At 41.2% G+C, this 288358-nt stretch overlaps 3 protein-coding genes across 36 annotated transcripts; all 3 read left to right on the top strand.

The window, feature by feature from the left end:
* The first annotated feature begins 57532 nt into the window (after window positions 1-57532).
* On the top strand, window positions 57533-199662 carry EPB41L3 (erythrocyte membrane protein band 4.1 like 3). 29 transcript variants are annotated; one of them, XM_074899161.1, is made up of 27 exons: window positions 57533-57661; window positions 134350-134531; window positions 139649-139846; window positions 158577-158681; window positions 160984-161026; window positions 164464-164539; window positions 165995-166213; window positions 166534-166621; window positions 170211-170363; window positions 172384-172481; window positions 173807-173982; window positions 176130-176350; window positions 180053-180619; window positions 184780-184833; window positions 186684-186719; window positions 186887-186952; window positions 187430-187621; window positions 190781-190855; window positions 191268-191369; window positions 192112-192831; window positions 193354-193476; window positions 193987-194385; window positions 195437-195568; window positions 195977-196075; window positions 197161-197241; window positions 197506-197622; window positions 198869-199662. In XM_074899161.1, exons 3-26 carry the CDS (start codon window positions 139793-139795, stop codon window positions 197614-197616), a joined length of 3990 nt encoding a protein of 1329 aa, XP_074755262.1. In that variant the 5' UTR covers window positions 57533-57661; window positions 134350-134531; window positions 139649-139792; the 3' UTR covers window positions 197617-197622; window positions 198869-199662. The 29 variants fall into 29 exon arrangements, with proteins under 29 accessions (XP_074755262.1, XP_074755256.1, XP_074755253.1 ...); XM_074899155.1 differs by lacking the exon at window positions 57533-57661 and adding an exon at window positions 103489-103545 and having other exon boundaries at window positions 134329-134531; XM_074899152.1 differs by lacking the exon at window positions 57533-57661 and adding an exon at window positions 103774-103931 and having other exon boundaries at window positions 134329-134531.
* A 31451-nt stretch (window positions 199663-231113) lies between these two features.
* ZBTB14 (zinc finger and BTB domain containing 14) lies at window positions 231114-244136 on the top strand. 4 transcript variants are annotated; one of them, XR_012633125.1, is made up of 6 exons: window positions 231114-231216; window positions 233550-233630; window positions 234080-235078; window positions 239797-239901; window positions 241518-241690; window positions 243080-244136. XR_012633125.1 is itself a non-coding variant. In XM_074899148.1 (4 exons), the coding sequence occupies exons 2-4, from the start codon at window positions 233628-233630 to the stop codon at window positions 239800-239802; spliced, it is 1008 nt and encodes a 335-aa protein (XP_074755249.1). In that variant the 5' UTR covers window positions 231114-231216; window positions 233550-233627; the 3' UTR covers window positions 239803-242846. The 4 variants fall into 4 exon arrangements, 2 of the variants coding, with proteins under 2 accessions (XP_074755249.1, XP_074755248.1); XR_012633124.1 differs by lacking the exon at window positions 243080-244136 and having other exon boundaries at window positions 241518-242836; XM_074899148.1 differs by lacking the exon at window positions 243080-244136 and having other exon boundaries at window positions 239797-242846.
* Window positions 244137-250673: 6537 nt separating this feature from the next.
* On the top strand, window positions 250674-274530 carry AKAIN1 (A-kinase anchor inhibitor 1). Of its 3 annotated transcripts, XR_012633123.1 has the most exons (5): window positions 250674-250965; window positions 266976-267170; window positions 271026-271053; window positions 272719-272811; window positions 273448-274530. XR_012633123.1 is itself a non-coding variant. In XM_074899146.1 (3 exons), exons 1-2 carry the CDS (start codon window positions 250950-250952, stop codon window positions 267164-267166), a joined length of 207 nt encoding a protein of 68 aa, XP_074755247.1. In that variant the 5' UTR covers window positions 250674-250949; the 3' UTR covers window positions 267167-267170; window positions 268338-270938. The 3 variants fall into 3 exon arrangements, 2 of the variants coding, with proteins under 2 accessions (XP_074755247.1, XP_074755246.1); XM_074899146.1 differs by lacking the exons at window positions 271026-271053; window positions 272719-272811; window positions 273448-274530 and adding an exon at window positions 268338-270938; XM_074899145.1 differs by lacking the exons at window positions 271026-271053; window positions 272719-272811; window positions 273448-274530 and having other exon boundaries at window positions 250676-250965; window positions 266976-270938.
* The last annotated feature ends 13828 nt before the right edge of the window (window positions 274531-288358 follow it).

Genomic DNA, 288358 nt, shown 5'->3' with positions numbered 1-288358 from the left:
GACTAATGAAGATTTTTTTAAGATGCAAGAAACTAAAGGCTTATGGAAATTGACAGATCCTACCTCTATAGATGAAGAGCTGTGGTAATAAACTAATTATAAAATCAACTATTACCCATTATATTTGTGTCTGTGTTCCAATAGAAGATTTTGTCCTTCTGGAAGAGTGTTTGATCAGGGATATAACCAAGTCCCTGATCAGCTAGTAGATGATCCTTAACAAAAGGCAGAACCTAGTGTAGTACTTCATCCTGAAACAGCATAGAACTTACTTTGAAATATCTCTGAGATCAGCTTTGACAAAAGGAAGCTCTGCCATTACTGTCATATTTTCACTGTCCATGTGAGGAACTGGAAGAAAAGAACAATATTGAAGTCTCCCAGGAGTACCTTCCAAACGTGTACTGCTGTAGAACATGTGCGTACATTTTTAAAGTACTTGTAATAGGATAGCATCTGCTGAAACACTATTACACTCCTCTGCTTTCCTCACAGTCAAGCCACTTGAGAAAGCAAACCCCTTTTTCTCTTTTAGAAGTCATTATATAAGTTAAGCCTTAAGGCTGTGCAGAGCCTTGGTAAGTACCTGCTACAATAGTTCAGTCAGATTCAGAGAATGCAGCATCTCTGTAAACAAGTATATAGGTGCATGTAAATCAATCAGAAAGTCTTTAATGAACTTAGAGTGACAGCAGGATTCATGCCACTAAAACTTCATAAACCTCACTGAAGTCTGTCTTAGCAGCGACATGTAGCTGAGGCATAATACAAACCCTTCCTAGCACTCAGCCTGAGTTGCTCTGAAAAATTGTTAAAACATGTAACAACTTGTTAAAACAGGTAGCAAGCTGCCATGGTGGTGAACATTTGTTGTTGGTTTTTGTTTTTTTCCTGAGCTAACACTTACAAGCATGTCATCTCTTACATTTGTGCCTGCATAGTAGCCTTCAGTGGGGATTTTACAGACTGTCACCAGTGTAGCGAAATGTGGCAGCTCAGGCTGAGTATAGAAGGAATGCATAGAATGAAGCTTCAGGGCCCTTTACAGGGTAATGAACAATTTTTATGGTTTTCAATACATAAAAAAGTAGTCTTGTCAATATTACACAGTACTTTCCCTACACTATTTTGGTCTTAAACCTGTATTGCTTCATATGTGCACATCTACTGCAAAATCTTCTGTTGACAACGCCACCACATAAAAAGAATTAGAGCTGGAACTGTTACCCGGCCATCCCTACACTATCTGCAAGTCCATAGAGTCCTTACAGCCATTGTGTGGCTCTCATCATATTGAGAATTAAGGGCTCAGGATTTTTCTGCCTTTACTTAGTGCAACCTGAACTCCTCAGAGGTGGGTGAAGTGGTAGCATCTCGGTCCTTCAAACACCTCAACACCTGCTTAAAATAAAAAGGGGCTGCAGATCCTGAGTGCTAGCAGCATCCCCAAGGGCTCCAAGCTTCCCCCAGACTCCCCTTCTCAATGTTACTCTGAGTTCTGCCAGGTCATTGAGACCATGTGACAACATGAAATACTTGTCCACCTCCAACAAGCTCCAGTGCAATGCAGACAGTCAAGAGCCAAGTACTGAGGACCGCAGCGTATACAGATGAGAGGTACCTGCCTTGTAGCAGTTAGAGCCCCAAAATATGCTTTTATGAGTTTCCAGAAAAAGCTGGAAGACCACCTACAGAACATTTAAACTATGAGGACAGCTCTTTCAATAAGTTGTTTATTCCATTTTCAGCCTTTTGACAGAGCTTGTGCAGTCACCATCAGCTCTGAAACTGCACAAACTCCAAAGGCAAGCTCATCCCACCCCCAGCCCCTTGCCAAAGTCTGGCAACAGCTACTACCTGTGCCTAACTAGCATCACCCTTGATCAAAAGGGTCCAGAAATATCCAGAAAGTTGACCTATCCCATGCAAACATAGGCAGCATTTAGGCAAAGACTTCAGTCTACCCTCTGTTGCTTCTTACCTCCTCAGTCTTACAGGAATCAAATGCTCAATGTGGATGACAATACATAATTAAACTCTGCTGCTCTGAGCTTTAATTCTTCTAGTGTGAAACAATCCTCCTTTGCCCAACTGACTGCATTGCCCATGTTAAACTATTATACCATAGAGAAACTCTGGAAGCCAAGCAATGTTTGCTTCTACCCAGAAACAGTTTTTGTAGTCCAGGGAAGTGCCATGGGAAATTGCTGACTGGGTAACACTGCCTCAGTGCCTCTGAAGGATGATGTTGAAATTTGCTACGGACACCCTTCCTCATGCAAAACAGCCTCCCTGAGCAGAAAATAAGCCATGACAACAACTCATACACAGTTCTGCTTTATCAGATAGGTCAGAAACTCCTCAGCTGTGTGACAGCATCATGCAAAGTTGGTTGGCACTGGTCTGGGAAACCCAAAATAAAAGTCTATTTATGGGCCTTGCTTTCTGCCCCAAGTCCTATTCCTAACTGTTCAATCACAGGAGAGCAGGATGCAGATGCAGCTCAGCAGCTGAGGAGCAGAGTTGGCATCCCAAGTCCAGAGAGGCTGCTTAGACTGCTGGGGATAAAGAGAAGATTTGTCAAGATCCTGGTCAAGCACAGGCACCTGCCCACTGTAATAGTTCACCTCTCGTGATTTACTCAAGATCTGAATGGATGGCTGGGAGCCCAGTACTCCCCCCATTCCTCTACCCAGTGAAGCTATCAGTTATTGAAATAATTTGATGCACATGAGGCAGTAGGCATTTGGAGCTAGCAAACCTGGGTACAGCAGAAGTTTTTTCTCTGAACAATACTGCCCCTGGCAACCTATGCCTAAAACATCCCACTCATACAGCCATGCTAGAAGACTAGTTATGCAAGTTACTTTCCCCCATTTTATGATCTATTTCTGTCGTCATTGAGCCTTATTTCCCCCAGAAATATCTTCCTGCTTTGCAGAGTGGACATCTCAGGCAGATATCTGTATAATTTTCTTGTTAAATGCCTTTTCAACATTCTGCTCCCCACTGTTAAGTAGAAGAAGCAACAGGTCAAGGAACTTGCCATAAAAACTGCTAGAAACAATAGTTCTGCATGAAGCCATCACAGTATGCAACAAAACCTGTTCATTTTATTCCCTATCAATTAAACCAAAGTTAAGTTTGATCAGGAGAAAGCACGTACCATTTATTGGGCTGGAATTTTTTACCAGCTTATTGTACATTCATATGTGTGAAATTTTGTTGCGGTTGACAAGAAGTGGTAGCAGGAAGAACTGAGGAAATAGTTTAAATACAATAAACAAGTCATCTGTACAATATTAATTTAGCTAGACAATCTGTTTTAGTGAGGCATGTTTTATCCTGTTTCACCTTATCATTTGCTAGAGGTTTAATACAGGGAGCAGTGAGGGTGGAGGGAATACAGAGCCACAGTTAAATAACACAGAATAGAGACCGAGTAATCAAAAACATCAATGTTCCCAGGTCTGTACACATGGATTTCTTCAGTCTAAATCAAACACATTCCGAGTGAAGAAAATTCATCAGCTGCTACACACCTTTGTGTATAGCATTATCTATTAATCAAGACACTGAGGTTCAAGAGTTCCTTGACATTTTCATTTATTAGCTCTATTTTCCCCACTATAAAAGTGGCAAAATGAGGCAACCCACACCTCTCAAAACTGATACTGTATTTATGATGTCTATTTTTGTCTGACTAGTAGCCCAAATAACAAATGAGTAGGGCATTCCAAACTGCTATTTAACAGCAGGCCACTAATTCCTTACTAAGTTCACAGAGTTTGTTCACCTACTGGGGTGAGGCTAAAGGTGTGGAAGGTGAAAGAAAGAGAAACAGGAGCTATGAACTGAACAACGCTTATGTTTGGTGGAAAGACAGCAGAGGCAGATACACCCACCCTTCATAGAGGCACATGTGCTTTACAAAGATAGTTTTTCCTTAGTGGCTCATTACTATTCAACACATTGTCAGACCACACCGAATGAATTGTTTCTAGAGTACAGATTAAAGATAAGAAAGGCTTGACTTGTGTTTAATGATCCACCATTAACATATCTGTATGTGGGTAGAGTTTCAGCATTTAGCATGCAGTATGCACATAATAGCGACTACAACGTTTTGCAAAGACCACCACTACCTAGTGGAGAAGGAAAGCCAACACTGTTCCTCTGAATTGGAATGCAGTTATTAGCTTTTAAACGATGGTGTGTAACCTTGCTTTATTAGCCATTGTTTAAAACACTATAATTAGAAAAAATGTTAGATATGCAAGATAAACCATCCTCCCCTGAATAATACATGCTCCCCTGTGAGTTGTAGTGATTATACACTGTGTTAAAGAGGTTTTTGTAGAAGTTTCTTTATACTGACTAAAAATCACACAACAATGATTGTGCCACATTCCCACTGCAGAAAAAAAAACCTGATACACCCATAAAGTGTGTCCCAGTCATTGCTTTTCTTTATGAATAACTCTAAGCAGCCATTAAACAGTAGTTATCTTGATGCTGTACTGATCTTTTAGGTATAACAGAGACAATTAACAGAGTACCATCTCAACTGGTTTAAATTATAATCCCTGCTGCCCCCCCATCCCTAAGTGAAGCAAAAACTCAGTTAAAGTGTAATTCATTTAGGCATGTTAGTCTGCATTTCAAAGTGCATCTTCATACTCCCTAGAATGAAACAAGAGTGTTACCCAAGATAAATTTAAGATAATTTGCATAAAATAATCAGTTAGAACATACTTGAGATTACTTTGATTTTTGATAGGCATATAATTTATGCAAGCAAACATCATCCTTTAAAAAGGTAAGATTCAATCACTTCTGATACACAAGAAACTAAAACACCAGGACTGAAGTAATAATTAAAAAGGATGAGGTCACACACAATTGTCTACTCACCAGCATGCCTTACAGGGATATCCTGACTTTGTTACTCCTTCACAAAGGTGGTAACTAAGCCCTCACTAAACAGACAGATGGGAAGGCTAAACCCAAGACTGATTTGAGAAATGCCCATTCTGGTAAGGCAAGGTTTCCTCCTCACTCAGGTCAGAAGCTTCAAGCCTGGCCCTCCATGCCTGGACACCCCCAGCTGCCCCAGCTCAGCCAGACCTGGCACCAGAACTTCTGAAGCACCCATGAACTAAGCCAGGTCTATGCAGGATGGATACATCTTCCCCAGGTGCTTCCATCTTTATTTCAAAGCACTTTTTGTGTGCAGAGGCAGGGTTTAACACTGTCAGCTTTACACCAAAGCCCCCTTACTCTCATCACAATTTCTTGTTGCACTTTGACAGATTCCATTATTTCAGCAATATTTCAGTCAGAATACTTCAAGTGTCTGCTTTCCAGCTATCAATTAAGGAGATAACCTTTATTCAGAAATACAGTGCATTTCATCACCTCAGCCTCTGCATATGACAAACTCCAGTAATATTCAGCCACAGTGATTGTCTGTAATCTAAAGGATTTACTCAGTAAACTAATGGCTCTTAAGTACCTCATATCCACTTGGAAAAGCAAATATATATTATTTGCTCCTTTAAAAAAAGGTTTTCTCCAAGTACACAAGAATATCTGGAAGTCTCCATGGTAAGTGACTGATACCCAACCTTGGTGAAAGCAAATACCATATCTGAACAGCTAAGTCTTTACTACAAGTTTTAATTTATGTGCATTTCCAAAGCCTGCATGAGCATCCAAACCACTTATGGTCAGGTTCTTACTTCATGCCTGCCTGAAACCTTGCTAATCAACTAATGACACAATTACTTATTTAGGCAAGAAGTGTGAAAGGACCCAGTCTATACACATTCTCTAGGCTAGAGGTGTATGTACATGGCAGAACAGAGTGCAGCCAGGGTGTCTGTCAGCTGTGCATCAAGTGCTGCAGCACATCTGACCAGCACACAGCATCCAGCCCCCCTTCAAGCCACAGCAGCCTGAGACACAAGCCAGACTGGAAGCAGACACAGAGCCACTAAAGGTCAGCATGTTCCTCTCCAGAGGATCATACCTGAGGGACCAGAAAAAGCATCTCAAGCCCATCATTAAAAAAAAAAAAGTCACTTCATCTTTACTTGCATGGGGACTGGAGACTATTTTAGAGAAAAAAAACTGCACCTATTTTACAAATATCCTTAGAAAAACCTGTTCTTTAAATAAAGAATAAGAAATTATTTTTAATCTTAAACTCAGTTGCTAGACCTCAAATTGCCCAAAAGACATAGTAAGAGTCACATTTTTGATACCATATGTTATCCATAAGGATTGTTTTGTTCCTATTGTATAGCCAGGAACAAATATTAGCTGGAAATATGTTTTAGTTATGCAGAATTCACATTACATCAACAAATTACAATTTTGTTACTTAAACAAGAGCTTTAAGTCAGTATCTTAAATATTTCTTTGCAAAGCAGCTCCTACTATCTTTTTCTTCTTTACTGAATCATTTGAAACAGCATTTTCCATTCTTCAGTTGGAGTAATGTGACTATGTACCTGATTGCAAACTTGAATAACTTTCAGTAATGTTTAAGAATCTGTTTTACACACATCTTTGGGAATTTGAGGCATGTTTAATAAAAATGATCTTGTGTATTGGTGTATGTAAACAGAATGAACCACTGAGTCACAACCGGGATGATTTTTCTGCTATATAAACAAACACTTCTGCAGAGTCATGCTCCTGTTGCAGTTCACCCTGCACTGAGGGACTGCAGAACTATTCAGATATGAAAGGTAATGCTTCTCTCTGCCAGGCTCGCTACCTGTATGCTCAAAGGAGAGCTCAAAATCAATGTATATGTATGGTCCAAGACAACGCTTCTATTTCAATAAGTAGCTCACATTATGCGTGCCTTCTGTTAGAGGAACACAGATCCTTCTTCCAAAGAGGATATAAAAGCATCTGAGAAGGGGGATGGAAACTGTGACGTAAGAGGCAGCCAGTGGAAAGACATATGGAGGCAGAGAAATAAGAAAGATATCAGCAGTTGGCAAATCTCCTCTTACATTTCACATTCATATGCTCACCACATTTAGACACAAAGACTGTAACACTCCAGCACCAGAAGAGGGTTTTTTTTGCATTCTCCAAGGCAGCACATGCTATTTAGACATAGCCCCATACAGCACAATAATCCTGCATTGCTGATCTGCATTTCGTATTAAAGCCAGATATAGTGACAACACACTGAACTGTAGCGCAGTTGCACAGTACATAGCTACCACACCATCGTGCAAGCATGAACTCTCAAATGCTGTTCAATTTCTACATTGCCTTTGTGTCCTGCGAACATATAGCAGGGTGAATTGAACAGAGCAAAAAGCATTTGTGATTCTTGACTGTTATCAAGAAAGTAATTTTCTTCTCAAAGTGAAGAACAGTTGTTGGGCATAAAGAAAACAGTTATCCCTGAATCTACATTCTCTATTCACTCTAGCAAGATGACACCCATTAAGCTTTCTAAGTTTCCCCTGAGCTTTTTTCTGGTTTGGGGGTTTTGTTCTTTTTGTTGGGTTTTGGGGTTTGTTTTTTCCCTTTGGTTGATTGTTTTTGTCTTTGGGACACGTTTCCACCTGCATTACTGCAATATGACCAATGAAGAGAGTCAAGAACTACCACTCTTACACCATGGAGTGCATACTGTAACATGCTTTCTGTTAAACTCCCCTTGTGGTTATTGTGCCCTTTTGTCTGAGGGACAAAATAATGAAGCCATTTCCTCCAGTGACAACAAAAGAGCTAAGAGCAACCTAGTCCCAGTTGTCACCATGAAAGCTGTTACTTAGACTGCAAGGCTAAAAAACTTAAAACCTCTGTATTGATTTTTTTTTCTGGTTTCTCTGTTAGCAGGATGTGTTGGGAGAGAACAATCCCTTGGTGTTTACAGAGAAGTAGCTACCCACGGCATCTGCACCTGGTTTCTTGGAATGGGTTAGGAAAGAGCTTGTGGTAGGACAGGGAGGAAGGTTACCTCTGACTGCCTTCTGGCAAGCTGCCACAAGGAAATTAAAGTTTGCTACACCTGACACTATGCAACATTTTACTAAACCACAAAATCTACCCAGAGTTACAAGTTATAGTACGACACAGCTAAATTACAGGCACAATTTTGGACAAAGCTCAGTTCTGTGTTTAGTTATCCAACTTACTGACCTTCAGAAGCAGCAAATCACATTAAATGCAGAGCTTTCCTCCTTTCTGTCTGCCAACTTTTTTTAAATAAGCATCACATTGGGACATCCTCGGTGACATATCTCTGACAATGAATTCCCAAATGTGACAGCTAAAAACTGACCTCTCACTGCAGCCCATTAACCCTATTACCTAAACTCCTGAGTAATTATCAGCCATAATGTGTTGAGAGCCTTCTGCTTGCTAGTGACTGACACAGACACGACTTCTTAAGCATCCATTAGGAAGCAGTTAAGGCACACACTTGCCAACACTTGAGTAAAAGAGAAACAAATGAACCGCTTTGAGATATTTTGTGATCGTTGTTGAGTCTTCAACGAAAAGCCAATCCTGAAAGATAACTTTTCCATGAATTAAATCTTAATTTGCTAGGATCTTCTTGGGAAGGAATAACAACTCTGGGTATATATTATGCAAACAATTTTTATATGCTGTGGCTTGTGCAGCATGTCAGAATTATTTTAGGTACTTACTATCCTCATATTCAAACAAAATTAACATGGCACAAACATCTTGGAGATACTTCAATTTTCTCTAGCCAAAGTTCTCTTGTGCACTTGAAGGCAGGTCAGATACCCACAGAACAGGAGGGGTTTTGTGGGTCAGTCATCTCCACCTCAAACGTGATGCTAGATATATGCATTCCAACACACAAGAGAATGGCAGGACCAGAAAAGGAAATTTAAAGCACTTGCTAGATGAGATACTCTTAGGGAACAAAGAAATAGGAACTTTTGAAATGGCAATCTCGTTTCTGTAGAAGTTCTAACAGGGCTAGTACTCAGAAGCATCCACAAGAAAAGAAGATATTACCTAATGCTACAAGATAAGCAAATGTTACATATTTGTGGAATACACGTGCAGCATGTGTATAGACTCATACTTTCTTTAGAAATAGCTTTGAGTTTTGCTCAGTCACTGAAAAGAGAAACAGACTATACTCTTAATTAACCAGTCAAATGAACTATAAAAAGTTATTTACAAGAGTTATTTTGTCTTTATTATGGATTTTTAGGAAGCACTAATTCACTTTTCTATATGAAGGAGCCACAAGAGAGACTACATAAAGCTATAAATACCATTAATTGCAGAGTAAGGCACAATATCATTAAGAGTTATTGAAACTGTCCCATCTCCTTTATTCCTTTTGCTTCTGACAATCAAGTTTAAGAGAAAAAGTAATTGAACCTTTCCATCAAAATCCTGGTGTGGATTAAATCCTTGCCAAGAATGAACTAGCATTGATTGCTTGTAAGAACTAGCAGTTTTAGAGCCACTTTAGAGGCATGGAATAATCCCAGAACCTCAGAAGTTGGGCCTTGAATGAGCAAGCAGCTGCACTCACCAGCATGAAGAAGACAAAAGCATATGATCAGTAGCTTCAGAAGCAATTCAAATAGATCAAGAAGAGACATCAACTGTAGTTGATCTATTTAAATTCATGAGATCGTATTTGGAAACATGGAAGAGAGCTGCAGGAATATAAATCTCTTTGAATTAAGTCTTACAGAAAATTTATCTTTTGATAGTCTGTTCAGCATCTCAAGGAAGTCTGACACCATTATATGCAAAAATCAGTAAGAAGAATAAAAAATACCACAAAACTAATGATTAATAAAGGAGTCCTGAAAAAATACTGTGGTTTGGGAGATGGCCGATTTTCAGAAATAAAAATATGTCAACAAGATCTTAAGTTACAGCTTGCATACGCATATATATATGTACACATACTGTGTGTATGTATATCTGTACACATATTTACATAACCTAAACACGCATTTTACTTATACAGACTGTTGATATGTATCAACATTAGAGTATAAATCATCTTGCTCGTTCCTTAACTATGGAAACCCTTTACACTGCATATCCATATGTTCCTTTCAGCAATAAAAGAATCCCAAAAGAAAGGAAGTCTATCTAGCAGAGAGCAGCAACCACTTTTCCCTGTTTCAAGCAGTTATCCCTGTTAGCAGTCTGCAGAGGACCTACCAATCCATTCTTCAGAGCAAGCAATTTAAGGATGCATTTCCTCCCCTCCCAGTAACCCCCTTTTGGCTTCCCAGATTAAGACGTCTCCCAAGGCCATGCTCTTATTAAAGCAGTTTGAAAGCCTAAGGAAAGTCACAGCAGATTTACTGCATAGCCACGTGGAAAAGAGGCAAACTGGATTTAAGACAGTTTCACATAGGTGAAAAGGAAGAGCAACCACAGGCAGGCTCTTGGGCCAGCAAGACAGAACAGGCAGCCAGAGATCAGTGAAGGACAAGGGCAAAGGGGTCTCTGTCTCATTACATTTTACACAACTAGTACTCCCCAGTGCCCCAGCAATGCTGCAAAGCCACAAGACATCTCTCTGGAGGTAATGAAATGCTCTCAGCTATAGACTACCCTCCCTCAGGCATACTACCAAGCACTCTCAGGTCAAGGTAGACTTGCATTACCAGTGCTCATCTGCACTTCTCGGGTAAACAGAGAAGGAGATTTACACTTCAAAGCTACTCACTTGGCACTGTTCCAGCAAATACTAAGTTCATCTTGAAGTTATCAAAATCACATGCCAAATTTAAAGGACAACCTTAAGGCTGAAAGAAACTGTTGTTATGTTGGGTTTTTTTTAAAAAGCATCATGACAGCAAACACTAAAGCATAAACAAAAATAATACATACAAGCTACAGATAAGTGGGACACTTTTGTCATTAACTATTCCCAGTAGTAGTAGTTTATTAGGCCTATAGTCAGTTAGCAGCAACCTTATTTTTCAGTTATTATTCAAGCTGCATGTCTTTGAGGGCCTATTAAAGGCAACAACAGGATAGTCCAGCATACTAAATAGCTATCTCTTAGAGGGCTAGGTTTCTATAAACATAGATTAGCTAGTAAGTTAGTGTTCAAAGCCAAGTTGCTCCAAGGACAGACATTAGTTAAATAAAATAAAGATCAAAAGGAAAGAGAAAGTTATTATCATCTCCCCCTCCACCCCTATTAAGGAAGGGGATAGAAATTCAATTCAAATAAGAGGAGTAGAACCTAAGTCTGAGTTGTCCAATCACTTCAGCATCCCAAGTAGACACAGCCAAAAATATTGAGAACAGAGATTTAAAATAGGAAAGATATAAAAAATTTATAGTTTAGATTCATAGCAGACTGCTACCTCCTACTATGTAAACCAGTACTAATGGACAACAATACATTACATTTTATACCTTAAGGAACACTTTTCAAAGGGAGGCCCCCTTAAAAGTAAAAACAGGGTTATAAAGTACAATACAAAAGCATAATAAAAAGCCATAATACAAATATGCTGAGCAATTAGGTTTGCTACATATAGTAGTTGCAATTTACCCTCACTAATACCAAATTAGGTCAGGCCACAGCATTCTGTCTCCTCTCTTCCAAACCACAAGGCCCTATTACCTTTAACCATTTTTCAAGCACATTAGCAGGAACCATAACTTGCCACTTCTCTGTGCACAACACATTTGCATAACCAACTACAGCTCTTTAAAGAGCAAAGCTATAGCCAGGAAAACAGCTATAACATAAAATTTAATTAGTTGTTTACTTACCTACCTGCTAACAGCAATACTAGCAACTTATATAAAAATCATTTAAATTAAACACTTCAGTCAGCAACACCTACTAGGCTACACATACTTCAACTGACTCACATACTACCTATATGTAGAACTGAGATCCTGGGGTGAGCTTTTATACCAGATCCAATTCACATGACTTTCTCATGGCTCAGGCCTTTCTCCTGAATGTGACCCACCTGCACCTGGGGTGAATAATGTAGTCATTGAGGAGAAAAAACCTGAACTACTACAAATCACTGCTTATCTGATAGATTGGGAAAGCAGCAGAACAAACACTGATACAGCTGAAACTCCAAATGTTTCCTCAAAAGATTTACTGCCTCAGCCTGTTTTCTTACGCAGAACACCTAAGGCTTTTGGACCTTCTCAGGTAAGTGTTAACGAATAAATGCCTAGGGCTGGTCATGACCTACTTGTATAAAAACTTCTCCTTCACCATGTTTTCTCTTTTGCTCTGCATGTGATTTGAAATTTGTTAAGAAGATATTCTTGGTGGTATTTAGAGATGATGCTAAGCTAAGATGGTGTGTGATAAAGCTTTGTAGAGAAAGGGGGTTCTTTAGTTGTTGCTTCTAAAGGAGGGATCCGACTGATTTGAGGCTTTTTCAGCATTTTGAAATTAATAAATTGACTACTATTAAATATGTGCCCCCAGCGTGTAATATGATTAGGCTGAGCAGTGAGTGTTTAGGTAACAGTTCTTAAAAGAGTAGACTGACCTTTGAGAAGGCAAGGAAGCTAAAGCAGTAAATAATGGCATTGCACAACTTGCTGGTACTACCAAATGTTGTTTTTGCTAATCATGCTTCAAAGACAGAATGCAGATGACATTGCAGGAACTATCAAGCCTTGTACTACAATCCTTGTTGATAATGCTCTCCCTAGTATATTAAGGCATCTATATTTTTTTTAATCATAAAAAGTAGATTGCATTAGGTCACAGTAACTAACACCATCTTTATACAGTGCTGATGAGTATTTAATGAAAACCATTTCAATCAATCTTTGTTATGATGGGTTGACCAGTAAAACAGGAAGAACCTGAAATCTTCTTACACAATATATCCAAAAACTAAGGCTATTTTCTTTTCCTAAGTAAATACAGTTATTGAAGGCCCTTATCTGTAGTAGTGTGCCCAGCTGATTAATGAAGGCCATACCTGGGTTGTTTTCTCCTTACCCTGAGTCCTTAGTCAGCTTTCCCTCTGCTTGCAATATTGATGCAGAGGGTGCCTTTTCTGGAGGACTCTGCACCGCCATCCTTTGGCACCCTGCCCCTTGCTAGAGACAAGGGGTATGACTGGATGAAACCATCAAAAGCAACCAGATGACCCATGTAAAGTTCAGCACAGGGACTGGTGATATAAACCCCACACAGTGAAATAAATCTTGTGGGAGATCTTTATGGTAGGAAACACTGGACCCTCATTGCTGGACCTGAGATTAAGTTAGCCATCCTACTGCTATTTGAACTGTGACTGGCATGACTGTGTCCCTACCACTGATCTGAGTCGAAAGGGGTGTCCTCCCTCAGTTCTCTGCTGGGGCAGTGTGTGGGACCCTGACCTCCCCGGGGCCATACATGGCCTATAGCTGTAATGGCTCATTGTGCAAGTGAGATTTATCTGTGTGGTGGGCTGTGAGTGCTATCAGCAGTCATCCAGGTAGATGTTTTGTTTAGTGTTATTGCTTTGTGAAGTTTGGTTATTACTGTTTTATTAATTCTGTACATAAAATGAGTATTTGAACCAAGCAAGGGTTCATCTGTGTCCCTAGCACAGTCGCAGCCCTACTAATCGGTCTCCTGTCAAAGCACACTAATGAAATTTGGTGCCTGCTGCGTGGGCAGAAGGCACTCGTGGTTTTGAGATGTGTGAAGGGACAGCCTGGTGGGCAGTGAGAGGCTGTCCTGTAACAAGTTTGTGTCTCAGAAATAGTCTTCAGTTTTCAAATGCTCCCAAAAAGGAAAAACATATTTTCAAGGCTTGTATTCATTTTTATATTATCTTTTTTCTTCTTCTTCTTTTGTCCTGTGACACTAACATGTTCCTCTATCTGGACTAGACCTACAATAAAATATTTTTATGGTTATCTAAATGGGTTGCTCCAGAATTTAATACTCACTGAAGACATCCTTCCCCCATTGTGAATGCTGTCACTTGAACAGCTGATTCAATTACATTTTTGGAAAGGTAGGGGTTTTTTTAAAAAGCAATGGTGCTGTAATAAAACGTTTCTATTCCTCTGTGGTTTAGGTTTGAATTAACTATGTAGGGTGTCCTCCAGAAGCGTATAATGATTAGCTGTTTTGTTGTGATGTTTTTTGAAAATATTTTCAGAGCAATCCTTGCCTGTAGAGAGTGTTTTCAGAGGAATCCCTTGCTTTTGTGTGGAAATTGCATGCCCTTTACAGATTTTATACCTTTCTTTACCATTTACAGATGCTGTAGTGAACATTTAATCTCAGGGATGTTAACCTTTCTAAACTTTGAAGTGTAAAAACCTTCTATTTACAGGCTGGTCTCTCCTTAAAGGAAATCTTTAGGTTTTTGCACATCTGGTGCCTGAGCTGCCACTTTTCTGTCCAAATCAGTCTCTGATGGGTCCTGGCTAGGAGGAGGTCAGCACTCTTGCTTAGGTGAGCCCCAACTACTCATCTTGGTGCTCACATTGGGTGTGCAGAAACAACTAATGGCAGATGGCAGTTAGCTGCAATCCACCAATCTCTTTTTGTTACATATCAGAGATAGGTTTGACTGCTTCTCTACTAGCAGACACAGAGCAGGATATGCTTGGTGGCCTATGCTTAGGGATTTCTTTCTGTGTGTAGAGCATGCATGTTTGGGCATGAGCCTTAACTTAGATCTTCACCAGATGCACAACATGAACCTTTACAAGGTGCTTTATGAAGGCACAGTGGAGGGATGGCGATGTTGATGCTGAATCTCCTACATATTTTCCCACTAAGGGCTTGTGCAGAATGTGTAAAAGTGCAATCACATTAGATGTCTCTTACACATAGCTCGTCTTGATTTAAAAAGCTGTGCAAGAAATGAAAGAATCTTTTATATTTTCTAGCTTCTGGAAGTGGCAAGAGCCTACGTAATAAAACAAACTGGAGATATATACAACGCTAATGTAATTGCCAAGAAAGAATTAGGAAAAAAATGTTCAATCCCTCGTTCCTTCACTCAAAAGGCTATTCAGTCTTTAATTACAGTCTTGTGAGATTATCCTGTAACAAACAACTAGTCTGAAACTGTCAACCAGTAGTACATCTTACCTACTGTGAGTCCATGCTCATAGTACTCTTAATAGTATATTCTCTTGGGGTATAGTTCTCTGCTTTGGTTAACTAGAGGGACACCCTTTGTGCAGACCGGCCAGCTGCCTCCAGCCCCAATGAAGAACAGTGAATGTGCGAGGCTAGAGAGACAAATTGGTGAAATATCTAGGCTTTTTTTTTTTTTTGGTAAAAAAAGAAGACCCTTGAAGTCTGCCATCCAGGTATATATAGCCAAAAATCACATAGGAGACCTAACAGTTAATTTTTCTTTAACAGTCTGTCTCTAGGGATATCATTCTCCGATTTTCTCCAGTTCCTGAAGAATAATTTGGCTGCCTGTGCAAGCTCGATTTGAGTGTGATTCCACAGCTGCAGAAGCCCATTGATATGTGGTGGTGAGCAAATCACCGCATTTTTTTTCAGGGCTCAGCTGTTTAAAATATACTGAATGCAAAATCACTGGTAAGTTACAATGTGTTTAAATTACTCTAATTAAAGCTTCTGTAGTATGGCACAGTTCATGATATTTCATTGCAAATTATAGCTCATGTACCTACCATGGCAAGCAGGCGTTATCCCTTATCTCTTTATTCAAAATCTAGAAAGAATGGGAAGAAACAAACTTTTCAAGCTAAATTGCAGACTAACTAGCTGAAGTCTTTTGACAAATTTTTTAGCACCTCTACAATGAGACAAACAGTTAAATTATGGGTCTGAAGAGCTTCATCTGATGGTGGGAGAAAGAGAACTCCCTCCTTAGGAAGGCTTTGGTCTGTTTCTATTTTTAACAGGTTGGCTATATCATACGAAAAGGGTGCACTTAATATTGCTCATCAAGCTGCATACCATACTGTGCAGATTGCAAGTCTCCCTGCTGCAGACAGGAGCCTGTCAGACTCATTAATGGCAAGTAGATGTTAAACCAGTGGGTATGGATGTTTGTGAAGGATTGGTCTGGGGGGTTTGCATCAAGATGAAGACCAGCAGGGAGAATCTTAGAAAATGTTTTTCTGGTTTCACTGAAGATAAATGTTATGGAGTTTCTGGAGTGACTTTTTCATGTTTCTTGCTAAAGCTTGAATTGCTTTTCCTGTCTCAGCATGGCCAAAGATAGGCCTGTGTAACATAATGATTCATTGTAAAGAAACTTTCAAGCAAGCGTCAACAGTGGTTTCTATCCAGCCAAGCTGCAGTCACCCAAACTGGATATGGATTTTCCCATTGCTACTGGAACTGTTGCTCATAAATTTTAATAAAGTTTAATTGTACATTTAAACTATTTAGGTTAACTAGTGGTCTCAGAAGGTTTGGGAACCTTGTACATGACAAAATGGCACCCTGAACTGCTAGTGTAGGCATAGAGGTGTCATGGCCATGTTGGTACAGCACTGCACCCATGTTGACATGGGCTTAACTAGCTTAGAGTTTGATGAACATGTACTGCATCTAGGCCTGATCCGGCTTGGGATGGAAGTGCAGAAGCTTGTACCTCTACATTTGCCTCCTCTGAGATAGCCTCTTGTGAAGAATTTTAGTTCCAAATCTACACTCAGGCTTTATGGAGTATCTTTCCTTTCGTACATTGGAATTGAAGGCGATGACAGAAGGAGGAAAAAGGAAAACACAAAAATACACAGTATGGGGAAGGAGGTGCTGCGAGCTCATGAGCAGCCCCAGAGCTATGGTGTCATTGTAGGGATGCAATGTAGCACTCTAATGGATGACTACAAGCTCGTTAGGAAGGACAGCCTAGGTGAACAAGGAGGAGTCATTGCATGCTGTGCAGAAGATTTCATCAAATGCACGGAGGATTGCTATGAAATAAGTAACAGGTTTGTCCATAGCTTGTGTGTAAGGAACAGAGGGGATTGTGGTGAATGTCTGCTACAGACCGTGGTCAAGAACAGCAAGTGAGCAAAGATGAGTATTTGAAAGAAGCCTCATGACCACAGAGGATACTGCCCTGAAAGGCAGAGTAACTCAGAAGAGCTGGTTGATCTTCCTAAGCAGCCTTCTGAAATGGTAAGAAAGGACTGTTTCAGTGCTCAAGAAAATGAACACGTGTCAGGATGCCAGCTGGGCTGAGTGTGTAACTCCCAAGTGAGCTCAAGCACAAAGAAAAAAGTTGGAGGCAGGGACAAGCTATCCAGAGGCAATGCACAATTACCACTCAGTTATTTCAGGAAAAAGGTTTGGAAAGACAAGCACAGCTGGAATTGACACTGGATAGGTATGTAGGGCAAGAAGAAGACCTTCTATAGGTATTTTGGAAGAAAAAGGAATACCAAATAATATGTAGTCTTACTGATGCCTAGGAGAAGGCAAGCTAGTGGCAGAGGACATTGAAGAGGCTTTGATTCTCAAGGCCCTCTTTGTGTCAGTCTTTATTGGCAAGGTTTGATCTCAGACCTCCCAGTCTCTGTTCTTAGTAGCAACATTTAAAAAAATGAGGTAGAGGAGGCCAATGTGTATCCACCCATCTGTAATAGAAAAGAATTGCATTCAGGTATGGAGCTGAAGGAGCTGGCCAACATCACACAAAACTGCTCTTGGTGTTCAGGAGAGGTTTCCCATGACTCGAAAAAGAGGAATCTTATACCCACTTAAAAAAAGTAATGAAGGAACAACTACAGCCTGGTCAGCCTCACATCGGTAAGTGGGAACATTATGGAGCAAGTCCTCTCAGAAGCCCTTTCCAGGTACATGAAGGACATAAAGACTTTGGGAACAGTTAATACAGATTTACCATGAGCAAATAGAGGCTGACCAACGTTGATTGCATTCTGCAACAAAAATGACAGGCTCTGTGGATGAGGGGAGGGCAGTGGATGTTGTATACCTAACAATTAAGATGAGGACACTTGGCGAGCTACAGCAGCAGGCTGACAGCAACCTCATGATGCTCAACAAAGACAACCATCGAGTTCTCACACATGCATTGGAGCTGACTGGCTGTTGAGCAGCTCTGCCGAATGAGACATGGGAATCCTGACAGACAAGTTTAACATGAGTAATGCAATGGAAAACCATCTACATACATACATTACAGGATGGAGAAGAGGCTGAGCAAAATGCTTTTTCCTTTCCTCTTGCCACTTGTGAGAGCACACGTGGAAAGCTGTGTCCAGTTCAGGGCTCCCCAGCACAAGAAATATGTGGACATGCTGGAGAGTGTCACAGAGAGGTCTGGGGGCTGGAGCACAAGACATAAGAGAGGAGGAGGAGCTAGCTTGTTCAGCCATAAAAAGCAAAGGGAAAAGGAGATTAAATTGCTGCTTACAACTACATATGGGGGTGATTACAGAGAGGATGGGGATAGACTTAGCAGTACGTAGTGACAGGGCAAGAGGCCATGCTACAGCCTGGGTAAATCCAAGTGGTTAAGCTCTGGAACAAGATGCCCAGAGGGGCTGAGCAGCCTCCGCCCTTGGAAAATGTCAAATGTCCACTGACCAAGCCCACTCTACTTCTTGTTATCTGCTTTAAATCTTTGCTGAACACCAGGGTTGATTATTTCTTGTCATAGTCCTAAAGAGCATGCAGAATGTTTGCTGACTATCATCTTTGAAGAAAAACTTCTACATGCATGGATAGTCTCTTCTCTCTTGTCTTTCTCAGCTAGGTCTAGTTCCTTCAACCTTTCCACTTCAGGTGTTTTAAACTGATTCTCCCTGGGCTTTTTTTTTCCCCTCCTTGTAATTCTGTCTGCACCTTGTGGTATCCAGAACTGGACATCGGGCCCTGGCTGCTGACCCTAGACACCAAACAAGGTGTTAAAAAACATCTCTTCTTCCTATGTTCTAGATATGATGCTCAGGTGACAACATACAAAAATTCAGTTTGCTTTTGTTGAAATAGCATCACAACATTGGCATGTGTACAGTTCATAATCAACCATACAAGCTAGTTCAGCTTCTGCAGTAGTGCTGTTCAGCTGCATGGTTCCTATTCTGTGTTTGCTTTCCATTTCCTATCTCCCTCCTCTGCAGTTGCATGCATTGAAATTAACTTTACAGATTTCAGGCAGTACTCCTGGTTTTCAAAGATGCAGAGTGTGTGATGCTCTTTTCAGAGTGCTCCAAAGCAGTGCTTTGGAGATGGAAGTTATTAACAGAAATGTTGGATTGTGCCACTGCATTACCCACCACCCCAAATTTTTAGCTAACATCAAGTTTAGCTGCAATGACAGACTTCTTCAGCACTGAGAGGAGGCAACCAACACCAAAAAAACATCACTATTTCATAACATTTTTGTCTTGTTCTTCTTGGTTATTGACATTCTGTTTTGTTCCCCGAATTTCTTTCTCGGAGATAATTTCTGAACTTTTCCTGTTCTCAGGCCTTCTCTGTCCTCAATGAATATTCAAAGAGAACTGTTCCAAGATTATTTTTGGCTTATTTCCCTAGACTTTTCCTGGAATTTCAGCCATCCTGACAATTAAAATATCTTTAACACTTTATGAATATTAAGTATTTTCTTCCAGATTCTGGTCTGTATCTTAGTCGTCTGCTTAAAATTGCAATAAATTTCTAGTCACAAATAACCATAATTGCAGATAAGATACAGATCTAAAATATACACTCACTTTAATCAATGCTTAAAAAAATCCCAACATCAGTACAGAGTGGTTTTGCTGGTAATTGGCCCTTATGTAAACACCTAAAACTGAGTTGGTTCTCTTGGATCCTTCTCCTTGCCTTTTCTCTATACAGCCTACATTAAGTATGTAAATGTGTTTCTTTTTACTGCCTTTTGATTCTTCTATTTTGTCTCAGAAATATCCTTCACTTCACATTGGTCAATGCTTAATCTTCACATTGATATTCAATTCAAACTGGCCACCTCCTCACTATTTACTAACCCCTTCTCCAGAAAGTAATCTGACATAATGGATGTTTCACAAGCAACATGTGGGCTGACATTACTGAAGCTGTGCTTTATGTTGTTAAGGTAAAAATTACGCACTTGTTTTCAGAACAAAAGCTTGCTCTTAATAGGAATTTTTCAGGACAACGATTTAGTCTACATATTCATAACCGTGCCAGTTCTGTAAAAAGAGTAAGAAAAAATCCATGCGTGTCCCAAGGACTAAAGTTACATAATTGTTTTATTAAACATTCTGATTTGATAGTAAATATGCAAAGGCTATAAAGAGGTATTGTTTAAGAATGTATTACTTAAATGCAAATATTCAGAGGCTAGTATTCACATACGCTTCTCTGTATCCACTGAACAGGCACAGCATAATAGCTAAGGACAAAAAAACTGATAGAAGGGAAGCAGTCTGTCCTTCATGGCTAGCTTAACATGAAGCAGAAGGAAACAGAGAAATAATCTTCATACTTCTTATTGATCTCCCTTTAGATTGTTGCATGTTATAAAGCCAAGCTATTTATTGACTGAACTTTGGATAGCCACCTCTGATTAGCTCAGCTTTCACGAGCAAATCTTACAGTTCAGTGAAAATGCTGCATGCTGTCAGAAAGTGTAGGAAGATGTGAGGTTACAAAACAGATGTCATTTTTCTTCTTTACCAAATAAATTCAAAAATATTCAAGGTTAACCTTATCATAGTTGATGACAAAACAGAAAGTGTTGACATGCTTCTGAACTTACACTTCTCTCATTTTTATTGACAAAAGAGCTAAGATATTTGTGAAAGATCGAAAAAATTCAAACTCACAAGAATGGAAATATTCAGACTATAATAATTTATCTGCAAGAAGCTCTGCTTGCCTACTGGTGTTCTCAGACCAAATGTAATGATGCTCCTACATTCATGTTCCATTTGGCAAACAAACTTGCGAAGTAATGTCACTTAAGTTCTAGCCTGGCATCCTCTGGTCACAGAGGTTTCTCCCTAGGAAACTCTGAATTTACAGGATGTGCAAGTTTGGATTCTGCGTTGGCAAATTAAATGGTGCTGAGAGACCTTCTCCTGGGGGCTGTCCCATGCCATCTGAGGCACAGAGTCTGGGTTCACACAGGGAGGACAATGGGGTCCTTGATGTCCCACACCCCAGAACTTCTCAGCAGTCAATAATGAAGTCAGGAATAAAAACCTGAAAATACAGCTACGCTACCAAAAAAAAGTCTAGGGCTATGTATGTCTCCTAGACCCATTCCATGGAAGGAAATTTGTGTCAGAAGCTTTGCTTAGAAACTAGACTGTGCTCCACAACCAATGAAAACAAATCTCCAACATCCTTTTGTTGATGTATTCAAACAAGCTGGAAATTTTCTTCAGGATCCAGATCTAGAGATAGGTGTAACCATGAACTTTTGAGCAAAACTCATTAACTAGGTACCTGGTGACTTCAATATTACTAGAAGTAAAGACATATTCTCTTTTTCAACCTTATTTCTAGTAGAGGAAATTTTAAAAATCTTATGGCTCAGTTCTACAGAGAGAAGAATAGAAGTGGAACTTACAAATAAGTGGAGAAGAGCAGAAAAAAATAAATTAAGGCTAAACAAAGAAGTTAAAAACATTATCAGCAGACAGGGATCAAGTCTTCTTTTAAAATCCCATAACCGGACAGTCAAAATCTCACATACCCAACTTTAACTTCAAACTCCAGGATCTTTTCCACCCAGCTAACGACAGCTAATCTATCCTAACACTATTCAAGCTGCTTTTCCCCACAGCTGATCTGGAATACCTAGCTAGCACTGCCGTATTTGAATGACAAAGAAACACCATCAAGGTTCAGACCATTTATATTTATCTAATAAGATAAAATTTAGGGCCTATGGACTTTTCTCCTCCAGTCAATGCAGAGCACCCAGTTCTCTCCCCTGGGATGACCAGCCATGGAGGGATCCAACAAGGCAGGATTACAAAATTTTTCCCTCTTCTCCTGGAGCCCCAATGAGAGTGTACAATTTCCAATGCAAACCCTCTCTTCTGAAATAAATTAATTTCCAATTTATATCGCATCAGTTGCGGTGCTAGAAAGTTGGTGGACTTTTGCTGGCATTTTCCTAAGCTTCTTAAATTCGTCATGTCTTAAATCCAGTAGATAAATATTCACAGGATTTTCGGTTTAAAACTGGTCCTTTTGGGGTGCTTTTTATGAGCAAATTTATAAAAGTTCTGCCTGGAATGAAATGCAAAGTAACGGCATCTTGGATTAACAAACATCAATTTTAAAAATAGCTGCTTTTAATTACTGAGCTCTAAATCAGAAAGTCAGTGCAACATCAAGGGGCTGCTTTTCTCTATTGAATGTGAATAATATTTAAAAGTGAGATGTCTTCTAACCCTTTAATTTACACCTTCTAGGGATGGTTCTGACTCACAGTTTTAATTTCTCCCTATTTTTTCCTCCATGGGTTGCGAAACACATTTCAAAGACTAGAATAAGTGTAGAGACCTGATCCAAAATTCCTTGGCAAATCTCCCTCCTATTGTGAGGAATATTGGCTGCCAAGAGTCCAACACTGAACTCTGTAAGGACACAATTTTTCTCACACTCCTTGGTCACTTCAAATATCTCTTGAAAATCTGGTCTTTGTATATCAGGTGGCTGAAGCTTTCCTGTTTGTATTGTCCCATGGTAGCATTCCTTTGTCCTTAACTTGGACATTTCGGAAAATGAGAGAAATGCTCAGCTTCTATGTGGCTCTTGTACCCGAACCATCTAACCTCCATGTGCCCCAAACTCACATAGAGGAAAGGATTTGCATTTAATGTTACCACCATCAAGCTCTGTTATTCCTCCAAAAAATATTGAGGAAGGCTATTATAATTAATGTAAAATCAGTTAAGGAAAAGGCACTTTTTACAAGACTCATAGTCTCAGTGTTGCTGCCACAGAGCTTTCTGAGATGAATGAGATGAGTTTCATTCACAGCTGAGGCAAGTTTCATTCAGTTATTTGTTACATCCTACTAATGACTTGTAACTTCCAGTAGGTGAGTTTTTTTCTTAACTAATGGAAAAAACATTTCTCAGCTCTGATTTTATCTGAAGCCAATTGACTGCAGAGGTGCAAAAGGCAAGCAGTGTGGTGGGTGATCACTAACCTTTTGACAGTACGTGGTTTGGTATGGGGGAACGTTTATTAAACAAACAATGTTAACTTGACCTAAGACTGACTTTGAAGTTTGATCTCTAGCAGGAAGACCTATCTAATTATTAAACCATGGAATTAGACTCTTAGGATCATAGCTAATAAAAGCCTTGGGTGCTTATAACTGAGATGCTGCAATTCTTCATTCTAGACACATGCTGACCACAATTAAATCCAAGGACTGAGAGAGATGATTTAAAACCATTCACTGAGCAAAGACCTGCTTCCAGCCAGCCCAAAGAAAGGATTAGTATGGGAATGAAGGCTGGAGTCTGACCTCTTTAGAGTCTAGGTGCCTAGGGGAGGCATATGAGGTGACTCGCAGCAGGTCAAGATTCATTGAACCAGGAAGGGAGGTCTTAAGGAAGCTGACTCCACTTTTCTCAGATATGGTATGCAGCTGAGGGTAGGCAAGTTCTGCTTTTGGAGGGCTGTTTCCCCCTGGATACTCACAGAAGAGTGGGAATGACCCTGAGACCAGAGACCAGGACTTAAGGATCCCCACCCCACCAGGAGTATGATTTAGAAAGTGGGGTGCTGCCCAGGGAGGTCAGGGTCTGTCAAGAGGAGAAGGGAAAAGAATGATCATCGCTTGCCCTTTTGCACAGCAGATAAAGTTGGCTGAGTGGATGAGAGGACATACTTCTGGCTCTGTTTCTCTCCTCTGCCTGTAACAAATATGAAAGCTTTAGAGAAGCCATCCTCCTGAAGTGGCATGATAGGACTCCCAAAAATGCTCAGCACTTGCCTAGCCCAAGAGAAAGGAAGCACTGTTAGAGCATAGTGTTTAATGTGTTCTAATGAATATTTAAAAAAAAATTTCTGTAGCCAAACATACAGCCTTTAACATGGTGATAATAAAGCCAAGAAGGGAGCTTTAGGGTTTAACAAAACCAGCTTAGGGATATGCAAATTTAGTGCAATTTTTTTATAATGGATTTAAAAATAGCTGTCAAAATACCCTTACCATTCACAGTACAGTGTTGCATAATGGTTTTGATACCACCAGCAAATTTTAACTACTGAGACCTAGATATTTAAATACATTTAGATATTCACTCCTATGAATGCAGCTGGGGCTTGGGATGAGATTCAGCTGCCTAAGCACAGATAGCTAGAGCTTTTTCAGGTGCCCGATGGTACACAAATCATCTGTGCAGGACAGACAGACATGATGTGATATCTGCAGGCATTCTGTACTCCGCTGGAGAGGCAGTTGAGGAGGACACTCTATGAGAAGTTCTGGGCATTCACGGTGAGGCACCTGAGCAACTTTCTAGGTTTTGGGGGGCAGTGTTTGCTGCAGGTGCAGAGGTGCCCATACTCTATTGGTGATAAAAGGAAGACTAAGGAAAATATGAGCCCTCTCTAGAAGGAAATGGGAGACCTGGTTACCTGGGATATGGATAAGGCTGAAGTACTCAACAACTTTTTTGTCCCGGTCTTCACTGGCAAGTGCTCCAGCCACACCATCCAAGATTCAGAAGGTAAAGGTGGGGACTAGGAGAATCAAGAACCACCCACTGTAGGAGAAAATCAGGTTCACAATCATCTAAAGAACCTGAAGGTGTACAAGCCCATGGGACCTGATGAGATGCATCCACAGGTCCTGGCAGGAACTGGCTAAGCTACTATTCATCATATCTGAGAAATCATGGCAGACCGATTAAGTTCCCACTGACTTAAGAACTGGGAAAAAAGGAAGACCTGGGGAACTACAGGCCAATCAGCCTCACCTCTGTGCCTGATATGGTCATGGAGCAGATCCTCCTGGAAACTGTGCTAGGACACATGGAAAATAAAGAGGTGATTGGTGACAGTCAACATGGCTTCACTAAGGGTAAATCATGTCTGATAAATTTTGTGGCTTTCAATGAGGGGGTTACAGCATTGGTGGAGAAGGGAAGAACAACTGACGTCGTCTACCTGGACTTGTGCAAAGCATTTCATACTGTCCCACATGACATCCTTGTCTCTAAGGTGGAGAAACATGGATTTGATTGATGGATCACTCAGTAAGGAATTTGCTGGATGGTCACACTCAAAGAGTTGCAGTCAATGGCTTGATGTTCAAGTGAGACCAGTGATGAGTGGTGTTTCTCAGATGTCAGTACAGGATGTGGTTTAACATCTTTATCAGCAACATGGACAGTGGGATTGAGTGCACTCTCAGTGAGTTTTCCAACACCAAGCTGTGTGGTGCAGTCAACATGCTGGAGGGAAGGGATGGCATCCAGTGGGACCTTAACAGGCTGGAGAGGTGGGCCTGTGCAAACCTCATGGAGTTCAACAAGGCCAAGTGCAAGGTCCTGCATATTGCTTGAGGCAATCCCAAGCACAAATCCAGGCTGGGAGGAGAATGAATTGAGAGCAGCCCTGAGGACAAGGACTCGGAGAAGTTAGATGACAAGAAACTCAGCATGACCTGGTGTTTTACGTTTGTGTCCTGGAAAGCCAGCTGTATCCTGGGTTGCATCAAAAGCAGTGTGGCCAGCACGATGAGGGAGGTAATTCTCATGCTCTACTCTGCTCTCGTGAGACCCCACCTGGAGTACTTTGTTCAGCTCTGGGGCTCCCAACATAAGAAGGACATGGACCTGCTTGAGCAGGTCCAGAGGAGAGCCGTGAAGATGATCAGGGGCTGGAGCACCTTACTTATAAGAACAAGCTGAAAGAATTTGCAAGACTGTGGGGACACCTTAGAGCAGTCTTCCAGTACTTAAAGGGGGCCTACAGGAAAGCCTGAGAGGGACTTTGTACAAGAGCATATAGTGATAGATCAAGGGGTAATGGCTTCAAACTGAAGGAGGGTAAATTTAGAATAGAGATAAGGAAAAAATTATTCACTATGAGGATGATGATGCACTGGAAGAGGTTGCCCAGAGAAGCTGTGGCTGCCCCCTCCCTGGCAGTGTTCAAGGCCAGGTTGGACGGGGCTTTGAGCAGCCTGGTCTGGTGGAAGGTGTCCCTGCCCATGGCAGGGGCTTGGAACTAGGTGATCTTTAAGGTCCCTTCCAACCCAAACCACTCTGTGATTCTATCAGTGTTGCAGCCTGCCTCAGCCCTTGTTGGGGACACTTCCGTACCATACTACATTTTGCGGGGGAAGATGGTCACAGTGGGGAGGATCTGTGTCCAAATTCACAGCTTTCCAGGGGAGGAATATTTTTATTCTGATCTGTGAAACCTAAATGAAAATTTAAGTCCTAAAGATTATATTTTATTATGTGTTTATAAAGCACCACAAAGATTTTCAGTGCTTTATTAAAGGTTTTTAATATGGATGATTGCATATATCCCAGCCAAATCTTCTCCATCCTACATAGGTATTTATCTCAGCTAGCAGATTTTGTTTGCTCAGATCCAAATTAGAAAGTATTTAAAGCAGATAGCACATCTCTAAAAATATACTGAATTTACAATGAAGCTTTAACATTCTCTTGCTAAATTTCACACATCTCATCTGATTTCTGAAGAGAAAAGGTAAACACAGAAATTTCCTTCAGCACTTCTCATGCACTGCTTGCAACAATAAAAGAGGAATATTTCTCATATTACTACCATATATTTTAAGTAGAGAACAAACGGCCATTCCTTTTATAAGCAAGGAAGTCAAACTCCTGACTGCAGTTTGTGCTGGGTTTTTTTTTTTTTTTTTCTTTATTGGTAACTTCCTATGCAAATTGAATGGCTGCTGTTTAGGCCCAATTGAATACAACAGGGGAGGATAGGGCCAAATTACTCTGTCTGTCTTACAGGACTTTTAAATAAAATTTACTTTATATGGCCCTGAATTGTGCCAGGTCAAATTATCACTTTAGCCATGCCCATATTTTTTTAATTTTACCTGCAGTGTAAAAGCTTAGGGTAATGGGAAGAGCTGAAAGTAGAATGGTTACAATGAAACCCAGTTGCTGCCTATATTTAAATAGTTTTCCTTCCAAGTGACAGTCCATTAAATTTCTAAATGTTTTATTTGCTACTTAAGAAAGCCTTTGCTTAGTCTTCGGGTGTCAGGAACGAATGAAAGAAGCCTTAGAAGAAAATCTGCAGATTCCATAAATGTAGAACTAATTTAATATGACATGCAGAGCTTGTACAATGTTATAATTTTTGACTTTATAAGGAAGGGAGACAGTACATCATAAAAGGTATTTTTTACAGAGATTGTCAATGTTTATTTCACCCTTAATTTAAAAAAATAATTATTTCAAAATTCAGGTTTAGCAAAATGTCCTAGTCATTACTTTAAAAATTAATTTCTACATTAAATATACTGGTATCTTGGTTCAATTCCATTATTTTTTTGCTACTGAACAACAGAATATTAAAAGGTTTTCAGTTTTAGTATCATACAGGTTGTTCTGCTGATCGAGGATGTCAATTAAACTCAGACACTAGAGTAAAAAGAGTAGGCTTATTTTACTGTTAATAATTAAGGATATAACTAAGTAATACAGAAAATAAGCAATAAGAAAAATACAGACTAGTACACTTAGTTATTACTACATACAGTTAATTATAGAAAATAAGGTACTGTACCTAATCATTACTACACGATGGAGAGAATATTGATTAAGAAAGATCCATCACCACTTGCATACGTCACCATCATCCAGATCCACAGGCGCTGAGGAGCCCCGGTTACAACGAGGATCTGGAGTACCTTACGTGATGCATCCACCCGTACGTGAGGCATCCAAAGTCACAGCAAGCGGGTCCAGCCTTATATACCAAAAATCAGTAAGCCAGAACGACTTGAAACGTTTATTTGAGCGAAAACATCTGATTTCATCCTCCCGTTGGATTCTGCTCAAAGCCTGGCCAGGGCTCGGGAGGTAGAACCAAGGGAATTTCTAACAAGGCCAAACACTTGGGTTCTCAGTCTTGAATACAGCTAAACAGGGGAAGATGGATACACATTCTCACAACATTTCATCCTCAGTACTGATTACATTTTGTCTAAGCTACATCTTTCACTAGTGAGCATTCATATTTTGTTAATGATCAAATACTAATGAATTCTAATGGTAATACAGATTTTACTAATTAGCAGATACTAATAATGGAAAACGTTTGCTTGTGAGGTTGGTTCATCTAAAGGTCAACTTTGTTTCAGGGCCTGTTATTCGTGCCCTAGCACTACACAGGTCTACCTTGATTTGTATCACAGAATCCAATAGAAATAATGTTTTGAAATACTCAGTTACCCAAAACATAAAAGGACTTTGGATATATGTATATATGATAACTCTTCTTCCTCACACCTGCTCCTCTTTGCTTGATATGGCCTTGAAGCTGCTACCTCTTCAACTCTTCTCCATCTCATGATTCTTCCAGCTACAGTGGCTTACTGCAAATACTCTTAACCTAACTGGAAATAATGAAAAAAAGGAATTACTGCAACCGTCTGATGTGCATCTCCTGAGTTATGTGCTCATAACTAAATGTTATCAACATTCATCAAATGAAGAGTTAAAACTGTCATTATGCTTTTATGTTTGAGTACATTATGCTGTCATATTTGTGTATATTTTTCCATATATACGCAGTGCTGTCCCACTTGGGAAGAAATATAATTTTGTCTAGTGTTTAGGAAGCTACTTCTATGGAGAATTAAAGTTTGGTGAGAGATCCCAAGATGTCCAACTGCATTGGGTTTTTGATATTTTACACATAAGTCTGGCTTTCAGAAAGTTCTAAGAAGATACTCTTGGGAAAAAAATGGAACTCTGAGCCATCTACAACAGGGTTAAACTAACAAAGAGAAGATAACTGTGTGGTCTAATGTCTGTGCTTGGGAGTATGAAAGATTTCAGATAAGGAAAATGCAGGGTGCTAATATGATATCAGAAAATATGTGCAGCAAGTTTTAAACAGAATTCTTAATTAGTTGAAGAAAGAAATGGTATACAAAATACCTGTCAAAGGCTGCAGAAGAAACTTTCAGTTATTATGTTAAAAAAAAACCCAACCTTGCTTTTTATGCGAGGGGGAAAGTTTTAGCTTTGTTTACAGTTCCAGAAATACCTCATCAAATTTATAGGATAGTTTTAGTTATAGCAATTCTTTTTAAAAGAACTTGGCCCTAAAAATGTAACAAGTCAATAAAGTAGTTGTTAGAAAATACTATTTTCCTCATATTTAACACCGCATTCAGTTTGATGCATGTACTGTACATAGGGCTCCATTTCTCTCCTAGAATGTATGGTGTTACCTACTGTCTGTCAAGACAGATCTAGTGATGGTGTGTACTGGCTTGACTAGACATTAGCAAGGAAGCTTATTTCAGGTAACATATAACATCATTAAATATACATTTTACTTGATCTTCACAACCCTTGAAGCTATGGATGTAATGAAACAGCATGAATCAACAGAGTAGATAGATGTAGAAACTGGGATCTTGCTTTTTTTTTTTTCTTTTTTATATAATATGAGTCAATTAAAGCAATGCTGACTGAAAGACACAGACTTCCCTGTTTGTAGACCCAAGCTGAATGCTGATATGGGGTATGGTTCTTACAGCTGGTACCTCTGTAGTCATTGGCTGCATGTTAATATAAAATCTAAGTGGCATGTAAAAAATTGCACTGGACCAAAAAACAAGACCAGTCCAGAAACTTTGAGTGTGACCTCTGGAGGTCCTTTAGCACAACCTCCCTGCTTAGGCAGGGCCACACAGCCACCAGTTCCCCAGGACTATGTTCAGATGGTTTTTGAGTATCTCCAAGGTTAGAGACTCCACAGCCACCCTGGACAACCTGTGCCAGTGCTAGGTCACCCTCACAGTAGAAAAGTGTTTCCTGATGTTCAGAGGGACCCTCCTGTGTTTCAGGTTGTGCCTATACCCTCTGAAGCAGTCACTGGGCACCATCAAAAAGAGCCTGTTTCCATCTTTCTTGCACCCTCCCTTGGGTACTTATAGACATTGATCCTTCTGAGTCTGCTCTTCTCCAGGCTGAACAGTCCCAGCTCTCTCAGCCTTTCCTCACAAGAGAGATGGTCCAGTCCCTTCATCATCTCTGTGGCCCTTTGCTGGATTTTCTCCAGTATGTCCATGTTTCCCTTGTACTGGAGAGCTCAAAACTGGACCCAGCACTCCAGCTGTGGCCTCACCAGTGCTGATCACTTTGGCACAGACTCCACAGCAGAAACCTTTGATAGGCAGCTATCCTGGGACAGTCTTTCCTTTTATCCTAAATATTGTTTGTCGCTGTCAGCTTGAGGATTAGTAATGGCCAAATGCTCAGCCCAAACAGTGTGAGGGAAAAACAAAGGGGCTGCAGGCTTCAGCACTGACAGGACTGTTCCGTCAAGAACAAAATCCTTGTTTCCTTAGTTGTACTTAGAAAGCTTTTTTATATAGATTGAATTTATTCTGGTCAGTCTGACCGGCCTGATGTTCAAGAGACTTTTCAACACATTTTTACAAGTTGGATTCTCTATGGGCTTACAGTAGAGCAGCCTGAACTACTGATTTTTTTTCCTTTTAAGTACCAGGCAACAGCTAGCTAACACTGTGTGCCATTATTTTCCTAATCTATATAGCCTATATAATCTGTATGAGTTCCTTAATATTTTTCTGTCTGAAGAAATTTAATGAACTGTGAAACCCAAGAGCCTGCAGACATAGTCAGATCCACTTCCACAGAGCAAAGCAGTGTTACTTAAACACGTGTTCAAGTACGTTACTGAATTTGGAAGCAGCATTTGTAGCATGCCATCCCTGAGTTATCCCCTCAGCAGGAAAATACAGTATGGAATCATAAGTAGAGACAAGTTACTATCAGCAGGATCACGATGCCCCACACTTCTGCAATATTTTTATTGTGTCAGAGTTGGGAGTATTTCATAGGATCATCCTGGTCCAGAGTGGTGCTGCACAGATTCGTGGTCTCCTACGGGAGGAGGATCCAGCCCACTGTTCTGGTTTGACGCAAGAATGGCTACTGTGAGGTTGCATTGGATGGACATCCCGTTCCCCTGAGGGGATACAGCCTTTGGGGAATCATCTCATGGGACCTGTAGCCACTGAACACAGGAGGCTGCTGTGTACCCACCCCCCAGCCCCACTCTGCTATCCAGCTCGTTTGGCTGAGGATGCTGCTCACAACAATAGTGTTTTATCAGCTTCTGAAGTTAAGCCCATAGAGATGCTCAGGTGTGGTGGGACGCTTTACTCCCCTCTAAGCACAGTATGGAAAATTGGTTCTGGAAATCACATGGTAAAATGAAGTGACCAAATTGCTGCCTACACTTTCCCTTTATGTAGCACCAGACTGGAGGCTAGAATGCTTGCTACCACCCCAGTGAGCAGCCAGCCCTGCTAGGTACTCCACCTGCTGCTTTCTCACACCATAAGAAGTGAAGTGGGCAATGCAAATGCAGTACATTTTGGAAAAGAATTTTGTGCTGAGATTAAATAATCCTTTCAGAATTTTTATTTTTTTTTTTTTTTTTTTAAGAAAAGGTAACCAAACAATATAACTTTCCTATTCACAATCCAGGTAGCATGGAAGCTGTGCTACAGTCTCTAGGCATACCTTGGAATAAAAGAAAAAAATCTAATATCAGCCCAGTAAATATAACTGTATTTATCTTGACAATAACCTCTTATTTGTGATACATCACTTTCCTTTCCCTCCTTGTAACTTCAAGAAAGAGCTGTGGAAAACATGTTTTTGAAATACCTCTGTGTGCGGAGCTTATTAAATTAGTCTGTTCCTTTCAGTATAAAAAAAAATAGATTAAAACTCAAGTCATTTCATGGTCTGAAAAGAGTGTCAATAAAAGTGAAATAATGTTTGTACAGTTTAGTAAGGTGGGTTAACCTTTCGAAGAACACAGCAAATGCTTTGTGGAAAAATAAATTACATTCACGTGTCCTTTTGGCTTCACAGAGGTAGTGTTGTAATATATCATGAAAGAGCTGCAAAAACATGTATTGAATGGCAAGTATGCTGATTGTTGCCCTGTGGCAGGTTTAAGAAAGGCGACAGTCAGAGTACACAGAAGAACTGTCTGAGAGATCGGTTGCTGTGTCAGTTTTGACATCTGTTTTGGAAGAATTTTGTCTGTCTCTAAAGCAGTGTGATCCTCAGTGTACAGTTGCTTTGGAAGTGTTAGGTAGTCCACGTAGTGCTGAGCACACTGATGCTTTGAAGTGTCAAAAGCTGCTTGAGATATTTTAGCAATATATAAGCCCATTTCCTTTGACAGAAGATTCAAGACAAGGCTGTGGGAGAGTGAAATTTCTTCTGGAAGATTACATCCATTGCTATATTAAGTGGCGGAAAATCTTGCAGTCACTCTAGCCTTTGAAAATGATGATCTAAAGTCTGAGTCAATGTGCTCATATTCTTCCCCTGGCTGGGTGGCTGAGGCTCAGGAAGTGTCTCCATTGAAACAAATTTACTGTGGCTGTACGAAAGGAAAGCTCTGGGCTTGAAAGAGCCCAGAAATGTGTCTATCCAAAATAGGGAAGGAAAGGGAATGTGGTACAGCATGCAGAACTCCACGCAGTTTAATCATTTTCCTGCACACATTTGTTCTGTTCTCTGTAATAGCTTATTGTAATCTAAAAAATTTAGTTCATTATGAATGTATTTTTTTCCATTCTGTTAATTTGAGACACTTTTACAATTAGAATTCTTAAACTAAACTCATTTAATGTTCAAAAAGACAGAATTGCCACTAATTAAAGATAACAGTAAATCAAAAACATAAAACAATCATATGCTGTACTGAATATGATTACAACAGCCAATGTATTGAATACCATGAGATATATCCTCTATTGCTGATGGGAAAATATGCTGTGTCTTCTCTGATATTGCAATTTCCCCCCCTGCTCAGGGAGCATTTATCCGTTTTTTAAAATACAGTCATCCTGCAGATTAGTTGCGGGCAACAAGGCTTTTCATAGTTTGGCTCTAATTCCCCATTATGATACAGCACTTTGTCTTAGGCATTGCATTGCAAGCAATAGCAAAGATTTACTTTCTACCAGTAAATGATGCACAGGCACCAGAGCCAATCCTTCTATTGACACTGTCTATTTAAACAGCTATGGATGGTCCATCAACCCCCTGTGCTAACAGAGAACAGCATACAGCTCTCATCATTATTTTTCTTCCCAGTTTTCTTCATCTTCCAATTTTGTTTCCCTTACTGAAGATTATAGCAGGCCACAATGGAGCAGAGCTGGTTAATAAGCAAGGCATAAAACTAATTAATTATTTACATTTGGAAACATGGTAACTAAATCAATTTGAGAGGAATTTTTAGGTACTGAATTAACTGATTAACATCCAAACTTGTGCACGTCTCTAAAGAGTCGGTTCAGTAGTATTCAGCTCCCTGTCTCGATGATAGGCAGAGACGCACATTATTTTGGCATCAAAATAGATGCCAATTTAAATCTGTTAGCTGAATTCAAGCTTCCCTTCAAGAAAATCTTAGGATATATGAATAGATGTTCAATAAGACAAAGCCTCTAAGTCTGTCATTATGACAGTGATGACACTGATAGTGACTGGACTGAACTTACTCCCAGGAATACACCATTAACCTCAAAGCCCGAGTTTAAGCTCACTTTATGCCATGTAAATTAAATGAGAAACTGGAGAGTCATATAAGAAGTAGTCAAGAGGGTTTAATTTTGTTTCAAGTGTGACCCTCATTTGTGAGGTTGTGGATATACACTTGAACCAGCATAACATGAAAATTCACACTGAAGTGTGAATTTTTGGAGAGTCAGTGACCTTCGTATTTCAGACCATTGCTATTAGCACAGAAATAAAATAATAGAACAAGGATACAACTTCTGTCTTGAAGGAATTAGAAATGCTTTAAGATACTTTGACTGCTGGCAGATGCTAATTAAGCTAGAATGATAAACACAGTCTTCAAGTGGTTTTCTTTGTAGATATTTTTTATCTGGCCAGCTTGCTGTAGCTAAACCAGTGCAAAAGCCGAAGCTGTGTTAAAGACATACAAGTGGTCCTCTGCAAGGAATACCTCCGTTCCCTTCTAAGAAGAAAAACTACCTTTATTCTCACTTATAATGGACTCAGGCCTTGTTCTGAAAGTATAGAAGAAGCATGAAAAGGAAGTGTAACTTACTCTTGCCAGTTTTGCTCACTTTCAAGGCTCCTTGAGCTGCCAGAAGGGGACAGAAACCTACTGTCCATGAGAATCAGCCCCACTATTTTTAATAGCACAGGGGAATATTAGAAACCTGTTCAAGAATTAGTAAATAAGGAAAAAAAAAAAAAAAAGCACTAAACATTAAATAGATTTGGAATATATCACATATCTCTCAGATCAAGGTTCTTATAATTAAAAATGAGTTTACAGATTTCAGTTTTCCCTGTATCAAACAGTCATCCAGTCTATTTTTATCTGCAGTAGTTTTTGGCAATCCACGCCAATCTGGGAATGCTCTGGATTTTGGTCCAAAACCCTTCAGTAAATGACCTCATTAAAAATATAGCACTATAGCATAAATTGGCAGAAAATGGTTGCAGCTTCCAAAAGGCTACATCTCCCAATATACCCAAATACTCTGGGCACTGGGGCCAAACGTAGTTAGTTATAGGTGGAAAGTCTCTGCTACTTACAGACATAGAAGTGTCATGTTTGTTCTAGATTTATTCTGGTTTATGCTGTCACTTGATTGCAATGGAGGTCCTGCTAGGGCTGCTTTTCCAAAAGGAATGTTTAAAATCCACGAGACTAAGTTGGGGCACATCTCTATTTTGTAGATGTAGCCTTATTTTTGTAGCTACTTTTAATCATCATGATATTTATTTCACAGATTCAGAAACATGCACAGCACCATTTGTATGAGAGGTCCCAGGTCATTTCTGTTCACAGAAAACAACAAAAAGCAGTGATGATTTCATTCACATTTCTCAGCATGTGTGACTCAGAACTAGAAACATTGCTATAAATAACATGGAAAAATGTAGATTCTTACTAAAAGCTAAGGGCTAATTTTTCCTTAGAAAAGAATCACTAGCATATCAGCATCCCTGGTCTGTTGCTCAGAACACCAACATATTACATCTTCAGTGTAAACTTCTCAGAAATCATGGTGTTGGGAAAGCATTTAAAAGTTACAATTTTCTCTTGCATTTTGCATCAAGTCAAGCAAGAGCAGGACAGATTCTCTTACTTCTATGACCCAGTACACCTTCCCATACTTTTATAGGTTTAAAGGAAATACTTTTTTTTAAGAAACATAATAAAAGCATATTTTGGAAAATGTACGTTTACATCTTTAAACAGAAATGCCTACAATTCTGATTCTATGAAGTCATTAAAGGGGTATTTTCAATTTTTTTCTGGAGTATTTGTTCTGTGCTCTTGACAGTCCTTCTGGCATTTCCCATTAGAGCCAATTATTTTATTATGTCAGAGGAATACCCTGGAGTCCCTTTGAAACAGAGGTTTCCCTGGGCTCAGGGACTGCTCTTGCTGAAAGGAGCTGATGATTTCATTAAGCAAGAGGGAGTAAGGACTCCGTCCTGAAAACCCAACACAGGCTTGCTGCCGCATGCCAGGTCAATCCCAAGAAAAGCACCAGGGAGCCCAGTTCCTCAAGCAGAGGCACCTTGCTGCCTGACAGGGAGCACATGGTTTCTTCCATACTCCACCTTGGTGCTCCAAGCTGCAGGCTGAAGGGGACGAAGATGTCAGCCCATGTGCACTTAGCTGCCTGCTTGCTCCAGCACCTCACATTGAAGGGACAACCTGGAGGCTCCCATGTTTATTGTCCAACATCCAGCACATGGGTTTGGGCAGCACTGGGCTTGGCATGCAGAAGTGCTGATCCTCTGGTCACAAGGTGTGGTGGGTCGACCTTGGCTGGCTGCCAGTCACCCGTGAAGCCACTCTCTCCCTCTCCCTCCTCAGCTGGGCAGGGAGGGATAGATTAGAGCAAGCCGTAACAAATTCAGCGCAGCAGCAGGTTTTCTCCTCAGTTGCATTTCTTTCATTTTTCCCTCAGACCTACCAGTCACTCCCCTAACCTGATTAAAATTAAATCAATCAGAAAGTCACCTTAACATTAGTCTAGCTGAAAACTGAGCTGGGGCCTCAGAATGCTTTAATGAAGTTCATTCATAGTAATTTCTCTTTCTTCAATTTGTTTTTTTAATGAGACTGTTCCACAATGCACCCATCTTTCCTCCACACAGAGCAGTAATCTTTCTTCACTCAAGGCAGGAGCTATCCCCACAGCTCTTCTTTCTCCACATGAGATCCTACACCGCATGGACATGTTTTGAAAAGGGAAGTTTAAGCGTCAGTGCTCTTTCACCGTGCCTCTTGCTGATCAGGAATGGCAAGAAGAGATCCACTGTAGGTGCCAGACAGACAGCATATACATCTGGTGTTTCTAAAATGAGAGAATATGAGTGCACCACTTAGGCTATCTGTCCTCTGATCATCATTATGCCTTCCTAAACCCCCTCCTTTATCTCCCCCATTTTCCTAGTCCTTAAGGCATCTGAATGAGCTTTTGAGGCAGTAAAGGAAGGGAAAAAAGAGAGAAGACTTGAACTGTGGTGGGATTGGTGTTACCCCTTCAGCATCTGACTGCTAAAAATAATGGTTCACAGAGGCCACCCCCCTCCCTTAAGATTCATTTGGGAAAGAACCATCTCTCCACCTTGCTGAAGGAGAGTGTAGCCCCATCTTCATCACTGACACGCAGACCTCCAGATCCTGAGGCAGCCTTGGCTTAGAGCCTCATGGTAGAGTATGAACATGCCAGGTGGAGGAAAAGAAAGGCTGCGGTCAGGGCAAGGGAGGTGTATGCTGTCCCTATCCAAGCACACACAGTTTTTAGGACAAACCATGCCTTGGAAGTCTATTGACTTCATAGAGTGTCCCAGGGGAGGTAGAGCCACAGCTGCTGTGTTGGGTGAGTGCCTGTCTGGATTGCATTTGCTCTGCCACCTGTTGCAAATGGGAAATTATATTGTCTATTGTAGAACCAATGACAGACTTCAATAGCAAGCAAATAAGCAAGGGCATGGCTGCAGCTCTGCTGGCTCTATTTTGACCAACTGCAGCTCCATGAAGAGAATGCCCAGGGGAGAAGAAAGGACTTAAGCCCTAGTAAGAGACTTTTCTGCAAAACGGAAGAGAAAATACTCTCTTTACCCATGCAGATGAAGAGTAAGGAAGTAAATGAATGAAAAAACCTCTCTCCTTTCACTCTTTTCTGCTAGCAGAGATATATCTGAACTCCAGTTTTAGTTCAGAGGATTGCAGTTTATTTCTAGACATTGAAATTTATACAGAAACCAACAGGTTTTCCTATCTAAATAAAGTATGGGAGAAAAAGCTGTAAGGCATACGGTAGCCTTAGAAATCTTATGTGCATGTTACAGTGAAGATCGGAGGAAAACAGCTCCTAATGCCTAACACATCGATGAATAATCCACTCCGTTACCATGATAGCTGCACTGGTACCTTGAAAGAAATCATGTTTGTGTGAATGTGGCATGATGAATGACAAAACTAACCTTGGATCCTCAAAGAGTTGGAGAAAGAACCGATCAATCATGTTCTGTTTCATTCTTTTTAAACAACTCTCGTTGCTGATAACAGGTAAGTAAATAGAATTTATTCTCCCAGTGGAGGAAAGCTGAATTAGCTGCCTGATGATAAGCTTCCATACTGTGAGCAAATTGACTGTTTGCAGATACATTAAGCTTGAGGGTATGTGTATGGTCAGAGGTATCTTTTCTGATGAAACAGTGCATTTAGTTTTAAAGGCTGTCCAGCTGATGATACCCAGCAGGGATTCACAGGCTGTACTTTGGTGCCTGCCTCCCTTATAGACCTGGCTTGGCAACACCAGTGCTTTCCATTCAGCCAGGTATTCCCTGCCCAGAAACCTAGTATAAGGCTTCACAAATGTGGGAGTTGAACCCTTCTGAGCAAGTCTAATGCTGTAGACGCTGGAAAAAACTTTCTGCAAGCTCCCATATGTGGAGTGAATCTGTTTGGCCCAGGGAAACCGGGGCTTGGGTGTTCACACTCAGGTGACTGACTGAGTAACTATAAGCGTGAGTGTGAGCGTGGGCTGGGGGAGCCTGTCTCTCAGCTCACGTACTTGCCACTGGCCAGATTTGACAGCAGGTCTAAAGTTATGTATTATTCAGCTCCTGAAAGTTTCATGAAAATAAGCAGTAATATAGGTCAAAAGATCATCTAAGTGCTTCCTCCAAGAGGAAGGCTGCTACACAAGTTCATCCCTTACTATATATATATATGCCAGATAAAATAAATAATGCCTGATTTGCACAGTAAAAAAATAAAGCAGAGATGAGGCAGTTTGCAAATTCAGAAATCCCTGTAGAAACTGTCACTATAAGAATTTTATGAATGATTAGTTACTCGTCAAGTCTTTGCTCCCTTCTGCTTCTCCTAAGATAGCTCCCCTGTTAACCTACTACAGCTCAATAAATACATTTAATTACTGTGGAGCAAAATAAAATGCCTGCTACAGAAGTGTGCTTTACAAAACTAGCAAAAATTATGAAGGCTCATTGCCCTGTGTGTGGAATCAGGCAAAGGTCTTGCGGATGAAACATTACATGATCACTTAATTAAAGACTGTGTCCCAGTGAGCACTCACATGGGGAGTGTACTGAGTCCCTGTTAATTCTGGATTCTTGTCTTAAATTCTGAGCACTTTGTTCTACAGCCTTTTCTTTCTTCTTTTTTTTTTTTTAATTTTTATTTTATTTTTTTAATAAAAAGGCTCATTTGAAGTTGTTCTGGAGGGCTTAATGATTTCTTCAAAAACCAGGCATGCATCATTTGAACTTCAGCAGCAGCATTGTTTATCCCCACAAGTACAGCATAAATCTTTGCTTCCTGATCACTTTTGTTACTGGAGCAGTGAGGGGTTGTGCTAGACTGTAAACCAGCCATTTGGAAATGAGAGAAGGTGAGATTCACACATTGTTATTGGATTTCTTAACTATTGACTGACAGCAGAAGAGTGTAGATGCTCCTGGGATCAGCCAGGCTTCTTGGAGGGCAGAAGACCCCAGTGGCTACAGACCATCTGTCTACATGCGCTCTCTTTTCACTTCCCTTTGCTCTGACTCAAATTATTTGATCTTTTATCTCCATCCATCTCCACCACGCATCCTTGCATCCCACCGTTTATCCCATATGCACTTATTCTGCCTCTCCGGTCCTACTCTAGGCCCTCTTTTCCCACAAATGGGTCCTCCTTCAGAAATGCCACCTTCTCAGACACACCTCCTTTCAGGCTCCTTTCCACCTTCAATCCCAGGCAGGAGTTTCTGCCCCTTCAGCTGGTGGGAGCCCCCACACCAGGGCAGTGGGCTCCCTCCTTCCAGGGCTTGCACTTGCACACAGCCACACCTGGATGTGGAGTAAGCTGGCTGCAGGCAGCACTTCAGAAGACGAGCTGCCTTCCCCCAAGCTCTGACAAGGACATCCAAACTGAAATAATTAATTCATCATGTGGGCCAAAGGAACAGTTAATGGCAAAGCCAGTCCGCTGTCCAAAGGAGAGAAAGAAAAGAGTGACTGTAATATTTCTTAAAATGGGCAGGACAGTAGGTTCTTTCCTCACTCAAACTGTTCCGTTGCAAAAAAACTGTTGGGAAAAAACCTCAGCTGGCAGATGTTTTTTCACATGGATCACTTCCCCGCAGTTACTGTAAAAGGCAGCAAAACTGGCTGTCAGATGGAGACTGCCAGTCTGTGACACGGTGAGTGCTGCTTCCATTCTGCCTGGTGTAGCAAACGTCTTGCAAATGTCTCGGAGAGGTAATAAAGGCAAGTGTTTACTTTGCTCCTCCTGCAATCTTTTTGTGAAGAAAATGTTTTCTACTCAAATGTCTAGTGTACCTTCTAAGACATTTAGATAACCTCCCTTCCCTCGAAACCTATGGTAGGTGTCATGGCCATATTTGCGGACCAGTGTTTGCAAAGGTAATGAGTTGTGGGGCTATCTCACTAGAGGAGCTCTGAGCTTGGCTGAAAGCAAGCCTTTTGTGATTCCCATCCTCACAGAGCCACATAATGGTAGAGAACTGTGATCCAGAAGCTAAGCTTTCATTAAAGCCAAAATAAAACTCATATATAAATAGAATATGAACCAGGTCATTCTTGCCAATCAGAGTTTGCAGACAGTCAGAAATAATAGCTCTGAGCAATATATAAACTGTTCCCATTCTTCTCAATGTGGTGCTAACTAGGAAATCTAATTATCACAATTTAAATGTCAGCATCATTAAATATTTTGCCACTGAATACTCTAACAGAAACATACAGCTAATGTGCTCATATTACATTCCCAAACCACCTCCCACATTTTTCACTGTGCACCAGATGCACCACCTGTCCTCTGCCCAGTAACCAAAATCTCCAGATTCCTCCCCCAAATTCCCAGCCTACAATGTAATTCAGCATTGTCAGTCCAACAGCCTGGGACACATCTTGAAAAGGAACAGTTTGGGAAAAAATAAATAAAATTTAGTGCTGAAATGAAAAGCACAAGCAATACTTTGCAGGCAGTAATGCTCATTTAATTCAACATCAACTGATTTTTAATATTCATTTATATTCAGTTTGATACAATAAGATGTTCATGATTGCACTTATCTAGATCTGGCATGGTATTTCAGGCAGTTTCATTCCAGTTTGTTGAGGAGCTGGTAATAACAATGTTGGATAGAAAGGGAATGCAACACATAAAGGTAAATATTTCTCAGAAAAATAGTAGACAGTCACTGCCGGTTCCTCAGTACAAGTACTTTTCACTGATTGTCACATATGCTGTGCCAGAGGCCATATTCCACCTTGAGCAAATGGCTGTTAAAAACTAACAAATAAACTCTTGATTTTCAGTTGAAGCTAAGAAGCTTTGCTTGAAACACTTGAATCAATTTGTTGTTTCAAATAAAAATTGAACCTTCAGACTTACTCGTGATCAGAAGCAATAATAAACTATGTCCTTTCAGTTACTAATATACAAATTGAAAATTTCATTGGATAATCTCCCAGAAGGCAATCTGACATGGAGGACTGTAGTAAGCGAAGACTTACTATGTCTTTTTATCCCTGATGATAGTTGCTGTCCATAGGCTAAAGCAAAACTATGAAAAAAGCCAGAAGAATAAGAAGTTGTGTTACTGTGATTATGCAACCGAAGTAAAAGCAAGCTTGAGAGCATGAGAGGCGGGCATCTAGAGAATAGACTAACAAGAGGGAGGCTTGAGGACCATCAAAAGACTAGCAGAAGTTAACAGATGACTGGAAATGCCACCAGAAATGTTGTGGGAAGGGGTATAGGAAGAGTAGGAATATATGGTTAAGAAACATGGCGCAAACAGAGCTCATGGGGCTGGTAATGACCTCAAGTGTGTGTGCTCAATGTGTGGACAAAAATAATGGTCAGAAAATACACATTCTATGCATGAAAAAATGGAGACCTTAAATATAAAAGACAGGTTATATAAAAGTGCCATAATATGGCTCTGAGCTGCTGAATAGTTGGATTCACCTGCAGACGCTGTGGTTGACAGTGCACGGTGCTGGGCTTTCTCTCTGATGCAGTGCCTGAAGGGTGGCCTGTGCATGGCAGCTCCTGTGCCAAATCAAGATTGGCAGCTGGAACAGGCTGAGCTCCCAAACAGCTTCTGAACAATCCTGTGGCCAGTGGGTGAATGGTTCTGGCCATGCCACTGGCAGACCTCAGCCTCAGGCACCTCTGATGCTATATATATTGGTCAATAGGATAGGCTAGAAGGAGCAGTCAAGGCTATCTGTGGAAGGGCACAGACATCTAACCTCACATGCTGGCACAAGAAGGTGCTCAAATTAAGAACTGCAACCCAAAGAATCTGCAAATCTCCAAATCTGGGCCACTAGCAGCCACCATGGGGAGCATGTATTCCAAGCCATCAGTTCTCTGAGTGCTTAAAATAACAAGTCCATAAAATAACAAAATACTTTGTAGAATTTACCTTTAAAAATCATGGGTTTAAGATAAAACTAGGAGCTAGAGTTACAGCCCTGAAGAGAAAGAGTGTATCTGAATTCCTGATGGCAAAACACATTTAAAGTGAATGTCACCAGGAATGTGGCAGAGATGGGGGCAGTCGATGACACTTTCAGACTGATTCTCCAGTGTCTCTTGCATCAGTAGTTGTATAAACATCTGCCCCAGGAACTACACAGATGGTGCAAACTGAACAACTAAGTCCCCAAACTACAGCTTTCTTTTGAGACCCGTGTTATAAAAGATGTCTCCCTGATGATGTCGTCTTGGACAGCAAGATAAAAGAGAACTTTTCATGTCAAGGCAGAAGTACTTACCACAACCTGTTTCTCCCTTAGATAATATCACTGCTGTCAAAATCAAATTGAATTATTTGTAGTTTTAAATCAGGAAACACAAGTTTCTTCTCAGAATCATCTCTAGGTGAGATTAAAATTCAAATTACAGCTTCCTTTAAAATGAAGGCCACTACAGTCTGTGTAGTTGTGCCAAACTTTTACAGCTTGCCAATTTGCTTGAAATAGGGAAAGCATAGTTTGGACGAGCACCCACTGTGCGCTTAAAATAGATCTTAGTTGTGCTTTTGGAACTAACTAATCAATGAGCACTTTAATAGAGAGACTTTATTTCCCATCAGTGTCATCCCTCCATATAACTGGCGTACTGCACTTCAAAAATTCTCTCATTAGGTACTCCACAGAGGCCCTTTATTCACTCAGGCTTAGCAGCTCAACACATCCTTTTCTGATCTTAGTGCCTCTTAACCAAAAAGTATAGTGTGGGCTACTGGTTGTTTTGAACTACCTCCAAGGGCTAATGGATGGCTCTTTGGATGCAGCTTTGCCATCACTTTTGGAATTATGAACCAGTGAAAAAAAAAAAAAAAAGATTGATAGCCAAGCCACAGAGACCAAAGATCTTGAAGTTTGCCGGCTCGGTGAGGAACCATATAAGAACAATTCAGATGGGAACAGCATTGGCTTTGTAATGGTATTTTGTTGCTGCTCTATCTTCTAATCTCTTTCCAGTCTGCTAGTGCTTAGAGTGGAGAGTGTGTGTGGTCTCACTGCAGCCATCCAGAAGGAGAGAATTAGTGGTCTGCTCCATGACATGATTAAAGAAAACAGGCTTGTAAAATAAATACAAATTTACTGGTATCTGTATATTGTCACTGGGAATGAAAACTAACCTCTAATTTTAAAGTAGTATTTAAAAATCTACCAATCCATAGAGCAAAAAATTAGAAAAATAACTAGATACTATGTAGAGGGTCAGATTTGTTTTGCTTCAGTCTCTTAGGGCTCTCCAGGGAAAGAAAGTCTCTGGAGGTGAAGAGAATCTTAGCTCCCGAAGCAAGTCTGCGGCAGGGTCTGGAGCTGATCTGTGAGTCTCACAGGAGGGTGCTGGCTGGGAGTACAGTACTTCCAAGTAAGCAATGCTTTATTGTGTGCCATGCTGCAAATACTTCTGCTGTTCTGATCTTACCAGACTGTGAACTATTCTCTTTTTTACTCCTGGGGAATCTCACTAAGGAGAATTATAAACAAACAAACAAAACCCTTCTCTTTGTTCCTGTGTCCTCTGACTCTTCAGTGAAATTGTCCTCCTGTGAAGAGGAGGCCTGAATTGGAGCTGAATGGGTAAGCTGAGCTGAATAAATACATTTTGATGATCTGGGATCTCAGAAGTCCTCAGCAGTAGAAAGTGCATTGCTATAGATCCACTGAAGCATTTAAAAACTGTGTCCAAGGCTCTCAGTACTGGTGATATTTGACCTATAATAAAAGTAATTTATCTGGCATCATCCCTTCCAGAAAGAAAACAAGCTAATGGCTTATTATTTGATAAGTGGTTTCAGTGGAAACTTTTCTCATTCTTGAATAATGTTTTCATCCATAAAAAGAGTACCAAATCAATGGTAGAGGTCTTTGTTAAAGTGAAAAAAGTATTTGGAGATTCTTTGAAAAGTCCTTTGCTTAGCTCAAATACTCTGCATAATCAATATGATGATGTTTCCACTTTGTAAACTATTTTCATTGAAAATATGAGAAAGTTTTAACCAAGAAAGTATCTGTTACCTGGTATAGCTTCTGATCTAATACAGTATTTTTCCTGCAAATGGTCTGTTAATCAAAACACAGAATGAATGTGCTTTTTCTTCCACCTGTGTATGTTATTGTAATTTTACTTTGTTCAGCAACTTAAAAAGAGATTTTTTTTTGACTGTTTTTTTTTTCCAAGTGAATAAACATAAATATAAAATATATAACACAAAATAGAGACTTTAAAAAAAGTGCTTAGTTGTAGAAATTAGAGGAATTAGGATGGTTACTGCATCACTTATTTTGCAAGGAGCAAAAAGTGTTGGGCAGAAAGCAGCTGAGTCATATTTACCTCTCTTAGGTGCCAGCCTGGAAGCTGAAGCCACTCAGAGACAACTGTAGGGAGCAGCTAAGTTATTGCCAGGCCAAGAGGGCTTTACAGTGTAAAGGGGCCATTTGCAAGAGTTAAATTGATTGAGGCAGACTTTAGTAAAAGGAAAGGCAAATAATGACTGGAAAGATGAGGGATTTCAATGGATGTTTGTTAGACTTTGAAGCAAGTTTGATTCTCAAAAATCTTGTTTGTGTTTACCAGCAGTACAAAAGGTCACTGGTGGAAAAATTTAGGAAAACATCATTCTTAAATAAATATTGCAAAATATTCATAGAAAGCCATTTTTAAAAATCCATTTTAAAAAAGTAAACAGTATCATTTGTAACAGCTAAGGAACAGAAACCTGTCAAGTAGCTCAGAGCTTTTGCCTAAACTGCTGGTAAATAGAATTCAGATGTATTTTCTTCATTTAATTAATTCACTTTTATTTCATAATAAACGTTATTTTCTTATCATTTTCACAAGGTGGAATTTATTTACACTAGTGAGAATGGGCCTATGTCTATTCAGAAAAAAAATATTAAGATAAGAACCAACCACAGGAGTTATCACCATCCTGGTAAAGAGTTACTCAGATGTGCTGGTTTTGCTTATTAACCAGAGAAGACAGAGTTTTCAATTTTGCTGGAAGCATGCACAGTGTTTGGAAACATTCCTTATCTTTAACCAAAATGTCAGTGTGGGAACTTAGAAATATTCCTTCCTGTTACACCCACATGGGAGATGGTCTGAAGTCTGAAGTCTGCAGGATGCATTTGATTGTGCCAACAGTTCCCGCAACTCTGACAACCTAAGGGGTTATTGTCTAAAGCAAACTGGAGATGTCTAAACCCACGTCTCACAGCCTGGAGGTTTTAGAGTTTTCCACAGGATTAATTATTTATTAGGACCTTGCTTGGGCCTCAGGTACAGTGAGGGAAATTGCGTTTGAGTCTGACAGCATGATATCCACCTCTCTCAAGACGGAGCTAAGCCATCAGCATCGATATTAGCTGCATCGGCCAGTCACAGACTGGAACAAAATTTGAAATATACTTTAGGAGCAATTGCTGATGGTTTTCTGCCTATAAACAAGATAAAACTGATTATATATACAGTCCCAAGGTACTTTTTTCATTCTAGAATGTAACATTTTCTAGACCAAAATACAGTTAAGCTGAAGAGTAGATGAAAATGGATAGTAAACTATCCCCGTTTATCATATTGTCTTTTGATAGCATTTGCTATAAATATGTTTGTAGAACTGAGGCTGTAAATCTAGGTTTTTAATTATAGAATTCTGAAGTTAAGAATATTGAGTTTATGCTGTCAAATCTTTAATTCTGAGTCATTCCTCCCCTGTTAATAGAAGGAATGGTTTTGCCAATGAACGCTATTGATTTTTTTTTTCCACCTTGGCATTCGGTCAAAAGTATTTTCATTTTTCACAAAAAGTATTTCTGCAACAACAAAATCTGTTTGAGAGTTGAACTTTTACTGTTACTTCTACTGCAGCATCCTTGTTACTTCATGATAAAGTTATTCCATAGGATTTACTCTCTATGTAGTGACTTACTTCACAAAGGATAACGAAGGAAAAAATTACACAATTCCTACAAACATCTGGTATCGATGTAAAATGTTTTAATCCAATATAAATTGAAAGTTTCCATGTAAGTCTTGGGAAAAGTTATCCTGTTAAGGATGGAGCAATCCATAGTATCACAAATTTATCTTCATTGTGAGGAAAAGTCTCTCAGCACTGTCGTGCTGACTGAACTGTCTCTCAGTCTTTATCTTTCATCACAGTAACCTTTGGTAGTCAATATCCATTAGCCATTTTCTTTCTGTCTTATTATGAATCTGAATTAAAATATCAAATCCTGCTCCAGTAACCTGCTTTATTAGATTTATTATAGGCACAAAGCTTAGTCAATAATGTTCTAATTCAGGGCAGCTCTTAATGTTTATGTTTAAAAGTAATTTTGTTCTTTTAGATGCTTTACCAAACAAGGTGTTCAAGGACTAAAACTCCATACAATGTTATCAAAAGAATATTAAACATATTAAAAACAGTTTTGTAAATAACATAAAAATGTGGAAGTTACTCTTATCAAGCTAAAAGGTCACGGCATAAATGCTAAGTGAGAAGTCTGACTGTAATACTAATTTTGAAGGTATAGTTCATCCTCTGAACGCGCACAGGCACAGGCTTATCAAAGCAATGGTAATAAATAAAACACATGGTTTACCATCTTCCCAAACTGCTGATCACACATTTAAGTCTTTATATTCTCCTGCACAGGTGTCAGGCTCTGCTCTCTGCCAGGACAGATCACAGGGCCCTCACCAAAATCAGTGCCATACATACATCCCTTTACACTACCCATACATACATCCCTTTACACTACCCAACTCTGGCAAAGGGCATGTATGGCAAGGTACGGGCAGGTGTGGTTGAAAGCAGTTCGGAAACATTTTTAGCACATAAGTTTGTTTGTGAAAAACAGACTGACAAAGTCTTAACCACTGCAAGCAAAACAGCCTGCTAGATTACATGTGTAAGGTATATTGTAGTGGGACAAAATGCTGTAAATAATTCATAGAAAAAGTTACAGCTTTCACTAAAATAATACATATGTGGAAACGTATTTTAATTTTTATTCTTTAAGGACTTTTTATATTATTGAGTCTTTACACAAGTAACACACTGAAGTCAGAAGACATACGACACTTCCTGCATTGTTAATAACCCAGGATACAATCCCATTGCTCTTTATATACTCTTTTGCGTTGCCTCACTGAAGTGATGACCATAAGTGATGACAATTCAGTCTCGCTCATAAAAAGCACACTAATTACAGGTAGGGTTTTGCTGTGTGATTAGATTTTTCTTTATATATATACCTAATCTCCACGTTATTATTCATGCTAGAAATCACAAGTAAAGCTAATAGCTGTCTTCTTGGGCCGTGTTTCAAAAGTGGGCAAGCTGTATCCTTTGCTTACAGTTTCACTGTCTTTCCAGCAACATTTAAAAAATTATGGCTTCTGTTATGAAAAGCCTTTTTCCTCTACTCGTATGATTAAGAAAGATGCTACTGGTGTCAAGAACTGAACTTAGATATATCCATTTTGCTGCTTCTGCAGTTGCGTGCATTTGATTTTAGTGTGGGGAGTTAATAAATTTTATAGAAGTAGCAAATATGTCAACATATTTGTAGTTATTGAACCTAACTGATGCTATTCTGTACTTCTTAATGCATTACCTATTGTTTGCAGGTTATACTTCATTCTTCAGCTCATTTGAAGTCTTTTGTTTTTTAAGTAGGGCCCTCATGAATGTTAATAATCTCTTTCTTTCTATAAGTAAGAAGCCTATTTGAGGTCCTGTTTTAATCATTAGCTTTGATCTCTTTAGTTAAAATTGAAAATTAAATTTAAAAAAAAGATTCCACATTGATACTCACCTGAGACAAACATTACCTCACTAAGGAATTACTATCTTCTGTCTTTCAGTCACTCCTGTGAAGGGGCTGGGTTAATTTTCTGGATTTTTTTTAATGATACATGTTCCACTTGCTTCTTGTGAAAATGTTTGCAGCTGTCAGGAGGTTTAACCCTTCCTCTTCAGAACTTGAAATCTGTGGGCTAGTTAAGGAGAATATTATGGTCTGAAAACAGATGTAAGTCCATTAGACAGTCCTACTTCAAGCACTTTTTATTTTTTATTTTTGAATATAGCATGCCCTGCAGATTACTGATTTTAAGCCTTGATCTTAATGGTCCTTTTGCAGTCAATCCATGATCTCTTCTGTAAAATCACATACAATAACCTAAAGGGTTGTAAGAATAATTTGTCACGGTAACTGTAAATGTCATAGAGGAATGACATAGTCAAAATATAAAGGCTGTCAGGAAGCACCTTTACAAATTTTCTAATCCTCAGAATGTTTTCAGCTCACTTGTCATCTTTATTTTCTGCACTATCAAAGCCTAAGCTTTAAAAGAAAATAGTAAAAAAGGCAGCTACATGAACATTCTCTGCTATATGTCTTCTTAGGCTTGTGGCAGTTCACCCAGAAATAAAACCAGCCTTACCTACAGCTGGACATGGATCTCTGTGTCCATTTTAGCTCACCTATGTCAGCACATGCAGTGCCTGTCTGGCTGGAGGCAGGACTGGGCCGTCCTCTGAGGACCACCCAGCTGGAGATGTGGCCAGGGACTCCGAGAGGGCAAGCACAGGTTGGTCAGAGCGGAGTAAGCCCCATAAATCATAGCGCCTGCCTTGGCACCACCTCTGATTCACAGCCCATCAACCCAAACTGGGACAAATGAGTCCCAAAGCAGCCCCGGTGGTGGACATTTCCAGCAACAGTGCCCACAAGCCCTCACGACAGGGAGTTTGCCCTGCACAGCACAAGGCTAAAAGCAGGCGCTCTCCCTGCAACCCAGCTCTTCCTTGGGAAATCCACCCCAGGACAAGGAGCTGGAAGTCCACAGGGTGGTTTGAGCTCCCACTGCTGCACCAGGGCCGAAACACAGGTACAGTTGCTATAGCACAATTATAAGCCCCCACTAGCTCACACTGTAAAAAAAAAAAAAAAAAAGAAAAAAAGAGAGAGAAGTAAAAGGCAAGGAAATTTGCAACTTAAAAATGTTCATAAGACTGCAATCTGTAGGCTTACCCCAAACTCAGGGGGATCTGAATCCCGCTCTCATTCCTTCTCCCTGCATATCAAGGCTCACCTCCCACCTCCGAGGGCAACGCACACTTCCCACCTCAGCTTTTGCCACAGGCTTCCCACTGCTTCCACAAATCCGGTGCACAAGAAGAAAAAAATGGGGGACCTGCCATGCTGTACTCTGGGTGTCTGAGTCTTTAACTTTGCAGCAGGGTAGCGAGAGGCAGGGACCAATAGGGGAAATGCCAAATGAATATTGCAAATAAATATGAATCTATTTAACTATGAAGCATCTGTCCGTTCAGAGGATTAAGGCATACACTTCTGTCCCTCTGCATTACTAGACTACTTCTGTGAGTATTGGCAAACAAATGCAGACTAGAATTTTCACCTTCAGATTGGAGCTATTTTTGTTGTGTCAGTGAAAAAGCCCAGATTACAAGCAAACAGCTCAAACTACGGAATCAGTTTCCACTGTCAAATTAAAAAAGGTTCAGTCAGACATGACAAAAAGCATTTTCTGTGGCCTTCATGAACATGTTCGTAAGGGAGGATGGCTTTTCAACAAACTGAAAAGGGACACATTTAAGGCAAATGTAATAAAGCTTTGCTGCTCTGGGACTATATAGCATTCTGAAGGGATTTATCATGTCACTGGGGTTGAGAGCACTGCTTCTCTTGAAGCGTTTCCACAGACAGCCCCAGGAAATCAAGCTGTGACACACATCTGGATAGCTCTGTACACAAATGGCTTCGCATTCAGAGATGAGGAGCTGGCAAGAAAAAAGCAGTAGTCCGCGCACTATTATTAATTTCTGCAAATTTGCAGTTCAACAAGAACCATGAGTAGACCGAACAGCTAAAGCCAGGTAAGAGGGGTTTTTTGTTAACAAGTGGGGGTTTTTTTCATGCCACAGACCATCCAGACATAAAACCTTACCTGGAGAACCATCTAAAGGACAGTTGATTAATATTTACAATTTAAAAATAATCACTGTCAAATCACAAATCTTCAAGAACCATAGAAGGAAATGTGAAACACTGGTAGCACGGCATGATCCACTGTTTGCACTAAAATAACAGGTGTGAAAGATTAATACATTCAGAGAAATCAGAACAGCTTAAGAAATTAATCAGGCTGGAAGTATTTCAGCATTTCAGCAGCTGAAAGAGTTATTCATACAAATTAGATGTTGCTTTACTGTTTATCCCTAAAGGAAGAAAGGTTTCATAACTTTCTGGGAGAAGCTGTATAGCTCCGAGACTGTAATACACATCTTTTTCAGACTGCTTTGCTAGAAGAGTTCTAATTGCTAGTGGGATGGGACTCTAGACGACTTTATTGGAGACCAGTTTAAACTCTGTAGGTTATATGACATTGCAGTTAGATAAGGCTGCTCCTTGCAGTAAGCTAAAGTTCACAGAGTTCTAGAGTTGCTTCACGTTGAAATTGTTTTTACAAGTCAGGTAAAATCTGTTTGTTAAAATATTTTTTCCACTGAAACGTGGGAGGACAGTACAGTTAGAAGCTGTCCTTCTTGTTTGTTAGAGCTTTTTCTGGGCTTTTTAGGGTTGGAAGGAAAAAGTCATTTATTCTTGGCTACCTTTCTGGGGCCACACACGCACACACACTCTGCCTGTCTGGCCGCCTGCTTGCTTGTTTTGTGCTTCTTTCCACCCACAAGTTAATGCAGAGCTTCAACCAAATCAGTGCTCCGCTTCCTGGGTTTGCAAGCAATTTCCAGTGAAAGCCCTCTAGCCACATGGCCGAGCTTCCAATCCAGCCTTCCTATATTGTGTCGCACCTTGGGCGGTGGCTCATCTTGTTTCAATTACCACTAAACAAATGAGGCTTTAATTTCTCTTTCATTTCCTTTGAAAGAAAGACAATCAGTATGCCCTTCCACTTCAGTGTGGTCTGTGATTGTCCAGACTTCACACTTGCAGGCAGCCACCAGTCCCGTCCAACAACACTATATGCCTCTTGCATATTCAGGTCAACTAGAGCAAGGACAGATGTTTCTCTGGTTTTACTGCACTTTTGGCCTGGACTGATGAGCCATTATCAGGCAGAATAGCCAATCTGTGATACTGTCATCTCCTTCATCTTGATAAAGCTTTCTGACTGGAAATTGTCTAATTTGTTTTAATTTGAATCATGGGAGTGTACATGTTCCATCCCAAACTCTGAACAGAAATATTTTTATTTCAGATTAAAGAGTATACCTACTTTGCACCACTAATTGGGAGATCCATGTGGATTTATTTAATTTTTCAGATTAACACAGACATAAATTTGAGTGCAACGAGTGAAAAAATGCTCTTTCTTTTACAAGCATAATATGGTTTTAATATGCTGGTATGTTGTTAATGATGTGTGACATTTTCTTTCATCAAAGTCAGAAAAATGAATTTCAGAGGAGTATTTTGCTGTTTTCTCATTGAAAAGTAGGAAGAGTGCTTCTCTGTGGGGTATCTGAATTAGTCACAGAACCACAGAATGGCTGAGGTCAGAAGGGACCTCTGGAGGTCACCTTGTCCAACTCCCTTGCTCAAGCAGGGCCATCTACTGCACGTTGCCCAGGGCCATGTCCAGATGGCTTTTACTTATCTCCAAGGACGGAGACTCCACAACGTCTCTGGGCAACCTGTGCCAGTGTTTGATCACCATCACTGTAAAAAGTGGGGTTTTTTGTGTTCAGATGGAATTTCTTATGTTTTACTTTGTACCCGTTGCCTCTAGTTCTGGCACTGGGCACCACCGAAAAGAGCCTGGATCCCTCATCTTTATTCCCTCCCACCAGGTATTAATACACATTGATAAGATCCCCCTGAACCTTCTCCAGGCTGAACAGTTCTAGCTCTTTCAGCCTCTCCTCATACCTCAGAATCTCAGGGCCCTTAATGGTCTTCAGGGCCATTAGCTAGAGTCTCTCCAGTAAATCCATATCCCTTGTATAGTGGGGAGCCCAGAGCAGGACCCAGCACTCCAGCCATGGACTCACCAGTGCTGAGCAGAGGGGAAGGATCACCTCCCTCCACCTGCTGGCAACACTCCTAATGCACCCCTGGATACCACTGGCCTTCTTTGAGCAAGGGCACATTGCTGGCTGACGGTCAGCTGATTTGCAGCTGATCAGTCCCCAGCCTGTACTGGTGCCTGGGGTTGTTCCTCTCCAGTTGCAGGACTTCGCATTTTTCTTTACTGAACTACATAAGATTCTTATCTGCCCATTTTTTCAATCTAGTGAGGTCCCTCTGGATGGCAGCACAATCTTCTGGTGTATCCAGCACTTCTTCCAGTTTTCTCTCATCTGCAAACTCGCTGAGGGTGCACTCTGCCCCATCATCCAGATCATTAATGAAGATATGACATAGTATTGGCTCCAACATTGACTCCTTGGGTACACCTCTAATGACTTGCCCCCAACTGGACCTCATGCCATTGATGACAGCCCTCTGGACCTGGTCATTCAGACAGTTTTTGGTCCACCTCACTGTCCACTTACCTAACTCATATACCATCAGCTTATCCACGAGGGTCTTATAGGAAACAACGTCAAATGACTTACTAAAGTCAAGGTAAACAACATCCACCACTCTCCCCTCATCCACCAGGCTAGTCATCTCAGTGTAGAGGGTTGTCAGTCCACTTCAATGTCAAATCATGTATTTCTTGCTATTCTTTTTAGGGGTCAGGCTATGGAGGCTGCAAAAGCAACATTTCATATGACAAGATCCTAATTCATAGTAATTTTTTTAAAGTCTTTTCTGTACAATTTGATAGATATGCACTACAGATTGTTAGTATGCTGAAATTCATTGAAATTATTCACTAAATAAGGAGACAATAAATAAGGCTCAGGTGACAGCAATGGCTCAATCATTTGCATTTTTTTTAACCAAAAAGTTACATTTTCTTATCAACAGTGAAAAATTGCTATTGTGAGATGGGGAAAGAATGATGCTAAAGTAAATCCCTTTCACTAAAGGAAAATATGGTGTGGGATGAATTTAAAATATTAGGCGGCATGCTGTGGACATGTAATTACAGTCATAGCTAGCTATAAATGACCAGTTAGATCATCTGGTCAAGTCCCTTGTCAATGCTAAATTGAATTCTGGATGCATTTTGTATTGTTTTAGGCAGCCTGGGCACTTTCAGTAAATGTGATAAACATATTTTTAAATAAAATAATTCTGCAGTGTCTCAGAACTCTGGAGAGAGAGAGAGAGAGAGAGAAGTATCATATCAAACTACTCAGTGTTGATACTTCAAGTTAGTCTCATTTCAGCTTTACAAGAAAAAGCTGTCAAGCTTTAAAGGAGGCCTCACTGCACAAAGAAATCAATGATAAAGTGCACATTGATTTCAATAAATCTGTTTCAGTCCCAAAACCATGTATATGCTGGGGCAAGGATGCTGCCTCTTTCTGTCTTTTTGTCTTTTAAACATCATGTGCACTGATGATAGTATAAAAATAAAGCTGTGGAGAGCAGTAATCTCAGATAATAATGGCCCCTGATTCAAAAGCAATCCTCAGGGACTGGCAAATTATAACAAACACTGCCCTGGTCCCTTTAACAAATCCCATCAATTTAAAATGACCAGGCATGGGCGAAGCTGCTTCTGTGGTGTATAGTTTCATCTACTGGAAACAGAGCATTTAAACAGGTGCTCTTGGACTTTGTGGTAAGCAGGTAAGTTGCCAGACCAGAAAACTTTTCAGGAATCGATTTGCACCACACGGGAGCGAGGATCCATGCAGCACTGGAAGGTCTGCAGGATGCCCTTGGGGGGCAGAGGATGCCAGGAGACGGCATTGTCAGCCAGTGTGCCAGCGATGGCAGGGCCACAGAGACCACTCAGAGAGGCCTTTCCTCAGAGAAAACACCATTGGCATAGTGTATTACTATAGTATTTATTACTCCTTTTATGTGAACCCAAATTTGATTGTAAATCTGCACCTTTGTCCTCGTCCTCAGAGCATGGAGCTTGAACGGGGGTGAACTTCTCCTTTGGAGTTTGAAAAGCATACTGCCAAGCACTCCTCTCTCACCACTCAGTCTCCTAGCAGTGTGTTAATAAGCAGTGGCAGATGAAGCATTATTAATTATGTTCATTAAAGTAAGAAACTCATCACTGCCACACAAATAATACGGAGGGCCCATAAAAGTTTGGATATATGAGGCCAGCCCACACTAGGAAGTACTGATATGTGTGGAAATAATGATGCTCTCTGGTGTAAATGGCTCTTTAGAGTGATGCTGTAAATACTTTCCCTCGTTCATCACCCTCTGCTCACAGGCTCTGCGCTCTCCCGAGCTGGCTCCCTGGGGCTTCCACATTCACATCATGGTCAGAGATGAATGTCCTCTCAGTCGCAAGGTTTCAACTTTATATCACCTATTACCACAAGTTGTCATGCCGGGTTACGGTAAATCAGATTAACATTCTTCTAATGCAGCCTCTGTGAGGGATCCTTAGCAGGGGAATTTCAGAGAGGGGTGCTTAGGATGGTAATTTTAGTAAGGAGAGACTCCTATACAATGTGCTAAAAGCATTTACCACAATATAAGACAAAAAAATGCCTTGGAGCTGTTACAGCCTATAAAGTAAATACGTAACAAACATATGTAAGCCACCTCCCGAAACGTGGCTTTGGAAATATGAGCAGAAAGTACCGGAGGAGGGTCAGCGTGATTTATTTCTGTTTTACCTGCCCCAGAACACTCTCATTTCCTGATGAACACAATGACTTGGCACAACTTGAAGCCCAGCAAGTCAGATTTCTCTCAGCAGACATCCTGATCAGTCCGATGGATATTTTAGGAACTCGCCATTAGTTCCTTTAATTAATGCCTCCCCGACAGGGACTGGCGCGGCCTTTTCCCACATCAGTGGAACAAAATATGCTTCAGCCATTTTGTCCAATAAAGAGGGGCCGGGCGATTGCTTCCGCATTGCCCGAAGCCAGTTCCCCTGAAGCCCCAGGTACCTGCTGCTGTCCATAGCGGAGCACCCGCTTCCCCCAGGAGCCTTCCTACCCCTAGTATTCATTTTAGAGACATTTTCTATACCCTTGTTCTTTTCCCAGAGCTGCCCTCCACCTTAGCAGAGGTAAGAAACCCCTTATGCCATGGGATGCACCATTAGTCCTTTCTGCAATAGCCTGTGGGAATGTGCGTGGCATGACCGAAGTAATTTTCCTGCTCACAGCCTCACTCTTCGCCTCGCAGCCCTGCTCCAGCTGGGAAGCCCGGCCTCACTGTCCCCAGCGAGAGCTGTCTCCCTGCTGTGACAACGCTGGCTCTCACCCGGTGGATGCCTGATGATGCATCAGCCAGGGGCAGGACCCAGCTCCCTCACCTTGTCCTGTGCATCCTGTCACAGACCTGGGACTTAAGTTTTTATGAATGCTTAGCCAAATAGCAGAAAAATCTGTTTAACTAAATTTTGTTTCTGGCTCTTTGAGACCATCACGTCTTGCATATCAATTTTCAAAGCTGTAAAACTCAGTAATTGTACATAGCTCCACAGTTTAAAAAAAAACCCCAAAACAACAAATGCAGGTGGCCAGGAAATTTGCTTGCCACAAAACTCCCTTCGATATCAGGACGTTCTCGCTGAGCCTAAGCATAACTTATCGCAGAAAATTATCTCACACGCTGAACAAAAATTTCCTCATTGGAACTTCAACCTTTGCTACCGGCGTCTGGCACCCCGCGTCCCACTCTCAAGGAGATCTCCCCCACGGGTATCCTTTGAACTCTTAAGGCTACGTGTGGTGGATTTCAGTAATAATTTGCACGGCGGGCAAACTTCAGGCAGAGGTGCCAGCAGGCGCTGCTGGCTGAGCGCCAAGGGACGCCGCAGCCCTTCCTACCGCAGCCTTGGGTCATGGCGGTGGGAAGGGAGCCCGCCTGTCCCTGCCGCCCGGCCGAGAAGGGCAGCGGCCTTCCCTGACACCAGGCAGGGGTATTTGCTGGGTGTTAAGCACCAGCGCTGGGTAGCCAAGAGGCTTTCTAAATGTGGTGATGATTCTGGCTGCCTCCCATGGAGGATAAATCAGCTCCACAGGGTCAGGTATAATCTCGATGTTAACGATTTAGGCATGACAGCCAAAGAGGCCGGCCAGGGAACACGCTTCCCGTCGTCTGGTGGGACATCTCACAACTACTTTGCCCAAAACAAGTCAGCCCTGAGGGGTTCTGTTTCTTCCTCGGTGTGTTTTTCTCCAGGAAATTTCTCGCTTTTGCGTGGGTATTCCCATCACCTCCAAACGTAGCTGAGGGTTTCCCATCCTGGGACGGCTGTGTTCGCAGAGCTGCCACCTCACTTCTCCAGAGGTTCACGGTGGTCGCTCCCAAATCCAAGGGGGGATTCACGCTCTCTGGAAACTTGTTTTTCCACACTCCCACCAGTGCAGCTGTATTCTCGTTTCTGTCCCACACCTCCTATACGTTGTCCTTCTCTGTGTCTAGACCGCTTGTGCAAGGGCTACCTATAATTTAAAAAAAGCAGGAAACTGGGCTGTCGAGGGACGGAGACGGAAAGGACGGGTGCTCGGGTTTTCTGGCGGGCAGTATTCCTCAGGAAGTCCTGAGGCTGCTCACCCGGGCCTGTCCCTTGGCTGTTGAAAAGAAGTTTGTGGTTTCCGTGGGTCTGTCACGGAGCACTCGCCCTGTGACACCCTGCCTGGGCTACGGCTGCCTCCTCAGGACATTAACCACCGTGTCCACCGAGTCCCGACGGGGCGGCAGCGCCCGCACCGGAGCCTCTCACCGCCGGATGCGGCAACGGGCTCCTCATACGCCCGACGGCACGAAATGATGGCACAAAGTAACGTCACGGGACCGCTTTTATTATCTTTCCTTTTTTTTTTTTTTTTTTTCCCCAGGAAAAAAAAAAAAAAAGGCGGGGAGGCGGGGGGGATCCCGGGGGGTTGGCAGGAGGAGCCGATGCCCCGCACGGCTCCTTCCCCCGCTCCCGCCCGCCACCGCCGCGGGCGGGGGGTGCCCGGACCCCGCTGCCCACCGGCCCCCGGGCGGCCCCGCGGGCGCTCCGGGCGGGCGGGGGCGGGGCGGCGGCGGCGGCGGCGCCAATCGGGAGTCGGGGGGGCGGCGGCGGCGCCAATCGGGAGTCGGAGGGGGCGGGCCGAGCCGTGCGGTGCCGAGCCGAGCCGAGCCGGCTGCCGGAGTCTGCCGGGCGCTGCAGGTGGGAGCCCGGCTCCGCGGCGGCGCGTAACTTGGGCGGGCCGGGGCTCTCCGCGGAGAGCGGGAGGAGGCGGAAAACACCTCCCAGGAAAGGCTCAGGTGAGGAGCCACCGGCCGCCGCTCCCCTCGCTTCCCCGGGCCGCCCTTGCACGGCACGGCGCGGCGCGGCACGGTGCGGCGGGTCGCGATGCGCAGCGGGACCGGCTGAGCTGTCCTTGGCTTGAGGTCAGTGGGGAGGACGGAGGGGCGTGCGCTGCCCCGGTCGCCCCCCCCCCCTCCCCCGAGGGTGCACCGCGCCTCTGCGCGGGGAAGCCGGGCTCGGGGTCGCGGCTCTGCGGCGCGGGGTCACCCATTCGCGTTTTTGCTTTTGGGTGTTTGGGGTGTCCCGTCCTCGCCCCCCCCCCCCCTCGCCTTCCCTCGCCGTGGGTCGTTTCGGGGTGCTCCCGGGCAGGGCTCGCCCCCTCGCCGGCCGCGGTGCGGTGCGGGAGTGCCGCAGGCGCGTACGGCTCTTGCGGGAGCGTGTCCCTCAGCCGTCCTTCCCGCCTCTCTCCCCTCCGCGGAGCGCGGCATCTCCCGCGGAAAATCCGCCCGCGAGGGGCTGGAGCGCAGCGGCGGCCGCAGAGCAAAGTTACGGGCTTTGCGCGGTGCGCGGTGGGGGCGGCTGCGGAAGGGGGGGGATTGGGGGGGGAGCGCTGCGCTGCGCAGGCTGGAACGCGGCCGGGGGAACATCTGCTGGTAAACCCGGTCCGTGCTGATGGGGTGCTGAAGCCCCTTTTTGGGGTGGTTGTACGTAGGCTTGGGGATAGCCCTGATGAAGCCGCAAGGTTTTGCGGGCTGTCGACGGGGTCGGTGCCTCTTTAGGGTTAAAAATGCTTAATAGTGGATATTTTGAGGTGGGGAGTGTGTGTGTGTGTATGTCCCCTTTTCTCTACCTTTTCGGATGTTTAAAAAAAAAATCCCAAAACTACTCATCCGGCGAAATTTGTATTTCCGTAGTAACAGCAGTTCATTAGGAAAGTGATACTAGCAGAAAAATTAAAAAGTAGTAGTAATAGAGCCCCCGACGCGGTTGCAGGTCGGGATCCGTAGCCCCCGGCTCCCCGCCAGCGGGAAGCGGCGTGGAGGGGGCCGGGGGGCTTTGGGAGCATGTGGGAATGCGGGGGGCTGGGGCTGGGCGCGCAGGGTGCAATGCAGAGCTGGAAGCACCGAAACTCTGCATTTTGTGCACAGTTCTGTGCTGGGTGGCCATTTTTTAAATTTTTCCTGACAGGCTGTCGGACCCCTAAAATGCCCGTTTGGGACTTGAAAAAACACCCCCAGCACCCCTTTCCTAGGGCTGTTTCCATGCCAAGTGCTTGCGTTTTTGTATCCCAAATCGGTGATTTTTCGTCATCCTTTAAACCTCATTAAGATGTAGCTAACCGTTTGTGGGAAGGAATCCCCCCCCCCCCCCTCTGGAGTTTGTATGTTTGTTCCTCTGTTCTTTCCGGGGATGGATTTAGTCCCTGGTATGATGGCTGAAGCAGTGACATGCAGTTCGGTGTGCTGCCAGATGCTTACCTTCTTTGAGAGTTTGGGATAGGCTCAGGCAGTATTAAAATCTTGCGAAGAGGATACTGTTATATGGTTTCCTCCATTTTTGGGCTATATTAGAAGCAGCCTAAAAATACTGGATCATCATTCCTCACGCTGTAACTGCGAGACTTTCAAAGAAACATTCTTAGATATGCTTTGTGGTTTGTTTTTTTTTTTTTTTTTTTTTTCCTTTTTAACCTTCGAAATTGTTAGTCCTGGTAGCCGATAGGGAGCTACTGTGGTATCCTTGTTCTTGTAACTTGAAGACATCACGAATTGAACAGTTTTTAACATCAAATGCTCATTGTTATGAAGGGTCGAGTATTTTAACAAAACTTCCTGAAGACATACCATTTAATGTTCCTAAAATCCCCCCAACCTTTGTGAAGTGCCATAAAAATGTGCAGTTAATGTAAATTTGTCGAGACAATGGGCTTTTCTTCGGCTCTTATTTTTTTTTAATTGGGAGATAACAGGAAAACAGATTATCAGTAGATCAGTACTATTCCTGTCCTTTCTGCAGCAGCATTTATCTCAGCATATGAAGTTTCTTTCAGAGGTAAATGTTATAGAAGTCCCTTGCTCAAATATTGGTTGCACATTACTGCCCAGAACTAGCTTAGGAAGGCACTTTACTATCTCATGCAACCTTATCTGCCATTCCACAACTTCATAACAAACCCATTGGAACATGAAATGACCTTGGAAAGGCATCTTTCAATCTGACACGAGGCATTCTCTTACGGGGAACAGCACTGCTCCACACAGAGCTGATGTTTCCAAATTGATGCTTCTAAACATTTTATTTTTATATATTTTTTTTTTGAAGAGGGGAGGGAGATGGGTGGAATATTGAATTTGAAGGGAAAATATTTTTTTAAAAACAAACCCACTCAGCTGAAGTTGAAGCACCACTCAGCTGAAGAAGAGGTGTATTAAGAATGTACATACGATAGTGACACTTAAGTCATGGGTGAAAACAAGTCTTCAATTTTAATCAAAGGAAAACATCATTTCCTTTGCCAGTTCTGATTTGCTCATTCATGAGATCTTCAAAAGCGCAAATTATTAGTGGGACTAACTGAAAGCTAGTTGGGTGTGTTAAATGGAGAAAAGACATGATGAAGTCTGAGGGAAGCTTTGCATTTAATTGTATTGTTCTTGACATCAGAACATGATGCTTCTATGATGAAAATATTCCAGAAGTCTTTCAGTCCCAAAATACTGTTCCTGTGGAAAGGCTGCAAGAGCACCTTGAGAATTAGCAGCAGGGAAGGGGGAGTCTTGCAACTGTCGAGGGAATGAATTGATGGAGGTGGTGTTTGGGCAGTAAGATTAATGGGGCTTTGGCCCAGGTGCTGGACTTGACACTTCGGGTCAGGCAGAAGGGTGGTGGACCATGGTGGTTTTACCTTTCAGGAAGATGGTGCCTCCTGTAGAGCAGTGCCCTCTCACAGCCTCCCACCGTGCTCCAGCCTCAGGAGCTTGTGCTGCGAGTGCCACCTGCTGGGTGATGAGCACGCTTTATATCAATTATATAGAAGTTTTATATACACACGTATGTGTATACGTACATATACTGTATTTAGATATATGTTTACTTACATATGGGTGTATGTTTTTTTCATAAAAATGTTCTTGGCTTAACCTAAGCAACCTTGCGAAGACCTGAAGTTTCTCACCTTCTAAGGACTTACCACAGCTTGTGTTTTGTGGAACTCAAATAGCACTTGGGTTTTATATTGCAAGGACAGAAGGGAGATTTTGATACCGCTGATATTTAATGCTGTCTTCGCTTTACTGAAAGCAACTGGGAATTTTCAGTTGTACATCTCCCTGCTCGTGATGTGGTAATCTTTCACAGTTGTCTCGACGGTCAGATAGCAAGCTGTGGAGGTACGGCTGTGGACCTGAAATGGAGACCAAACCAACCACTCAGCTTTACATTATATATCACTTAAATGCTTAATCTCCACAGCACTGCTGATTTCATAATTTCTCATGTCAACTAGATTATTTCCATAAAGTTTTATGAGCATCCCTTTTTGATACAAAATAGCACTTCTCATTTAGGTTAGCTGAAGACGTATAGAATTTGCAGGATGTTGCTGGATGATTTTTTTCGTTTTAAAGAACATTTTTTCATTTTCACACTTTCATGACATTTGCATAGAAGAGTGAAATATAAAAGTTTGATTCTGTCCAAGAATTTCCACTGGCAGGTGACATCATAAATCCAAACCTGACATCATCCCCAGCAATGGCTTTCCCCTATCCATTACTTTCCACCTCTCCTAGCCCTCTGGAGCATTGGCTGGGATGCTGTTTAAATACCAGTTTGATTCAGCTGGATCCGGAGTGAAATCAGTAGCAGCATCAAGGCTTGTAATTGTTCTGTATTGGGCTGACAGTATTAGGGAAAGATGCATAGCCCTGTTTTTTGTTTGTTTGTTTGTTTTGACAGCTAACCTTACTAAGGCTTTATTGTTTATTTATTTCATGGTGCACTGGTGCCAGATGAATCTTTTACCCTGACTGTGGGTTAGGAATGGGTCTAAGCTGAACCGTAAAAGTTTTGAGGAAACTTTTGAAAGCTTTCAGCTGGAAAACCTATATTGATATACTTTTGTGATAAATGGATAAAACGCTTCATGTGGTTTTGAAAGCGTATCCTTCCACTTGGATCTGTATGCTGGAGAGTGCATTACAGTCGGGAATGAATTGATGGAGCAAAAAACAAGTAGTGTAATTGCAGAGTTCATCTTAAAGTGTGATTCTAGGAAGAAAAAAAAGCACCTGGCATATCAAGAGGGATTACAAGATAGGCTTTTGAGGAAGGAGACCCACAGTAATAATGCATAACTAAAGTTCACTGTCCCCTAAAACATTCGCAGTTAATTTGGTGCTTGAAAAATTGTGATTTCAGTGTCTGGTGAAGAAGCAATTGACCCTAAAATTGCTGCCTGAAGCTGAACCAACGTTTTCAGTTTCACAACCAGTGTCATGCAAAAATAGCATGTGAAGAGGAGCAGGGGGAATGCAAAATCTCCCTGTGCTCGTGCTCTAATGTATCCCTCCTCACCCTGACCCAAGCAACTGGCATGTAGTGTAGGCAGTGAATGCTGCTGCAGTGCTCAAGGCAATTTATATCCCATCCATTCATCCATCCCATATCATGACTTTTTTTTTTCTTTCCCCCACAAACCTTCTGAGCTGCTAATGGAAAGCAGCCCCTTATAACACATCAGACTTCAACAACCATCTTTTGTTCTCACTCAGAAATGCATATGCAGTATTGTCAATGGGGATGCTGCACTACTATCCTTCTCTTCCATCCCCCCCATCCTAAATAAACTACTTTGACAGCTCTGCTGCTCAAATTCTGACAGTTTTGAGTCATCCATACTCTTTTGTTTTGTTTCTTCCTTCTCTTTTTGCACACCACATTTCCCAGTGTTCCCACCTACTCAACATCTGCTTTCCTGTGACCTCTTGACCTCTTATCTCATGATAAGCTCATTAATGTTCGTCTTGCCCCATGCCACCATCAAAATCTCTCTTTCCTTACATTTGAACAACTCCTGTGTTTAGTCAGGTCACTCAAATGACCATTACAGTCCCTGGGAGTATCTTGGGAGTTGTGTCTGCTCCAGTAAAAACATCCTCCCAGTAATCCAGACTTCCCTTGCAGATGGAAGAGGCAGGTAATATTTTAAGGGTAATCTGTAGTTGCAGTCACCCAGACAGTAATGGTGCATGGTCACATCTCTCGGGAAGGACTACGGTTCACAAGACCGACAAGAGAAATCAGAAATTAAGGCAAATCCTTTGCAATCTCTTTTCCCTTTCCTCTCCAATATTTTTCACGTGAAGGCGTTGGAAAGGCTTCTTCTGTAAAAGCACTCCTACAAAAACAGCAACAAAAAAAAGTTGCTTGCTAGCTAAGTGGTAAATACATGAGCAATCATCATCCTTCTTCTGTGGTCTTTCGTGCTGTCTTATTAATGGGCCGTGGAGGCAGAGGAGGAGGTAACTCCTCAGCCATTATCCATAGGGAGGCTGCAAATTAGTTGACTGTGCCAGTTATGTTTTCCATTTTGGAAAAACAGCAGATAAATTTACCTTTATATGGTATGGTTTCTACAGGAATCAAAAAGAAACCACACTGGTGTCTGTGCAGGTGGCTCACTGCCTTCCTATGCCGCCTTGGGATTTCTGATGGCCAAAACTGTGCCCTGGCCCCAGGCCCCTTCGCTGGGACCCAGCAAAAGATCGTTGAGTTGTGAGGATATCTGTATTCCTGAGAACAGTTGGTTTGAAGAATATGGATAGTTGAAACATATGAAGTGGGACGATATCCCAGTCTGTTGTGAGGGACTTTGCCAATGACCTTTGGCTTCTTGGCATCTCGTCAGCCTTGGCACTGTTTGCATGACGGTCCATCTGATGATCATACAGCTTCTGGAGAAGACGGCAGCGTTTTCTTCACTGCTGCTGCCTCCTCTCTGCTGCAGGCTTCAGTGCTTTCCTCGTCTGGTGTCTCTACGCTTCGGACCTTGTGCTCTTCCTTAATTTGCAAATGCAATTGGTTTCTCTAGTCAAAAGAAGAGCACGCCTTTCACTGCCGTTACATACACACATGCAATTTGTTTAGGTTAACCCATAGCAATTGGTGTTTTGTACAGATGTCTTTAAAGCATTCCCTCTCCAGAGGAATAATAATAAAAAAACTCCAAACAAACAGAGAAAAAAAAAAAAACAAAAACAAAAAAACAACCAAAACTGCTAAATTGATTGAATGTTTTGGAGCAGTTGCCAAAAGAAATCAACGCTGAGCCTGGGAAAGCTGTAAAATTTGGTCTTTGGCTTTTTATTAGTAGGAGAGAAGTAACACTTAACTGAGTTTGGTCACCCGGGCAGTGTTTGAGGTCCAAATCAAAAAAAGCTTGTTGTTTCATCTTGGGTGTTCTTGACAGTTTACAGATGTGTAACCACGCGTAGATACTTAGCTGTGGGGTAGGCTGCAAGCCCCCTTAACGGCAAAGAGTAAGTTATCAATACCTTATCCTTGACTGAGGATTCTGAAATGAGCTGTCGCTGTGGCCTGTGGTGGTTTTGACTGACTTCCTTGCCAAATGTTACATCTCCTCATCAAGGATTTAGAAATGTCAGCAGCATGAGAAAATAATATACCTTTTCTGTATGTGATATTGCCCACCTGTTGCTGCCTGATGGGGGGAGGTACAGTAGAAGATTTGATTTTTTTAAAAGTGCATTTATCCCCATCACAAAATCTTTTTTATGAGGTCAGCCTTGACAGATCATTATTAGACAGTAATTATTATTCTTTTATCAATACACTGCTACTGTGTTTATTTTCTTTTTTTTTTTTTTAGAGTAAGTTAGGAGTGTTGCTATATGTTCAGTCCATTTAATAAATTATCTGAAAGTAATCTGTAATGGAGACTTTACAGAAAACAGTGTGTTGTGTTGTTCATTGAATCTCAAGAGTGTTTTTTTTTCTTCTTTCTCCCGTCGTTTTCCTGCTGATTGCTATGACCGTACTGCAAACATGGACTTCACGAACCGGACAAACGACTGCCTCCCGGAATATGGATGATATTGGTGAGTCTGCAAAATGAGTTTCACTTATGCTTGCTTGGGAGAAAGAGGAGGAGTGTTATTTATTAGAAGATGGGCGTGATGAAAGATGTCTGCTTTTGGCATGTTGGTTTTGTGGAAGCAACAGGCAGAGCTTATTGAATTTCAACTATTTTTTTTGATGGAGAGTTTTTTATTCTGTTTTATTATTGGCAAAGGTGAAGGAATTAACATGCAGTGGATTAATTTGAAATAGTGTCATGAGATTGAGTGTTATTGCTTTTGTAATAATTTTTAAATGACTTTTCTGTAAGACACACTGTGAAGCAACGGCTTAGAACATTTTAATTTTTCTTTTCTGGCTTATTCAGTTGTTTCTGCAAATAGTTCAGCCAAAAAATGATTAATTGGATGGCTTTTCAGAAGAGCACTATGTGGTTCTTCTTACTGTTCCTAATATCGGTGTTGCCTGTGGTGTGAACTTTGAGATGATGCATTGATGGTGTTTGCATTAAGTATTGTACCAGAATTTTCTGTGAAAAGGATTTCCATTCCAAGTAGTCTCTGATGAGACTTTTTTTTTAATTAAAAAAAAAAAAAAGACACAAAGCTCTCTTGGGGTCATACTCTACTTGTTTACAGACATCTACCAGACTGTGGTTACTCACTCCCTGAGGATGAGGCTCTGGCACTTTGGACTTTGAATTAAAGGTGACTGGACAGTTTCAGGGAAAACATTTTCTGCAAATGTTATCAGCCCGGAGATCTGCTCAAGAAGCATGGTTGGAGGTGGCAGTATTCACCCAGTGTTGTCCGTAGGAGTAAAGCTGCTGCTAGAGCACTGACTGGAGGTGGTTGGCAGCTTAGCAGCCTTGGGATTTATTTCTGAGCTATTTAGACCTAGCAGGAGTGACTCATTACTACAAATAGGCTCAATTAAGGAAAACAACCTGCTTCACCTCTCACCTGTGTGGTGACAACCTCACTTATGCACAGCCTTAAGTTTTCAGGGAGAAGGCAAATATGATTTGAGCATGGCATTGGTTGCTTGTCTTGTCCTGGGGAGATGCAGGTTTTCCCAGCGTGGTGGTGGCCCCATGCCAGAGAAGGTGTGGGAGCAAGCAAGGGGCTGAGTGCTGGCTGCTCTCCAACAGATAGCAGCCAGGTTTAGGTGGTGCACACCCTTTTAGGGGGGTTGGCGTTGTCTGTCTCCCTCTCTTCCTCCTTTTTCAGTCTCTTGAACACGCACAGTCTGCGGCACCTGCGTCTTGCACTGATGCGAAGAGCCTGAGGCTGAAAGATGGGTCTTAAACTTAAGAGTTTCTTCTCAGACAGAGCTTTGGAGAAGCTAAAACCTGATATTTTGCTTTTGAGCATTTCCAGAGTATTGCTGCTTAATCCTTTTTATTGATCCATAGCTTATGCCGGAAAGCCCTTGTCTCAAGGCAATATTCAGAGTCCTGGAGGATAATGACACTAATCACATTTCATATGACCTTTCAGGCAGGATGAACATATGTTGCACTGCTGCATTTTTCTCCTCTCTTAGTTCCGGTTATGTATCTTTTATTCCTCAGCAGTGTGGCTTAGGAGTGCAGTTAAGAAGCCTTCTGCATGACTAGTACGCAGTCGTAGGGTCTGTAAGTGGACTGCTGCTTCAGATTGCTGTGCTTTGATGTGCTAAGCAGCCTTGATCAGCCTGGGAGACTAATAGCTCCTGTGCCCAGAACAGAAGTAATGCATATTTACCATGATGGACGCGCTACCCAAAGCTCTTTGAGTCTGAAAACTAGCAGTGTGTGTTCCTCATGGCATTGCTTCAGCGTGTATCTTGATTTTTTTTTTTAGCCTGTTTTGTAATGTACATGAATAATTGGCTCTTGAGTTGCACCTATCTAAAGAGATGCCGCTGCGATATCTGGAAATGCAGTAATATGAGTGCCGAAGTGCTCGTGCCATCACCATGGCATATCAGGCGAAGTTTGATGTGATCACGTGAACGAGCATTTCCACCCAAGTTTTATTCTTAGATTTATTTTTCACTTTCGCTCTGATTTGGTTATATTTGAATTTTTGGCAAATGCAGTTAGCAAAGTAAAAATCTGAAACAGTAATCCAAATGGAAGATCAAAGCATACTTTGCATAAACAGATAAATATCGTAACTAAAAGTATAAGGAGTGATTTCCTTTCCTTTTACTAAAAAAGTACAATTGATGTCACCCCAGGCTCTTCCCAGCAGCGTGTGGGCACTGGTTGAAAAATCAGAGGTTCATGCTGGTTATATGGAGAAGCTTTTTCACCCCAAGGCTGGCAGGCCGGCCAGGGGCACAGGTTGCCCATGGAGGCTGTGCAGTCTCCATCCTTGGGGGTTTTCAAGACCTGACTGCACAAAGCCCTGAGCAACCCAATTGGATCTCACAGATGGCCCTGCCTAGAGCAGGAGCCTGGACCAGAGACCTCCTGAGTTCCTTCCAGCCTGAATTATTCTGTGATCCATTAAAAAACACTTGAATTTAGAGGGCCCTTTATGTTTGGAAGAAGAGTAAAGCAACAGGGTCATGGAGGGCATTATTATAAGGCAAAGCTGATGGGGGCTCATGTAACAGGAGAAGGAATGCAGCATCTGGCCAGACTCATTCAAAAGTGCTACTTGGGGCTATCTCTTAACGTTTGTTCCTTTTGGTTTTCAGTTGTGCAAAGCAGTTAAAAAAACTGCCACTTGCTGCTTGGAGGAAACTGTGTGCTATTTGTTCCACACCAAGAGTAGCTGTATCGCTAGTTTCCAAAATTTCAGAAGTGATCAGTTGACTTCTGTTTATATCAGTTAACAAACGTCACTTACTTTGTCGGAGCAGGCTTCAGGAGGATGAGATTCTTCACGTAGAAGGCTTCCAGACTTCTGTGGATTTCTTGTTTAGTTGGGTTTTTTTTTTTTTTTAAGATTGAGCTATGGCTATTCCCAGTCCTTCAAAAATTATGTGGGAGTGCAAATAGGAGGCAGATTAAAACCTATGATTGACTGGACTGAATGGGAATCAGCTCCCCAGTACGAGGTAGGTGCTTATGGGTGTTGATATGAAGCCAAAAAGAGCTACGGTTGGCGAGGGGGGTTGGGGAGAGAGGAGCAGTCAAGATACGGAGGCAGCCTTTCAGGATGAAATATGTGAGCCTCTAAAGAGTATGGATGGGTCAGAGATGACCGCAGCAGCTTTGGAGGAGCAAAAGACTGCTAATGGTTTAGATAACCCCCAGAGCAATCGTTTGCATTTTCAGGAAGATGGCCTGCAACATTGGAGTTAGTCTGGCAAGCATTTGAAAACAAACATAAAATACACAAAATGCATTATTAGTAAGGTTTGGCTTATAGATGTGCAAGTGAATGAATTTAAGTGTTTAACCCAATCTGTTTTTCTGTTGTATTTCTGGTTTTGTTGTCTTGATTTTTATTCCTCCTGGAAGGGAGTTAATTTAATTTACATATTGACTTCCCTTGTTTGTGTTTGGAGGCGATACAGGTGAGTATGGAAAGCCACAATCAGTAACTCCAAGTGGGATTTCAAAGGCTTTCACTTACTTTTGCACTTTTTTTTTTTTAACACTATCCTGTCTGCTTCTATCCACATAGCAAGTGAACTGTCATTCTTGCCTGTCATGCCACGGTTGTGATGGAATGTGGTCAGTGGGTGAGGTCCCAGTGAGGCCACAGTATCTTGTCCCTTGCATATTCAGAGGCTGAAAGCCGTCATTATTGCTGCGAGAAACTAGAAGCTTTAGATTTTAACCTTACCTTACCTTATCTTGACTGTAACCGCTCTGCTCCATGTGTCTGGACAGTGACTATCTTCAGAGTTACGTTCATGTATCTATCATGACTTTATGTCCACTTTTCCTCCAGGCTTGAATACTACACTGGGTGATTTTGCCTTTTATTTTAATTTCCTTTATACATATGCAAAGCTTTTGTATTTCTTCTTTTCTGTTTTGTGTGTGGTTTTTTTTTTTTCCCCATAACTGTTCATTTTCAGTTGTTGCATAGATAATAGTGCTGATGAACAAGTATTTAGTCTGACACATAAAAGCATAGCTGTAAAGAAAATGAAGCAGAGAAAATTACAGTGGCAAAGGTTCCTAAATTATAGTTGTACAGGAAGATTGTGATAAGGAAGTAGTTAAACATTACTATTTAGTCAAACCTGCAACTGTGGCTGGTACTTCGATTGTCTCCTCCTTTTGCTGACACTTAGTTTGTGGGGTCAGTGAGATACTCTTCCTGCTAATAAAGTCCCTGTTTTATTGAACCGAAAGCTTGTGGAAGTAAATGGGTGTGTTCTCCCAGATGGTTTTAGGTCAAGTGCCAAACAAATGCTGATTGTTTTCAGATTTGCTTTTAAAAGAAATGTTAGGTCCTTGCTATACCCACTGTTTAGAGAGAGAAAAAAAAAAAAAAGGCAAGAAAAAACCACTGAAACCAGACAAAACCAAGACACAAATCAATCTGCCCATCTGAGAAGAGACACGTGTTCCATTCAAGTATTCTGGAAAACATACATAATGTAATAGCTCTGAACCAGGATATTCATAAGCAGAAGTGTTAACATTTGAGCTGACTGTATGCTTGCTACAGCTGGAAAGCTGTTACTTTTATGGCAGCAGCGTGTTTGCTCACAAGGCCCGGGTCTGACAAACACCCCGAGCAGATGTGAGCATCATCCTGCGTGTGCTCTCCTGTGGAGTCGAGCAGTCGCTCGTCAGTGTGATGGTGAGTACAAACCACAATCTCTTAGCAGCAGATCTCACATTTGAAGACCTTTGCTTGGTTTCAAATCATCGCAGCAGTAATCCGTGAGACCTGAAGATCAGCTTTTGTCCACAGGGATGTGGGGTCAAGAAAATGTGCTATGTCGATCTGTCACGGAAATAAGGATTGAGTAGGGCCCTTTAGGGAGAACTTGCACCTTTCTTCATAGACACTGTATTTTTCCTTCTGGAAATTGCCCTTAGGATCCCAGTTGGTGGTTAGTAATAACTACTGTTGTTTCTCTTCCCAGGTAATTCAGAAACTGGCCTAAGGCAAGCTGGGTTACTGTGGTTAATTTTGTTTGAGCAGCATGGATCGCTGTTTGTGAGCAAAAGGTAGTCTTCTGTGGTAAAGCTAACTGCCTTCATGCTTATCTTAACTTTGACGAAGTTATTACCATAGGTTTGTTAGCAAAAGAGTTGGGTGAAGGCAGTGGCCCGGGCTGAGCAAAGGTTAAGGCAATCAGCAGTAGCTCGGCTGTCAGCAGAATTGCATTGATGGGAATCACATCTGAGGTTTTGCTCAACTTTATTGTCTGCTTGGCTTTTAGCTGTTCCTGCAAGCATGTCCTTCAGCAAGGTAAGGAAAGGCCAAGGGTTGTCCACCTGTGATTTCTGCCTGCCCTTTGCATTGTGAAGCCAGTCCAGAGTGTAGCCAAAATACTGCAGAAGTGGCAGTTGTTTGTGGTGGAGCCTGAGATAAATGGATTTATCCAGTAACTGTGAGGCTGCTCAAGTTGGATCTTGTCAATTTGTCATGCTCTTTTTTTTTTTTTTCCCCTTTTAGTTTCTCTCCAGAATAGTTGTACTGAGGTTTGGTGTTGTTGCATCCTATTTTTAACACCAAAGCTCACTTATCTCTAGTTAAATGTGTGGTATGTTTCATTTGAGAGAGATGGCGTTTTATCAAATATCACAAATGATCTTTCTTGTTAGAACTAATTCAAACCAACTGAAAAAGGATTCCTCCTATTTAATATAAAATTATATGTGCAAAATCCTCATATAGTTGGCATCAGTGGAGCTTATTGTCAATAGAAAGAGATATCAGACTTAGTTGTAGTTCTCTCAACCCAGCATTATGTTTATCATATGGTACTTCAAATATCTGTATGTGCCTAGTTTATCCAAGTATTGTGGCTCTTTTATACCAAGCTAATGTATCTGTAGAGGAATATAAATTCTTTTGCAGTTGACCGGTATTAAAGCCTGTCTCTTTATGAAGAGGTATAATTGCTGGCCAATACATGTTTTTGCAGTAGGGACAGTCACTGCAGCTGTTTGAGTTCTGTCATGTTTATGCATGACCAGATATTGCTATAGGCTGGTAAGAATTTGCTGCAAGAGCCTTCATTTTTCAGTCTTGGGAAGTGGGCTCCATCTAGTGTTTAAATTAAAGATTAAGTTCCAGTTCCTTTTCTTGAATGCCCTTGCAGTGTTGATAAAGGACATAGAGGAGGAACTGTGGTAGGCACTGCTTTTGCTGATGATTATCTAGAATGAGATGTTTCTTGATACAGTCAGTATCCCAGTGTCAGGCTGAAAAACTGTGTCTGTCTTGCACATGCACTTTGAAGCTGAAATATTTATTTTATGAAATGGCACGCGTCTGAAAATAAATTAAGCCATCGTGGCAATAATGTGATCCTGGAATATTTTGTGGTTGGTTCCTATATATGCTTTCACACTATTTGATGTGGCATGTTAGAAGCAAGCATGTTAGTCTATAAAATCAGAATTAGAAAGCTAATTGCAGGGCTTTTTTAAGAAGTAATGAATTTTGAAATGTGTACTGGATATTAATATCCAGTGAACAGAATAGTTTTCTAGTATGTAATGCTTCTCTAAACAAGCATGTGGTATCCTGTCCTTTATTTTTACTGTTTTAATTTTCAGGTTTTGTAATATTTAATTCTCTGATAAAGGCTACTTAATTATATTTTTTTATTAAAAGGGGTATCACATTTGACCTAATTTAAACTAAAATAGAAAAGTATTTGATAGTTATTGTCTCATGTTTCCAGTGCCCTGATGATAAATAATTCTGTGAAACAGAGACAAGAAATATGAAGAAAAAAAAATATGGATGTGTTCAAGGTGGTATTAATTCATCCAAGCCTCTTCTATTTTTTTTTTTAAATTGAAACTGGATCATACTGAGAAAGTTGAAATATTTAAGACTGAACAGAGATTTGCCTTCTCCACTGACCTTTTACAGTCCAAACTGAAAAAGTGGGGACTTGGAAATATTTAGTCAGGAGGGCAAATGTGCAGTGAGGAGAACCTGGGCTATCTGAGGACTATATTTAATTATCAGTACAGTGGGGTTTTGTCCCGTTGCGTTTTTTCTTCCTATTAAAGGGAGATTTGAGGCCACTTTCACAAGCTTTTAGCCTGAGCTCTCTGGCACCTTGCAGCCATGCTTTGAGACCTGATGAGGAAAGAGGGAGGTGGGCGCTGTGCCCAGGCTAAGCATGGCTGCATGCCGGAGCCACCAATGCCTCCCCTGCCTGCCTCCCTATATTGCAGACCTTTGCTGCGACTTGAAGGCGTGGTGGTGTTGTGTGACTTGCCCCTACCTACAGTTGCTTACCTTGAGGGCTAGTGGTCGGAGAGCTGCAGAGCTGCCTGCCCCTTGCAAAAGAGGAGATCCCTGACCCGGTGCCTAAGACAGCTTTCGGCTTGTTTTCCACCCATCACTGGAGTGGTGCAGAGCAGCAGCTGGGATCCAGTCCCGTGTCATTGGCAGAGAGCCCGTTATTGTTTCATCTGTAAAATATTCGGGGTCTGGGCTTTCTAGTTCACACTTGGGAGCTGAGTGCGGACAAAGTTAATGGGAACCATCTGGTGCTGAGAGGGAGCATTGAGATGGTTTCCTCGGCCGCTTGAAAATGGGGAGCCGTTGCGGCAGGGTGCTGGGGCGCCTGCGTGTCTGCAGCGTGGGAGGAAAGGGTTGGGAACGGTGGCTGAAGTAGGCATCCGTGGAGGTGAGATGTGGATGGTGAATACCCCTGGGCACAAGGCAGCCTGACTGAGCCCCGGGCACAGCCCCAGAGCCTCCCAGTGTTGAGCTGTGCTTGTTTCACTTGGCTAAGGAAGGCAGCCAGCAGTTGTGTGGAGGAGCTTAAGTATGTATACATACATACGCTTTCTTGACAACTCATAAATTATTTTTTTCTTTTGCTTTTGAGACACTGGTGTAGTTGGTAACCTCTGATCTTCCAGTCCCATACAGGTGTAAACTATCAACCCCACAGAGATAATAGTGCTGGGGTGGACCTGCTGGACTGCCTGGACTTTTTTTTACTATTAAATACTGTCTTCTGTAGGCAAAAAACCATTTCTTTATCCGTTGAATTTTTTTTTTTTAAGTAACACATTGTTAAATCCAGTTTACTTTTCCATGCTACATAATTTTACATTTCTCCTAGAGTGGACAATGAAAGCAAATGTAAGTCTGTGTCACTTGAGGCCTCTGGGTCTTAGTGATCCAGTGGTGTTTGGTTTTTTAATTACCTGCTTAGAAGCAGTGGTTACACTGCAATTTCTAAACAAAACTTGGAAACATCTGTTTCCATTAAATCCTGTTAAAGCCTCTTTAAATAAAATTAAATTTGGTCCAAATCTAAACTGCTGCTGTGCCTTTAAAACCTATTTGTAAAACTATAGGTCAAAATGGTAAGGCACTATTTTTCTTTTTGGAGTGCCCAATAATACGGTGCATCAACTCAAACACTATACCATGCACCAAACAGTTTGCATGGTAATCAACACTGTACTTATAGCTGGGGCTAAAATTGACCACACAGGTGGTTTCTGTTGTCACCCACCAAGTAACAGGATAGGACACCTCACTCATGTTCTTGCTTTGAATCTGAGAGGTGGGCTTCGAAGCCCTGCTTGCCATGTCACGCGCTGCTGGTGATCCTGGTGGTGGTGTCTCAGGGCCGAGGGAGATGGTTTGGCTTGGTGCTGACAGGGGAGGGAGGGTCTCCAAAGAGTCATCCCCATCCACCAGTGTGGCCCTGCAGGAGAGCTGCACCAGTGTGTCCTGACTGGGTCCAAGATGGCTTGTGGTGAAGCTCAGTGGAGGAGGGAGAAGCCTCAGAAGGGCTGGACTTGGTCATGATGCTGAGCTGCAGGCGAAGGGGTGACAGCACCAGGGGAAGCTCCATAAATAACGAGTGCTGCTGCATCCACCAAGTCTCTCTGCTGTGTGTAGAAGAGCCTAAAGTGATGAAGAAAATGCTGGTTAGTCCCTCTGCACTGCAAAATGGCAAAGTTAAGAATAATCTAGAGGAGGGATGCTTTGCTGTACTTGGGAGAGCTGTTGCAGAGTTTATGGCAGCAATTAAAAAGGAAAGCAAAATCTCGAGAACATGAGGTTGGAAAGGAGGTTCTGATGCATGAAAATTGGGTCTGGAGCTTTCTGATCACTTCTGTAACCCTGTTAGGGGGGGAAAGTGCTAAAATAGAGACAAGGGGTGGAAAAAAGCAGAAATGATTCATGGTTTCAAGTAGTGCAGGTCATGAAGAAGATGTAATTAGTCCTGGCCTATTTAACCTGAAAGAAAAAGAAAGCTATAAATAAAGGCTGGGGAAAAAAAAAAAAAAGAGGTAGAATATTAAGGTGATGACTATTTTAGACTCAGTATCTCCAAGAATAATTAAGGTATAAAATAATTTATTAGCCACCTATGTGTTTTATGCTAGAGGTAGCAGATATGCAGTGCATTGTGGAAGTAAATAATAAGGGTAGGCAGTTGGCATGGGCTAATTGAAGGGCTAGGCAGTGTATTTTGAGAGAAAGGGAATGCGCTAATACCTCAACTAACTAGATTAAGGGTGTTAAGTTGGCAAGATCCTTAATTTAGAACTGTATTTTTGTCCAGAGGACAGACCATAGTATGCGGTGCTGCTGGCTGTTACTGTTCCTCTGTATGGTGGATGCAGCACCTGTGTCACAGTGGATATCTGTTCACCTCTCTTGCACTTCTCTTTTTCCCCACGCAAACATGAGCCAGCTGGTTTGGGAGCTAGACCTAGCCGGTACTCAAGAGTTTTGCGTTGTTTTGGGTTACCCGACTTGAACTTCTTCCCTCCACTGCTGGGGACTGATACCTTTGGGAGTTAGGCATCTTTGAGTGCAGCTGCAGGACCTGTTGGGTCTGTGCCACGGTAGCATGTGACATAGGAAATTTATGAACTGGAAACTTGCTGCTAAAAGGACATCTATTTAAGCTAGAGGAAAAAGGGAAATTGGCAAGGCAACTTTACTGCCCTGAGATTGGGAGGGCTGCTTTCATGTTGCTTTTATCATTAAATTATCTTTTTGCACAGAGAAGAGATGGATCTCCTAACATCCTTCCTTCATAATATGCCAATAAGAAATAATAACAAACATCATTGTATTTTAGCTCTTCTCCCACGTTTGATGTTGTGATTTGCATTTGATGTCTGTGCTTAGAGACATTAATGGTTTCTGAAGGAAAACTTGCTCTAATTTGTAGACATTAAATTGTTAAGAATTTGCCTGCTGTTGCTGATGTAATTTCATCTTTGTCTGACCTCATTCACCTGGCATTAAAATCATTACTGAATCTCAATTTAAAAATTGCAACAGCTAATAGGGAAAACCTTTGCTTTAAGTGTTTTGTTGGCTTGATCTAATCTGTATCCTTAATGTCCACTGTGGGACTGGATCCAGCTTTTCAGTGCTGACAAGTGCCTTTTAGCTTCGTTTATTTATTATGGGGAAAACAATTTAAAAGCTTAGTTATTAAAGCCACTTTTTAAACGAGAAAATAATGAAATCACCCAGTCTGAAGACACAAGTTATCCAACTTAATATCTAATCCTAAATACCATTATTAAGGCCAGATATCCACCATTACAATCACCTGAGGTTCATTTTTGTTACAAAACCCAAGAAGAATGCCTTCTGACCTAATACTTTGTAATGCAGTGGCCAGAAAATACTGCTCTGCCTATGGTGCACTTTGCAGGTTACATGTAATCCAGGTTTCATTGGCTTGTGCTGCTAAACTGCCTGCCCTTGTAGTATGTGTTCCTTGTGCTTGAAGCCCAAGCATGTTTGCAGCTATTCTCCTTACAAAAGTAGGTATGAGGTTAGCAGAGTTGTTTGTGATCTGATTGCTGTGTAAATAGCAATATAAAACTAGATCAGACTGGAGTATGCAATAGCATTTCTAATGTTTTTCTCCTTCTTCCCTTAAATTTCTGCTTTGCTCTGAAGTTGTAAAGAGGCAACACCTACCTGAAAGTTTTTGACTCTAGAAAAACTGGGATATGATCTTAATTTGTCAATTAAAGCGTACATGTTTTCACATATCAAGAAAAGTTTTATAACTTTTTAAAGAGAATGTACAATACAGTACTGAAGATTTGTTTGTCTTGATAATTCTGGTTAAGGGGAGAATTGGCAGCTGGTCACTCACTAGTGGGTAAAAGAAAGTGTGGAATTAATGTTGTAAGAGGGGAAGAAGAATTTCATTAATTCCAGAGATTATTTTACTTTTTGATTTGATTGCTTTCACACTTTGGTTTGCATTAACATGCAAATATTTCTTCCTTGCTGTGCTCAATGTTGAAAGAGATAAAATAAAGCAAATTACAAATAGAAGCAATGAATACAATTTTTTTTCTTCTGAAAGAAAATGTAAATGTTATCAGTCCTAGGAATTTTTTAAAAAAAAAGTCATGCTTCTCAGAAAAGTGCAATAATCACAGAGTTTTGAATATTTAAATATCAATTTTGTCGTTATATCAAACTAGCTCAATCAGAGCAGGAAAAATGAAGTATTGGTAAATGATGATGCCTCTGAGTGATATGAGATGGTATTGTTACCAAAGTGTATTTACAGAGCTCCCAGGAGTTGTTCAGTACTAGCACTGTGCAGGAGTGGTATCTTTTTGCCTCCTGGTCTGGCTTATTTTATCTGTCATATTTCAGTGTCCTTTTTATTTTGAGTAGGAAATTTGGGATTTTTGGAGATGAGGACTCTGACATCCATTCTGAAATACACTGGTATTTCATTTTCTGGAAGAAGGGGAAAAAAAAGCATAAGGAAACTAATATATCTGATGATGGTCTAAAAAAAACAATTCTTGGGTGTGAGAATCACTCCCATTTCTTCCTGACCTGTGTTAAGTCCTAATATCGGCCATTTTATTGTTGAGAGAAAATAGTACTTTTATTATTTTACAAAGGAAATGTTCCTTGTAAAATCTCCTGAGTGCACTATGTCACAGATCAGCCTGATCGATAACTTTTTACACATGTTGTAGTAGGAATTTGATAGCTTTATGATCAAAATTTAGTGTTGCTGATGTTATAGGGTTACTACTCTGTATATTATTAAAATGGCTTGCTGCAGCATTTCCAGGTTAAAAAAAAAAAGGGGGGGGGGGAGAGGGGGAAACCTTTTGCTTGAAGCCTGCTGGCAAGAAGGTGGATGAGAGAAGGGCATGTGCATAAAGAGGGGTTACAGTCTGGAGGTAAAAGCAGAAGATGCACAGGCCATCACGCAATTAAAAATCAAATTAGGCAATGTTCATGCACATACTGCGTATTTGCTTCAGACAGGGTATGTGAGTAGTCTCATTAATGTCAAAAGGCCCCCTTACGTACTTGAAGTTAAGCGGATTTATAATTGTTTGTTGGATTATGTCCCAAGCGTGTCTTGCAAAAATATTGCTTCTAATAAATTCCTACTGCTTGATGCAAAAGAGAAGAAAGAAAATATTTGAACCACGTATTGTACCACTAGAAAGAGGAAATGAGACCAAAATTTGGAACCCTTCTATTGACAAATGCAGTCTCTCTCTTGAAGTGCACCTGCGACTCCCTAGTGAGGTTTTCTCCCCTTGAAATCCTGCCGTGGTTTTGCCTCCCTTTGCCTTGCTACATTACTTATTGCAACATTTGGATGCCCTTTTCCCGCCCTGCTGCGTACGGATGTCTCCTTTGGATCTCCTCCTGCTTCCTTCTCTAAATGATTAACTGCTCTTGACCTCTGCTTTTTGTCATGCTTGGCACCTCACCACTATGTCCAGCACTTGCTGTCCCCCTGAGCCCTCCTGTGGTGCTGCAGGGAGTCCGGATGCCTCTCACAGTGCTCTCCTTGCTCTAGCAGGGCTTTGCCTGTCACCTTGTCCCTGTTGAGTTTCTGTCTTGCTGCCGGTTTCACCCCTTCGTGTCAGCCACTCACCCTGGGCAGCTGCGTGGGGTGCAGAACTGATGAGGCATCTCTGCGTAGATAGACAAGAGGCTGGATGGTTTCCCATGTTTATCATTCTTCCCTTGAATGCCCCTTTTTCTAATTTAAATGTTGTGTTTGTGGTTTACCAGGACATTTTGTTTTCCTCGTACTCTGATTTTTGTGTCTCATGAAGCTGAAGTGGAGGACTGCAGAACTATTGAAACTTTCTCAGTGAGATCAAAAAGGAGTTTGAGATGCTCTGAGAAATTCTGCAGAGGAACACAAGGGACAGGACCCCAGGAACAGCACTAAAAAAAGCTGATTTCTGTTTGGATATCCTAAAATGGCTCTTTTAAACTCATCTAAAGTTTTAAAAAAGGGTCTGAGAAACTTCCCTTTGAAAACCTTGCAGCTTCTTATGGTTGTAGGCTGAGAACTGACTTTAAAGTATCCCAGACATGGAGCTGTCTGGCTTGCTATTACTATCTAGAGTAGTCACCAAAGACAGCTTTTGCTGTTTAACCTCTACAAAATGTTCCCTGCCCTTAATGAATGTCTGATGCCAACCTTAGATAATCTAAATGGCATCTCATGGGGAGAAGGAAATCATTGCAATAAGGTTAACATTTTAGTTACTAATTTGCAGTTCCCAAATGTTCATATTTACTGGAAGAGATTTTAATGATCTCATTTTAACACAGTTAGATTTGTTCTTATGTCCAGGCACAAAAGAATCCTTAGGTTTTTGGCTCGTCACATTAATTCTGTAAATATTTTTTTTCATTATATGAAATTTCTCTGAACTTTTGAGTATGAGTACACTGAAGTAAATTAGCTTAAATATATTCTTTTCTTTTTTTTTTTTTTGGCATATGTAACATGTTAGATAAATACATCTTTCATCCATGGGGTACTATGCTTTGCAGTAAGAATTGTACTTTGGCCAGCAACATATAAAGATCTGCTTGTATATTGAATAAAAATACCGCAACTACTGATGGAAAACCTCCTCCCCTTCCACCTGCCCATGAAATGCTGTTGCTTTCTCCTGTGCTGGGTTGCTTCTGGAAATATTTTCTAAGCATGGTTAAATGACAGCCCGGTGATAGCCCAGCTTTTATTTTCATCACCGAGAGGAATAATGCTAACACGCCGCAGAATGTGTCTGGCAGAAAGTGCACAACCATTTTGACTTTTCAGGCTAAATTAATCCTTTCCTTCTTCTATGGTGTTGTGTTTCTAGCTTAGAGCTCTGCTGGTCCAGTGTAAGTACATCCTTCTGTCAACTCTTCCTGCCATCGCTGTCTCACGTTGGTGGTCCAGCTCCTTCCGTCACTCTTGTTGCTCTGCCTCCCCTTTCACTGGGACATTTATTCCAAAATGACAGCTGGTAAAATACTTGGTAGCCCTCTTCCCTTCTATGTTTTGTTCTTTTTTTTCTCTATTAACCAAAAAAAGAAAATTCTTGCCTGATGCCCTTTTCTAGGTTCTCCTTTTCCCTGGCTCCCGTGCAAAATATAGCCAGAAAAGGACTTTTAATAGTGGTCAAGTTTTCAGATTGATACCTCAAATCTGGGGAACGGCTCCTGTGAGCTTTTTATTTTTCTTAAAGCTCTCTTTTACGGTGATAGAAAAGCAGTGGCTGCAGACTACAGGGTTGCTGGGCATCCGTGGGCTTCTCTCGCCTGCCCTGCTGCGTGCCAGGAGCCACCTCTGTCTCCGGTCCTACGCCTTGGTTGTGAGGTCTCCCTTGAAGCAGCATTTGGGACGGATGCCACTGCTGCTCCTTCATGCAGTGCCATAACTCCTCCTGATAATGAAAGTAATAAAACATTAACAGGCTCTTGCATAGGAGGGAATAGCATTTTTCAGTTATTAATCAAATCCAAACATACTTATTTCCAACAGCAGGAGGTTGCTCTCTTGGACCCAGGGCAGAGAGGAGAGGCATTTTTTCTGCACAGCTTTTCTTCAGTCTTTGCGGCTTCTTCCATATGCTTTCCCCATCTGGGATGGTGTGCTTTGACTCCAGTGATTTATTATTATTAACTATTTTTCACTATTAGCTATAGATTTGTGAGAAGGACATTCCTCTCCCTTTGGAGTGGGTTGTCCTCAGTACTGAGCTGAGGGACATCCTGTCTCTTTTTGTGAGTCTCCCAGAAGGTAAGGGTTCAGCAGAGCATGGTTGTCAGAGAAGCAGCAGTCGTTGGGGGGACACTATAGCAGCACAAGATGTTTAAGAAAACAATCCCAGTTTGTTGTTGATTTTCTTAGGAACCTGTCCCCAGGGATCCATAGGATCCTGGGTGATGCCTGTGGCCTCTTGCCCAGCAGAGCAAGCTCGTCTCTCTTAATAGCAACCATCTGAGAGGGATTTCTGCTAGCTAATGATCAGCCTTCAGCATCTCCTCAGCCTTTTTCTGAGCTGAATATGGGAGTCAAAAGCAGCTCTACAAGTAATTTTTGAAAACATTTTATGTGAGAAGTTACTTCTGCCAAATAAGCTGCATTTTGCCTATTGAAGCTATTTTGTGTAAGGTTTTTTTGTGGGTTTTTTTTTGCTTTAACTTCATGCTGTGTACTAGAATGAAGTAACTTCTACTAGGCTGATCTGAAAGTTTCCATGGTAAGGCTACATATGTGTAAACTAAAAAATAAATCAAAATCAGTAGGGATAGTTTTTTGTTATACTAATTAACAAATGATGCCTTATTTCATATACTTGAAAGTGATTAATACATGATACAACAATAAAGCATTTTCTGGTTTATCCATTTTGTTCACTTACAAGCAGTTTCTGTAATTCTGCATTGAAATGAGTTGTATGTTGTAGCAAAACTTGGTATAAAATACCAAGCAGAAATGTAAACAAGAGTTTATTATATATTTACATTTAGAGTAAGGTCTACTGATGTTTAGTTTTTAGAGTTCATTTCTTTTTTTTTTTTTTTTTTTTTTTTAAAAGTTCATGTAAGGCAATGCACAGCAGAGAGGTTACAGTCTCATTTACTCCTGAATCTTCCTCCTTTATAAAACACAGGCACAGTCCATCAGACACTTTGGCAGTTACGTTAGCAGAGATACTGCTCAGGTTTGTACATCGCATTTGGTGGATGTCACCTATGGTGGCTGCTGAGGAGAGGGTGAATGGGGCGGCTGCTGGTCAGTGGCTCTGGCTATCATTGCTAAGGGATGAAGGGAGGAATGCTTTAGAAATGCCAAGTGAGTTCTAGGCACTGGTGGCTTTGCAGGGTAAGGAAGCAGCCTTTATTCAACTCTACAAACACTGCAGAGTCGTCAAAGTCTCTGCAGCTCAGTAAGTTGCTCTCAAAACTATTTAACTCTTTACTGTGAATGTTTGGTATAAGTATAGCTATAGCTGTTCAGGTGAAAAAAAGGCAGTGATCTGTATGTGTTTTATTCCTGAATTAGACTCCCCAGGATTATGGTTTTTGCTTTCTTTCCTCATTTAGAAATAGTCACCCACCCTCTTTACAAGTGTAAATTGCTCTACTGTAATGAGATCAATGGACCTTCACCAATTTACAGTAGTAGAGAGTAATCTGGCTCATTACGCATTTGATGAGATATGATCTGGGAGGCTATCTTTGCATGGACGGACAGTAAAATAAACATTAAGGACTAATAAAAAATGTCATGTTCTCCACCAGTTTGCTCTGGCTGTGTATTTAGGGATATGTCACTGCATATGAGTGGAGTGAAAGCATCCATAGGTCACCTCCACAGGTCGCTCAGACAAAGCCTTTTCTCTTTTTCTTGCTTCTGTTGTGCTAAAGTCTCCTTTGTCAGTCAAGGTGGCAAGAGGCTCCGGTTTAATTTTGGGTTTAGCAGGTATCCTGACAAAGTGCAGCTGCTCTTTACGCAGACCTAACTGTTGGGGTTTTTTTGTCTAGTGGCAACACAAATCCTAATGAGGTCTCTTACAGTGTTACCAGGCTGATGTTAAGGGTAGGTGTTTAGAACCATAATCAGGATTTAAAATAAAACCAATCACCTCAAAATTGGTTGTTCCTGTAATTTGGTTGAATAAGTAATCAATCACCCTTTGACAGCCAGCTGCTGAAGGCAAGACTTTCACATTCTTGCACTTGCAGTGCAGATCCTCAAAAACTACCACTGTGATAGTCCTCGTGACTGGTTTGTGCTGCCTGCTACTGTTGATCCTTTGGGAACAAGTTAAATGTGCTTTCTTATTTATTTTATTTTTTTTTCCACAAAGAAAATATGTTGCCAAGGTATTTACTGTGATATTGATAAATTATACATGTTCCATCCCTGGTGGTGTGAAATCTGGAGAGGGAAGTGGGAGAATAAGATAAAATTGGTTACAAGATGTAAGGAATGTACTTTAAAAGTAGTAACATGAATTGTGTAGAGGTCATCTTCTGTAGTCTGTTTTAAGAGTTAAATTATTTTTGTTTCTCCAGTTTATACATAACTCAATATAGGAAAGTGAATTTTGCTGCTATTAGGACTTCTGTACAAAAGTAAACATGAAAGAGCTCTGCTGCTGGCTATGGTTACTACATGTTCTTTTTCAAGTACTTTTAAAAAATACATTGTTTTCTTATATAAAAATATTTCCCCTTTTTGTGTAACACTATAATGAGTTAGATGATGTTATATTTCTGCTTTATTCACATCTTGCACATAGACTTTTGTGGATTGACTTCTTGCTCAGTACAGTATGTGGTGTTTTTACCAAACACATTAAGAGGAACTGGCAGAAAATATCTAAAGGGTTCACCTTGAGCTTAAAAATTTCATCTTTATAGTAAAAATTTGGAGTGCTTAGAGCTTTTCACTCCATAGATACTACTAATGAGTAGGGTTGGGTATCTCCGTTCTTAGTAATGACAGAGCTCCTTACTTTTTTTTTTTTTTAAGTAGAGAACCAAATCATTCTTAAAATACTAGAAAGCAATATATTTCCAATATAACCACACTTTGTGGGTTAGGAAGCACTCAGGAAAACAAAGATGGCTTTGGTGAGGTGGAATAATCCTCCAGCCTCCTACCCATGAGGCTTGGGTTTAATTTCTAGGCTATGCTAATTCAAAATAACCCTCTTCCTCCCCTCAGTTAGTGCTGATGACTAGTCCAAAGTGTTCCAGCTGCTCAGTGAGGTCTCCCTGCCATGAATCGGAGACGCGTTCTCTGATGGCAGTAACTATGGATGAAATATCTGTGATGGCACGGCAACCCTTTGGCTCCCGGGGATGCACACTGCGGATGCTTCATTTTTGTATCCACCAGCTGCTTTGAAATGGGTCATAACAGCGCTGGCGTCTGTACCACAGAGTGGGCGCTCGGGCTGTGGGAGGAATCATGTATGAACCTGCCGTGCTTCAAATCCAGTGGTGATATCTTCATAAATCAGGAATATTAACTTGTACTTGTAAATGCACTGTATTTTGTGTGACTGCATGGCTTCATCTGATGTGGGATGCCTCTTGTCCACTGACACCAAAACTTTCCTCTGATGTGTGGCCGGGACACTTGTGAGAAGCACACATTTGCAAAAATGGCAGAGGTCCTTCTTGTGTGACGATCTTGTGTGGTCAGCTCCAGCCATGGGTTGCCCCAGGACATCCTGAAGTAAGTGGGAGCCTCGTGGGCTGTCTGGTGCTTGCAGTGGTTTTAATATTTACGTCATAAATTTCAGTCACTGGGCAGAACCTTATTTTGCTGTGCATTGTACCAGTTTCAAACTAGAGTGGGAAATTAAGGGTTGGGATTTCTGCCCTCTTCCCCCCCCCCCCCCCCCGGGAGAGGCTATATTCCACTTGGAAGTGACAGCAAAGGTTTTCAGATCTTTGTTTGTTTTCATGACAGTTTCAACTGGACTACAGTGCACAGTCTATTATTATTTTTTATTCTACCTAAATGCCTCCTCCTACTGCTGATGGTCAGGACAAATGAGCCCTTGTGTTTTTTGGTTTTGGTTGGTTGTTTTTTTTTCCTTTTAAAGTATGCTTCACCTCAACACATTTCATTCATTTGCTTTTCAAGTACACAAATAGAAAAGCTTGTCCTAAGTTCTGCAGGAGGTTTGTAACTAGTGTGAATTAGCATCTTAGCCCCAATGTCCTCAGCAGTGTGCTCAGCTGGCGCCCGAGCACGGTGTGATAGCAGTCTGAAGGGGCAAGGGTCTGGGATGCTAAAGGGATTTTGTGTGGTACATCCTCTGAGCAGCTCTCACAGGGCTGGAGCTTCAGTACCTTCTCTGGTGTCACGTGTGACTGGGGGGGAAAGAGTTCTTGGGCGAGGTGCTTCCTAAGTGTGATGCTTTTGGAGGTTAAACCTATTACCTTGAATTATTCCCAGAAGCTACCCAACACCTAACGCAAATCTTTATCTTTGGTGATATGTAGTGTGATCTGAAATTTCACATAATAATTGGGTGGATTCATTTTTTCTTTTTCCCAAAAATTTTCCAAGCCAAGACTGCACTCAGAACACACTGTAATCCTGCAGTCTTGAAGTTCATTAGTCAGTCTGGGCACCTACAGTTTAAAACTGTCATGGGGCTGCTTTTATCAAGGACAGCTGAAAGCATAAAATGATTGTATATGAGAAAAGGCTGAATAATTTTGGGAAGTGAATAAGCAGAGTCTTAAACATTTTTAATAATTTTGTAGGTCTGTGGTCTTTAAGCCACCTAAAGATGTTATTTTAAAAATCTTTTATGAGAATCTGTATTTTTATCTTACATGTCTTTCATGTCAAGCTGTTTGAGATTTCACAAGTGAATATGCTCTGTTTCTGTGAAAAAAGGTAATATAAGCTCCAGATGTGATTTCCGATCTCTTTGGAGGTGAATTTAAACCTAGTGATTCCTTACAAGCTTTGAAACAGCCTGTTTTTTTTCCCTTAATATCTAGCTGATGAACTACAAAGTAATTCAAACTTTGTTTTCTAGTTCTTTTCCTCTTGTGCTGGCAGCTGGCACTTCTTTCGCTGTGACACATCAATTCGCAACTTACTGAGGCTCCTCAAAAATAGGAGGGCAAAGCTCTTGCCTTGTGATGTTCCTCAAGGTTTACACCTTTGGGTTGAGAATATGCTGGTTGAATATGAAGTCGTTGAAGACTTTTGATCTGAGAAATCTTCCAAAACTTAGATTTTGTTATTTAAAAAAAAAAAAAAATTATGCCCACCACCACCCTTAAATGATTGCTCAGAAAGTCATTACTCTGTTGCTGCTCTTTATACCCTTAGCAACCTTTCAGAATCATTTGCTTTAGAAAATTGAACGATGAAACAGTCTTGACAAAATCAAATTGAAGGCTCAAATAACAGGGTGCAATTCTAATGTTCCTACTCCTAATGAAACGTAATTTAACAAGTCAGTTCAATAATTTGCTTCTAAACCCCAGAGTAAAGTTTCATTCTGTGGCTGTCAAATTTAAGATACCCCAAGCCTTGCAGATGAAGCAAAGACTGTGTTTATAGCCCATTTACACCGGGAGCCAGACTGTCAGTGTGGAACCCTGCCAGCTTTGGCCAGATGAGAATCTGGCTCCATACAGAGAGCATGAGATCTGTGGTTTTTGCAACTAATTTTTGACCCTGACATCCAATTCAATAACCACAACTGTAGCTGAATTGCTAACAAACACCGATTTTTATTTTTTTGCACAGTAGAAACACGTGTCAAGCACAGATAATGAGGTTCTTGTGCTGTTACTGGTGTGTTTGGGGGGGGGCTGGACAGACTTCCTCATGTCACTCTAGCAGAGGGCTAGATACCACATGCAGTCACACCAGAAAACCCCTAGGACAGTAGCACAGGGAGCTTTAACCCTTTGAGAAGAGGCGGAGTGATGAGGAAGCAAAACTGGCCAAAGCAGGTACATAGGGACATGGTTAAAGTATTTTGTCTGATGACCAGCAAAACTCCAATGCACTTGGCGTGGGCAAGTGATTACATCCTAGCTGAGATCATCAGCAACTATTTTTTTGGGGGGGGGTGTGTGTGCACAGACTGACCTTTCTGAGGGAGAAGCCAGCCATGTCACTTACTGATTCAGTTAAATATTGTAGGAAATTAGATGTCAATTAGCATTCTAGCATCAATACTTTGCTTCAGTGGTGATGGATGTATTAGTATTTACCTTCCATGAACTTTTTACTTGAGAAACAATCCTGTCTCCATAGTGGGCAGTGTCATTAAACAGGAATCTCAAAGGGGTGAGTCAGCTAAATCTGTTCCTTTCTCCAGCTTCTTGCTTTTTCTTCATCTTTCATGTCTAACATCAATTTGATTCTTTCAGAGATAGCCATTTTAATTGATTAAGTAGGCCCAAAAGGTTGGTGATATGTTGCCAACATTTTTAACAATATATTTCTTCAAAAAAAAATTCATCAGCTTCATGTTTTTTTTCAGAGGAGGGGAGGAAAGAAACCTATCAATTCTACATCCTTCATCTTGTTCCCTAAAAGATCAATCATTTCTCCTTGTTGCACATCTGGTGTAGGACTTCCTGACTTGCACTGATTTTTGTATGCCTTCACATGAGGGTAGTTAATGTCCCCAGAAGCAATGCTGGAAGAAACATATCCTTCTTCAGGAAAGTGGTTTGGGGACTTTTTGCACTGTGTTACTTGGGCTGCCTTTGAAAGCAGGGAATGCCTATCAGCTCCCTGACTGAGCAGCAGAGGGCTCAGTCCTAGGCTTGGACATGAGTTTAAGATGTGTGCCAGGATTCAGGTATGGATGGGTAGACCTGCCAGGTGACTTTATGCTCCAAAGACCTTTTTCCCCTGTTAAGTGTGATTCCTGTTCATTGTTACAGTGCCATGCAAAGGACTGAATTTTTGAGGAGTTAGAAAATGGAGAACCACAGAAAAGCTGCATTAGTGGGCTAGGAGGGAACCCGGTGAAGCTTAGCAAAGAAAAATGCAGAGTACTGCACCAAGGGAGGGAATCAGCCTGTGCTCTTGCTTAGGCTTGGGGATGGCTGCCTTAGTAACAGCTCTGCAGGAAAGGACCTACAGCTTTGTTTGGTAAACAAGCTGAACATAAGTCACCGGTGCACCTTTGCAGCAAAGAAGGCCAGCCACAGGCAGAGATCATAGAATATTTAGATTGGAAAAGACCCTTATGATCATTGAGTCCAACTGTTAACCTAAGACCACTAAGTCAACCACCAAATCATGTCCATGATGATGAAGAAGAGCATAGATGGCATGTCAAGAGAAGTCCCCCCTACTCAGTGATCAACAGGCTGCATCAGGAGTCCTGTGCCCAGTTTGGGATCCTGTTGCTATGAGAGAAAGGCTTTCAATTTTAGAATGAGGATTATTAATATAGCAAGGAGGCTGAAGGACAGAAGACCAAGAGAGGAAGGAAGTGTGTTTTATTTCTTGGGGAGAAGAAAAAATTAAAGGGGAGTGGATCAGACTCAACTTGAAAGTTCATGGAAATGCGAATTCCTGCTAGGTGTAAATAAACAAATTTCATAATAAGAATGATCAAATATCAACACAGGTTGCCTAGAGAGTATGCAGACTTTTCGTTCTTAAAAGTACTCAAAACTTGACAGAACAAACACTCAGTCAACCTGATCTAACTTCAAAATTAGCCCTGCTTTCAGCAAGGAGATAGGAATTGATGACTTTCAGAGGCCGCTTCCAGCCTGAATTATTCAATGATTCAAATAAAATCCTATGTTTTATAAACTTCTTTGATTCTTAGCAGGAATTACTGCTGGTATTTCTTGTGGGTGGAAAAACATTTTCCATAATTATTCCTGTTTTGAAATACTTAGGCTAACCCTTTTATCCAAAAGGAGAGTGTGCCTCACCTGGAGTGGAAGAAATGGGATTTGTTTTTTTACAAACCAAAATTCAGGAATGAAAGGATAATATATTGTTTTACCTGTATTCAAATATTTTGACAGTCCATTCTCAAAAGTTCTATTATGCTCGTGCTTTCAAACAAAGCCCGTTAGCCTGGCAGTGTACATGACTTTTTGGCAAGGCTATACTGACTGAAATACTGCATGAAAAACTTGATGTTCAATGAGGATTTGAACAAGTTGGTAAGACTAGATCTGGATGGAAGGAAAGCCTCAGAGTGGAGAATATAACCAGGATCAGAAAGTGGGGGGAAAAAAAAGGGAACAGAAACAAGTTAGAGGAAGGGACTGGAGGATGGTATCATTGCTTTGTCCTGGGTAGGACTCATTCAGTAGTGTGTTTAGAACCCAGCCAGCCTTCTGTTTACTTTTTGCAGAAGGGATGTGATAAATGGGGCGAGGCGATGCAGGTGATGAAATAGGAGACTGGACTGGACCTGTCATTCAGTCCTATCCATTGCCCCAGAGCTCCCTAGCGATGCTATGTCACTTTATCTGAATTTTCCCTTTTCTGAGGTTTGAACTGAGATTCTCAAATCATGGTGCAAAAATGACGAGCTGTACCTGAAAAGTATTGGGATTATGCTAGAAGTTACCAAGTGGTGTAAGCACTCTTCCCTGGGTGGCACAAATTGGGAATCCCAAATTGATGGATGCTTTTGACTTTAATGCATGTGGTTCAGTCTCTTGGGTAAAATGGTGGCTGAAAAGATGGTGACTATTGGTATTGATCTTGCAGTGCTCATTTATCAGTGTTAAGCACTACAGGAAAGCGTGGGAGGAAACTGATAATTCTGTCTTCATAGCTCAATTCCTTAAATCCTCTTCACCCTTTACGTTGGATAAGGCAGCAGTTCCCTCCTGCCCACCGCCCCCTCCCTGAAAAGAAGAGGGTAGGAAATAGTGCATCAGTAGAGGGCAACTTAATTCTGGCATTTCTTAAGTATTGACTTCTGTAATATTAATGGGGGGTAATTCTAACTAGAAAATTGTATTCCTATTTCAGTTCTGTTAATTTTCTGTTGTAAAAGTTGGCCTCAGTGACATGTTCCTCTAAAGCTTGTCAGTCTGTTTACATCCTCAGCATTATCCATGTAAAAGGAGAGGGCCAATTTGTCCTGTCCAGTTCCCTCAAAGAATCATAAAAATGTTTTTCAGAGGCCTAGTGGGCCTTTTTGCTGCATGGGCTTCCACCATCCCTTTCACCCTGCTGATAGCAAATATGTATTTCTTCTGCATTTTGGCTCCTGCTTAAGATCCTGTTAGAGCCTTTATTTTTAGAGTTGCTATCTTTTCTCCTGCTGCCATATCTGTCTGCGGAGTGTTGCACTCCTGCCAAGTTACACTTGCTCTAGACACAACATAAACAAAATTACATGTCAGAAATGTAAGTTCCTTGGATTCACTGTGAAAAGTTGTTTTAGTTTCAAAATAATTTCACTTTAGCCCTGTTACTAATCTTAATCCTGGTTGTCTATAGCAAAAGTTATCTGTTGTCGATGTGTACAGGGTATAGTGTGCTTTAGCTCTTGTCACTTCTTCGAGTTCTGAGATGCTACAGGAGGGTTAATAATGTAACTTATGTGTATCAATAGAAAAAGTTTTCTCATTTTCATACTGACACCTGAAAATGATCACTAGAACTGTTAAAAAAAATGGAGTCATAAAAAAAAAAAAAAGGAAAAAAGAAAAGATAGGAGAAAAATATTTATCTTTCTTTAGAAAAGGTGGCCCAAGTAGTAGATGGTAGTAAGGACAGAAAATACTTTATTCAGTATTCTCTGAGGCCTGTCTTCATCCCAAATCCATTAATTCTGTGATTATTAAGACTATCGTGCAAACTACAAGGAAAATTTAGGCATGTTCTGATAAAATAAAATATTTGTACTTGAGGACACATTACTTTGCCACTGAGAAAAGGAAAAAGAAAACCAAAAACCTAATCAACTTTGTTTGGCTAGTGTTAGTTTAAAAAATGCCTGTTTTCAGTTAGCTCTGAAGAGTAGATACTTTGAGGCTGAACTTCAGTAATGTGTCACTCGAGCATTGCTTTGATGACTTGTTTGTTTGTTTTTAACTTGAGGAAGAGTCACAGAAACAGAACTGAAATCAGTAACTTGGATGGGTGCTGGTATCTGATCCAGTGCAGTCACAGAAGGATGTAGCTGCACATCACAATTATTATGGTAACAGAGACCCAATGAAAGTCAATTTTTGTTAATGCTGGTTTTAGAGGAAACTATAGATGTTATGAAAGCACATACACAGTTGAGTTTAGAGGGAAAAAAAAAAAAAGTTAATTGAGAGACACTGAAGTAGTCGAATATAATGAAAATGTTAATTTTATTCCTACTTCTCTTTCGTGTCATGTAGGATGGCCTGGGACCTGGTGGGGCTAAAAGGGGTTTGACTCTCCCTTCCCTAGATAGTGTTCTGCAATTGGGAGACAAATGTGGTGCAATAGGTGATGGTGAAGGAAAGAACTAGATTAATTAATTGCAAAGCAGGGCACAGATGAACCCTTGTCCAGAGGACCCTGGCTCGTGAGGAGGCATGGAGCTGCACAGGTGATGTTCTTCTCTAGGATTCATTAGAGTAAAACAAGCTCTAGAGAAGAGGTCCCAAACTGCTCTGACCCTGAGTGGGTGAGCCCAAGAAAACGTTATGCTATTGTTGACAACGTGTGGAGCAGTGGCTTGCAGTGATATAAAAGTTACAATAAGGATTACGTGGCCTTTCGTGTGAATCTGTGAATACTGGCAGTGTTTTTACTGACCTGAGTAACTTCCAGACTCATTTATGTTGTTCCCAGCAGAGCAGCCGTGGAGCCATAGGGGCTGTGCCCCGCTTTCCCCTCTCCTTGCTTAGGGGCTGGTGGCAGCTCGCACCCTGCCCTCACCCTGCCTGCTGCCCTGCAGAAGGGATGCTCTGTTGTGCCTTCTCTCTATGGCAGGGGACAAAAGTGAAGCTTGGGGAAGAGGAGTATTCCAAACTCTGTATTTTGCAAGTTCTTCTCTTCAAGAAAGGATTGGTGTGGTAGGATTGGTGAAAACTCTGTCTATTCTGTGTCTACTTGCTGTATGCTGAAGTAAGATACAATTGTGAAGTGGAGCAGCCTATATAAAAATACTCTTCATAGAGAAAAACATGGGTATAAAAGAAGGAAAGAATTGTGTTATGGCCTGGTTGTGATCTTCTAGCACCCATTTAAATTCCCATTTATATTTTCCTGAAACACTCATCTCCTTTTTGCCTCAGAGCTATTTTAATTGAATTTGCTTGTTCTGCCTGCCATTTAGCTGCGAGCTGCCCTGACTAAAACCAGTTTCAATGCAATAACAAACCAAGTTGTTGCACTAAATTTCTGGCGTTAAAAGCAACTGACCTTCATGTGCTGCTGGGGGAAAGGAGGGGGTCTAGTGGGTCTAAAGCTGAGATCCTGAAGCAACATCGACTTGCACACCTAACTTGGATGAGAAATTATTGGAATTGCACTAACTACACATATTAAACACAGTAGCTGCCTTCTGTGTGAGTGTGTGTGTGTAATTTTCAAATATTAACTGCATTTGGAATTATCAAATTGTCTATAATCATATGCTAGAATATATTTGGGACTATTATGTATTTTGTAGTAGTTCATTACTAGATATAACATAGCAGTTTCTCTTGAATGTACTTTTTTCATTTATTTTAAAAAAACCCCAGGTATTTTTAAAAATTGTTCAATGAATACAGCATTACTACTATTGGATAAAATGCAAATAAAGAGGTGGAGTCAGAATTTAGTTTCTCATAGTACACATTTATACAGCTATACAGCTATTAATATTATCTTTATCTAGTTTGTAAAACGGAACAGTCAGCCAATGCACTGTTTCTCTATGACACTGTATTTGTGTTGGATTTGTTGAGCCAACTGCTTGACCACCAAGAATATCGGACCACACAGGGCAGGGACACTCTTGCATCATTAAACTGATGAGTTTTCCTATCCATTTCAATGCTCCAGGACTTCACCCACTGAGGACTAGAGATTAGACCTGTCTGTTGCAGTGGGGAGTATCATTTTTACTTATGGAAAACTAGTGTGGCAGATATTATAGATATAACTGATTTTATTTTTTTCCACCTCTGCTGTACTCTCCAGGACTCCTGATAGTCTGTTTCAGGCTCTTGTTGAGTGAGTGATAAGATTTTCAAACAGACATTTAGAAAGCCTCTGTTGCTTCTCAATGGTCTGGTTGGAAAAGAACGTGTCAAGATAAGGCCTCTCAGTAGCACCCATGAATAACCTATGTGCAATAAGGCAGAAAGACTGTTTATTTGCGTGTTTCATAATGCTGGTTTAATTCTTAGTTTTATAAACAACACAAATGTTCAGGGAGAGAAGTGGTATTCTGAAATATGCTATCATTATCAGATGCTGCCTGGGAGCAGAATATGCATTAGGAAATGTGTATGGAGGAAGGAGGGCTGTTCCTGCCTACCCCCTCCTTTCCCCTCGCCAGCACGTTCAAGTTCAGTGCCACTTTTAAATCAATGTTTAAACCTGCTCGTTTAAGCAAACTGTTTGGTCTGACTCTGGTCATGAAAATCCTTCTATAACTTGAGGATAGCACCTCCTAAAATCATTTACTAGAAAACAAAATAGGTTGGCGCATTCTCAATGTAATGATGAACACGGACAGAATGTCTGGATTTTTTTTTCTCATTTTCATGCATGTGATTAGTTTGAGTTTCTTTTGTGCTAGAAAGTAAACTTTGTTGTGGTACAATGAAGACTACAAAAAGTACAGAAAACTTTAGTCTCTAGACATATAAGAAGACTGGATAATAGCAGGTCCAAATAGTTTATATTGCTTGTCCACTGGGGAGTCTGAGTTACACAAAGCTGAGCTGCTGTTATTAACTAAAAATTTTTAAAAATTTGATTTTTTTGTTAGTTAAGAAATGTCGCACGACTCTGCATGATTCATTACCACCTCTCCTTTCCATGCTTAGTTTTCTTATTCTAGTAGCAGACTGTTACAACGCCCTGCTTCCCTTCCGCAAGTTACTTTGCCGCTCTTTGGAGCCATGAGGCCTAAGCAAAGCCAGGAGATGCAAAGATGTGAGTAGGAAGAAGAAGAAGAGGGAATTGAAACTCTCAGAAAGACCTGGTAGATTTTGTTTCCCAAGATATATGTGTATAAAGAGAACCTGCTATAGAAACAGGCATAGGAACACTGGAAATTTGGGGAAGAGAATATACAATCGAATGACGGTTTTAATACTGCTACATTGCAATGCTGTCAAAATGCTTTTTCTGATAAGGATTTCAGGCTGGTTTTAGTCCCCTCCACTAGTAGGCATTTGCAGCTCATCTGTTCCACAGAACCTAGGTTTTGCAGGTCAGATTCGTTATTTGTCAGTCCTTCATAATGAGCCAGATTGACCACTTCCCCATACTGACAATACAGGCTTCCTGCAAAGTCATCCTGGCATCACTGGGAGTCGCATTCAGGCACATGTTTGCTCAGGTACTCAAGATGTGTGTGTGCTTCATCTCTCCAGCCCTCCTGCTGTTGAGCGTTGCAGTAGAGGAGATGCGTTCCCACCACAGGTCTCCAGCTTGGTGGCCCAGAAGGTGGAGGTGCTCCGCGGGCTTGTCCAAGCTCAGCCTCAGCTGCGCGGTTGTGAGCAACTGTTGTTTCTCTCTCATGTTCCACTTCAGATGTGTCATCTCTGTGCATGCAGTGTACAGTTGTTCCCCATATGTAAAACAAATATTTGGGATTGTCTTAAGTATAGCTATAACTATTTTCCGTGGGCTAAGGAAATTGTACCCAAAACATTCTTTATCCTTAACTTCTAAGTATTATATTTGGTAAACAACTGCTGTAGATGTTTCAAAAATTTTCTTATTTTTCATTGCTTCCTTCTTCTTTAGTAAATAAGGAAAACCAAACAATTTTTTCTTTTTCTTTTCTTTCTTGAAATCTTAATTCTGTTTTCAAGTAGTTTATACAACTAAACGTTTTATGATCTGGAGTGTGGGCTCTGAAGACAAATTTTGAACAGAGAATCTTTGGTAGTGGTGTCCTTCTTTCACCTAATGCAGTGCAGGCCAGTGTATTTTGAAGTTTTCATTTAACCAAGCAAAGCAATATTAAACACATACTTCTTTTAGAGAGTTACTTCATCCATATTATACAAGCAGAACGTTTACACTGCAAAGTAGTGAGGTTTGAACAGAGTACCATGAAAGCCCTACTGCTTTGCATCCTAGCTTCTCCAAGTAGCTATCACTCGTGCTTTTAATTTCGACAATGAAAGTGTTTCATAGGTTTCAGACAGTAAAAAAGGTTACAAGAAGTGGTTAAGAGCAGTTGCTGTACTCCCAGTACAGAAGCTGAGGGTATTAAGGACCTAAAAGATAAGAGAATAAGATGTAACATGCTACGTAATCCTGCTGGAATAGCTCAGTTTGCGTGTATCTAATGCGTGATAACTGCTGTTTTATGGCAAGCTTTCCAGATGTCGTAAGGGCCTGGTGAATGTTACTCTGCTCTGCTGAGTTCATTGACTGATGAATTCTACACAAACTTTAGACACGCCACATAATGTGATGTCTGGGAAACTGCAAAGTGAAAATTTTATTTGATTAGTCTAAATAAAATTGATAAATAATGGGGAACATAATTTTAGCTTTACAGAGGCTTTGAAGAAGGTAAGGGAATGAAATATCCACATTGATGATGCAGCCTTTGCAGGAGACGTTACAGTTCATATGAATTTCAAGATCCCAGTCAATTACAGAAAAAGAAAATTTTACTTTGTTTTACTTTCTAAGTTAATCGTTGGGAAGTTTAACTTCAGAATTCCTTACTTTAATCGTAATAGGGGATATATGTCAGAGTATTTGATTTTGTGGGAGTTGTGCAGTATTAAAATTTTTTCTCTCAAAGTGTAGCGTTTTCGTCATGTGATTCTAAGAAATGTTTACTATAAGGTGTTTTTTAAAAAAATTGTTACTATTACTAATTGCTGCTCATTAAAAACAGGGGAAACAAAACCACAACCTGCCAGTGAGGAATTAACTGATGACATGAAAACACTTTTTGTTTGAAGCTCATTTCAGAGTACTGTGCAAAAATGATCTTGCTGTCTAAAGGGTTTGGCACTCTTGCACCCCAAGAAATATGTCACCACAGTTGTGGTGAAAACTCGAGGTTGAGTTTTCCAAGAATAAGCCGCTCTATCTCCTGCCTTTTCACTCTTGGGTGGAATATGAGAACAAGAGCTCAGGTTTCATCATTCCTCTATATAATCACTTCCAGGTTCCTTCAAAGAGTGGCAGAATCCCCCCAAAAAGGAAACTAAAGCAGGAATTTGTATGTTTAACGCAAAGCAGAGGGTGGGTGTTGTGGGGAAAGACATGGAGGCTCTATACCACAAGACACTACTACTGCATCTTTGATGCTACATATTCAAATCTACCCTGCATAGTGGTGAGAGAAATAAAAAGTAGTGGTGGCGGTGTGACCATGGTGGTCTAGAAGAGTCTAGAGGCAAACCTTGCCTTTCTAAGAGAAATGTTTTGCTTTGGCATGAGCTCAGCCATTAAATGTCCTGCGTGGCTGTAGCGGGCAGGTAGCCTGTTGGACTAATCGAAGCATATGTTGTGATAGACGATCAGCATGTGCAGTGCTGCCTGTCAGCGTGTATATAGCTACTACATATGTTCTCTCTTGCCCAACAGAAATACCTAAACAGATATTCAGAGCACTGGGCTTGGTGGTGGTAAGGATGGAGCATAGAGGATAAGGAGCAGTAATACGATCTTAGGGACACAACCTTTCCCATACTTAATTCTCCTCTTTCCAACTTTTCTCCCCAAACTGTGAAAGAAACATAGGAGAGCAACTCATTGAAGCAATCCAAACCCTCTGAAGGCTCTTTTATGAGTTCAGTTATCTGGTTTGCTTATGTTTCTTTTTCATTTCTTTCTTCCACTTAAAATAACTCTTAGACTATAGATTAGCTGCTGTATGAAAAGCAGTAAAATGGCCCAAACCTCCAGAAACCGATTCAATACTGAAGTCAGAACTGGAGAGTTTGAGGACGTTTTATTCCAAACTAATTGAATAATACAATTTTCTTGCCATTGCAGAGGGAACAACTGTGTGCTGCATATTGGTGTAAATGCAGTGTGTATTGATGCCACCGTTTTTTTTTTCCTTTGCGCAAATGTTTGTGGCTTTCATTATTTCTGCAGTCATGTGTATTTTCAGGAGCTAAGAAAGTCTTAAGGTGAAAATACTCCTTTTACAGCCTTATTGCACTTGCCTGGCACCTCAGGCATCAATGAAATTCCAGATACCATGAGGTCTGGTTACTTTTGTTAAGAGCACCAATAGTTCATGGTATGTGTTAATAGGTGCTATGGCAATTGCAAATTTTTCCTAAGCAGCTTCATGGGTCAAGATACCAAAGTGCAAAGTGATGTGATCAGTCACCATGGTCTCAAGAGTCCTGCAGGCAAGTTGAGGAACAGGACCAGCACAGTCTGTAAGCCCTGACACTATTAACATGGTTTTACCTTGCAACAGAATTTCCAGTCCCGCTTTTTCTGTCTGTAACTTTGTTTTGGGAGAGGAGCTAGCATTAAAACGTTGAAAAGTGTAGGTGTTCGGCTGTGCCGATTGGTATATTGAAGAAGACCTTGGAAATAACTTGACTGATGCTCTATCAAAATGGGTTCAGACGTGGGAGACAGTGCAGCCTGGATCTCTTTGCAGGCTTTTTGTAAATATATTATTTTTGTATTTTGTTTGTAACCACTGAGATGTGCTTATCTTTAACTGTGATCAGTGATACTGCATTGGCCCTCAGATACACTGAATCAGTGTTTGCTTGTCCCTTGATTTGGGCAATGGATGGGAAGGTGGTATACTTTGTCACCCGGAAAATTGATCTTTCACCAAAATCTTTGTTTAGATTTCAATTTGAACCTTAGGAACCCCAGCACACTTTTTTTTTTTTTTTTTTTTTTTTTTTGCTAATGACAGGAATTGCTACATTTATTTTTACAATCAAGAACCAATTGTGGGCGCAGAAATTTTCTGGGAAAGAGGCAGAACACCTCTTCTAAATGCAGGGTCCTTATGTAAGCTTGTGCTTCCCTATCGGTCTATTTTCTGAGTAACTTTCTTTAAAGCAGGAGAGTTGGCCTGATGCTTAAGGCACCGAGAATGTTGCTTGGCAACTTTGGGCTGTGCTTGCATCTCTGTGGGAGCAGCCGGACAGATGTTTGCACACAGGGTGACTGGGAGCAACCCGGTGGCAACCGAGCAAACCCGGTCCTAAAATTACTGGTTCGGGGGATGTGTGGTAAATTAAACATTTGCACTGTGAGAGGCTGTTAGTGATACTCATTATTTGCAAAGTGTAAAAAGCTTTTCAAAAGGGCGAGAGGCTGAGATGCCTTTCTTGGGTATTTTTCAGTGCCTAGAGGACAAATATTTATCATTTGTCCTTTGGGTGAGTGAAATTTGTTTAGTTTGAAGCTGTGCAGTAAAGATGGTGGTTTGGGGTTTTTATCTCTCTTTTAATGTAACAGTAACATTTTCATAATACTAAGAGTATTACTCTTCAGAGATGCAAACCCTGATCCCCCAGGGTGTTTTGCAGGTCTGTGTCCAGTAGGCAAGTAGCTTCATTTCAGTTAGAAAGAAACCAGTAGAATGTGACACTGCTACTTTTCTATCCCAGGATACAATATGCTGGGTGCACACAGAGCACTTTGTCTTTAAGGTATGTTAGTGTACTTGCCAAGGGAGAGACACGAGGAGCCTGGCTTGGTACACCTCACTGTTTCTCCATGAGTATTGACACTGAGTGTGAGTTGCAGGGGGAGGGAGCTGTCAAAGCAGAGAGAAGGTATGGGTTTCTTATTTTTTTACTACCTTCAACTCAGTTTTGCGGCAGTGTCCCATCAACTGAACGTGAGAAACTGTAAACTGAATTAGATTATTTTTTTTTAAAAAAGGCAGTGCATTTTGAAGGTGTCTGAGCAGCTATAAACATAAGGTGGAGAGGAGCTCCTGACTGTGAGCAGAGGTCCTCTGTTAGCTGGAGCTGGACTGGTCCCTGGGAGCCCGGTCAGGCAGGGGCTGAAGATTAGGGATATCATTTTGAGCAGTTGCTCACATAAATAAAGGCTGGTGGCCAACACTACAGTCTGATGGTGGCACAGACTGGTGTCGCTGCCAAAAGAGGCGGCGGTGTGACTCTGCTGTCATCCCCACTTCCCATGTCACACCACGCTGCCCACTTTTCAGTCTCATATTGATAAGATGTCATGGGGAAGCATGGTGAAGAATCGATCAGGTTTATCGTCTTCTCCCTTTTTAGTTTTAACTGGTGTGGGTTTGCCTGCTTTTTCCCATGCCACCAATAAGTTAAGTGCTTGTGTGGCTTGAAGGGGGCAGGGCAGAGGTGTCAAGGAGCAGCCAAATGGGAGTAAAGAATGAGACTTTTCTCCTGTTGATATTGCAGACCTTTAAACTGGCTGGGAAAGTGTGGCAGACTGTGGGACGGGGACAGCTGCAAGAAGCAAGGGCTACATCTGGCCAGGTGGGCTTGGAGCAACCAGGCACAGCCTGGGGACAGACCCGTGCCCTCGGCTGTGAAGAGCAGCCACTTCTGCTGTTAAAATATTGTGCGAGGAAAGAAGTAAGAGGAAGAGAAATTGCACAGTATATTTGAGGTTTCAATTTCTTGTTGTTTTCTTCAGCAAGCATATTTGGTAAATTAAAACCACCAGCCCTTTCCCTTTCTGTGAGTAAAGTTTACTTATTGTCAAACATCGGATCTGGGTTTTCTACTCTTTTGGCACTCTGAGAGAATAAAAATGGAGAGGGATAGTTTGACAGGAAAGACAGCCAAGAAACTGAAAATTCCTCTTTAGACATGCCAGGTCAGAAATGTTTTAATTCTAAAGCATCCTTGGAACTAAAGTCATCGTTTAACCATTAAAGAAAACAACCTGTGATGTCTTAGAATGTGTAACTGTAAGACAATACAGATATAGGATAAATGTGTTCCTTCTTGAGCAGGACTTCTTACCTTTTCTTAATAACACTTTATTATTAAGCACAAGCTTAGTTATTCGTTGCGCTTTAAGTTAGAACCTGTTAGTGCTTCCCTTAATTGCTATTAACCTTCATTAAGATGAGAGGTGAACTGTATTGGGTGCTATGCAAACAGTTGTTAAAGTGCCTTCCCTCCCTGGTAAATCTTGCAGTTTATGAAGACAAATGATTTAAAAGCAGTTGGGGGGCTGTGCCTGTTAACCTGGCCACTGAGAGTCGTTTCATTATAGGTGTCATGAGGAAAAGGTGTAAGAAAAGATTTGTAGAGGCAGTTATGATTCAAGATGGTATTTCTATTTCTGATCGTACTTAATAAATATGAGCGCTGATTCTCCTTGGATTCAGTGAGATTTTAGCTTACGCTCAATGTAAACTCCTACTTAAATCCTTCTCTGAATTAGATGCTTCATGAAAAGAAACCATAGAAGAACTAAAGGTAGTTTTGTGACTAAAATGTGAGACTGGGTTTAATGGCATGGAAAAGGGGGAAGGAAGGTGTCTGCTTTCCTGTTTAACACCTCACAAGTAGGGCAAAACAGCATGCACTGTGGAAATGAGGGCAAAAAGCCAGAATTTCATGGACTGAAATAGATGGACTCAACAGAAGGCACACCAGTAAAGGAGAAGGGTCTGTGTTGACCTCAGTAGAAGGTGGTCTTAATCTAGGATGCTCTCAGTCCTAGAGCTGCTGATAGAAAATGAGAGTTGTCCTTGCCTCCCTCATTGTTAGGCTGTTTAGGAACCCTACTTAAATCAGAATAAATTTGTGTTACCTGCATATTGCATATCTTCTGTATTTTTTGTTTCCAATAGTCGGTGTATATTATATCAGAGCACAGTTAAACCATATTAATGATTATGCATAGACAAAATAAAAAATTAAAACTCTGAGAGAAAAAGCTTCAGTGTATTACTCTGTTTGAAAACTAATTCTTGTTTGTTTTGGGCACAGCCTCAGGTACATCCCAGGGCATCTTAGATCCATAAAATTTGGTTACCTTTGGTTCATACTGGAGGCTGGAGAACTGCAGCAGGAGGTAATCACTTGATAATCCAGTTAATGCTCTCAGTCAGAAAGCAGCTACAGATAAGAAAGTGGCAAAGGCCAGTGCTGAACTAATTGCACTAAATCTTCTATAGGCAGGATTTCAGTTGCAGAGGCACTGGGGCCAAATTTACTGATTGTTCTTTCAGTAGTCTTAAAACAGGGTGGATTTGGCACTGACTGGCAGAGTGCAATTTACTTCAAACAGCAGACCAAATAAATCCCTGCGCTGAGGTCAATAAACCCGTGTCAAGAATAAATCTGACCTGCTGTGTCATTGAATTGCCCTAAGGGATGTCTCACCTGAAGGTTTACTGCTTACATATTTGAAGGCAATGGTGATATTGGTCAGTTAAAGGTCTGCGGGCATTGTGTTTACAGTGAGGGAAGACAGAAATAGAAGATTTGGCCTGATTTCTAAATCTTACCTTCATCTGCTGTCTCACAGTGATCGCTCTTAATTATGAGAATTTTGTTTCATTGCCATGCAGAAAGCTAAGCTGCATGAGTCATGGGCAGAACAGTTTGCTTTTAATAAATGGAAGTGGATACGGTAATAATAAAAAAAAAAAAAAAAAAAATCCATTTGACTCCAAACCCATCTACCCGTCTAGACAGATAGTGCCAAGCTGCTGTCTGCTAAGAAATATCTTCTTAATAATGCTGTAATAATGCTACTACTTTTACAGTATTTGCCATTTTTCCAAGTGCTGTACCCAGCTAATTCATCGTTGGCTGGGCTTAAGACAGCCTTTTGCTGAGTTTGATAGCATTTTTGTGTCTTGCTTTTCTGTAATGTGCTATTTTGAATGCCATGTCCAATCAATTAGGGAATCACAAGAATGTTTTAGGCAGCAGTTCCCAGGGCTGGGCAATAATCCTTGTCCCTGCTCTTCCAGGGTTGCCTATTCATCCTTTCCTGGCAGAGATCGCGTGTCTCCCCATTCCCCTCTCTTATTAAAAAAAAAAAAAAAAAAAAAGCCCTTTGTTGTGGCCAAATACTCTGCATGGGCCCATTTGCCTTACCGCTCTCTACTCTGACTGGTCCCCCATGGGGAAGGACGGGTGCTGTGTGTTGGCACCTTTTCCTTCCCCACCTCTAATTTACCTGCTTTATGTCAGAGGTTATCTTTGCTTTTATTCTCCTTGCCTTTTCATGTCAGGAACAACTCCTTTCCTTCCTCCCTCCCTTTGCAGGGCTTTCCCAAGCAAGTTGCATGTGTTTACTGAAGGGGAGAAACTGAAAAACCAAAAATGATGGATAGAAAAGGAAATGGAGGGCAGAGCTTGCTGTCTCTTTTCCCCATTTCCCCAGCTTAGCATTGACCTCCTGGGTGACTGACTGTTCCTTGTACGGTTGGGCCCTGACATCTTAACAGCTATGTGCCGTCCTCCTCTGCTGCACAGAAGCAATTTGGATGTGCATCTAGCTCCTTGCACGGGTAGGAAATGGACGATCATGGCTTGGAGAAAATGTAGGGAAGGTATATGGCACAAGGGGAAGGCAACTGCTGTGGAGGGGAGGAAGATGAAGAGGTATCTCTTGTAAGGGCAAAGGAGGAATAGCGGGTTGGGAGACCCCTGGCCAAGAGGTATGGTGGTAATGGAGGGAGGAGGGAAGGGACTGGGTGGGGATGGAGAATGGGGTGTGCTGGATATGGGAAGAGGAAAGGGGATGACCTGGCAGAAGCAGGCTGGGAGAGGTTTTCTGCAGTCACCAGAACGGCGAGGGGATGGTGCGTGGGTAGTGGCACGCAGGGAGCTTGTGTCTAGAGCAGCAGGATGTGAAGGGTTCAAAGGTTGTGTGTTCAGGGCAAGCCTGAGTGTGTGGCATCCTTCATCCTGCCCAAGCTGGAGCTGTTTTTAAATGAGCAGAGTGCACGAGTTAAAAATTTCTTGATGTTGGGCAGCAGGGGCTGTGCGTCTGGCTGCTTGCTGGCAGGGTGTGTGCTGGGAGCTGAGACAAATGGAAGTTCAAATGGGACCATTAAACTCATTTTCTCCTGACATCGAGGTCTGAAGCACCACCTCCAGAAAAGCAAGAAAATAGAAAAAAAAAAAAAAAAAAAAGATTGTCCCATAGCAAGGCAGGAGATCAGTGTCTTCTGGTGCTGCCTGGACTTGTCATCCGAGCTTCCTTTCATGTAAACGGACACTGAGGTAACTCCAGTGAAGTCTGGGGGGATTATTCGTGTTCCCAACCTCTCTGAGATGAGTATGGATTCAGGCTTGCTATAAATTATTGGAAGAACAGGGTATTTCTAAAATAATAATTAACAACTGCTGATTCATGGAAACCTAAACTTCCATGGAATTCCCATCTAACAGAAGTCAGGGCAAGCTGGCCAACTAGACCACTTTGGAATTAGAAAGTAACATTTGAAAATGAAAAAAAATAATAATACTGTGAGTGTTGAGAACTCTGAAACTTAGGCCCATATTGGTAGCCCAGAAGTACCAGCTACTTCCTGTTAATACCACTTGATGTTTTGAGGTTAAATCAGTGTGCTGCAAGCCTCCTAGATCCTCTGATGAAAGATGCTACTATATATGCAGTATATAGTTAAAAAGGATCACAGAGTATATTGTAACTGTGGGGTAGATCTGCCTGCAGTACTGCTCAAGGACAACATGTGTTGCTGTGAAGCGCTAATACTCTGGCAGCGTTATCTCTGCTTAAAAGCAGCGTCATCACCTTCCTCTGTAACGGGCAGTACCAGAGCTGCAAAAGGTTGAACTGGTAAATTGTGCATTGTTTTTCAAGTAATATTTTGTAAGTCTCCTAGCTTGCTTGCGAGACTCGTTTTGATTCAGACCAACTCAGTCCTTTTCTTACTTTGCTGCTTCCCCCCCCCCCCCCCCCCCCCCAGTCAAACCTTGTTAACTCTAACATGTCTTAGCTGTCAAGTCCATTTGCTTGTGATTCACGATGTCTTCCAGAGCTCCTGGTGGAGAAGAGTATACAAGTCTTTTTATCTCAACTGCATGACTAGAGGTATGCCGTCTCTTAGTTGATGGCACGCATTTTCCTTTTGAAGTCTCTCTCCTTGTGCACGTTAGGGTGTGCCAGATCTGCTAAACGGCACTCCTGCATAGCAGGTGAAGGGGGGTGTGTGTATCTTGCTATGATTCTACACTAAATACAGAGCAGCGTGGTTTTGCAGATCTGAAAAAGGTACATCCACTGCCTGCTGTCAAAACCTCTTTTTCTTCTTAAATCCCACAGAGATACTGCTAATTACGGGAGATCTTCCTCCCCCCATTCATATCAGAGGCCTGAATATAATTTGGATCTTATCATTTTTGGGAGCTATCAGAATCCACTATCTAAAGAGAGAATAAGCCTAATTCATCCGTTGTGTTGCAACAGGACTGAGGGTGCAGCATGAGAATGCGTCGGTCCATGGCTCTGCCATAGCCAGCCATCGCTGCCCCCTCCACCACGGCCAGTTACCCCCCGGGGAAAGATCAAGTTCAGCTGCTTCTGGTCCCCCAAGAAGCGAAGGAGCAATGCCTCTGAGCGCCGTGGTGCGGCAGAGTCTCAGATCCCACAGCCGCTCCTATGCGTGTAGTTAGTGGAGAGCTCACTGACGTGCTCTTCTGAAAGGAGCTACGTATTTACCAGGATGAAGTGGTGCGAGTGGGATTATCCCCTCCCAAACGGCTTCTGTCTGCGCTAGGAATTTTTGATGCTTTCTGACATGTGGCATGTTGTGGTCTGTATTGTAGTGAAAACTCCAAAGTCATTTTCAGTTTTGTGTTACCCTTTCTGGATCGGGAGCTGATGTGTGGCAGGACCTATATTTTTTTCTGTTTTGGTGATGTGGTTGAGCGAAATAAGGTCCAGATTTTAAGAGCGTGTGGTCTATCACTGGAAATTAAAATTGAAAAGGCTGGTACCTCCCCCCACCCCCCTTAGCAAAAACCCGATGTGTAAATCAAAGCCAGACCTTGCCAGCACCCAGCTCGCTCCTTTTAAATTCACAGGGAGTCTCTCTCCATCGCTACGGTTTGGTTGCAACTGCAGCGGTTAAACTCATCTGCCTAAGGAGAAGAACTCATGTAGCTGAGCCAAAACGCGGCCGGATCGCTCTGGACGCAGGTGGGGGCCCCGGTGCCGGGCGGGGGGGCCCCCCTGATGTGTGCCCGGGGACCAGCCCTCGGCGCCCCTCTCTCGCCCCGCGGCAGCAGGCGGGCGGGGGGGGGGTCTGGCTCCAGAAACCTTGCCGGCAGCAGGCTTTTGCCGTTCTCCGCGGCGTGCGGGTTTTTTTTTCCTTCTTTTTTTTTTCTTCCCTCTTTTTTTTTTTTTTTTTTTTTTTTTTTCCTCCCCCCCCCCCCAGCCCCCCTCCCTTTCCTTTTTCCCTCCCTCTCTCCGGAGGAGCCTCCGCAGCCCTGATTTGCTGGGAAGCGGCGGAGGCTCGCTCTGGGCAGAGCCGGGCTGCGCTGCCGCTGCTGACGCGTGGCCGTGGCCGCCGCCGCCGCCGGGAGCAGCCCCGGTGCCGCCGCTGCCGGGCGCCCCCGCCGCCGAGGTACCTTCCCGCCGCTCCCGCCCCCGGTGCGTGCAGCGTCCTCGGGGAAGCGGAGGATATGCCCGGGGAGGGGGGGTGGGGGACGCGGGCAGATTGCATCCCTCCAGCTCTTTTTTTTTTTTTTCTTTTTTCAATGTATACCTATTTATATTTCTATATAAACCTCTTTCCTCGGAGCCATTTTTTAAGTTAGAAGCCGCGGGGGGGGGGGGGGGGGGGCGGCGGCGTGTGCGTGAGGCCGGGATGCCCCGGGGGGGCGCCGGCAGCTCGGTGCGGCCCGGCTGAGTCGGGGCGGGGGGACACGTACGGCTGCTCCCGCCGCAGCTGTGCCGGGGAGGGTGTGGGGTTGCAAATTTTTTTTTTTAATTTTTTTTTTTTTTTTTTTTTAGGGCGATACGCATTTCTGTGGGAAACTTAAGTAGGCGGCTTAGGGACGGGGTGGGGGGGGCGCCTGGCTCGGTCGGGCGCACCCCGAGCTCTCCCCCCCCGCTGCCCCGCTCACCTTGGGGGGGGGGGGGGGCAGCACAGCGCCTGGGCGGTGCAGGGCGGGAAGCCGGGCCTTGCAGTGATGGGACACACACCCACACACACACCGGTGTGTCCCCCCCGTGTCATGCGTGTTTTCCCCCCCCCCTTCCGTGGCTTCTGCAATGCGGTGGGTGTGGTTATGTACGGAGCACATCGCAGCCCCGGCCCGCTGCAGTGGCAGCGCCGCCCCCCCCGCCCCGCGGACCCGGCCGGCAGCGAGGGGCCTGCGCGCCGCCGGGGCCGCCCGCGGGAAGCGTCGCGCGTGGGGCTGCCCGCCCCCCGCCTGCCCCGGCGCGGGAGCTGCGGCCCGGGCGCTGCCCGCCCCCCGCGTGTCCCCGCGGAGCGCGGCGTGGAAGTGTCGGTACTCGGCCGGGTCTGTGGGGAGGTGGAAGCAGAGAACGCGAGTGGGTGGCTGGCAGGAGGGCTGTGCGGGTCCCATCCGCCCGCATCCCACCTGCGGCCCCTTGCGCTTGGGTGACCAGAGAGGGGCTGGGGGAGTGGGGGAAATGGTGTTTTGCCCTTTTAGGTTTTCTTATTTTTCATTCAGAGTTGAAACTTTATCATACATATCGAGAAGCGTGAAAACTCGCACTCTTATGATACATGCAATAGCAAAGTATAGCGAACCCGGTCTTGCAGTTTCTTGATTTCTCTTTTTTTTTTTTTTTTTTTTTTTTTTTCCTGAGGCTGAGAGCTTGAGGAGGAGGGCATTTGGTAAAGGTGGTTATATCACTCTGAATGCTGTTCTTCCAGTGTGTGCTTGTGTTGAGGCAGAGATGGAAAGTATTTCCTCAAGTCAACATGCACGTTGCTTGTAAGTCAAAGGGAAAGTACCTACGATGTTTGAAGACTTTTCTGTCAAAATGATTGCAAGTGAGAGGCCTGCTTGCAAAAAAAACCCCCAACGTTCTGGGCTAGTTGCGTCCCACATGTATTCATCCTTTTAGTGTGGCAAGCTGAATGATATCTTTTTCATTTTAGTTTTAATATTGTCAGCATTTGTCTGTGTCCATAGAAAGTTGACAGATTTGTATGAAGAAAAAAAGCATAGCTGAGTCTCACAGAAGATGAGAATATGAGTAAACTACGTAGGTTTTTGACCAGTAAATCTTGGTTGGATGCGATCGAGTGTATGCTTTTCCTCTAGATCTATTGAGAACGTTCCTTTCATAGAGTATTAAAAGGTCAAGATCATTGTGCTGCATCACTGATGTGGTTAAATTCATGGCTCTTGCTGCACCTGTGTGTGTGTACATGCATAATGTAATACAGGCGAATGCTGCTATGCTGGTCTCCTTGAGTTGGAAAGTTTCAGCTCGAACGTGAGGATGAGACCTGCATGGCAATCAGGGGAGAAGAGAGCCCAAGAGCACCGCAGTAGAGTAAGAGCCACTGGAAGTTTATTCCTCACAGCGCTGCTTGAACCGTCAGCATGCTGCAGACCTGCACGCTGCTGCAGAAAACATGAAACACAGCAGGAAGCATTAAAAATACATTGGTTTTATTTAATCAGACCGGTAGAGCCTGGGCCTCTCCCCAGACTAATTGCCCACAGTTGCATCCCTCCGTCAGTGATGTAGCTGATGGCCTTTTCTCCCCAAAGGTTTCTTCTGTGACCGAGGAGCTGGTCAGATGCGTGTCAGGAGCTCATCCGATGGGAGCCCACTTGTATGGTGGGCAGGTTTTGCCTTTGGGGGAAGGAGGAGTCGGGGGAGCATCAGGGTGTGGCACCATCCCCAGGCCCCCCCCCTCCGCCTTGGCGGTTTCTCACAGGGTGGGGCTGTGTCTGTCTGCTGGGGAACTGCAGCAAAACTGGAGAGGTCTAATTTTAGTTGGGGTTTTATTCTCTTCTGAGAAGGAGCAAGTGAAGGTGAAGCTACAAGTTACGTAATTTTTGAATTAAACAGGGTGAGGTCCTTTTTTTTTTGTCTGTAGTGGCAACCTGCTGAATATTTACTCTTTGATGGAAAAGAATTACTGTTCACAGGTTTTTCTTTGAAGGCTGGAAGGGTTTTATAGATAATATGGTCAATGGTGGTAGATTTGACCCAAAGTAGTGTGCTCACACTTGCAATTGTTAGATTTGTTGTTTGGTGTAATGGTTGTGAATTCCTTGGGGTCTATGCATGGCTGTTTTTTTTTTAAAGGCATAAAATGTCGCTTCTTTGTATTTCAGGCATAATCTTGAGTTAACAGAAAGTTCTTGGAATGTGTTATATGTATTATTCACGGTGGGTGACATTCAGACTTGTTTCATGGAAATCTCATGTACCAGTAAATGACTGCTTGTTGTCTCTGAGAAAACATCAAACCATTTATAAGCAGTTATAAAAGAATAGTTGTTTCTCATGAAGATGAAGCATCAGCTTTATCTCTCGCGCTACAGCATTTTCAACATGGAAGTATTAATAACTGTGTGACTTTATCACATTGAAATACATCCTGGGGTGAGAATCTGTGTACAGTCGGTGGCATTCAATGTATGTCGGGCTTTGAAAACAAAGAGTCGATCTGTGCAGGGAGGTCTGTTTCGTGAGTCTGCAGAATTGTGCTTTTTCAGTGTGTATAGCATGACCCTGGGATATTGTGTTTTAGTATCTTACTCATCACGTTTTTAACTGGAAATATGTTACAACTGCAGAGTTTGAATTTTCAAAGTGTTTTGTTCAGACATAATTTCTCTCTAATCAAGTGAGAATAAATGCGTATGTATAACTGAAAAATATGATTGCTGTCAACTAAACTGAAAATTAAGCTGAAAACGTCTTTATTCCAAAGGATCATGATGGATTGTTTTTATTTAGTACAGAAGTTATAGAGTATGTAAAAGAGTGTTACCCAGAACCAGAGTTCAATAAGCAGTATTAAGCAGTTTGAATCAGTACCATAAAGGAAGCCTTTAAACAAGATGAACTACTGAAAAGGTGATGGATTCTCTAGGTTTTGTTACATGTTTGTCTTAGTTTCTAATCTCCAGTATTAGCCATTTCTAGTGGTTGGGGAATGGTTGAAGTCTAAATGTGTATATGGACACACAGCACTTCCTCTCGCGTTAGCTAGCTAGAAACATCCAAAGAGAAATGCTTGTTTTCGTTGGAAAGTTCTCCATTTCTTAAAATGAACAGCACAGGTAGTGGAGAAGAGGAACATAAGCACCTATCTTGGCTTTGGTAAGAGAAATCCTGTGGGTCCTTTGCTCCTGCCTCTGCCATTCTCAGTCGTTGTCACCATAAGCATCGGAGCAGAGGAAACTCGGGAGGATTGCCGAGGACTTAATAGCTGTGGAAAAGCAGAAATGGGTCAGTATTTGGGACAGCTGAGTTAATCTGAGACAATGTGCTGTATAGACAGCAAACTCAGTATCTCCTGCACCCTTCCTGAGTAATTGATATAATGCAATTTGAGTATTTGTCAGCTTTTCGTCTCTGGAGGAAAAAGAAATCTTCACTTTTTATGTCGTCTTTGTATCAGCAGCGCTCGTTGTTCTTGAATAAAGAGAATAAAAGAAAAAAGGAAATTATTATAATCTTCTAAATCATGAATCTATTTGCATCCTATGGGATGCAGTATATGAAAGGGTAACACATAAATAAAAGTTTAGAAAGTATACAGAAGTAAAAAAAGGGGAAAAATAGCCTTTTTACATAGGCGACTTCAATTTTTACCCTTTCCTTTATAGATCTTGGAAATACTTTGTGTGCCACAGACAGAGAATCTCTTTCACTACCTATCAAAACTGATCTGTTGGCGAGCTGAGAAACAAAAGACGTACTGAAATCTGCCTGAGGATCACCCACCAGATGTTTGATCCCACTGAGAAAAGTCCTTAGAGGGTTAAAGAAGAATGTGGAAACCAGGGACTTGGAGTGTGTGTGGGGGGTAAAGGACTAGAATAAATGAAAAGCATATGTGAATATAAAGAACTATTTCGGGAGGCGGGGGGGAGAGTAAAGAGAAAAAAAAGAAGGATACAATTTTGGATATGTGCTCACGTGCATGTATTTGTATGAAACATATGTTTACTGACAAATGTGACAGAAAGGAAGAGTCATAGCACTGCTTTAATGAGTTAGAGGTGGGAGAAGCAAGCTCCCATGTGGATTGGAGAATGGTTGATATTTGTGGTTTTGGTCTATGTTAAAACCAAGACTATCAAGGTATAGCATGCGTCTATTGCTTGGCTTTCACTGCAGCCTTTTTCCCTAAAACAGGGACTGGATTTTGATCCCGGAGGGGCTGCAGGTGGCAAGCAGGGGAATGTATTTGAGGTGGGAACAGCTGACCTTGGTGGGCTCTTGGTTGGAGCCATGTGGATAGATGATTGGATGTTAATGGTAGAGAGGAAGCGAAAACACCCACCTCCAGCCCGTGTCAGACCAGAGCAAGCTGCACGCTTACGCCTGTGGTTTTGGTCTTCTCTTCAGTTGTGTCCTGCTCCCTCAGCCATACTGTTGCCTGTTACTTCCACCGCACGTCCCCTTCCCTGGGCTGTGGGCACTGGCTGGGTGGCCCTTCCTTTGGGCTCCTTGGCGAGGACCCTGCTGGGTCAGGAGCCTCTGGCATCGTCTTGTCCTTCCCATCGCCCAGGAAGGTGCTGAAACACCTGCCTCACCCCTCTCCCAATTTGGGATTATCCCTCCCATGTTCCTCATCCTCAGAGCTTCTTCCCTTGCAGTGGCTCAGCCTCAGCACTCTCCACCTCCCTGGAGGAGCGGAGGAGGTGAGTAAATCCTGGGAGGCAGCCACATGCCAGCATGCACTAGCAGCCTTTCCCCGGTGGCAGGAGGTGACATGGCCCCCGGCAGCTGGGGAATGTGACATTGGTGGTGGCAGTGGAGCAGGAGGAGTCCCTGGGGGCGGAGGTTACCTTGTTTATTCCTTATGAATCTGAGGGCAATTATGTATAACACCTCCTGGTTTCCTAGGACATATTGGCTGCAAATAAAATCTTGTTTAATAAGCCAGTAAATGCAAACAGGCTGTGAAGAGGGAAAAAAAAAAAAAAAGCAGCTCTTCCAGACCTAGGAAACATATGTTTATGCTAACTGAGAGACCTGTTCTTGCACCCTGAGTCGCATCAGGGAGTATCTTTATCTGCCAGTCTTCCCACAGCGATTGGTAAGCCTGGCTGTGAAGCAAGGCTCGGTTTGGTTTAGACAGAGGTATCAAAATCTGACCCTGCCAAATCATAGTTTAGGTCAGGAAGCTGTAATCTCTATAAGGACCCTGGAGATGATGACTTCATCAGGTCCGCTGAATTCATCACTGTTTTCTTTCAATTAAATTACCGCTGTTTCAGAACAAGGGGTGGGGCAGACAGTGCTCGGCCCCTCTGCTCCCCAGCACAATGTGATTGCAGTATGCAGTCAGTATACAGCCATACACATCTATACAGAGAGAAACGTGGCTGCTTGCCTGTGGGAATTATTTGCAGCAAAAAACCTAGTACCTCAGGTTTGTTCCTAGTAGCGGTTCTTAACCTTGCGTATCAGTAAATACGAGGTTTGATAAAGATAAAGATGGTGTGTGAGGTATAAAAGTGCGCTCTCAGGAAAGCAGGGTCTCTTTGTTTAACCAGATGGTTTTGGTAGTCCAGGCACTGGTTGCACAGAGCCCTCTGCATGGGGCCTCTGGCACCAGCATAGGCCAGGGAGGTTGGGGAGGGCGGTGGACTGCCTTTTCGGAGGTCAGCACGTCGCCTTGTCTTGAAGCAGGAGTAAAACACGGGTCTCGCTCCTACTTGAGGGGCTGGTGCTAGGCAAAGTTACCTCTTGTTGTAAGCAGTTTTCTTAATTGGTCTCTTCTAATATGGCAGTATGTCGCTGGTTTAACCATGCAGCTCGTTAGGCAAACGCTGATGTAAAATCTTGAAAACAGCTCTGGAAGGAGAGGCCTGGCTGCAGGGTTGAAAGGTGAAATGAGATGGTGGGGTTTGTACCCTGGAATTTGTTTTTTCCATTTCTCCTGTCTCTCTCTTTTGGATCATTCCAGAAGACTGAAAGTTTTGGTTAATTATACGTGCTTAAAGGGAAACACTGTAAATGTAGTTTCCACGTACTGGAGCATTATTCTTGTACAGCTGGAGCTGGCAGGCTTTCATTGCCTTACCACCTCCTTTTCCTCCTAAAAATAGCAGCACACTACAGTAGGATTACAGGAGAGGCAGAAGAACGTTTCCTGAGCAACAATTTTTGCCGGCTGGTGGTTGAGGTAGCATCAAGAGCAGATTTTGGGGGAGTTGGAGGGAGCCATAACTAGGAATAGAACAAAATGAGACAGAGAGAAAACTGGAGTGGAGAGTATGAGGCTGGTAGGTGAGAAGTGTATGCCTGGTGAGGTTCATTGGACTGCCTGCTCGGGGAATTGGGAGAAACCTCAGCACTTGAATCATTTAGGAGTTGCGGAGACAGAGCACTCATCAGCACCGTATGGGTAGCAAACTCAAAGTTCAGATAGGAGGCGTGGGCAAAATGACCTAATTTCCATCTCTGATTTCTGTGATTTATTAAAGAGTTTTGCAGGCTTTCTCTTAGCAGGCTTAGGGCTGGAATTTGAGGCGTGGAAATTAAGCGGGTCCTTTAATCTACCAGCACCCTGATGGAGTTTGGACACTCACTTGCAGGGGTGCAAGCAGAGTGCAGCAAATGGTGATTGTGGACGGACTCTATGACAGTTTAGATCTGGTATTGACTACTGGTTTGCATTCTGTGCTCGGTCCTGTCCTCAATGCCACTAGTACTTACATAAATTATAATAATATATTAATGGGCTATAGTGGGTAACTTGGAAAAAGGTAAAAGTAAAAAAAAGATAACCACCACCACAACCAATTCTCACGCCACCCTATTTAATGACATCTTCAAGAACCAGAGAATAGTTGATTTGTCTTAGTTTATTCCGATCTTGGGAAACCCTTTGTGCCTGTAAATGAGTTGAAGAAAAGCCAGAAGACAATGCTTCTGCCCCCACCAGTTGTCCAAGGCAGGGAGCAAAGACAGCACCCACTACCATCATCAATATATTTAAATATATTCAGTTAGTCTTTCTATCTATATAAGCCATGTACCTACTGGCATTTGCATGTAACTAAGTCTGTCACACAATTACTGTGATGATGAAATGCTGATATAACTAACGTTACTTGAAATGCTTGCCTTTCTCTTCAGACTGTTGGCATTGAGGTTGTTATTTCTGATCTTTAGCCACTGACTACAGTTCTTACAAAGCAAAACCAAACAATAGAGAATTTCACATTTAAAGTTGGAAAGTGTTTTATCCTCCTTTGCTAGTGTTGTGACACAGATTCCTTGACTTGCTCTTGATTTTGCAGGCCCCAAACTATTTTTCTTACACTCATATCATATATAAACCGTTAGTATTGCACTTTGCAGCTTCTCTACTTACATGATAATGTGGAGTAGTAAAGCCAGTCATTTTCTCATCCTGAGGGGGCAGTGAATTAAGGATGCAGAGCTGAAGAATAAAAATAAGTTATTTTAAATTTTTTACCGACTTCCCACTGCTGTGCTATAGGAACAGATGTAAAAATGTTTCTTGCTGATGTAAGGCAAATGGTGTGGTTTTGGGGTTACCCACGGAGTCAAGGCAGTTGTAGTTTCTGTGTTACACTGGCCAGAAGGATACCGGTGGCTTCTGTAACAGGAGTGTCTGTATTAAGATAAACTCTGCCTGGTTTTTGACTCCCTCCCTCTTCAGCTCCAATTTTGTTCTTATCTGTCCGCCATGCAGACATGATCATTGTGTTTTCGCCATCCTTTGTTGTTCTGAATCACCTCACCTCAAGCCAGTAGCAGTTCGGTTATTGCACTTCGTTTTGCTGTTTGCCTCTGTCCTGCATTTTCCATCATCTGAAACACTGTTTTCAAACTCTTGCCAGTGTTTCTTCTATCTGAAGGCAAGGTAGCTGGTGTGAAAGAACATGCCCTCCGTGACCTTCTGATCCTGTGATGTTGCTTTGAAGAATGTAATCAGTGTAGTTATGCTTTCTCCTAACCAGTTTATGGAATTCACTACAACTGTTTAACATCTCTGTAATATCTCCATAGATTTGCAAGAAATCTTGCTGTGCTTTTTTTTTTTTTTTTTTTTTTTTCAAGTAAAAAAATGCTGGCATGCAATAGATGATGCAGCAACATGCCATCATGTTATAGATACAAATTGCCATATGAAGATCCCTGTCATTCTCTAGCTTCCAAGCAGTTATAAAGGGATAAAATAGATAAATTAACTGCATGCTACATTACATGTTTACTAAAAATGCTTTGCTGCCTTCTTTCAAGGCATGCCAGGGCTGTTGTTCCTAACCCGTAGAACTGTGAGTCTGCTTCCTTGATAGTGTCCTCTGTGCTTGGGATGTTGTTGTAAGAAGAAAAATCACTGCAGGATGGGACTTGGCAAACAAATCAAGGTCTCAGCCAAGGAAATGCATTGTCTGTTCATTCTCTAAACAAAACTAGTTCAGCTGAAGGCAAGTGTTTCATATCTGGTTTCCACTGGCTGTATTTTGATTTTGTAAAGTAGATGTGATAAGCAATTATTTCTGCTTACATGCTGTTGTTTAAAAAATACTAGTGGTTAAATATTTCTTAATTAAAAGTTGTCTGCTGAGCCTGAAAGCAACTGTCCAGAAATTCAGAAGGGGTAGCACAAACATTAACAGGATTCTGAGTAAGTGTTTACATGCTGAATAGGATTATTCCCTACTTAAAAATACATTAGTTTGAGAAGTAGGCTCGACAGAAGTCACTCTCTGACTAGTGGCACATTTAAGTCAAACATTTTGAGATTTCTAAGCAAGGAATCCTTCTTTCTGGTGGCATTTGGCATTCATGTTAAGACCTTATATAACCTACTTTATTTTAACCTACTATTCTGAATTTGTGGTGTATGCAACCCCATTTTAAGTTACTCTGTCAAAATTTTTAGAGAACTCTGTTTCTTTCTGAACTCTGGTTAGATACCTAGTAAGGAAATTATCGATCAGTAATATTAGCGAGATACAAAATTAGTACCTAAGAGTAATATTTAACACCATTTAAGATGACAGGTCTTCAGAATGCATGGTATCTTCCAGAACTGGAGTGATAAGGCATCATGACAAGTGTAGTCTGTTAGAGAAAGGCAACTTCTTGAAAACTTAGAAGGAGCTTGGAGTATTTATTGCTTGTTGTAGGGAAATGAAGGAGTGACTGTCAATAGGTAAGGCTTTCCTTCAGGCACGAGTGAAAAGCTCCTCAAACTCCTTGGTTCTCCCTGCCAGAGCCACCAGTACAGAACACACCGCTCTTTCAGGCTCAGATAAAGCCCTCAGCTTTGTTTGTCTGTTGCCCTCCTTGCAAACCACAGCATTTCTTATCGGTGGGGCTGCTCAAGGCCCTCCCCTGCTTTGGAGAACTGAAGCTAGGAGGTGGCAGTGGGTCCTAGGCAATCCTGGCTGCGAGAAGCGCTTCACCCTAGGGTGCTGCAAGAAGCTGCTTCCCCATCTCAAGGATGTTCTATAGTAGCTCCTGGGGCTGACTGACTGCTCCGCTTCATCCTTTGTTGTAGGCGCTGTGAAGATTAATAATTCAATTTGTCAGGTGAAAATTTAAATTGCATCAGCCACACCTCTTGAAGAGTTATCCTGTGATTAAAAATGACAAACAGTTTTCAATGAAACACTGTTTTTTTGCATTCTCTTAACCTTTCAAACCATACGTATTTGAAGCTTAAGCATGTTATGCATACTCTTCAGAAATTCACCTTTAAAATTATGTGTTTAATATAAGGAGGGAGAAAAGTTTCAGCTGGAGTTTAGATAGAACTGGAAGTGTATTAATATCCACATAAAATGTTGACCTTCCTTGCCTTGCCTCTAGGAACAAGCCATAGCTGTCCAAACTTTGAATTTTTGCACCTGTCTATTACGATCTCTTCACTGACCAGCGATGCTTTTAGACTTGATTTAGACCTGAATGATTAATCTGCTTGTAGCCTACCAAAATAGCTTTACAGTAGCTAATAAATCCTGCACAGTTATTGCAATATTTTGCAACGTTAAAACCTTAATGTTAAATTGTTAACCTCAATGGACAGGCTAAAATTGAAAACAAATGTGTTCCTTTCCTGAAGGTGCCCCACTTTGTTTAAATAGTGGATAACTTTCAGCAAGGCTGCAGCCTTCATCCCCGGTGAAACCAGCCTACAGTTTCTGAAACGTGAAGGCTGGATCCAAGCGCTCAATTTATCTCTGCCACGTGATGCAAAAGGCAAAGCCAAAGCATTCTGTGACTCCTAAACACGTTAAGAGGAGACACGGAGGTGACTGACCCCAAACATCGCCGTGCCTTCATCAGCAGGTGACGACGCGATTGCTGCAGCCTGGTGTGCTGCTGGGACTGCCGGTGGACACTCGCCAGTTGTGTTAGGAATGGAGCCCACTCGATGTTTGTAATGATAATGCTTTGGCAAATGTTGCCCTGCGCTACAACATATAATATTTGGAGACCTTGGATCCCACAGTTGCTGTGCACAGACTTGCAGAGCTGTGGGACTGAGGATGCCATGTGTGATTATCCAGCTTTCAGGTTTGGGGTGGGGGAGCTTTGTGGACTGAGAGGCTCAGCAGATGTCCCAGACATTTGGGGCTCATGAAAGTAACATGGGTTTGTGGCTGTCTAGTGGAGTTTTCTTGTCCTGGATCTGAAGAGCTTCTGGATTGTCGTTCTCCTGAAGCCCATGGTGTGTATGCCCTGGGCATCCCACAGCCCTGACCTGTTCTGTTCAGCAGCCTCAGGGTCACGTTATGTCGTGTTACTAAAAAATAGTGTTTGCTTCAGACATCTTCTCCCTTTTTCAACTGTGAAGCCAGTAATTTTCTCATAAAATATCAAGTCTTCTTGAACACTGTAACAATAGCATCAGACAAAAATGTTGCCAACCATCTCTACTGTCCAAGTAATCATTTACATGAATTTGAAAAACAGATTTTCAAGATGGAAGTGCTAACCCTAATTTACTGTTTCAGTCTAAAATAAGTTGTTTGGTCCCTCATTACATTTATTCAGAAGGTCTTTCCAAATCTTAATTCTTTCATCTCAGAGCTGCTCTTTAAACTCTGGTCTTGGATTGAACAGCTTGGTAGGTGATGGTGGTTATTCAGCTCTTTCCAGTGTGTTTTCCATGCAAAGTGTGGAAGCACTTCCAGTGTTTAACCATCAGTTTTCAAGCTCTTTGCACTCAACCTATAGGCACTATAAAAATGTATTAGTTTAATTATTAAGTTAATACTACTTGGCCATTTAATTTCCCTAGTAAAAGGGGGGACAATTTGTAAGTGAATGGGAAGTTTTTAGCCTAAAACTTGTAAGAGGCTCTGGTCCTAGACCATGGTCTTAGAAATTGGAAAAAGAGCTTTTTAGGGACTGCTTAGAAGCAAATGATGGATATTGGTGCCATCTCTGAGTGTGGCAGCTGGAAAGTTTAATTATAGGCTGGAAAGTCAGTTAGGGATTAAGGAAAGTGTTAGCAGAAGGGGTGAATGTTAATGACAGCTGTTTGCTGTAGGCTTCAGGGAGGCAAAGTACATATAGAACATAAATAAAGTGTAGGGCCAAACATATGCTGACTTTGAACGTTCAGAAACTCCAGGTCACTTGTTCCTTGACATGTGAACCTGGTTTGTGTGAAATCATTTTAATGGCTCACGCACATGGGGAGGTGTGTGTAGAGAGGAGGAAAAAATTACTGCCTTTGTCTCAGAGCCCTCAGTGTGGACGAGCTTGTGTTCACTGTTGGAAAACAGCACCTGAGCCAGGGATAAATATAAACCAGGAGAAGCACGCACCCGTGTCTGCATTAGGCAAGGGGCATTGGCCTGAGAGGAGATCTGTACAGTGAAATGTTAGGGGCTGAGGACTTGAATCCACATGCTTTGCACTGGCTTTAGTCTGGTCCCAGACAGCACACTGCCTGTGCTTGCTGAGACCTGCAGATTAAAATGAGTTAGAAAACCCATGCCACCAAGTGCGGGAGTTGTAAGCACACTGTAGCTCATGTTGCAAACCCTCACCGGTAGTTTGAGGGAAAATTCCAGATCCTTTTGCCTTTAAACGTGTATAAATTGAGAAATAGTTCTACACCTGCTTAGGGTACCTATAAATCCTGTTGTACAGATCAGGCACCGCTGCTGAGATTAGCAATGGTGCAAATTGCTAGGACAGTTACAGCCAATACCATGTTAAGGTGGAATCATTCTTCCCTTTCTGTCACTTTTCTTAGGACTGAGTAGGTTTTTTCATTGAAGCACACTTGGACTGGTCTGATTTTTTTTTTTTTTCTTCTTTGGCATAGGTTTTTCATGATATAAATTTTGTTTGAATGAGGAGTTAGATGGGAATGTGTGTCAGATTAAGCTTGCTAAGTGCATACGTGACAATGAATCTTCTTTCTAGCACACTACAGTAATCAGAGGTCATCCTCTGAGAGGACAATGAATGATAACATAAGCCATCTTTTGAAAAAAAACCAAACAACAAACAACCAAACAACAACCGATCAACCACCCAAAAGAAAAAAACCCAAACATCCAAAAACAACCAAAAAACCCAGACCAAGAATCCACCCTTTTTTTGTTTTGAAGTGTTTAAAACAGACACACACTAGGGGCTTCATGAAGTTTCTATTCTTATGTTGAATGCTAATAGCATATATGGACAAGTTTGGATTTATCCTCGTTGGATGTGAATTTTAAGACTGCCTTTCACTCAGCTGCAGTAATAGATCAGCTGTACCTTTACAGACTGCTGTGGCCTGAGCGTTAAAGGAATAAACTAAGGGAATGGTCTTCCCTATAAAATCAAACTAATTTGAACATGTGACGTTATTTATAATACATTTCATGGAAGATCATGTACAGCTATAAATCTGTGACAATTAAAAGCTTGTAGAGCACAAAAATGTGTCTCGTTTAATAAGCTACAGAGCTGTCCCATATGAGACTTCTGGGTGTTACAACACCGAGGTTGTTGCAAAAAGGTAGTAGTAATGCAGCCTTTCCACGTATAATTCAACATGACCAGCCATAATGAGTGTATGGCTGCAGTGTATAGGGTAGTACAGCCAGCTGCTTGAAAAATAACTGTGTGAACTTCATGCTAAAAATTGGTAGCTTTTGGGTACTTGCTGATTTCAGTTACAGCTGGAAGTAGTTGGTGGTGAAGTGGCTGGTTATCCCGCTGATGGTATTTTCTGTCCTTGCTCGTGTGAGCCTGGGTAGAGGGGGCTCAGGCAACACCCAGCGCTGGGTGGGTGCCGTGGGATGCAGGGGCTGCTGGCTCCCTCTCTAGTCCAACTGCTTCCCGCTTGCCAGGGAAGGACAAAAGGTATTTACACCTCTCTTTCTTGGAGGGCTTATGGTCCTTGGGAAGCTCTCTGGCAATGAAAAGAAAGCTCTTCGTGTGGTATTTAAAGTACTGGACAAGAATTCACAGCAGGCAGTTCCTCTCTTCTGAAGTGTGAACAGAGGGAGAGAAAAGAGGGAAAACCCTAATAAAATACGGCTTACTTTAGGGATGGTGAAACTGCATACTTGAACCTGTTTTACTTAAGGTTATGTCAGTGTAGGTCAAGCAACGTGCTGAACTGCAGATGAAATAACAAGAAATAAAAAGAACCCTCACCTTCCTGAAGGCAGCATGCTTTTAACGGACCGTAAAAGATTACAAATGGGGTGAAACAGGGAAGAGTCTCCAGTATGTTTGCTTTGGGAGTTGTGCCCTTTATTGTATGCTTGTATGTGAGTGTGTGTGTGTGTGTAAGCAAGAGAAAAAGTCTTTAACTTGCTCAGTCTGCAGGCTGTTGGGGGTTTTTTGTGTTGTTTTGGTTTAGTTTTTCTCCTCAGTTGATTCTTTTTCCCCCCAGCTTGGAAAACCCATTAATTACAGCTGTAATTCTGAGGCTTAGATGTAGTTCTGGGCACAAAGGATCCTGCCATGTTTCTGGTCTTACTTAGTACTAATGGACTAGACCAAAAAAAAAAAAAAAAAAAAAAAAAGTCTTAGAACCCCACCCTGAAATATTGCTTTTCTTCTTAAGAATTCCTAAATATCCAAGTCCACACTTGCATGTACTTAATCCAGCTTGAACTAGCTTCTTTGCAAGTTTTCAGTCATCTGAATGCCAGCCATTGTCTAGCAACTGGTTTGAATGAAATGGTATCCTACATTGTCCTGTCAGCCCATTCCTTGGCATCGTGTCCCCATGGCACGTTTACTGTTGGTACCAGGAATAGGAAGAGCCAGATGTTCTCCTTAGTGGGGTAACATAGGTTGGGGCTTTGTTCCCTCTTAAATGAGCAATATCAAAACTGTTCTTAAAATGTAGGTTAAAGGAATCAGCCTCAATCAGTCTTACGATTTTCCATTTTTTATTGGTGAGGCATAGCATGTAGTATATTTTGTGAGTGTAAAATGGCCAGATTAACCTGAAATAGCAGTCTTTTCTCACCAATTAACTTTTGGTTCAGTAAGGGTTGAGGCAAACATTTGCCAGCATAACAAAAGGGACCTGACACTTCTGTTGCACATAACTTTTCCCCAGCAGCACTGCTAGTGTTGAAACAGTTTGGGTTCTGGCTTGCAGCCATGGGTTCACCTAAGCATATTACAAGAAGTGACAGGTAGACAGAAGTAATACATATTTTAATGTGCTTGACTCGGCTAGAGACCGTAAAATGGGGTAGACTAGACTTTCCTTTCCTAGCAGATGTGAGCTTGCTCCCAATTTATTAATAAGTTACGACACTGCCAGCACTGCCATTCAGGTCACCTTAATGGCCCTGAGGCTCTTGAAAGTGGACAAGAACGTCGAGTTCCTGCGGTTTTTGGAAGATGTTCTCAGCTCCTGTGAAACTGCTACAGAAAACGTGCTGAGGGGTCAGCCCAGCCAAATTGCTAATGCCCCTAACACCTGCCAGGGACTGAGGCAACTGTTTCTGGAGCGGGTCTTTCAACAGTGGATGGAGGCTGTAAGTGAAATTGGAAATGTTTCCAGTTGGTTCTCAGTAATATTTTAATAAATACGAGAGATTCATGGCTCAAATGTACTTCAGATACAGGGAACCACAGTTGTTCTAATATAAATCATATGCACTCTGTCACTGAAACTAGATCCCATACATTAATAAATACTTGTTTGAATGATAGCACAAGAGAGGGAACTTTTAAAATATAAAATTAAAAGATTCAAATAATATCTACCTAGTAGATGGAGGTTTTTTCCTTTTATTGAATATAATGTAGTTAAGATAGTTTTCTTCCACTTGGGACATCTTTAGGCAGGCGTTTAGAGAAAACAGCGTGGGATTATGAACAGATCAAAGGTTAAAACTAAGTCGGTAAGTGTCATAATATGGTGAAAATGTTGAACTCTTTACTACCAGGAGGTATAAAGAGGAGTATTGTTTTCAGACATAAAGCCATCCTTGCAATCTGTTCAGCACCAATAAGCACAGTTGATCTTCAGCTGAAAGTAGTGTTTGGATGCTATTGCTTGGGGAAGAGGTGGACTGATGGGAAAGAGAACAGAGGAGAAAGAAAAGAGCCTGAGAGATGGCTAAAAATAGGACTTGCTAGAAGAGGCAGAGAGTGGTCTGAGGGGGGAACGGCAGCCGTCTGCGAGCTGCAGAGCCACGTTATGCATCCACTGTTGTCAGGGTGAGGAGTGTGCCGACATTTCAAGTAGGAAGAATTAGGTCAGACATTTGGGAAAATTTTCCTAAACAGTAAGGCTAGGGAGTTAACGGAATAAATGGCCTGTGGGGAACATGGAAACTTCACCATTGTGGGATTTTAGTAGCAGGTGACATAAATATATACCAGGTAGAGTTTAGACAAAGGGGGTTGCGTAGGGAACTCTGAAGCACTGATGTTTGTATACAAGGCACTTTGGAACAATAAGCTCCCTAGTTAAGGTCCACCACATATCTGATGTGCTTGTTTTGTTGGTGGTGCTTTTGACATATTTGCAAGGCTGTATCTCTGACTAAGTTTGGTGGCTGCTGCTGCTCTAGGGATAATTAATGCTGTTCTGGAGCTGGGGGAAGGATTAGTTGTTTTTTTGCCTCATTGCAAACCTTTAGAAAAGCGATTCCTTCAGGGTACGGTTTCTGTGGCCCCAGCTGTGGTGAAACACGTATATACAGTGAAGGCGATGGAGAGGAGAGTGGGTTGGACTCCAGCTGCAGGGTACTGCTTCCCTAGGGCATGCATGACATCCAGGGAGGGGGTGGATTACTTCATTCATTTTTCAGTTCAGATGTAATGGCCATGTGAATACAGGCATGGAGATTTTTGTCCCCACAGAAAACAGACTGCAGTGTGAACAGAAGAGGGGAAGGAGAAATGAAATGCAACTCTGCTGTCTAGCATCAGCCATAGCTACTAGAAGAAATTTCTTGTAGTTGAACCACAATTTGTGATGAAGTAGGGAGTAACTCTGTGTATTTTCTGCATGCTTATTAGCTCCTGGAAAGGTAGCTAAGTTATCAAAATTGTTTGAGAAATTAAACTTTGAAATTATAAATGCCTTTTTATGCAAATTTTTCCGGTAAAAAGAGAGACAGTTACCGTTTCTTCCCCCCACGCTACCATGTAGTGTAAAGTATAAGTAAGTTGAATTTGACACAATGGGATCTGAAGCATACTGAAAGAAATGGATAGGCATAAAATAATCAGTAGATACAATGCACAGTGGTCCTTTGTCACATACCCAGAGAGTCTTGCATTTGGACCTGCACAATGCCAGGAGGAAGGATAGAAAAAGCCATTTATGGACCTGTTCCACTGATTTGGGTACTTTCATGGTTAGCACAGGAGACTTGTTTGAAATGCAGCACAGTAAACAGGGTCTGGTATTGAAGGCTTTCACTTTATTTCTGAATTGTAGGATTCTCCCTTAAATTAAGGTAGGTCATTTGGATTATTTAGTAGCTACCAGGTTAGTGTTTTGTAGCATTAAAAACACACTGTCAAACATTTAGCAGAGCTATACGTAAGGAAAAGTACGTGAGGAAGGAAAGAATTCAGGTTGTAAAATCATTCATTCCTGAGTTAGGAAATAGCAACATCTAGTTTAATTGCCTTTACTGCTACTTTCAAATTATCAGCTAGATACAAAATAGATTTTTATTTTCTTAAAATGCTCAATTCTGTTGGGTAGCCTAGAATGATTTATGTGACTTTCTTTTTTGAATTCCTGTTCATTTAAGAGCTTTTCTTCCTCTTTTGTCTGCAGGAGTTTGTCCATTGCCTTTCACTCTCATTTTTGGGATTAAAGCTGCATCACTACCACATTCTACTTTCTTATTTTTTCCCTCTTCCCTTCCTCCCCCATTTTTTTCTGACCACTGTCTCGCAGGGACACTTTGAGCCACCTGGCTGTCCCCATTGCCTCAACCCCTTCTGTCCTCTCTGAGCTGCTGTCACTTCTGTGTGTCTTAAGTCCAAGACGGTCATACATGTCGAGGAGTATGATGACATTAATCTTCAGAAACAGCATATTTGTGTATAATACGGGGTCAGGAGAATATGATCTTATTACTGTATAGCTGTATGTATAGCATTTCAGGGTTTGATAGGTAAAAAGGGTTAGACCCTCTTTAAAGATAGCTGTTTTCTTTGTCAGGCTGTGTTGGATGCTGGTCTTCAAACCCTCATTGTTTTGTGTAGCTGCACAGATGGTGAAAGGTTTTGGCTTTATTGGGGTGTTACATGAAGATACAGAAAGCTCGCTCATAGTTCCTTGTAGAGCTCATCATGCAAAGGACCCTCAGGACTTAACTAGTGTACACTGGGACATGTGCACGAGCTTCCCATGCTTTGAAAACACATAACTAAAATGATCCTAAAGCACGTAACCAAAGCATAGCTGAAGCTGGAAGAGAATCTCACTTGCTGGGTGATTTTAAGTGACATCTCTTTACTCTACAGATGCCTGGATATGCCATAAATATTCTTGTTGTCCGTGCATTTCCACTCTGACCAATTCGTTCCTAGAAGTCCCTGCTACCACACCATCCGTAGGTCTTAGTTTGCATCCAGTGTGTTACTTAACAGCTGGTGGCTTTGAGGCATCAGGGCTGACTGCTTGTATGGGCACTTGAGTTTTGGGGGGGACACGTTGAACTGCATTTTCCGAGCTGGCAGTTTCTCCCAGTTGATGGTCTGGCACACTGTCATCTGCATAGGGCCGGGAGGATGGTTTTGGAGTGACAGTATAACCTGGAGTAGGGGTGTTGCGGGCTAGCTGGTGGTGCCAAATGAACGGTATTTTTGTAATCTGTAGCGGGTGATTAAAGCACTGGGGAGCGTTGGGATCCCAGAAGAGTTCAAGTATAAAAAGCTGGCTGTCTGATGCCACGGGTTTGGTTGTTTAGACTCACAAGATTTTAATTTGTTTGGGGAGCCAGTGGTTTCCTGATGTGGTGCTCCAAACTGGAAAGTCTATTACTTGATATTGCAGGGTGTTTTTTACATTCAAAACTGATGTGAATGCCCAGGAGATTAAAATCTAAATATGAAGTGAATAATCCCATTTCAGAAAAAAAAGCTATTATGACTAAACACACTGTGGTGTCTCATCATGTAGCCTTACTGCATCGGACCAGTTTAATGCCTTCAGAAGTTGAAAAACAGGATGTAAAATGAGTATGATACTTGGGGGAAAAAAAAGAAAAAAGAGGAAGATGAAGTAGGAGAACTTTCAGCTCCAGGCCTCAACAAGATTGCTCTCCTTGCACAGAGCTGCCTTTATTTAACTAGGACCCATTATGGATTCATGCGTGTTTCCTCCGTATTTTTGGTGCCTGTGATTTTCCTTTTGTGTCTGCCTGAGTTTGAACTTTTCTTGATTATTTTAATCCAGTGTTCAAGAAAATCAGCAGCTTCCCAGTGATGGAGAGCGGGTACTGGTCTGGGATGCCATGAGGGAAGCCATCGCTCAAGCGCCCTGTCTTGGATGGCTGCCTCCAAGAAGAAATGATTGATGACACCCTTAAAATTTTTTTTTAAAAGGCTCAGCTCTGGGCAGGTTTATGGAAAACACTGAGGCTGAGAGCCGGTAGCAGAGCTCTTGGCCTCAGTGCTAAGGTCTGTCTTGCTGGGACAGAGCAGCAGTGGAGGATGGAAACGTCAGTGGCTGACTGGAAGAGCATTAGCCAGCTGACTGCAAAATGGGTCTTCTCTGCCCCAAATGCTTCATTTTTTCCATTTCTGAACCATGCCAGATTGGAGAAAAGGCTACAAAAACGTAAAAAAGAATGTCCTCAAAACCATAAAAATGGGGGAAGAACTATCCGTTCACTGCAAAAGCAAACCAAATTGTAATACTACATTGCTTTTGTAGGTAATAGGCTGGGGAGGGTTTGATCCATCAGTGAGCAGTCCTTTGACTTTTTCAAGCACCACTCAGTGAAATAAAGCAAAAAACAAGTGGTTTCTTTGCTGAATTTTAGTTAGTAAGATGTCGAGGAAATCAGAAAAAACGTTGATATTTTAAATTATAGCTCATCATTTTGTGATCAGCTTTGTAGGCTTTTAAAACATCACCTGAATGATAAATGTCTGGTAGGAGGGAGCAGGAAGATCCATCCTGGAGGAGATGGGCTTGATGCTCTCATCTGTACCTTGCCTATCCGATTCCCTTGTTTCTGGGAGGTTAAGCAGGTCACCAGCTTGGGAGCACTGGAGCACAGTCTATTTAGGTAGTGTATGAAACAAAAAATATTGTTCGCAGGTGTTACAGTGTTTTGGCCTGAGGGTTGTGTGGTAATGTAGCACACCTGCCATGTGTCAGCAATTTGTGCAACTCTCTTTTTTCACTTTTTAAAATTTTGAATTGATTCTATTTTCTGCTCAATATAAGAGAATATGAAATTTAACGATCTGATGCCTGAAGCACACTCGGTCTCTGTAGCATTAAGTACGACTTTTAAATAGTGAATGATGCACAGGGGGGCCCCATGTGAATGTTTGGCTCCTGAGCAATTCAGAAAGGTCAAAACCTCACTCAGTGTAACCCAAGTAATCAAAGTCACTTGTCTGCAGAAAATCAGGGTGTGCCATTGAGGGCTCTTTCCTTCCTTTTTAGTTGCTGAATGAAATATTTATCAATCAGTTGTAATCACGGTACTACAAGCAGTTTTGCAGTGTTTACTTTTGCCTGGATTTTTTTCTTTTCAATTGAGATGAGGAAAGGGTGAAGTTGAGTGTGTTTCAACGCAATTCTCTCATGACCAGCATCTGTGGGATGCTGCTGTAGTCCTCATTAGTGCTTTCTTCATTTCCTTCTCCTCCTCCTCCTCCTCACGTCTGCCTCCCCCCTTGTAATTCCCTGTTGTGTCTTAGCATACTTATTGAGTTACTTGTGTATTACTTCTGCTCCTCCTTACCTTCCTGCAGTCACATTATTTATGTGAATTAAAACTTTTTGGTGAGTGGATGTTTTGCTGAAGTGTGTTATAAGCAGCAGTTTCTTGTGTTTCTCAGGTGTCCTCCTTTTAACCATTTGTCGGGGGTTTTTTGTGTGTTGCTGGGGTTTGGGTTTTTTTATTTTTTTTTGTTTGGTTGTTTTGGCTTTTTTTTAATAAGTAGCAGTCAGGCTTGGATTTAATCGCTGTGCACTTCTGTAGTTATGCCCAGCATTCCTCAGAAGGTGTGTATTTGACAGCTTGTGTGTGTGGCTTCTTCCAGACAGGAGCCGTCCACAGGAACTGCGGTGTGAGCAGTGAGTAGTGGCTGTGATCCTTCTCTTGGAGCTGGTGGATGAATCCTTGCACTGGAGGATGTGAGGGGCAGAGCTAGCCCCCACTCTGGGTGCAGGGAAGGATGCAGTGGCAAGTGCACCCCATGCCTGGAGATCTGTGCAAAGAGTTGGGTGGGGGAAAGCAGTTCCGTTCTTCTGGTGAATACCTGTCTGCCCATGGGGAAAACTGTTTGGATCAGCAGGTTGCAAAAAACCCAGCTGAAATGGATTATGATGGCTTGATTCTGCTTGTCCTGATCAGAAATTAGGGTAGCCTTGGGGTGCTCTCTACAACCTCCAAAAGGTGATCTGTTGTCTTTAGGAAATCTGATCCATCACATTCTTCATAAGCCTTGTGTGTAGGAGGGACAGCAGAAGATTCTGATTTTTTTTTTTTTTTTTTTTTTTTTTTTCTGTGGGAAGCCACCCATCCAGAGAGCAAAACAGATGCAGGAAATTTCTCTGAGTCACAGAAATGAAAGGTAAACGGGAAATAAAAATGGTAACCTGTGCATCCAGATGCTCAGAAGAAGAAGCAGATATATACATATTGTGAATTCAGAGTTGTCAACCCAAGTGGAAGGGATAACAAAATCAACAAAAATTTTAATTTCTTATGCTTTATGAAGTTACAAACAGAGAATTTTGCTGCTGCTATCTGTACATGTCTCCAGTGATGACTCCATACATCTATAGATAATGTCTTTCTTCTTGACTGTCATTATAGTTGATGTGCCATCTACTCTAGATCCCACTTGATGCCAATCAAGTTCTTGCTCCACTCTTAGCAAATGCTTGATTACTTTCTGTCTGCAAGAAGCCTGTATGTATTGTAAGGCTCTATTCAGCTCCCAGCTCTCTATTCCCTTTCCCAAGGTAAACAAATTCAGCTCCTTAAACCTTTATCCATTGGTCACATTTTCTAAACCTACTCTCATTCTTCCTACTCTCTTCTTAACACTCTTTAATGCATATTTTTTAAAAAAATATGAATCCCAAACTGAAATACAATATGCTTTATGCTTCTCCCTGGTGCTGCAGAAGGCAGAACAGCTCTAGTATCATGTCCCAGACTGAAATTCATTTTGCTTAATGTGTAACTTCAGACTTTGATGCTGCTTCCTTCCTGCTGCCTAACCCATAGCTTCCCCATCAGATGTCCCTTGCAGGAACATAGTCAGATTCAGCACATATATGGTTTCTGTCAGACTGCTTTTCTCTTCTTCAAGTGCGATGAGGATGCCAGCAGCATGCCCTAGCCTCCCTAGTGTGATGCTGAGCATGATTGGCACTCTCCCTTCCTTCACTGATGCTCAGAGGACTGTGATTCCTCAAATCGATAAGTTCTCACAGGTTGTTGTCACGCTACTGATGACTGTTCGTAGGCTAGGGTTTGGGGGTTTTTAATCACTTGTACACCTTTCACCTTTTTTTTTTTTCTTTTAGTTGTTTAAACTGTTTTTGTGGTTCACTCATGAAAAAGTCATGCGGGGCTGTTTTAAAAGCCTTTCTAAAGGTAGGCTCTGTCATCTGTACCACTTTTTATCAGCTGGGACAGATGCTCTGTCAGAACAAGCGAGAGAGACATTACAGTAGTTTGACATGACTATTTCATACATTCGTATTGATTGTTTTTTGTGTGTTTTGCTTTTTTCCCCCCGAATTTCATTATTTTTACAGGATTAGAAATCCTTTAGCGGTGTGCTCCAGTAACTTCTCTGGTATTAAAAGTACGCGGCAATTTCTGGCTTTTCTGTCCCCACTTACCTTTTTTAAGATTGGGTGCTGTGCTGGGTCTTCCATTTGTTTTAGACTTTACCTGGCCTCTCTGGCATCTGCAAGGCAGCAGTTAATGGTTTAGAGAGGATTGCTGGTTGGTAGTTCCCCAAGCGCTGTAGGGACGTTTCCAGTGGTTCCTGCTGACTTGAAACCACCTGGCTTACTGATGTGTTTGCTGTGTTCTTCCCTTACTCCATCCAGGCTCTGCTGGCACATCCTGTGTGTCAGGTGAAAGATGCTCTGAGTGTCTGGTCCCAGCTAGCTGCTGTGAAATGAGGCCCTGAGTAATTCAGGCTTTCCTGTGTGCAGTAACAGGCCTGGTTTTCCTTCTAATGTATTTATAGACTCTCTTCTTACTGTTTACCCCATCTCTTGCTGATCGTTAAATCACTTTGCATCCTAATCTTCATGTCTTCTTTATGCTGGCGTTGGCCTTTTATGTTCATGCCTGAGACAGGTGTCCTTGATTCTGCTTTGGTGTACAATCCCCTTTTGATGTATTTCACCCCTCCATCCACTGTCATTTAAAAGCTCCTGATGCTTCCTGTCCCCACCCTTGCTAGGTGGAGGATAATCTCTCCAGAAACACTCATCTGCGTTTTCTTTTGGTGGTGGTTCCAGAGAGGTGCATGTGTCTATGGGGTGGTGGAGTTTTGGGTCCTTACAGGTAATTCAAGTCTGCCATTGCCTTTTTGTCCCCTATGAAGGGCGTGTCTGTTGGTTTTAAGGTGTCTCCTCCATCTCCTCTGGATTACACGACTTCTTCAGATGTTGCCTCCATTTTTCTTTCTTTCATCTTCATCAAGAAACTTTAAAGAAATCTGCATCATGCACCTTCCTAGAAGGCCAGACAAATTTTTTAACTCATGCTATGTGTTGCAACACCTTCAACCAGCATTTTTTTTTATTATTGCTTATTAACACCTCCCTGTCCTCCCTGAAGTCTCTTGCACTAATGCTTGGGCCCATGGCTCGTGCCACCAGATCTAAGTTGCTTAACGCAGAGCATGCTGCGCTGGCATGATGGCGGCTCATCCTGATGCTCAGCACCTTTCTCCACTGGGTTTCATCTCATCTCTCTTGTTGTTATTTTTTTGACTTTTTGTCTTTTTTCCATGGGCTGGCTCTAATGGGTTTGTGTTGATGTTATATGTATGTGTCTAAGGTGCAATGCTAAACTCTCAGTACAGCCAGTGTGTTTGTCAGTTGAAGTATAAGGGTTGTACTTGCTGGACTAGAGCCTTACAGCTGTGTTAGAGAGGGTGCCTACTGATGCCCAAAGGAGGGGTACTGCTTCCCCCTCCCCATCTGGGAGGTTCAGCCCTCCCAACTGAGCCACCCAGCCCCCCCTCAATTACATTGGTGCTGGCATGAGAGAGGTGACAGGAGTGTGCGGTTGGGAGGGGGCATCCGATTGCCCTTTTTGGGGTTGTTTCCCACCTATGTCTGTTCAGACCACATCTCTGCAGTTGCTTTGGCTTGTTGGCGTTCACTCGAGAAACCATAATGCCAGGGAGATGCCTCCTCTGTAAGGCCTCCCGTTGCTGCTGGCGCCAGAGGACGGCGATGGGTAAGGAGGAGCTGGTGTTAACTCCTGCTGAAGTGCAGCAGAGGTCCTGCCTCTCCCCTCTCCTGGGGACCCAGCACCAGACTTTTGTGGCTTAGGTGCCTCCTAGGTGCATGTGAGGGCAAAACTCACCTAAATTAAAGGAGATCAACAGAAAAACTTTGTTTTCCTGATAAGGAACCCAACTGGAATAAAGTGAGCTGAGACTTCGAGCAGTTTGATGAAAACAGTTTATATTTCAATTTTAGAAGTCAGCGTTCTGGCATGTATTTCTTTCTTGAAACATATATTGACATTTCTGTTACTGCTCATAGCAGCAATATTGTCCTCCATATGCTCTTCTCAGCAGCATCTCATCGTTATTGGATAAATATGTCTCTCGTTATGCGGAACATTATTTTTGAAGTATGGAATCATTATTTAGTTACATAACTTCCAAATTTGGACCTCTGCAATGATTTATAACAATCTTCAGAAATTATTGTAATTAAAGTAGAACTTTCCACAAAGAGAATGAATTAGATCAAAGAAGCATTTAAATGTAAATCATTAATCTGTGTGTTACAGGAAATAGTTAGTGGCTATGTATAGTTCATTTAATTATACTTGGTTCAATTTTGTTTTGTCATAGCATCACAATTTATTCAGAATTAATTTGCAATTCTTCTGTAATGTGATTTCTGTTTGCTTAATATAGCAGATATTTTCTCTAGTATGTATTTATGTATAAATAAAGATTTATTAATGACTGCTGAGTTAATTAAACTGTGGACTCTGCTGTCAATTAGCTGTGAATTTCGTTGATCAGTAGATGTAACCTAGAAGGACTGTGCCCGGAGAATGGGAGGCAAGGAGTCAAACAACTTGTTGAATGTAAGAGTATATACAGTAGTTTGTGACTGTCACTTGCTGGAGGGGACCAGGTAACATAAGCTGGGCTTTGCCTGCTCAGAGAATTATTAATTGAGGACAACATGATTCTGGTTCACATATGGGGAAAAGGAAATGATGTGCTTTAAATCCATAACAAGTAATTGGTAATGGAAATGGTAATCTCCCAAGCCACTATATTTTGGTAGCTGTAGGTAACAAGGACTAGATGTGTAGGAAGGTTTTAGGATATAGGCTTTTTGCACAAGTGGTTTTCAAGTTTTGCAGTCCACATGTATCTTTGCTTTGTAAGGGTATGAAAAGGGTGTAAGGGTATGAAAATACTTATTTTCTGTGATTTGATCTAATAATACTTATTTTTAAATATGTCACATAGTTTTTTGAAGTTGTGTTTTAATACCTTGATAGTATATTAATGTTATCTTCCCTTAAGTATACTCTGCAGCACTCTCAAACAGTCACATTTTAAACCTTTACACTCCTGAAAATACATACATTTTTAACTTAATTTTTTAATAGTAGATGAAAATAAGCTAGTTCTTGGCTTTTTTTTTTTCCCCCCCTTTAACCACAAGACTTGATTTTTTTTCTGATTGATTCTGTAGCCAAACTGACTTTAACCTTAGACTTTCCAGTATTAGCAGCATCTGGTTAAGTTTGGACTCAGCTAATCTTTTGGAATCTTTGAATATTGGGTTATAAGCCAAAACTTAGCTATCCAAGAGCACATCTGGCTTGCATAGTATTACCTCATTTGTATAAAGTGGTGCTCTTAGTTTCTTTTCATTAGTTTGTTTTCTGTTTGTTGGAGAAGGGAATTTGATACAGGGGTTTTGCTGGCAACAGAAAAAGTTTAAGGAACTTAAGTGATTTCTTTCTTCCTGTACTGAAATTCACATTAGAAGTCATGATTTTGGTACATAGCCAGGTATAGTAAATAAACTAATAAGAAATTCTCAGCCAGTTATATGTGTTTGGCAAATGTTTAGACACTACTAGCTCTTCTTGCTGTGTACAAAAGTACAGTAATAGTTATGTTGTTAATAATATTAAGATTACTGTTATTTCTTCCAATAAGTGAAACTACCTCTTCCTAGGAGGATTGTTGTGCCATTTATAAAAAATGAAATGCTTTCAAAGTTTATTTAGATAAGCAGCTGTTTGCTGTGTAAGGAAAAGCAACCTGTTGGTTTGCACTAAGAGAGGAGTGTCGTTTTCTCTCTTGTAATTTAGGTATTTTCAGCCTGCACTAGATGGAATGAGATAAATCTTAGCAATACAGTCATCTGAGGAGTTTGTAAGAAGTTGGATTCAAAATGTGTTTGCTTTGGTTCTATTTACATCTGTAAGATAACAGCATGAAATCAATGGTATTTTGTTCTCAGTATTTGTTATTAAACATATTAGTATGCGTAGGGAAATAAAAAAGACATTTGGAAATGGGTAGCCTTGGGTTAATTAAATCCATCTGCTGTCTGACTAATGACAGGAATATTGTATCCAGGGAATTGCTTATGCTAAAAGATTTGATAACACACAAAAAGTTTTCTAACAAAGCACTCTTAGAGCCAGTGAGGGCTCTTGTAACTGGAGAGAAAACCAGTCCCAGAGAGTAACTCACAGTATTGTAAGGCTCTGCTTCAAGCAGCAGTGTCCCAGAAGAAGTTAAGAACCACATTTGTTGATCCTTGAGATGCAAAATTATAACTGGCAAGGAAAGTAAAACATTTTCATCTCATGCTACATGAAGTTGTGTTTTATGGGGCTAATGTAAATGGCTGTGTTTCCATGCTCACAAACAGCCAGGATACGAATGTTCATTAGGAAACAAGCTATATAGGGTGCAAAAATGATCTTTCAGAGGCGCAGTGATGGCGGCTGAAGGAACACAGACTTCTCATTCGTATGAACTTGGCAATCTGATCCTGTATAGATTAATGTCTTGAGATACTTGGGGTGACTGTTTCCAAACAGCAAGTATGATAGTTGCTTTCTATTTACACTGCTCTAATTCATATTAAGAGGGGGGAAAAAAAGGTCTTTGTACTACAACTTCTGTGTACTAACTACCCTTTGTATCGGTCGTCTATGCTGGTTGGTGGTGTTTGATCACTGATTTTTGTAGCTGTAAGTTAGTTTTTTGTTACTTTCTGATTCATATTTTCTGAAAAAGAAAATCAAATACATAGATTGATTTTATTGAATTAATTGATTAATTTGCATTTCATATTTTCATACACTCGTACAAAATATGGTTTGAGAGTGGGGGGGAAAAACTTGTGAAGTTTATGGAGACCTGGGTGCTTTTAAAGCAAGGCTACCGTAATAGGTTCAGATGAAGAATGGTTTATTCCACATTGATCTGACAGATGGGCAAAACAAAACTCCAAGAGATTAACATTGTTCTGGAATTTAATTTTTAAAGAGTACAAAAAATGAGTGGCTTAATAGAATTGAAAATGGAGGATGGGTTGGTTTGATGTACATCGGAGGAACTTGTTTAGGCTTCCTTTGTAGTGAATCGGACAAAGTTGTGCTAGTATGTGATTTATCTCAGCTTAAAGGAGGCATCTAAAATAGGTCAGATGAGTCGTTCTCTGAAACGTCTGGATTTCTCCTCCACAGTTAAAGTGACCATCTCAGATGTGGACATCTGAAGTTTGATTAGGCGAATGCCTTTCTGACTGTTACATTTTAAAAGACATGAGTTAATTACTGCTTTTTGTAGTTGCTAAATAAAATTTGTTAAAAAATACATTTTAAAAGGTATTTTTGATACAACTGTGCCAGTTTGAATATAGAAATTTAAGATGTATTCTTAAACAAGTGTGTGACACATTAGTACTTTGAAAACATGGCCTGAAGCATAAATCTGCCATATATGCTTTCTAGTTCTGTTTCTCTCTCGTGCTGTTTTGGCATGCAGAAGATAGGAACATGCACCCCGGTCCTCACATGAAGTGCAGAAGCTGAGCACATCCTGAATGCTGTGCACTTGCTTGCTGTACAGAGACATGTATTCACTGGAGAACTTAGCCTTGAAAGTGTAGAATACATAAATGAGCTTGAAAGTATTAATTGGCCTCATTTAGAACGTTTTATATCAAGCAGTGTAGTTTATTAAACATTTAAGTAAAAAAAAAAGACTGTAATTTTTTTGTGATCGTTAATAAACCTACTTCTGCGAGTAAACACCGTAGTGTATGTTGAGTTAATAGTGACTTCCTAGCAGATGAATTGGCAGATGTGTATTCTGTGGAACTGCTTATAATTACATAGTAGCTATGGTTACCAGGTTAAAGAAATCATGGCCTGATGATGAGCAGAAATAGATTGCAGCAGACTGGTTTGTTTTCGAGTGGCTTAAAAGCAAAATGCTCGGGGATAAGATCATGAGGACCGAGAATGTTTGAGTAACATAAGAGCGTGCTTGAGTAACATAAGCACAGAGTCTGCTTTTTCAAATCCTTGTTTTGATATAAAATCACATTATTTTTTTAAAGTTTGGTGTTGTTTGTATGTAGTTTGAGAATTGGGTGCCAACCATCTATTTGTAACAGAACTATTTAATTGAAATAGCAATATTGATGAAAATCTTAACTAACATTTTCATTTTTATTTAGTACTGGACAAAGTTAAGTTTAAACAGGTTCTTCAAATTCAAGAAAAGTCATATTTACTTTATTTTAAATCTAACACTTAGAATGACTTAATTGAAGTATTTATCTTTTCTTTTGGATGCTCAAGCACTTAGAAATAAATGACATATGTGTGGGTGAATTCAAGCAGGAAGGACAGAACTGGGCGTAAGGACAGTTGTACATTTGCGCTGATGTTGGTGGGCCCACTTCAGATGTTTCCAGCCTATGTGTTGCCTGGAAGCATCAAAAGTACTTGAGTCCATTTCTGAAGGGGAGTGTAGGTGTTGAAGAGTTCAAGATGTGTTAACTTAATTGTAAAGAACAAAAGATTTAATGTTTTCAAAAGTTTCCACATGGTTTAGAAACCCAAACTGCAGTGAATTGTGTTGGGTTTAGGGCCCTCAATCGCATCAGCTTTGCTCAAGATGTTACTCTCCTTTCATGAATTACGAACGATGTAGAACTGTATGTCTGCATTTAACTTGAACATAAGTCTGCTAATGCCTATATATTACAATGTAGAGTAAGATTTTTATGGCAACACGCTCTTCCTTATGGTACAGATGCATTTAGACCTGGTCTTTTGCACCAGGGAAGCTTTCCTAGGGATCCTCGCTGGGCCAGTGTAATAGCCACTTTAATTTTAAAAGCTGAGCATATTAGGACAAAAACTTTGCACCTGAGGTTTCTCTATTTTATAAACCTGGCTTAGAAATTCACAGATTTGAGATTATACTCAGTAGGTCTGCTCACCTTGTTTTACAGAATAACCAACCATGACTACAGAATCAGGATCGGACTCCGAGTCCAAAGATAAAGAACAGGATCAGCAGGAGAGCCCTGCGCAGCAAGGGGCAGCGGAGAGCCAGCCGCAGGACCAGCAGCAGCAGCTGAGCGAAGAACATCAAAACGCACTTGAGCAGTTCTCGGCTGTGGCAGCCCACAGCACCCCGGTGAAAAAGGAGCAGGTAAGGGAGCCTGTGCATGCGTGCTCGCTGCATGCCCAGTTATTGCTCCTGGGAAAAGCCTGGTGTGTCAGGAGTGGAAATATGTATTCAGATACACATGGAAGGCTGTTTGGTGTGATCCTGTAGATCTTGACTGATTGGTATTTTGTGTTTAAAAAGTAATAGTTCTCACACAGAATGTTCTGCAGTTCAAGTCAGGTCTTTCTGCCTCCAGTGCTTAAATACAAGGGCAATCTTATCAACTAAGCAGGTAACATCTTCAGCCTTTCATTTGCATTAGATAGCAATCAGTGCCAGTTTTTAAGAAACTGAAAATGTTTTCAGAGTTAATTTCTTCTTTGACACCTGCTGAAAACTGATTTCATGCTTGCTTGTCTGATGCGTGAGCCATGAAGAATCTGTGGTCCCTTAAGCTTCTCATAGTTCTGAAATGACTGCATTATAATTACTTTAACTACTCATGTAATAGGTTTCAGAAGAGCTATCACATGCTTTTCCATTTGGTTCATTGTTGCACTTATTAAATTTGTGGAAGCTGCTTTCTTTCTCCTGTTAATAATTTCCAGTCAATAGGATTAACAGGCATTGTTCTTCATGGGTAAGTGACACACAATTAATGAGGTACCTGCAAATCACATCCCTTAGCTTCGTAGGTTATGACCCCCATCTGATCGCATTCACCTTTAAGGAGTGGAATAAAGTCAGTCTAGCTCCTCCTCTCCTCCACCCTTTAAAAAATTCAGATTGTTTGAAGTGGGGTCCTGTTATTTTACCTAGCGGGGAGATAGTGCTTCTGAAGCAAGCCAATGTAAGGCTTTACTTAAAATCAGCATGAGTGCTCCTGTAGTAGCTGCTTGAGGCTGGTTGTGGTCTTGGGTTTTAAGCTTTTGTCCACAGAGCTACAGACCAAACTTGCTGTTGTTGGGGAAAAAATGGGGGTGTAAGTGATTTCACATACAAAATATTTTTATATTTCCCTTGTTTAAGGGTGCGTTATCTAAAGGTTTGGGGCAATAAATATTTCTGGGACCAAATTAAAAGAGGTGTCATGTCTGACTTCTAATATCTCAAGCAGTAGACATGGCAGGGCAGAATTTCTGGTCTTCATTGCTATTGAAGATCAACCATTGGATCAACTGGGTGGGGTTTTTTTGGTTGCTAACCATTGCTAGCCCTTGATCAGCCTCACTCTGTGTCCAGCAAAGACCTCTCTGCTCTTGCTCTCACATCCACCGATTACATATTGGGACAATTTGGTTTCTGAAATAGGTGAGAAATTACATGTAGTTCAGGAAAAAGAGGCAGGCCTCTTTGTCCAAAAGAGAAAGGTGCTGCACAAACTGGTCATTAATTTAAGTGTAATTCTACCAGGCCTAGGCATAAGTATTATTAATTTTGTTCTTCCAGACATTCAGTAATCTTTCCACTCCAAATTTATTTACATCTGAAAAAAACCCAAACCAAACCAAACCCCAGAATAACCACCAAAAAAATCCCCAAACCCTTAGGCACCAAACCTGCCCATCTCTGTTTATGGAGGTGTGAGTTTGGAGACCTGAGATGCTCTCATGTGCTGCGTGATTCCTTCCTTTCCCAAAGATTACCTGTGAGCCAGTGTCTGTAGAAGCCTTGATAGAAGAACTGTGTTAATGAAGGGATATGTGAGACCTTCCCATTGAGATTACCAGATTGAATCTAAAAGTCCCTGTTGTAAACTGACTGCCAAATCCAGCTTCAGTGATCTGCCCAGTATATTTCATAGTGGTTTAAGTGTCTCTATCACATGAAAGAACCACTTAAACGCAGCACTAAGAGACAGAGCTGTTGGCAATGATGTCATTAAAAAAGCCAAAAATTGAAGGAGTAAAGGATATCATTCTGTCCCTTGTTGTCTGTAATCACAGTGAGAAAGTTGATGATTTTTGTTATCACTCGTATGAGAGAATTTTGGGAAGAAAGATTTAAGTTACCAGTCCATGACAGTGACTTCTTATTGTCATTCTATACACATAAAAAGAACATTTTAATGAAAACAAAAAGGCTTCTTCATGTTGAGATTAGCAATTACTAGAAAAATGTGTCCTTCGTATCAGCTGTAATAATGCGATCTTAGTATCTTCCTGTCTCCCTATCTCATTGAAAAAGAACAAGAAGGTATCATGTGGGTTGGGCACTAATATTTCTGAGCAACTACCATAAGTAGATGGGATTCATGTGTTCTGCGAGCTTGGTAATATCACTTCATACCCCAGTGAGAAGCTGTGAAGTATCAAAGATTATTAGTGCTGATGCCTGTGACTCCAAAGGCTTGCTTCGAGAGAAGGGGTTGAATATACTGTGTCATGGTAAGGTACAGTAATACAGATAGAGATGAGAGAACTTACACTCAAAAAACACAAACCCTGAACTGTGTGCCGCACTAGAATTTAGTACACAGCACTGAAAATACTGCAAAAATACAGCACAGAAGTATCTTGGAGAAGAATTTAGGAGAAAATGCCCTGTGTTTGCAGAGTTCAACATAATTTACTGAGTGCATGGTTTTTTTACTGGCTGCTTTTTTTCTTTTTTTTTTTCCTAGATAGCAGAATGTCGAGTTTCTTTAGAAAGAAGAGGCTTAATGCAGCCTGAAAGTACCTTAATGCCTGAACATGTCAGTATAGTCTGGGGGATCTTCTCTAATAGTTCTTGGCATGTTTTGCTCTCCAGACAAATGAGAGAAAACCCTTTGTATGATTTTTAACCTAGACACATTCCCCTGATCTTAATGTAGACAGGAAGCTTAACAAACAAAATAACCTCAATACTATTTTTTTTTAAATATTCTAATTAAATAAATGTCTGCTGTAGTCTCGAGATACCACATGTTTTCATGAAGAAAAATAATCACCAGTCCTTCAGGATTCACAGAAACTGTTTGCAGGCTAAAGATGATTCTAAAGTTTAAATGGCTACTGAGTGCCCCTGTTGTTGTGGGCTTTTCTCTCAAGCAGCTTTTCAGTTTTCTTGAAAAAGATTACTTCCATGCATCTGGGTGGTTTTTGTTGATTGTTTTTTGTCGGAGTGACATGCTAACTCACATGAGCCACCAAGTATGTCAGTATATTTTCTTCCAGCCTTGGAACAGCAGATTTCTTTAACAAAACATAGGGAAATCATCTAAGAACCACTCTGCTCATCATCAGCAGCGCAGCTCTTCACAAAGGCCCTAGCAAGAGGCATCTTCAGTCTCGTTTTTCTCTTGGTGCAGTAGGTTGGACCACTTGCCAGTTGGCTGTGTTTGTGCTAGAGGGGTAGCTGGCCTCAAGCCTTGCTTTGAGCCTGGGGGGGCTCTCCTGCTTCATCGTGGTCGCTGTGAGTTTTAAATACTCAGTGAACAGCTAATCTACTGACATACACTGTGCCTTCATCTCCTGCCAGCCTTCAAGGTATGCAGGACCTTGACATCCAGACTCAGAGCTGATGTCCAAGTGCTGGAAAGTTCCTGAAGCTAGATGGGAGAAGAGATGCCTGGCATTGGGCTGCTCCTGGGGTAGAACATCCACGTCTCGGGGGATGAGACAGATCCTGAAAGCAGCTTTTGTGTTGCTTTTTTATCTTTCTAGTCCCACTTTCTTCTAGTCTCCCCACCCAGGGAAGCCCAGGAGACCTTTGCTATGTCCTTTCTTGCAGGGAATGGAGGAGCATGGGTCTTGCCTCGCCCCTTTGCAGTTTCTTCTTTGCATTTTTCTGGGGTGTTGGTGGGAGCTGGTGCTGATGGGAGCTGAGCCAATTCCAAATTCCTCTTTCCCCCATTCACCCAAAGGCAGAGGGGAAGATTACGGCTTGTTTGTATGAGATCTCTCAGGGAAAGTTCCCTGTGATTTAGCGATACATTGTTGTTTCTGGTTATATGATGCAAGGTTGTTCTGGTCTCAAAGCAGATTAAAGCCTTTGGACAGTTTATTATATACAGTGAATGGAAACAGACTTAGAGGATTAATTTACAATATATTTACAGCAATGCTTGTTGCTTATTACACTGAAATCATTCAGAGCCAAAACAGGTTTGGTTTTTTTTCCTTGTAGTGAGATAACAGAGAGATGTTATTTTATTTAAACTTTAGCTTAGGTATTACTGCACTCCTGTTGAGGTTTTGTTTGGAGACTGTCAGAGCCATAACTGATGAGAAAGGTAATGATTGCAGCACAGTGCTGTTGCTAGGGAGGGTGAAATCCTGTAGAGCTGTTCTGACTTTCATCTAGTGCCGTGGAGAGGACCACGAGCTGTGCTGCATCACGGTAACTCTTCAAATGATCTGACCCTCAGATAAACCCAAGCAAAAGTAACCACGGTTGTTCCTTCTTGCCCCTTTTCCCTGCAGTGTATTTGTCTTTCAAATAGCACCTACTTCTCTCCAGCTTGAGGGACTTATCGGTCATCTGCGGAGAGCAAAATTGAGCCTCTCATCCTGTACTTATCGTCCATTAGCCAGCCAGCTGCACATAAAAGTTCTTTGGCCACTCACTTCCATCCTGTTTGTTTAACCCTTTGCTTGGGTGCTTGGGGAGCCATTCTCTCTCCCAGGCACATCAGTGTTCCCCTGCAAATTTGCACTGTCATGGGGATATCCGTGCCCTTATTCAGGGGTCTGTTTTCTCACTGACAGCAAAATTAGTGCAAATCTGATAGTCTTTTCCTGTTCTGGGAAGCATCATATGATTTAATAGGTACAGGACTTAAAAGTGATATCAGCAAACTGTAGGAATATCTATTTGTCACAACATTACCAATTATTCAGCATTTCCAACAGACAAAAAAAACCCCAAAACAGGTCCAAGAAGTCCAAGAGGGATTTTATACCTATGAAAAAAATAGAAGCCGAAAGTACTTGCATGCATGCCCCTCCTCCACAGGTATTCTGCACCTTTTGGAGTGGGAAGAGAGGACTGGGAGGAATATGGGCAATATGGGAAACCTTTTCAGTAGGTAAAGAGGACTCTGTCCTGCATCAGGGACTTTCTTGTACAAGCCCCACACTAGGCTCACTTCAGTGCTTGGATGCAGGGTGCATAGGGTACTGCATGGCGTGAGTGGTTTATCTCGCTTCAGAAAGTATCTTTCTTTCTCTTTAAAGGCCACAGATAAAGAACAAGAGTTTGCTGCTGCGAGTGCAAAACAGCTGGAATATCAGCAGCTAGAGGACGACAAACTTTCTCAAAAATCATCGTCGAGCAAACTTTCCAAGTCTCCTCTAAAGATAGTCAAGAAACCGAAAAATATGCAGTGTAAAGTGACACTCCTGGATGGATCGGAATATGCATGTGAAGTAGAGGTAAATTGCTTTTTGTTGTCTTCTTTTTTTCATTCCGTTTGAAGGAAAATAGTTGAAATTAGATTCCTAATTTAATCAAAATGATGAATGGCCTGATAAGGATGAATGGCCTGATATTTTACCAATGCCAAGCACAGAGATGCTTCTGTTGTTTTCTCTGGAGGTTGACGACATTGCACAGCTTTGAGCTGGATGAGGGATTGTGAGCAGTCCATGGAACAGCCAGAGACTTTGGATTCATTTTATGTCAACACATGCCACAACAGAATGCAGAAAATGAATTATGGGCAGCAAAGCCCATAAACAAAGAAGGATTTGATCCCATAGGGCTTTTCTTTTCCTTGGTACTATGCTGAGTTGAGACTCGCATAGAGTCACTGTCCAAACAGTCGTTCTGACCATCGTGAGATTATCAGGGGCATGAGAGGCAGTTGGAGAGGTAGGGGAAGTGTCAGGAGCAATTAGCAGTGAGAATGAGGCACTTTATGTTCTTCTCCTCGATGTCTGTGAGTCTTAACTGTGTCTGAACATTACTGGCAGAAAGTTGCTGGTGGTTTTCTCTAAGAAAACTTGCCTTCCCTGCTGGGACTTTGCCAGGAGCCTGCTTTTGGGAGGGATGGTCTTTGCTGCACAGTCACTTAGTAACTGGTCTGTGCTTGTAGGCAAACCCATGCTAAGAGGATGCCTTGCTTTCAACTCCAGTAAGCCATGGAGGAGCCGAGCATGAGTGAATTCAGCATCTCGGAGTGGACCCATTTCTCCATTTAGCCTTTCCAGCCATGTCACCAAGGGTGATCTTTGGGCAGAGGATCAGCCTGTCCTGAGCCTGCTTCAGGTCATGAGGCCATAAGCAGTGGCCAGGAAGGGAAGGATGAGTGTTTGAGGGCTCAGCAAAGCTGGACCTCCTTCAGGCAATCACAGGGTGTGGCAGAGAAGAAAAGCCACCTGGGGGAGGACAGAGGAGTATAAAGATACAGATGGGACAGTCTGCAGGATTGAAAGGGGAACCCACAGAAACACAAAGAAGGAGAGGGGAGGAAAGGAGTATCTGCCAGACAGCCACATCCTGATGTCTTGACAATCAGATTGTACTCAGCCCTTGCATCCTTCAGCTGCTCTTGTTTTAAGCACTTTGGAGAGTGGCAGGTGAGGAAGAACTTTATGATTTTCTTTTAACTGCAGCTTTACAGTTTGGGCAGAATTTTTCTATTCTAATACAGAGGCTGTGATTTTATTACTCTTACAGCAACTTAGGAGTCATGCTGTGAAGAATCTTTTAGTTTCACTGGCGAAGTCCTGTGTTGTTTCCTTCAGACTACCAATAGCTATCTGGCCACAGACTTTGTGACTATTAAATTGTCCTTTCTTGACCAGTAGTCTGTCAAAAATAGCCTGCAAATCATTAAGCTGGAAGAATGACTAATACTGACTTTGATGGAAAGAGTCAAACTCATTTCAGCTTTTGCCACTTGGTTATAAAATGTGAGTCACTTTTTGGAATACATTCAAGCAAATTTTACCAAATAGGATTTCTATGGAAATCTTGTCTAGCAGGCTGAGCTTTATGAGAATATAAGATGGAGCAGAAGGGGAGATTTGTTATGTTAGACTTCCACTTATGCAAAAAAATGCTGTGAATAATACTTTCTTTTAGGAAGTTTAACTTTTTCACTAGAGTTGGACTCTGTTGAAGTGTCAAAATGCTAGTGTATAGAAGCCGTCATGTTTTATTGCTTGTCAGATTTCTGTGCTTTGCAAGTTGTGAATAGCTCTTGAATAATGTCCAATATAAATTTTGTATGCAGTTTTTCTACTTACACTACTGAAATATTTTGAAGTTGTATTGGCTGTCATCAATAATCACTTTATCTGCTTCTAAGATGGTTAGACTTCCTAGGCAGAGTATAATATTGATGAAAATAGAGATCCTAAAAGGATGCATCCTCAAATGACAAAGCTATGATGACGAGCAGACCACTGGGTACATTGAAACAGAAGTTAGTTAGGGAGCATTTCAGAAGGCACAAATATTTCAGGGAACAAGTGCAACTGGAGTGATGCATGCATTTGCATACCTTAAATGGACAGTCCAGACTTTGTGCGCTTCCTAAGTGGTGGTGTCAGCATACTGTGTGTATTGAGGCTGCAACTGCAGGTACCTCTCTGGCACAGTCTACTCTGGCCTGTGGGAACACTTGGTAGATCCCCAGGGGAGTCCACTTTGCATGTGCATAAAGTTCAGCTATAGCAAAAGGATGCTGTGTCCAGCCACGAGAAATGTTGTGACTTTTGTGCTTTTTCTTCTGGGAAGAAAAAGTATATACAAAAGGAGTTAGGGCAGGGAGACCGAGGGTCTGTCTCAGGAGACATCTCAGGAAACACTGTAGGAGACTGAAGGTGAAGTTCTACAGTAACTTTGCATAATAATGAAGTTCTGTGGCTGTTTCACAGAAACTTGGTGCTGCCGCATAAGAAATAATTTGTCTCATTTCAGAAAAACGCTATCATATTTTAAGGATCACCTACAAATGAACTTAGTGTATTCCTCTAAACTGGGAGGGGAAAAAAAAATATAAAAAGTATACTGAAAGACCTAACAAATTATGTAGGTCAGTAAATTCCCCAAGATTAATTCCTTAAAAGAAAGGTGAGAGGGGCGGATAACACACGGCCATCAAATATTTAATATTTCCATTCCTTGTGTCTAACCCACTTAACTGCATCTTTTGGTGCAGACGGTGACCCAGGGTAGGGATGTGACAACTGGTGGATGTGAGTCAGAAATGTCCTCTCATGTTGTCAGCTCCTGTCTTGCAGATCTGTCTGTGTGTCATGCTTCTACCCGCTGAAGGCTACAAAGCAGTGTGATCTAGAAGGACTAGAAACTAAGAAACCTAATTCTGAGCTAGAATAATAGCTCTGTCAGTGAATCTTGATTTGGATGTGGGCTAGATATTTATCCCTCTAGAATTACATTCCCTAGTCTGGGAGTTGGGAATTATTATAGAATCCATCAGTTACTCTATAGAGTGCTTTGCAAATGACAAATGCTTTTATATATGTTAAATATCATTTAAGGGAGTTTATTGCTCTCAAGTAGAGCACAACCTACAGCTTATCAATTATGTGTTCATCCAGTTAATGACCTGGCAGCTGAAATTGCACGTACTCACAGATTGAGACGCTTCTGAGGCAGATTTGGTTAATCCCTTATCCCCTTGGTGTCCTTTGTTTCAGAAGCCCCTATTTCTTATATTTAATGTTGAGCATCTTCACTGCCTTCTGCTATATCTTTCAGTCTCTCTCACGTGCAGTACTTTGCATTTGTGACACAGGAGGTTTTTCATATTGTATGAGAAATATCTACAGGGAAAAATGTAGTGGAGGTGAGGTTGGCAATGGTTTATCTAATGTGGTGTCCATTCAGTGAAAGGTTCTTAAGGAAATGTCAGGTAAAAGCTTTCTCCTGGGGCCCCACAGCGTTACTGTGCTGTATCTATCCTGACCCAGAAAGTCTTTCATGCAGGAACACATTGCAAGCCAAAGCCAGGTTAAGTAGGTGACCCAACCTGTTCGTTCATCCTTCTCCAGAACCATAAGCCAGGAGCATTACATCTGTACCCCCACTGCTACTCTTGTCTGGGAGCCTACAGATGGTAGTGGCAGGCTTATTTAAGCGGAGGGTTTCCTTTCAGTGGTGGGATGGCCACCTGATGGTGTTTCGCCTGTCCAGAGACATGTGTTCACTTTTGGAGCAGGATTATTTGCTGTACACTGACTTTGTCCTAGATACTCTGTCAAAGAAGACCGTCCTCGGGGTGGTTATGTGGTTCTCCCGTGTCATGAGATGCTGGAGGTTTCTAAAGGGTGCTCAGTCACAGGAGTCGACACAGTCTGCTCAGAGGGATGCTGGGCAGTGATCTCCACCTAGATGTCCACCCCTGCTGGAAGTGGTTCTCCTTGGGCTCATGACTGCACTCTCCCAGCCAGCATCAGGATCAAAAATTTTTTTTGTTAGGAGCAGCCAAGTCCACAGCTGGGGCCAAACCTGGCAAAGAGGGTGCTGAAGACTTCTCTGTTAAGCAGACTAGACCAATACTTTACATTTGCTGGCTTGAAGAACCAAAGATAAAGCAAGATCCAAGACTGCAAAATTATTTCGGATAACCATAAAAAGGACAGTCAATGCACTAGCTCACGTTTTTCCTAAGATACAAGAAAACAAGCAGAAATAACTTATTTCTGGGTTCTTCCCACTTTAAGTAGAGGTTTTCAAGTGCTGTAATAAAATGACGTGATTTCTAGGTTTTATTTCCCTCCTCTTCCCTGTCTGCTCCATCTCAATTTTCTGTTATCTAGACTGCTACATTTTAATTAAAAGATGCAAGTGGAACCAGCTGTCATCCTCTCTCTTACACATAACCTAATTTGAAGTGTCTTCCTAAAACAGGTAGGAATTTGCCTTATTGTTTCGGCTCCAAACATATACATGTTATTAATCACAAAGTGAGATCAAAAAGCTATAACATAATCTTTCTAAATAAATGGTAAACCAATTAGATTTCATTTTCAAAGGCTCAGCTGTCTAAGCCCATTGGTAATTTATACTCTTTCTTCATTCCTGGGCAGCTCAGACTTTCTTATCATGCAGGACACTAGTAAATTAAAACAAATATTCCTATGGCAGCCCGTCTGTGGCATCTCTGAAGCCCTACATCAAACAGAGTGAGTTGCTGTAGGATTTAGGCCGTAGAGCACGCGGAAAGCCAGTGTCTCAGAAAGCATTACTGATATCACCTTGTTTTGGTGGGTGGGAGTCAGCTGAGATTGGTAAAAATATACTATTGGTCGGGGTTTTTTTCACCCAGTTTTCTCAGACAAGCTGCCGTTGGGACCTGGGCAGTAGCTGGGTGTCCCATGCTGTAGCCACTGCTACGCCTTCGTGATGAACCTTCAGTGACTCTCTGATGGAGACCCCGTTTTCTTAGTAGTGGATTTTCCCGCATCCTCAGGTGACTTAAGAGGAGCATGCTTGAGTTGCAATGGTGATATGGTTTATTTCCATATATTCCAAACCGGAATTTAGAACATGGACAGAGACAGATGAGTGGACAAGTCGCTTTCTGCCCTGCACAAGTATGTGCTGAAACTCCTTTTTGGAGACAAAATAGGCATGGGGTATTGTGTCTTCCACAAATTCTTCTTTTTCCTGTAGAAAAGTGAGAGTATATGGATGCTTCCTTAAAAAATAAGTTGTTAAAGATGGTCATAGGAAAGCCGTCGAAAAGTCGACAACAAGCAGACATTTCTGCTCTCCCACCACTGCCAGAAATGAAAGAGCGGTGGCTGACTTCAATGCTGCATGTATTTCTTTTCTGGCTTGCAAGACTACCTCTGGAGGAAAAACCCTTCTGTGTTTCTGTATGGGAGTGGGGGAATGTGTGGCCCTGGTGTCCCCCTCCCTGCACAGCATCCGAGCTAACCCTTCCCCGGAGCCGTCTGAGCCCGGACATGCATGCAGCTTTTGCACAGGGAGTTTAATAACATTGAATTTCTCATCCGTTTTGAGGTAGGCTTTAAGGTCAGGAAGGAAACCTCTGTAATAAGATGCACTCTGCTTTCTGAAGGATACAGTTTCAGTTACCCCCTGCACATTTTAATTGTTTAATGAATTCCACACGGTCTTGTGCAAGTGGCTTTACATGTGAAACTGATTACTGAATGCAAGAGGGAATTTTTTTAATAAGTCTTTTCCTTTTGACCTACTCATTGCTTACATTTCAGTTAATTTAATATGAAGAGCTTTGTTTTAGGTCTTTGTTCCTTCCCCGGGATGTGTTTCAGTAAATGTGAATGGGTTGAGATGCAGCATCATTGTTACACAGATGCGGGAGAGCTGAGCACGCACACGACCAATGTGATCAAGCAATGCCCGTTTATTACAACTAAGAAAGCCCTTTTATAATGTTGTCCTGCACACGTGAGTAACATGCAGTACAAGTCCTCAAGATTGGACAGTTAACTTAGCCCGCACTTTAAACCTTCTTATGATTGGATAAAAAGTGCCACATCAGCCTTGCCAGGCTTCCTGCCTTGGATAAACTCCTCTTCTGTCCCAACCCCTTCCGGGGGTTGTTTGTCTCATCGAGTTTCTCCCCCCTCAGTCAGGGTCACATCCTTATCATATTCTTGCTCAGGCTGAGGCTCTTATCAGTCTTGTTCTCACACAGGATTGCTCACATGTCCATTCTCTCGTGGAAAGCCCTCTAGAATCCCAACATACACAATGTTTTCTGTCTCCAGACCTGCTAATTAGGGATGACTTAAATTAGCCAGGGGATTGAGTTAAGATCTATGTTACCTGACACGTGTCAGTAGGAGTCTGAGTATTACCTGAATATGTTCCAGCTGAATAGAGTTAATATATAGCTCTTATGTTTTGCTTTTTCCAAATACTGTAGGCATCTTTTTATGAGTTAAAATATTTTTCAATTCAAGAAGCATAATGGTCTGGAAAACGATATTGATGTTGTCCAGCTCATAATAATCAACTGTGAGGCTGAGCAGAAAAGGTTTTTTTTGCTTCACTTTAGTAATTGAAACAAAAAATAAAAATGTTTGGTCTCCCTTTTGGTGGTGATGGTGGTGATGATGATTATTATTACTATTTCGCTGAAGCTAAAGTTATCTAAATCAAAAAAAAGTCACTTCAGGTTGAGCCGAGCCTTTTTGGAAATGTCACAAGGCAGAGGGTGGTGTGGCACTTGTGGGGCTGCAGCATTTCCTCCTTGCTGGAGGAGGCTCAGCTCCCCCGCAGCTCCTCGTGTCTGGGAACATCTGGGCTGTGTGGTATTTGGGGAAAAAAGTCTTTTATAACCTTCGTAGGAAAACACACCTAAGCAATTAGACAGCTGAGGTGAGGTCTCTTGTATTTCCTCCAGTTAATATGCAAGTATTTACAGAGACTGAATGAGAACCAAGAATTAAAAGCAAGTCACTCCTTCAGACATCGTACCAAGTAAACAGCAGGTTGGGCTTTAAATTTCACCTTTTGACACAGCAGAGGACATGGTCACAATCAAAATAAATGCCAAAAGTTTAAAATAACAAAGAATTAAAATGTATGTGTGTCCTCTCCACATCTATTTGCTGCATCTAGTCCTCTTATCTCTTGCCTTTCATTAATAGTTTTTGAATATGATTTGGGCAGTTGAGATGATGGGTTTAGCAAACCAAAATCTTCATTTTGATGCTTTGGAGGTGCCAGCCGTTTTTCATAATGGTGAAAACTATTGGGCGGGGTCAACCTACATAGACAAATAGTTTCAGCTGCCCTGAAACTACATTTTCTAGGGCATAAATATTTAGCTGAAAACTTTGTAGTGAAATGTTGCCTCTGGTTCCGTCCCCTTGGTGCACCAGTTGGACACAAGCCAGGCAACAGGAGCTTATTCTTCATCTGTCAAAGTTTTAAAAAATGTTTTGGTCAAGCACATTTAAACCCAAGTACTGCAAGGCTCATTGTTGGTTAACTTGTTTCCAAGAGCCCAGGAGAGGATGATCTTTCACCCACCTTTTACCTCAGACAGAGGTCTGTTGGCTCCAGGGGTCCTGTCCCTGTCACCATCCTTGCTGATGGCCTCCACCAGGGTGGGACTGTATCAAGCCCTTCATGTCTGTTATTTCCAGGCTCATCTCGCAGCGTGATCCTCATCCCAGAGAGGCTACTGCTTCTTACGGGGGTACCTGGTGTAGCCAGCACCCAACCTCTGCATGCATTGTTAAGCGCTACTGGAATATAAATCTCAAACAGTAAATGAAGGGCCTTGCTTACCCTTTTCCCTTCCCCAAATGGATGCTCAGATTTTAAAGCCTCCTGCTATTTCTGGACAATGTGTCCATTCCCCTATCTAGTCCAGGACCATCCTTCCAGAGAAGCTGCGGATTTTCATGTCACTGCCCAGTCATGCTTCTGCCAAGCCTCCCTGCATTTTCTCCCGTTTCCTACCTGTTTCTGTGTGGTTCAAGTGCCTGTTACCTGCTCCAACTCCCAACTGAACCATCTGAATTCATCTTCAACTCTGTTGCTAGTTGCTCCCATTTTGTAGCTGAGGTCCCCATGTTAACACTTAGAGCTGCTGTTTCCAGACCAAAACTAAGTAAAAGTTAACTTTTTTTATCATCCCCTAAAGATGTTAACTCTCATATAAAATCCAAACACCTCATATAGGTGATGTTTTTCCAGCTGAACTCCATGCAGTGTTCTCTGGGCTGCTTTTATGTTTTCTTATCCGTGTCTGTTGATACAGTGAACAGAATATCAGAGATGGGACCGAGTAGTGAGGAAATACCTGCTTGCAAAACAAAGCTTTGATAAGCAGCGAGGTTTGTCTCTTATGGTTTATCTTGCTCTGGCAGAAATGGTTTTGATCTGAAGTGGATAAAGCTTGCATGTAGCTTGAGAACAGGCTATGTTATTTTTCTTAACAAACCAAGTGTTGATGGTGTAATACTGTCTAAGGTACCCCAGATCTAAAAGCCTGATCATCATGCTGCCTCTCCTGCCTCAAGAGCATCTTTCCGTGCTATGGTTTCTGTGCAGTTTATTTTTTCACTCCAGCCTGCCAATGTAGGTCAGGGAGAGCTCTGTGGCTTTTAAATTCATATGGCAAGATTACTCTGTAAATCGGACTATGTTGACAGTAGAGCTTTTTTCAGCTGAACATAAACAAAATGTTTATGGTTGATTTTTGCTGATATATGCCAGTAACTATTTATGTTTCAGGTAGCGGTTGGTTCCCCCTGCTGTGTCGGTGCTAGGCCTGTGCATAGCTAGCAGTTATACAGGAGAGATGAGTGTTTGCTGAGCTCATCCAAGTATAGGTAGAATAAGAAAAATATTTATTTTTATAACCCTCACTGGAAATCTTCAACTGCTGTATTGAATCCCAAGAGGCCTGCTTGAGTTACCGCAGAGCGTCTTGCAGGAGGCGGTAGGGCAATCAGGAGGCATTAAGCTAATGGATCAACTGCACATGTAGTTAAAAGCCAAGTCCAAACAATCTGTGTTCTCAAGAAAGCTGAGAAAGGGGGCTACTTTCTCTGTTGAGAAGCCTCAAAAATCATGGAATACGGTTTATTATTTTATGTGAGGATTTAGCAAATGTGTGGTACTAATCGATGTGCTCAGAATTGAACTGCTGTTTGAGAAATAGTATCCACTGTTTTTTTCTTTTATTGAAGAGTAGTGCTTGTAAGCTGTTACCAGATCTCAGTTTTTACAGTGTGAATTCTGTTGATGCACTTGGGATGCCCATTTGATAATTGTCACGTTTGACAGGTATTTCTGTAGCAGTGGTGCACACGCATTCACAGCTGTTATACTTCCACATATAAAGACGTGCTCCAGAGTATTTATTATTTCTCAGGTGCCCGCTTTTGCCGATTTGCATTGCCACGAACAAAGTGCACACTTTCTTCCTAAGCATGAAAACTGTGTAGCGCACACGTCAGTATACTTAGAGTTATGTGATGCCAGCGCTGGTGTGATCTCTACTGCTGATGCAGAAAGCAAAAACCCTAATTTGGTTTGATGCCAGAATCAGGACTAGGTCACCAATCTTCTTACTGGGATTTAACAGCCCCCTGGGTTTTTTTTAGATTAGTGCTAGCTTTTCAGGATTGCAAGCTCAAACGGCATTAAAGAAGGTTGCCCCTGATAAAAACTATGTCATGTTATACAATGTCATTGACACTTGCTGCAGGTATGTAATATGTATTTATCTAAATAGTTGTATTACATCCTTGGGAGATAGGTGTCAGAAAGGTTATTTTCAGGAATGGTAATACATTTCAATATGCTTTATTACAATAAATATCAATAAGCTGATAAATTGTAGTACTACTGCGATGGGGAAAAAAAGAAAATGATCAGTTGTCACTATATGTTAAAACACCTTATAGTCTACTGTAAGTTTTCTTATGTGTTTATTCATATGTCCAGAGCAGTATGGGATAGAGTTCTAAATTAAAAAGCAGAGATAGGCAAAATACTATTGCAGGTTTTATTTCAAACTATTAGAACATATTAGTCCCCTACTGGGATGTATATGCAGGTTAACCCATTAAAAAGTTAATAAAGAAAGAAGCTTTCAGGCAAGGCATTTTCTTATATGAAATATATTCACATTGGAAAAAAAAAAGTCTCTTTAACACAGCTTTTATTCAACCAATTCTTTCTGAAATTGCCTAGTTCTTAGTTCTCCCCGCATTTGGATAAATTGTTTATTCAGTAGATTGTATTTGGAATTGTGACCTGGGACATCTCCAAATACAGTTTACCACTGAAGCATGTAAAAGATTAAATGGTACTTTCATTTGAGAACCAAAAAATGAATAAAATGAATGTGTTTTGGTTTGAACCTTTTGTTTTCGTTGCCTGTATCTTTTTTGACACCTGAAAGGCTGACGGAAAAATCTTGTTCAGTATCTCCTACACATGCTGGCGAACTGCTTATAGACTAGATGAGGGTATCGTGTCCATCCAAGGGATACATGTGTCCTCATAAATGGTTGTTTGTAATATTCTGCATACGTCAAACCCAAGATTTTCCCCTAAGAAACATAAAATAGTTGGAGTAAAAAGACAATATGAGTTAATTTCTTTTACCTTTAAACTTTTTTCTGTTTGTCAGTGGGAGAGGGGAGTAGGGTATTTGCTGTTTGTTTTGTCATTCTCTATATCTTACTGATGTCTTTGGTGTACAACGTTGTACTGATAACTTCAGCAAAGTTTTTTTCCATAGCAGAAGTTACTTCCTTCAAAATGTTTAATGTAATGCCTGGAACATCACTCTCAACACACTGAACTTTCAGATGAACTAAATGTTGATATTTCTGGAACTGCCAATGCCATTTTCAGCAAGCACAGCAGGGGATGTAGGGTGCCTAAATTCGTGTGGTTAAGTCGTGTTATGCTTTTAAAAGTTCTCATCCTGCAAGTTATATGTCGCCTGTAAGATATACTTCAGTAAACCAGAGGAAAACTTGCTGATTTTCTGTCAATTAACACTCCAGGAAAGATTCTCCATCCTATTCTTCTTCCCGGATGCTCCCCATGTAGCTTCCTGCTGAGGACTTCAGTTGAGAAATTATAGATTTAAAGAAATTCAGGGTGTATTTTGTCTTCTGTCACCTTTCTCCTTCATCTTCTTATCCCCATGTGGAGAAACTATGCAGAAGTATAAACAGCACAAAAGCAAATCCTTTGAAAATGCAAATTACAGATGTGTAGAAGTGAAATGAAGTTAGACTTCTTAGGAATTACTTCTTCTGTTTATGTTCCTTGGGGAAAATAAACCTTCTGCTATTTTTTTTCATCTTCCAATCAAAATTTGTTTAAAAAACCCCATATTCTCCCTACTTGGAAATTTTCTGGTCTGAAGTGCTGTGATTAGCTTCTAGAATTTCTCAGTTCAGCCCTTCGTATCTTGACCAGCTCAAACTCTTTCAGGAAGAACATGGGAAATGTCATAGTATGTAGATTTTTATTTCATTCACAGGTAAAAATGCACTTCTTACCAGAGTAACTGTATGAGTTTAGAACCTATTAACTGACTCTCCGTAGACAGAAAAGTGTTGTAAGGTGGTCACCAGCTCCTCTGAATTTGGAACCACATGGAACGTTCACTTACAAAATTGCATACGTTTGTGTGCGCACGTATTATGTGCATTAAATTAGGCACATATTTGCCTATGCATATTAAGTTTTGACATAGATGTGATGCTCAGATCCCTCCCCCAGAAATGGGGTTCCCAGTACAAAAGTCATCTTCGAAGCTTGCATATAGTTGATCGCTTTAGCTTGCAAGTAATGACTGTGCAAGTAATGTTTTTCTGGGATTGGGCATATTTTTGTGCAAATTGGGTAATTCACGAGGAAAGAATGAGAAAACGTGTTCTGAGGAGGCTGGAATTCAGCAACTCGGAGACTCAGCTGGGGGAATTTGTGGAAAGAGAGTGCTCACTGTGTCCTGACAACCAGTTAATTATTTACAGTTGTCCGTGTTGGAAGAATAATTGCAGAAGCTGCAATGTGGGGATGGAGGAACTTCCCCTTGTGTATGCTAGTTATTTGTTGCCATATACATTTTAACTTTTATGGGTGTTTTCCTCGCATTTGTGCAGAGGAGACAACCACAGTGTTGACCAAAATTGCGTTTTGCGAGTTATTTAAATCAAAACAGTAAAACGAAATAAAATCACCGCTCTGGACACAATAGGAATATTTTTCATTATGCACATTGTAAATGAAAAAATCAGCCAATAATTCCCCCCCAGAAGGAATGAGGGAAAAGGAAGAGGTTAGTATGGCCACATGCCAAAATACATTACAGCATGCAAGGCTAGGGCCAGCCCACACGTTGATACAGTGCATTGTTAAGATCCGTTGGAAAGTGCAAATGCTAATTAGGAATGCAAACCAGATAACCTCAACATCACTTAAAGTCCAATTATTCTTACCGGCATTTCGTGATACTAATCTGTTTGTCCTTCTTCCAGCAGTCGTGCCCAACGAGAGTTATTACAGTAATTGTACAGAGTTTAACGCCAGGCTAGTGCTAGTGTAGCGTTGCTTTCTGGAAGCTTGACAGCTTTTCTGAGAAAAGCGGCAGTGTCGTGTTTGCATATATATTTGTGCAGAAAGATATATGCTAACGCTTTCCATGTAAAATCCAGATCCGCAGCTGGGATACTTGTCCATCTTGCTGTGCTCCTTGACTGAACAGAGAGGTGAAGTTTCAATCCATTGGGGTGCCCTGACCTTGCAGTTACTGTGCTGTGGAGATGATGGTTATTGGTGACAAAAATTAATCCCGTTACAGCTGTTTGGCTGTGGGACTCTTTCTCTCTTTAGCTTTTCCCTTGCCTGTAAAATTCAGACTGAATGTGATCTCTTGTAATTGCTTTCAGATGGGAGGGGCATACCTGCATGCTGCAGACAGCCCTTGCTCAGCATTTTGCATCCACATGAGGCTGCAGCATCAGATGCAAAAATAGAACTGCTCCAAATTGCGACACTTAAGAGTTTGCAGTAGCTTTCATTTCTAGGAAGCTGAGAGGGCTGTTTGCTGTTCATGCTAGTTTTCTATTAGTGAGAGGAAGGTAGTCTGCTCATGAGTAAAAATAGACTGTGAGAGTAGACTAACACTCTACACTTTTTAATCAGGTACAGGATGATTAACCCCTTAGCACCTGCAGAGGTGCACAGGGAGCCTAGTATCACAGCTGTGGTGGTTGGAAGGGCAGGGATAGTCCCTAATTTGAGCAAGGTAATGGCTGGCACTGGGTCAGCCTGGCCAATGCCTTGAAACCCTCTGAGAACAGAGGCTCCTTGGCCTTGCTGAGATACCGGTCCCAGTGCAGCATTGCCTTCCAGGGAGAAGTCTGCCAGACAGAGGGTTGGTTTTGGTCTGGAATAAGCCTGAGTGGTGACAGGTCCTTAGCACGGGCATCTCTCTGCTGGAACAAAGCTAGAGAAGACGTCTCCTCTGGTAGGGTGGAGGTTACCCAGCAAGCAGAGGTGTGTTGTTCAAGGTGAGGGTGCATCAGAAGAGAGGCTCAGGCTGCATCACCAATGTGGGTGCCAAAATGCCCCGCAGGAAGATTGCAAATGTCATGTTTCAGGGGCAGGACAGGATTGCCAAATCGGGAGCCACAGCAGCTTGAAGGAGACGTTTCTGAGAGATTGTGCCTCCTGCTGTGAGACAGCCAAGCCTATACTCTTGCAGAGAAGCAAAATTTGTCTCTCAGAGATGGCAGTTCTGGATCCTCATAAATTTTGTTCTGGCGCAACTGTCTTCCAGTCTGGGAAGCACCATCCAGCACGTAATATTTTAAATATCTCACGAAATAGCAAAGAGGGTTGCTGGGATCTTACTAACGTTTGCATGACAAGGAAGTTGTTGGTTGGTTGTTTCCCACGTAATTTTCCTCATTCCTTATCACAGTACAGTAACATACGGTTTTGGTAGCTTGATTGCTGCAATATAGAGTTTATGAGTAGGGTCCTGATGGACAAGGTGAACAAGAGTCAGCGACGTGCCCTGGTGGCACAGAAGGCAAGTGCCATCCTGGATGGTGTTGCCAGCAGATGAAAGGAGGTCATCCTTCCCCACTGCTCAGCTCCTGGAGTGCTGGGTCCAGTTTTGGGCTCCCTGGTACAAGGGAGACATGAACGTACCGGAGTCCAACGAGGGGCCACGAAGATGATGAAGGGCCTGGAGCATCTCTTCTATGAGGACAGGCTGAGAGCTGGAACTGTTCAACCCGGAAAAGAGAAGGCTCAGGTGGATCTTATCAATGTGTATCAATGTATGATGGGAGGGTTAAACAAGACAGAGCCAGGCTGTGGTCACTGATATCCATTTGCCAGGACAAAGAGGCAAGGGGTGCAAAGTGAAATACAGGAATTTCCATTTAAACAGAATTAAAAATCATTTTTACTATGAGGGTGGTCAGACACTGGCAGAGGTTGCCCACACAGGCTGTGGAGTCTCGATCCTTGGAGATATTCAAAACTCAAGTGGACATGATACTCAGCTACCTGCTCTAGGTGGTCCTGCTTGAGCAGGGGTAGGTGGACTAGGCAGTCTCCAAAGGTACCTGCCAGCCTCAACCAGTCTCTGATTCTGTGATTATATTAATGTGCAATACATATTTTGTAGCTGAAGTGATAATGTATCTATAACAAAGGCTTGCATTTTTTTCACTTTAATAATACTCATTTTTCATAAATACTTTACAGCTTAGGGCTTAATCATAATAAAAGAAAACTTTCTAATTATTTTTCTGATTGAGAAGTACCAGACATTGTACCCAAATGTTCGCCAATGAGAATAATTGACTTTATAATAATCTTGTTATCCAGGCAGAGCTAAGATGGAAGTACTTGCTTTTGAGCTCCTCACTGTCAGTGATGTATTAAGGGTTATCTTGGTCTGGTGATCCTGTAAGGGGAGGAGAGTGTGATGGAGGGATATGGGCTGAAGAAGCTGGCATGGAGAGGTTTGAGCATGGACTGTTTCTGGAGAAGACAGTTAGGGGAGAGGTGAGCCTTTTGTGGCCTTGGACTCCTGAGGAGGGAGAAGTTCAGCTCCAAAACCAAGGAGAAGCTGGTGAGGAGAGAGGCTGCTTCTCCTCTCCCTTGCGTGTGGGAATTGCTGGCGGGTGCAGGCTTGCCAAGTTTGCTGCTGCTGGCTCCTTTCACTGGGAGCTTGACCAGGAGGCTGTTTATTCCCATTGCAGCTTCAAGCAAGAACCCTGGTCTTTATAGAGCTGCAGGGAGGAGGCTGTGAAAAGCGTAAAGTTTTTGCTCACATGCTTTTGTACTTATTTATACTATTCAATCTATGTTTTGAATTCTCTGTGTTGTCTTGATTTCCCAAAGCTTAAGCAAAGTGTCCCTTTTTCCACATCTGCACATTTCATTTCATCCCATTCATGCCTGAAAAATAGCTAAGAATATTTCTGGAGGAGACTCTTGCCATATTTACCTTTCAGAAAAACTTCATTTACAGGGCCAGTACTTCGTAGCATGAAGTCTGACATTTTTGTAATTTTTTTTTATTCATGTCGTTTGAACTACTGAGAATTAATTGGCATTTTTGGCATTAAGTTGTGATCCACAGTAACCAGCAGACTGTCAGTCTTAGAATTGTCACCCCAAAATGGTGGAAAGCAAAGGTTTAGGATGGTGTTGAGAAGCTGTAGGAATTTGTAACTTCACCTTTCTCTCCTCCTCCCATTCTCTCCCCACCATAGCAGTGATACCCGTGCCTTGTGTGCCATGCTTATTTGGGCACACAGTAAAATGAAAGCAATTAACAAGAGCATAGGAGGTCTGTTCAGTTGCTTTAATTATATGTTCCTAACTAAACCTCTTAATTTCCCATGGATTTATGGAGTAGCTTCCCCTGACTGTCATTCTGTGCAATGATGTTTCAGAAGGAGAGTGTGCATGCTCATGCCACGTGGGTACAAAGCAACAATGCTGCATATACACAGGGGCACGAGGATTTCTTTTGGTCTTTGCATTAGGAGGCTCCTCTGCCAGACAGCCTCCACTCCCCAGATGATGGGAGCTCTCTAAATTCTTTTCTAATGGGTCAGCTCTGACCTGGCAAGAGCCGCTCAGGGGCAGCAGTGAGGCTGCAATGTGAAGCTTGTGTCTGGACACTGATGGGCATTTCTATGGACAGTGTCAAGGGAAGTGGTCCTGGTAAAGCTTCTCCTCAACCATCACCAGTTCACACCTGGTGTCTGGTGAAGAGAGGACCCCGGCCAGGAAGGGCTGTCAGTTATACATGGTATTTCTGACGACCTCTCACAGCACTGACTGGGTTTTCCCATATCCTGATGCAGCAGGAATCTTGTGGAAAGCAGCCAAGTGCAACTTGGGCATCTTCGTACAGGAGGAGGAGGATACATTTTGTCACAGACAAAAAATGAGCCATGCAAATTATTTCAGGCTTGACATACTTACTCTCAATTGACTGCAATGCATAGCCAAACAAGAATTCCTGAGTGTTGGGTTTTTTTGTTCGTTGGTTGGTTTTTATTTCAGCACCACCTCACAGAACTGTTTCCTGCAGTTCCCTGTCAGAGCACTATACCTTGCAGCTGCTAGTTACTATTTCTCAAAGCTGACATCTGTGTAGACAACATGGATCAGCCACATAAAACAACTCTTGTGTTGGCCTTATCTGACTCTTAAGAGGACATCGAAGTGTCACAATTCAAATACATGTAAATGGTGCAGTGGTGCAGACATAGTGTTTCTCAAAGCAGGTATCCTCTAGAGCTAACCTGCTTATTTCTCTCCATTTAGTACAACTGCCTGGTTTGTTATCAAGTAGAAAAGCAAGTAATCTGGCAAAATACAGCATTGCTTGCTTATAGCAGAAATGTGACTATTTTGACTTGAAGGCTTTGAGTTGGTTCCTTTCTGCACCAGTAATGAGATCTTTTTTATCTACCTTATCCCCTCCATAGAGCATCAAGTATAAAACCACCAACCTCTTACTTTCTACTTCCAGGTTTGGGGCGTGAAGAATTAACTAAACATTTGTTTGACATTATAAAGGAGCTCGTGTATATTTATGTTTCCTACTACAGGGTGGAAAACGTGACAAGCAGAACAAGGCCCTAGAGCTGTTTGCTCAAATGATGCTGGAAGATGCAGTAAATGAGATTACAGCAATAGGCTTGCAATGCACTTCTGTGCTTGTTTTTTTTTTCTCAGCTGGAAAAACACTTGTTAGACTCTATCAGCCACACTCTTCAGTTTCCTCATCGATAAAAACGTAGAGGATATTTCCCTACTTCATTTCTAATATGCTATCAGAGCCCCAGTAGAAATACCAAATTTAACATAAATTAGGTTATGCCACACAACTCCCTCCATTATCTCTCGTAATGTTTTCACAGGGTGTTAGGCAGCAACCCTCAATTCTTTTATGGGTTTTTTTTTTTCCCTCTTGGCTTGCTTACCACTTCTAAAATAGTTTGAGGCCAGCGTTGGGCTCCATGGGTTTGTTGGCATAGCTGTGTCAGCTTGGATTGCAAAATATCCACCCCGCTGGCCAAGGCTGCTGGGCTGGCAGCGTGGTCCGAGCGAAGCTCTGTCAGTGGTGAAGCATAAATTCAGATGCGGCGTTCTCTCTCCTTTTTTGTGTCAGCCTGCTGTGTTGCATTTGACGAAAGTAGTGTATTTCAAGTCTCCTTCAAGTCAAGTGTGTGCTACAGATAAATGAAATGTGGTGCTGACATCAACTAAAATATGTATGCACGTGCTTGAAATAAAGTTGGGAGATTTCTTCCTTTAGCTGAGTTGCACTTGGGGAAGCAGTCAGTGATGAAACAGTGGCCCAAATAATTTTGAATTGTTTATCATAATATCATAATGTCAAAGTTGGCAGGTGTAGGTTATAAAGAGGACATTTCTGTCTGCATTTTTTTTTTTGAGCTTTTTATCTCAGTGTCGCATATAAGGCTGAGAACTAGGTTGACCTGAATTTTTACTGTCCAACATGAGAGATACTACGAAGCTTCTGCTAAGGTCTCTGGCTGTTGACAGTGAGAGATCTTCTCATTTAACCTGTTAGCAGTAAAGAAGGTTAGTGGGACACTAGAAAGCTGCTTTCTTACCCAGCTGCATTCCCAGTGAGATACTAGGCTCTTGAGTGATTTCAGTAGATGGCGTTACTGGGTTTCCCTGTATATTAGGCGAAAAAGGATCTTGGAGTCAGTCCACATTGTTGCTGAAGCAGTATCTCCACGTTTCTTTTTTTCCTCCAGTGGATCACCCCCCAGTCACACCTCTGATAGTCCATGACCAGGAATTGTTGCTACTCTTGCACACAAAGAACACTCCAGTTTGCTGAGATACAACCTTGGCATATGTTTGAAGTTGCCATTTCTGAAAGGCAGAAGAGACCTTCTCACTGAAACTTGAAAAATGACATGTATTGACTTATTTTTAACTCTGCAAGAAAACTTAACTTTTATGAAAAGCAGTTTTGACCCATTCAGTAGATTCTCATGGAGCTTCAGGTCAATAGGTTTGAAAAATGGATGAGTTGAATTAAATTGCTTTGGAGTTATTGAGTAAAAAGAGAAGGCATTATTTTAATGCTTATAGATGATTTTTTTTCCTGTTCATTTCCCACAGAAACGTTCGAGAGGCCAAGTGCTATTCGACAAAGTCTGCGAGCATCTGAACCTTTTGGAAAAAGACTACTTTGGGCTAACATACAGAGACACAGAAAACCAAAAGGTAACCCACAAAACTGCAGCTGGCCTTTGACATGTGAACATCAGAGCTCCCTGAGACACCCTCTAGGCAGTTGCAAAAAGTCCAGAAGTTGTTTTTGTCTTCCTTGCCAAGTTCCACAGACATAGCTTGAGCTATCGTTTTTTGTAACTCTACTTCTTGAGAGCATCCCTAGTGTTTCCTTGGCTTCCTTCTGTGCTGGCTATTTATGACATAAAAGTAGTTAATCATATAGCTGGTTCTCTTTCTAGTATGATTTATTTCATTACTGCTGTAGCTGAAAGTCAGATTTACATTCATAGATACACTACTAAACATATAATACTAAAATATGGCTTAATAATACTGTTGTTGGGATACAGATAGCCAGGAGTTTATTGACTGCTCCTGCTAACTGCTAAGATAAAGTAAGGCTTTAAGTCTTGACTTACTTTATCTTAGCATTATTGTTGATTTGGCTAAAGACATTAGCCTTCAGAAGCATTTGGTAGCGATAGTGAATCACATTCTGCTTGTCTGCATCTCAACATTGGTATTAAATAAGCTGTGTATTAACACTGTCCAAGATGATCTAATTTGCAGGTGAGATATATATATTGTTTTGGACACATTATGAAGGGAGCATCAAAGGATCATTTAAAATATGCTGTGTGATTTTGGCACTTTAAGATAAATATTTTGCAACAAACCAGTAACAAAACTTCTTAGCAATATGTGCAGTAGCCTAGCAGAGCTCACCAGGTGAAGTATTTGTTCTTTGCACGGCCTGAAAGGTCTTCCTTGATGGAGCTGGAGCTGCTACTACTTCTTTAGCTGTTTATATCTTCTGAGAACAACAGTTGTATTTTCTGGACTTGCCTTTGTTTCAGTTAGATATGATACAAAAGAAATCAGTCTTTTTGTCTCTCTTTTCCCCTTTCTTTACAGATTTCTACATAGGAGGATTTTGCTTCTGATTCAGAAAATCACTTAAGCAGACACTTGGTCCATGCTAGTGCAAGATAACGCTTTAGCATATGCTTAATTTTGAGTTGTGGTAAAAGTTAGGCAGGTGTTTAAGTGCGTTTGCAGATAGGTGCTCTTTCCTGTACTGGAAAGAGAGGAATGTATTCATTATTAGCAGGTGGTTCAGAAGCGCTAAACATTTATAGATCACCGCTTACTTTACAAAGCTAAACAGCTAAGAGAATAACTTCCTGTCACCACATATGTTGATCAATAAGATGCATAGTTTTAATGTCAAAGTACTTAGCTATTCACCTCCACCCTCTACCAGATAACTTTCAGCCAGACAATATATGTGCCCACATCACATCTCATCTTTGAAAATAGAAATCCTGATGGTTATTTAATTTCTTGGTGCACAGTGTGCTTTCATGCCAGGAATAGCTGGAGCTCTTCAGGCTCATGTTTTGCACCACAGACCAGGTTTGGACAGCTGCGAAGTGGTTGTTTTTGTTGGGGGGAGATTGTTGTGTTCTGCTGGTTTGATATTTCTTTGGTATTTTTTTTTCTCTGATACATTTGTTTATCTGTCTTTGGAGAAATTGGAACTTCCCTTGGGGAAGAGAACTTTTTGTTCTGGGCTATGTGACGCATTTTAAATAATAATTTATTCTATTATTAGATAATAATAATTCTATTAGAGGACAAGGCAGCAGTGGCACTAAGAGACCCCAAGCTGCTGCACACCTCTTCATCTGCTCCTTGGCAACCATGGAGTAGTAACACATTGCTGTGATAATTCCCCCACCTCCTTGGCAGAGGTTTTGTCTTGCATAGTCACTGGCCTCTGCACAATGTGGATGGTTCTGCCTCTGGTTTTTCTCCATGCTTCCTCTGCCCTGGGGAGCCCTTCATGCCTGTGCCAGGAAGCAAATGGGACAGTGCCCTACACCACGCTTGCTTATCCTCTAGAAAGGCTTTTCAGCCCTTCCAGGATTAGAGAAAAAAACCCCAACCAACCAACCAAAAACCTTCTTAACAAGCTTGTAGAAATTTAATTTTCCCAGAAGATACTCTGGAAAACCATTTATGTGGATCTATTTTGCTAATTTCTTTGGTTTTTTGTTGGTTTTTTTTTAAACTTCAAACCATTCAACCCCTTAATATCTGGGAAGGTTAATAAAAATCTGAATTCTACCTAGGGCCACATCTTAAAAGTTATCCCTGCCTACTGCTGCTCCAAGCAGAAAGGGCTGACAGACCTTTGTGTGTTCTAGCTTTGACTCATAACACCATTTTTAAAAGAATGTTTATTGTGTTTTCTAATTCAAATTGAAAAAAGGAAACATTTTCTTTGCAGAATTGGTTGGACCCTGCCAAGGAAATCAAGAAGCAGATCCGAAGTAAGTTTGTTATCATTTTGTGTGTTTATTTCAGGGTGTCTGGAAAGCTTTCATTCTGGTGTATCTGGACCCCAAAAATCTGCACAGAAAAGTCTTGGTGTTCGTGAAGGCGTCGAACCCCTGTGTCATTGAGCAGGGATGCAAGAGTCAGAGGGGGCTCCCCAGCATGCAAGTGGGGCATCACGGGCACCGTGCGCCCGTCACTGCCCAGCCCTCTGATCCTAAAGGGCTGGGGTCACTCGCCGCTCTTGGGTCAAAGGGCCTGTTCCACCAGGGTGCCCCCAGCACTAGGGACTAGGCAGCCCCCCTCTCCCCAGCCCCACTGCCCCCAGGGTGAGGGGAGAGGCGGGACAGTGCCACAGCCCCCTTCTTGGTGTCTTGCCCCAGGAGAGCATGCTTCCTCCAGGGTGACAAAGCCTATTTCACAGTCGTCTTTTGCAATCTATCCTGAGTCTCTGGCAAAGGAATCACCTGCATCTTTTAGGTGTTTTGCCCCATAATGAGTGCCGGCGGTTGCTGAGACTCGTTACACATGAACTTGCGTTGCTGAAAACAACTTGACATTTGCAGAGATGCAAAAACCTGAAGTCTGACATTAAGCAACATAACCTTAGGGACTGGGCCAAGTATATAAATTATTTCTTTGCATTACTGATATTTATATCATAGCCAGGATCACTGCTTCTGCTTTATACTGAAATACTTCACTGATGCAAAGATAGCACTCTTACCTAAAATATCTTTCCTTCCCATGTTTCAAAAGCTTGAACTTTGCTCCTAAAAGGACCACTCAATTCACAGAGAACCAGTCAATTTTCTGCTTCTTATGAATATTTTTAAAAACTGGGTTGTTAAATTTAGCTTCTGCTACATTAGAAATTCAAAAGCCTCTCAAAGGAAAACTTCATCAAGACTGCCAGACTCAAAATTTGACCTGCCTTTTTTTTGCCCCCCTCACCTATATTATTTATATGTTTGTGTATGTGACTTCTCTGGGCAGGAAAGCTCAGTAGTTTTTTCTTTGTTTTGAAAATGATCTCTTCTAGCACTTGTGTTTTCACAAGCAAGTACATCTGGCATTTCACATTTGTTGGGTCAGGTCTGGCAAATGAATTGCTTTCCTCTCCAAGATTCAAAGGGTTAATTTAGACTGGCTGGAAAACTTCCCCACTTACTGTGAGCAACCACATCTTTCCACCAGTATTATCTTCATTAAAACCAAGTAATCTGCAAGAAAATTAATTAAAATCTGCCTCTGATTTCTTGAGAAGATGAATCTGGAGAGGAAGGTGCTATAGACCTCAATGGGTCAGGTTACACTGATGGTCAGTGCAAGTAAAGCAGCTCAGCTCCACACCACTGATTTGAATTGCATTTAATATGTGCCTGAGCTGTGAGATAGACCATGAAAGGTTGTGACAGCAAGACGATAACCAGGGAAGGAGTCTCATCCTGGACTTGACACAGGGGACAGTTGTATTTGCAGAAGATGACAGCAATCATTTGCTTGCTCTGTACAATTCACCCCAGAAGTTTGGAACAGGACCACGTGGAAAAGTAGGGCTGTTACCCATGACACTTTCCAAAACACATGTATATAATCCTGCTAAATGCTGGTTGAGTTGTATAACACTTAGATATCTGTGTTTTCATTGCAGACCATAGGGATTTCATCCCAGTGGTTGAGAAATGAGAGTGTCACTGTGTGTGCAGCCCCTGGTTTGCACACCATTAGTTATAACCTGCTAACTTGCACAGTGTTAGGTTTATTTAAACCCTTGCAAGTGAGAGGTGAAGGCCTCTTACTCTGGTATTTTAACCATCCATGCTATATCACAGGTCTGATTCATTCTGTGTGTGCTAGAGGAATACAGTTTCGGGTCATGGCCCCTTCCCTCTGTTGTGGGGCCAGCTGTCACCCACAGGCTTTGCTCCCACCTCAGGGCTGGTCCACTCCCCAGTGAACATGTGCCCTGTCCTTGCTGCTCAGCCAAGTCTTCCTTCTACCGGCTTTTATGGTTCCTAAAATCAAGGAGCTGAAAAGTCTCACTGAGCTGAAGTCCTGATTGTAAATGTCAGAAGTCTTCTCACACATTGAGCCTGTTTTCTTGGGTGTGTGGATGTGCAAAGGAGATGTGGCTTTGCACGGGATGAAATTTCCTTGTCCTAAATAAATACTCCCAAACACCCAATTAGGACAACCATACAGCATTTCCAGGCAAGCAGATCTGTCCCCCATATAAGCTATCTTACCAGAGAGTGTTCCAGATAGACCTTCAAACTCCATACTCTTTAGGAGGTGCCTGGACACAAGGTGTCTCTGATTTGAAGATCATGGGAAAGCCCTACCCTGTCATGTTTTTCACAGTGTTCACAAGTACTTCCTTATTACACAGCCAATACAGACTTTTCAAGAGAGATCTGTTTATTTCTAGTTAGATTTGTACTTTGACATCAGTGTGTTTCAGAAAACAAAAGTGTCATTACTTTGGCTTTGGTTTCTTGACTTACAGACCTAGAGAAATACTGTAATTTATGCGATAGAAGAGGTATATCCCACAACAGAGGCCTTGGTGAAAAGTCTTGTTACTGAAAAACCACTGTGTTGCTTGTAAGAACACTGTGGTTTGGGATTTTGTTACTGCTTTTTATTTGCATTCAAGACATGAACAAGTATAACCTGTCCCTTTTTTCAGAAATATTTACATATTGTGTTCAACTCTTCTTTTTAGTCTTGATACTCTTTCTTTACAACATTTAAAGCTGACGTTTAAAAGAAAACAATCCCAAACTGGTGACACAAACCACTGTTGTTCCCCTTAGTCACCTAAACTTACTGAAATAACTAAACAAGAATTCCCCAGTGTTATGTACTGTTTTTCAGTCATGCTCTCTGTGTTTGTCCTTGCAGTTTTGTCTGCACAATAATTTATGTCTGCTGGCGGCAGGGGCTATGTGCTGAGGCAGCACCCTGAGAGGATGCTGTTATCTGGTTTGGGCAGCCGGACCTCAGCACATCACCCCGCTCCAGATCCCATTTGTACTCTGGCTGGCGGTGTTATCAGCACCTCTGTGTTCTCAGTTACTGGTTTTTAAAGCTTGTATAGGTTGTGTTTTCACATGGTTATTTCAAGTAAACTTTTTTTTCAGACAGAGGTGTTTTTAAGTGTTAGAAATAAATCACTGCTCCCTTAGGGTCTTTGTTTCAGTGGAAATCTTACTAAATAAGAAAAGAGCTGTAAAATCTGATCTGATACTGTAATTGTGAGAGTGAAAGGTAGTATCTTCAGAATGATGTATGAGAAAAAGATACTGCATCCTGTTCTTATGAATTGCTTGACTGGGGTATTTTTAAGTCTGCTGGTAATCAAACAGCATGAGCATCTCCGTTGTTTGCACTTCCAGTGTACTTCCAGTAAATCTGTGTTCTTTTCCAGGTGGTGCTTGGCAGTTTGCATTTAATGTGAAGTTCTACCCTCCAGACCCTGCCCAGCTATCTGAAGATATTACCAGGTGTTTAAAACATTAAATACCTTTCTAGAAGGGGCTTAAAAGCTGTTCATAGTAGTGCTTACACTGTTAATTATCCAAGAAAAGGAATGTTTTGTATTCCCTCTGGCTTCCTTATGAGCTTATGGAAAATATGCGATGCTTTGGCAGAAAAGACACTATGAACAGTGTCTGTCCTTTGAGCTAAGAAGACTCTGTATAATTTAACCCTAAACCCCACCTTTTCCAATATATATATTCCTGAGAGTTGGTCTTCGTTTTCACAAAGATGCCCATTTTTCCTAGTGCTAACAAGTTGTTATTGTAAATAAGGTCATAACTATGAAAGAAAAAAAATGAAATGAGAATAAGCATGTGTGTAAATTTTGTATGTCCTTTGACGAGGTAAGCAATTGATGTGCATGATATAGGGAATATGGTGGTAACGAATAGCTGTTCCCTGTTGTTCGAGTCACTTAACCCTGCAATCCACACCTCTGCTCTCTGGTTTTGTATTCAGTATGCGACCACAACCAAAAAAAAAAAAAAAAAAAATCCTCACCTGTTTTCCTTCTTGGTATAAAGCAGGAAAACTTCTGAACCATAATGAGTTTTGTGCCATCAGCAAACCATTCCCTAGCCTATTACAGTATTATGCAACCTGTGGATATTTTTAACTTCCGTTGCTTTGTGCACTACTTGTTGCTTTTAAGCTAGTATAAAGCCTTTGGCTTAGATCAGAGATCCCCCATGCTAGGCACTGTGCAAAAAGACAGTGTGTCAAGAGTTCACACTTAACTGAAGTCTTCCAGAAGAAAGGATTGCTTTTTTCTTCGTCACCCTCAAATTTCCCTTGGGAACTCCATGCCTTCACCACCAAGCCAAAGCTCTTCACTTTCTTTCTTTCTTCTATCTGGTGATCGCTTGCACTGCTTCTCACCATGGTTTTAACAGCATTTACGGTTTAAATGTATTTTGAGAAAGCTCAACAGTTTGCTAAAGAGACAACTTAAGGTTTTTGAATAGCTTGGAGTTTAGCTACCCTTTAATGAACAGTATTTGGGGGTTTAAATTATTTTTAAAGAAAAGAATTATTAGGTAGCTATATATCTTGGTGTTTTATGATAGAAACCTTGTATGTTTGATGGGTAATTCTCCATCTAGGACACTAAACAAAGTAATAACCTATTTTACTGAGAGATCTCCATGCTGCTTTATAAAGATAAATTAGGCATTGCTACCCATAAGTTAGGCAAGGTTGTTTTTGGCATTGCTACCCATAAGTTAGGCAAGGTTGTTTTTGTTTTTTTTTTTCCCCAAATTATTGCTAACCTTATTAATGCCTGAAAAACTTTGGGCTTGGGAGTTTGTCTACAAATTAGTAGAGGAACCGAGGCCTCTTTCTGGCACTTGGACGGTGCTCTTTTGGGGGCAGCATTGGAGGAGCACTTTCTAAGCCACCTTGGTGCTCCCTTGCAGATACTACCTCTGCTTGCAGCTGAGAGATGACATTGTGTCGGGTCGGCTGCCCTGCTCGTTCGTCACGCTGGCCCTGCTGGGCTCCTATACTGTGCAGTCGGAGCTCGGTGACTACGACCCCGATGAGTACGGCAGTGACTACATCAGCGAATTCCGCTTTGCACCGAATCACACTAAAGAGTTGGAGGATAAAGTGATCGAGCTGCACAAGAGCCACAGGTAGGTAGAGGGCATCAGTATGGGCTCTAGCCTGCCTTCAAGTACCATCCTGGTGCATCAGAAAATGTTAAAATCTGCTGCAGTGTACTTAATAAGAATATTTTTCGGACAAAACTCTTCTTCCTGTCTTCAGTTAGAGAAGAGCTTTGCAGCATGAAAAATAACGGGATCTGCGCCAGAGCTTTGGCTCTGCTAGGCACCCAGCTACCTAAGGGGTATGGCTATAGTTCTGAGAGGCTGAAAATGTTTTCCAGCTGCCTCATTTTTTATCAGATTCCGTTTTCTTAACATTGATGCTAGAATTGATTGCTTTTCCTCAGGGGAATGACACCTGCAGAAGCTGAGATGCATTTCTTGGAGAATGCCAAAAAATTGTCAATGTATGGAGTAGATCTCCATCATGCCAAGGTGCGTACTCTAGTTCTTTCATCGGTCATCTTTCTCCTGTAGCATAGTACTTGAATCTGCATGGACTCCCTGATTTATTCTTTCCTGTTGTTTTGAGACAGGCCTTTTGTGGGATAAATCATGTGTTAACACGAGGAAAGGTGACTCATAGGATAAGCATAGATATATCTTGTAACTGTAATATAACTTAGCCTGTAGATTCAAAGATGGTGCACATCAGCCTTTCATGTTGATTAAACAACCAAATCCTTTGGGAAAATATCGAATGGATGGAATAATGAGGAAGGTTATTAGAAACTGTTCGGACAGTGATCCATTGTCATTTCATTCAGCTACATTTTCCAATTTAATAAGGCCAACTATGGTATTTAACTAGATAAGCAGATCATTTCTAATACAGCAGAGAACTTTCAAGCAATTATTTAGCTATGCTGAAAACCTAATCAGATTGATAGTAATGGGCAGACGATGGCTTGTCTCTCTCTGAAATGTGGTCATTGCTGGAAGGGCAGTAATTCTGCTGGAAACATTCTCCCATGATGAAGTAGTTCCTCTAATCATCGACAGGTTAAGTTATGAATAAAACATGGTCATTCTTACTGTGGCTTGGGAGAGCCACCTACCAGCCTCATGTTGATTGTCTGTTTTTTGTGGTTTGTTGGTTGTTTTTTTTTCCAAATAAATAATTACTATTTTTTTTTTCTTCACTCTTCAAAGTAACGCTAATGGATTTTAACATCTTTGAGGTTAGCAAGCATCCCTGGCAAATGAGTGCTGAACAAAGAATCCTGAGCTGTGGAGAGCACTGAATTTTCTGTAAAGGTCAAATTATTGTGAGCCTGTTTTTGTGCTGCAGCAGATCCTTTCAAGAACCAAGATAAATTTGCAGCTCAGATCTTGAAAGGGCCTGCAACCATGTCCCTGGGGCATTTCGTAGGAATTGTGCATGTGTGTTACAGAATTCAAGGCAATCTTTTGTGTTCTGTGAATTGCCTTCACTGAAAATGAAAAATCTGGGTATGGCTCAACGGGCAGCACTCTTCCAGGAGGCATGCCGCTGCCTTCCCTGTGTCTTGCAGATAGGCACAAAATCTTGAGGCGCATTTGGAGCAGAGATAGAAATGGATTGTCGAATGTCACACAGTATCTTTTTTCCAACATCGATTGTCCAACACAAAGAAATGTGCAAAACAACAACAAAATTAGTTCCTGTTCTAAATATGTTACAGGCTTTGTTACTGGAAATTTAACATAGCATAGCATTAAAGCCTGAGTATTTTTTTCAGAATATTGGAGAAAGGCTGTGGAATTTAAGATAGGATATCCTGAGATAACCATTTTATTTTTTTTCTAATAAATACCAGTATCTAGTTTTACTCTTCTGGTCTTCATATGGACGGACTCAGAGCAAGAGAAGTTGGTAGACCACCCGATCTCACTCTAAAATTATGTTCTTAATTTAAAAAGCTGCAGTGGTAACGGAATTGGGTCTGTCTGTGTGTTAAGAAACCCAACAGTAATCTTAGAAACTGAGCTGAAGGTGGGAAAAGTAGACTTTGTGTGAGAAGTAATGTTTAATTTTAATTAGGTCTGCCAGTGAGATCTGGTGGTATCAGGCTAGGGGACAAGTATCTCTGTGGATGCCTTTTTGAAGTCACACCCTGGCAGATGTCTCTATGTAAATGTCAATTCATTAAGGCTGTGCCAGTATCTTAGGTCAGTATTGAACAGATGCTGGACTCACCAGCTGCTGTTAAAACTAGTTCTCAATTATCCAACACAAGGCTACAATAAAAAATGTGTTCAGATAGACAGATTTGTCCTCTGGGCTGTCACTATTCTGCTAAAGCCCTCCATTCATATGCGGAGCTGCAGGGATGTGCAGCTCAGCATCTTGTGCCTTGGACATTACAGCTGACAGTTTTCTGTTCCGTGCAACCACATCACTCCTGAAAAAAGTCAAATTATTTTATTCAGGTTTCATTTTACACCACTAGTATCACACTGAAAAGCAATCTCTGACACCGACAAGTAACAGAAGCCTTCAATGGACTTAGATCTGCTGCAAAGGTGGGAGTGAGGGAAGAACACATTTCTCAACAAGTTTTTGAGAATGTATTATCAAAAGAAGGAGCCCCTTGCACCTGCAGCTATGTGCTGTATGTGAGCACATGTGCGTTTCAGGCATTTGCCAGGCAGTGGGATTACTGACATTGAGACTTTCTTTTTTAGAATGTGTTCACCCTATTTAGATGTTACTTTTTTGCTTAGGAAAGTGTGTAACTGAACTCCACTGAAAAAAATTAGCTTTGTTTCTTCTGTAGTACCTGGCAGTGATGTCACACAAGAGCTTTATTTAGAAAAAAATCTACCTTTAAGTGGTGATATCATCACTGTTGAAACGTACATCCTCTGTTGGTGTGTTTTCTAACACTGGAATGACTTTGTGTTGGTGTGTTTTCTAACACTGGAATGACTTTGTGGCCCTAATTCTGTGTTCTGATTTTAAACCTTTTTTTTTTTTTCTTTTTATTTCAAGCTGTGCCATAGCCTTTTCATCATGACTGACCATGTGTGCCTTGTGTTCACCTTAAAATGTAATCAGATTTTCACTGTATGTTTAAAAGATGGCTTGTTCAGAAAACCAGAGGAAAACAATGAATTCATCTCATGACTATTAGAGGGTCACATCTTCATAGCCTCTGTTGTCAGACTTCTGTAACTTTTAAGTTATTTTAAAATAATTACTGAAAAACTCTGTGCTTTAAGGTAGATCCTTCCTTTCTCCAGTGTTAGTACTTAGGTAAATAAAAAAACAGAATTGTACAGGCTAGTGGTGATAACAAACCATCAAGATTGGTTTTAGACTATTTGAAGGCTTCTAAAGGAAAATGTGCCTTACTTAAAAAATACGTATTTATGGGTATGTTCTGATAAGACTGGCTAAATCTTTTGTAGTGCTAACAGGTCTGACGTACAGCTTCCCTGTCAAATGGGTTGTAGCACAGGCACAGTTTCACATTTTAAAAGGAATCTTTCTGGTTCAAATGCCAACCTTCTGCCTGATGGTCATCTCAAAGTGAAAATACTGAGCATAGGCACAACAGTGTTAAAGAAACTAGAAAGCCAACTGAAGCGAAGAGGAGCGAACTACAGAAGAAAAATCCATCTAAGGATTCACAAGACTTAGTTGAGGAGATGAGTGATGCCAGGAGAAGTAAATTTGTATGCTGTCTTACTTACTTTCAATCTGGTATTTATGCTAATAGCACTTTTTTATTATACTAATAAAATTTTGCTATATGGTTAATATAATTCTTTCAATAACATCTAAAACTTCCCCCTCCTTTTGGGTCTTTCTAAAATAATAAGAAAACATTTGCTACACTCAGTTTCTCTCACCCTGCCCAACCTTACTATTACTTGCATGAATGCAGTCAGTGAGTAGGGTAGCTCTCAGAAATCAGGTCACTACAGCTGATACATTAAAAAGATGAAGCTCAGATAGAAACACAGTGTACAAGAATCTGTAGTACTGGAGGGTGTAAGGAGAGCAATATTAAACAAAGTGTATTGCTTGCTTTTCCAGGATTCTGAGGGAGTGGAAATCATGCTAGGAGTTTGTGCAAGTGGTCTTTTAATATATCGAGACAGACTCAGAATAAACAGATTTGCCTGGCCAAAGGTTCTGAAAATTTCCTACAAGAGGAACAACTTCTACATCAAAATCCGACCAGGGGAGGTAAGGGCATCCTGACACTTTAGTGAATGAACCTTTTCAGAAAACCCACGTTCTCATTGATTTGTTGACTTGTTGTGTCTTGCAAGCCTTTAAAATTCTTCTCCATTAATCTGTGCTGATTTTCTTAAGAAAGATTAGATAAATACTTCATTTAAAATATGGGTAAAATCTGCTGTGTTGTTTTTCTGTTTACATCGATGAACTAACATAAAGACAAAATATGGCCATCTGCATATAAAAAGCTCATCCGTATTATGAATACTTTGGGAATTTAAGTAACATATTGCTTATTCATGGAGTGCTTGTTATCCACCATTGTGTTGTATATTAAATTAGTGTCTATTCATCTTACCCGCTACGAGTTGTAACAGGCCATACCAAATTTTCTAAGTATATCAAGCTAGTACATTTGGACTCAGAGCAGAAACACAGACACTGGTAAAAACTGAGACAAGCATCCATCATTCAGCATTTTTGGTAGCTACTACACGCATTAGCCCTCCCAGGTCCACAGGAGCTCATGTTCTGGCTCCGGAGAAGGTGATGTGAAATCTCGTACAGTGAGTGCCCTCTCGTGGCTCAGCTGGATGCGTAGCAGATGCCTGCCTCATGGGTTGAGCATGCACTAACCCAGAAATAGGATGATAAGTCTTAGGAAAAATCCCAGAAGGAGTTCAAGGTCATCACAGGCAAAGGAGTGTCTCCATTTTAAGTGCTGGTACAATAATAGGTCTGTGATAGGATGAAAAAACCCATATCCATTTTATAGGGTACAGCAGGACAGAAACCACCTGGATGAGGACTGGAATTCTCCCTTAATGCAGTATGGCAGTTGGGAGTACCCAGCCAGTATCTCCAGCACTGACTTCATAAATCAGCTGGGAAATCTGTTAGGGCCTCTCATCAGTCCCAGGGCCTGAGCCCTTTTTAGAGACCTAAACCAAAATCCATAAAGCTACAGCTCCTGCCTCTCAGTAGAAACTGTTTTAGTAACCAACTTCTCAGTCTTGAGCTTGATTTAAAAAACAAAACAAAACAAACAAGCAGACAAAAACAAAAAGCCGCTGATGTTCCCAGTGCCTGCACTGAAACTTTTCACCGCTGAAGCCCTGTTGAGCTCTGCTGGTCTTGGTATGTAGCATCCTGTGACCAGGTCATAGTTCCTTATGCAAAATAATCAGTGCAGTCTCTTTCCAAATGACATCTAATGATAATGTGATTCACCGTCCTGTGTGTCACTTATATCATCTTTTTTGTTTTGCTGCTTCCTGCCCTGCTTCTCTCTGTCAGATGCCAGTAGGGATCCGGGCTTCCTTGCAAGTGCCCTTCTGCCTACCTTTCCCTGATCACAGCAACACTATTTCACCTACTCAGCTATCTGCAGGTAGCCATCAATACGTTACAGCAGTTGTAGCTGGCACAGATTTTGCATCTGGAATATATAAGTCTGCAGCATGACCTAGAAAGGTCTCTTAGTATCCCCAGCTGACTCTCTCCAATTGCCTGTCTTTTCCTTATCCTCACCAGGAGATAAATTAACTAAACTGTGATTTGCAAACTGTAGTTCTTTCACTGTAAATCTCCTTAACCTAAGGCTGTGTGATCAGGCCCTGGGGACTATTGCTACCCCAGGCTATTATCAGGCTTCCCACTGTTGTTTAACCTGGTGAAGTTAAAACAACAGGGTTAAAACACTTAAATTATGTTTTTCTCAGAAGTCTTAACTGGTCTCTTTGTTACTATAGGACATAGACCATGACTGTCACCATCAAATCCCTCTTGCTTGTTATCTGGGTTTCCCCAAAAAAAGATCCTCAGAAGTTGCCAGTGATCATCACTCACCACTTCCTTCCCAGACATAGTCTGCAGAATATGTATATATGTGGTTATATACTTGAGCATATACATTCACTCTTGGACTGAGATGATACAGACAGAGGAGATGAAGATGAACCTGTGTACACTGTCTAAAAATAGATGCACAGCATCAAATACATACTTTTTCTTTTTTCCTACCTAGTTTGAGCAGTTTGAAAGCACTATTGGATTTAAGTTGCCAAATCATCGAGCTGCAAAGCGCTTATGGAAAGTGTGTGTTGAGCACCACACATTTTTCAGGTATGTGGATTTCTTTTCCTTAAAGTGTGATAAAAAACGCAACAGAAAAGCCCAATTCTGTCAGCAGAGACAAAACCCTTAAAATCAAATTGTCTTTTTGATCACAAGATATCTGAGTAGACAAGGGAAGGTTATTGCTTCTTCAGAATTTGAAATGTTTCACCCACATTATTCATACTATTTCAGATAGATACTGAATGTTTAAAACCACCATATGGTCCCAATTAATCGTTGTGCTTTATCTGTGCCATGATATTATCAGCTGCTATAATTAAAGAGGCGAAGGACTCTGCTGCACTTCTGTACATACACTTGTATAAGGAGAACAACTTAAAATGGAAAGTTACTGTGGGATGTGGGTAAGAGTTTAAAAAAAAAAAAAAGAGATATTTATTTAATGACATATGAAAATACAGACAGTAGTCAGTGGTGATATTTTTCGGTCATCCCAGAATACCCAATCCACAGCAGTAATTTTTGTACTACTGAGGCATTTTGCAGCTATGTTCTTGACATCTAAGACGACCTGAGAAAAGTTTGGGGTAGTGGAATAAATGCTGTAATTAGTTTGTGTTGATAGCCAGCAAGGAGATACTTAACAGTGGAAACCCAAAAGAGTGAGACTTTCAGTGGCATGAAGGGGTGGCCAGCATTAAAAACCCTTCTAATGATGTTTGGGAGGATTGAAGAATTTCTCTCCTTTCTTAAAACTGTTGGGTCAGGCTATCTGTACTTAGCAGCAAAAGATCTAAGAATAAATTGAGTGTGCATTTTTTGAGTGTTTTCTGATTTTTTTAAAATAAAAAATCAATGTCTAAAGCATAAAGCAGGAGAATGACTTTTTCAGCAAACTCTCATAGCCAAATTACAGACAATGGGAAGATTCTAACCTGAAAAATGTCTGCATCCCTATGAGTCAATACTGCCTGACATTCACTGGAAGTCTGTTCTGGCCCTGTGCATAGCAGCACCATGTTAAATTTGAAGTATAAGAGATATATCTGTATTTCAGTCCTGATCAGAGTCCCTGATACAAGGAACACCTTGTTTTTAGTTTTGGTGATTAAAAATAATAAATCTGATTTTCAAGCAGTAAGAGACTGAGTGATCCTTTCCCATTAGGAAGAACTCAACTCTTCAAATGCATTAGCTAAGCGTTTTTCTCATGCTATAATGAGGGGCATCCTTTGATTCCCTTTAAACTAGAGACCCCTGAGGCACAGGTTACGATGGAGAGTGATACCAAACAGTCATCTCTCTGCAGAAATAGTGGACTGATTTTTGGAGGAAGGGGAGTAACGGATGCACTGCTTGGTGTGTTTTAGGCTCCTGCTGCCAGAAGCACCTCCAAAGAAGTTCCTCACACTGGGCTCCAAGTTTCGCTACAGCGGCCGGACACAGGCCCAGACGAGGAGAGCCAGCGCCCTCATAGACCGTCCTGCACCTTACTTTGAGCGGTCTTCTAGTAAACGTTACACTATGTCTCGCAGTTTAGATGGGGGTAAGGTCCTCTCAGTTGGCTTTGTCAGAAGTTATCATCACGGTGGTCACTGCTTTAGATTAGGTATAATAAACCCCTTGTCGTCTCATCTCCTTGAGCTTCAGCTGAGCGGAAGTTGTGAGTACTTGCACGTTCACTGCAGGGGTAGAAGAGGGTGCAGAGAAATACTGTGCTGAATGTACTGCTGCAGTCCTTACAGAGTGTTTGTCTGGAAGGGGTCCTTGGAAGCCCACTCCTCTTGGAGGCTCTCTCCTCAGCCTCACACCTGCAAAGCACTTCCCTGCTTTGGGAAAGGACAGGGCGCCTGGACCTGCCAGCCTGGACCTGCCTGCCCAAGCAAGTCGGGCTTCAACACTTTTTCAGGGTTCGCATGAGTAACTGTTTGGGTTTAATTTAGCTTTTTTGTAGGTTTTGCATTTAAGTATATGTTACAATTCATAGATTAATTATTTCCCTTGATTGAGTAATAACACTTGCTTCCTATTACCTCGTGTCCTAGTCAGATGAGCTTTCTTAACAGGCTTTTTCCATACATTACTTATGAAGGTGTGAGATGGAGAGTAACATGTGCAGGTTAATAGTACGTCCTTCCTCCTCCTCTCCTTTCTCTGTGGTTTGTGGAGGTCACAGTTCTGCTGCTCCCTTAGGTTAAACCAGCGTGTGATTCAGTCTCAGCTACTTCATCAGCTGTTACTGTTTTCAGCTGTTGAGTAAAAAGAGGTTTTCATTTATTTTTGTAGAAAAAAAGGACTGAGGCTAAATTCAGAATTGCTATGGCTTAAAAAAAGAAAAAAAAAACAACCAAAAAAAAGGTGAATTCTCCTGCAGAATATCACAAATTAATTGCAGTGAATATAGATGAAGGTGGGGAAAGGGAGAAGCTTTGATTTAAAAGTACTAGTGACAAGCCTTCTTTTCTCCCCTTAAAGGTGCTGCTTGTCATTAATTATTTTGGAATCTTCTAATTCTGATGTGCTTCTTGCTCGTTACCAAGCAACTGGTGACCTGATTGCTGTGCATGTGTCTCAAAGCAGAAATTATCCTTCTGCGTTATTTTGTTTGTAACGTCTGAACAAGATGTCTCCCTCTACTCCCTTCGCTCTCTCCTACCTCCCGAGCTCATTCCCAAGAGACAAGATATCTGAAACGCTTTTCCCCAGCATTTGTTAGACTCCGCAGGTTTTTATGATGTTAATTTGCGTAAGTGCAAATGGGGAAAAGAGGTTTTTTAATCGGTGCTTATGATTTCTTCACTAACATCGTTACTGTAACACAAACGTGGCTGTAACATTCTGCATCATGATTACACTGTGATCCTGGCCCTGTCATTTGTTACAGATGCAAGTAACTTCATAAATTTGAATAGTCCTGTTGACTTAGAAATTAGTTACACAGTAGTCAAGAGCAGGGTCTAGGTATCTATTAGTGTTTTGATAACATTCTATCCATAAATTTACTATTTATTTCAAAATCATTTATATATATATATTTAAGTTTGCTGAATTATCGAACATTTACATCCTAAAATATTCTGGTTTGGCCCGCTGAATTGAATGCGATCACTTCCCAGAATTTTTTTTGGATAATGAGCTCACTCAACTGGCAGACTTTACTACTCAGTGATACAAAGATCCCATTTCTTGATTCTCAGATATTATACCTGTGTTACATGCATACTGTCATTTCCTGTAATGTAGCACTTCACTTACCGTGCATTTGATCTGCATTGTTATATTCTGACAGAGTTCCAAAAAAACCTCTTCCACCCCCATGGCTGATATCATAGCTGGTTCTCCTTATGTTTCCTGCCTGATAACTCTGGCAACGCATTGATTTTTTTCTGATGTTTTACTACAGTAGCGCTTTTAATGGCTTGCTAACATTTAACAACTGTGTAATGCACACATTAGCTACAGTAATGTGTGTATACACATCCATAATATATGTTTATGCATATAAAAGCTACAAGCTTTATTTCAAGTAAACAGTTTATTTAAATGTATGCACATGCTTCTGGTTTCCTGAAACATGACATAGTTGTGTTTTCAGCGATATCTGAAATGTTTTACTAACCCAGCTTTTTAATTTTATGCAGCTTCTCAGCAAAAGCTATTTCAGACTTTCCCTCTTTAAATATTTGCTTTTAGCATCAGTGAATGAAAACCATGAAATGTACATGAAGGATTCTGTGTCTGCTGCAGAGGTTGGTACTGGCCAGTACGCCACAACAAAGGGCATCTCTCAGACCAACTTGATAACCACTGTGACTCCAGAGAAAAAGGCAGAAGAAGAGAAAGATGATGAAGAGGGCAAAAAGAAAAGAGCAGAGGAAGTCACCCCGGTCTCGGCAGTACGCCATGACACCAAGGTAGAGTTTTGAGGTTTTTGTATTAAGCTGACCTATCTGGAGAGCACTCAGAAAAATGCAGAATTGTTAGGGAGGGAGGGAGGAGATAACCTAGTTCTGTGAAAGGTAACTAGAATATACACGCTTGTATGTACATGTATATATATATATGTGTCTTAAATCAATACTTTTATAGTCCTTTCACATTCCATGTGATGTTGTAGAAGTTAGTTCCTGCCTCAGACTGTTTTTAAAATCCATTTAACAGTCAGTGCGTGCTTTTTACATAGCATTCAAGGGCTTTTTAGGAAATACCCAAAAATAGCCTGACAGTGCACGTTTTGCTCCTTTGGTCTTCAGTTGTATTTTGACTTTAGTATGAGCATCGTGTTTTTCATTTTTTGACAAGGCAGCAAAATAGTTCTGTGTTCTTGTATGTAGCTCTGTGCTTTAAACTATTGTATTTTTCTCATTTACTTCTCATAATACTATGTTTCCTTGCATGTACTTCAATTAGCATTTTTCTCTATTAACTTGTGGGTAGTAATACACTTATTACAAGCTTTTTTTTCCTGGCTTACAAAAGCATTTGATTCCCTCATTTGAAGTTTTGCATTGAAGAAGACTCTTTTTGTTGATGATTCTCTGCTCAGTTGTTAAATTTGATTCATTCCTCACCATCTCAAAGCCCAGCACCACCGCATACACGTACACACATTGCTGTGCATTATAGCTACTGAGTTATTAAGATGAGGTAAATCAAACAGAGGCACAGAGGAGATACTGAATTTCAGAGATTGACAGTGGAGAGAAATAATTTAGAATCAGAAAAGATCAGGTGTAAAATATCCTGTTTCTTTTACATTGAGGAGAAGAAAACAGAATATGAAATACTGAATATAATTTAAAAATACTGATATAATTCAAAAAGCGTATTTTGGAATGCACTTGCTAAACAAGTAAGATTTTTCTCTCTTCATTTGTGAGGAAAATCCTTGATGTATACCTTTACACCCACGAAACGATCATGCATGCAAGTTTTAGAACCTGAACTTCTAGCCTTATAATGTAAGGCCACAATGAGCTACGTAGCTAAAGGATCAAGGCCTCAAAAAGAGTTGCAATTAAGGTATCAAAAATCAGAAACAAATTGAATTAGTGAAAATTGCAGATGAGAAAATATTTTCTTTTGAAAGTATGTGATGTAATTGTAGCATTAAAAAAAAATCTGTAAAATTTAACTGAGGTCTTCTTTAAACTCTATGAGTTTCTGCATGGAGAAACATTGATGAAAATCAAATATGCAGAAAATATCCAATAGAAACTAATTGTGTCCCAAGTGTTTGTTAATTTAGGTCAATGGAGAGATCAGCTCCATTTCAGAGATCGTCTGTTCCTTATATATGGCTAGAAATACTCAAATATATTTTTAAGAGAATGTTTTGATGGTACTTAAACATGCGCATATGAATGATTTTTACCCCGCACTCAAGAGGTGGGTTCTGTTTAAACCATCCATTAACAGACCTTCATTTCTATAAGCCTATAGAGATCTTAGTCCTGCTTCTGCTGGACCTGCCAACAGCTTTGTCATTCATCATAAAGTGAATAGAGTCTCAAGAAACACGGGACAAATTTGAAGTCAGATTCCTATTTAAGGGTATATAAATTTTATAGGTAGGTTTTCAACTTTTCCACTAAGACATTTTTCTTTTGCTTTATCCATATGTAATTAAATACCAGAAGTTATTCTAAATATTAACACTGCAAAGATGTCAGTAAGTGAATAGTCTGTATTAGCAAAGAATAAATTTACTTTGGCTTTTTGCCTTTACAATGTAAAGAGAAGTTCTGTGTATTTAGCTCACATAAAGTCCTCTGAGTCCATCAGCATTGAATTTTGACTTGAGCTTGTTGCATTAGGCCCATAAAGAAGACATTTGTAAGTGGTTTGAAGTTAGGCTTGGTTTTGGTTCTTTAATTCAGGAACACAGATTGCCTGAGCTGATTGCGTTTTTAACTGTTATGGTTAGAGAAGAGAGAGAAGCAAAATATTAAGAGGAGGGGAAGGAGCTCTTCTGTGTAAATATTGGGCTCAAATCCCATTCCTACCATTAATATACCTGGTAAAGATTAGGCTTAGTAGCTAGCGTTGGTGCAACTTGTGTCTAAAACTTAAATCCTGCTTGTTGGCTCGGATTTGGCATTAGTTTGTACAGGCAGATGCTGTTTTGGTTTTGAAGTCATTTTGTTCTTGGGAGCTTGGAGTGGCAGTGGGGTTGAAAAGCCTTTTGTAGCTCCTCAGGGAGATGCATAGATGCATGGTGGATGGAGCATCTCAGGCACTTAGGGTTTGGTCATGGAGCCAGTGTGCCACTTCAGCTAAGTATGCCTTTGGCCAAAACATCTTCAGTCAATCAGTATCGTGGCAGGTCTGTCATACTGAGGTATTTTGGTGATGGTGGTTGTTGTCCTTCTAAAGAGCAGATGTGGCTGCCCTCAGGGAGTGTATTAAGTGACAGTCACCCCTTCTGCTGAACCACCTCACTCCTCCTACCAATTTTTCATCCTTGAATAACCTTAAAGACTGGTTGAATGCCCTACAAGTGGCGTATCAAAGCAAATCCTGCTTGTTGGTAACCAGTATTCTTTGCATTGTGGTAAAATCTGTAGCAAAGACATTGGGTATGTTTTTATCTCTTCGGTATGGGTAGAGAGTCACTTTTTGACTATGGGGAGATGTGGCTGTGTGGGGCATGAACCCCTCTGTGGTCAGCCCCCCTTCAGATCTCCAGCAAGAGAGAATGGGGTCTGCCTAGCCAATACCTGCAGCTCTCTTCTTTCAGCATGTTGTAGAAGCAGTGGGGTGCAACGTAGAGGGGCAGCAGGGCACGTGGCTGGGAGGGGGCCAGCTCCCCGACACTGCCTGCACCAGCTCGCTGTGGGCAGCGGTGAGGGCAGGGCTGTGGAGATGCCCGGCGAAGGCCAGCCTGGGCAGTGATGGGAGCCGTGCTGAGGAGCTGGCTGGTGGGGTAGGTGTCAAGCTAGTGTATTTTTTTCCATCAGTAAGAGCTGATATATGGATTTGTGCCCCCCCTCAAAACTAGAATGTGTTTTATTTAGATTTAGGACCTAGATTTTTTTCTTTTTAATATTCTAATGGAGAAATTTGGGCACACAGAGTTTTAAAATCCTTGGCGTTTTAATTATTACTGCTGAAGTTGTCCAAGGCATAGATGGGAAGCATCAGGCTCCCACTGGGTCTCCTCCTGACTGCAGGAGTACTTTCACAAGCAGTGTTGGTATTAGAAATACATTCCTTCATTTCTTTGTTGCTCTCCATGTACTTCATGTTTGAAAGCTCCTTATGATCTGAAGCCAGTCTTACCGTAAGTGGAAATTGGCAGCACCTGAACCTCTACATATGGCCTTGAAGGATTTTTATGTAAATCCCGTGCTGCAGGTGACTAGACAAATGCTGAATCACGAAGTTGCCTTTTGTAAGCTCTAACCCTGATTCACTAATATCTGTGGTGTGCGGCATGGGAACATGCACCATTTAACTCAGTGGAAAGCTATGGTGTTAAAATACTGTTTATAATTTTTATATATATATATATATATATATACTATTTATCATCACAGAAGAAAATTAACTAATTACAGTTTTCTTTTTGTCCTTTTGCTTTTGCGCCTTGTTTGCTGCTCTTTCTCTGTCACCAGCCACCTTTGCTTGGCACTGACTCCCACCACCCCTCGCCATCCTCACAGCCTGGCCGCCATGTATCTTCAGCAAAGCTTCGCAGGAGATGCAAGGAGAGTGCTCGAACAAAGTCCTTAGGTTGTGAGGCGCCGAAAGAGAGCGCTTCAAAGCTCAGCGAGTTGGAGCCAGACTCTGACAGAAAGGGTCGAGTTTGCTCTGCTGAGCAAGATGCGGCTTTCGGCTATAAGCAAAAAGCCGGCAAAGGCGGAACGCTGTTTTCCTTCTCCTTGCAACTTCCAGAGTCATTTCCTTCCCTCCTGGATGACGACGGCTACCTGTCGCTCCCAAACCTCTCCGAAACCAACCTCCTGCCTGCCAGCGTGCAGCACTACCTTCCTATCCGCTCTCCCTCCCTGGTGCCTTGCTTCCTCTTCATTTTTTTCTTTCTGCTCTCTGCCTCTTTCTCAGTGCCATACGCCCTCACTCTCTCCTTTCCTCTGGCTATGTGCCTCTGCTACCTGGAGCCCAAGGCGGCCTCCTTGAGTGCCTCACTTGCCAATGACCTGAGTGACAGTTCAGAGGAAGAGGTGTGTACCTCGGCATCGAACACACTCTTTTTCGTGTTCAGTGCTTCAGTCCTAACCAGTGTTAGATTGCTGCAATAGTGGTCCTACTTTCAGAGCCTCATTTCTGTCTGTGCTGATATGTTAGAAGGGGTGTTTTTGGTTTTGTTTTTTTTGGTTTGGGGGTTGTTTTTTTAAATTCTTTTTTATTTTTTTCTTGTGTTGGGAGTTGCAGCTTGGGGCCCAGGGTTAGGCACAACACTGTGTGGAAGTGGCTTGGTTTGAACTGTGTCAGCTGATGCAAAGTGACTTGCACTAGACAAATTGCCACTGATCAGCTCTGAAGTATTGTATCTGAACCCGCCAAGATCTTTTTCTTTCCCCAGTCAGTTTATACTACAGTTAGAATAGTTTTCTAAATGGTGGGTATTAAGTACAATTTCCTGCATAATTACATATGCATGTATATATATGCATATGTATATACATTATATTTATATAACCAGCTGCCCAGTAATAATGGGCACCCTCACCAACTTCAGCATGTTCAAAATTCAGGTGGACTCAGCTTTTTGCAAGAGGCTGTCAGCTGTAACCTGAGCCCAGAAAAGGCTTTCTGGTCCAGTGAAACCTGGACCTGCATTTTCAGCCTTGATCCCATATCTGCTGCAGATTAAATTGTTTTCCCGTGCTTAAATCCAATGTATCAGTGAGAGGTCAGATTGGGACAACTGTTCCACAGCTGTTGAGGGAGCATGCCATGTGGGACATCTTGCCATTTGCGGTGTTTAATTAGCACTGCCAAAACTGATGCCTCAAGCCACCAGGGTTATCTCAGGCAGATAAACCAACTGCAGTAGACGAGGAGTCCACAATAGTTCTGGGAACTGTGATAATATAACCAGAAGATAATACATACAGAATAGTATAACACAACCAGAAGATAATATATCCAGAAGGAATCTGCTCGTTTAAGTAACAGAGTAACTGGCATCTCAGTTCTGGCCTGTGCCTAGTTATTCTTTGTTGACAGAATAAAATGACGAGTTCTTTTTTTCCTCGTTTTTCCTTTTTACCCTTCATCTTCAAATGCAAAAATATGGTTTTCCTCTGTATGTAAAAATAACCCAGATCAGATAATCACAGCCCAGTTGGCCATTTGTAAAAAGACACCTTGGTCACTTGATGCTGTTGCAGTAGTTGTCTTCAATAAACCAGTTTGCACATTTAAACATTTGTGTATTCTGCCACTGTTGGTTTTGTAGGACTTGGTGCAGGATTTCATTTCCTTTTTATGGAAAGCTAAAAGTCACATCAATTTATCTTATAAAAACATTTTCTTTAGATGCTTTTGGTTCTGTGATGCCCAACAACTAAATAATATTGTGCAATTTCTGATAAAAGGCATCCAAAATGTTGCTGTCTCATTTTGTGTCCTCATTTTGAGATAGCATTCAGGTTTCAATTTGCATTAGCTCTGCACTTGAATTAATCTAATAGCAATAACAGCATTAATACGGTGCCAGCTCCAGAGGCAATAACGAGACAGTGTTTATGTAATACATTGGTCTGTTCCTCTTTCAGAAATGAGCACTTCTTTTTTGTTAGTAAAGTTAGGAATATTGAGCATAAAAATGTATAAAATAGGCTTTTTAATGTCTCTCTTTTATGAGGGTGATTACTCTGGCAGTGCTTCCTGGCAGACAACACAGACTTGTGCCTAATCCAGGGGGTATTTCTTGTTCAAAATATTGCATGAAAGTGGATATGTTTTAAACTTGGGCATGTCTGCATTACATTGGCAAAACAAATCACAGCAATTAGGATCACAGCTTAGAGGAGGTGCAGCCGCAGCATCTCAGGAGATAGCTGCCTTCCCTTCCTGCTCAATCCCTCTCCTGCCCTCAAGCCCCACCAGCAGCTGCATTGTAGCCCGTCTCAGAGTTGAGCCCGACCTTTCTTACTTTCCATTCCAGAGGAGACCTGCCTTGCTCAGCCTTAATTTGCCATTCCCTGCTCTGCGATAACCCCAGATCTTTATTTCAAGTAACTCAGTAATGCTGACTTAACTCCATGGCTGTTGATTGGCTAATTAGCAGACATGTATGTGGCAATAAAGCAAATTTTATGCCTTACTTAGGATTTCATTGCTGTTACAGTAAAAGAAACATTTGTCTTTTCCCCCAGTTCACAAGAGATTGCACACAGTGATGCAGGAGGCTACAGCCAGTATCCTGAACCAATCTCATACCTCGTTGAGCTCTGTTCTCCCTTGGGCAGTGTATCTGGAGGCAGTCAATGCAGTCAGAGACAGAATATCACCCATTAGATTTCATTAGCTTCTGTGTTTGTACCTTAGCAGCTACTGTTTCTATTGGGTTTTCACTAATTTCCCAACTTCAAGTTCGTAAATGAATCCTGTGTGCCAGACTCACATGTTACAGTGCCTTGACATAAAACTTTAAATCCCTTTTAAATGTCTAGATTTGTTAATTTCTCTTTTTTCTTTTTTTTTTTTGTAAATAGGGGTGACAATGTCTAGATATTTTTATATTGCCATGCCTTTACAATTGCTTATAATGTTATAAAGATGTGAGATCCTTCACTAATAAACAATTTTCTAACATTTTAGTGAAAGCAATTTGACTAGCTAGGTAGGCTATTTTGGCATTATACTTTCATTTAAAAATAAATGGTCCATCTAGTGAGTGGTCATTGCTTGAAAAATTGCATGTAACTTATATTCATGCCCTTACAAATAGGGCAAAATGCCTGCTTATTCTTCTGCCTGTCATACAAGCAATACAAATTATTCAAAGAAAGGAATGATAGACACCAAAGCAATGAAAAAATATCAGAAAAGCAGCTTTATGAAACATTGGAGTTGTCAGAAAATGACAGAAGATAGGAGATTCAAACACTTGATACTCCATCCACCAGTACGTTGCTTTTTTCTCTTGTTTCATACTGATGTGAGTGTGAGATGTATTATCCTAGATTTAAATTGCCTGCCTGGGTTACTTTAGATTATCTAAGGACCACAGAAAATCATTAATCAAAACCAGAGCTTTCACTGAAGTTAAAACAACTTGAATGTGCCAGTCCAGGGCAGTAGGGAGCGCTTTCTTTAATTACTAGTTTTCCATAAGCTTGCATAGCATCAAACATAGTCATTTGAACTCTCTTCTCAGCCTGTAGCATCCTACACTTGACTCTCTATTTATTAAATCTCAACACTTGTGTTCTCCACTAAAATGTGGTTCATGGTGTCGAGCAAAGCAGGGATAGATTGTGCAATGCTGTGCTTTGTTTCATTTTTATCACTTGTACCTAGTAATTGTTTTTTTTTGGTGGGGGGGGGGTGGTGGGGATGGGGAGTTACTTTTCCTTTTTTCCTGCTTTCATCCATATTCTTAAATGGAATGAGAAGTATTTTTGATTCTTTTAATGGCAGTTTTCTTTCTTTTTACTATCATTAACAATATCAGCTGCTCTTTATTGGAACCAAGTGGGATCTGAGCCTTACCATTACTCCACAGACAGACAGTAGATGGGCTGGGGGTATGGTTATTTGAACTCCTTGGTAATGCAGACAGCCTCATGGTGTATAAATGCGGAGTCAAGAACAACTTCTGTACAAATGAGGGGCTGAAAGTCAGGTGACTGTTAAAGTAGTCTTTTTTTTTTTTTTTTTAATTGTCTTTTTCCCCTCCAGAGAAAAAGTCAACCACCACATTAATCTGTATTGATTAGAACAAAAATGTGATCAATAATTTTACTTGAAAAAAACATTATAGGAGGAAAAGTTTGTTTAGAAAATACGACCTTTTTTTTTTCCAGTTTTTTTAAAGCCACCTGGCTTTCTTAAAGAAAAAAAAAAAATAATCTGCTATTCAAATAACACATTTCCAGTAATGTTTTGTTTGGCTTATAAATTTGTTCCAGTAAAGCCATATACTGTGTACAGTACGCCTCGAGTCTTCCTCTGAGTCTGTTCTGTTTACTAATATAGCATTTTTATTTTGCTTCTTTGACTTGTGCGTGGTTTGAAAAGCAATGCTAATGCAGTTCACAGGGATGTTGAATTTAACAGTTCCCCGTGTGAGCCGCGTGTACTGATGAGCTGGGTTTATTCTTTATTCCTGCCTTCCTCTTGGGACCCGATTACTTGTCTAACCAAATAGACTGACAGTGAGCAGACGGATACTGCAGCTGATGGTGAGACCACTGCCACCGAGGTTTGTACAGTCGCCGGCACCCAGTTATGGCAGGGGAGAGCATTTTGCCTCATCTCTTCCCGACCCTGGGCATGAGGGCTAAACCAGCATGTCTCTTACAGCAGCTCAGGATCCCTCTCTGCGCGTGTGTGCATGTGCGAGCGTGAGAGTTTTGCTCGCGGAGTTGAGTTTTCAGTGCTCCCTGCGGGTTCTTCTTATTTCTGTGTTTGGTGTGGAAACTGTAAGGCCTCTGTGCTGTGCAGAGTGCGGGGCAGCTGCCCACCTGGGTGGTCGTGCTGGCCAGATTGTGCCCTGGGTTTTTCTATTTGCTTGTCTGCTTTTATACTCTGCAGCCTGTGTGTGAGAGAGAGGGGCAAAAAGACAGTAAAAAATTTTCTGGATAAAGGTATTTCCACATTACAAATATCTCAGCTTTTCCTTGAATGTAATTTCACATGTCGTCTTCATGTATTGCCACCAGTAGTCTAGGTGTTGTTTTCAAAGGAGGAACATAAAAAAATGTATATTTTCTTTGCACTGAGAAGCCTCATATCTACAACACGGTATACAGACACTGCAGGCAAATTCAACCCTGTGTGACTCCAGTGAAGTGCATATAATGCTTTCATAATTAATATATTTGCAGCTGCAAACATGAGCTGAATTTGGTCTGACATCTGGTAGAAGACAGAGTCTTACCACAAACACAACTGTAGGTTTTCAGTAGGATCTCATTAATATTTCAGACTGTTAAAATTATTGTCAAGGAAAAATTCTCTGTATGACGTGTCAGGACAATTTGGCCTCAGCTGTAAATAGAATAAATTTGAACTGAGTTAGAAAGTAATCAACAGATTTTCTCATGGGTCATTTGAATAATTAGGACTATATAAAAAATTAACAATAAAATAGTGGCACAAGCATTGAAAGAATCCAAATGGAGCAACAACATAAAGTCTGTTGAGACGAGCCAGGAGTTCAGAATGCCTCTTTTACTCTATAGCTTCAGGCCTCGAGCCCTACAGAAAGTAAACCATAATCCTAAAACCATGACATTTAAAATGTTCAGTTTATTACTCAAAAATGCATTATAATCTCCCTAGCTGCCATCTTTATTTTAGGGGAGAAGATTTTGTGAACCTCAGTTTGCCTTACGGATACCTGATTTTCAATACCTGTGGTATACTTGCCATCTGAAAATTCAACCCTCAGAAACGGGGCTGCTTGGGCAGTCCTTATTGCATTGCTTCTGAAAACGTGAGCTGAAGTGATGTGATGTGTGTGCCATTTCAGAAGACCGCCATTGCAGATAGGTCATGAAAGAATATATACAGGCTAAATATGAAATGAAATTATATAAAACCAGAAAGGGACTGAGGTTAGGGAAATAGCATTTTAAGCAAATAAAATGTGCTTCATTCTGTAGGAAGCGTTGCAAGTTGTTTACCCATGGTGAGTTTCTGCAAAGCTTTGCCTGTGGCCCAGGAGAAGTCATATATTTAACCTCTGGGATTATGGATTTGCAGAGAATTTGCTGTTGCCATTTGGTTCTAAATCAGCTGCAGTCTTGGTGAGAAGGTTCAACTGCTGCTCCCTAAATAGAGATCTGTGAATGTGGAGTGCACCGGTATTTATAAGAGGAAAACGTTTAATACTCCTTCATTCCCAAATAAAAAATTTGAAAAGAGGAGGCTTCCTCTGAGTTAGGAGAACCATGCAAATTCAGCCAGTGTGTCTACTCCTTCTCTTTAAGCCCTCAACATAGAGAAAATGTGATTTTAACCTAGTGTGTTCCTGTCACCAGTTTGTGTAAAGCCTTCAGTCGTACAAGTGGGTAAGGTGTTGTTTTCCAATCTTTCTCATGCTGGCAGTCGGATCAAGAGGAGGATGGAGAACTAAAGGCACAGGTACAGAAACGAAAGGCCCGGATGTTGCTCAAGTATCAATGTTGGAGGTGTTCACCTCTCTCAGCATGTTATTGTTGGTTCTCTGTGAAGAAATGTGTAGAAACAGCATTTTGTATCCTTTCAATACTGTGTCCCTTACCTTTCCCTTTCTTTTTCACTTCTTTCAGAATAGTCTGATTAAGCGAATACAGGGTGAAAATGTGTATGTCAAACATAGTAATCTTATGTTAGAGGTTGGTATTGGTATATACCAGTGCATGTCCGTACATGTGTGTTAGTTTTAGTGGTAAACTGTGAATCTGCACTATGATGCATGAACTGTGTATTCCCACCTGCTAATAAATTAAATAGATATTTTTTCCTCAGATTATGATGATCCTCCTCTAACTTGTACTATAAATATAGATATATGCGTGTGCGTATATGTGTGTGCATCCACGCGCATATGAATGTTTGTTTGAAGCCTCTTTATCAGGTGTAAATTATAGCAGTATGGATAAGCTTCTTAAGAGTATATTTATACTCACAGATATGCTATTCTGTTATCTTTCAAAATGCCACATTTTCACAGAGTGTTGTGTCAGTGCTGTGCTCCCCGGCTCCCTGAGATGTTACTTCCCTCTTGACTAACCGAGTTGTGTGTTTTGGCGCTAAAATTTGGTTGGCTTAGGATGTATTACAAACTGCTCTATTCTTTTAAAACTGTCCAGGACCTAGACAAAACCCAGGAAGATCTGATGAAACATCAGACCAATATAAGCGAGCTGAAACGCACCTTCTTGGAAACCTCCACAGAAACGGCTGTGTCTAATGAGTGGGAGAAGAGGCTTTCCACATCTCCCGTTCGGCTTGCAGCAAGGCAGGAGGAAGCTCCTATGATTGAACCACTAGTGCCTGAAGAGGTCAGCGTGAGCTGAAAGGCTTCCTTATGTATCTGTCTATTCGTTTTACTTTTAATAGCTCTCAGTCGATTAGAGACTGTCCGTAGAGGCCATTCCCCACTTACAGGTGCTCCCTTTTCTCAGGACTCAGGCTCTAGCAGCAAAAGACACAAGGAAGAGCAGATACTTTTTATATATATATTTAGAGTATGAAATTCACTGTAGCTGCATGGCAGAATTGGGTCTCTCTGAGGGTGCAAAACGCAGGCTTACAGGTTCACTGAGCTTGAGGAAGTCCAGCCATGCATGAAAGAAACCATGAAGGTGATGGAGAGGAAATTTAAGTAATGATGACTGGTTGGGAGCAGCGGTGTAGTGGCACGGATAGGGGTACAGTACCAAACTTGACAAGAAAATACAGAACAAAGGGCAAAACTCTTTCGGTCTTTGAAGACAGGGAAGAAGTAATGATGATAATTAGACCTGCTTGGCCAGTTCCATAAGGGAAGTGATAGTTGCTGCAGTCTGCTGGATACCGTTTCATTGAAGGCCCAGTGCAGATGCTAAGCATGTGCATTTTCATGTGCATGCATGAAAAAATCTTGCTTACTGTGCAGTCTTGAAGTATTTGTAGGAAGCATGCCAATTAAATATCTGCCTCTCATTTAGTTTTGGGGTAGGCAAGGAGATGTAGAGGTAACAATGTAACATTCGTGTTGCTGTGATCTTCTAAAAAGGCAGAGAGCCTTGGTTTAAATCCAGCGGAGCAAAAGGAAATATGCTTGTGTGGTCTGCATGAAGATTTTTTTTTTTTTATTCTATTGTGCATGAATATCTGATTTCTGTCTCATAGGAATCATCTTTATGGTTACCACTTGTTTTTAGCCTTACAGTCCAATAAACGGTCATAAAATTTGCTTCCGTCCCCCCAGCACTAGCATAATGTTGTAAGGAACTCAGCAAAAATTGGCTGGGAAGTCTAATGCGAAAGAGCCTTCTGCTTTCCCACCTTAGAGGTTGGTCTTACAGACCCACAGTCCCCAGACCCACTGGGGAAGGGAATCCCTGGGGACACACAGATAGCACATGTCAGCTTCCTCTTAGGGAAAGGCCAAGAAAAAGGCCCCAGTTCCTCATCTCCCACACTGTACCCGTCTAACCAGTGGCCGATACAGGCATCAGACATGCATTAGAGTGGCCATCAAGTTGAATTAAAATACCGAAAAAGCAGACTCGGTTCCCAAAGCTTACCTTTTGGACAGGCCACTGAGGAATATTAATGTTGCCCCTGCTGTCTTGTTCAGGAATCATAATGGATCCTACAACTGTGTTAATTTAGTTGTAGTTGAAAATAGGGGTTTTCTTCTGTAAAAGTAAAATTGTAAATATAAAGAACAGGATGTGTTTTACATACTAAAGACGTAAGGAACTGTTGAAAAGGCAGCAGCTGGCTAGCTGAGCCTGAATCAGAGGAGTGCAGGTGAAGCAAACTTATATCCCCACCCCTGTTCATTTCATGTCTTTATTACTTTAGAAACCTAATAACAATTTCTAATTAAAAAGCACAAGCAGTAGCAAAGCATTACACAGTTATGTAGGCTTCACCCTGAGGAAACACACCTGAATCTTTGGAAAGGAAAAGAGCAAGAGTTAGCCTTACCTGGTATCTCTTCTCCTACTGGAAGAAAAAAACTTGCTCAAAAGCAATGTCCGGTTACTGTATTTTGTATGCATCTAAGTAAACTACAGCTGTCCCACAGAATCTCATCCAAATGAAGGCATTTCTGTGTAAAAATGCAAGTGGATTTGAGCTATCAGAGCCTAACTCTGAGATGACTTCTGGCACTAAGGGAACCCTGCTATACATAACATCTGATCGTCCTTTTTGGTCCCAGTCAGCAGGATGGTTTCAGTTCACATGTCCTGCTGACAGGAATATTTCAGGAAAAGAAGCCATATATAGGTCAAAATCAGGACCTTGATGTCTGTGTCTACTAAGAAATGCAGAGACAGTCAGGATGGAGAGCATGTAGAACTGCGTTATGTAGTAGTCTCTTCTAGTCAAAGAACTTACACATTTAACTTAGCATATCCACTTTAAAAATGCATTCAGTGTTGCCACCTGTAGCTCTTTAATATAATAAGAGAAGGGGCAGTGTGCCTTTTCAAAAGGTGTCCTTTGAGCATTTGGCACCTATGTGTGTTTAGTCCGTTTGACTTTAAGCCTGTCTAGTCACTGGTTGGTTGTTACAATAATAGGGGTAGTACTTTGGTTTTGTTTAGTTGTGAATTATATGGTTTTAAATACCTGCTGTAATAGTGGCCAGATAGCTACAGAACATGAAAGCCATCATACTAACAAACTCCTTGACAATGTTTAGTCTGATCTGGATTGGATTAAAATAGCACTTTAAACATGAAGAAGTTATGCATCTCATTGCAGTCAGGGAGATGAGCCGTTTCTCCCTTTCTCACTCAGGTTTCTAGTTTTGTATCTTTCTTTAAATGTCTACCTTTCTTCTTGAGTACATGGAGTATACATATTTAAAACTGTACCCTTTTATCATGTCATGTACATAGTGCTTCCATTGGCATGTCTAATGAGGATATTAGCCATTGGAGTGGGTAGAAAGAGTTTGGCAAGAAACCTGCTTTTGCTCAGCAGGGGCTTACTTGCTCTGGCCAAGTTAAAAAGGTGGCCAGCCCAGAAGCTGGACTCAAAAGGCTTAGAAAATTGAGTCTTACCGATACTTAAAACTTTCCCCACTGGTCAAGTTGCAGAGATGCTGTTTTCACAGCCTTGGGAAGGTACTAGAAGTCCAGAGTAAAGGTGGAGGGGCCAGTTCTAGGCTGTTCGTGAAAGCCGTGTAGGTTGGCACCAGACGCAGTTAAATGGATAGTAAAAGATGAAATGAACACGGTGCATCCACGTCTGGGTGTTACTCAGTTTAGCGGGTTTTGTGCTACACAAATGGTACGCTCATATCTGCTTTGCATTCATCACAGACGCACACTGATTTCATTGCTTACGGGAAACCTCTTTGCTGGAAAATTACTCTGTTTAATTCTGTTTCCTAATTTACCATGCACTTAATAATCTGTAGAGCTGATGAGCTATTGTAAAGTATAGTGGACTTTATAGCCTCCATTTACTAAAACCATTTATTCCCCTAACATTAGACCAAAGAAGAAAGAGAAAAATCAGAAAAACTCATATTTTTGCAGAAGGGAGGTACTACATTCGTTGAATTGCAGGTAAAAACAAATAATAATTTCTTGAAATGTAGACAGGCTGGCAATGATTTATTATTTTATTATCTTTTTTCCTTTCCAAGCCCCTCCCTTTTAATTTTTTTTTTTTTAATTATTTCATAAGCTTCAGAGAGAGATGTAATCTGGGGGCCAAATTCTGGGGAAGGAGTCCCCTCCAGAATTTATGGCTTCCTAATAGACACTGATTTCTCTGCTAGTTAGAAATCTACTTGCACGGTGCTGTTTGTGGATATTGTTTGCAGTTGTGCATGCATTTCCAGCATAAGCCTCACTAAGAACGTTATGGAGAATGGGGCACTTCTGTCATTAGAATGAATTTCCTTTCTATTGTCAAGTGAATTCAGATTATGCTGAGTGGTGGTGAACTTTGTATTCTTATTGGTTTTTCTATTAGCCAAGTGTGATAGAGAAGAAGCTGCAGGAAGGAGAATCTGCTGGCACTTTGGTTACTTCTCATCAAATCATTATCCAGAAAAGTATCCCATCATCCCTAGAGGTTATTTTTAATTCATTCAATTTTAAACTACCACATTTGCTTAGTTAAATAACAGAAGTTATGGTCTTGAGGTCAAATAACTGGATGCTGATCACATAGTCAAAGCAAATCATGTAGCATATTTGCATAAGGAGAAAAAAAGATGCTGAATTCAGTTCCATTCAGAATCTTTAGGAGTATGGCATTTACTGTGTTGTACTGCTCAATTTAAACAGTCCTGGAGGGGGTTGATGTTATTCTAATGAAAACAAGGAAATTTAGTGCAGGCTACAGTTACATACAGATGCATACTAATGTAAAACCTCCTCAACAGTGTGTTTATGACAACTGGGGAGCAGTTGAATGGGCTTATTTTGCTTATTTTCATAGTTTGTTTTTGACTGTAGCATTATGAACCGTTGCAATACGTGATTTTGAACCTCAGAATGATTCCAATCATCATTTTAAATGATGCACTAAAATGCTATTCTGTTTCAAATTAATACAGAAGTAGTGTGGCAAAAGTCATTTTTTTCTGGCCATGTTGTATGGGCCTCTGAGGGGAGGGAATATGCAAAGAAATCATGCTTTGCCTAAGGTGATTCTGTTTGTTTGATAACTGCTCTAAGAGGTACAACGGTTAAAAGTGATATGCTTTCAGAAGAGGCAGTGTTTATTTCTTAAAAGTCTTCATACTTTAGTGCTCCTGAAGTACGGATAAACCTTTAGATATTCTAATTTAGCTTTTATATCTCAAATATAGGGCACTGAGGATTGGGTTATTATAGACAAAATACCCTCTGAGGTAGTTGATGGTGAATCGAAAAAAAGTCTGGCATACAAAGTAGTGACTGTGAGCAGTAAAACTGCCTTTCCACCTGAGATATTAAAATCCAGTACCGTTCTAATGCAGAGCTTTGAGGACTTGGAAAGTGAAATACAATCCAAAGAGGAGAATAAGCAGAAAATGTTCACCCTAGGAAGGTCCTATGATACCGTATCCGGGAAAATTGTAACCATGACAAGTAAAGCTAAAGAGGGTGAGAAAGCAATACAGCCTTCAGTAGAAGCTTTCCAGAAAATGGAAAGGGAAGTGCAAGAATCTGTGAAAGTCATTCCGGTAGTGGCTGAGTATGAAATCCTTGAGCCTGTCACTGATGAGAAAGCCAGGCGGGGATCCGATGTGCAGAGCACGAAAAGAAAGCTGTCCGACTCTCTGACACCCATAAAGGAAGCAGAATCTCAGTTGCAAAGTCCTGAAGAGGAGAGTTTGAAAAAGACACTAAAGATGGACCAGGATTTGCAGTTACTGGGAAGCTTGCAGCTTGGCAAAGCAGAAAAACACCTTGGCAGTGAAGCTGTAAAAGCAGGGGCATTTGCCCGGAGAGATAAGAGCCTGTCTGAGTGGAGATATTCCAGAGAACAGCCATTTACCATTGCTACTGCTCACTATGTTACCGAGTCGTCTGCGTCAAAAGTAGTGGTAACAAGTGGCTTTGACTTCATGCCACGGTTTAAAGATTAAAGCATGACTTCTTTTAGGCAATCCCCTCACACCACCCTACCTTGCGGTTCTCTTGCTGCCTGGCTTTGTGTTGACAGCAGCCAACCCAGCTTATTTTTTTTCCCTCATACTTTGAATCCGTCCCACGGTCTGAAGCAGACATTATATAAGGCTTTCAACCTTTCTGGTTTATTTAAAGATCCATGTTACTGAAATGTAGTGTTGCTGCTGTGGCTTGTTAATAAAAGGAAAAAAAAGGTTTGCTTGAACCAGCAAAATGCCAACGCTAACAACTGTGCTTTGTAACTATTGCTTACTACAGCCATTATGAATTTGCTCTGATTTATTTTCCCATTCTTTTCCTGTTTCCAATCTCTCTGTGCCCCCGCAACCTTCTCTCCCTTTCCTCTGTCTCTGCCTCCAGTTTTGGCAATTAATATGTCTGTGCATGTGGGTCTGCCTTTCTTCTGTGTATGACTCTACATTTCTTTGTCCATTTAGACTAAACAGTCCACCAGTGAAAAAACCTTGGATGGCTCAGATATCTTCAGTTTAATAGAGTCTGCCAGAAAACCGACTGAGTTCATAGGAGGGGTTACTACTTCTTCACATAGCTGGGCTCAGGTGGCCGTTTGATTCCCTCCATTGTTATAACTGCACACCAATTACTTTTGCTTTTCTTTTGTTTCCTGTTTCTATGCGTAACTTGGAAATGATATTACTAATGCATGTATTAGTGTGCCTTTTCCTTCGTTACAATAGACCACAGTAGAAACTTTGCCAAAGAGAAAAGCAAACCAAAAAAACCCCTGGTTTTCTCTCATTTCACTTTATTTTGACCATTTTGCAGGGTGCTGTATTTTGCCTTTATAAAACTCACACAAAAACACCAATGAGAAAAACATTGACATTTCTCTTCGCTTTTAAAAGTTGTGATTCTTGCTTTGTTTTTCAACTCTACTGTTCTGATAATGTCCTGAGAACGAAAATTTATACAACGTGAGAGAAATGCATTGGCAAAATGTAATACCCATTTTTTTTTATTTACGTTCACAGTCCATTAAGCTGAGAAGCCATTACAAGTAGTGTTGCCTGCTTCTGATGCTGAGAGGTTTTTTTCCTCCTTCTCTGCAGAGAATAGACACAACGACATCTCTGGAGATAACTTCTGGTGAAATGAAGCAAGCAGTTCAGCCGCATCAGGATACAGCAAAGAAGGTTGTACAGGAGACTGTAGTTATTGAGGAGAGACACGGGATGGATGTGCATGCAAGCAGGGATCCCACTAAAGTGGCTGGACTTGCGTTGGATGCCCAGGCTGAGGCAGCGTCGGCGGTGGCTGCTGGCGTGAAAGGGAAGGAGGGTTCTGCTGGGACTGAGGGGGCGAAGGAGGAAAAAAGGGAGGAGGCTGGGAAAGCCCTAACCAAACAAGAAGGAGTCGCTGCTGCTGCTGCTGCTTCGTGTGAGCAAGCAAAGGATCACAGTACAGCAGTCCACGTTTCAGAGTCTTTGGAAAGAAAACCTCATTTTGAGGTAACTCGTTGATTCAGTCATGTCTTTGCTGGACTGTGAATGTTAGTTGGGCAGTAGTGGACTAAGTTAATTCCTGTCATGGAAAGTAATGTGTACCAAGCTTGTATGATTGCATCTTCGCAGCAGGCAGTTTGTTTCTCCTCTTATTTCCTCTTTGTGTTGCACCTGCAAGGCTTATTGCTGGTTTCGATCGTTGGCAAAATGCCGTCCATGTTTTACCTAAAAGCACTTTTCATGCTACAGAGAAAAACTTAATTGGTGGCATTTATACAACGGTTAACAAGAATTCCGCTGGCATTCTCTTTGGGAAAGTCCATTAAGACTGGCAAAGTTCATGTGTCCTCAAAGACAGAAAATACATTGTTTTTTCTGTGCTTGGTACAATTGTAAATAAGTGTTCTATGTCTTAAACAACCCAGATTCTTATCTTAACCCCGTTAGCAGAATTTCAAGAACTGTTTGCAGGGGAGTTAAAAAAGCCTTGTTCTTGGTTGGGTTTTTTTTCTGAGAGCTTAATGGAAGATTAACCCTGAACAGGACTTGTTCTCTTGTCGTTCTAAGAAAATGTAGAATCGCAAAATCCCAGAATAGCTGAGATTAGAATTCTAGACCTCTGCAGGCCATCTGCTCCAGCCTGCCCTGCTCAGGCAGGGCCACCCAGAGTCAGCTGCCAAGGACTGTGTCCAGGTGGCTTTTGAGTATCTCTAACGTTAGAGACTCCACAGCCTCCCTGGGCACCCTGTGCCAGTGCTCAGTCACCCACAGGGAAACAGCATTCCCTGATGTTCAGAGGGACCTTCCTGTGGTTGTGCTCATTGCCTCTTACAGGGTTTAGATCTTTTCCGAAGTTTATTTTCATGAAATCCAGGATAGTGCTAAATGTTGCCGGCATTATATACATGTATGTACCACTGTAACAAAGAGAATTTTCTCACTTTGTTAAATGCAGAGTACTTTTTAGTTGTTCCTCCTCTTTTTACCGAAGAAAGAAAAATTCTCTGAGAAATTCTTAAGCTTTGCTAAATGTTCCAATTCCTTTTTTTTCACGCAGTCGCCAGTTGTGAAGACTGAGACTATCAGTTTCAGTAGTGTTTCTGCTGGTGGGGAAAATCTTGAAATTTCAACAAAGGAAGTGCCGGTAGTCCATACAGAAACGAAAACCATTACATATGAGTCTTCTCAGGTAAGAAATTCTGCAAAAGCCAAGGTCTGATTTAACATGTTCTTGAGGAACCCATGTTTCTTTACACATCTTTAAGTGTATGCTTTACTGTAAACTGTTGTAAGTTGTTCAAGTATTAAATATTAGCATGAGGAGGATGTACATAAGAATAGCTTACCTGAGGGTGACGTGTAGGGCCTTTCAAGAACATTGATGAAACTACAGATTTCAAAGCCCCAGCTTCTGATCTGTCCTTCCAGAAGCGAAGGGGAGTCTCCAGATGCAGAGAGAAATACTGACGCATGATCGCCCTTAGATACAACTTTTATGAAGAACTGTAGAAGTAGGGAAGTGCAGCCAGTCCGGTTCTTGCCTCCCTGTGCTCAGGAGCATGTTCTTGATGACTGGTTTTGTCATTTGTTTCCCTAGGTGGATTGCAGTGCTGACTCAGAACCGGGTGTATTGATGAGTGCACAGACTATCACATCTGAAACCACCAGCACTACAACCACTACACATATCACCAAAGTGAGTCCTCAGAAAACAGGGTGCTTTTTTTTTTTCTTTTTTTCCACAAGGGTATATGTTTTCTTAAGTTCTATTCTATTATTTATTTTAAAACGTGTACACATGCTTATGCTCTCTGGACAAAATCCTGTCTGTTTTGGATACCTGTCTTCATTCACCTGTCTTTGCCTATATTGGCTTCATTAATGCATCATCCAAGGACTTGACCAGAGTCCTGAGTGTCATAAACCCTTAGAGCATGTCTATGCAAGCACAAAACCTTGTCCCTTGTGCAGGGACACATGAGTTAGCTGAAAATACGGCCTAGAACTGGAAGCAAGTGTAGCCACGTTGGCATCATATGGTAGCCAGGAAGAAGTAATTTGCCTGAGCATGAGTTTTCATTGAGTCCTGAGCTATTATCCCTGTACGGTGTTGAAAACACACAGTAAATCTATCACGTAGTCATAACAGGACATTTAGTCAGCTCGAACACCACAGTTGCGTTGCTGGGTGGTGCTGTAAGGAGCTTGCCCATAGCCAGAGCAAAAGCTTATAGCTGCACAGACAAATGATGTTGGGTCTTCCAAGTTCCATGGTAGCATCGAAGTAACGGTTCCTCCTGAAGCAGAAACCCTCTTAGTGCCGTGACAGCTCTCCTACCAGTATTCACTGAGGACAGGATTTCAACTTTCTGCACTGAAATTCACCCTTCAGTAGATGGGCTATACAAAGGCCATATCACCCTATATGTCCTTCTGAAGTCTGCAGTTGGACTTAACTAGATCCATTCTTTTCTTCATGGGATGAATTTACCATAAATACTTGCCAGTTTTGACATACAAAAATCTCTCCTGACATGTGTGCAGAATGACTAGAATCATGAAATTATCTGTGTTGGAAGGACCTGCGGAGGTCATCTAGTCCGTTCAGAGCAGGCCAACTTCAGAGCTGCTCTGGTTGCAGTTCAGGGTTGTCCCCTCTGTGCGCGCCGTTTGAGATAGTTGGGTCCAGTCACGTCTGGGTTCCTGCACTGATCATTCTCTGCATGAATAGCAGCACTCTTTAAAGTAAGTTACTGACATGCATTTGTCCCTCCCATCTAGACTGTGAAAGGAGGCATCTCAGAGACAAGAATTGAAAAACGAATAGTCATCACAGGAGATGCAGATATTGATCATGATCAGGTAAAATCTATAAACTGCTAGAGACTACCCTGAAGACTGCCGAAGAGAACATTTCTAAACATTGCTTTAAAAGTTACTAGTCATAGTGGCATGCCTTAAATTAAACTGGATTAGTAGTTAAATCAGTGATGGTTTATTTCATATTTTAATCATTTTCCTCATTTGTAAATTGTGTAATATCTCATGAATCTCTCCACCTTGCTACTGATCATGCATGTTCCACCTCCTTTTTGTTTTTGCCCTTCTGTGGTTTCCTTGGGATAGGCGCTGGCTCAGGCAATTAAAGAAGCCAAAGAGCAGCACCCTGACATGTCAGTGACCAAAGTAGTGGTACATAAAGAAACAGAAATCACACCAGAAGATGGGGAGGATTGACCACAGGTAAGAGGACTAGATGATTTTCCTAGGCATTTAATGGGCTGGCATGTTGCAAATGTTGTTTTCCTACCATAATTCATCTCTAACTCTTTCCTTTCTCTCACTGGCATTTGCAAGTTGCATTTGTGCTGGTTATCAGTTCTGGTATTTGAATGTAAACAACATTCAGCTCTAAACATCTTCCTTTTAATGGTGCCAGCTGGAGAAAGAGAAACTACTCATTTGCTTTTGTTGGCTCTCTGGAAAGTCCTCATTGTCCTTGCTTTGATACAGTCTTAATTTTCTAATTCTGAAGTCAAAAAACCCTGTTGTCTGCTTTTATGTCATTTAAGGACAAAAATAATTTGTTCTTAAAGGTATGCATTTTGTTTACAAATGCCAAGGGAAGAACCTACAACTGCTTTTTAAATCTCCTATGCAGATCTGTTGCAAACTAAGCCTTAATTCCTAACTTGCAAAGATACGGTCCAACTTGCTTTTGATTTTTCTTTTATGCCCAGTGGATTATTGTGTCAGTATTTGGATGTCTTGGCTTTCTTGTATTTGAAAGAACATTTTATGTTTTAAAGCAGCATTGTTTATCAGGGTGAGATGATAATGCAGCTTTTCTCGTTTCATGCTTTTTTTCAGTAAAGGCATGCTCTCCAACTGTGGCTGGCTAAGCAAACGTCTTAATATTACTGTATTTATTCTGTGTGCAAAAACATGTCATGCATACTAACCTGCTATGCAAAAGCTGTTTAATGCCAGCACCATTGCACAAATTGCTTTGAATGATGTATGCAGAAGGGGAAAAAAAAGCTGCTTGTCTGATTTGTTTAAATTGGTAGCAGCATTTTATTCTTAAAACAATACATATTCCCTAGCACTTGGTGTAAGTAACAGAGTATAATGCACAGCACCTTTTGAAGCTGTTTTGCTCTCCTGCTTTTGGATATACAGACCCTAAAGAAAACTGAATTTCAGTATCTGTTACTTATTTGGAAGATGGAACCAGTCACTGAGGAGTGAGTAGCTGTGATTCTTGTGGTATTCTGCTGGTTGTTTCAGAGACAGCGCAATGTGACTTGCTTAAAAGTCTGTTGATGTCACTAATTCTTTCCATTGGCATCAGTGGACTTTGGATTTGGGCCAAGTTGCATATACCGGGATGATGCCATTTTCAGATACCTTTTGTTACGTGAACAAATTGACAAAATCTCTTTCACAAATTTGCTTCAAATAATTAACTCACTTCTCCTTCCTACAGGAATAACCTAGATTGCATATGAATCCAGACATGCACACCAGTAGGAATACGAGAGCCTATACGGAGTCTCAGTTCCAACCTGACTGACTTGTATCTGTCTATGGAAAATTTCAGTACAGAAGAATTGATCTTGACCGTTAATAAAGAAACTGGCAGAGATACCTTCCCATAGAAAGCAATCTGAATCAGCAGCAGTTAAACAATATTGCATGAAGCAACGATAAAATTACAGAAAAGCAGCATTTTTAATTTTCTTAAAATGTCTTAAGTTTTCAGCTATACCTGCACGTTCATAAACAATATAAACAGTGATCTCATGTAACACATAAACAGTTCATGCCTTTCACAGTTTATGAAAGTCTAAACAAATTAAAATTTGTTAGGTGGCAAGCCTTTTGTTTACGGATATTGTAAATGAAGATTACCCCCAAAATGCTAGAAGCTGTATAGGTACTGTGTATAATGTTTTACCACACATTAGATGTGCCAATAACACAGTTTATTCAGTAAACAACTTGAATCTTATATTTGTTTCATCTGGTTTTATTACTGCCCGATAAACGATGATGGATCTTTACTCTTCTCAAAATATTTAAATGCTTACAAAGTGTGCTTTGTATACCTGACTGAATACCTTACGAGGTAGTAATGATTTTAGTATATTAACGATTTTTGTCAGCATTGTTCAGAGTCAGCTTCCAGTCACCCTTCACAGATCCTAACCTTGTAAATTATATGTAGTTATTTTGGAGAAAAAAAAATCTGTATTTTACTTAGTTTGCAGCATTAGAAAATTATTAATCTGAAATAACCACGATGGTTTTCTATTGATTTCCCTTTTGTTCTCAGAGGAAAAAAAGGAAAAAAAAAAATCTGTTTGAGAATCTGGTCAGCATTTACGATCTAGTTCAGAGTCAAGCCTTAACCTGTACAGAACGTCCACTGAAAACTCGTTAGTGTCCAGCTATAATACCCACTGAAGGGACAGCATCCATTACACTGTCAGCTGCATCACAACACATGGTGAATGTATGTTTCTGCATAGTGAAATAAAAGTGGTAAATGCATCCAAAATCGTATTGTTCTGTGTCTAAAAGCACCTAGTGTTCTTTAATATTCAAAATGTTAAGTTACATTTGTAAGACACCACAGGTTTTACTCATTGGCACAGTAGACACATTCTGTCTTCAGTGGCTGTCACTGCACTGTGCAGACAGTTGGAGTTAGCGGAGCATCCAAAGGGTTGACAGTGATCACCTTTGGGCATATGATGTTTGCAAAGGAAAAGGAGTATTTGGTTCCTTCTGTTTTCTCTGGTTGTGTACCGTTTCAGTGAAGCTAAATGAAGGATTTTGTGGCTGCTGAGAAAGTAAAGGCCAGTAGCGCTTGTTCCAGATCCACTCTCTTCATGTACTTTTGCTCTGAAACGTGGATAAAATTCTCTTCAAAGCAGGACTTACTTACCTGTTCCTTTTTCTTGCTCCTTTGCCACATCTCGTTGACACTCCCCTGTTAGTTCAAGAGAAATTAGTAACAATTAATTCACTCTTCAGTCTGTATTTCTTTGCAGGATTGAAAGAAATGGGTACAAGCAGACTTTTCAGGACATAAAGGGCCAAATTTGCCCTTCATTGTTTACACAGGGCTCCCTCACATTGAAGTCAATGGATTTGGCTTCAGTGGAGAGCAGGATTTGACCCAGTGACTTGTTAATAAATGTTTATTTTCTTAATTTAGAAAGAAAAATAGTATATATAGAGAGAGTAACCTGTAGATAATAATTAAAAGTAATATCTCGAGGCTTTTAAAGCTTTGTCCGTAGTCTCTAAAACGTCTTCTTTCCACCAACCATTCTTCATGCCTTTAATCCAGAGTGCTAACTATGTAACTCCCCCTACCACTGTCATTGCTTACCTCTTGCCTAATGACTGACACAAAGATCACGGTCTGTTGTGATCTTTGATTGACCTCTCCTCCTCCTAGTTCAAGAGCATCTGTGTTCTCAGCCCCCGTGGTGACGGTAGGCTCAGCTCTCTGATGCTGCTGGCGCCCAGCGGCAGCCAGGGGTGGAGGAGTTGCTCACCCTGTGTCTCAGCAGGCGGCATGCCAGGTTCCCGCTACTGCATCAGGAGTTTAAAAATAGACTCTGAAGCCATATTGATCTTCCCTCAGGTGCCCCTCATGTTGTCAGCTAAGAAACAGCATTGTATTACCTCAGAGAGACGCGAGGCGATTGCACAGCCTTCTCTCCAGGAGTTAGCATTATATTTTAGCATGGCTTGAGGAGATTGTACTTTGGTAATACTGCACAGTATGTACACTGTCTAAAGATACTGTATGGTAAGAAGTTAGTCTCCTTGGAAAGGACACTCACAGCTAAGATAACGGCCTAAGCGTATGCAGAGTATGAGGAGATGAGAGTGGACAGGCAAGGACATCTCAGTGCCGCTGTTGGCAGTGGACCCTTGTTTGGGGGATGGTTTGGGAGATAGCTTTGGTTGTTGTTAGAAACTGTTTCTTGGGTTGTCTGCCTAATGCTGTGCCACGTGAAATAAAGAACACCTGCCTGTTTCTACCAACCATCTTTTGTCTCTGTCTCTTCTCATTTATTGTTGGTCTTTGTCCGGCTTCTTGACACAAAACGGCTTAGAAAACATACTGTCAAATACTGCGTTACTTGAAAGCACCGTTACCAACACAGACACGAGTACAGGAGAGAGCACCGCTGGTTACAATGGGAGTCACACCTTCAGCCCCATGAGAACTGGCTGCTCTGCACCGTTGAGGTAAGAGTCCAGGATGGCCAAGCAGGGCTCTGTACACCAGGCAAGAATGGGCAATCAGCAATTGTGAACTGTTAAAGAAAGAATTAATACATTGCCTTGGCATTTTTAAGGCTGTTTGGAATCACTTAACATTTATCCCTCAAGTTTTTTAAGGTTGTTTCATCACAAATGGCAAGTAATGGTGTTCTGTGCTCAAGCATATGAAAAGAAAAAAAATGAATGGGCCTGTAAATCCAGATATTAAATCAAAGCAAGGGTTTAACAGCTTAGTCTTACTTCTTCCCAGAGCAGATTTAGGCAGCTGGTGAGATGATGTAGGTCACCTCTCCAACAGTTTGTATCTGCTGAAATTGTTGTTTCTTACAAATACTTCTTTATGGCAAATAAATAGGACATTGAGTCCAGGCTTCAGTTTGGCAAACACCCTGGCAAATCTTGCACCAGGTTTCTTGCCTTAACCCAAAATAGTTCTGTCAGTTAAGATCACAAGGCCCATTTACAAGTTTCACCTTTACATTTTCTCTCTTCACAGGTAATAAGGGTGAGGTAAAGAAATATGTTCCCCTTTTTTATACAGGAGTAATAATAGTCCAGGTTCTGCAGAGCTAGGAATCAAATCTTATTTTTTAATAATTGTCAGTCTGTTCAAAGTGACATGCCTGAGGCAATACTGAGATATGTTACAGGATTTTTTTTTATGTTTGTTGAACACACCAGCAGAACATACTATACACTCTTAACTGTTCTGCCCAAACAAAATCCTGTTCAGTCAACGACATGCTCAATCAAACTGTCTGGCGTCATTTTTATATTGTTAGTTACCACACAGTCAGAGCCCTTACACAAAAAGTCTTATCTCAAATGACCAAAATTCAAACTAATAGCAAAGGAAACCCCATTTTCATTTGGCTCTAGTTATTGCAAAGCATTAAAAAGTGGTGTTTTTCAAGGTACATATGTCCCAAATGGCAGTCCACTGTTTTGAAAATTGATCTCAGCTCTTCTATATTGTTAAATTTAAGGAAGATCCTTAAGTGGGCAATTTCCCATTCTCAAACCTTAGATCCATTTTCTTCTCAAGTACATAAAACAGTAACCAGTGGTTAATGAGAGGAGATTAAAAACAATTGCTTGATTCTCTTCTTTCCCTTCCCCTCCATTACATAAAGCAGCAGATACTTGGTTTTAGATATTTTTTTGTTGGTACTGAACAAGTTGACTCTATGGATCTAATCTCTAAGATGCCTTTGCAATTTCTTTTGCTCCTGAAACCCTTTGGTTACAGCCTTTCAGTGTTGATGTTTTCTCTGGCTATATGCTAATGAAATGATACCAAACTGTCCATCAAGTGGAGTAAGACCAAAGTCCTCTCAAACAGGGTCTGGGGCTGAAAGAGCATAAAGAAATGCTGTCTACGACAACAGGAGCTGAACTGGACATCGTGCGGTCCTGGATAGATCCCGAGGTGTAGCGGTGGTTTGGATGGACTATGGGTGGTGTAATGGATGACGATGAGAAATGGTTACTCTATTGCATATGTTGTTTTTAAAGAAAGATGAAATGGAGCTCTCTTCTTAAATCCATAGATTCCAAAGGCTATCTCAGTCTTACACTGCAAATGATGGTTTTCTCTGTCTTTTGTCATTAGTGTTACACCACAGCAAAGAGGTTGTCCATGGTTGCTCTGGGTTTCCTCAAAGCAACACAAAATACCAGCCTTCCTAATAAAAATTTGGTCATACACTTAAAAAGACTGTTACCAGTTATGCATCATTTAGTTCTGTCTCAAGTAGGGATTTAGATTTAAAGAAAGTGAGGCATATTGCTGTTAGTTTTTCTGTAAAAATGTTTTCCACAAATTCCTGTATTCATTAATGGAACCCAGATTATTCTATTATCTTGGAAGTAGTTATCCCTTGTTCATACTGTAAATTACTCTAGTTTATGCTATTTGAGTCCTTCATTCTGTCTCCCGTTCAACATCAGTCCTGCTTCTCAGCTAGAATTAATGGCTGCTGGAAAGACTGCTAGAGGCTGAATTTCAGAAAATCCTTGTTTAAAGGAAAACCAACACACTCAATTTATGCAAAAATCTCAGTTAACTCTTCCTTCATGTCATGCTCCCAAATGCAGCTATAATCTCCATAGATCAGTGACCTCACTCTTGCAGCTGATATGACCATCACACACTCTAAGTAGGATTAATAGCCTGTCTTTGAGAATAACTACAGTGACATAGAGGAAAAAAAAAAAGAATACCGACACTAGAAATTATTTTCGTTTTTAAACAAATTATACTTTGTATAGTCCATCAGCTCTTTTTTCTCCAGTGCAGAACTTAAATAAGAACCTTTCTTTTTCCTTTTTGTCCAGAATTTACTAAGAATTTCTTTTTAATTTTCTTGAAGTATGTTTGCGGTTTGCTTCTGTGGTGAGGTGTACCATGACTTTTTACTTCTGCACACAACCAAAGCTCAGGCAATGATGTAAACTAATCTGAACTGCAAAATACAGATCCTTGAATGTGTCAAGCTTTGGAGTTGCATGAATTACAACCCAGAGCAGCCTGTTTCCACAGAAGTCCTGCCTTACGGTGCATGTATTGTTTTTTAAGTACTGGACATACGTTCTTTGGTGGATAATCCTGGGTGACTATAGTGTAAAAGATACAAGATTAGACAAAGCACATTAAAGAGCTCAGGGAAGTGCGTATCGTCAATCATACAACAGAGCAAAGAAAAAATAATTAAAGCAGTGTATCTGAAAGTACAAAAGCAAATCATTATGAAACCTTCAAAGCCTCTTCCAGTAGGAAGAGTCCAGCTGATACGATGCTCAATCTTTCCTTAAATCAAGAGTGCTACTAGCACAGATATCCTTCCTTGATGGGTTTACAGGGGTGTTTCTCAGACATAATGTCCAAATTTAGTTGATGGATTTGGCATATGAGGGCTTCTAAAGGCATTTATATTCCTTCAGTCCAATCTCCAATCCATAGACAAACATGAATCTTGTTATATAGTCACAGAAATGTTGACAGTTTCACCACTTGTCCCTAGAGCTCCTAAATCCCAAGATATTGGACAAATACACACACATATTCCCACAGAACATTGGAACATTAGTTGTTCTAACAGTATTTCTATGACATCATCCTTGAATATGCATTAGACAAGGGATTTTTTTTCTTTTCTTTTTCCATTCTTTTTCTAAATTTCCATTCTTTTTCTAAATGTCATCTGGTGATTGACATGTCACAGGATTATTTTTTCCTTCAATCAGATGCAGTATGTCAGTACAAATACTTTTTGTCATATCAATCTATAAAAGTGAGTATGTAACATGAAAACACTGCAACATGTGGCCTGCGATCACAGAAATAAAGGACTGTCTTGAATATCTGCATGAGGTGGCCCTGTGACAAGGAAGCTTCTGCAAACTCTGGGAAGACATCCTGTAATAGTGGCTTGTTCCACCACCTCATAGTTATTTTAAATTTTCTTTGTCCCTTCTTGCTTTCTTTCATATTCTCCAAGTTAACCCATCTGTGTTTGATCTGTCAGGTATCTCTTCTGATCTCTTCTGCGTCTTCTCTCCTTTCCAACTTTCCTCCCAGCTTTTGAGTAGACTCCATCTGTTGCTTCTCTTTCCATTCATTCTACTGTTACATCCTCTTGTACCTATCAACTGTCTTTAAAGTCTTGCTAGTTCTCTTTGTCCTGCAGTCTTCCCCACTCATCCTTAACAACTTCAACTCCTACAGTGATGATACATCCAACCCCTAAGTGCATATTTCTTTGTTTTCATATCTCTCTTCAAATTCTAGCCTTGGTTCTTTCTTCTTATCACTGATGTCTTTCCTATGACTGATTTTATCAATCAGTACTCTCTCTGGCGTTTTTTTATATCCACTTTCTCCCTGTTCGGCCATCATCTGATCTCTTTCAGCATCAGCCTGTTCTCTCTCACATTGACACTTGGCCCTTTCATGTTTCTAGTCCATTGGCTTTGATGGGTTGTCATCTGCTTTCAAACCTTTCAAACCCCATCCCTGGTTTCTCTGCTCCTCTTTCTGACCTGTCATAGAAGAGCATGCATGATGGAAATCCTGTAGATAGTTTTCCTTCAGTACAATAAACATTGTTTTCTCTAACATTCTCTAATGTTAAATGAATTTTCTTCTATTTAAATTAATCCCCCCAAGCAGATAATAATGCTGCCTGTTGCCTCTACTTCTTTCTGCGTGGGCTCCTGCCCATACCTTCCAAAGGGAGCATATTTAAAAAGCAGAATTACTTTTATCACCCTCTCAACTTCTGTCTTCTTCATCCTCAGCTTCCACTCACCCTTTTCACAGATATAGAAGTTTATTGTTCGCTTCAACTTCTGAAAGCCTCCACACATCTTCATGGTTGCATCCCAAGGGATCTTTCTCCTCTCAATATCAGGTTTATTTCCTAAATCTTTAGGTCCTCTCATTCTAAAAATGTCTGCTCTGGTCCCCACCAACTCTCAATTTCACATCCATGACCATGTTGTTAGCATTATCTAGAGCTGCTCTTTCCACTCTACAGGCCAGCAAGTTTTCCCCCACAACAGCTACCACAGCACCTCTGGTTGTCTCCTCGAGGCTCAGGATGAGTTCTACTGTCGTCCTCCATGACCTGTCCTCTCTGTAGACACATACCCCACTTTTCTATCTGAGTCCTGTCCTCCTCTCTGTGCTCAGTTAAGTCCTCCTGATTCTCTAATCACTCTTTTAGCAACAGGCTCCCCTTCTTTCACTTCACTTTTCTGTAGGAACCTTCAGAGCTCATGGTGTGGGTCCAAACCACCTCACTGCGATATTCCCCATGAATGTGGATTCAGCCAGTCCCTATTTCTGTCTCACTGTTGAAAGTAAGGTTAGTATTGCTTCTCTTTAAATAATTTCTGTGTGTTTATAGCTGCAGCACTATTTAGCAGAAATATTGCTGTCACTCAAGTTACCTCATTACACCTCCTGTGTGAAGGCAAAGTGGAAACACCACCAGGAAATGTTGTATTTATTAGTGTATGAGAATAAAGAGGTAACATTATTGCTATGTTGATACCTAAACTGCTCTGGAATAAACACCCAGTTTTATTTCAGATGATAAAGAAGCCTCATGACCAAAAGGGCATCTTCGCTTGGGCTCAGTATTGTAGAGCCTCTGAACTGGAGCTGGTTTTTATCTGGTCGGCTCAGAGCAAGGGCTGAGGACTGGGACTGTTTTCTCCCATTCTTGTACACATGACCTTTACATAAACCCTAGGAATGCAGTGATATTATATTACCCCTGTGAGGCAGGCTGCTGTGACACAGGCTGAACGAGTCAGGTATCAACTCCCTGATTATGTGCGTTGGCACATTTGTACTGAAATGGTGCATCAGCATTATTTATTCAGTCATGACACTAAGCTCTCCTTCAGTGGATTTAATGCTGTACTCACATATAAGTCCGAGTGGGTTTAGGAGTAGGAAAAAACAGCAGAAGAGAGACAGGCAGAGCAAAAGCTCTGCCATAGCCTTTTGGATGACAGAAACCTTGGCTGACACCCTGCATGTTTCATCTGTGTTGTCAAGTATGTCGATCATTCCAGCAATTAAAGCTGATGAATGTTGGGACAACAGTAGCACCAGCTGGGTCCTTACCCAAATTTTGTCGTAATATGTCCTTGTTTGACCAGAAATATAAATACATTGTGGAGACCTGATTCCAGTTTTTCTAGTGAAGTTGGTTAATCTCCTATTGATAACTAAGCCTGCAGTGTCAGAAAAGCCACCTGGTGCTGGGGCAGGCCAAAACCCTTTGCTCTATTGATTAGGAAGAAGGTTTTTTGTTATAGGAAACATAATGTGGCCAAAACAAAAAAACTGCTGGTGATGGGGGAAAAAAACCCTACCAGCTGCATTAACAAAATTCCTTCAGCAGCAGCCGTATTGTTCACATGTTATAGTGGGAAAATCAATTCCTTCATGATGTATGATAGAACTTAATTTGTGAGCCTGAGGAAGATGATGTGACTGAAAGATTAGGTAAGGTGGGAATAGTTCAGGATAAAGAAAGCTGCTTCTCATGATTGAGTCTCAGTAAATACTTTGCTGTAATGTCAAACTTTGTGCTGTACCTACAGCATTAATTTTGTGCTTCTTTGAATCAAAACAATGGTGACAGAGGGTTAGAAAACTCTTGTGGCTATTCATAAGAGAACTGTCATGTGGAAAAAAATAAAACCTCCATATATGTGCAAGTAAAATAAGGGAGTAGTGTTACAGTAAGGGGTACTTCAATGTGGCACAGAGCAATCAAGAGCTAGTGGGTTTTGTAAAACTCTTCCTTTTTTTATTTAGGATAATGAGGCAGGGGGTACAGTGCTAATTCAGGACTTCTGTAGAAAGAACACAACCTATTTGTCTAAGTGACACTTGGTAAAATACTAAATCAGCCAAAATGTTGTGCCGCAAATGTAATATAATGTTCACATATGCAATACAACATATCTCTTCTGTTACCATGTATCCTGTAAAAATAGCTTGATGTGCTCTTAGTGTTCATTTCAGTCACAAATTACTAGTGTTATTGTCTCAAAAAAGAGTAAGAATAGTGATGGACTAATACCCATTCACCATCTGAAACAGGCTTTTAATTTTCAAAGGTATTTCAGCTTTACAGGCTATTACTTTAAAATCTTGGTGAATAGAGACAGGAATAAAAAAGGCCATTCCCATAATGTTGCTAACTTCCAAAGCATGTTTTCAGTGTATATAGAACTAAACCATACCTCTAATCATGTCTTTAGATACTGACAACTGTCTTACTATTTGATGGTATTTTTAACATATAGCAGGGAGATATTAAAGGAAAGACTGTCTATATCCAATGCCTGCACAGCTCCAGTTGCTATCTTAGTGAAGCTACTGCTGATGACTCAGTCACGAACACAAATGTCAAGAGGTATCTAGATTCATGATGCAGTAGTATGCTCATTTGCATTTGTCCCTACATAAGCAGGCATGAAACTATGAATTTGTGTGAGCAAGCTCAAAGTAAACACTAAACTAGTAATATCTCCATACCTACATGAAATTATGCAAAGCAGCTGTTGCTGAGACTCCAAAGTGATCTGATTGCACCTATATATTCTTGGCTAATGATGTCCATCTTAAAAACTTTACTTGGTCGAAGACCTCTGTGGGCTCAGCTATGCTGGCAAGTAGATTTGTTATATATCAATTGGTAAAGCAAACATTATTTGTCAAAATTGATGTGCGTTGTGTTGGCACCAACAATTAAAACTCCCCCATATCCTTCCTGCCTCCAGCAATGTTTTGCTGCCAGAGAGAGAAATAATGATTTTTTGAGACAACAGATATGTCTAAGACTTTCTAATATAGATGCCTCATCCTCTACATCTGTTTTTTCACCAGGGGAGGAAAAATTAGGCAAAGACCACACAATTTCTCTCTCGTTTCTCTTGGGAACAGACTGATGGATAGAATTCATATTCCCATGAAGGCTTTGCTTATGACAGGGCAAGCCTCTGTCCTCAGAAGATGTGGTATTTGAGAGCATTGGATCTGTTGGTGTCTTTTCTATGTGGTTTGCAGCAGTGTCCTCACAAGCCTTCCCTCCTCAGTTACATTTTAAATAATATAGAACTGCAGTAGGAAGAAACGTGCCTCTCCTTGTTCTGCTTCTGCTTTCTATATTCCCCCCAGCTATTCTTTAGTGTTTCTCATTGTATGCATTATTGTCCTCTTGGCACTCATCACCCACCATCATCTTTCTTCTAACAAAGCTTTCAGTTTCATCTCTGTCTTTCCTCTCTGGGATGGAGTCATGGCCACGCTTCATGCTGAGCTTTACTGCTGGTTTCCTGGTAAAAGAAAATAGTGACACAAATCACAAGACCTGAAGTTCTGACCTTACTAGTCTTCTGGATTCAAGCTGAAAAAAACCCCTACTACTTTGATGACGGAAATTTTCATAGGCATCCATATCCATGCAAGGTGACAGGGTCACTTTCCTCATGCCTAGTTACTTGTCAGCCAATATCTGCAGCCTGTTCAGAGCCTGCTATGATGGCAAAGAGCCCTAGGATCTTTCCACATTATAAATACCCACATATTGGGTCTCAGTCCCCTTGGTGGATGACTGAGCACTAATCTTTGTGTGAGCTAAACGAAAGTGCATACAATAGCTACCAAAAGAGAAGTTCAAACCTAAATAATATAACCCCCTCCTCCACAATTTTCTATTTTTATATGTTTTCAATGATAGGTGAAACATGTCTATATCTGTTTATCAACAACTATTTCCTGTGAATGCCTGCCATCATTCATAGCTCTTCACACCCTGCTGCTATGGCTGATGAGTGGAAATTCACAAATGTAGGGTGCGTTACTGCATTATTGCCAATCATAAAACTAATATTATCTTGAGTTCAACATATTCCATGGCAAATATTCAGGTATAAATTTTTAATCTCATGGCTGATGGAGAACAAGTTCCATATTTTTTTCTATATATTTAATAGGAACATCTTTTAGGCTAAGCTCAGTAATCTGGTGTACAGAAACAGCCAGCTCTCTCAAATTCAGATATAGGTGATTTTGTCAGTAAAAATATCTCCAGCTCAACCAGCAAAGAAAAAAAAGGATATTACCTTTCCCCAGAAAGTTGTAGCAGCTCATGAAAAGCCTAAAACTATCGGGACCAATGAGAAAGGGCACTTCCTACAGTTCAGCTGTAAGAGAGACATCAACCTCACTAATGGTTACAAACACGTTGTGTGTGTCTGAATGCATTTTTCCTTCACTTTCAAATAGGTGCACATCCAGTACACAACAGCTATCTGCTGTCATTCAAGGGTAGATTCGTCCACATGCCCATGTTGTATGTTATGCTGTTCAACAACATGGCTTGTCAGGATCTTGCTTTTGCAGATCCTAGGACTACCAGAAGAGCAACTCCTTTACTTCTCCTTTCTCTTTACTGTTATACATAGCATTTTAAATAAACTTATTGGATAGTTATCAGATCAGACTTAGTAAAAACTTATTCTAGGCCTAAAATATATTGGAAAGGCAACTGCCAGCTCTCAGGTCTTTCAGAAGACTGTGTCTGAAGTAATTTCTCTTTCTAGGTATCTCTCTTGGTGGCTGTCTTCATTCCTCTGCAGCACTCAAACGGCTGCTAATAATACAACATAATGCAGCAGTGCTGGAAGCTCAGCAGTGAAGGTTAGATGGCAATTTTCTTGGTTAATTACCATTTTCATCTGATATGCCAGCAAAACAAAATGAGAACTTAGTTGATGAAATCTGCGCTTTGAATAAAACAGTGTCACTGTCCTGCACAAGCTCGGTGGGTTCAGCTGCTAGGGTGAATGTGGTGTTTGTAACAGAAGAGGTAAAGTTTGGGGTAACAGCTCTAAAAAGCGATGCTTCAGCCAGAGAAAGTTATCTGTGACTGGCAAGTGGATCCTGTGACAGGAGATTAGAGTGTGGATATATTTGCCTTACAGGTCGTACAATATGTTCTCCACAGTAACATCATAAACAACCAGAAGTATCCTGTGACAAAGACACACCAGATGGGTGGAAAAACTGTCATTTTGATGTGATAATATTTTCTGTGTCTTTGCCCACTGCAAGTACAAATGAATTAGGCATGGCAGTGGTAGTTGGGAGGCACAGCTTCAAACATGCAGGGCAAAATCTCACTAGAGAGATGTTGTCTCAAGACATGGAAATGTGTAAAGTGGGTATTAAAGAATGCATATTCCTTTCTACAGTGCAAGGTAGGATAAGAGTTACGGCAGATCTAGAAGAAAATATAGCATCTGCCTACATCACACAGATAAGCAGAAGTATTTGTCTCTAAAAAGAGATGTAGTTTGAAAAAGGAAGTCTGTAGACCCAGGGGTCTGGGATTCAAACAACGCAAACAAACAGGTCTGAAGGATATAACCCTAAAAGAAGTCATACAGCAGATGTATAGCAGATACAGCAGGTTGTAATGCAAGCAGGAGAAGTAATTTGGAACGGAAGCATTATTATGTGTTTGCTCTGTAAGAACCAAACTTGTGAACAGAACTTGCAAGAGGTGTTATTTATGTTATTAATGAATAACAGTCAGAGCCTGTCTTGAAACCGGGTGAGAAAAGAGGAAAGGAATTCTGCTGTGGCAAGTTTTGTTTGGGCAGCAAACAGAATTCTGCAAGGTCTTCCCATAGATACAATCTTTTGGGTATTTGGTAAACTTTATACAGCATGTATACATTTCACTATCAGCAGGAACTGCAATTACGACTTTTAAAGCCTTCTTGCCCTTTAAAACCATAGGTCTCCAATATGTGATGAAACTGTTTTGTAGAATTTCTTTGAAGTATGATCTTGCCTCAGAATTTTACTTCAGAAGACCAATATTCCTTTAAAAGGGAATCTGGCAGTAATCCAAAGCAACTGACTAGAATTACAATACCGGAGCAGCCTCATAGTTAGAGCACAGATTTAAAATGAAAAGCAAGGTCTATGAAGACCATAGACATCTGAGAGCCTGAATTGGTGAAGCTGATTTTACCATGTGAAGGTAATTCATCAGACGAGTATGCTTACTGTTTGAACTGTGTTAGTACTTTTTTCTTCCATGGGAAACAGTGCAAATACACATTCTAGAACCTCCTAACCATGTCACTGGGTTTAAGCCAATGTATTAAACACAAGATGTACATCTGGAATGAAGTTTGCTGACTTATTTCATACTGAAACACAGTAAAAACAAGGGAACTAATAACAGATTAGGTTCATCGTCATTATAGTATATAGATTGTTTTACCATACTGCCTTGTAGACCCAGTCATGGACCAGGACTCCATTTTGCAAGATACAAGACACATACAGAACAAGAATGCGTGTTCTTCCACCAAACAGCTTACAGTCAAACAATAATGTAAGAAATGACTGGATAAAGACACACAGCTGAATACAAAGGGATATTAGGCATAAAGGATCCTAGTGCACATGGCTTATCTACTATCAAGAATTTTGAACAGGGAATTTTTAAGCAGGGCTTGAGGAATACTTTATGGATGTTTATAGAGAATTGTCAGAACAAACCCAAAAGAGTCCCACAGTGGACTGCTTGGAAAAAAGACTAAGGTAAACTAAGAGGAATTAAGATGTGAATGTTGAGGAATCCTCTGTTCCTTAAGAGGAATTAAGATGGCTGGAGTCGTGATAGGACATGGTGATGGAGGCCAATGCTGCAAGAAACTGATCTGTACCAAGGTGGAATGGAACCAAAGATCACAGAGAGTTTTATTCAGTAAAAACCCAAATTGGGTTATTAATCCTATGGGGAGTTTTGAGCTAAGCTTATAAATTAGGCAGAGCTGAGGATGAGAAAATGGGCAGCTAAGGTGGGCCATCAACAAGGAGGTCACTGTCATCTGAGCATGAGGGGCCCTAACAAGGGGAGAAAGACATTCAACAGAGAACGGTAAGTCAAAATTAGAGAGAGTGGCCTACAGGGTCCAGGTACTCAGGAATTAACAAGAGAAGAATCAGGTGAAATCAAATGCTCTGAAAGTCAGAGGAGGTGAGAGTATTTAAAAATAAGATGAATGGAAAGGGAAAGCTGTCACATTCTCACTCTGGTCTTTCTGCACTAGTGATCTTATGAGGGGGAAATGGCATCCAAGTCTTACCTGAGTTACTGATTCTGTGGAACTCCTGTGAGCAACATATTGTACGTTTCAAGAAAAGCAAAGTAATTGGCTGAGCAGAATTCATGGTTAAATTGCTCCTGCAAAACAAGCAAGCAAAAAGTTTTAATAGCATGTTAGAGGACTGCCAGAGAATATTGCTGAATCAAAACAGCCTGCAATGCCTAAGGCTGTTATGATATATTTAGCCTCTGAGTTGGCCATACATAATCCTGCTAATCTTGTAATTATTACAGCAAAACATGCAAACATATATAATAATGTTAACAGTGTAGTAGGTTAACAGACAGCATAAGGAATCAAAGCTCTAACAGGTGTTCCTGACTTGTATGATGCATGAAATATTAAATGTTGTAAGCATAAAGTCACTGATTAAATTTAAAAAAAAAAAAGTAAAAAGTGTCATTAACTTGCCAAGCTATATGCTTGTAAGCTAATACACTTACTACTTTTTCTTATTTTTTTTTTTTTAAAAATACAGCTACACCTGAGCTTTTCAAGCTAATGGGACAATAAAGGCTGTCTTGGGTTGTCCTGAAACAAGATGACAATTATATTAGCAAATGAGAATCTTGGAGAATGCACACTTATATCTGGTGATCTCAAGACAAACAAACAAAAAATCCCTGCTCACTTTCTCTAAATTTGTCTTTGGAGAGAGTTACAACATAACTAAGTGTGGATTGTATGTTGTACATCATCTGACAAGTGCTTGCCCTCCCAAGTGCCAAAGGCTATGACAGAATGTGAGGTACTACACATGATAAAGATGAAATTATAATGGTGTCTGAAATGCTTTGTGGACATCATATACCTAAATAGAAGGGCTTCTGCTACTGAAATGAATGACATCTACAGAACCTGTGTCAATATAAAAGGTGATGTTTATAGCTGCTGTCATTTCACCTGTGCTTCTGCCAATTTTCAGTCTGTTTGAAAGACTGCTCTGAAATCAGGGCTTGTACCCTTAAGGTACCAATCGTATGGCCTAAGCTGCTTCCAGCACTTGCTAGGACTAGTCCCATAGGCACTGATGGGAGAAATTACCAGGATGGTCTAACAGAAACAACAGCCACAGTCCCTCATATGGATGTATGTGAAGCAAGAATTATCCCAGCACTTTGATTTGCTTAAACGTGTATGGAAACTTGCTTGTCGTCATTTTATCAGCTATGCACGCACATAAGGCTAACACAAAGAAATCTGGTTTACTGCCATTACTAAACATATACCTCATTAATAGAAGTACAAATCTGGAAATTGCCGCAGTTAGAAAATAGCTCTAATTTTAAAAGTACATAAATAACCCTTATCATCTCAGTGAGTGCTACTATTATGGACAGCACTGGCCACCATGGAGAAAATTCTGTTTTGACTATGGTAAGCTCAGAGAATGACAGTCAATATTCAATAGCAGTGTACCACACACCTGCTTTATTTGCATGTATCTCCACCTAACAGGTATGAACATCAGCAATGGCTAGTTGCATTTGATTTAAAGAGAGATGATACTTGAGATGGAAAAGGGTGTGAAAGGACAGAACCTCTCTTAAAGCACTCTATAGACTTTCCTCTGACTTCACTGACATGAATGTCACTGTTCAAGGATGATCCAGACTGGAAGCATTTTCTCTAAATTGGACTGCTTGACCGACAGTAACCAGAGCTGTTATGCTGATACTATGAAAACTGTTCTCCTGTCCTCCCTGTCCCTTCCTTCTTTGACTTACGTTACATACAGATACTGGGACTGAGAAGGTGCTGTAATAACTATTCCTGAACTGTGCATGTATATTGTGTTATTCATGTAAGGTCTTTGAGAAGCTGCTGTATCTTCTTCTGCATCTCAGTTGGATGATTGGTGACCTCTAGGGTTTTCTGAAAAGAGGTTCATTTTTTAGCATGTGTTTCTCTTACATATTTCTGAGACCATCTCTGCATTCATGTCAAAATAAAATAGGAAAGAAAACTGCCGAATCTAGAAAGCAGAGAATGATGCTTAGCCATCCACCTTGAACTCTGTGAATAATAATTTGAGACTGAACAGTAAATACAGATTAGCTCAGTTGCCAATGCATAAAATAACCAGACTGTAATTTCGCAAATTCTGCTGCAGATGTGCTATATGCGATTAATGTAACCCTACTTTACATTGAAGTCGTAGCACACACCACGCAAAAAAGGCTTGTTGTTATATTACCATCACAGGCTGTAGTTATATCACTAACAGCTTTGGCTGAGATGTTGGTGGACATTTAAGTCCAAAGTATGCATTAGGTGAAGTGGAATGAGTAATGTTTAGGATGACCATAAGGCCTGATTGTTATTAATCTCTTTGTACTTACAGAGACTGAACAATGTTCACTTGCTCCGAGTAATTCGGCAGTCACAGCTGCTGGAAATATTTGTATGTGTTTTGTGGAAAAGACTCTAACGGACTGTGGTTTTAAAACATAAATAATTCAAATCAAGCAAATGTAACTTCTATTTATTGCCATAGGACTAATAATTTACATAAACCTGTAATTTATTGCAAGTTATGTTTCCTGTATTTCATGCAACTTGTGCAGGACTGAAGGACACGACCTGATTGTGACTGCAAAGCCCACGTGCATCCAATATCATATATCAGTTTGAAAAATACATACACATATACTGGGGATACAAACAGCTGAAAGAAATTTGGTCAAACAAACTGGTAAGGAAAAGTCTGTTTGGGCAGAAATTTTGACAGTCCTGTGGCTGAATAACCAATGCTGTTCTCAGACCAAGTCCAACTGTACAGCGTCATCACACTAGAAGTGGCACACCACAACCAATTAGCCTTCTAGCGTGCAGCAGTTACATCCCATGGCTCTTTTCCAATCTTCCCCTTTTATGCAAGCTCTTTAGATTTGGAAAATACATATGTTTCCTGCCTCAGCAAGAAGCACTCAGCAGTGCTACATCTTCTTACTGCAGCAGACCAATTGCAAATTGAATTGTTTGCTGTACCTGTGGCGCTATACCTTTTTTCTGCTGTAGTCATTGCATTTCTCATTTTGGTAACCGTGTTTGCCAGTATGCATAAGGACATACGTTACCCCTGGGGATTCTTGGACATCAGTCAAATGCATCTAAACAGTTCTCTCAGAGGTCAAAGTCAGATTATTTTGCCATAGGTTAAACACCACCAGCTACAATGTACCGGGATATTTTCAGTCTTCTCCAACGGTAGCAATGCCAGCCTACATCTACTAGGGTGCCCTGAAACACTGCTGAAGAGTGCTGTGTTTAAAGTCAATAGAAAAGCGCAAGCAGACCTGAGCTTCAGAAAGCCATAGTATTAGGTTTTGTTACATTGGACTTCACAGGAAACTAGCTGAAAAAAGGAATTGGTGGTGTATGCTCTGGATCTATCTCTGCAGAGACTGGATTAAAACAAACAAACAAACAAAAAACAAACCAAAACAAACAAACAAACAAAACCATCAAAAAACCCCACACCAAATCCTAGTCACTTCGATGTGAGTATTCTACTCTGGTAATTCCAGACTGGATTAAAACAAACAAACAAACAAAAACCAAACCAAAACAAACAAACAAAACCATCAAAAAACCCCACACCAAATCCTAGTCACTTCGATGTGAGTATTCTACTCTGGTAATTCCTTGAGTGAATTGACACAAATGAAGCAGTCATATATATAAAAGCAAAATGAATAGGTCTCTACAATGTGAGGAGAATTTAAATTACTCAATAATGTGAACCATTGAAAACACTTGTGGCCACCTGTCATACCTGTCACTATGGTCCATACTGACAGTGGAGGAAAGTATTTTGTTGACCATTGCATACTATTTGCTCATAACTGCACTTTTTTGCAGTCCAACAAACATTGAGGACCCTTTAACAAGCCTCTGGAAGATGCTGATCAGCCAAGAACAACTGAAGTAGGATGAAAGGGGACAGCTGCTTAAGTTGTATTATCTTAAGTTAGTATTTTCTGCACATCATCACTTTGATATACTTATCTGGGGATTTTTTTAACAATTTAAAAAACTGCAGCAAAGTAATTTGTTGAAGAATTTATAACAAAAGAAATATTGATCGTGGTTCAAATCTGTTATCCCTATCAGACAGCCCTTTTCCTTTTGGATATGTTTTTGAATTAAATGTCAGAACTATTAATTTGGATGTATTCAGGGGATTATTTGAAGTATTTATGGGGGGAATGGCTGATATACACAAAGTAAATGATTGCCAACTATTTTCCCTTACCTACAGTTTTCACTTAATATGATACTAAATTCTGATCTTATGTCATCCCATTTTGGGTGTTTCTGAGATGACAAAAATCATTCTTATCTACACTATAGATACTTATGCATCAGTAAGGGCTTCTCTGTACCCACCGAATCCCATAACCAACAGTTAACCTCTTTTCATAATAAAATATCACAACAAGATCCAACAATAAACACAGGATTTTATTATTTTTTTTTCAATGTGGAAAGCAATGTAGCTGGAGCAATGCCTATTCTGGTAGCCTTTATAACCTAAGCATCAAAATGAGCACAGCTTAAGGGAAGAAAGAGAAGGAAACAGAGGTGAGGTGACCAAGGTCATGACCTCTTAGGGAAGAATCAATAACAGAATGCAGCTTTCTGATTACCAGCCATGTTCTTAATCCATCACAAAAGCAAATACTTTTCCTTTTATGTTACTGTGTTGGGTTTGTGCGTGGCAGGTTTTTGATAGCGGGGGAAGGGGCTACAGAGGCGGCTCCTGTGAGAAGCTTCTTGAAGCTGCCCTGGCTCCAGGTCGGACCCACCTCTGAGCCAATTAGCAACACTGGCTGCACCTCTGTGATACCCTATTTAAGAAGGGGAACCTGAGAGGAGGGGGAGTTGTGAGGGAGATACGTCTGCAAACACCAAGGAAGGCGGGGGGGAGGTGTGCCGGAGCAGACTCCCCTGCAGCCGGCGGTGAGAGGGCAGGCTGTGCCCCTGCAGCCCATGGAGGTCACCAGTGGAGCAGATGCTGACCTGCAGCCCGTGGTGGAGCCCATGCCAGAGCAAGTGGCTGCACCCAAAGAAGGCCGGGACTCAGAGGTACTCTGAGGGAAGGCCACTCTGGAGCAGTCTGTTGCTGGAAGGACTGCAGCCCGTGGCTGGGACACACCCTGGAGCCGTTCGTGAAGAGCTGCAGCCCATGGGAGGGACCGACACCGGAGAAGTTCATGAAGAACTGCAGCCTGTGGCAAGGATCCACGTCAGAGAAAGTGCCTGTAGGACTGTGTCCCATGAGAGGGACCCCATGCTGGAGCAGGGGAAGGGAGTGAGGAGTCATCCCTCTGAGGAGGAAGGAGCAGCAGAGACAACATGTGATGAACTGATCACAACCCCCATCTCCTGCCCCCCTGCACCGCTGTGGGGGAGGCAATAGAGAAATCGGGAGCAAAGCTGAGCCCAGGAAGAAAGGAGGGGTAGGAAGAAGGTGTTTTTAAGATGTGATCATTTTTCTCACTGTCCTACTCTGTTTGACTGGTAAATTGGTGGTGGTTGTGTTCAAAGTAAATGGATATTCTTTTCTTTTTCTTCCCTAATTGAAGCTCTTTTGCCCATGACTATAATTAGTGAGTTGTCCATCACTGTCCTTGTCTCCATCCCCAAGACTTTTGTTGGATTTCCTCCTCCCTCCTCCCCCCCCTGAGGGGGAAAGACTGAGCAAGCAGCTGTGTGGTGCTCAGTTGCCTGCTGGGTTCAAAGCACAAGTTACTTTCTAATGCATATTAATAATTTACTATTTTAATTTCATGTAAGAAGATAATGGTCTCACTATTTTTTCTTTCTCTTTAGAAAAGTAAAGGAATATAAACTTGCATTAACTATGTGATCACAGAATCATCTAGGTTGGAAAGGATCTTGAAGATCATCCAGTCCAACTATTAACCTAACATTGACAGTTCCCAACTACACCATGTCCCTAAGCGCTATGTCAACCCGACTCTTAAACACCTCCAGGGATGGGGACTCCACCACCTCCCTGGGCAGCCCATTCCAATGCCCAACAACCCCTTCTGGAAAGAAATGCTTCCTAATATCCAGTCTAAACCTTCCCTGGCACAACTTGAGGCCATTCCCTCTTGTCCTGTCGCTTGTTACTTGGTTAAAGAGACTCATCCCCAGCTCTCTGCAACCTCCTCTCAGGTAGCTGCAGAGGGCGATGAGGTCTCCCCTCAGCCTCCTCTTCTCCAGACTAAACACCCCCAGTTCCCTCAGCCGCTCCTCGTACGACCTGTGCTCCAGACCCTGCACCAGCTTCGTTGCCCTTCTCTGGACACGCTCGAGTCATTCAATGTCCTTTTTGCAGTGAGGGGCCCAAAACTGAACACAGGAATCGAGGGGCGGCCTCACCAGTGCCAAGTCCAGGGGTCAGATCCCTTCCCTGTCCCTGCTGGCCACGCTATTGCTGACACAGGCCAGGATGCCATTGGCCTTCTTGGCCACCTGGGCACACTTCTGGCTCCTGTTCAGCCGGCTGTCAATCAGCACCCCCAGGTTCCTCTCTGACTGGCAGCTCTCCAGCCACTCCTCCCCAAGCCTGTAGCGCTGCTGGGGGTTGTTGTGGCCCAAGGGCAGCCCCCGGCATTTGGCCTTATGGAAACTCCTCCAGTTGGCCTCAGCCCATGGCTCCAGCCTGTCCAGGTCTCTCTGTTCAGATCTCCAGATCCTACACTGCTAAAAGTATACTCCAAATTGTGACATGGTAGTGATTTAAAAATAAAAGTATTTGGAAACTCTCTGAGTCTGTAAACTTTAATAGAAGGATGGAGCCAAAGGCACCAAGCAATTAATGCACTGTTTCTTCTGGGCAAGACAAGCAGTCTTATGATACAGAGCTGAAGCATATACTAATAAGGAACATTGAAGGAGGTCTGGACTAGTTCGCAAGGGCTTGCTTCAGTTTTAAAAAGTAAATCTAATAGGATTCAGCATAGTCATTGTATTATTCCACAAACTTTATACACAGAAGGATGCAAGTAGTTTCAATACATTTAATAGAAGTAATCACTTACAGTTTTCGCAAAATCTAGTCCTGAGAAAACAAACAAATTGATTTTAGTAGAGGATTTTTATTTTTCCAAACTGTCATCAAACTAAATGGAGAGGTAGTTTTTTTCATCTTATAAGAAATGAGACTGATAATTTACAGTAATAGCTTTGAATTTATCGGAATAAAGCTCCACTACATTCGCAGAGAGCTAAAATATGCTCAGTCCTATCCTTAACACAGTTTGACACTGTCTCCCACCAATGGAAGCCATTCTAGGTACTTTAGTGGGTGTTGGATGAGATCTCTGAACACTGTGACATTTGGGAAGGGCCTAAAAAATAGAGGGTCACACTAGAAATAAACAATGTAAATTTAGGTTTTTCTTTCACACTCTAATGTATGACTTTTTAATGTAAGGTTGAGACTGCTAAGAGACAAAGGCAAGCATCACTATAAATTAAAACCCTCTTTGCCCTTCCCCCTAAAAATGTACTTACACCATTATTTTACTTTAAATTAGTAAATCTATATCCTAAATACTCTGTTATGTACAGAACCATAGAAAGGGATATGTTTATAATAGGATTAAAAGATAATTGCATTGCTCTATACATTTTTCTCAATCAAAATTTGATTATTTTTTTCTAAATATGAAATGATGTGTCCAAAATTCATGTTAGCTGATAAGCCAGTTTTATCTGGACACTGGATCATAAATTATGGGTTCATATCTACTTCCGTTATGTGGCAATATTCCCACTGCCTCTAAAGAGATTGGGTTCAAGCAAATTTTCCCAGTCTCATTCCTTTTCCTAACAGGCATATAGTAGTCTCATGATGTTTTTCTGCGTCCCAGGTAACACACATAAACATGAGAAGGAAAATCTTCCCTGCAAAAATACACTGTATTCTGCAACTGTGCTGTAACTAATGTCCTGTACCTGCATTTATGAACAGAATATTCGTTCTTGCCGTAAGAGGATCGTGCCCTCTCCACACCTGTGCTGCCTGTCAGAATAGGCAGGACAAGTTTGATGGCCTAATGGGATATCCTGTCCCCTTGAAGAGCCAGAGTTCCCATACTTTCATTAACTTGACATTGATACAAAGTGCCTTTCATTCTGTCGGTCCTTTATACAATTACTTGTTCATTGCACCCCTTACTAAGGGCTGAGCCACATAAAAGAAAAGCGATAGGAGCTGTTTCTTTAGATCAAGCAATAAAAAAGTCTGATTTCTAAAAATTTAAGATTATAACTTTGATAATGGTTCATACTGAGAGGGAAATCTGAGTGACTGAGCAGTTAAAGAGTGCATCATAATGCAAATGCACAGAGGATCATAGCGGAGACTACTCAAGTAACCTTAATTCTGCCTTCTTTACCCTTGGAGTGCTCAACTTCAAAGCATTATTTCTCTTTTAATGTAGGCCTTTGGCAGTTGCAGTATTTCATAGACTGGCAAGCCAAAGAGAACTACTATAACCATCTAATTTGACCTCCTATATAAACCAGGACACAATGTCACTTGCTGCTTTTACTTTGAGCCAATTAACTAGTGTGTGACTAAGCATAACTTTCAAAGGCATTCATTTTTTCACTTGGGGGTTTAAAGAGATGGAGAATCCATTAGTTTTCTTGCTGGTTTGTTCCAACAGTTAATCACTCCTTCTGTTTAAAAAATGTATGCTTCATTGCCTATCTGAATGATTTCATGGTCTCAGCTTCCAGCTATGGGTAATTCAGGTCTTTTGTCTTTGGACTAAAGATCCCTTTATTCACTCGGTATTTTCTCTCCATTAAGTTAAGTAAGTGTCTTAGTCACTGTAATCAAATCATCCTAATGCATTCTTGTTGAGGAAGTTAAATACCTTGTGCTTTTAAAGTCTCTCACTGTAAAACACTTCCCGCAGCCCTCCAAATAATTTTGACGCTCTTTTCCGCTCCTTTGCTCCTTTTTTTTTTTTTTTCTTGGATCTTTTTCAGGGCATGGGAGCCAGAACTGTGTGCCATGTTTCAACAGCAAATGAGAGACTGATATCCATCATGAGTCCACCAACTGAAACCATGCACACCGCCTCCTTATCTCAGCTTACCCATAAATATCTATCTCTAGATCTATCATCTTTATTGTTATCTGTATCTATATCTATATTCTTGGGCAAAAGTTACGCAGCCTCTTTGGGACAGGTACAGACCTATCACATCACGGAGATTCATTTTATATTATGATACCTGTTAATCCCCTTCTGCAAAACATTAACTACAGAAAACCAAATTCATTCAACAGGGTCTGCTGCCACCAATAGTAGAAGTACAAGCAGATGGTAAGAAGAATAAATGCTCTACCATGGGACCTGCCACTGCTCCAAGGATCCACTGTGGAAACACTGGTCCTTGATCCAAAGATGCTCAGATCAGCCTAAGCTGGGAGGACCCCACTGGTACTGCTGCCTTTACCAGACCTGTGCCAGTCCAACCTTAGATTTCACCTTCCTACTTCTGTATTATTTCCCTTCTGTACCTTATCTTTCCCCTTTTCATTTCTCTTCCTGTTTCTCCTCTGAGAAGCATTTGGGGCTTCCAGATAAGACTTCATCTTCTGCAGCGTTGATATAACTGTGTGGCCAAAAACATCAGCAAAAAGTGGCATCTTAACAGCTTTATTGCTGGTGCAAATGAGTTGCATCAAAAAGTTGCCTGAAGGCAACGTGTGGGGCTTGTTCTTCTGCAAGGGAAAGGTTGTAAGCAAGCATAAGCACCAGAAGAACTTCAATTTCTATTTCTATGTTTGCTATTATGTTACATGCGCCTGGCATGAGATGGTAATTAGAAGGAAACTAGTTTGAATAACTGACATTGTAGATGACTAGAGTTAATTCTTCCTGCAGGACAGTTAATGCCTCCTTTAACCAAAGAGACTGTTGGTTCAGGAAAGAGGATACCGAAGTTATTCCTTCTTTTTCTGCACTTTTAATAACATTACAAAGATAGTATGTCCTGAGATTGAGAAAGTTGAAAAGCCAGTTCTTAACTCCTTAATGTTGTATGACAACAGGGTAACTCTTCTAGCTTTCTAGGCCCATTTATTCCCTCAAAATGAATCAAACACTTCTCCGATTATCTAAATATTTCTTATTCTTGAACAGATTACAGTCTATGACATTTAACAATTCTGACAGAGCCCTGAGCTTTTTTTTGCCTCTAGCCTGAACCCAGCTCCGTTCAAAAGTTTTTCTGTGGTTATGCTTTTTTTGGGTGATGTGTTTTCCGGTGATCTATAATGACTTCACTCTTAGATAAGATCAGTTCTGAATTCTACTTTCATTATCATAAAATTGTTTCCATGCTTTCCACAAATATTCAGACTCAATAGTGAGACCAAAAGTGCAGGTGCTAACAGGCTAAAATCTTTTTGATCTCCTTGGGGGAAAGTGCTGATGAAGGCTTGAAACGTGCATACTAGAACAGTCAGCGAATGTGCTCCTCTTTCTAAAATCTGCACTTTTTAAAAAGTGAAAGTTTATGGTTATTAGTAAATGTGCAGAAAAGCTGATTAAATAAAATGTCACGCATAGAGCCGCGCAACTTGTTCATTGCGTGAAGCTCTCCACCTCTCTTTGAACATATGAATGCCAAAATACACTCAAGAGCTTAGAAAAATGTCCACAAATAAGTGCCTGCAATCAACTAGTGAAGAAATGAGCTGTATCGTCCAGTAGGAGCAGGCAGCTGTCTTTCAGCAGGGCTTGATTCCTCTGTGCTGACAGCATTTTGCGAGAGGTTTATGAATGCAGGAATCCTGGTCATTCAGTCTCAGCTACAGCATTTCAGGCATTGTGTGCGGCATGGACAAGGCTCCATTTCCTTCTGTTGTTGTTTGCTTTGTAGCTGACTGATTTGAAACTATCGGATTAGTTATTGCTTTTAGTTTATTTATAGAGCATTAAATAACAAAAATAGCAATCAAGAGTTTAATGAGTTATTCCTACTGTAAACAATAAACATCTAACTTTCAGGAAAACCAAAACATGAGGTTGACAAACAATGAGGTTGGAGGGAGATTGAGGGCTGTAGCTGTGAGACGACTGATTTTTTCAATTATAGCCTATGCAAAATTATGAGGAGCAGTTTCCAGTATTCAGACACAAGATAAAGCCTTGGGTTTTTTACAAAATAAATACATCACAGTAAACAGTACTTGTTTACATTTGGCAAGCTTGTCTCCTTTCATAAAATGCAGAAAATGCCACGTCCAAAAATTCACATTTGAATAAAAATTAGTTTTGTACAGCCATGATGAGATCCATGATACCTGTGTAACCACAACTCCACCTCAGAGAAGAGTTAAATTGTTCTGCTTTGCCCATTTGCTCATCAGTGGACCACTCATCCGAAAAATTTGTCTACCCTACTTAGACAAACTGGACATCACGTCAATAATTCACAGAATGCCAGTCTCTTCTGTTAACTGCATACTGAAAGACTCTGCCTTGAATATGAAACATGGCTGAAACTGAAATCACCGTCTTATAAGGCCAGATGGTGTATGTGCTCTATAAATCAAAATTATACCTGACCTGTGAATAAGAAATCTGTTATTTTTTGATAGATTGGGCATGAGGAAGCTGTTATACTCTTGTGGACCAGTTGTTTCTTAGGAGCATGTTCATAACATTAGGTAGGTCTGCAATACAAACAGGAACCAAGCACAGAAACAGCTCTTGTCTAGAGAATATTAACTAATTCACCAAAATGTCTTCTATTCCTCTTATACATTACACGCTTAAAAGACAAGAAATATCCAGGTTAAAACTGAATCTCTAATTTTAGGCTTTTGTTCATTTGATGCCATCTTTACCTAGGACGAAGGATCCAAATACACGTGGCACTCTGTCTTTCTCCTCTGTGTCCTGTCAGTGTCCTCTTTGGGTGCTGTGGATGCAGTAGACATTGCTGCTCCCTAAAGCCTCTACCTGTAGCACTTCTTGGCTTCAGCACCAGAGTACAGGAACACAACTGAATGAGTCAGGAAGATAATGACAACAGAGTAAGGAAACAGAGAGAACACTGCAGGAGAGGAATAAAAAGTGAAGTTTCACAACATTCTTCTGACACTTGGCATTGGAAAGTGACAACCATCCTTCTTCACTCACTGTCTATGTGGTCCCAATCAAATAAAGATGTCAGACAAAATCAAAAATTGGGTCTAGAGCAAGGTAATTGACAGTGAAAGAGAAGAAAGAAAACGAAAAATGAGAGGATGGTGCAGATATAGAGAATAGAGAAAAGTAGTAAAGAAATGGACTGCAAACCCCAAAAAATGAAAAAAATATACCCCAGAAAAGGGGGGAGGAGGAGGGAATGGAGACAGAGAGACCATCTGAAAGGGACAGTAATAAGGAGTGTAAAATTATGCAAGTTACAGCTAGACCTGACAATTTTGCTTAGAAACAAAAAGAATATGGAGTGCCTTGTGCATGCACAGAGCATGAACTGCTGTGTTCACATGGCCACAGCTCCTACCTACCATAACTTTTGACAAACGTATATCATCATGTATTGCTATACATGACTAGATAAACACATCACAAGGCGGACTAGAATCAATTGGTAAGAAAAATATATAATTAAAATACTGTTCTACTCAGAATATGATACTACTAAATAAGATTTTAGAGATCAGGGTCTCTAGAGAGGACTCGTGTCCCTTCTGGCAAAGGTGCAAACTGCTGAGTGCTCTTCAGTCATTGGGATGGTGAGATGGCCTCTCGCCATCTCTGTTTGTACAGCTTAGCCAGGGGTTGTGCCGCCAACCTCCGCCACCTATGCTCTGCTCCTCCTCATTTGTCTCTACTGTTCGGTCTTTTGTGGGGATACTTGAAAATACAGAAGTGAGTGATGCAAAAACATGACTAACTCACACGCATATTTCTGCTGGGAAATCTGCCAGGTTGCTATGGGAAACACACACTGCAGGGAGCATCTGCTCCCTGACTGTCCTCCTCTGTCCTAGCGCCATTCCTTTACACTCTCGGGGGCTTACATAGATTGTCCTTGCTGACACGTGGGGCTATGCTAACAGGCTCTGTGATTCCCTTTCACAAATATTGGAAATTTTGTATCTCCACTTTCTTTTGCTCACTCAGCCTGACAAGAAATCTGAGCCATCAAAAGTGAACATGGAAAATCTACGTCCTTAAACGATGACCGTTTCTGCAAGACCAAGGTACAATCTGAACGCATGAAAACTGGCCATAATATTGCGATGTGTGTATTGTCACTTGTAACTCATACAGACTTTATAAACCTAACCATCACAAACACACAAGAACCCACTGACACTTAATACATGCTTTAAAACCCATCACTACTTACATGTTAGATGCAAACCTTGAGCCTTTCCTGCATGCCAGCTCTGATGCCTCACACATGGTTGCAGAAACTTGTCATTCTTCGCTCCCGTTACACAATTTTCTAAATAAACAAGCGCATCCTACAAAGGTCTCTTTTTTTCCTACAGATATTCTTGCAGTCCAAACAGTCTGGAAACAGCCTGTCGGTTCAACAGTTCCACAGTATCTACAGTCTGGTTCATCAGATAGAAAAAACTACTTCAAAGCCTGAATGTTAATCTGCGTTAGCTGGGTACAGGGTAATTTCACAGGAGGAGTGCTTCAGTCAGATAAGTGATCAGGACATTTTTTCCTCCTGGTTACACTTTTTCTGCAGAAGGGTATTTTCCAGTAGATTGAAATAAAAACTTGCTTTTGGCACGTAACATGACTACATATATTAGCCCACAGACATGCTAGTGAACATGTGTTTTTCTTACTCTAATGCTTCACCTTCAGTAATACTTATTTTCAATCCCAGGTCTTATCAGCAGAATTTTCTGTGACCTTTACCTTTTATTTCCAAAACCTAGTGCAACATGCCCAGATTCAGACCTGTTGTCATGCTTCAGTTTTATCTATGCAACTATTCCACCTGTGCTTTCCACACACCAGCACTTGAGATGACCTGTAGGCTCCTGTTACTCTTCCGCATAGGGTGTTTGTGAGGTGTATAGGGTACATGTTCAGAGGTGCGCTTTAGACAAGCAGGTTTCACCGGAAACTTGGATTCGCATGTAACACTGGTTTCTGTTTCTTGTTCACTTCAATTACTCAGCAAAAGTATTCACAGGGAAATGCGCAATTGTCTCACAGGCAATAGCCATTTATTAGGAGCTGCTTGAACCACACCTGCAATTTTATTATTATTACCTGGTACTGCTAAATTTTAACAACCTTTACTCCTACTGCTCACTGTACACACTTTATAATATTATCTACAGCATTTACAATCCAGCGGTGTTCCAGCACTTCCACAGAGAAATGAGGAATTCTTTCTCTGTTTGCAAATCACCAAACAGCGCTGCCAAATTCAGACCACACAGAAAATACTTGGGACATTACATGTAATGAAGAATATGACACAGTGTATTGGGTTTGCGTGGCAAGGTTTGGGTATCAGGAGGCTACAGGGGTGGCTTCTGTGAGAAGCTGCTAGAAGTCTCCCCGATGTCCGACAGAGCCCATGCCAGCCAGCTCCAAGATGGACCCACCGCTGGCCAAGGCCGAGACTATCAGCGACAGTGGTAGTGCCTCTGGGGTAATGTATTTAAGAAGGGGGAAAAAAGCTGCAAACAGCAACGGTAGCCAGAGAGAAGAATGAGAGTATGTGAGAGGAGAAACTCTGCAGACACCAAAGTCAGTGAAGAAGGAGGGGAGGAGGTGCTCCAGGCGCTGGAGCAGAGATTCCCCTGCAGCCCCTGGTGCAGCCCATGGTGGGACAGGCTGTGCCCCTGCACCCGTGGAGGTGAACGGTGGAGCAGAATCCACCTGCAGCCCGTGGAGGACCCCACGCCAGAGCAGGGGGATGTGCCTGAAGGAGGCTGTGACCCCTGGGAAGCCCACGCTGGAGCAGGCTCCTGGCAGGACCTGTGGACCCATGGGGAGAGGAGCCCACGCTGGAGCAGGTTTGCTGGCAGAACTTGTGACCCCGTGGGGGACCCACGCTGGAGCAGCCTGTTCCTGAAGGACTGCACCCCGTGGAAGGGACCCACGCTGGAGGAGTTAATGAAGAGCTGCAGCCTGTGGGAGAGACTCACATTGAAAAAGTTTGTGGAGGACTGTTTCCCGTGGGAGAGACCCCAGGCTGGAGCAGAGTAAGAGTGTGAGGACTCCTTGCCCTGAGGAGGAAGGAGCTTCAGAGACAACGTGTGATGAACTGACCACAAGCCTCATTCCCCATCCCCCTGTGCCATTCAGGGGAAGGAGGCAGAGAAATCAGGAGTGAGGTTGAGCCTGGGAAGAAGGGAGGGGTGGGGGAAAGGTGTTTTAAGATTTGGTTTTATTTCTCATTATCCTACTCTGATTGGTAAGAATCTAGTTTCCCCAAGTTCAGTCTGTTTTGCCTGTGACAGTAATTGCTGAGTGATCTCCTTGACCCACAAGCCTTTTGCTATATTTTCTCTCTCCTGTCCAGCTGAGGAGGGGAGTGACAGAGTGGTTTTGGTGGCATCCAGCCAGGGTCAACCCACCACACACTGTTAGTAACAATGTTTTATTCTTCTTTCTCCACAATTCATAGTCTGCGTATCAAACATACACCTCCTCTACTTCAGTATCTCAGTGAGAACTACTAATGATACAATTTGAAACATGCCCTACACATTCAGAAATAGCCCATGCCACAGAAAAGCAGAGACAGAAAATGGATAGCCGTATCTTTCCTATGGTACCACGATTTTCTCCACCAGGATCTTAATTCTGATTACTTCCATTGCAGCAGAACCTGGCTCTAGGTATTAAGCACATCCATACTGTGACAGGCACTGTACAACAGAGCAGAAACAAGGGAGCGTAAGAAAATGGAGAGGCATAATTTGCCGGTCAGCACTGTAAACTCAGCAGTTACCTGTTTCTCAAGACTGTATTTAATAAAGTTGTTACAGGACTATTTGAGGCAGCGTCGAAGAAAGAAACTGCATGTCATGAAATTGCAAGAGGGAAGCTCCTTCCACAATGGAGGGAATTCTTGTACAGGATTCAGAAATACTTAACAGATTTAAGACAGTTTTGTCCTCTGAATGCAAATGTTACTATAAAAACAACCCTGGCAGTTTTGGCTGCTCAGGGAAAATAGGGACTTAATTTAATTATATCTAAAAGTGTGTAGAAAAAATTAATTTTTTTTAATTAAGTTTTTTTTTAAAAAAGAGTGATCCGGCTGAAGAGTGATTCACTACGTATATTAGGGCATTACAGAAAAACATCACAGGGATGACTCAGGAAGGGACAGGAATCATCAACCTGATGAAAAAAAGGTCACTATGTTCCTCCCAGAGGATGATTCCACTACTCCAGTAACTTGTTTACAATGCTGTAATTTTCAACACAAGTAGGTACCAATGTTGACTTAGTTTTTTAACTAGCAAAACTGCTGTATTTTACACTTACAGCAACATTTTAAAGTTTTATTTATCCCCTCAGCGAACGCTGTGCCATCGGGCCAGCACCTCATGAAAAGTTTTTGAAAAGAAAAATCAGAGGTGGAAGCCAAGCCGTACAATATTAGCTTTTATTTCTTTCTAGCGGCCGGGTTATTTCTCTAAAGCTCAAGTCCCCCGACGCTTAAACGAAGACCAAGCGATGGCCTACACCAGGTTTCGGTAGGCAGCGTGTTTCCCCCTCAGTGACACGCAGAGGGCACCGCAGCCGCGGAGGGGCAGGAACGCGCCCCGAGCCTTGAACCGCGCAGTAGCGCGGCAGTGGCCGCACGGCGGTGAGGCGCGTGTGGGCACCCGGGAGGCGGGGGGGTGCGGGCCGGCCCACGCACACCCGCCAGACGACTCCTTTTTAAAAATCCCGCCTAAACCGCCAGCCCCGCCCCGCCCCCCGCCGCGGGGCCCGGAGCAGCCGCCAGCCGCGCGCGCCCCTCCCGCGCCTCTCGGAGCCGCGACACCGGCGCTGCGGGCGCGGGCCCCGAGCGCCACCCCCGCCGCCGGGCGCGAGCGCCCCTTCGCTTCCCGCCCGCCGGGGCGTGTCCGGCGCGCGGCGCCGCCCCCGCGCGCCGCTCCGCAGGCCCCGGCCGCCTCGCGCCCTCCCCTCCCGCCCGGTCAGGCGGCTCGCGGCCGAGACCGCGCTGGGGGCGCCGCCGGGCGCCGTCACGCGGGGCGGAGGAGGAGGAGGAAGAAGGGGAAGGCGGGGAGGCGGGGGGAAGCGCCGCGCCGCCGGGCTCGCGCACGTGGGCGCAGGCGCGGCGGCGCGGGTGCCCGCGGCGCGGCGGGAGCGGCTCCCCGGCGCCCGTTCGGCGCGCGCGCCGCCGCTTCCCCCCGCCTTCCCCTCCCCCGCCCCAGCCGGCCGCCGCCGCGCGGGCCCCCCGAAAAGGGAGATGGAGCCGGCGCGCTCCCCCCGCCGCCTCCTCCGCCTCCTCCACGCTCCCCGGCACAGGCGCGCCCTGCTCGCACCGCGCATGCACGTACCCCCGCCCCCGGCGCGCGCGCGCGCACTGAGTGCTCGTGCAGGAGGCGGCGGTGACGGCCGGAGAGACGCGCGCAGACCCCCCCCCAGCCCCCCTCCCCAAATTCCCCCCCTCCCTCCCTCCTCCCTCCCTTCCCCCCCCCCCCCCTTTCCCCGGCCCCCTCCCGCGCGGCGGCAGCGGCGGCAGCGGCAGCGCCCCGCGCTCCCCGGGAAGTGCGGTTCCGCGCGCGCGCGCGGGCGGCAGGTAAGCGCGAGCCCTCTCCCCATTCCCGCTCCCCCCCCTTCCCCCCCCCCCGTCCCCCCCGCCCAGCGGCGCGGCCGCCGTTGCGCTGCGCGCGCGCTCTCCCTCGCGTGCCCCCCTCCCTCTGCCCCCGCCCCTCCCCGCTCGCTGCCGCCCCCGGCAGCCCCGGCTGCGGGCGGCCGCCGCCGTCACAGCCCGGGCGGCTCGCGCGGGGTGAGATGGAGGCGCCGCGGGCGCGCCCGCCGCCGCCAGCAGCAGCAGCAGCAGCACGGAGCCGCCGCGCGCCTGCCTCCCGCGCGCGGCGGGCGGGCGGGGGAAGGGCGAGGAGGAGGAGGCGGGAGGACGCGTCCAGCGACGGATGCGCACGCCGGAGCGCGCGGGCCCCGCGCGGCGGCCGCAACAAAGGGGCGCGCGGCCGCGGCCCGGGCGGCGGGAGGCTGGCGCCGTCTCGGCCGCCCTCACCGGCGGGGCGGGCGCCGCGCGAGAACCGTGGGGGCGGGGGGCGCCGGCCCCGCGCAGCCCCGTGAGGCGGCACGGGGCGGGGGGAGCGCCGGGCTCGCTCCGGAGAGGGGCCGCCTGCTGCTCGCGGGCGCCCCCGACGACGGGCCGGGAGCGCGGGCGGCGCCTCTCAGTCACAGGGCCGCGCCGGCAGCCGCGGGCCCCTGGCGGCGGCGGCGCGGGTTCCCGTGACGGCGGCGAGCGGGCCGCGGCGGCCCGGTAGGGCCGGGCCCCGCCGGGAACCCGCCTGCGCCGCGTCCTCGCCGGCGGGTTCGTGGAGCCGGCGTGCGCCTGGCTGCCTCTGCGGTCACGGGCGCGGCGGTCAGCGCAGCGCCGGCGGAGCCGCGGGAGCTAACGTGGCGAGGCGCTGAGCGGCTCCCGGCGGCGGCAGGAGCTGCACCAACAGTTACAACCCCAGACGTACTCCCCCGCCCCGTTCCTGCGGTGGTGAAAAAAGTGTGTGTAGGAATAATTAGCCTTACCCCGAGAAGTCAGCAACCCAGCTGGCAAGGGATTTCCCCTTGCCTTTAGTCAGTGCTGGAGGGACTCTGGTTAAGTGCCTTCCGTGCTCCACTCGCAGAGTAGGAACTTCGTTTCTTCCACCAGCTCCACACCCCTGTGTACTCGGCAACACTGTTTTCAGCCAGTGACTTACATAAGTAGTTCTTGCTTAGGAAGTCTCAACAGAATTGCAGCAAAATTGGGTAGTATTCAACAAAACGGAGTGCGTTTGCTGCTACTTTATTAACAGTGGCGTTTTGCTTAAAAAGAAAGCAGCGATTTCCCCAGCTTGCAAAGAACTCTCAACGGGTCCTGTTGAAACAGTTGTTTGTCCTGCCCTCTTCGGTGCCAGACTGGTATGTTTCCCTGGGACTGTTAGACACAGACAACCCAGAAAAATACATGCGGTGTTTCTTGGGTTTGCTTTGTGTTTTTCAAATATTTATGCACCTCCTACATGACTATCTTAACATCTGATTACTTAGGACAAATACAAGAATTTTGGCTTTCCGCAGGTTTTTTTTGTAGCCTGTGGCACTGTATGCTGAGATGCCAGACCTGCAAAGGCATTTGTAGGGAGCCAGGTGTTCCTGTAGCATGTTAAACACCAAGTGGAAGTTGCAGACCTGTCACCTATTTCTGCTTCATGTATGCTCAAGGATAAATTAGAATTTAGGGAAGCAGTTCCCAGTCGTTCTGTGTCAGGTGGTGAAAGATTTGTTCCAAACCAAATACTAAATTTCCCTCCTCTCTGCAGCATTTCCCGCTTCTGTCATGATTAGATGCCTGTGGAAGATTGAGATTGAATAATTTAAATTAAGAGTTTTGCATTGTCTTTCTGCTGTTCAAGTATCTCCACTGTTTGGAGATGTGGTATCCCTGGTGTCTCTTTCCCGCGTCCTCCATGTGCATCCATCCACAGCCCAGTCTGCTGTCCTTTGGGATGCTTGCTCCGCTTGCCAGGCCCTCTGCCAGGCTTGCTCAGCTCACTGAGTCAGCGGAAGGCTAATCACCTCTTTCTTGGGTTGGTTACTGGGTTAATGCTAGTGATTCCTCCAGAGGTTTTTCAGACTTCTACCTGTAGTGCAAAGTAACAGGAAAGTGGCGTCAGCAAAGTGAAGCAGCAGGAGGAAAGTAAACACGGTTTACGACGCAGCGCTATTAGATCAATTTATACAGTCATCTGTAGAACCAGGCAAAATAAGTGGATATTTTAACAGTGCGTTTTGCATAATTTTAACGAATTGAAATTGCTGTGGTTTAACACACAAATTTAAAAGTATTTTTGGCATAGATTTTATAATTTCTTAAAACATTATTATCTTCCTGTCTTTCAGGCTGAAGGTGGCCCATCGTAAGGGTTAATCATCTGTCAAATATTTAATAATTTGTTCAGAAAATTTCCTGCATTGTTCATGGTAAGATTTATATTTGATATTTCACATTTAGTTTGCTATGCTGACTCACACAGACTATTTCTTATACATCTTAACATTTTCTTTAGCTGTAAGAATGACTTCTACTGCAGTTGGATCATACCTTTACTGGGAATTGCAACTTCACAGAGAAAGTTTCCGATTTTCGATAACCGAATCAGTGGATATTTGCATAAATTAATATCTTGATACAATAAATAATTATTCTTTATAAATCACTAAGTGTCCTGTAAAGTGTATAACCTAGGAAAAGACCTTTATGTGTTCACAATTTTAAAAGAAGTTTAAGAGGAATGGTTTTATAATTCTGGTCATATTAAGCCAAAAAAAATACTTGGCAGTTCTTTTAGCATGTAAATGACATCAGCTGTTGGGATTTTATGACTTAGGCTGCTTTATAAACTTGCAAAACTTTCCCATGTTTTTTTCAGGAGTTTTTCATCAGTATGTCTGAAACCATTAAATATAATGACGACGATCACAAAACTGTGTTCCTGAAAACATTAAATGAACAACGTTTGGAAGGAGAATTTTGTGACATAGCTATCGTGGTTGAAGATGTTAAATTCAGAGCACATAGGTGCGTGCTTGCTGCCTGCAGTACCTACTTCAAGAAGCTTTTCAAAAAACTGGAAGTTGATAGTTCATCAGTAATAGAAATAGATTTTCTTCGTTCCGATATTTTTGAGGAAGTTCTCAATTACATGTATACTGCAAAGATTTCTGTTAAGAAAGAGGATGTAAATTTGATGATGTCTTCAGGCCAGATTCTTGGTATTCGATTTCTGGATAAGCTCTGCTCTCAAAAACGTGATGTATCTAGTCCTGAAGAAAACACACAGCCCAAGAGCAAGTACTGCCTAAAAATAAACCGTCCTATGGGGGAGCCGAATGACACCCAAGATGATGAGGTGGAGGAAATTGGAGATCATGATGACAGTCCATCAGATGTGACGGTGGAAGGAACTCCCCCAAGTCAGGAAGATGGAAAATCACCTACCACTACCCTGAGAGTGCAAGAGGCGATTCTGAAAGAGTTGGGAAGTGAAGAGGTTCGAAAAGTGAACTGCTACGGCCAAGAAGTAGAGCCTATGGAAACAACCGAATCAAAAGACTTAGGATCTCAGACCCCTCAGGCTTTGACATTTAATGATGGCATAAGTGAAGTGAAAGATGAACAGACACCAGGCTGGACCACAGCAGCTGGAGATATGAAGTTTGAGTATTTGCTTTACGGTCACAGGGAACACATTGTGTGTCAGGCTTGTGGTAAGACCTTTTCTGATGAAGCGCGATTGAGAAAACATGAAAAGCTACACACTGCTGATAGACCATTTGTTTGTGAAATGTGTACAAAGGGCTTTACCACGCAAGCTCATTTGAAAGAGCACCTGAAAATACACACAGGTTACAAGCCTTACAGTTGTGAGGTATGTGGAAAGTCTTTTATTCGTGCACCAGATCTAAAAAAGCACGAAAGAGTTCACAGTAATGAGAGGCCATTTGCATGCCATATGTGTGATAAAGCTTTCAAGCACAAATCCCACCTCAAAGACCATGAAAGAAGACACCGAGGAGAGAAACCTTTTGTCTGCAGTTCCTGCACTAAGGCATTTGCTAAAGCATCTGATCTAAAAAGGCATGAGAACAATATGCACAGTGAAAGAAAACAAGTCACTACGGCCAATTCCATCCAGAGTGAAACAGAACAGTTACAGGCAGCAGCTATGGCTGCTGAAGCAGAGCAGCAATTAGAAACTATAGCTTGTAGTTAAAACCAGAAACTTTATCAGAAGTAATATAAGAAATTAAACTGAACAAAAATCTATTGTTGGTATATGTTTGGACTGAGAATTATCTTTTCAAGAAAACATATTTTTAGAGGATTTGAATGCTACATAGGAACACATAGCATTGCTTGGTTAGGTATTTTAAAATATTTCAGAGATGGGTATTCTTAGAATATGAAATAGTTTTGTTGTCATTAGCAGTATCATGCACTAATACCCGGTTTAATTTGAGAATAAGATCAAGTTCTCTGTAAAACAGGGATCATCACCGGCTGATGTTTTGTTTTATCCAGTATAGAATACTGCATACGACGTAGACGTCAAATTCAGTTGAGTTATATTGGAAAATGCTGAGATCTCAGAAAGTAACAAACATGGAAAGGAAATACTTGGGTTTTGTAATTGTGGAGGTGTTATAATTTTTGAGAAACAGACGTTGATTCTCTAAGCTTTTTAATTCTTCCTTTTTTCACCTAATGTAGGTGCTGGAGGGTGGTACAGGAGTGTAAGGGGGGGGACAGTGATCAAAATGAAATTGCTTCTTATTCCATGCCCTCAGCTATCCTCTTATTTTAATCAAGGTGGCAAGTTTAATGAAATATTTGCTTCCTGAAAAAAAACCTGCATTGTTCGCAGTGGCCCTGGCTGGCAAAGCTGAAGGGTCGTGGCATTCACCAGTCCCTTCTGTGGGGCGAAGAGCCTGCCTCGTTTGTTTCTGTGCTCGCTCGTATGCCAGCCCCCGGAGATGGGACAGAGCCACAAAGAAAAAAAGGGCGCAAGCATGGAGAAGGAGCCATGTCCCTTACTCGGACCCAGTACAAATTAGTTAAAGCTAATACAGCCTGAGGCTCTAGTTTTTATGATGCAGCTTTCGGTTCTCCTATTCTTAGCGCAGTTAAAGCAGAGGAGTGTTTGTGGCAGCACAGGAGGATTATCTGCACTGGCAGTGACCGGGTGTCACTGCCAGACCTCCGGAGTTGCAGAGAATGGCCACGGGCTGTCGTGTACCTCCCCGCAGCATTCAGGCTGGGGCTTGTGTCACGGCTGGTCACACCAGCTCATCGGTCCCTTTCAAATTTAAAAACCGCCTTCTGACACACCACCTCGCAGCGAGTGACTTCAGTCATAATTGATCCAGAATCAGTGTTCACTAAGAGTCTGTTATTTAGAGCTGCCTGGGTTTTTTTCAGACAAGCTGAGGTAGATGCTGCTAATTTAACCGTTAAGGAGTCAACGAAGTAAGTGGTCTTTGGATTGCAGTCTGCTATGTGTAGTCAACAAGGGAAGACACAAAACCAGTGGTAATGTAATCCAAAGGGATATCAAGCCTTTATTTTGAATTTGTAAATATTACAACTCTTGTCAAAACTTCATTTGAAGTTGGAATGGGCATAAAAAACACACTCTTGGGCACGTGGTTGGATAACATTGGTCACTTGCGATACCTATAGCATATGAAAGTGTTAGAGCAGTTTCTGGTAAGTTACTGTGTGGTAGATCACATCCTGCTTTCCTAAATAGAAATTGAAAATAGTGTTTTTGGAACTGTTATATGGAACTTTGATTATTGGTTGTTTTCTTTGGTTGGGTTTTTTTACAGCTTCATTTTATTCATGTACTCATCAGATTAAGTAGTTAATCTTAAATGCCAATAATTATTTGAAGGCTTGTCTGTAAATAAAACATGAACTTAATATTTTAGAAAATGTAAACTTTGGACCTTTACCAATATATTTTTTTAAAATGTTGCTTCATTTTACATTCAGTAATATTAGTTTGTAAACAAACTATACATTTTGTATCTGTGCAACATCAGAGGATGTGAATTCATTGCATTTTATTGGTTCTCTTGAGGAACATGATAAATGACCATTGTTAAAATGTTTTACTGTATATGATCATAGATATAAAGATAGTAGGTCCCAAACGGGATCTACTTTTTCTTTTTTTCTAAATGTATTAGTCTTGCTATGTTTTCTTATCTAAAGTTGTGTTCTTGTGTTCACCTTTTCTTAAATGATAAAATTGGGGTTGATAAGACTGTACAAAACAGACCTGTTGTGATAAGAGTTCACAAGTGTAAAAGATAAAGAAAGTAAATTTTCTCTAGGTCTCCTATGAAGAGTGCAAAAAGTAATGAGTTTAAATTTCAGCAGTGAATGTTTACATTAGACATTAGAAAAAGCTTTTAAAGGGTTGAATGATGAATTATTAGGACAGAATGCCTGGGGGGGTACTGCAATCTCCACTAGTGCTGATATTCAAGAACGGGTTAGACAAACATCTGTTAGGGATGGTTTAAATATAGATAATTCTGCCTTGAAGCTGAGGGATAAGCTAAATAACTTCTCAAGAAGAGCCTCATTGGTTTTTTTTGAAAGTAATAAATGAAAATGGAGCTCACTGGGACAGCAGGAATGGAAAGGCAGAGCTCGAGACTTACAGTTAAAGACAATTGCCCTCTGACATTTGAGCACAAGCAGTCAGGCTGTGAAGTTGTTATAGAAAAGCAGGCTTGCATTAAAAGACACAATTGAAAGTGTGATAACATTGTGTTTTACATCAGAGTAAATTCTGCTGTTCTTAAAGCTTACAGCTGTAGGGTTGCATGATGTTTTGTAGCTTTTTAAAACTGGGGCAGATTGATATGATACATACTCTAATACAAAAGTGTGCAGAAACAGGAACAAATGTTACTGCTGTGCGTTCTTTGGACAGGCATAAACACCTTACATGAGACTTGATCTTAACAGTCTTGTCATGGGAACAAATTCAGTGAAGCCAATGGAACTGCCCCCTTGTCAAAGACTTGGAAAGGGGCCTTCACTTCTTACTAGTCTTTAGCTGTTTAAGAGTCAGAAGACTGCTGTATGTTTGTGAGACCAAAAATGACAACATTGGTCATTGGCAGTTTCTACTACCACTGTCTGCTTTATGGATGTGAACTTACCTTATTTTTTATTTTTTTGAAAGCCAGTAGATAACTTTTTTGTTCCCAACTGTTTTTATTCAAGACACAGAAGAGGTCTAGAATACTTAAGCTTAAAGTTTTGGAAAAGGTGGAAAGGATTTGTGGAGGCAACCCTAGCTGTACATTATTCTTAATGCATTCTAAATTAATCCTGTTCATTGTGTACATTCTGAAGGGATGTTAGCCTATATGTTATGGGGGGGTCTATCTGCGAAGTTCAGGTAAATCTGTCTGCATTTTAAGATGCTACTGCTCCCAGTTCTCACTTGTCCGTGCCAGAAGACACCATGTGCAGAAGCAGATGTATGTCAGCTCCAAGCCACAGAGGTTTTCCAGTGTGATAAGCTGTAAGCTATGAGCTGTGTTGATCAAGGAATGGGCAAATTTTTATTTTTGCTTTTACAAGGATGGCAGCTTCTTTCAGAGCTTATGAGACACTGGGTGAGATTCTGTCCAGTAATGGGAATTTTACTGTTGTCTTTATTGGGGCCAGACTGATTAATATTCCTAACAAGGTTTTCAACAGAAGGCAGATCAGCTAATGACAGAGTGCTGTAGAGACATAAATGGCTAAAATACCATTAGATGTGAATTAATTGTTTTTCTCAGAATAAAGTAGAAAAAATATAATTTATGGAATTAGTCCTAAACATACACTTCTCCATCTAAGGTTTGTGAAATTGGAGTCAGTTATGTCTTTAACATACATAAGTGGAAAAAACAGAGTTACTCTTTTTGGCTTATAATGAATGTCTGTCCATGTTATGATGTTATGTGACTGAGTGGCTTCAGTGGAACTCTCCGTGTATTGGAATTAAGTATATGAATAGGTGTTTGTGTGACCAGGGCTTACATGTATACAATGCAGCGACATGTTAGTTGGTGTGAAATCAGGTTCTGGTGACCCAAATGGGTCTGTAAGGTCAACAGCAGTTGAGACGCTAAACCAAAGCCTTTTCAGTTACAAAAAGCTCTACATACTAAGGATCTGTAACCATTTAGTTAAAAGGCTTTGTGCTTTAAAAGACTAAATAACTTGGAGAAGAAATATTTGAAATAAGAACTTTGCTATTCTGTGATCTTAACTGTGTGTTCTTAAAAATATTGTGGGGTTTTTGTAGAGAGAAAAAGAAATGAACACATTTTGAATTCTGGTATCTGATTAATTTCTGATCCAAATTGTGTTAGCCTTGGGTATGCTGCTGGATATTTGGTGCAATTCAGTTTGGAAACTAAAAGTTCAGGAAAGAATATCTTTCAGTCCTTTTCCCCACCCCACCCCTTCTATACACCCTTCTTACCAATATTTAAACAAAAATTAGAAAATTAAGCAATTCACAGTTGAGTACTTGTGTTTTCATTTTTCTCGTTTAATCTTTTAAAAAAGGTTTAGACCGGAAGATCAGAGTTTTAAAGGTTGTTGTGTGAAAGAAGATGCCTCATGCTGACTTGAGTAGCAAAAGTTTGAGGAGTTCAGCTTCTGTTTGTTCATGTAAGCTACAAAATAGTAATTAGTCCTCAAAATCTTGCCATTTAGGTACCAAACTGGAGTTCTTTTGAAGATCAGACCCCAACTTTCTAGACATTGTTTTCATGATTCCTGTGAGTAAAAATATTTAAATTAAGAGTTGGGTGAGATATAGAATAAAATATCAGATGATATCAGAAAGTCTACTTTGAGCTTAGAGTATATTTTTAGGGAGAGATTATCTATTATTAGGTCTTCCATCAATCTAGATACCTCTCTGTCATAAAGAAGAGACAGACCGTTTCTGAAATACATCTACCACTAACAAAGTATGACTTTCCTGAATGGAAACGTTTGCAGATCAATACAAAATAGGTTAATTCTACCTAGAAGGTAAAGACAGATCTAAGAAATTTTCATCTTTTTCAAACAGTTAGTCTGTAGATCACAGTAATATGCCCAATCAGACAGAAACATGCATGTTTTATCAAAAATTCCATTATGGCTGTTGGTCTGTCGTTTGTCTCCATATAGATCTAGAACAATTATAATAACATTCTTAATCATTTCAGAACAGATGGAGGATTTCCATGAATAGATTTTGTTAAATATGTGTCATAAGAGTCGAGACATCTCTTCTCAGGAATGATTTTTAAATGTAATGCAAGAAATCTGAAATAATATGATAGCTAAAAATAGTGATTTATACAATATTGATATGTTTTTAAATGTATTTCTCTCCACCATCCCTTTATATTTTTTGCCCTGCTCCTCTGGATATTTATAGAACTCTCCAACTCTGTGAACCTCAGCAGTTCCACTATGACCAGAACTAGAGCCGTCATGTTGAGAGCTCTTTAAAATAGAAATAGACTTTTGAAGTCTTACCGGTTTTTAATAATCTGTAGCTAAGCATCTAATTTTTTATAGATAAATTTGAAACATGTAGACCATATGAATAAAGTTGTTCCATGTCTGACCTGTTTGGCATATGGATATCAAAAAAGCATGGGCAAAGCAGAACTTCAGGATATCTCTGTTCCATATTCCTTCCTGCATATATGTGTATATATATTTTTTAAAGTCTACTTTTTGAAAGAACACAAATTTATAAAATGAGTGGTACAGGAAATTCTTACTGAATGGAAATTCCAAATGTATTTTAATAACACTGAGCCATTTTGAATAAGTACAGAAGACAATAGCTTCATATTAGATGTTATGCACATAAATAGATTTAAAGCTGTATTTTAATGCAGAAGTAAAAGAAATCCATGGAAATAATGCATTGAATATATATTGTCTTTATGGAATCAAAAAATCATGAGAATTATGAAAACAGATTATTTCAAATTTTTTCGACATCAAAGCACTATTCTATTTTAGAAAAAATTATTTTCTGATGTAAAACTATTCTGTTAACAGACCCATTCTATTAAAAACAATGACAACAGCAACAAAACATTGCTTGCATTTGTAGTTTTCTGACCTTCTCACAATGGCCTGTTTTTACTCTTAATATGCGTAATGTGCATCTGCAAGCAACTTAGCTGCAGGGAAGCTCAATCTTCAGAATATTTTTAAAGACAAAAATATTGTAGATTTTCATTCGTCACTAATAAAGATCCATTTTTTTTCAGGGTCAAGGGTACCACAAGCAGTGATTACAGGAGCAAACCACTGTAGTGGCATTGCAGAATTGTTCAGACAAGAGGATGTAGAATGGTAGAGCTCCAGTCTGAGATCAAAAACTTATTTCTTTCTACTCTAGAAATTGGAAATGGTCCTGACACGAGATGCTGTGTACCTTCAGGTGGGAGTTCCTCTTCAAGGGAAATTATCAGTTTTCTGCAGATGATTTATGGCTTTTTTTGACTTGTCATCAGCATAACTGCGATTTACAGAGTAGAGTTTTCAGGACTTGAAGATATTAGTTGGTTCTATTCTGCATTCTGTCAAAGCTTTTATACATGTTTCTGTTCAAGGTTGCATGGACAAAGTTGGGGAGAACAGTTGAAGTAAAAACATGAATATACTGTGAACAATGTTCTAAATGTTGCATTTATTAAACTAATACAATTTAAATACAGATTTTTATTTAATGCATTTAGGGTATGTTATATTTAAGAACATGCTTTCACTTGCTTAAGTCAGTAGCCTCAGATGATAATTTGTTGATTTGTTTTCATTAACTCAACATCCAACATTTAGAATCGGTGTACAGATTTATTTTTCTTGGGTATGAAAGCCATGAAGTATCTGTTCATACAGCTCTGTTACACTAGAATTATTGAGTTATACTGACTGTCTATATCTAAGCAGTTTTTAATCCTTTTTTATTTACACTAGGGGGATCCATCTTCTTTGTATCCCAAATAAGCCCATTATCATTCCCCATTTGTAACAGGTTACAAAATAACTGGTTTTCATGAGATCTGCTTAGGACATTAAGAAATGTTTTCTCAGATGGTGGTAGGATTTGATCTGATTATTTTGCAAAGATGTAAAGTGAATAGAAAGTGGCTTCTTCTGTATGGAAAGTTAGTTTACAATGTTTCTCTGTTTCTTTCAAAACTTAAGCATTGTTTTTTCATTTGTTTCTGTTCTGCTATAAAGCTTGGGGTTTGACAGTACTGTTTTCTAAAGGCATAACAAAGTAGACTTTGTATGGTAAAGCTTAATTCTGCTGAAAGGGTGAATCTTGTCCTTGTCTCCTCCTTTCCTGCTCACAGAAGTGTTTGATGAACCTCTTTGTCAATGCACAGTAGGAGATTAAGGTATTCATGCAGGAGCAGGGATGACGGTAAAGGAGAAGGAAGGAGCAGGACTTTCTCATTTCAACTGTATTGAAATGAGTGACAGCTTGCTCTGTCTTATATGGTCACCCCCTTAAAGTTTGTCTTGTCTGAATAAATGTCATTCCTAAATTATGTTCTTTTATTCTTATTGAATTCTTTCTTTTTGAAGACTTTTCAGGGTGGAGAGGTCTGAAAAGAATTTCACCTCTCTGTGTAGAATTTACTATGCGTAGAACTATGCTAGACCTAGTGTTCTGATTACTCATTAATATGCTGGATAGTATGTGCTATTTTGTTAACAAACTGATGGCTGTTGGCTTTGATCCAAAGATAATCTGCTGTCGGCGTTCACACAGGAACAGGCTTAGCGCTCTTTTTAACTCAAACCTATTTGTCTATCCCAGGTGATAACAAAAAGAGAGAAGTAATGCACCAAGGATTTATGTCCAAGGTACAGCTGAATCATGAGATGTTTCCCTGTTTGCAAGTTCAAGGAAAAGCTAAACAAGGCCAAGGGATCAGATCCATGGTGATTCAAGACAACCAAAGTTGTGGTTGCTGCAATTTATTGTTGTTCTTTTGCCAGCAGTAGCACCTGTGCAGTGTCTGAGTGAAGCACTTCATGGAGAGCTGAAGCACCTGAAAACTAACAACTGTTTTGAGGCATTTTTTTCTTAACCTTCTTAGCATCCCCACATGATTAACTCAGTGCTATAGTCAGTGGAAGAGCAGCCCCAATTTAGATGGACTTTGGCTGTTGTGGAGCTGAAGCACCTAAGACAGCAGCTTTCTCTTTCATCTGCCATAGTAAAACTGCAAATTCTTGCTAAAAGGCATAATCTGTTCTCTCCTCTTGCTGTTACCTTTTGCACCTGTTTCTTATGTCTCGTTTGCCTCAAATTTAATGGCTTTTGTGGCTTTAGGATAAGCCAGTCGAGTGGGTTTCTATAACAAACTAATTCAGTGCTCTGGTGAGTTAGTTTTAGGTTGACCTACCTTGTCAAACCAATTCAGTAGATTTTGATGCAGGGTAAGTGGCAGGAGCCCATAGCTAGAGTTAGGAGAATCAATGGAGCAGGACTTGCCCCACTTTGGCATCACATTAAATACACGATGACAAAGCCTGACACCTGTTTGCAAAGTGTTTGCGAGACACAACCAGGCAACAGAGAGGACCAGACATAACTCCTTTGTAACAGCCACTGGTGGTGGACTTGTGGGATTTTGAAGAGGGAGATATGTGTTCTTCATTTCTGCTTTTTCAGGAGAAGAAAATTTGGGGTTTGAAGTTGTGGGGGGGTTTGTTTTCTTTCTTTTTTTATTATGTATGTTAATATGACTTGTTTACCTCTTATCCAACACTATTATGAAGCCTTGAATTGTGGCAAATTGCTCAGGTTATGGAGAAAAGAATAGTTATAAAAGACAATAGGTATTTAATTCTCTGGAGGACAGAACTGTAACCCCAAAATGAAAAGTTATATTTTTGCAATGTAGGTTAATGTTTATAAGTTTTAGAAGTAGACATTATTCACTTTATACATATTTAGGGTTTTTTTAGATCACTTACTGTGTAAAAGTTGCAATGATCTTTAGTTATTGCAAATAGTATAAATCCAAAGTATAGGGATAGATTCTGTATTTCATTAGGTGATATCAGCTAGGCTGTTTTCATATTAATTTTTTTTGTGTGTGTCTAGATTTCTAGTTTAGGCTTCTGCAGTAAACTTGAAGTTTTTAGAATGATTGATTTTGATTTCTTTCCAGGTATAAATATGAATCCATTTGAAGGCCTGAATATAAAAATCATAGGTATTTTTAAATTTCCATTTGGTGCTTCAGATTAAGGAGTTTTAAATGTAGTTCTTCAGTTGGGTAGCTGAAGCTGCAGAAAGCATTCTTTGTTGAGAGTTGCCTTCTTTCAGTGAAAAGTTCTTCCCTGGAAATGAGTTTTGTTCCCTGATGTTTCTCATAGTTTTCTTTACATTTAACAAGACTTTTTTTTTTCCCCAGTTGAAGTAACAACATTTTAATATTTTCTTTTTACAAGATACCTTATATTACAGCTATTATTTTGTTATTTTATCTAATAATATTTTAATAATTCATACAGATTTTCCAGGAAGATTTTTAACAATCATGGCCACTATATTATTGCTCCTAAAGTGTAAAATAGAGCATAAGCCAGGACCTTGAGATGTAAACTTAGTAATGGGGGTGTAAAGTTTCAATCTTTAACTTTTCGGCCCTATATGTGAAACCTTATAGCCTTAAAAAGCAGTAAGACCTCATCGAATGCTTCTGTCGGAGAGACTTGATTTTTTATTTTTTTTTTAAATAAATAGGTTCTAAGATTGTTTCTGGAATTCTTGATCTTAAATAAGGAAAGAGTTCAACTCTCTACTTGGGAAGTAGGAAGGAGCAGCTATACCCCTTTGTATTTCAGATGAGTTAGAGGTCTGAAGATCACTGGTCTTGTTTACTGGACTAAGCTATGTACAGCTATACACATAGGAACAATTAAAACCTACAGTTTTAAAGTGCACAACAGGCAAGTTTGCTTATGCTAGAGTTTTACCATTGGGTCTGCAAAAGAACTGTAATACCTCAGAAATTCATGCTTAAAGATGTCATGACTGACATCATAAATAGATGTATGTTAGACAGAAATGTTTTAATTAAAGGTCAACAATGACCCGTTTTAAGTGTTAGTAAATATTTTCAATATGAAACATAGGTTTAATTTTCCACTCCAGTAATTTTTTTCTTTTATTCAGTTGTATGACTTCCTTGTAGATCCCCCATTGTTCTAGGGATGGATTAAATGCCTCCAGAGAGGGGCAGTGATTTGGTGGATGTGATAAATTCTGCTAGGGTAGGGATATCCTATTATAGTTACTTTTCAGCTGGACACACAGATTTTGCTCTGTGAATTTTACTAACCTAATTTAAAGTTTTGATACTCTACTGTTTTAAATCCTTTCTTTTGTAACAAAATTGATGTTTTAAAACATAATTTAAAATTAATATATTTATCTTATTTGGCAAAATTGTTTAAATTTTAGTCATGCCTGTTGAAATTCCCATCCTTTTGACTCTATGTGGCAAGTTAGGGAACTGCATTGTGTATTTACTGTTTGTATTTTGTACTGGTGTAATTCAGTATAGTTTCCCATTCTCAGTCCTTGAACAATCTAAGCTGTTTAGTGGCATGTTGAAATGATTATTTTGATAATTATATTTTACATATCTTTGTTCTCTTCTTTGAGTGTTAAATTAAGCATGTAGTTTAATATTTAGGTTGTTACATTTATCAAAATGTTATAACTGAATTTATTGAAGATTTTAATGAAATAGTATTTTCTTGCAAGTTTGGAAATTTCTTCATTTATTTTAAAGCTGACTTTTCTTCTCCTTAGCTCGTGGGCTAGCAGTTTTGCCATGGGTCATACATGTTTCTTTGCTTCTCTCCTTTTAAGTTCCTTGAAGACTTGAGCATATGCCTAATTTTATGACTTGTGTCAAGTTACACCAGTAAGCTGTGGTATGATTGGCATCTTAAAACACTTTTTGTAGAAAAGAGGAAGGCACATGCTAAAATACTCCTTTTCAGTCTAACAAATGTGTTGTTGTGCTGGTAGAAAAGGTTTTTAAGATGAGAATTGTACTTGTGACAAGCTCCTGGCCTATCCTATGTCTTTAGCATGGTGCAGAATGGTATGGCCTTGTCTGTGTCACGAGTCAGTGGCTGTATGTGAGGTCCTTTAAAGGCTATTCCTATGTTTCACAGTGTCTCTGCTAGGTAGAGTCATTAGCCAAGGACTTGACTGGACCAAATTCCTTCTGTGTAAAAAAATTCCTATGTGATCTAAAGGCTCTGAATTTTGGACTGTGACTCATTCATCTGTCTCAGTGAAGGGACTAGCTGTCTACAGAGGTATGGCAGGTCGGAGCAGCAGTTACTTTGGCTCCACTGATTTTTGCACAGTGGTGTATATAGTAATGTTTTAGGTGAATTATTCAGTCTTGCATTTAAACTTCCTAAATTTATCTAGGTCTTTGTTTCTTGTAGGTTGGCTTTTGCTTTGGGTTCAGCTTCTCTGTAATTTTGACTCCCATCTATAACATAAAGATACCAATTTGCTACTTACGGGACTGTTGGAAGGTAATCATTAACGTGTGTGAGGCATTCAAATATTATGAAGGCGGTGATGTAATCAGCTAGACAGATTCCCTAGATGGAAGTGGGGCTTTTGGGATCTTACATGCTCTGAGAAAAGTCCTGGGTGGACTCATCTTTGTGATACTTAAGAAACAAAACAAAAAAACCACAAACTGTGCAGCTATTTCTCCTAGACTCTATCTAAAATTTATCCATGTTTGTAAATCGCGGCCCTGGACTATGATGCAGTTTATCAGATTAATTAAGAAAAATTAATAGATTAATGTATTGGAATTTATGTTTAATGGCATTCACTTTTTCCTGTCTGGAAATGTTGCATGTTCTTGCCACTGGCTTTCAAGGTCTCTGGCTGCTGGAAATCTGTGCATTGCTATTCTTCTGGAGTACTCATGGAAAGGTAACTGGCTTTTCATTTACTTCATTTTTCAGGAGAATGGTATGTCTGCCAGATTTTGATTTTTTTTTTTTTTTTCCTCCCCCTTTCTATGTTTATTGCCTATGTCTGTTTGTTAGAGGCATATTAATCACAGTGGCAATTTTTCTAGTCTATATCTGGAACACTAAATATTATCATCCCTACTATACAAGTTGCCATTTGACACTTCAAATAGTCATCTAAATAATTTTAGATATTTCTTGCTGACAGTCACAATTATTTCCTCTAAATGATTTCCTTGCAGTTCCGGATGTAATGCGTTGCGCCTTGGCTAGTAAAGATTTTTATTGTTAAGCTTAACCACAAGACAGTGACTGTAATTGCTTTTTGAAGACGATTATGATAGTACCCAGTTTAGCAAAAGACATCAAGTAGTTCAAGCAGTTTACTGATCATATTAATCTTCCCTCCCAAAAGAGCTAGGTTTGATTATTAATGTTGAGGTGTGTGAGGAAATAAAAGAAAAAAAAAAAAAAGGCTCAGAGCTAATTCATTCTCAGAGTTGGGGAGAACTCTTTTTATAAAATATAAAATCAGCGTTTGATGTAGACACATGAAATCTTCCTGATTATCTTTTTATACCTTTATATTATATTATTATAAAATATTTTAATATATATTTAAGTGATTACTTCCAAAGGATTCTTCCAGTAGATAGTGTAAAATGTAACGTGTAAAATCTTAGCTGTACATTCTTGTTAACAAAACTGAAACATTGAGTATCATCAGGTAAAAATGGCTTCTTCCTTAAAACATGTTTACTAAGCTTCTGATTGTCTGTGACAAAATAATTGTTTTCAGCTCCATTAACGAATTTACTTCAGATGTAAAACCACAGAATTACGAGTAGCAATGGATGATTTAAAGTGACATCAGTCAACTTGATTTTTGTAACTGTCCAAAAATGTTAAATTTCTCAACAAAGTACACTCTAAGTAAGTCAAGAGTTCTTAAAAAAAAAAAAAAAATCTTTGAAGATACATACTAGAGAATTTTTAAGTCTCCTCATCTTATACAGAAGCTAGTAATTCCTCACACAAACAGTAAGAACTTAAATGATACACAAGGTGGGGACTGTATAATTACTGATAAAAATATATACAGATGATCTTGTAAGTGCTTTTCGTATTTTCTATTTCAAACAAGTTGATTGTACATCTTTAAATGAACAAGGCTATGTGTTGTATTTTATTGATATAACTTCATTTTTTACCACTGTGCTTCATTCTCCAGGTTTGTTTTTTTTTTTTTTTAATAACTGGTCATAACTGATTTTTTTTCCACTGCTATGAAGTTGAACGAGAGTAATTATTAGTGCACTGTTTTGTTTGGTGGTTGTACTACATTAATAGCACATTTCCTCTGAGGTGACAGTTCACTACAGAACTGTCTTGTGCAAGTATTTCAGTGATTTTTGTGTATTTGAACTTGTGACTGAATCTGAAATTCAAAAATTAATTACATGACAAAAGAAGCTCAAAATGCTTTTTGATAACATATTTTCCTTTGTCAGAAAACATTTAACTGCTGGTAGCTTTTAATTTGAGCAAGAAAACGGAAAACTCTAAAAGAAAATGTGCCTGTTTTGAGTAATTTATTAGTTTAAATACAGATAGCAGTTAAAGCAAGCTCTGCGTAGAACATTATACTTGATGACCTGTACTCTTCACCAAAATGGCGTAGGTTCTGTCACCAAGTTGCAGATACCAACCTAGAGTTCTACAGGTTACTTACAGGCTTTCAGATCACTGAATCATATTTACTGTTTTGAAAATCTTTTGACAAGCTGCTCCATCATCTCGAAACCCAGTCCCTTAGAAACACACATGTAATTTCTTTCGAGGATGTATGTAATAGAGATGTATCCAATGGATTTTTTTATTATTTTTTTTTTAGAGAGAAGTGGATTAACATCTTTTTTCATGATGGCTGAATCTCCATTAAACACATGAATCAAGTATGTAGGGGCCACATAAGATACATCATAAAAAATACCAGTGTAAGTTTTCCTACAGTCTTTCTAGATTCAGTCCTGATTTTCTAAAGATTATAGGGTATCCTCCACCTTTCTCTTAAGTATGCTGAATATTGCTGACTGTAATCTTTTCTGTATTTTATGTGGAATACTTCTACTAGAAAATGTTCTAATTCAGCTCGTAGGTATCCTGTTAGTTCTCAGACTTAAGGTGAATGAGAATGATGACAGATGAAAAAAGGTTAGAATAAAGATTTTTGAAGTAACATTCTTAGAGGGAACACCGTTTCTGAGCAGCCAGAGGTACAGTGGTTGGGTTAGTTAATTCAGTTGCCATCTGAGAGAAGTGAAATTGAATATCTGAAACATTAGACAGGAGACAAACAAATGACAGTAAAGAAGCTGAAATTGCTAAGGGGAATAGAGGGATTATCCAGAAATCAGACACTAGAAATGGTAGGTGAAGGTAAATCTGGAAAGTATTCCCAAGGAGAAATGATCTTACATAGTATTCCCCAAAAAAGGAAAAAACCCCCTGTCACCAGTTTATGAAGTATATAGACAGAATTATTTAAGCAGGTCTGTGCTTTTCTGTATCTGTATTTTAAGAATAAAGCCTTATTTGGAGACTTAAAATATTCCAGGTTTAATTGGAGAATTCTGTGTGTATGAAATGCTTGACTATGAAAAGAATGAAATAGGCTTGTAGGAATATCTGAGGCTTATGAAGAAGTGATTAGAAAATGTATTGCATATTACAAAAATTTGCATCAAACACTCATGCTTTTTTTTTTTTCTTTTTTTCTTTTTCCTAATCTACTTTCTCTCATTTGCAGTGATAATCAATAGTTTTCAAAATACCTCTTGCAGGTCAGGCTTAAATAGGAGAGTTGGTTTCTCTAAATTGTGTCCCATCTGGCAGCTGTGTCTCTCACTTCTGTGTCAAATAAAAGCAAATTAAACACGAAATGTAGGAGTTGGTGGAAAATGTTTTGTCTTCTCCTGCCGCTTGCCCTCCTCTTCTTTATTACTTACTCATGAATGTATTTAACTTGTGGTCCTGAGGGCATCTTTTATATGCTGAAGCTTTCATGTTCCCTCCTTAAATCAAAGTGCTTCTGTTCGGTACGGCGGGGTTAACAGGCCTGTGAAATCGCAGGTATAAATTCCTCAGCATTTGAACCTTTGAAAACTAGAATACTGTGATAAAGTCCGGTGTCGCTGGAGCCTGTTAGCAGGGCTGTTAGCTTGTGGTGAAAGCGGCGCTCCCCGAAATGTCAGGCAGCGGGGCTGTTGCCGAGAGGTAATTAGGAGCAATTAGCCGGTCTCCCTGCTGGGCAGGTCTCTGTTACCTCTCTCCGCTTTGCCCTTCCGCCTGCTGCCGCTGCGGGGCAGCGGCTTGTGGCGGCGGTAGTTCCCCGAGAGCGTGTCCCCGCGGCTGTGTCTGCGTGTCCGTTCCGTGCGGGCGGTGCGGTGGAGGCGCGGGGCCGCGCTGCGCCCCGGCCCCCCCGCCCCGCCGCATTGTGGAGGGAGGGACCGCGGCCCAACGCCGCCGCCGCGCGCGGCCGGGCGCTGTCCGGGGTGCTGGGCCGGGCGCGGCGCTGAGCGGAGCCGGGCGCTGTCCGAGGTGCGGGTCGGGCGCTGTCCGAGGTGCGGGGCCGCGCCGCGCCCGGCGGCACCATGGTGTTCGCTCCAGGTAAGGGCGGCCGCTTCCCCGGCTCGGCCGGGGGCGCCCAGCGGGAAGGCCCCGACCGTGCCGGAGAGCTACTCCGGGGGCTGCGGGGAGGGGGTAGCGGCCGGAGCAGAGCTGCACCGGGCAGAGACGGGCGGCTTCCGAGAAGGTGGCTTGGCTTAGGAGGTGTTCAGCTGTGGAGCCGGAGGTTATGAGGGTCACCTCTGTGGTTCCTGTCAGGGACAGGAGCCTCCTATACATGTATGCGGGGGACGGTGCTTGTCAGACTGCACAAAAGGGTGAGGAGGGGGGATGTGGCCTTGCAGTCACCGGAGAGTGAGTGTCTGTATCCCCCAGAACCCACACTGGTGGCTGCCAGTGGGACGATCTCTGCAACTTGTGGACATATTTTGCAAATTTTCCTTCCCCACCCACTATGTATTTAAATGGAAGAGAACAAAAACTTTGTTCTGTTCAGTTTTTACTGGAACAAAATTGAAGACTTCAGCAGGAACTTGTGTCTAATGCAATACCTCACTTTATAAGGGTGCAGAATCTCTGCTGTGTAATATATATGTGCTGCACCATAGAAGAAAGGAAGCCACAGAGAATCTGCATTGGGCTTGGTACATTCTGCTTGGAAATAGGCAGTTTGCTGTTCAGAAAGGGATGAGAGACCCAGTAGCTCCAGGATATAAGTGTAAGTCATGCATAATATCTTCTGTAGTGAAATGACTTGGAATTAGCTTATTTAAAGATGTATAATTGTCAGTAAAAATATTGGGTTAATAGAAATGGGGAAAGTAAAGGCTGCAGCTTGACAATGAGTAACTATTAATACCTCTGTTTTACAAAGCTAACAGAAGTTTTGTCTTCCTTTGAAATTCTATCTCCAGTCTGTGAAGGGGTAAGAGTCCAAAAGCTTTATACCTTCATTGAAAAAAATTGTCTTGGGGTTGACTTTGCTAACTCAATAACTCAACAAAGTCTGTTTTTCTGAGAAACTAATATCCTCTTTCAACAATCAGAAGTTCATTTTGTCTCTTTAACTGCCCGGTTGCTATCTACTTTGATACTTTCCTGTACACCATGTTCTGAAATTGGGACCAAGTTATTTATCTTAATAGAACCAGGCACTCTTTTTTGTAGTACACCTTTCAGTATCAGTGGCTCTTTTCTGAACTCCTTTTATCTGACAGTCTGTCACCATTAACTGTACTCATTTTTTGAAGTGCACCATGGGACTGGAGTACAGCAGGAAGAGATTACCTCTAAAATAATGAAAACATGCTTATTTTCCTCAAAGGCTGACAGTGAACAAGCCCCAAATCTCATTAGTAACTACATGAATTGTTCTTTTCACAACTCTAATCCATAAAGAAAAAAAAAAAATCTGTCTTGTATAGTCATTTTTTTCTGTCTGCTTTCAGTCAAAGAAAAGCCCATGGTTTCCTTGAAAATGTTGTCATACCATACATGGGGTACGTAAGTGGGAGTTTGCAAAAGAGATGATAAAGTAATCAGAGGGTCTTGGCAATCTCTTGTATTCAGACAGAGCAAGTCTGGGTTGATTACTTTTTCTTTAATCCCTTTTCTTCATGATCATCAGCCCTGGCCTGGCATTATCTCTTCTCCAGATACTTTAAAAAACCCCCCCCAAAACAGGGTTTTGTACATCTTTAGTGTCTTCATAGTACTTAAGGTTATATGATATAGGCTTTCTGTAAGTTTACTAAGAAATGGAGTTCTGTTTCTTGAGTCAACTTTCTGATTTTATCTCACTGTGATGAATGACCTTATTTTCCAGTTCAGTTGGGGGGGAGGGGAGAAAAATATTTGTCTAACTATAAATGGTTAGGCTCAGAATGATAAACATCCTTCTGGGAGGATGGTGGAGAAAAGAAAAGAAAAACAACAACCACAAGGAAATTCTTCCAGAAAAATAATAGAATCTGTTTATCTGAAGATAAAGATAAGACTTTGCCTGTAAATATGCTGATGCTCTCTTCCTTAAGGTAGCGGATACATTATTGCAGAGCACTGAATTATCGTGCTATGGTTATCAACTTTTAATTAGAAGCAGCTTATGAAGTTTAAATATACTTTTTAAAAGGTGAAGCCAACTGTTGACTGAATAGTTTCCTCTTCAGCTCATTTCCCTAAATCTTAAAACCAGCTACTATGTAAAAAAACACCCAACCCAACACCTCCCACCAAAATCCCACAAAAGAAACAAATAAGTACCACCACCACCACATCCCACCCCCAAAACAGGCCTGGATATTACTGAGCTAGATAAGTCAAAATTGTTACAAAAAGGCTGCTATTTCATGTTCAAAACCGGACTTTTTGCCTCACTCTAGACAGTATGTTGCTATTTACAGGTATGCACAAAGCTACTATTCATATGTGATCTTTCTTCATACCCAGTTCAAATTAACTTTGAGTCTGTTCCAGAAAAAGGAACTGAAAAAAGTGCGTTTTTCCTTACTTGGTTTAATTTGACTGGGTCTTCATTGCACTTTTTTATACTGGCTGGCTGATGATAGGCTGCTGTATAGGAAATGCAATGCAAACTCTATGAGATCCCTGGAAGCTCATTTTACCTGGATGATTCCGACATGATGTGCTACCCTTACAACAGGGGGTGATCCATATGATGAAGTGCAGATAAAGTACACATTGCAAAATTTAGCTTCTGTACTTTTCCTGAATTGAACTGCTTTAGGCAGCCTGAGAAGTAGTCAAAAAAAAAAGTATTACTCTTTGTCAGATATAAGGATGGAAATACGCAGGGGACTGCAGTAGAGAAACATGAAAATTGAAGGGTTTGGATTTGGTCAAAAAACAAAGAGAAGTTGTCATTGAAGTGGCAGATTTTCTTAGGACACTTCAGAAGATAGTGTATTCCAGAATTTAAAAAATATCACAACCAAATTAGCTTATAAAAGATTGATAACTATAAATAATTGCACAAATTAAATAAATATCTGTCCTTGTAAGGTGAGTTGTAGAACAGGTAAATGTTTTAATATTATCAGCAAAAACTATAGAATGTGGCAAGCTTTCTTCTGTTACCACATCATTAGTTTACAAAGAAGTGATCATTTTCAGTATCAGGCTATCTGCTCAATAATAATCTTATTTTTTATTTTTAAAGGAATGTGTAAGGTTTAACAACAATTTTAAATGTTACTAATCTATATCATACTACTTCACAAATAACTTTTTGTTACTTTTCCCCAAAATTACCTTGGCCATATTCCATGCTTATTTTCCCTAAAACTCTTTCAAGTCGAGAGGTAAAATAAAATTTAAAATAATACTGTTTACTTCTGACTTGCCTGAATAAGCAGGATACAAGGGTGTTTTTCATGCTCCGAGGATTTTTTTTTCTGATTCTGTTTTGCACATGAGTCACTCAAACACTTATGTCTTAGACCTTTGCCCTTATATGTATGTACTGATAGAGCACAAAGATGGCCTGCATTTTTAAAAATAGCTTGAGAATAAAGTTAGAAACCAGTTAAGGATATTTGAACTACTAATGGGTTTTCTAAGGAACTCTCACTAGAGTATCATTTCAGGGATTATTTTAGTATACTTTGAGAATTTTACTCTGTAATGTTAGACCATAAAAAATTATCAAATTATAGAGTCTCGTCATTGCAGGCCATCATTGTTTCACCCAGTCAGTACTGTACAGAGCTGTGTTTGTTTGAATAGGAATTTGTAGTTTTGGCTAAATAATATTTTTCAGAAAGGAACTGGGTTTGATCTGAGTACATCAAGAAATATTGCAACATTTACATTGTCAGCTTGTTTCAGCATCTGAACTCTCCCATCCTTTAAGCTTCCATCTACTTTGAATTGTGTAATTCCATCTTTCAGGTGAATCCTGTTATTTTTCAGTGTAATTTGAAGTATTCCTTCTTACCTGACATTTTCTCTACAACTAGGAACACACAGGCTTTACTCATGACCCTGCAATCCCAAAAGAAGGAGGAGGAGTAGGTAGAACTCATTTTTGTGTCACTGTTTTTATGTAAAAAAAAAAAAAAAAGAAAAAAGATGTGTGAACACACATAAAGTTTAAAGATAGACATTAGAGAAGTCAGAATATTCATGGCTCAGCACCTTTTTCTTACAGTAGCAACGCCAATAGCTTTTCAACTAGTTTTTCAGCAGCACAGCTGTTCTTAACATTTTTAAGCTAGGAGCAGTACAGCAGACTTGCATAATGACACTGAAGATCAGAAGCGCATCCTGGACCAAACATTTTAGGAATCTCATTAAACTGCAATTGAAGACTTAGCAGCTGCACACTGAAACAGATGTGTTTGTTTGTCTGAATAGTCCTGATCTCTAGTGGAAAAGTTGGGAAGGCAACAAACCTGTTGTGCTGCAGGGTGTGAAGACATGAAATTTCTTTGCTATCTTTTTTTTGGGGGGGTTGATTATAGAGTAAGAATTCTGTGGAGAACCCTGTCCATAATGCACAGATCAAGATCGTTAACAGAATGGACCTGTTAATGTATGGAAAAATTGCTACAAATAACTTTTTCTGAAGATAACCTGTTCTGTTATATGCCCAGTGTTTGCACAGTGTGTGGTACTCTAGAGCTCTGAGTTATGAAGTGCCTTTCACCCACAAGAACAATTGTAGTAAGGCAGGGCACAGTCCCTGTCCCTGTTAACTGCTGTGCTACATTCTGCCAGTGTTCCAACTTCTGCAGTACCACCCCACCCCCCAAGTTATAATAACATAGACATGTAGGATTCTTTCTTATGAGCTTAGAGTTGACAAAGACAATGTCATGTACATAATTCAGAAGCTACAGGCAAGACTGTTTTTCAGATCTTATACAGTCTGATATAATGGTTTCCTTGTCTCCCCAGAGGGACCTGGGGGTGTTGATTGACAGCCAGCTGAACAGGAGCCAGCAGTGTGCCCAGGTGACCAAGGCGGCCAATGGCATCCTGGCTTGTGTCAGCAATAGCGTGGCCAGCAGGGACAGGGAAGGGATCTTACCCCTGTACTCTGCACTGGTGAGGCTGCACCTCGATTCCTGTGTTCAGTGTTGGGCCCCTCACTACAAAAAGGACATTGAATGACTCGAGCGTGTCCAGAGAAGGGCAACGGAGCTGGTGCAGGGTCTGGAGCACAGGTCGTATGAGGAGCAGCTGAGGGAACTGGGGGTGTTTAGTCTGGAGAAGAGGAGGCTGAGGGGAGACCTCATCGCCCTCTACAGCTACCTGAGAGGAGGTTGCAGAGAGCTGGGGATGAGCCTCTTTAACCAAGTAACAAGCGATAGGACAAGAGGGAATGGCCTCAAACTGCACCAGGGAAGGTTTAGACTGGATATTAGGAAGCATTTCTTTCCAGAAGGGGTTGTTGGGCATTGGAATGGGCTGCCCAGGGAGGTGGTGGAGTCCCCATCCCTGGAGGTGTTTAAGAGTCGTGTTGACATAGCGCTGAGGGACATGGTGTAGTTGGGAACTGTCAGTGTTAGGTTAGTGGTTGGACTGGATGATCTTCAAGGTCTTTTTCAACCTTGATGATTCTGTGATTCTGTAATTTGTGATGGCTGGTATGAGTATGCAGGCCCCATGCCCCTTAAATATATCTGACTGAATGTATCTGCAGCTACAAGCTCTCAACAATACTTCAAAGTGTTTGCTGCCTTGTAGGAAGAAATTATATAGGAGGAAATTCCTTGTTCCTTTTTGCTGAGGAAAAATTGTTTCTTGTGCTGACCTCTCCCCAGTGACACATTGGTCTTTCCCCTGCTGTGAAACTCCACTAGCAGATCTCATTAGTGAGCTGAAAGAAAAAGTTAATTTATAGGTATTCAGAAATGTGATAAAATTAGGAAGCTTAAAAAGTAGTCAGCAGTCCTAGGTGCAACATTTCTTTACGATCAACATAGTCTTAAAAACTGCCACAGAATTTTCTTTTTCAAATTATTTTTAACATAACTGAAGGCTTAAACAAGTGAGGCTGGCACCTTTCACTTGCGTATCACTGGGCTGAATCCTATTCAGGTTAGCAGTGAAAAGAGTTCTGTCTTCACACTGGCTATGTAGTGGCCTGTATTGCAGGAGTTGCTCATAGTTGGGGGATGGTGGTAATGTCATACAGTCATTATTAAGATCCTTACTAGCGCTGTGTATGGGATCCATGTACTGAGCAGGAAAATCAAACAGTGAATGTGTAAAAAGAATGAGTTACACTGACCTCTGAGGTTTGTCCCTCCAAATCATTATTCTTCTAGATTAATTTCTCTGTTGTACTTGTTATAGACATAAACAACATGATTCCAACCTTGTAAGCTTTATCATGATAATGGAAATTAAATGCACTCACTGTAGAATAGATTTATTCCTATACCTTCAATCTTGTCTGTTAAGGTTTTTATTAAGGACACAATTCATGGTATTAAGTTTACAAATACTAAGTTAAGCAAAAATTCTTGGCAAGCAACATATTAATAATTTCTTTATAGGTTTCCTGAAATTATCTGAGTACTGGTTATCCATTTATAGCATGTTCTTTCCCTAATAATTTGCAGGCTCCTGCAGAACAAGATTTATTATTTTTTAAGGGATTGCAATTGGAGCAGAATCTTTACTGATGTTAGCAGAAATGACAAGCTGACCTGAATAGCCATAAATGCTCGGGTTCCTTTAGAATACCTTGCCAGGGAAGTCAGGGTAGGTGAGCTCTGTGCTGCTGTCATTTGACCCTGCAAATGCCTGTAGTCATGTTATCAGAAGATGCTGTCTTCCTTCTTCAAGAGAGTCTGCAATTTTCTGCCTGAAGAAGTAAATTGAGCCATATTCTACTCAGATATCTTTTTTCTAATGGTAAGGCAAATATAATCTCCTGTGGATTACTTACATTTGCTTCACTTTGTAGTATGCATATTTGATATGATAACACTGTATTTTCTTTCTTTGATCAGCGAATCCACTCATCATTTATCAGTACGGAGGGGGTGCACATCCATTACTATTACTGATAAATACTTGCAGATTGACATTACAGTTTGTTCTGAAGTACATTTTCTTAATAGAGTGGAAAATATTTCTCTTGGAAGTTAAGAGAATTAACTTCAAGAGGGGAAAACAGCATGCCATGGCATCCTGTTGCAAACAGAGATTTCGTCAAGATTACAGCTATGAAAAAACCCTGGTTTTTACCCTTTCAAAGTGCAGTTTAAATTTGTATAATCTTTGATTCACTTTCTCTTGTGTATTTGTGTATATACATACAAACATATAAAATCTCAGCCTCAATTACTAATAGCCTTGTGTACAGCTTTCAAATTCCGCTCACATTCTAAAATAAGCAGGAAAGTTTCTATACTCTTTTGTACATGTGCAAATACAAGGTTTGGGGGCGGGAGTGTTCTGGTTTTTTTAAAGATGAGGAAGGGCTTTAGAGATAAGGAAGGGCTCTGCTTCAGCTGAGGTTTAACTAGACAATTTCTGAAATTAGGCTCTCAATAAATTGAAATGCATCTTAAATATAGCAGAATGTTTTCACTGATTTGCTGGCTTTTGACAGGTTACATAACCTGTTCCCTATTTTCTTCACTTAAGAAAAAAAAAAAAAACAGGTTCAGATATTGCAAATATTAATTAACCTGTACATAGTTCTTCAAGACCAAAAATGATAAAGCATTGCAGCTAGCAAAATAAACCTTCACTAGTGGAATATGCTCCCCTTGAAAACTTACCTTGCGCTTACGCTATGCAGTGGTGGGTAACAAAAGTCTTCTAACACCTAGCAAAGCTAGGTATTTCAGTACAAGGGTTTTGGTACAGATTCAGAAGCCTACCTTTCTGTGCTTTATGTTTTCTTTTTGGCTAGGAATCTCTGAGCACCTAACAGTAGAAAATAGAAGGCAGAGGGAGTTAGATGACATATGGGTCACCTGTATCTGTGCCATTGGACCTCTCCCTTCATGGGAGAAGCACAGCATTTGGTGCAGAGTGATTCCTTATTTCAGTATTTGAAGTGTGTTCCCTAAAAAAAAAATGGTGAAATTGTACAGATGAAGAGAACTGAAGTTTTTCATTAACTTCGGAGCAGCTGGTCCCAGATGCTCTTTAGGAAGTATCTTATTTTTAATACACAGAACTCTAGCCTAGGAATTAAAAACCCTTCTCTGCATTAATGTTAGTTTACAGAATTAGATCCAGAAATTTTCCTTCTGGGACCAAAATCTGAGTATCATGCCTATGGGTTTCCTTGTGGCAGAATTTTCAGTGACTACTACTTTGAACTACACCAAGTCTTCAAAGCTGGAAAGACAGAGTCCTTAAGGAGTGAATTTGTTGCTATATGTGAAAATATCAAGAAAATATATGGATTGAAATGTATAATCTGTTTTTAGTTAATCTTATTAAAGTATGGCAAGAATAGATAATGTATCTAGATTCCAACAACCTCTTAATCTAATAAACTTTGGAAGCTTCATTTTGGGTGGCATATTTCAAATAGTATTAAATGATTCACTGGAGTCTTTAAAAAGATAACTGTTATATAGCAAACAAACCAAAGAGATTTCCAGATATTTTCTTTTAAGAAAGCAGAACTCAATGGGAAAAAAAAAAAAAAAAAAAAAAAAAAAGTTTACGAATACTCAGTTTAGATACAGCTAATGTCTGGATAAAAAAGGCACCATGAAGTATTACTCTGGAGATATTATTATGTCCTTAGAAACAGCCTATCTGCATTTCTGCTCTTGTTCTTCACCCTTCCATTCATCCTGGATTTGTGTTCAGAGCAAGGCTGTTCTTGCTTCATTCTTATAATTCGTTTTGAAGAGCAAAGTAGTCTGTGCTGGCCCCCTTCCTGATACGTTTCCTATTCTGTGCTGGTTGCATGACATGAGTTAAGGAATGAGATTAGGGCAGAAAATATAACTTCACCAGTTTTCTAGTGAAAGTGGGTGTTAAAATTCCCTACGCACCACAGGTTAGGGAATTGGAAAAAAATTACAATCCTACATGAAAGTACTTTTAGCTATTCTGATACATTCAGTGTCGTCCCTTCTTCCTCAAAGATTCAGGGCAACTGAGTATTGCCCTCTAATACTTGATCAGTCAGTACTCCGCAAGGCTCTGTTTAGAGCATGAGAAACAGTATTGGTCAGAATTAACTCTAAGACAGTTAAGAATGTATTTCTTATCTTTTTTTTTTTTTTTTTTTTTTTAATTAAATTTAAAACGTCATTGTAGGACCTTTTTATGAGGTCTCTGAACTGGCATCATTACCGACATTGAGGGTCTCTAATCCTGAAAATAGCTTAATGGCACTCGTGCATGAAGTTGGGTTTGTGTATATGTGTTGGAAAGCCTTCAGCCCTGGCTGACTGCCCTGTCCATTTGTTCTGGATGTAATTAACATGACTCATCAACATTTCCTGATTATGGATGCTGTACAGCCTCATATTTTATATCTCTTCTTCAAATTAGGATTCTAGTGCTGAAATCTTAGCACCAACCTATAAAATAAATCAGAGAAGGAGACTGCTTTAACCATTTCAATTCACAGGTTACAAAATATTTGCCAGAAGCAGCTCACATGGAAGTTCTATGTGGTGGCTGGAAAGACAGAGATATGTCCTTGCCAAATGCCAATGGGGGAGGTTAAAGAACTGAACTTCATTCCTTGAAGTAGAAGAATATCAATACTGATGCAAAAAAATGTTACTAGCAATTACTACAACATATACACATACATTATGTCATTATAAACTTGCCAGGTTCTTCAGTTTTTCGAAAGATCTACAGTGTATAAACACAATTTAGGTAATACCCTGTAATTTTTTTCCATTAATACAGCTCCCATGCATCCATACTGGATCTTGTGATGAAGTCTTATCATCACAGTCTTGCTTAGACTTCTATTCCATTAAAATGTCATTAGTCCTGTGAGTTGAATTATAAAATTCACAGTAGTATTTTTCAATAGAATTGAAATAGATTTACTGAAGAGCAGTATTTTCATTGGCTTATTATTAATTTTTATTAATAGTGGGAAAAATAATTCTAATGTTGCAATGCTGCAGAAAACAGTATAATGGTTAGCTATTGCAATACAAAGCAATATATTGATAAAACAAACAGTAAATTTTGTGGTTAAAGGCTATACCTGCATAATCTCATGTAAAAATGAAGAAAGAATATTTGCTTCAAATATTTGCTTTCAGTTTCAGAAATTTTACATTAATTAAAATTGTAGGTAACGGGGGAATACATTTTGGGTAATTGTGACTTCTATATTGTTGAGAAGTTTGATTAGCGGAATTGATTTTTATTGTTAGTTTTAGATATGGTTAAGCTCACAGCTGTTTACACAAACAAATTTATTTTTCTGGAAGAACAACTTTAGTGGTATTATTAATTTTCTGGAATTAAACTGCATTTGTAATTCCTGTGAAGCAGAACATAAACTCTTGACCTCTGATGCATGGCCCCCTTCATGGAACCTGTCACATAATCTAAGCTGTTATCTTCAAATGCAGTATTTGTATTCTGTCTCAAGACAGAATGAGACCTAACCTTCAGAAAGACATGATGAGCTGCATAAATGTCACATGCTTTGAGGAAAGTTGAATTAAAATGAAAGGAATTTAATAAGATAAGCAATAACATCATACAGGTGAAGAAGCAAAAGGGATAACTGAGGGACAGTAGAAGTTTGCTGAGACTGGATATACAATCATGGTCATGCATGCTCATACATGACTAATGTCTTCTCAAAAGTTATGGGATAAATTATTTTTAGTCTATGTTCTCCAAGAGTCTAAAGTTCCTTCCTACCACAGCTCATTCACTATTCAGCCCCTGCTCTCTTTCCATATGAGAAACATTGCTTCTGCTTCCTTTTAAATCACTGATTCTGCACCCAATGAAAGGTGTCTCATTCCCCCATAGTTTATTGCCAGCACTAGTGGATCTGAGATGGGCTTGAATGTTTGCAAGGGCAAAGTCATGCCTGTGGTAGTTTAGCTTCACGACAGTATTCCAAACAGTCCTGTGAAAAGATATGGTTGAGAACTAAACTGCTGATTCAAACAAATGACCTGTTGTTGAATGTTACTTAGTAGGAGTGTTTATAAGGCATATTAAACTTAATGTGTAGCAAGCTAAAAGGGAAAAAAGCCCAGCGGATATCAACAGAAAGTGCAGGAGACTACTTTGATTGCAGGCTGGAAAGGAAGTGACTCAGGATACTTTGAAGAAAGTGTAATGCATAAATGAGCATGTGCAACTAGAGTGAATAAATGGTCCATGTGCAACTGGAGTGAAGCTCTTCAGGATTTAATCTGTGCTATATGTTCTTTCTCTATAGCTATCATTTTCCATTTATACTTTTCTAGGTATATTCTACAGTCCAAAAATATCACAGAGAATGTAAAGACTCCCACACAAGATGTTTTTGGATTTAAACTAATATTAGTTCTAGTAATTGGAATGAAAACTTGGAGTCTACTTAAAATGCTTTTATTTTTTTTTCCAAACTGCTAGCATATTTTTCTTCATGGGGAACATCTTCAAGCAAGGCAAGGGAATTTCAAGGTACTGATACTAGCGCTAGTTTTAAATGAAAGTGGAATATGTGACTGATTCCTGCAGTCAGTCTAAGATTTTGAGGTTTTTAAATCTCTCAAGCTGTACTTTAAATTGCAGAACCAAGCTGGAGTTTGCAAATTACTTTTCATCTGCTATGTTAGTGGCATAAAACTTAACAAGTGAAAGATAAGGTAATAAAAAAATGCTAAAGAGGATTTATTATGTCTTAATGATAAAATTGCTACCTTTCATTTAACATCACGAAACCTGGATTTTTCAGTTCTCTATTTACAGAATTAGGGTGCTGGGTTCCTGTATAAATCAGGTGAGCATTTAAAGATAGAGAATAAGTAGGAAAGATTTTCTGACATCAAGAGAAAATAGTAGTCATTAGACAAGGATAACTAATAGGCAGAATGCTGTTTCTGCTATCCTGCAAGTATTTCCCAGCAATTACTTCAAGTGACCTTTTGTCATGGAATTTTAATTAAGTTAGTTATTCTTCAAATCTTAAAAGAATTGTAGCTAAAAATTAATTGTATCTTATTACTCTAGTAGCTCATACTTTGATTAGATAAACATCAGGTAAAGTCTAAGTAAAGACAACAGGAGTGATGTCTCTGTTTTACCTAATCGAAAATATGCAGTTCTTAAAATGTCTGATTAATTCTATAAGCACTCAAATTTCTGCCTTTGTTTATGTCCGTAGCAGTCTATTTCAGCAGGGTGGAGTGGTTTGATAGATATGTTCCAGCTTAGTCCCTTTGGGATCCTTGCATGAGTCATCTCTGCTTTCTGTAGTCAGTCCCTCTCTTCTTGCTCAGAGCAGGTCCAGCATATCAATAAATGAGCTTCTCAGAAAACAGCTTTGTGCCAACTGCTTTCCTTGAAATGAATAATTGGAAGAAGAGGACATAGTGGAGATACTATTCAGAGACTGCTGTTTACTCCTTCAGGAAGTGGAAAAATGGGTCTCACTGGCTAGAATCACAGGAATGCAGAAGGGTTGAGGTTGGAAGGGACCTCTGAAGGTCATCTTTTTCAACTCCTGCTCAATCAGGGTCACCTAGAGCCTTTTTCCCAGGATCATGTCGAGATGGGCTACCTGTGATGGGCACCACACACCCAGGGGAGCTGGATGTTTGTGTCTGACTGCTCAACATGTCTGGATCCTGGCTGGCAGTCCAGCTCCTACATGTAATGGTCCCAGTACAGGCTCAGACCTCTTCACAGTGTCAGATATTCTCCTCAAAAAGGGCTGTTATTTCCAGTGTTGCTTTCTAATTGAGATGATCAGCATGAATGGCCAATGGCCTCATTGGTCATGTCACCCCAGGCCAACAGCTTTGACTCTTTATGTTTCCAATGCCAGTTAGCTGTTGTTACCTGGGCTACACAGATGTAAAATTATTAAGATTGTGTTTGAGCTGGCTTATTTCCTTCCTGTGCATACCTAAACCATCAGAAGCAGGGCAGAAATAATCCAGAGGTTTTTGTTTTTCTGTTCTTGATTGGTTTTCCCAGCAAATAAAACAACCATCTAATGAGTTAGAGCTGGGCAGATGTAATCTACGTCTCATCTGAGTGGTGCTTTTAGGCAGGCATTGCTCCATGATGCACTCAGGTAAAAATTCACTGGAAAACTGTCCTTTTTTTAAACTGGGTGTTGGTGTGGATGACCTTCCCAGTATAAAAATATTTAATGTTCAGATTTTGTGGCAGTACATTTTAACAATAAATTCAGGGGGGTTTTATGGCTATAAGGGTTGGCAAATTTTTGGCATTTTCTATAACCTCATAGACCATACCACCATACTAATCTATATTTCCAATTTGTGCTTATCCATGCTTTTGTTAATATATTATCTCTGAACATCAGCTGAGTTGGCTGATCTTTTTCAGTCCAGCAAGAAGACTAATTTGTTGTATAATACAAAGTGAATACTTATTTGAGTAATAAATATCTGTACTTTACTGTTAAGTAGCATTGAATTTTATCAAAAATTCACTGTTTCAAGTGCTGAGGAGTGGAACAAACTGAATCAGGGAAGCTGATGGTGCCAAGAATTCAAGTGATTCCATTCAGTCAGCTTTTCCAGCTTAAACCATGTTTTCTAACTTTTTGTGGTTTTAACCTCTTAATTGTAGACAAACTTTGTTATCTCAGTACAGTTGCAGGGTTTTAAAAAAATTATTCACTTTCAATATAATTAAACCACATTTGTATTTTACTTTTATTCAGAACATGTATAATATGAGCATGATAGAAAAAAAGTATATTTTTTAAAGTATTTTCAAAGAAGCATGGGAGATAATGAAGTATTTCTTTTTTACCAAGTAAGCTGTGATCATTCTGCTGGTGGTTGGTTTAGGTTCACAGATCATTGAATCACAGAACCACAGCATGGTTTGGGTTGGAAGGGACCTTGAAGATCATCGAGTTCCAACCCCCTGCCATGGGCAGGGACACCTTCCACCAGACCAGGCTGCTCAAAGCCCCATCCAACCTGGCCTTGAACACTGCCAGGGAGGGGGCAGCCACAGCTTCTCTGGGCAGCCTGTTCCAGTGCCTCACCACCCTCACAGGAAAGAATTTCTGCCTTATATCTGCCCTCTTTCTGTTTACAATCCCTGTCCCTTGTCCTGTCACTACAGGCCCTAGTAAAAAGTCTCTTTCCATCTTTCTTACAAGCTCCTTTTATATATTGAAATGGCACAATAAGGTCTCCCCAAAGCCTTCTCTTCCCCACGCTGAACAGCCTCAACTCTCTCAGCCTGTCCTTAGGGAAAGTGCTCCAGCACCCTGATATCTTCATGGCCCTCCTCCACTTGAACAGGTCCATGCCTTTCTTGTACTGGGGACACCAGATCTGAACACAGCACTCCAGGTGGGGTCTCACAAGAGCAAAGTAGAGGGGCAGAATCATCTCCCTTGACCTGTTGGCCACACTTCTTTTTATACAGCCCAGGATATGGTTGGCTTTCTGGGCTGTGAGCACACATTGCTGGCTCATATCCAATTTTTCATCTACCAGTATCCCCAAGTCCATTTCCACAAAGCTGCTCTCAATACGTTCACCACTAGGTCTGCATTGATACTGGGGATTGCCTTGACCCAAGTGTAGGACTTTTTCCCTCTCCTCAAGTATCAGAACTTAGTAGTGTCTTTCTTAAGGTAAACAAGTGATTCTATTTTTTGTCTGTATCTTAAATTTCCTTGCAAAAAATTCATATAGAACACTGGAAATTTCTCACAGTTCCTCATGAGGACTTCTCATACAAGCAGCTGACCTTTAATACACTGTTTTATTTCTCTCAAAACATAATTCTTAATATATGGCTCTAAAATAGACAGTAAAATACAAATCCTGTTTAACGAAATACTTGAGCACAAGTCAATTATGAAATAAGTGAGATGAGTATCTTAAAAACCTTTTAAATCAAATCTAGTGATGTAAATAAGCACCTAGCCTAAGCATTTCAATTAGCAACTGAGTCTACATTTTGCTAAAAGACAATCACCTTACATTACCTTAATTCAGAATTATTTTTTTTTTTATTTCAAGATCAACTTTGAACATTACACAGCATTCTGTGTTGTCCTGCCAAATTGTCATTTGTGTTTGGAGTCAAAATACTTCCAAAGAGAAACCTCTTAACATAAACTACTTTTCTTCATTACCAAATGTCAGGAGTCACAGTACATTACTTTGTTCTTCAGATTTTAGCAGTTTGGCAAACCAAGGAAGTGTGACTTAAGAAATACATATTTGTCAGGTTGCTATAGATGGTGTTTTGTTTTGTTTTTGTTTTTTTCCTATTTTACCTATGACAATCTGAGCATTTTTTAATGCTTCTGCAAGTATTTTTGCAAATGTAGCTAAGGGTTAATAGACTTGACACCTGACAAAATGTCATACATTGAAGTCAAAATGGAATTTGATGGATGAGGGCTTTTAATCTGAAGGAAAAGTAAATAGAAATGTTAATGAAACAGCTTTTTCTTTGTATGGTTGTGAGGGAGTACATGTCAGGCTTGCAAAATGAAGTCCAATTGCCCATCCAGAAGCACAGTTCAAGTTTAAAAGGATGCGAATCACAGCTGGATGAGAAAATCCTCCTTCCCTGTCTTGCTACAAAATGCAGATGTGCTTGTTTCAGCTGTGAAACCACAGCTGTCCCCAGAGCTGGGAAGTGGGTAACTGAGCTGGATGACGCAAAGTCTCCACCTTCATTCAGTCCTGTAGTGCTGAGTACACAGTGGCACTTTCCACCCTACTTCATCATCTACTCTATTAGCAGGTTCCCTATATAATAACCTGTTCCCAAGCACTCTGTGGTTTTTGCTTAGTTGGTTTTTTTTCCTCCTGTTTTTCTGTCCTTCAGGTGTTTACAGAGTAGCCACAAATGCTTAGTTGCCTTTCTTTGTCATTTGGTTCTGGCAGGTGAGAAGCCAGGGACGGAACAAGATGAAGTTAAGCTGCAGAATGCCAGCAAGCAGATTGTGCAGACTGCTATCCTCCGAGCAGTGCAGCAAGTTTCCCAGGAGAGCCAGCAAAAGGAGAAGCGAACAAACAGCAGTACAAGCCTCCAGCTAGAAAGAGGAAAACTAACCAAGAAGCATGAAAAGAAGTAAAGGAGTGAGTTGGTTGTTTTCAGTCCTCCGGTCTGCAGTGTTTTCAGCCTTCTCTTTAGTATCAGCTGTATTGCTAGTGCAATGTTACTGTTGTAAAGCAAACCAAAGTATAATCACACCTAGACATAGGGTAAAGCTGCAATAGTCCTCAGCTGAGAAATATTAAGTGCATTAGATGACTAACTCCATATTATTCATGCAGTGCCTCTTAACAGAAACAATAACCGTAGCTATAAAGGTAGTTTCAAGCACAAGCTCTTATGATATGGACTTATTCTCAAAAGCTTGTTGTCAGTGCACTTTCATTTAAGTTCTGCGTGCAATGTCTGTGTCAGTTCAGCTGAACGGACTCTTCTCTGACTTACTGGGTTCACTGAAGCTGTCTTCACCGAAGAAATAGTTTACTGTTGAGTGTAGCAGAATGCTTTCAGGCTGCCTTGAAGCACGAGTTTGTACTTTGCTTTGATTAAATATGGACTGTGTGAAATGGCAGTATAAAGTAGCTTTGGTAAGTTCCGTGAACCAATTTTTTTTTTTTTTTTTCATCTTGGGAGAAAAAAAAAGTAGTCCAGTAAGACTGCTGTGACTGTGATCCATGACTGTGATCATAGACCTATGATCTATGTCTTTTTTAAAAGAAGTACTGAAGCTTTAGTCTACTTATTTGAAATACTTCTATACTTCTGCGTAGAAATCACTTGTGCCTCAACTATTCCTTTTAATTTTCTTGATATTGAAAGAAGAGAAACTGATGTGCTGATATGAACTTGCCAGCTTTTCCTTCAGTTTTGCAACTTTGCTGGGACTTGATTTATAGAAAGTGAAGACTGGAATGGCTTAAAAAAAGGGGTGGGTGGGTGTTGAATTTATTAATATCTTGAAGGATGGAAATATACTGTGTCTGAATTCTGTCATGGTAGATATTTCTCACCTGCTGGGCATAAAGTGACTTTAGATGTTTGCAATTGTTACATAGATTCACCTTAAATAGCACTGCTTTAAGCTGGTAATCCCGAATTTATCCTTTAACTGCTCTATATAGCTGAAGAAATCCATGATGTTTCTGAAAATACAAATTAAATAAATGTAGCTTTCACTTTTATGCTCCCTTACTGTAATGATGATTGCACTATTATACATCTGAAATGAATAACGATATATTTAATTCTAGAAATGGCTTGTAGCTGCGCTTCAACTGAATTCTTGAAGTAATGCACCTAGAAATATAGAGAAGCAGGTGCACAGGATCTGCAAAGGAGACAAACTTTCTTACTTGGTTTTCTACTCAGATGATTCTCAAAGAGACTTTTGTTGAAGTAATAGGCTATTACTTACTGTGTCCTACTGCTTGTGTTAAACAATTTCAGGATTTTTTCTTATGGCTGGAGGCTTAGTCATAAATACCCACATACTGTAATATTAAGCCTTTGAAATTTGCTTGGTTCCTTTTTTTTTTTTTTTTTTTGAATTTAACAGCACTGACTCATACCAAATAATCATTTAGCTCAATCTTCTTTCACTTAAAAAGACAAGAATTCGACATGGTTGAAGTTCTAAATCCTCTAATAATGAAAACTGACTTGGATTGCAAGTACACAGTTGGTTCACTTCTGGAAGTGACTGAAAGACACTGGGTGAAATTTTCCAGCCAAGCAAACTTTGAAAGGTGGAAGTAGTCTGGAGGCCTCTGTGTGTGTGTTTGTCATAATAGTATTTTTTTTACTGTTAGCTTTTTCATCAGTTGACCTTTGGTTGAGAGGTAGCCTTTTTCTAAGCACTCTTTGCATCTTCACTTTCCAAGAGCCTAAGAAAACTGATCATGAGTAAATGTTCAGTTCTGAGGCTGATGGGCAGGCAAGTCTAGTGGATGAGGCAGAGCAAGCCTGTTGTGAGAGACTCTGTGGTTCAAAATGGTGTTTGCCGTGGACTCACCTATAGTGCTGTAGAAAGGAGAGCTATAGAACAGCAAAATCCCCATTTCTTTGGGATCATTCTACTTTTTTTAACACTTTTTGTCTCCAGAAATTTGCAGTGTGTCTTTTTTTTTTATTTATTTGTGTTCCTGGTAATTATTTTAAAAATCTTCATATAGTTTGGAAACTTGTTTGCATGTCCATTTTTATTTTTTTTAATCATCATATTAGAAAAAGAGGAAGTTCAAAAGCTAGTGAATCCAGACTTCATATGATCTTATTCCATTCCTACTCCCACTATGCTCTTCTGCAATATCCCCTTACTGTCCTAGCCCCTTCAGAAACACTATTACTCAACCATTAAATTGTTGCAGGAGAATAATGGACTTGCACAACTCTATAAGAGTTACATCAAGCAAAGTTGTTTATTTTTCCAATATTATATACTTATGCTCTCGCCAAAGCTCTTACTTCATAATTAGCAAATCAGCAATTAGACAGCTATCAACCGTTTCTCCTGTCAGCATAAGACCACTAACACGCGCTGTGCAGACCAATCAACTTCTTGTTCATGCGCTGTTCTCACAGTTCAGTACTTTTCCACCGTTCAGTGTTGCAGCTGTCTGTTGTTTTTCCCTGCCACCTTGGCACAACTCAGCAGTTTCTTATCTTTCTTCCAAGGCCTGTTTCTCATCAAAGCCTTGCTGCTTCTCAGGGGCTGTGCAGAGCTGACTGGCCGATGTTGACTTGCCTGTCTCCCACATTAAATCATGTCCCATCATTTTCAGTGCTGTCAGGAGTATAATATCTCAGAAGGATAAAAATGGTGAGAAGCCTAACAGAGACTTGAGGAAGTTTTCTATGGTCTTCTATCAAGTAAAAACAAAAACTGTAGCTTTAATAACATAGTTTTTCCTGAGAGATAAATCACGCATCTCCTATCTATAGTACATATATTCCTAAATTAAGGCATGCATTTAGTATCTCCTATTGACAAAAGAGTGTTCTACACACCACTTGTAACCAGGATATGTAGTTGAGATCTGTACCGCATGTGAGAGAACTGCACAAAAGAAAACTTTACCCTTGGCTTGTTATATGCTTACTACATGGTGAAAGCGGGTATTTTTGGTATATTCACTGACAGATTATATTTTCTGCAGAAAATACAGACTATAGAAATTATTAGAGATGTGATGCAGGTCTGATTACAAATAAAAAACCTCTTAATATCTTACGTGCCTCTGGTTTCTCTTATCAAAAGGAGGGAAGCAATTTTCAGATTCACTAGACAATCTTATGAAGCAAGCAATGTGCTCATTAAGTTTGCAGTAATGACTGCATTATTCAGCACAATAATTCATATCTTAAAAGTACAAGACAAAATACTGCCTGTTGTATTTAAAACAAACTCACCACCTTTTAGCACTTATCAGTGGTAAGTAGAAGGATGCACAAACATATGAAAGTACATTTATCACAACTTTCATGAAGAAGAATAGGGAGCCTGTGGCTATCTGCACTGTGCTTGATATGTTTTCATTCAGGTTGATTATTATCTCAATTTAATACCACACTTGCTCTATTCTTTGTAAGGTAATCAAGCAGCAGTGCCTAAATGGAAATTCACTTGGCCACAGCAGGATGTTGTAAGAGATTACTAAATTTTCTGATAAATAAGTACTAAATTATTACTTTATAAAGTTTTTGGTTCTGCATGGTTACATTTGGAAGTCCCTGCTCTAAAATAAATTTTAAAAAATTCAATTATGACTTGGAAACAGCCATTTTAATTTTATCATTTCTGAAAAATAAAAGCATTCTGTGATAATATTATAGTTAAGATAGGAAATCCTTGAATATTTATTCAGTATTAAACAGTGCACATAAAAATCTTCCAGTCTCTACTCATGTTGTATCTCATTTTTTTTTATGACCTTTCTTAGTGTCTCAGAACGTAGTATGTCTACAATGGTAAGTATATAAAAATAGCTGTGTAACTCTTCTCTATATGACTACCATAAAATATGCTGCAGTTGTTCTTTAAATGTATGATAATATTAAATACAGGGGTTAATGTGTCATTACTGAAGGCTTTTCTAAAAAAGTTTAATTAGGGGAAAAGATAAGAAGAAGTAGAATAAATTACTGAAGGGATGTGGGATTCCCTCTAACTCTCTTGGTTACCCACTCAGGTCTGAGAAGAAATTAAATTAATGAAAACCTGAATATTGGCATAGCCTAATTTCTCTCAACAGGCTCCTGCAACACAGGGATCAACTTGTTCGAGTTTGTGGGAGTGAGAGGGAGAATCCGATCTGCTGGTAATGTCTTCCTCACCTGACACTCAGTGAGGAGCAAACAGCAGTACTGATGGAGTCTGGTTTCTAATGGATTTGTTTTCTCATTGTTGGCTTTTGGTGCTTCATGATAAGCCCTGATAGAACCTTTTTCCCTATTTTGGGTTTTCCAGAACAAAGGGATTCTCTGAGGCCTAATAGATTTTTATTTTGCACTGTTTCCTGCCTTTCAAGGGGAGCAGAATTAAAGTGTCTTTTCTCTACTTCCAGACTTCATTCACACAACCTGGTGGATTCACACAGGCTTTTGTTTTTAAAGACCACTGTATCTGCCCTGGTTTTAGTCAACATGATTAACAATTTCTTTAATCCTTAAGACTGAATGGACAAGCACACATACTAGCTGTGTGTGAGTGCTCTGGGGAACACCAAGAAATAGATACATATTTTAAATGCATTTGCTTCTAAGCTGTTCCTGTCTGCCAGGCAGATTTTCTTTGTTTAATTAACATAAGCAGCTTTTCTTTTTTAATAACTTTTCCTCCAACGACTTGCTACTTGGATTTTGTTATATAAGCTTGCTAGTTTTAACACTAAAACAACAGCAGTTCATGTTTATTTTGGGTTTGATTAGAACCCTTGAGGAATTACACATTCCACTGTGGTGTGGCTTTTGTCTTTTCTTTCACTAAAGGTAAGTAGCAACAATAAACAATGTTCTGAAGAAAAGAAAGTGGGGTTTTTTTGTTGTTGTGGTGGTGTTTTGTGTTGGCTTTCTTTCCCCTTCAGCTGTCTATAGCAGGATGCCACAGGGGGCAGATCATCACGAATCTTTCACATACGTTTGTGACAGTAGCTCAGTGTAGAACTTGTACTGAAAGAGAGAACATTAACTCTTATGCAAGCTGGAAACTGAACCCACCTAAGCTGATTCTAAAACGTTAGAGTAAGACACTCCTGGTAGCTTTAAGGAAGATGTTCCATGTGTGCTTTCAGAGTTGAAATCCATTTAGAAACACCAACTACTGAAGACTGTATTTGCTTGCTTTGTGATATGAGGTAAAAAATGAGCACTACTCTATTGTTCTGGAGACTTAAATGCTACCTCCTTCTGTTTACAGAAGACTTTAAATTGTGTCGATTGGCAGGGTGACCCATGTGCTCCCACCCTAGGGAGTGAATAGCTGCTATTCTTTGCATGCGTGCATTCATGTGTGCACATGCATCCCAGAAAGTTAACCCCCTGTCTCCAGTTGCTATAGTAGATGTGCTTGCCACATATTTGCTTAGTAAACATACCTCCTACTAACACTGTTTTCCCTCATTTCTTTCACATGAGACTGCTCATTCTGAAAATCCTCAGCTACAAGATGAAAGCCATCTGCTTCCAGAACAGGGAGAGTGAATAGAACAAATCTTTTTTGCCTCATTGGTGAGACATCGACCCTTTCCCACAGCTCATTGTATGTGATTATTTCCAAGGAGGACAACTGTGTCAGACAGTGCATACTTGCTCTCTCTTGCTGAGAGATTACCCATAAAGCAGCAATCTTTCATATTTCCTTCCAAGGCAAAATCTCTTCCTGGGACATGGTTTGCCCTGACTTGTTACAATTTACTAGGTCCAACTGACTTCAGATTTCCCATAGAACACATACCTGGTTTGATTTTTACCCAGTGTACTAGAAGAACAGACTTTCAGATCTGAGTATTGCAGAGGTGAAGATCTAACAGTTTGCTTGGTACTCCACCAGCTGATTAAGTTTATACATGGTAGTCCAGCAACCTTTAGTAAAATACGTTGTCAGTTCTTGTAATTTGTCCCATTCTATTTCCCAGAATTATAGATATTTTTATACAGCTGCTTTGTTTTACTGAGCATTAGACTTCCTAAATCTATAGACAGGAACAGGGAGTCTTGTTGTCCTCTTCTGTTTAGATCACTGAAACTTGCAGGGAACAAAGGAAGATGCACTGTTTGGGAAAATGACCCTCTCAGTGCTGAGCTGCTTTTGTGGCTCTTCTCTTGATTTCATATGTTTATGTTTTTTCGTGTATTCACTTCCAGACAGCAGTCAAATCAAGAGATCCACAAAACAGGTATCTGAGATACCCGAGGTGCAAGGACCTGGTGCACCCTTGCATCATCCTCGAGTTTAAAGAAATCAGCCGATGCCATGCTTCCCTTTGGCAACTGGATGAAAGAACACAAGGCTGCAACTTTCTGTGTTTCCTCAGCACTTGAGACACTGGGATGCCACCAAGTCAAGAGCTGTTTCAGCTCAGGAAGTACACAAACTCTTCCTTCTATTTGCTAAAGCCGTCCTCAAAGATCAGTGCCTGAGCCACATGACACCCTGCTTCATCATTAAGATCAGAGGATCTGGATGGATGAGAAAAAAGCATTTCTCAAGCCAGGCTCCAAGGAGTAAAACTTTGCAGAAGGCACGGGGCTTCTACCTGACCAGGAATATTCCTCCACCAGGAGGAGCAGCTGAACAAGTCCCTCGTATGGTTTATGCTGGCGATTTGTTTATTTGTATTTAATTAAAAAAAAAAAAGTCTGGAATTCAAGACCACTCCTCAGGATACCTGAACTCAGAAAAAACATTTTCTGCAAGGCCAAATTGGCACATCTGCTTCTGCAACATGACTTGTGCCTTCAGCCTTTTCTCCTCTTCCTTATAACTCAAGGAAACACTGGAGTCTACAAAATATAGTTAACCTCCACTGGTTGGGGGTTTTTTGCCTGCTTTTTTTACTCCAATTAACCTGTACTGTTGTCTCTCAAGGTCACCTTTTTCCTTGCTCAAAAAAAAAAAATGCTTGAGAAAAAAATATTGGATCAGTCCTGTAGTCCCTGTTTTAATCTGTGTTCTACCATATCTGAGAAAACATGTTTTTCCTTGATTTAGGTAAAAACCCCTGACATTACTGCATCTTTCATTCTTTAAACAGTTTTCCCTGTACCTGCTTCATGTGTAGAAGTAGGATTGTAGGCACTGCTGTCATGTTATGATTCTGAAGCTGCAAAAACTGCTGTATATCATATATACTAAATCCCTACTTATATGAAAAATCCCTTACTTTTAGAAATCAGATTATATAACTCCATCTGCCCTAGTAAGAACTAGGTTAACATCTATTTTCCCTGCTGGCAGGCTATAAGACTTTTTTTTTTTTTTTTTTTTTTCCCCCCACTTTCAAATATCTACATCTTAGTTTATTTACTTGATTAATTGGAAAGTTAAACATCCAACTAGGGAGCACAATGGGAGACTGAGAATTAGGATCCTAGCTAAGGTGAGGGAACTGCATGCAAAACTGATGATGTATAACTCCAGGATATGCTTGACCTGAGATTTTGAGGTACAGTAATAAACAGCTCTTAACAGATTATGATGTCCGGATACTAGCAGCTTTCAGTGTGCAGATGGTGATGCTGTCAGGAAATGTCAGCCTGTGGTCCCTAAACGTCTGTCACATTTCATTAGGGCGCAAAGATGACTCTCTTCTCTCCACCACTGAGGCTCAACAGCAGATAAAAAATAAGTTCTGCTGGTAATTGTGCCTTTCCTTATTATTTTTTTGTCCATTCATTTCACACAGGCACCCATATTTACAGAAGCAAAAAATGCTTCCACATAGGAATTTTCATGTTGTTCGTGAAAACAAAATTGTCATTATTCAGGGAGATGCCAAATGCTCTGCAGAAGATCAAAGCAACACAATTTCACAGAATCACAGAATTGTCTAGGTTGGAGAAGACCTTGAAGACCATCTAGTCCAACCATTGACCTAACGTTGACAGTTCCCAACTACACCAGATCCCTCAGCGTTGTGTTGACCCGACTCTTAAACACCTCCAGGGATGGGGACTCCACCACCTCCCTGGGCAGCCCGTTCCAACGCCTAACAACCCCTTCTGTAAAGAAATGCTTCCTAACATCTAGACAAAACCTCCCCTGGTGCAACTTGAGCCCGTTCCCTCTTGTCCTATCGCTTGTTACTTGGTTAAAGAGGCTCATCCCCAGCTCTCTGCAACCTCCTCTCAGGTAGCTGTAGAGGGCGATGAGGTCTCCCTCAGCCTCCTCTTCTCCAGACTAAACACGCCCAGTTCCCTCAGCCGCTCCCCGTACGACCTGTGCTCCAGACCCTGCACCAGCTCCGTTGCCCTTCTCTGGACACGCTCGAGTCATTCAATGTCCTTTTTGTAGTGAGGGGCCAAAACTGAACACAGGAATCGAGGTGTGGCCTCACCAGTGTCGAGTCCAGGGGTCAGATCCCTTCCCTGTCCCTGCTGGCCACGCTATTGCTGACACAAGCCAGGATGCCATTGGCCTTCTTGGCCACCTGGGCACACTGCTGGCTCCTGTTCAGCCGGCTGTCAATCAACCCCCCCAGGTCCCTCTCTGACTGGCAGCTCTCCAGCCACTCCTCCCCAAGCCTGTAGCGCTGCTGGGGGTTGTTGTGGCCCAAGGGCAGCCCCCGGCATTTGGCCTTATGGAAACTCCTCCAGTTGGCCTCAGCCCATGGCTCCAGCCTGTCCAGGTCTCTCTGCAGAGCCTCCCTGCCCTCGAGCAGATCAACACTCCTACCCAACTGGGTGTCATCTGCAAACTGACTGAGGGTGCCCTCGATCCCCTCATCTAGATCATCAATAAAGATGTTAAACAGGAGTGGCCCCAAAACTGAGCCCTGGGGGACACCACTCGTGACCAGCCACCAAGTGGGTTTAACTCCGTTCCCCACCACTCTTTGGGCCCCGCCATCCAGACAGTTTTTTACGCAGCAAAGTGTGTGCTCATCCAAGCCTCGACCAGCCAGTTTTTGCCAGGAGAATGCTGTGGGAAACAGTGTCAAAGGCCTTACTAAAGTCAAGGTAAATAACAACCACAGCCTTTCCCTCATCCAATAAGCAGGTCATCCTATTGTAGAAGGAGATCAAGTTTGTCAAGCAGGACCTGCCTTTCATAAACCCATGCTCACTGGGCCTAATCATCTGGTTGTCCCACATGTGTTGTGTGACGGTACTCAGGATGAGCTGCTCCATCAGCTTCCCGGGCACCAAAGTCAAGCTGACAGGCCTGTAATTTCCGAGATCATCCTTCTGACCCTTCTTATATATGGGCGTCACATTGGCCAATTTCCAATCTGTCAGGACCTTCCTGGTCAGCCAGGACTGCTGGTAAATGATGGAAAGCGGCTTGGCGAGCACCCCAGCCAGCTCCTTTGGCACTCTTGGGTGTATCCCATCCCGTCCCATAGACTTCTGTGTGTCTGTGTGATGCAGTAGGTCACTGACTCTCTCCTCCTGGAATGTGGGAGGATTGTTCTCCCAGTCTCTGTCTTCTGTCTGAGGAGGCTGAATTCCCTCAGTACAACTGGTCTTGTTGCTAAAGACTGAGGCGAAGAAGGCATTAAGCACCTCAGCCTTTTCCTCATCACTTATTACCATGTTTCCTCCTGTGTCTAGCAGGGGATGGAGGCTCTCTCTGGTCTGTCTTTTGCTGTTGACATACTTACAGAATCATTTCTTGTTATCCTTGATTGCTGAAGCCAGATTAATTTCCAACTGGGCTTTAGACCTCCTGATTTCTGCCCTGCATAGCCTCACAGTGTCTTTGTAATCACTGTGAGTGCCTAGCCCCTTCTTCCAAAAGCTGTAAACTCTCCTTTTCTCCCTGAGTTGCAGCCAAAGCTCCCAGTTCAGCCAGCGTGGTCTTCTCTGTCTCTGGCTTCTCTTACAGCACCTGGAGACCACCTACTCCTGTTCCATTAACACTTCCTTCTTAAAGAGCACCCAGCCTTCCTGGACCCCTGTACCCTTCAGGACCATCTCCCAAGGGATCCTTTCAAGCAGATGCCCAAACAAGACAAAGTCAGCCCTTTGGAAGTCCAGGATGTCAGTTCTGTTGCCCCCTCTCCTGGCCTCTCTAAGAATAGAGAACTCTATTATTTCATGATTGCTGTTCTCTAGTCGGCCTCCAACCTCCACATCATCCACCAGTCCTTCTCTGTTCACAAAAAGGAGGTCCATCAGGGCACCTTCTCTTGTCAGTTCACTCACCAGCTGCATCAGGAAATTATCTGCCACACATTCCAGGAATCTCTGGGACTGGTCCTGCTCTGCTGTGTTGTATTTCCAGCAGATGTCTGGGAATTTAAAGTCTCCCACAAGAACAAGGTCAAGCTATCATGAGATTTCTCCTAAGTGCCTATAGAATATCTCATCCACCTCTCTGTCCTGGTTGGGTGGCCTATAGTAGACTCCTACTACAACATCTGCCCTGTTGGCCTTCCCCCTGATTCTAATGCAAAGACACTCCACCCTGTCTTCACTACACTTGTACTCAAAGCAATAACAGTCCCTGACATACAGTGCCACCCTACTGCCTCTCCTTCCTTGTCTATCCCTTCTAAAGAGCTTGTAGCCATCGATAGGTGCACTCCAGTCATGGGAGACATCCCACCATGTTTCTGTAATAGCCACAACATCATAATTTTCCTGTTTCATCATGGCTTCAAGCTCCTCCTGTTTGTTACCCATGCTGTGTGCATTGGTATACATGCACTTCAGATGGGCTGGTGTTCTGCCCCTTTCCCCTTCATATATAGTTTAAAGCTCTCTCAATGAGCCCAGCTAACTCCTGTCCCAAGATCCTTTTCCCCCTCTGGGACAGGTGCATCCCATCTAATGCCAAAAGGTCTGGCATCCTGTATACCAACCCATGACTGAAAAATCCAAAGCCCCAAAGGTAACACCAGTCTTGGAGCCACAAGTTCATCTGTTGAGTTCTCCTGTATTCTTCTTCAGCCATCTCCCCAACTGAAGGGATGGAGGAGAGCACCGTTTGTGCCCCCAACCCCTTAATCAGTTTCCCCAAGGCCCTGAAATCTCTCCTCATTGCTTTAGGACTTGTCCTGGTAATGACATTGCTACCAACCTGAAAAACCAAGAGAGGGTAGCAGTCCTTGGGTCTCACTAGAGCGGGGAGTTTAGCCATGAGGTCCTTGACCCGGGCCCCAGGGAGGCCGCAGACTTCCCTATGAAGTGGGTCTGGTCTGCATATGGGGCCTTCAACACCCCTCAGAATGGAGTCACCCACTACAATGACTCTTCTGGGGTTCTTTTGAGAACTGGTTTTAATACCTGGTCCAGAACAAACCAGCTTTGGTGGACCTTGGTCTTCCTCCTTGTTTGTCTTATATTCTTCCTACTTCTTCATTCAAAAGTTCCAGGGCCCCGAATCTATTGTGAAGGGACACCATGGAGGATCAGGGAGGTCAGGAGAGGATTTTTCTTCCTCTGTGAGCAGGGACCTGTTTCCTGCCTCCCCCATCTCTTAAGTCCCCTTCTTCTGCCTGGTAGCAAGAGGATGAGGGATTGCCTGCCTCGTTTGGAGCTTCCATTTGCTCCTGTTGCTTCATGGATGCCAAGGTGCTACTCTACCAATCCATTTCCCTTTCACACTCCCTAATACTTCTTACCTTCAGTATGCCTCTCTAGAGGAACAATGCATCAGCCAAAGGATTCAGTGTGTTTGCAGACACCTATGGGAGACAAACAACTCTTCTTTGTTTTGCAACAGTCACTTTGGGTATTAGACTACACTATGTCTCTCCTGCTGTCATTTTGCCTCCACCTTGAACTGAAACTCCAACAGTGCAGATGCGAGGAAAAGAACAGGTGGTATTAAAGGGGCATGAGCAAGCCATGGTTTTGCCCTAGCAGTACAAGAGCATAGCTAAAAACCCTACTCCCTCCCCAGTCCTTCTGGCATGCAGTAATGGAGCAACACCTGAAGTGAGGGGTTCTGGGGACCCTAACATCTTCTGTTATATGACCTTTTCGACCAAAGTATAGGAAGACCCCACCAGACCACCAATGCAGGAAAAAGGACTAAAAGTGGGCATTAAAGACCCTTAAAAATATCAGTTCAAACTCTGAGATGATGCTAGAGCTTTAAGGCTGGCCTGAGGAAGCAATTTTCCTACAGATTTTTCCTATAGCTCTTTATCCCTTATAATATAAATAATGGTATATTTTTTCCTATATATCTTTATCCCTTATAATATAAATCATGGTATATTTTTACAGAAAACATTCTTTTGGATGAAATGAAGCAGCAGTTTCTTTTGGGGAATTAAATTACCAACAGAAACTTGCCCAGCCCAGAGCAGATCCTCACAGCTCAGTCTTTCTTGCCTGTTTTATGTGTGTTTTATGCGTTAAAGACACCCCCAAACAACACAGTAGTTTTGGGATGAACACTCTGTGACAGATGAAACCTGTTGGTTGTTCATGATAGCAGAAAGCCTGTGATATTACATGACACGAAGCCCACAGCTGAGCATATATGTCAGATTGTCAGCACTGTTTTCATGGTCCGCTACAACTACATACCAAAAGTTTTGCACACTATTCTGGATTGTTTCTGGCTTGCTGATTAAGATTTTGCGTGTGTATGTGGGATAGAGAGAGAGGCTGATACCATGCTTTATTTTTTAAAAAAGTTTTTCTTTTGCTATTAATGGAAAGCCATTAACTTACCTGGAAGGAAAGAAAACATGTTCTGGATGCAGCTGAAAGAAATGAAGGATTGAGGGAGCAGCTGCACTTTTGTGTTCATGTTTTGTACATTGATGGGTTCAGAAACCATTAGTAACTTCAGAAAACAAAGATTTCCAAGGGTTTTTTTCTGGAGCATGTTAGATCAGGATTAGCTAATAAATATTCAGTAGGCTTTATTTTAGCAGGCACCTTTCCCCTGAAGATTTTACTCTCTGTCATCTACAGTTGTCCTAAAATCTCATGTGGGCAGCTTCTGATTTTACATACATTCTCAAATGCATCTCCTAGAGATAAATCAATGACAGGGAGTCATTATTTTCTAGCAAGTGGGCTAAGGGATTCTTATAAGTCATCTCTTTTCACAGACTAGCTCTACCTGTCCCTCTGCAAAAAGGCAGCCTGCCAAGTTAGCCACTATGCATCACCATACCTGTTGTGGCAAATCAAGAAAAATGCCTGAAATTTAGAAATTTTAGGTGCTTGTGTTTTAATTTTGTTAAAGGCACATGGTGTTTCTGTAAGAACAGCACCCGGAGGAACACTGGCTCTAGCTCATTCCCATTTTGAAATCTGTGGTGTATTTATTTTTTTAATTATTATCATTTTGGAAGAGTTATATAAATAAATCAATACTTTGAATGAGGTATAGAATTTTTTTCCTAGGAGCTGAGAAACTCTTAGACATGTTTGCCTTTCCTTCAGAACCCAGTTGTCATTAATGACTTCAAGCTCCTAAAAGTTCCTGGCAGGATTCTCACCGTCTTGAAAGGAATCTGGATTTCACCCAATTACACTTCTAACACTGGCTTCAAAGCTGCTGCTGCTGCTGCTTACACGTTATACAAATCACAGTCCATATCCTGGCAACAAACTATATGCAACAATCCACAATGAGCTCAGCTGAACCCGAGTTACCCATTTATGTGTATGTCTGGGGTCAGTGGTGGAGATTTTTTTGACTGACATCCTAAGAAAGCGAGGTTTACATGCTCACACAAGCTATCTGTGTTTGTGCCTCCTGACAACATTTGAACCTGTTGGCCCATGCAACAAAACCTTACAGAAGGGTCTCAGGATGTGACACCCCTTCCTGCATGGAGATGGAGCATCATGGGAAAAATAGTGGGGAAAGCCTGAATTTGAGGGACACTTTAAGGTAAAAACATTTCCCCTCATCATGTCTGAACTACACACTTTTAGTCTCAGATATATATGACTCAGTTACCCTAGAGTTTATGTTATTATTTATAAGAAGTCTCAATTCATTTTAAGACATTTCAGTGCAGTTGGGTTTTTGGAGTTTGGGGTGCATTTTTAAAAGGTTTTAAATTCTTTACATAAATTACAGGACGACTCTTTATTTGAGACCTAGACAGAAATATTTGACAGATCTATGCTATCTAAGCCAATTTGCAAAAGGAAAATACACTCTTCGTAAGTGCATTTGACAAAGGACTGGAAATAACAAAATTCACATATTTTACAAAAAGGAGAGAACAAAGAGTTCCTAAACCATGGAAATTCATTCACTTCACACAATATTCTTCATATAAACATGGTATACTCAACTTTTGTAAAATTTCATACCTTCAGTAATGCTTAAAACTTTGTGAGACACGCACAAAATATCAGAAAAAGTAGCTGGAATCAAACTCCGAATACAGGAACTTTAGTGCTAAGATACAAAACCAGATGAAACTTCCTTTCTTTTCCTCTCCTTTGCCATTATGTTTTTCAGCTAAAAGATACATTTATGACCAAAGAACTTGTCATATATCTTTTGTTGCATATTACTCTTCAAAGAATGCATTACATTATAAACTGGAGCTAATAATAAAACATCTGATTGTTCTTAACATTCAAACAATATCATAAGAAACTCATCATATTGTAAAAGAAATATTAGTATTATATATGTATTCACTGGAGGTTTTTCTCAGTCTTTTAAATGTATAAAATATAATTTACAGCTATGCAGTCTTCACCTGACACACTGTGGCAGGTGCACCCGCCCAGTGAAAGCAGAGCTTCTTGGCTGCTGAAGTGGAGCAGCTCCTGACTGCTTTTGCTCTCAGGGCCTCGTGGCAATTGGGGCCTTTGGCCAATGGGAGCCGCTATTGACTACAGGTCAGATTGGGCCTGGGTAACAATGGAGTCCCCTGGGGGAGCCATTGGGAGCTCGTCCCCTGGAGCAGCAGCTGTGGTCGAGGACTCTTCCCTTGGGTCAGGACGCTGCCCAAGGAAACTCCTCAAGGTGCCTCGGGTCGGGACGCTGCCCTGAGCAGGTCGTCGAGGGTGAGAGCCCTCACTTGTCAGGTGAGTGATAAAGCTTTTTGGGTTGTCCTTAAACTCCAGAGAGTGGGGCTTTGTTCTGCGATTCGGGTTGCCGTTAAACCCTATAGAGTTCTTTGTTATGCGTTCTGGGTTGCCGTTAAAACCTAGAAAGCTGTTCTGTTCTTCCCTCATAGACATTCAAACCTGTAACTTACAGAGAGCTGGTTAACTGTGTTAATAATAATTTTTTTAAAATTTTTGGTGCTTGGTTGTTTATTTGAGAGCATCTGTAACACACACAGAAATCCCCAGAACACATGAAAAATAGAACCAGCATAGAATTGTAGAATTGCAGGGATACCTTCCATGAGATCAGAATACTCAAAGCCCTGTCCAACCTGGCCTTGAACACTTCCAGGGAGGGGGCAGCCACAGCTTCTCTGGGCAACCTGTTCCAGTGTCACAAACCCTCATAGGAAAGAATTTCTTCCTTATGTCCAATCTAAATCTACACTCTTTCAGTTTAAACCATTACCCCTCATGCTATAACTACACTCCCTGATAAAGAGTCCCTCCCCACCTTTCCTGTAGCCCCCTTTAAGTACTGCAAGGCCACTATAAGGTCTCCCTGGAACCTTCTCTTCTCCAGGCTGAACAACCCCAAATCTCTCAGCCTGTCCTCATAGTAGAGGTGCTCCGGCCTTCTGATCATCTTCATGGCCTCCTCTGGACTCAATCAGGTCCGTACCTTTCTTGTACCGAGGGCTGCAAAACTGAACACCATACTCTTGGTGGGATCTCATGAGAGCAAAATAGAAGGGTAGAATCACCTCCCTCAACCTGCTGGCCACACTTCTTTTGATACAGCCCAGGATACAGTTGGATTTCTAGGCTGTGAGCACACATTGCTGGGTCATAATCAGTTTTCCATCCATCAATAACCCCAAGTCCTCTGCAGGGCTGCTCTCAATCCAGAAATTGCACACCCTCTATTTGTGCTTGGGATTATCCCAATCCATGTGCAGGACCTTACACTTGGCCTTGTTGAACTTCATGAGGTTTGTACGGGCCCACTTCTCAAGTCTGTTAAGTTCCCTCTGGATGCCATCCCTTCCCCGCACCACACAGCTTGGTGTCATTTGCAAACTTGCTGAGAGTGCACTCAATCCCACTGTACATGTCACCAACAAAGATGTTAAACAGTGCTGATCCCAATGCCAATCCCTGAGGAACGTCACTCATCACTGCTCTCCACTTGGACATTGAGCCATTGACCACAACTCTGAGTGCAAACATTCAGCCATTTCCTTATCCATGTTAAGATCCTTTCTATTGCAAATACAAAATTAACCACTTGGTGAAGATACATCTTAGCTTTTCTGAACGTTCAGGTAAAATATCCCTTGCAGTCTGAAACACTTTAAAAATGATTGAAAAGTCAAATGATGACAGCATACTTTCCCATGATAAAGCTTTCCTGCATTATCAGCCACCATTATGTCATTTGCCAAAGTTATATCACTGTGGTCAACCTCTACATTTGTAAATATTCCCAATACCCCTTCACTGCAGTCTGAAAATATTCAGATGATGCTAATGAGCAGTATCTATCTATCCTGCTAATGAGCAGTAACTCTTAGGAATATTTATATAAGTCCTAGGAGTATTTGATATTTTTGTGAATTGTCACATCAGAGGAAAAAGATGTCTTTTCTGAAGAAGTCTTTGATTCCTTTCTACATAGAGATGCTAGCAATACAAGAAGTTTTACTTTACCAGGATATATAGCTCTGTGTGTGTGTGTGTGTGTGTGTATGCTAGAAAACAAGGTTATTTCACTAGTGGTTGCCTTCAAACAGTCTAAAAATGTTCGGTATCTCAGAGGAGATTTTTGCAAAAGTTTTCCATTTAGTTCTCCTTCTAAGCATTGCTTTAACCTCAAAAGCAGCACCTTTCCATTTCTATCACAGAGCCCTGCAGCTTCCTCGGCCATGCAGGCAGCATTGCACTCTGCCGTGCTGTGTCATGCCACACTACAGAAACCCCTTGAGCTGGCTCATGCATCTTTGCATGGCTGGTAGCTCTGCATGGAAACTTCAGGGAGTCTGGTGTTGGTGCTCCCCTACAAACAGCTGGACTTCTCCAGAGGGTCTTTACTTCTTCACTGAATGTTTTCAACAGAACATACTGAACTCGGTGTGTGGCGAAGACTTCCTGCTTCAAAGCCAACTTTTGAGACATTTAATTCCTTGTGTATTTTTTTTTTTTTTTACCAGGATTGTAACTGCTAAAACAGTGCCTGGGAAATACAATGCAATAGACAACTTCTTATGGGATTGTGTTAATTATTTTTGTTTGAGTGTTTTTAATTCAGTCAATACAAGCTCAGAATTTTGAAATTTATCATAGGTTTTCTTAGAGGATTTGATTGTCAGTTTTGTTTTCTACACTGAATATAAGGTTTAATCAACACCTCAAATACAGTAAAAGGATTTTGCAAGAGAAAGGGGAAGACCAATTCTTTCTAAGAGAAAAAGCAATGAATGGTTTAAAACTGCAGTGGGAAAAAACCAAAATAAAACAAAACACAAACCACAAACCACCAACAAAAACCAAAAAGGAGTTTAACAGTAGAAAAACTGCAAGTTTTCCAGGTTAGGGTGGAAGAGGCTCCTTGGAGGGAATGTCAACTCTCCATTCCTGGAGAACAGATGAAAGAAATGCCTGACAAAAACAACAAGGTGTAATGCTCCTGTTCTAAGATAATGAAGGGATTAGAAACATTCCAATTAACCTTTCAGATTTTCTTTTTTTTTTTATGATTCTGTGGTTGTTTAATGTTGTTGTATACATTATACTGTGAAGGTGACCCAGCACTGGCACAGGGTGCCCAGGGAGGCTGTGGAGTCTCCATCCTTGGAGATACTCAAAAGCCGCCTGGACATGGTCCTGGGCAGCTGACTCTGGGTGGTCCTGCCTGAGCAGGGGGTTTGGCCCAGATGACCTCCAGAGGTCCCTTCCAACCTCAGCCATTCCGTGATCCTGTGAAATTTGATTGATCTGTTCTCTTTTTCATTCATATAAGATATGAACAAAATAAAAAGTCAAAGAATTAAGGGACTGTCCTTGAAATACGGGATAAATTACAACAGGCAGAATGTGTTAAAAGAGACCTTTCTGATAACCTCACTCCACAAGAGGCCTCAATATGAGCTCGGCTCCTACTACATGCTGAAAGTTTCCTAGGGCTGCAGGGTAAAAGATATAATGGATTTAAGGGGGAGAACAGTCATGGAGAAATCCATTGAGGGTTATTAAGTAAATAAAAAAACTACTTCGAGACCTGTGGAAACTGGAGGTGAAAGTGGTTAGACTGGGAGAATATTCAAAAGCTCAGATTTGCTTCCTTTGTTGTTACTCTCTCCTTGGTGAAGAAGAAGGCGAGAAGGCAAGACCTCAAGATGAGGGGTGGTTCTCTGGTTCTTGCCACAGCCTCCCCCCTCCATGCATGAGCCAGGGGAAGACCAGCCACCTCCTCCCCCTGTCTAGGGAAAGCAAAGCCCAGCTCAGGGCCCAGGGAGGACCTTGGCTGCCAGAAGAGATGCTCATGCTAGAGTCAGGAAAGTTGTCGCAGTTGGTGGTAGAGGGTGGACATACGTGCAGCCCCTGTGACTGTATATAAAGCAACTATCAGCAAGGAACCAATCAGACATAGCTAGTGATTCTCCATGTTGCAATTTAGATTATAAGTTACTGTTTAAGTCTTTTTTAAGCAGATGATGTGACAGGTCAGTTATTGTAGTTGTTAATGTTTAGTGCTCTTATTTAAAAATCAGGTTGTCTGCCACCACAGATCTCTATTGTTCCCCTTTGCTGATGTAGAGCAGAACCCTTTTAAATCAATCAGTTAGAAGAAGAATATTTGCCTGTATCCTGTACTAAGGAAATGTATTCTAACTCAATGCAAATGGGATAAAACTATTAAAAAGAGATTTCCTGCTCCAGACAAGGTTCTTGGCTTTCATTCAGCTTTACACTACAGTATTTTGTGCTGAAGTATGAACTTTGTTTCAGGAAATTAATATATTCACAATCACAGAGTCCAGAGGTAGAACTGAACAAGGAGTAGCACGGAACTCATTTTGGTGTGTGTCCTCCTTAGCTGTACTGACTAAACTCCTCCATTTGCTAAAGTTGCATCTTTAGTCTGTAACTTCAAGGTGACTGGCATCTGCCATGTAAAACACAGCATTGCATGATGCACTTGGGAATGACTGAAGGGGCACTGCCATGTAATGCTCAGTGTTATCTATAGCGAAAAATGGTCCTTCCAGTGAGACTCCCATCGTAAGGGGACGAGCGTCCATGGGGAGTGCAGAGGTGAGAAGATGAAAGCAGAAGGACAAGGCTCAGCCAAAACCCGAGTCACAGCTCACACCTACCCCTCCCAGGTTGTTAAATGCAAAACACAAAATGAAAAGAGTCTTGCTTCATGTGCACCACCAATGGCAGACAAGATAAAAGAATGGCTGAGCCAGAGCAGCCTTTCCCTCACCGTCCAGCACTCTGCCTCTGAAAAGGAATAGACAGCAATGAGAGTGGTGCTACAGAGGGCTGATGTTGAAAAGCTGATATTACAAGGCCTGCTAGGTAGAAAGAACTGAATATTATTTAGTACATTTTTTTTGTCAAAATGAAGAAAAAATATTATTGAGATGCACAGTTAATGCTAAATGTGTTTAATAAAACCAGTGACTCAGCTTTCTGGAGGAAAAGTCTTTATACAAATCATTGATATTCCCTGCAGAGAAAAAAAATAAACAAACCAGCAGTTACAAGACAAATAAAGCTCTGTGCTGTGGGTTTACCTTTCTTAACATTGTTTTCTTTCTGGTCACTGTAAGCCACGTGTGAAGTCTTAGTAAGTATTTGCTTAGCATGAATATTAAAAGATGGTAGGGAATGGGAATCTTTTCACAGAGTAAAAAGTACTTTTTCTAACTTACCACAAGCTAGCACTAGAAGTAAAAACTCTGAGATTATTGGAGTTGCAAAGTTAGTAAAGGTATTTCTGAGATACTCTTTGGTGAAGATGTAAAAATCAAAACATAGTCAATTTTTTAAATGAGAAGTTACTACAAAAAAGAACAAAATTCACTCAATGAGTGGGCTGAAAATAATCAAGAAGGAAACCTAAGAAACATCCAACAACTACAGATGCATTTACATGAATCATACAATGTCTTTAATTTCACATAGCATGGGCTCTGATGTAAAATATATAGTTTGTGTTAATGAAACTCATTTTAACACTAATGTGGAAGTAAGTTATCTGTGTGGTAACATGACCTATTTGTCCTGCTGATTATAATTTTCTCTGTATTTGTCCCTCCCTCACCATAGGATGATTTATCTCAATTTCACTGTCATCCTCTTAATGAAGTTAGCCAAGATCCTGCAGTATTAAATTACAGAGAGCACACAGGCCGGTGATTTTGAGCTCTAAGCTCTTTAAATTGGCTGTTCCTTCTTGGGGCAAACCTCTTTATTAAAGATTTATTTCGTCTGCCCTTTGAAACTAGTGAATTACCATCAATTTGAAAGTTTTGCTAAGGTTATTCCCTGGCAAAAGAGGGGAAGTGGAATTAATCTCTGCTGCTGCAGAGCTGTTTCTTGTGATATCTGTATCAGGCAACCTTTAAAGAAATTGGATTGTAGTCAGGTTTCAGACACAGCCATATTATATCTTTTTTTCAACATGACTGCAGTCTGGTTTATTTTAGAGCTGTTTAAAATGGGATAATTAGTGCACCAATTACATGGATAGTGAAAGGCTACTGCTGCCTGCTGCAGAGCATGCTGCGCCCTGATCTGCCCCAGAAGGAGCTGGGGATGCAGGATGGATGTGCCCATGAAGTGGGGAACGGCAGTGCCTGTTTGGCTTCCATGCTTGATTGGAGCAGCTCTAGCTGAGCTTCTGCTCTTCAGATGCCTTGGGGATCCCCGAAGCTCTCTGTGAGAGATTTGGTTGCCCTTGCAGCCTTGGCATTTTCTGAACCATTTCCTGGGATGAAAACAGCTCTACAAACAAGGGTACAAGATCACTGCTGCCACCCCAAGAGCGAGCTTG

This window comes from Athene noctua, chromosome 2 (genome assembly GCF_965140245.1).
Source record: "Athene noctua chromosome 2, bAthNoc1.hap1.1, whole genome shotgun sequence".
In the NCBI taxonomy this organism is placed as follows: Eukaryota; Metazoa; Chordata; class Aves; order Strigiformes; family Strigidae; genus Athene; species Athene noctua.
Note: the sequence above shows the minus strand (reverse complement) of the source record. Positions and strands in the feature narration are given on the sequence as shown.

What these genes read in the sequence shown, in the direction of transcription:
- EPB41L3 (XM_074899155.1), top strand. Translation starts at nt 134,340, where the DNA reads ATGACTACAGAATCAGGATCGGACTCCGAGTCCAAAGATAAAGAACAG. An exon ending in CAGTACGCCATGACACCAAG is followed by an intron (nt 176,351 to 180,052) that starts GTAGAGTTTTGA and finishes CTCTGTCACCAG; the next exon opens with CCACCTTTGCTTGGCACTGA. An exon ending in ATGGAGAACTAAAGGCACAG is followed by an intron (nt 186,720 to 186,886) that starts GTACAGAAACGA and finishes CACTTCTTTCAG; the next exon opens with AATAGTCTGATTAAGCGAAT.